At 43.5% G+C, this 262504-nt stretch overlaps 4 protein-coding genes across 9 annotated transcripts; 1 reads left to right on the top strand and 3 right to left on the bottom strand.

Annotated features, from left to right (window-relative positions):
• Positions 1 to 2603: 2603 nt before the first annotated feature.
• G6PC2 (glucose-6-phosphatase catalytic subunit 2) lies at positions 2604 to 9399 on the bottom strand. The gene is made up of 5 exons (XM_060257278.1): positions 9182 to 9399; positions 8846 to 8955; positions 6543 to 6654; positions 5150 to 5265; positions 2604 to 3211 (listed from the first exon to the last, which is right to left on the bottom strand). The coding sequence occupies exons 1-5, from the start codon at positions 9397 to 9399 to the stop codon at positions 2640 to 2642; spliced, it is 1128 nt and encodes a 375-aa protein (XP_060113261.1). The 3' UTR covers positions 2604 to 2639.
• Positions 9400 to 33719: 24320 nt separating this feature from the next.
• SPC25 (SPC25 component of NDC80 kinetochore complex) lies at positions 33720 to 44436 on the top strand. 5 transcript variants are annotated; one of them, XM_060257272.1, is made up of 8 exons: positions 33720 to 33865; positions 34128 to 34178; positions 35379 to 35579; positions 36328 to 36393; positions 37879 to 38025; positions 39280 to 39375; positions 41896 to 41994; positions 44223 to 44436. In XM_060257272.1, exons 3-8 carry the CDS (start codon positions 35426 to 35428, stop codon positions 44345 to 44347), a joined length of 687 nt encoding a protein of 228 aa, XP_060113255.1. In that variant the 5' UTR covers positions 33720 to 33865; positions 34128 to 34178; positions 35379 to 35425; the 3' UTR covers positions 44348 to 44436. The 5 variants fall into 5 exon arrangements, with proteins under 5 accessions (XP_060113255.1, XP_060113258.1, XP_060113256.1 ...); XM_060257275.1 differs by having other exon boundaries at positions 33725 to 33857; positions 34128 to 34251; XM_060257273.1 differs by having other exon boundaries at positions 33741 to 33857; positions 34128 to 34168.
• Positions 43463 to 95093, bottom strand: NOSTRIN (nitric oxide synthase trafficking). Its single transcript, XM_060257277.1, has 17 exons — positions 94938 to 95093; positions 87322 to 87407; positions 73404 to 73487; positions 68469 to 68531; positions 68190 to 68271; positions 66530 to 66592; positions 64328 to 64426; positions 63683 to 63808; positions 60115 to 60213; positions 59741 to 59866; positions 57122 to 57230; positions 55430 to 55518; positions 53204 to 53329; positions 51671 to 51785; positions 48826 to 48951; positions 45300 to 45919; positions 43463 to 44818 (listed from the first exon to the last, which is right to left on the bottom strand). Exons 1-16 carry the CDS (start codon positions 94962 to 94964, stop codon positions 45765 to 45767), a joined length of 1575 nt encoding a protein of 524 aa, XP_060113260.1. The 5' UTR covers positions 94965 to 95093; the 3' UTR covers positions 43463 to 44818; positions 45300 to 45764.
• Positions 95094 to 104303: 9210 nt separating this feature from the next.
• CERS6 (ceramide synthase 6) lies at positions 104304 to 257640 on the bottom strand. Of its 2 annotated transcripts, XM_060257269.1 has the most exons (11): positions 257139 to 257339; positions 207288 to 207393; positions 200691 to 200821; positions 181066 to 181123; positions 143874 to 143924; positions 139880 to 139972; positions 129443 to 129571; positions 125244 to 125350; positions 116621 to 116777; positions 114569 to 114592; positions 104304 to 111114 (listed from the first exon to the last, which is right to left on the bottom strand). In XM_060257269.1, the coding sequence occupies exons 1-11, from the start codon at positions 257306 to 257308 to the stop codon at positions 110956 to 110958; spliced, it is 1185 nt and encodes a 394-aa protein (XP_060113252.1). In that variant the 5' UTR covers positions 257309 to 257339; the 3' UTR covers positions 104304 to 110955. The 2 variants fall into 2 exon arrangements, with proteins under 2 accessions (XP_060113252.1, XP_060113253.1); XM_060257270.1 differs by lacking the exon at positions 114569 to 114592 and having other exon boundaries at positions 257139 to 257640.
• Between the last annotated feature and the right edge of the window lie 4864 nt (positions 257641 to 262504).

Genomic DNA, 262504 nt, shown 5'->3' with positions numbered 1-262504 from the left:
CGTTGCACACTGCCACTGTGTCGGCGTATTGCTTGTCTGCACTCTGCTGCCACCTGTAGGACATGCCTTATATCATTGGTAAAAATACTGGCAACTTACAAACAATGGCACGGCGTTTCTAAATTTTATCGCCATTTATTTGACTCATCTTCATATATAAGAGATTGCAGTAGGAATCCTTCCTATTATGTAAAGTGAGTTCAGCGTGGCAGAGGATCACAAGGAGGAAATTTGGGACTTTGGCCCACAAAATGTGAGCTCAAAATCACATAAATTATCAACAATCCAACACATTCCCTCTTGGTCCTTCAGTTAGTTTGTTTGTAGAATAAAAGCTACTAGCCTCATAGGGTCATTTGAGGATGACTAAGACTCAGAAATGTTGTGACTTAACACAAGTCTAGGACACAACAAAGCGGACCCCCCAAATATATGTGGGTTTGGTTGGGTTGGTTTTAGATGGTTGCTCCATAGAGACATCAAGTGCAGATGTGAACGCATTCAGCAGTTTAAAGTGGCTAAGTTAGATAATTCAGAAGTCTCAACTATATTTAAGGTGGAGGTTTAATGTACAAAAGTGACCTCAGTTTTGTACAATTTAAGGCAGGAAGAATATTGAAATTTATACAGAGGAGAAAAAGTTACAAGCAACGTATCAGTGCAAAAATATGCACCCTGTAGATAAGTCTGAGAAAACAGAAAAACTAATTACTGAAAAAGTAATGTGCTTCTCACTCTCAGAAAAAAAATATATGAAGACCGGTTTTTCTAAAAAATTACAATCTGATCTAGATGGCTGGATATATAAAATTGTTTCATGACTCTCTGGTGAGCTTTAGACTGCAAATTTGGGACACGTGCAGTCCAAGACACCCCAATCGCTAGAAAAATATCTGGAAGTGAGACATTTGTACATCTCTCCGTCATAATGGAGAATTCCCAGGGCACTCCCAAAAGGTTCAAGCTCACCTATGTCACCCAGAAAGCTAGAATATATACATATATAGCCATTCTCATTACTGGAAAAGGTCTGACAGGAAATGTGCAAATGTCTACTCAGAAAGGTGTAAGTGGGATAATAAAGGGTTAAGACACTTGCAGGCTGCCTAGAAAGCTGACATTTGGCACATGTATAGCCTACAAAATGCCATTAAAATGCCTGAAATGGAAATTCTTGCACCTCACAGTCCAAACTTGGGACTTACAGCTTACCTCATAACAGAGGGAAATATCCAGCACAGAACATTCCACATACAGCTCCCATCCCTCTCCAAGTTCCACCCTCCCTAGGCTCCGCCTTCAACAGATTTCCCAAGCTGCACTTGGCAACCCTAGTTCAATTTGCTTGATGCATGGAGGGACCCACTTCCAGTAGTAGCCAGAAATGAACATCTGTACGCCCGGAATACAAGCTCCATTTAGCAGGATGGGAGGATCAAGTGGACAAAGCACCTTTAATTGCAGATAGGCAAGCAAGAGGGAGGAGGGGGAAATGTCCACAAGCTTCAGCTACTTCAGCAAACTGATGCCCAAACCTCCCATCATGATTAAAACGTCAGGCTGTCACATAGTAATAAATAGGGCTCTTTTTTTGAGCTGGAACACACAGAAACGCAGTTCCAGCTGGCTTGGCATCAGGGGATGTGGCCTGATATTCAAATAAGTTCCTGCTGGGCTTTTTCAACAAAAAAGCCCTGGTAATAAAAGACTAAGAGCCCTGTGGTGCAGAGGGGTAAAGCTGAAGTACTGCAGTCCTAAGCTCTGCTCACGACCTGAGATAGATCCCAGCAGAAGCTGGGTTTCAGGTAGCCAGCTTCAGGTTGACTCAGCCTTCCATCCTTCCGAGGTTGGTCAAATGAGTACCCAGGTTGCGGGGGGGGGGGGGGGAAGCGTAGATGACTGAGGAAGGCAATGGCAAACCACCCCGTAAAAAGTCTGCTGTGAAAACGTTGTGAAAGCAACATCACCCCAGAGTCGGAAACGACTGGTGCTTGCACAGGGGACTACCTTTACCTTTACCTTTTGGTGTGGAGAGCCAGTTTGGTGTAGTGGTTAAGCGTGCGGACTCTTATCTGGGAGAACCGGGTTTGATTCCCCACTCCTCCACTTGCACCTGCTAGCATGGCCTTGGGTGAGCCATAGCTCTGGCAGAGGTTGTCCTTGAAAGGGCAGCTGCTGTGAGAGCCCACTCCAGCCCCACCCACCTCACAGGGTGCCTGTTGTGGGGGGAGGAAGGTAAAGGAGATTGTGAGCCGCTCTGAGACTCTTCGGAGTGGAGGGCGGGATATAAATCCAATATCTTCTTCTATCTTCTTTAATAAAAGACTAATTTCAGAATTAAGTCAAGAACTTTGCCAATCAGTCCCTTTGGTATGATTTTTTTTAAGAATATGTGACAGAACGGCACCAACCATTGTTCATATTAAAATTACCTAATTCCAGGTGAGGCCTGGATTTCTCTTGGTATTGATAACTGCTCTCTAGACTGCTCCTGGATGAAATGGCAGATTTGGAAGGTAGACTATATGGCATAATATTCCCACTGAATTCCCTCCCCAGGCTCTGCCCTCAAGGAATTTCCCAAGCTAGAACTGGCGACCCTAGTTCAACCGGGAAATACAGAATAACTGTTCAAGCAGTCAGTCACAATATAATTTTGATGCTTGTAGATTTCCCAAGCCCAAATTGGCCATGACTTCTGTGGAAGTTTTCTTTTCTGTTTGCTTCATTAGCATATGTATGCAATATGGAACGAAAGCCACTACAGTAAGAGGTATAGCTGCACTTTTGCAGAAGGAGAGGATGTAAAACAAATACTCGCCGTGGGTAGGTATCTTGATAAAATCATAGAGCTGCATTGTCGCTAAGGAAGCCGCTGTGCATGATATCCTGAAACTGCCCTTGTAGCCACTTTTCGCTTTACAACTCACGACGAACATTTTGGAATGAATGCTGAGACCGAGGCCAAAGAGGACGCCTACATTTCTCACCAGGCCAGCAAAGGGAGTTGTATCAATATGCACCCATTCTGGGTTGGTGCACCATTTCTTCGCCTTGGGAACAGACCACAGCAAATCAATATCAATAAGCTTAAGAACCAAGTAAAAGCCAATGGCGGAAAAGAAGAGGAATGCATTTGCCTTGATGTATGTTTTTAAACTTGCTGCCTGAATGGATGGGGTATGCTCAAACACTTCTGCAACGAGCATGCCTGCGAAGGAGAAGGGTCTCATTAGAAGAGGCAACTATGTACTTGTTCATCCAAGACTATGTTCTAGCCATATCTGTTGGGGAGATTTTTTAAAAAACATTAAATGTATTCCTCTGTATTTGGTGATTAAATATCAAGAAACACAGGGTTACACAAATTCCCTACATGTGTGCTACCCTGATCGTTCCTATTCATGCATTTTTAGAGATAAACAAAATGTGGAAACTGGAAAAATCACAGATTTCAGTGGATGGCAGTTCTTTCAATGGGGTAAAAATGACACCAAGATTTTGGGAATGTGTGCTGGCTTTATCCTTGATCAAACATGGTTGTTCTCCACGTGTGTTTACAAAAGCCAAGTATGCTCACACACATCTTGGGGGCTGTCGTGGGAAGGGGAAAGCAGGAAAATTATTGAGACAGGCAATGTCTCATGTACAAAGAAAACAAGAAGAAGAAGAAGAAGAAGATATTGGATTTATATCCCGCCCTCCACTCCGAAGAGTCTCAGAGCGGCTCACAATCTCCTTTACCTTCCTCCCCCACAACAGACACCCTGTGAGGTGGGTGGGGCTGGAGAGGGCTCTCACAGCAGCTGCCCTTTCAAGGACAACCTCTGCCAGAGCTATGGCTGACCCAAGGCCATGCTAGCAGGTGCAAGTGGAGGAGTGGGGAATCAAACCCGGTTCTCCCAGATAAGAGTCCGCACACTTAACCACTACACCAAACTGGCTCTCCTGAAGGGAGAGCCTGAAGGGAGCAGCAGGAAGATAATTAGATAGGACAGTGAGGTCAGCACCTTCTCACCTGTTAAGTGTCATTCCTTGTCTGTCTCTAGATTGCTATTCTTAGGGCAATATGCTCTTTCTTCTCAGAAGTTCCACATTTAGTTTTCCTGTCTCTCACACACAGCTAGTGATGTAGCCTGAACACTATCTCTGTATCTCCTCTGTACCATTAAGCATGTCAGTTCCTAAATAAACTTTTAATGGTAAAAAAAGGTAGTCCCCTGTGCAAGCCCCAGTCATTTCCGACTCTGGGGTGACGTTGCTTTCACAACGTTTTCACGGCAGACTTTTTACGGGGTGGTTTGCCATTGCCTTCCCCAGTCATCTACACTTCCCCCTGGCAAGCTGGGTACTCATTTTACCGACCTCGGAAGGATGGAAGGCTGAGTCAACCTCGAGCTGGCTACCTGAACCCAGCTTCTGCCGGGATCAAACTCAGGTCGTGAGCACTATCTACCCTTTAATTAGGCTTTGCACCTTTGTTGTGTTAATTACTCTGCCAACAGAAATCACACTTCACAGGTGGAAATCCTTGCACCTGTGGAAATATTAGTCTTAGATCCAACTCGTAGTCTTTGCTTTCTGTGCATCCTGTGCTCTTCTTTCCTAAAGCTTCATATTCCTTCTATTTATCCTTCCCTTGGGTTCTTATTCTTAGTATTCTCCTTGCAGCTATCTTGTTTCTGGGATCTTTTTCTTCCTTTCTTCTGAAGATATCTACATTTCAGGCACTAGTTTATCCTCACAGCTTCTCCTGTCCTTTTGGCCAAGTGTGTGAAGACTGAACTCTCACGTTTCTCACAGAAGGTGAAATGCTTGTAAGCATTCCATTGTGAACTTTATTCACTCCTTCAACATTTACAATGTACATGAATATACCTCATGACAACAAAAACAGATTGTCAATGGCTGATTGAGATTTTACTGCCATCCAAAATTCCTTGCACAACATGCCACATTCTGCATCACAATATAAACTCTGAGAAGATGCAGCAGAATTTTTTTACACAATACTGCAAAACCGCCAACATCAAACGCCAATTTAAACAAGCCTCTTCACTGCAATCAATCTCAAATATTATTATTCTAAACCCACTTTCCCATACTTTTCAAAACCTGCGCCACAGAAGAAAAAAGTAATCCATATTACCAGCGATTACTCCAAGGATGACTTGATGGGGGAAGTGTGTTGCAATAAATACTCTTGAAATGCACACACTGATCTGAATAATCCAGAAGATGCTCCATAGGAAAGACCAGGCAAGTCTATGACAGAGATGACAGGAGGGAATTAAAACAAAATCTGATTTTTTTTCTTTTTGTAAAAAATCCTATTTTAATTAAACAGAAGCATACATAGAAAAAGCAAAAAAAATCCTACAAATATAACATATAACATTGTCCTAATCAAACCATATGTAATACAAAACTAATATTGTCCATACTTAGCAACTGCTTCCTTTTTCTATTCCCTCTCAGCCCCCAGACTCTCAGTTACCGCTTCTTTTTCTGCACTCCCTACCCACCAGCCTTTCTCCAGTCCCAGGTCGTCATTGCCTTCCTTTTTTCATTCCGTGTCTCCACTCACTATTCTCTTCCTGATCTACTATAGCATCTCTTCATCAGCATTTCTATTGCTCCCTTTCTTCCATTTCCTCACTCCACAGAGAAGTCTTCAACCATGTCTCTTTCCCCTTCCCCTCTTTTCTTCCCTTTGCACCCCACAGCATCGCAGTTTTCTCTGGCAGCTCTCCTATTCTTGTCTCTCTATCCATTCAGCTGGGCTCTCTTTTAATGTAGCCCAATCTATTTCATCTCCCACAAGTCTCTTTCCACTGCTACAGCTCTGTTGATGGCCCCATATCCATTACTCTTCTCTTTTCTCAGCTCATAGGTCTTTTGCACCCCATTTCTTCTGTCTACTTTATGCTCTAGTTCTGTATTTTGCCCTCTCTGGCCTTCTACGCTTTCAGGAGGTGATGCAGACAACCCATAACAGTAAATTAACAGGCTGAACATCTTGCTGAACCACAAATGTCTAAACCCTGGAAGAAGAGAAATAATGCAGAAGTGGTGATAACAACCATGCCAGAGGCCATTTTATAGAAAAATAGGTGATGGAGCTCATCCAGGGATTGTTATGCAGCTGCACATACTATTCAGTGGACAAGGAGGTGGAACTCTCAGAGGGAGGAGGTGGAACACTCAGAAAAGTTCAGAAGCTGTGCTGCTGTGAGCTCCCACTGAATCTGAGGCCTGCATGCTCCTGTTCCCTGGGCCACTTTTGGTGGGTTGGGGAAAGTCTTAAATGTTGTCTCAAGGGTAGGAAAGTTCCACAAATGGACAGAAAGGTGACCTTGGTCAGCATGGGTACCAAATGAAAACCAAACACTTGCTAGAGACTCTGCTGCAGTTCAAAGCAATCCATAATAAAAAGACCTAAAAGCAGTTTAAAAGCCATCCCCTGTTTGTGTTTGGACACCAATCAACCAATGGATGAATTCACTAAAAGCAGAGATTCTGAATTTCAAAAGAAGACTGACCGATGCAGAGTTATGGCCAATTTATCTTTCTGTCTCGATCTATAGCTGAGGGCTGCTGACACCATCACATACCAGACACACGAGGATCCCATTGCATGTCCTGAGGGGCTTCCTGTGAAATGACAAAATGGCGCTGAAGTGTCTTCTCTAGGCTCAAGGGGATAGTACATCAAAGCCCCCACACCGCACCATATCAATTGCCTTCAATGTCACTTATGACATTTATACCCCCACTCCTTCTTCAAGGAGTTTAGAGCTTTCCAGGCTTGTTTCTTACTTGTTTTTCTGGAAGCTTACAAGGTTCAGTTTGGCGCGATGTGCCTTCCAACCATTCCCCAGGCTAAGTTGTGTTACCATTACTCTTTGCCTGGAGCGACCGTTCCACATTGAGGGCCCACTGTCAGCCAGGGCACTGCAAACCTATGCTTAGCTGGGTTCACAGTGCCTTGGTATCAGCAGGCTTCTCCATATGGCAGCTGCTCAAGACAAATCAGGGCTACGCTCTGTCATCCATAGAAGAAGTTTTCAAACTGCTATTGTGCACAGCTGGTCTTGGTATCTACCTTGCAGAAAATGCAGCCTGTTTTCTGTTGTTGGTTTTAAACAGATTGATTTATTTTCAAAAGCTAAAACTGATATCCAGGCTTAGCCCCACTGGGTTGTTTATTCATTAAAAAATCTTTGCTGTTTGATAGAATCAGGGTTTTTTTAAATCATATTTTATAATCCACCTTAAGTTTATGTGAGAATGGCAGGCTATACGTGAATTGAATAATAACAACAATAGATATCTCTGTGTGTGCATAAATGTATATATGTGTCATATCTGGCCAACCCATTTGTTCCCTCAGTGTCACATGTGGTTCCAGGTTGCCATGAGCCCTGAGCAAAAGAGAATAACCCCCTTTCCCCTTTGGTACAACCCCTTTTTCTCTAACTACATCCCTTCCATTTGGCCCCTTTCCTGTGGTTCTACCTTTTCTTCTTTAACCACTCCCTTTCCCCATTTTGGCTTGCTTACTCTGATAAAGATAAATCATTCAATTTTTTGTTTTCTTGCTTGCCTTTTATTACTCTATATAAAACCAGAGAGAGGAAAATATACCTTCCATGATTGTGGCTGCAATCACACACACTAAATCAGGGGTGTGAAACATGCGGCTCCCGGAGGGCTCCTATCAGGCCCTCGGGCAACTGGCTGACACCTGCTTCCTTCTGCATCACAGCTTGCTTTGCAAGGCTTGCTCAATCACACAGGAGCTACAGAGCAAAGCCTCTAGATTCTCCATTGGCTGAGGCTTCTCCCTTAGGGAGGAAGGGGGGGAGACAAAGCTTGCTTTACCAGGCTCTATCAATCTTACTGAGCCAAGCCTGTCTTCCTTTTATTGGCTGAGGCTCCTCCCTCTCCTGGTCCCCTGGGGAAGGAAGGAAAGAGCCAGAGCTTCCTTTGCCCAGTTTCCTGGATCCCATGAGGGAGATACAAGGAAAGCACCGTTAAGACTAACAAGTGCTAACATTTTAAGCATGTTTTATTTTAAGTTTTAAAAAAATCTTTGTGACTGTGTCCTTTATAAAGTTTATATCTCTGCTACCTGGCATTACATTTTATGACACCCATGACCCGGCCCGACAAGGTCTCATTTGGGTCAGATCTGACCCTCATAACAAATGAGATCGATGCCCCTGCACTAAATAATGCACTTTCAATCCACTTTCAGCGCACTTTCCAACTGGATTTTACTCTGTGAACTGGCAAAATCCATTTGGAAAGTGCGCTGAAAGTGGATTGAAGGCTCTTTTTTGTAAGCTCTTGGAGGATTGGCTACATCAGGTTTGTGTGGCCTAATATGCAAAGGAGATCCTGCTAGAATTCCACCCCTAGAAACCATCACTATAAAGTGAGGGAGATGACATTCTCCACTTTACTGTAGCCTCAAGTTTCGGGGGGGGGGGGACTTTTTCACAATGGGCGGGCTTTAAAATCTGCCCCACCTCCACCAACTCTGACATCAGCACTGGTTAGATGGATAGAATTTATGTTCCACCATTATTCCTTCTTGTAAATTCATGTAACATGCAAATAGTGACTCACCATGTTGACAACTGAAACATCAGAGTTAAAAGTATCTTTTCAAAATACACGTATAAAGACTATGAAGGCAATGTTGTCATGGAACAGTTGAATCCTTTTGTCTCAATACTTCACAGAAATATTGGGATCTTGAATGTTTTACTGATATTCTCTTTAAAATTTGACGGCTGTTTGGGAACTGCATACCTGTGAAGTCACCGGTATCTCTTACCTGGCCCAGTTTCACATGTTATAGGAAACTGCTCGAGACGTGGGATTGATTGGTTAGGATAAATTATTGTTTCTTGGACCCACCAATATGGACGATGACCAAATAAAATCCTGCCAGAAAAAAAAAACATTCTTTAATACAACGCAAGACAATTTTTGGTTATTTCAGTTCTTCTTGCATGATTGCTAGATGAAAAACACCCATATTTTGCTAAAAACCAAAATCTTAAAACTTTCCCGATGCAATTTCAAAGAAAAAACAGTTGACTCTTCATCCAAAGCCAGCACATTAAAAGACCCAAAATCCTAAATTTCATTAAGTTTCAACTAACCTTACCATTTAAATATAAGATTGAACCAATCACCGATCACTGCCACCCATATCATTTTTGTACCAATCACTGGATTAAGCTGGAACCAAAGAGGAAAATAAATTAAAAAAATATTCCGAGGATCTCCTACGTGTGACATGAAATGTAAAAAACGCTGGTAAGACCTGTAATCCTTTTGCAAATGTTGAATTATGAGCACTCCGCTCCTATGGAGGAGATCCATACTTTCCTTTTGCTCCTTAGCTTAAACAGCAGATTTAAAACCATGGAAGGAGAACTATTTACAGAGGTGAAAGTGCTAGATGACTGTTGGTTTTGCTTTTATATTGCCCACTCCAAAACATGTGACTCCTTGCAAAAGTCGCATCAACCTACCCATTTTGGAGAGGTGTGGCTGTGGGGTTGTTGTTTAAATTTAAAAAAAAGGGAGTAGAAGGATGTGTTATCTCCAGCAAATGTTGAACAGAAGTGCGCAAATGCTAAATACACGTCTTACATAACTACTGCAGGAACAGTTGGGCCATGTTTGCCTGAAATTTTTTGCACAGCTCATTTCTCTAAAGACTGGCCGCTAGTAATTTGAACATTTGATTAACTGCTGCTGTTGCTGATATAAAGACGGGGAGAATAATTGCTCTCCGCAGAAGTCATTAAAGGTTTGCATTTTTATTTGAAATTGGAAAGTGCCTTTATTACTGAGCTCATCACTGCATGCAGCCTACGCCTCTAAACTGCGATCAGATAGAGCGAAAATACGTACAGCAGTTAGAGCCCTTTAAATGATTTTAAAGTAGTGTTTCCAAAGAAGAGGCGTTTTTGTTGCTGTTGTTAGTCATTGTACAAATCATTATGCTGGTCAAGGATATATTATGAATAAGGGCAGGGCTACTTTGTACGTTTATCAGAAAGCTGCTATTAACATGGGCACAGGGCTGGCCCCAGGCTGTCTGGTACCCTAGGCAAGGCTAACTTCTGCCCCCCTCCCCGCACTGATAATGTCACCAAGTCACTTGAAGGGGTGCTCAATTCGGTGCCCCGAGAAGGCCGGCACCCTAGGCAATTGCCTAGTTTGCCTAGTGGTAGGACCGGCCCTGCATGGGCAGTACATAAACAGGAGGATCACGTCACAAATAGTGTTATAGAATGATGTTGCAAATATTCCCACTTCCGTTGGCAAGCAAAATGGAATTGACATGGGTGAACACACAACAGATTTCAGCACCATTTCCCATCTCCTATGTAGTCTCTCTTGGCTATTCCCTTGTCTGATTAGGGGTGTCAACCTAAAGGAATGGCCTAGAGATCTCCCAAAAATACAACATATCTCCAAACAACACAGATCAGTTCCCCTGAAGAAAATGGCTGCTTTGGAGGGTGGAGTCTATGATATTATGCCTTGCTGAGTACCCCTCCCCAGGACCCACCCAGAAATCTCCAGGAATTTCCCAACCTGAAACTGGTGACTCTGTCTGATCACAAACATTTTGGGTAGTGGTGCCAAAACCCCAGCGCCACCCCCCACGACCCCCACCACCACACACACTAGTCCTTGGAAAAATTGTCTTCAATTAAACCAGTCCCTGGTGCCAAAAAGGTTGGGTGCCACTGATCTAGAGGGGTGCTGTCTGCACCATCTTGCTAATGATGGTTTTTGAAGTTCATGACTAAAATTAGTTGACTATAGGCTACAGAGATGAGGCTTCTCTTTGAGCTTTTTATCTAAAATGGAATATCCTTCTGCATGTGCTGATGAAATCTAGCATGCTACAATTTGAGAAACAGAGTATTGGCTGTAGAGCACAAAGAGTATTTTTCCCTATATTCTTTGGGCCTCTCAGCCCCCCAAATTCTACCTGGTTACTGTAAGTTTTTAACTGTTTCCAAATATAGTTTACTATTCCGTGTATAAACAATTTTATTAGTAACATATGGTAGTAGAACTATTTCTACAGCTTATAAAAAAAAAGCCTTAAGATGAAAGCATCATTCTACCCCACATCTTACTTTCCTCCCACCCCACCCCCCAATGATTGACCCCCGCCAGTGTTATTTTTTAGAAAACAGATATTAAAGGTACCTTTAACTATCAAGAAAAAACGAAAATTGATTAAGGAAAAAAGAAAAAAGAAAAAAAAACCCTTCAAAAGTTATATTCTTGTCTTAAAGGTCTTAATCTTCAAAAATTGTCCAGTGTCCTTTTATTTTCCACTCTTTTTCTACATATCTTCTGAATTTCTTCCACTCCCGATTAAAGAGTTCTAAATCGCAGTCTCTTAATTTTCTTGTTAGCTTATCCATTTCACTCCATGACATAACTTTTAAAGTCCAGTCCCACTTTTCTGGTATTTTTTCTTGCTTCCACAACTGCGCATACAATGTCCTAGCAGCTGAGAGCAAGTACCATATTAAAGTTCTGTCTTCTTTTGGAAATTTTTCCATTTGTAATCCCAGCAGAAAAGTCTCTGCCACTTTATTGAATTCATATCCCAAAATCTTAGAAATCTCTTGCTGAATCACTTGCCAAAACATTTTAGCCCTTTCACAAGTCCACCACATATGGTAGAAAGAGCCTTCATGCTTTTTACATTTCCAACACCTATCTGGCATCTTATTGTTCATCTTTGCTAATTTTTTTGGAGTAAATATAGTTTACTATTCCCTAAGGCAAGACTAATGTCTCGCCACTAGAGAAACTAACAGGTAGGTTTGCAGGGATTCCATTCTCTGAGCGGCTTTGTAACTGCAAATACAATTTAGATGCCATTTGGCATTTTTTTTCATTGACTGCAAAAAATACAATACTGCCCAAGACAAGTGGATTACAAGTTACATCCAAAAATAGAGCCCTGCTGTAAAAGAGGAGATTGTAGCTAAGCTATTAGTTGATACTGACCCAAATGTGACTCTCATAATGGCAAAAATTCTGTCTATGGCATTTAATGGTATTACTTCTTAATGTAAATCTTTTACTCATAATTCTGTACCTTTGTTTTTCCATTTGTTTGCCTGTATATTACTGTATTTTCCCCACTTTTTCTTTGTTTTGCTTATGACCTGTTTGTCTATGAGCACATGGTTTTTTTTTCCCCCAGAAAAAGAGGTGCTGGAATTCTTAAGAGAGAAATGAGGGAGAAACATACAGGATTATTTGAAAATGATATTATTTTCATGTGCTACAGACTTACCTCTACTTTAAAGTAGTTTCCAAACTTTAGACATGTCACCAACTTCCTCAGTTCTTTTTTAGGTCTTGCTTTTGGTGCCTAACACTGAATGATGACTTGAAGCAATGTTTTAGCATTCTTTATTCTATCAAAGACTGTCATGCTCCTCTGGTGCCCCTCATGGATTTTTAGACACTTTTAAAGTTAATTTGGAATTTGACAGCATGGGTCCAGAGGTGATCTGAGAGTAAGCATCAAAAGCTGGCATCCATTGTTTTTGCTGCAACACACTAAGCCAAAGACTATTTTGTCAGTTTCACTTGAGTGAAATTAGGATTGGGCCCTGTGTAGTTATAGCTGGGGAAACTAATTCTCAAATTCTTCATTAGTCATAAATACTGGCGATCACATGGGGGTGCATCCAGACAAAATATTCCCCCAATGAAAACCAGTGGGGTTAAATAACTGCATGGTGGGTTTGCCATATCAAAACTGAATGAGGGAATTGGTTTTGTTGCTTCGTGATTATTTAAGGCAGGAAAGAAAAAGAAGAACAAGTTCTGTTGTATCAGCTGACTTCAAGAAATAGCAACAACGCACAGTGCAGTAGTAAGCCAATACTACAAATAGCAAACAAATAATCCTATGATAACCCCTTAATTCTCAGGATAGTTTATTGCCCCAACTATGACAGTTAGCAATACCACCACCAACCTCCCCCCCCCCCCCCGTAAAACATAATAGTGGTTAAAAATGGTTTTAAATTAAAATATAAAATCTATACCCTTTTTAGAAGACTATACCATTTACAAGTTGTGTTTAATGGAATTGTATAAAACTACTGTGTTGATTTAAATAATGTAAGATATCAGCAGATGAACTTAAAGGACCATGTTGACAGACAGCTAGCTCACATTTACTCTAGACTAGATAAATGAGTTTGCGGAAGCTTTTTACCTGTTTACCAATCTTGGTTTGATGAAGCTACGCATGAAAGGTGTAGGCATGGTGATTCAAACTCTTAATGCTCAGTTTCTGAGAACTCTTTTGAGTCATTTATAATGAACCATCAACTACAGCTACATCCTACTCCTTCCATCTCCTCTCTTCGACTATAAATACACGGAGGGAGTGTTATTGGGGATGTCAAATGGTTTTAAATAGCCTACATCACGGTGAAACAAACATTTTCTTCCATCAGTATTATTCTGTCACACCTCTGATGGCCTCAGACTGGGAGCTCAGCACCTGTTGCCTGGGATAGCTCCCCCAAGTTCCTCCTCAGTCATTCTTTCCCTGCTTCCAACATTCTGCTCTGTGGTGCCTTCTTTCACCTGTGTGTCCTGAGTCTTTTCTGCTAGTGCCTGTACCTGGCAAAGTGTTCGCCTGCTTGTCCACCTGGGGCTTAGCTCCTCCCCCTCATTGGACCTACCTGTCCCAGCTGCCATCCCTGGGAGAACTCCTGGCTGGACCTCTCCCTGCTTCCCACTTGCCTGAGGTTGGCCTCCTCCGCCATGCCATTGCTGTGTCTGCCTTCCTCTGCGACCTCAGAGCTCAGCTGTTGCTTGCAACTCACCTGCCACCATCCTGTGCTCTTCATTGCCATGGCATGCTGACAGCTCACTGTTGGCATTTGTCCCTTGCTGGATCTGTCCCCTGCTGACAATGGAACACCATTTCTAGCCTGGACATGTTTACAACCAGCCAAGCTGTTACATCCAGCGAGGCCCCTCGGAGCTGCCCAAATGACCATATATCCATATCGATATATTGATTTAATAAGGCCTGGCTTATACAATGCATCTTCATATGTTCCTGGCTGGTGATGTGATGTCTGGTAGAGCACTTGCTGTGAGTATTGATTGTTGCAAACAATGATATCCATTGCATGGTAGAAAGGATTTTTTTTTTTTTTAAAAAAACCCTTTTCTACCAGAGGGCCTATTTACCTTAGGGACCGTCTCTCCCCACATGTTCCCCAGAGGGTACTTAACTGGGAACGCAAAACTTGTTACCAATCCCCGGGCTGAGAGAGGCAAGATTGAAAACAACACGTGAAAGAGCCTTCTCAATCGCTGCCCCTTATTGGTAGAATCAGCTCCCAGAGAATATCAGAGCTTTGTGGGACCTTGCCCAGTTCTGCAAAGCCTGCAAGACTATACTATTTCAACGAGCATATGGCAGTTAATTATTAATTAGAATCAACTGAACTGACTATCATTGCCGAGGACATTGGATCTGAATGGCTATTTTAACACTACTGAATGCCATCTATGTATTTAGCTACTATGTTATTTAATTATATTGAAATTAGCACCTGAATGTTATATTAATTAATGTTTTATTGCTGTTTTATTACGAATTGTTGTTTTATTGCAAACTGTAAGCCACCCTGAGCCTGACTCGGCGGGGAGGGCGAGATATCAATCAAATAAACCAAACCTAACCTAACCTATTGCAAGGAGTCTCTCCCATTCCCCGACTGATTTCTGGAGGTTCCACATATCCCATGAGTAATTCATTGGGAACTATCTAAATGATGTCATAGAAACTAGGGGCAGGGCCATGGAATAACTGCTGTGCATGAAGAAGGCCCCAGATTCAATTCCCAGCATCTCCAGCTAACAGGTAGCAAGTGATGCACAAGAATTCTGAGACCCTGGAAACTGCTGCTGATCAGAAGAGACAATACTAACATTGGTGGTGGCGGGAAGTGCCATCAAGGAACAGCTGACTGTAGGGATTAAAAGGCAGGAGACATTCAGAGGTGGTTTGCGATTACCTGTTTGGTGTAGTGGTTAAGTGTGCGGACTCTTATCTGGGAGAACCGGGTTTGATTCTCCACTCCTCCACTTGCACCTGCTGAGATGGCCTTGGGTCAGCCATAGCTCTGGCAGAGGTTGTCCTTGAAAGGGCAGCTGCTGTGAGAGCCCTCTCCAGCCCCACCCACCTCACAGGGTGTCTGTTGTGGGGGAGGAAGGTAAAGGAGATTGTGAGCCGCTCTGAGACTCTTCGGAGTGGAGGGCGGGATAGAAATCCAATATCTTCTTCTTCTTCTTCTACCTGCCTCTGCATCATGGCCCTAGTATTCCTTGGAGATTTCCCATCCATTCTTTTAGTCAGGGCTGACCCTGCTTAGCTTCTGAGATCTGATGAGATCAGACTAGCCTGAGGGATTCAGGTCAGGACGATACTGAGACTGATAAAACAATATTCTGACTAAGCATGACAGCTTTAAGTGTTCATTATTCTGAGGAAGATCCATAGACATGGGCAGCTAGATCATCTCCATTCTCTCACAAAGTTCAGGATCAGAACTCCATGGCCTACAGACACCAAAAGCTGGGAGCATATAATGCAAACATTCTAATTGCCAGTGGTGTAAGTTGTTACTACCTGGTATATGGTGCAAGCTGCCACTACCTGGTGTTCTCTGTTTGCAAGCATTCTCTTACACATTCTCTTACAAGTCTCCTTATCTTGTTACAGACAGTCTTTCTGCGTGTCGGCTACAGAGAAAGACTGAAGGGTAAACTAAAGCAGGATAGATACACTCGCCCCTACCCAACCTGACTCAGAGGATACTACAGTGATAAACAAAGAAAACCAGTGGAGCAATAAGCAATTTTTAAAAATTCAATAAATTATTTTTTAAAACTATGCAATCCTAAACAGGTCTATTCAGGCTCCTACTCAATTATGCCCAATGGGTCTATGTCCATGAAAGTGTTCTTAGGATTGCACTGCAATTTCTTGGCACTAAAAATGTGTTAAAAACCAGTAATATAAGGCATAAAAAGCAAGCCATAAAGGCATTAACAGGAACAGAAAGCAAGTCAAGAGCAATAAAACAAGAGAGATTAAACAGAGGAAGTTACAGATGAAATCGAATCTGATTTACAAACATCCCTACCTAATTCTCAAACTTTAAATACCGTCAGCAAGCATTGTCCCAACAACCTGAGTTAGAAAGGTTGAAACCAGTTGTCTGGGGAAAGGATGGGGTGGGAGGGAATTCATGAAAATACATGACATGTAATTAATGCAAAACACTTCCTGTGGTTACAGAATAAAAGTCTGCACTGGTTGTGGATAACTTACATTTTATAAAGAAATTGTCCATTACAGGTAGAAACTGCATTTTTGCATAAAATCTAGCAGGCAGCACACAAATGTGGATAATATTGAAAAACATTTCAGATTTGACAATAAGGTTAACTTTCTAAAAATAGCTGTTATTCTGTAATACCATTGTGAGAATCCAGGGTGCCTTTGTATTGTTCAAAACTAAAGTGTTTCTAACCGTTTAGAATTTCCTATATCTCTCACTTGGACAAAGGAATCTCAGTAATAAAACACAGCTAGACGGAAAACAGGCCATTGATTTTCTGCTTTCTGTCTTTTGTAAACCAGAAAGAGTCTTGTCATCTTCGTAACTTGTATTGTACATTTCATCTCGCATTGAATGTCAGATGTGAGAACAGGATAACTGAATTCTCCGATTCCAAAGAGAATAGAAAAGCAAAACAAAGGGGCAAACAAAGCTACAGATCCTACATCATTTAAGGCAGGGGTAAGCAACCTCAACTTTTTTGCCCATGTATTTAAAAATGCAGTTTCTACCTGTAAAGATATTGGTGTGCTGGCAAACAATATTAGGCAGGTGACCCAAGGGTTATACTTGGCCAGACACAATGCATAGCCAGCCAAGTTCTAGCTTCACTAGCAGTATATCAGGCAAGGGCATCAAAACAAGATCCATGGGAAGGGTGCCAACCTCAGGGTAGGGCCTGGAGATTCAGATTTATAATTCATCTCCAGATAACTGAGTTCAGTTCCATATCAACCATAGCTCTCGAAATTTCCCAAATTGCTTGTGGTGTTTACTACAGAGACTTGGGAAATCCCTTGATCATTGCTGACACCATGATGTCACTTCCGGGTGTGAAAGTGGAAGTGAAATCATGGTGTTGCATGAGGCTGATATCTACAGTCTCAACCCAGTGTTCCAGGAGTTGCCAGGGTAGGGCTGGCAACCCTAGCTGCCAGTGCCTCAGCTGCTTGGTTGGACATCTTGTGTTGGGTGCCCAGCAAAATGGTTGGTGTGCCATTGTTAGGACACATTCTGGGGGTTGTCTGCCCCCTTGACATAGGGTACTGGTAGCCAGTAATGTTCCATCAAACTTCTGTCTGTCTATACCTTACAGCCCTCATTCACAGGTGGGTCTCAGAAGCCTCTCAAATGGGATACATAAAAAAACTTTACGACTTTCACAGTCTGCAATACTTTTGCTTTACAGAATGAAACAAGGAACTATCTGTGCATTTTCAAACAACCAAATGCAAAAGTATTTAAATTCTCTGTCTCCAGGGAATTTTTTCCCTATGAACTATGAATCTGTTTTCCATGTTTTAGAATGCAAAATAATTTTACATGGGTTGCCAACCTCCAGGTGGTGGCTGGAGGTCTCCTGGGATTAAAACTGGGATTTTCCTGGGGAGTTATCTCTGTATGACATGAGGCATGAGTCCTTGTTATTGTTTATTGTGCCAGCTATTGTCTTATTGGTTTTACTCTTGGTGGGTTTTATGCTGTAATAATAATAATAATAATAAATTTTATTTGTACCCCGCCCTCCCCCGCCGAAGCAGGCTCAGGGCGGCTAACAACACAATGACCAATGGTACATTAATAAATAAAACATTAATAAACAACATAGTAACCAATGGTGCATTAATTAAAACCATTACATTAAGAACATTAAATTAAGCATTAACTTAACCTTAAAAACCAGTAGAACATTAATTAAAACAAACTATAACATTATCACTGACGTTATTCTAGTTAGTGCTAATGGCGGATTTTCTTCGTTGTAGAATTGTACTTCAGCTGTTCATAAAAGCTAATTTAAAAAGAGTGGTCTTGCAGGCCCTGCGGAACTGATCAAGGTTCCGCAGGGCCCGCACCTCCTCTGGAAGTTGGTTCCAGAGGTATGGGGCCGCAGCCGAGAAGGCCCGTGAGCGGGTGTTCTGTAGTTTAACTTCTCTTGGCCCAGGGGTAGTCAGTCTGTTTTTTCCTACTGACCTCAGTGCTCTCTGGGGCTCGTACAGGGAGAGGCGGTCCTTCAGGTAGGCCTTCTGAACCCACTCATGGGATTGGGCAGGGTACAAATTAAATAACAACTGATCTCCAGGCGACGGAGATCACTTTCACCTAAAGAATATGGCCCCTTTGGAATGTGGACACAATGTCATTATACCCCATTGGACTGCCCCCTTCCCAAGCCCCACCCTCCTCAGGCTCCACCCCCAAATCTCCAGGTGTTTCTCAACTAGGGTTGCCAGTCAAACAGATTGCAAAGCATGAACAGAAATGATGGATAGGCTTCCGCCATTACTGATCTCCTTGCTAATGAATATCCTATTCTGGGGGTGGGGGGTGGGGGTGGTTTCCTTAGAACACAGTCTGAAAAAAAATGAAGTAAAATTTAAAAAGAGGGGGGGATCCCATGGTCACCGTACGTCAAGATATCAAAGTAAACATGATGCGACACCTGAGGTCAGGAGTTGCTAAGCAAATGTTTGCAAGGAGAAAGAAAAGCAAGCAAAGCATATGATTTCTACAGCTGTATTAGCAATCCACTTACCTTTGGTACATGGTGTTCTGTTTTTGGTTTTTGGTTTTTTCTTCAAGATAGCAATGACATTAATCTCAGATGTCATTTGAGGAAGCCTAGTTAGTCCTTTATGAAATGTATGGTGTTTTTCTCTGAGGCAGAGTGAATCTTATGCTTGCAGCCTGCAGCGTAGCTGCTAGGCTGCATAGCAGAGTTTGCTTCCCTGGATGGGAAGAGTCAGGGGGCACCCGTTTCGGCGTGCAGAGAAAAAGGCTCCTCATTGGCTCCTCACCGCGCTCCTCATTGGCTCCTTCGTCTTGGTAGATGATCGGGCTGAGGCTGAGGCTTTTCTTTTGTTTTTGGTTGGATGTCGGAGTTTGTTGTGGCAGTCACTGGGCGGCGGCGGGTGAAGCGTTGGCTGGAGCGTCGGCTGGAGCTTCGGCTGCAGTGCTGCGGCCTGGTGGCGGCATCGGAGGCGGTGGAGGACGTGGCATTGTCCTTCTTGTTGGCTGAGTCTGCCTAGGGCTTGGAGTCTGCTGGGGCAGGGGTTGTGGAGCCCAGGGGTTGGTCTTTCCCCTTTTATTTTTTGAAGGTGTGGGCCTGTGGGGCAACCAGGGTTTTTTATTATTGCCCTTGAGGTTGTCAGGTGGACATTTTGGAGAGCCTCAACCCCCCCCCCCTTTTTTTCCTCCTTCTGGGGACATTGGTGTGCAGCAGAGGCTTTTTGTGGCCATTTTGAGTTCCCTTTCTTATTCCAGGGGGAAGCCACTTTAGAATGGAGCTGCAGGAGGCCATTTTGTGGTCTTGTGCTTGCTATTTAGATCACTGGTGGAAAAGGGAAAAAGCCAGCGCCTAAGGCGCCCAAGACTCCTGCGAAAAGGCCACCACCACCGTTATCCTCTTCTGATGAGGAGGGTGATATGGTGGTTGATTCCAATATTGCTTGTAGATTGAGAGCATTGGAACAGGCAGCGGGCATTCTTTCTCCAGGTGGGGAGGAAGGTGTGAGGCAATCTAAGAAGGGTAAGCAGGCGAGTATTCTCACCAGGCTGTCTATTCTTGAGGGCAGGTCTGGTGGAGTCGTGCCTGGCAGGGACGCTGGCCTTGGTGGTCCGGATGTGGGTTTGATGGCGGCTGGAGCATCGGGGGTCAGTTTGCCATTGGTTCCTGCTGGATTCGGAGGTAGGTCGGGTGATAATTTACAGGTGGGGCCTGGGCAGGTTTGGCCATGGGGAGCATGGGGCCTGCTTCGGTGGCCGGGCAGGGCGCTTCCATGTCAAGCGTGGGGGTGCCTGCCTCCTCTGTGTTGGGTGCGTTTCAGAATTGGGCTTGGCCATGTGGGCAAGGCGTTGCTAGTGTTTACCCAGGCGCAGGGCATCCTGGCATGGCGGGTTTCTTTATGGGGCACCCTCAACATATGGGATGGTGCCTTTTGCTGCTTTGCCGTTTGGGGAGGTTGCCTGGCTGCTGGGGGACCACTTGCTTCCCGCTACTAGGGAAAAAATATTAAAAGGAGAGTACGTGGATATTTTTTCTCTTCTCTTTCGGGAGGTTGAGAAAAAAGACAAGGAAGAATTAGATGAGAAAGAGAAGGAACCCCGCATGCTCTGCTGGGAATTTGGATCCCTTGGGGTATGTAATAGGAAGGCGTGCCAGTTCAAGCACGAGTGCCCCATGTGTGGTGGTTCCCACTCATTTGACAACTGCCCTAGAGCCCGTGGGCGTAAAAATATGAAGAAGCCTGGCGGGAGTGGAGGAGCCTATCCAGCTAAGAAAGGGGCCCAGCCTGATAAGGGTGGGACCTCTTGAGCAGTGGCTGTCGAGGTACCCTCAAAGGGTTGATAGTTTGTATTTGTTAGAGGGTTTTAAAGTTGGTTTTAGGTTCCCTTTTCAGGGTCCTCGAGTTCCGTTTATGTCAGGAAACCTTAAGTCAGTTCAGGGCTTGGAGCAGGTTGTTAGGGACAAGATTGCAAAAGAGCTGGCTGAGGGAAGGATACTGGGTCCCTTTTCACATCCTCCAGTGAGTACTCTTTTGTTTGATTCACCATTTGTCTTTTCCTAAGGGGAAGTCTGTGAATGATGGGATCCTGGAGCACTTATGCTCTGTTAGGTACACCAGCTTTGACCAGGCTATTGCCGTGTTGAGGCGTTGCGGGGTGGAGGCAGAATTGGCGAAATGCGACATTAAGTCTGCGTTTTGCCTTTTATCTGTCCATCCCAATGATTTTGAGCTTTTAGAGTTTTCTTTTGAGGGTCATTTTATATGGATAGAGCATTGCCAATGGGCTGCTCTGTGTCACGTTCTGCTTTCGAGCGTTTCAGCACATTTTTAGAATGGGCTGTGCGGGAGAAAGTGGGTTTGCAGGATGTCATTCATTATTTGGATGACTAGTTTTTTGTGGGTCCCGAGGGGACTGGGCGTTGTGGGCAGTTGCTGTCTGGTTTTGTTGAGCTGGCAGCGGAGCTTGGGGTTCCTTTAGCGCCTGAGAAAACTGAAGGTCTGACCCAAGAGGGATGATTTAAGGGTTTGGCAGGAATTTTTGGAGTCCTTTAATGGAGTCTCTTTTTGGAGGGACAACATGAGGCTCGAAGCTGAGCTCCAGGTCATGTCTGATGCTGCTAGATCTTTGGGTTTTGGAGTCTATTTCTGGAGACATTGGTGCGCGGATAGTTGGCCTGACTCCTGGGCACGGTAGGAGTGAACCGAGATCTTACGTTTCTTGAGTTCTTTCCCATTTGAAGATGCCGTTCATTTCCTTGTGGTTAGATAAATGATAACTATGCAACTGTTTTGAAAAAGGAACTCTTGTACAAACTCCAGTGTGCAAACAGTAGGCCCTGTCTACAGGCAATTAATGTCTGAAGGCTTAAATGTAGAAGCTGTTACTATAGCGATAGGTAGTCTGAACCAGCAGAACAAAATCTGAGACGAGTAGCAGTTTAAAGACCAATAAAATTTCCAGAGTATAAGCTTGTGTGAGTCAAAACTCACTTTGTCAGATACTGGTTGCTACAGTCATAGAAACTCCTAGAAACCACTAGGTGGCATTAAATAACCCCAGTAAAGTTGGTTTATGAGGTATAGGAGAATTAAATCTTTCTCTTTCTCTTTCTTTTTCTTGGCAGAGTTGGTGGTTTAGCACCTAATCCCCCCAATTCTTGGGATTATTTAGTTTAAAAATACTTGAAGGATGAAGATCCAGACTTTTTAAAATTGTTACTAGAAAGGCATATGGATTTCAGTTTAAAGCTGAATTTCATACAATAAGAACATCTGCTAGTCTATTGCGTTCCTGTTTAATTTAGATGGATAACAGTATTTTTGCCAAGGCTATTTTCACACAAGACACTTAAAAATGCTATGTGTATCCTTAATGCAAGATAGCATATAGAAAGTAAATTACTTGCACATTCTAGTCAATGTAATGTCAATATTAGAAAACACTTCTTGGAAAAGCCAACATAAATCGCATCTATATGGATGCCATTTGCTCACTATCAGAGGGCAACCCCCCTGCTGGTAGGTATGGGCAAAAACCAGCTCACAAACTAAAGTTTGCAATGAATTTTGTTTGGTTTGTGCTTCACAAAGTCATTTCATGGCAGGTCACCTGGTTTGAACTTTCCACAATTTTTTCAACTGTTCATGGTGGCTTGTGCCAGTTCTTGAGCAGAGGCATTAATAGACAGACTGTCTCCACTCAATCAAAATGTTTATAGAACTTCAAAGCAACAACTTGGAGGGCATGTATAAGAAAATCTGGGTGAGGTCCCCTGTGACTTTGATGTCTCTAGCTTGCACAGGATTGGTTCTATACACTCCTGAACTTCAGTCATTTTGACAGGCAAAGGGTCTGGAGGTTCAGGAGTGTACAGAATGTACAGAATGGACCCTGTGCAAGCTGGAGATACCAAACCTGCAGTGGACCTCCTTCAGATGCTCCTTTACATGTTTGGTGTCTCTAGCTTCTATCGAATCTGTTCCCTACACTCTTGAACTTCCTGAACCTGCGCCTGTCAAAATGACTGCCAATATGAGCTGAACGTTGTCCTGTAGGACTCCATTTGTATTCAAGATTCAACAGGCTGTTTGGGAAAGTGTATGAGCGTGGTGCCATGTTTGAACCAGTTCACGAATTTAAAAAAAAAAATGTGGTTTTTGCTAACGTAACTTAAAAGTGTGTAATTTTTAGTACTTTTTGGTGATTCATCTAACATAACACTGTCCAAATGCTGCAACTTTTGTGTATTATGTTAAAGTAATATGTTCCATATATGTCTCACAGTCAAATAATAAAGCAGAAATTTCCGGTTTCATTAAATTCACTGCCTTACACACCCACAGAGTTAAGCTGATTTAGGGCTGGGCTATAAATTTTTACACTTTCAGTTTTCTCTGGCATTAGCTATTATAATCTAAATACGCAGTGCTGCTAGTTCACTGAAATAACAAAAATGCAATTGTTTCTGTTCTAGTTTTTGGTGCCTTTGCTGTACTCCTCCCCTCAAAACTGAAATGTAATATCAAAAGCCCAGTTTATACGTATTTATGTGAAGTTAGGCAGGAATTTTAGATGATCTCATGACAGGAATGAAGTGAGTAGGAAAGCTTATTTCTTGCTTGTGGAAATTCTCCAGTTTTATCCCTAGGATCCTCCGTTTAAAAATTCCAATAACAGGATACCTGCCTCACATCTCTGAGAGCTGCTTCAGTCACCCAGTACTGGCTTTGAGGAAACAATGCTCTGACTCAGTATGATGTTGCCGACAGTCTCCATTTATTCTGCCTTTTTCTTCTCCTGCCCTCGTCTTGTGATGGAGTTGGCTTTTCTTCTCCCTGACCTTGGCCCGTTACTGCAACAAAGGCAAGAGAGCCAGCAAAATCCGTGGGACGTATACTGAACAACCTGACCTGGATGTTTCAGGCTAGCCTGATCTTGTCAGATCTCAGAAGCTAAGCAAGGTCAGCCCTGGTTAGTATTGGATGGGAGACCACCAAGAAACTCCAGGGTCACTACACAGAGGCAGGCAATGGCAAACAACCTCTAAATGTCTATTGTCTTGACATCAGGGTCACCATAAATTGGCTAGAACTTGATAGCACTTCTCACCACCACACCTAATCTAATCATAGCTGAGCCTCGCCCAGAATGGAACACACCAATAATCAAGGGCCTCTCAATGATTATTCCATGTGCCTCTAGCTAAAAAAAAAAGGATCCTGCTGTATTAGCAAGCTGCACAAAGAACCGTTCGTACCTACACCTGCATTTACCACAAATAGGTTGAGTTTTCACAATAAGGTAATTTAGACAGTATGAATTGCACATCGAAGCCCTGGTTCAGCAAAGTGACCCAACTTCTCCCTTCTTGGAAACCTCCCTTCTGTTTTTGTATCTGAAAATATCACCAGGATCTGGAATCATCCTTAACTCCCTTTTGGCGAAACCAGAATGCCTGACACCCACATCCCTTAAAAAGACTTGCTGAAACTGCAGCACAGAAGGGGCAGGGAACCCCATAAACCAGGGAGGGGGAACTATTAAGGAACAGCCAAGTGCAGTCTCTGGCTCTGAGCAATGCCCCATTGTCAAGGAAGCCTGAGGCTAATGAAGCAGAGAAATAACGAGGTCCGCACTCTTACTGTGTTGAAAACGAGTTTACTTTGATATCAAGGCTAGAACTTAGCCAGCCATAGGCCCAATATGACTAAGTTAAAATTATTCTCATTAAGACCGTTTTTATTCACACCCAAAACAAGCAGGCAGGCCCCCAAGCTTATCTAACTCAACATCCCCCACCCCCTTGCTCTCCTTCTACCTTCTGTCTCCATGCGTTATCAGCTGTTGCAAGAAGCTTCTCAAAGAGGCCTCTTTGTTATCTGCTTTACAACCTTGAATCCACACCCACTTGAGGCCGTGTGCTTCTAACATTGCATCAGACATTCTCTTTTTGAAGGCATAAGCATGCTTTCATTCATTATTATAGGGGTATTCATTAATTATTCAAGGGTCCCCCTTCATCAACCCTGTGGGCTCCCAGGACAGGTGCATACAAGAAACTGACCATTGCTTATAAAATAACATCATGTTTATTCAGAAGATATCAATAAACAGAAATTATTTCCAGCACACTACACAGGAATCATACCGAACAGAAAATAACAAAGCTAGCTTCAGCTACCTAGCACTGTTCAGAACTGCGTCTTAGTTCAGAACTGCGTCAGGTGGCACAACTCTTAATTTCGATAGGAAGGCCTCAAATCAGCACTGTCTACGTCACTAGCAATGGCATTTCATAGACTGGCTTTACAGTCCATGAAAATCTCAGCTAGCTTCTCTCTAGGGCCACAACTGAAATTAGTTTCTAGCCCAGCAGGTGATGATGGCATCCAATCAGAATGTATCTTCAAGAGAAACGTCTGGAAGATTACATCACTTCTCCCAGTCTCTTCCCTCCTATCACAGATAACAGGTTGCCATGAGAAACCAATGAACAATCTTCCATCTTTGGCCTTGAGGATGATAAGAAGCCTGCAGGCCAGAGAGCCAATTAGCAACACCTGCTATATATTGTGCTTGTGATTTATAATAATAAGCTGCTTTCAGGAGGGCTTTGAAGAGGCAACCCAGAAATGTTCCAAATAAATAAGTAGAATTGTTTTCTATATTTTGAATCTGCCTTGAATCTCAGTGAGAAAGGCAGGCTATAAACAAAATAAATAAATAAATAAATATTTTTAAGAACATAAGAGAAGCCATGTTGGATCAGGCCAATGGTCCATCCAGTCCAACACTCTGTGTCACACAGTGGCCAAAAAAAATTTATATACACACACACACACATACACACTGTGGCTAATATCCGCTGATGGACCTCTGCTCCATATTTTTATCCAATCCCCTCTTGAAGCTGGCTATGATTGTAGCCGCCACCACCTCCTGTGGCAGTGAATTCCACATGTTAATCACCCTTTGGGTGAAGAAGTACTTCCTTTTATCCGTTTTAACCTGACTGCTCAGCAATTTCATCAAATGCCCACGAGTTCTTGTATTGTGTGAAAGGGAGAAAAAAACCTCTTTCTCTACTTTCTTCATCCCATGCATTATCTTGTAAACCTCTATCATGTCACCCCGCAGGTGACGTTTCTCCAAGCTAAAGAGCCCCAAGCGTTTCAACCTTTCTTCATAGGGAAAGTGTTCTAACCCTTTAATCATTCTAGTTGCTCTTTTCTGGATTTTCTCCAGATAATATCCTTTTTGAGGTGCGGCGACCAGAACTGCACATAGTACTCCAAATGAAACTGCACCATCGATTTATACAGGGGCATTATGATACTGGCTGATTTGTTATCAATTCCCTTCCTAATAATTCCCAGCATGGTGTTGGCCTTTTTTATTGCAATCGCACACTGTCTTGACATTTTCAGTGAGTTATCTACCATGACCCCAAGATCTCTCTCTTGGTCAGTCTCTGCCAGTTCACACCCCATCAACTTGTATTTGTAGCTGGGATTCTTGGCCCCAATGTGCATTACTTTGCACTTGGCCACATTGAACCTCATCTGCCACGTTGACGCCCACTCACCCAGCCTCAACAGATCCCTTTGGAGTGCCTCACAATCCTCTCTGGTTCTCACCATCCTGAACAATTTAGTGTCATCTGCAAACTTGGCCACTTCACTGCTCACTCCCAACTCCAAATCATTTATGAACAAGAGCATGGGACCCAGTACTGAGCCCTGAGGCACCCCACTGCTTACCGTCCTCCACTGCGAAGACTGCCCATTTATACTCACTCTCTGCTTCCTATTAATCAGCCAGTTTTTGATCCACAAGAGGACCTGTCCTTTTACTCCATGACTCTCAAGCTTTCTAAGAAGCCTTTGATGAGGAACTTTATCAAAAGCTTTCTGGAAATCAAGGAAAACAACGTCTATTGGGTCTCCTTTGTCCACATGTTTGTTCACCCCCTCAAAGAAATGTAACAGGTTAGTGAGGCAAGATCTTCCCTTACAGAACCCATGCTGAGTCTTCCTCAATAACCCGTATTCATCAATGTGCCTACTCATTCTGTCCTTGAAAATGGTTTCTACTAACTTTCCTGGTATTGACGTCAGACTGACTGGCCTGTAATTTCCCGGATCTCCTCTGGAACCCTTTTTAAAGATGGGGGTGACATTCACTACCTTCCAGTCCTCAGGAACGGAGGCAGATTTCAATGAGAGATTACATATTTTTGTCAGAAGATCCACAAGTTCAACGTTGAGTTCTTTCAGAACTCTTGGATGTATGCCATCCAGACTTGGTGACTTATTAGTTTTTAATTTGTCTATCAGTTGTAGGACCTCCTCTCTTGTCACCTCAATCTGACTCAGGCCTTTCAACACCCCTTCCAAAATTAGTGGTTCTGGAGCGGGCAAATACTTCTCATCTTCCACAGTGAAAACGGAGGCAAAAAATGCATTCAGCTTCTCAGCCATTTCCCTGTCCTCCTTCAGTAATCCTTTTACCCCTTGGTCATCCAAGGGCCCCACTGTCTCTCTGGCTGGTTTCCTGCTTCTAATATATTTGAAGAAATGTTTATTGTTGGTATTTATGTTTTTTCCAGTATGCTCCTCATAGTCCCTTTTTGCCTGCCTGATCACAGTCTTGCATTTGATTTGCCACAGCCTGTGTTCCCTTTTATTAATCTCACTTGGACTGGTTTTCCACTGCTTAAAGGAGTCCTTCTTGCCTTTTACAGCTTCCATTACTTTGTTTGTTAACCATGCAGGCCTTTTCTTATACCTGTTTGTGCCTTTCCTAACTTGTGGTATATATTTTATCTGAGCTTCTAGGACTGTAGTTTTAAATAGCCTCCAAGCTTCCCCAAGGGTTTTGACCGTATTTACCTTTCCTTTCAGTTTCCTCTTCACATGCCTCCACATCTCAGAGAATTTACCCCTTTTAAAGTTAAACGTGGTTGTGCCAATCTTTTGGGGCAACTCCCTATTTATACAAATGGTGAAATCAATAACTTTAAGGTCACTGCTCCCAAGTGGCGCAATCACTTTTACATCTCTCACCAAGTCTTGGGCATTACTTAGGACCAAATCCCCTGGTAGGTTTTGAGACCATCTGCTCCATAGCAGTCATTGAGAGCATCAAGAAACTCAATCTCTTTCTCTCAACCAGAACACATATTGACCCAATCAATCTGCGGGTAGTTAAAATCACTTATTATGACACAGTTTTTATGTTTAGCCGCTATCTTTAATCCTTCCATCATATTATAATCGTCCTCTATCTTTTGATTTGGTGGGCGATAACAAACTCCCATAGTTAAATTTCCTTTTGGGCCCTCTATTTCAACCCAAAGCATTTCTAGAAGGGAATCTAATTCTCTGACCTCAGTCTTACTGGACCGTATACCCTCTCTGACATACAGAGCCACCCCACCTCCAACCCTTCCCTCCCTATCCTTCCAATATAATTTATATCCAGGAATCACTGTGTCCCATTGATTCTCCTCATTCCACCAAGTTTCTGAAATTCCCACAATGTCTATGTTTTCTCCCAACACTAAACATTTCATTTTGATGTATCTGCACCTCTATCTTTAGCTCTTCTCAACTTAAGATACTTGAATTAATTAGATATAGACATTTACTTCACTTCCCAAGGGAGCAATGATTAATTACACAGATATAATTTATAGAGGCAGGCAAATAAGACTTTAATTCAAATGATAATTTTTAATAACAACTATAAAAACACAGCCTAAGGAGGAACAGAACACTACTTTAATTTGAGCAGGGGAAAATTGGGGGCAAGGACGGGCTTGCCAACATCACACCAACATGTGATGTAACTTCCAGCTTAATACTGGAAGTAACGTCATCCCATTTGGGCGACACTCTAGGATTTGCTCCAACTGTCATCATTAAACCAGAGCTTTAGGTGAGTCCTAGAGCATCACTCTGATAGTTTGATATCACTTCCAATTTTGTGCCAGAAGAGATATCACACATTGGAACAATTCCAGCGAGGGCCCCCATTTTCCCCCAACCAGTCTGTGACCTCCTAATGGCAGGAAGTCTCCTGCTAAATTGGCTCATTTTTTTGCTTTTGTGAAGTAATTTCACAGAATATGAAATGTCAGACAGTATTACATTTGCAAGCGGTGATTAAAAGCTTATCCATTTAGGATTTGTGGGAGTCACAAAAGCAGGAGTGAAAGGGATATGGATGGTAACAGTATTCTCACATTCACATGAAGCCTTACAGTGTGTTGTGTTGGACTTTGGGACCTAATGCAGGTGAGTAGCATTTGGGCCAAGGTGCTGAATGGTGTCATATGGGGCTGTTTGTAAAGGCCTCCACTTCCAAACAGCATCTTGTGCATTCCTTTGCTAGACAACAGAATTTTATCTGCAAAGCCTTTGCCTGGGTACTTAGCTGGATTTTCCCACCCGAGTCAGAACATTATGAATAGCCTTTCATATGCAGACTGGGGGGAGGGGGGCACAGGATATGCAAACGTTTTTCATTCTTTCCAGGATGCAAGAAATAATAGTCTGCCTGTTGTCATGTACAGCAGATGGTCTTTTTATATGGCAGGCCTCTTAATAAACGAACTGAGAATTGCTAAGAAACTCTTTCAGAAAGAGTGCTGGCTTCGTTCTTTTTTCTTGTTTTGTAATTTGGATACATTTTTTTCCACGGGACAATAATAGAGCCGCGAGAAAACCATTATCAATACAGTCTCTAATCAGCACCTGCACAGACAGGGAGCCAGAATGAAACGTTGGCAGTTTGCTAGACAACTTGTAGGAATGAGAGAATACAATACAATATGCTGGGTCTAAAAGAGAGGAATGCTAAATACTTGCAGCAAAGGGCTATTTTTTGCAGCAGGTGAAGGAGGCTTTGTTCATTCGGCTACACACAATGCCTATTAAGAAGCAACACGCTTTAATCAGAAAAGGTAAAGGGGAAATGGGTTCCCATTAAACTCAAGACAGGGAACATGAAAGGAATATTCAGTCAACTGGCATTGAAGAAGAACCAGTTGCAGAGCCTGCAGTCTAATTATAAAGCCTGCTTTTTTATTATGGCAATTCAAAGTTCATGACTAATATGAAGCAACATTGGAGGCTGCCAAAAAGTTTTGTCATTGGCCATTATTTAACGTTTGCTATCTATTTTGTTCTGGCCCAGGACAACAATGGGTGCCAAATAACTGCAGCAACAACTCATCAAGCTTCTGAAATCAAAAGGGAAGCATCTTCGCTTAGATTGGCTAGAATGATAAAAAAGCAAAACTCAATGCTGGCTTGGATTTTTATTTTTAAAAAACCTTATCCTTTATGCAGCTGGATTTTTCAAATACTTTCTGCCTGCCTTGTAAAAGCAAGACTTGAAAACATTCAGTTTCTTAAAACGTTAGCATGCCAGGGAGGAATTGCTATAGAATGCACCGTTTACATAACCTGAACTGCATCCTAATTTGTGCTTATCTCTAGAAGGTTAAGAAGAAGAAAAAGACACTGTACGATTTATTTGCCAGCACATCAAACCTTTATAGGATTTGGGAGATCTAAGAAATGGATTCCATATGCTGACAAACTGGTATACTTCCCTCCCCTCCCGTTTAGGATTCCAGAGTCATCTACCTATTGTCTTCATAGCTACCTAGGTTTTGGCTGTGATCACACAAACTAAATAATGCACTTTCAGTCCACTTTCCAGCTTGATTTTACTGTGTGAACTTGCAAAATCCACTTGGAAAGTGCATTGAAAGTGCATTATTTAGTTTGTGATCACAGCTTTTGTTTTCATAACCATGCCTATCATAAAAATGGCCTTGTCTTGAAACAGCTCCCTTCCACCCTAATAGGGACCTCTTATTTCTATTAATCAAAGTAGTTAGTATTATTTAGTGCACAGTTCTGCTACTTTCACAGACAAAACAGTGTTCTTGCAATTGTACCCATTTGCTGTTCAAAGACCCTAGAAGAAACCTGGCTGGTCCACCAATTACACTGCTTTGCACAACGTTCTGTGGGTGCTTAGGAGGACTGGACTACTCCCACAAAAGGTCCCCTGAATAGTAACAGTGCCTGGGATAAATTTAAACTGGGATAATTTAAACATTAAAAAGATGAAGATTGGTATACATGTTGGTGCTTTGGTTGACTACTGAGGAATAAGATTATACCTACGGGACTAGGCGTTAAAAAGAAGCCTGGTATGTTCCTTCAAGATTCTGGATTTATAGAAAGACAATGAACCTTAAATGTAATTAGGTGCCCTGTGGCACCTTACATTTTTATTCCAGCTTAAGGTTGGGTGGGGTTTTGTGTATGTGTGTGTGTAGACATTTTAAGAGGTCTACAAAGACAAAAAACAAAGAGTCGGGCCAAGGGGCCATGAAGTATAGGAAGGACAGGATGTTATGTTGTTTTATAATGTTACTAGGAATAAGACCCGCTGTGAAGAGAAAGAGGCACTGGGCGAGTGCCCTCCCCTTGGTGTCTTCTCACCCATCCAAGTGAAGGTATTCACTCCACCCCTCCCTTGGTGTCTTCCCACCCACCCACCCACCTCTAACTACCAGCCCAACCCCATCCACCTCTTCCTCTCAATTACCCCCTCACCCTTGGCACTCCACTACTCCCCCCACTAGTGACATTCACTCACCCTCCACCCTTAATGTCTTCCCACCCCAACCCTTGGCCCTCATTCACCTCCCTCCCACACTTGTGTGTGTGTGTGTGTCCCTGTGTCTGTGGTAGCTCAAAGCCCTGAAACAGGCCCAGAATGGAGGGAATAATGATGTGGGGTGCCAGTGGACATGATGATGGCCACATAGATGCTGAAGCTCAGCATTCCATTTGTTTGCAGTGCAGTGCTGCCACCTTTCCTGTTGTATTCAGCCTTGAAGCGTGTGAACTTGTGGCATGATCCGTCTTTTTTGGCTATGTGTTTTGTGTTATGGTATACCATAGAGTATGTGCCTCAAGGCATTTTCTTCAGGGGAGCTGATCTCTGCCATCTGGAGAACAGTTGCAATTCTGAGTGATCTCCAGCCCTCACCTGGAGATTGCAACAATGGTTCTCCAGGCAGAAATGGCTGGCTTGGAGGGTAGAGTCCATGACATTGTACCTGTCTGTGGTCCCACCCCTCCTCAAACCCCACCCTCTCCAAGCTCCACCCCTCAAATTTCCATTAATTTCCCACCCTGGAGTTGGCAACCCTATCTCCTTTCCAGGCAACTGTGTCAACCTACCTTTATTGGGCCCCCTGAGTTCATCTCCTCCTCACTCCCTGCAGGCTCTACCTAGGAAAAGTGCAGGCTTTCTTCACAGTGGGGGCCAAAGTAGTCTAGAGTTCAGTTGTAATTCCAAGGAATCTCCACTCTCTCCTCAGCAGGGGCAAAGTGTGGCAAAACTTTAAACTGCATTGGTCACCATCATTCTCCAATTCTGACAAGTTTATTATCTTTTGCTGTTTCTCCATGCAACTTATACTATCCAGACCAAACTGTTATTCTTTCAATTTGTTAATTTCACTATCTTGCCATTGGAGCCTAACTTTATTATACTGTTTTGCATGTTTAACCACTACCCGCCAGCTATATGTAGCACTGCTAACTGCACCCCATTTCATTGTCTGATGAAATGCGCTTTTAGCACACAAAAGCTTACATTAAAAAAAAAAATTGTCGGTCTTAAAGGTGCTACTGGACTCCAACTTTGTTCTATTGCTCTGGTAACGGATCACATTTAGTAGAATGAAGTAGGAGTCAAGTCACCTTTAAGACCAACAAAGTTTTATTCAGAACGTAAGCTTTCGTGTGCTCCAAGCACACTTCATCAGACAAAGAATCAGGTACAGTGGGCAGAGCTACATATAGCTGGTAGGCAGCTGTTTCGAATGCAAATGGTACAAATTTAAGATCCAGTGGCAGAATAGTAAAATTAACAAACTGAGCAAACCTTTGATCTGGGTGGCATGAGTATGAAAAAACAATAAAACAGTAATCTGTCAAAATGTGAGAATGTCTGTCAATCACTCTATTATATAAGCCTGGGTCAAAGAGAGGGCATTACTTTCTCAGATGTTTTTCCATCCAACTAATTTACCTTTTAACTAATTACATATAGTTTGCCATTTGTTGGGTCTTAAAGGTGGACTTGACTCCAACTTTGTTCTTCTGCTTCAGACCAACACGGCTGCCCACTTGGATCTCTTCACATTTTGATGAGTTCTTGAATACGGGATCTTCTCTAGGAAGAGACAGTTGCCACTCACTTTTCCAACACCCTCAGCAGAATTCTTGTTCTGTTTATTTCTGACCTTCATAGCACGCAAAAATCCCAACAGTGATACTTTCCTCTCCGCAAAATAACTTATCCAGTGGAGTTTGTGCCTGACAGAAAAACCTTCCCCGTCAACTATATCTGTAAAGCAAAAGGAAGAGAGAAACTGAAGACAAGTGATTCTTTTGCTGCGAAAAAACATCTTCCTAACATTTGCAAGCACTTCGAGTTGCCTTTCCCTGTCTACTTTCACCAGGGAAAGAGAATTGCTGTCGCTTTCTCCCATATCTTTAATAGTAATAGAAATACACGCTGGCACTGAAAGCAAACTACCTTCGGGACACACAAAGAAGACCAAGCCTGCTCCCTCTCCTTCTCAGACTACAATTCCCATCATGCTTCCAAAGCTCCCACCCAAACTTCCAAAAGAAGTTCCCGCCCCTTCCGCCGTTTTACGCCTTACACCAACCAATGGCTATCTTCGTTCGCTCGCAAGTCTGAGTCAATCCATGGAGGCGAAACGGTTGATTTTTGGCGCGGAATTGTGGACGTTTTGAATGGAGCAATTGACCGGGCGAGGAACCGATTTTGCAGGCGAGAGTGTGTGTTTGTTTCTTTCTGCGGGTGTGAACGTGGGGGTTGTGAACAGTGGCGGTTAGCTTCATGGAGCCAAGGGGAAACGTTTTAGCGACTACATTTTTAGATTTCCCAGCCTTGTCAATTGGAGGGGTCAATTGCAAACTATCCCATTTGTGAATTTTATAATACCGTTTCTTGTTGGGGTGGGTGGGTGGAATCTGGAGTCCTGCGGCTTACATTTATGTTTAAACCCACTAATTTGTTGTTTTTATTTTGTCATTACAGGCTGACATGTCTACTACTACCCAGCTGAAATTATCTTATTGGTAATTCCAGGTGGGTGAAACTTAACTTCATCTCTCTTTATAAGGACTAAAAACTCTTTAAGGAAAAGCCTGCGGTTTTCTTGGTAGCGTGCTACATAACTATGTTTTAAGACACCTATAATTCACCTGTTGTGTTACTCGATACTGCAGCAAGCTTTTCTTTAAAAGAAATGAGTGGCAAGCAGGGGTTGTTTTGTAGAAATTAGGTGGTGGAGCTCATTCAAGACCACCCTTTTTAAATTAGCATACTCGGACTGCTAGGAAAAACGGTAACCAAGGGTCCGCCAATGCGGTCTAAAGATCTATACCGCATCACAACTGTATTATTGGATTGGTTTTAAGTTAATATTTTAATGTTTTATTGCTCTATATTGTAATTTTAAGGTTTTACTTGTTATTGTATGATTGTAGAATGTTGTTAGCCGCCCTGAGCCTGCCGTGGTGGGGGAGGGCGGGATATAAATGAAATAAATAATTCAGGGATTGTTATGCAGCTGCACCTACTAGGTAGGTAGGTGGGGAGGAGGAAGGGAAACCCTCGGAAAGGTTCAGGAGCTGCACTCCTCTGAGCTCCTGCTGAATTCAAGGCTTGATGGCAAGCAATACTCCTTCTAAGCTGTGGAGTCTTGTGAGCAAATGTTCTACTTCGTGAACTACTGGCATTAAAGTTGTGAGCTACTGCATAAATTAGCTTGCTCTGAGGCCATATTTCCTGAGCTAAGACAAAAATGTGTGAGCTGAAGGTGGAAAACTGAACTAACTCAGCTTAGAGGGAACACTGGTGGCGAGATATGACAGTAGTCACTGTCAAAGGAAAGGGGTTACAGCGCTATCAATGTGGGAAATGGTGAACTTGATTAAATAGCCACTAGATCATTTTTGCTGTTTTATGAAAACTGGTTTTATTTAGCAATTAGTATCTTCTTTTAGGGGGAAAAAATCTGCTTGAACTTACATGAGTGATGTTTTTTGATGTTGGAAATGTTTTAATCATCGTACAGAAAAGCTCAACAGATATTCTAATGCACAGATGGACCTTTTGTAATCCTAATAGTGCAATCCTATTCAGTTATTCCAGTCTAAACCCATATTTCTGGAGTAACTGCACCATTAATGTCAGTTACTCCAGGACTGCACCATTAATGTCAGGCTTATAAGGAAGCAATTATGTTTGCTGAGACACCATAACATTTTTATGTCCTTATTCTAGCTGAAAAGATCCTCTTTGCGACTGTCCTGCGATCTGTTTTTAAAACAATGACCCAGACAAAAGATGACAATGAGCTGGAAATACTTGAAAAAGAAATAAGGGAATTCAGGACTACGTTCAAAACCACTTGTTATGGTGGATCCATTGACCAGACGCTGGGGCTAAGAGATCAGTGGCTAAAATCTATAAGCAAACTTACAGGTAAAATGATTTTGTATAATTTTATTGTCATCTCTTACCTGATTGCTGCTTGGTGTTTCCTGCCAAAAGGCCAGTTCTCGTACTTGACAAAGCATACAGATGAAGTGAACACAGTTTCCTTCCCAGAAATTAGGATGCTGGGCTGTAATCTGGTGAGAAGACCAGTACCTTTAAAAGGCCATCTCCATTGCGTGTCCTTTGTCTCTTCCCATTCGCCAGCCATTGCCAAGAAGTGCGGAGTGGGGCGGGGGAGGCTGATTATGGAAAAGAAAGCTGCAAATGGATTCCACTGGACTCCCACATAGTTCCTTTACCCTTCTTCTCTTGGAAGTGTTGCCAGGTAAAGGTACATTTACCTTATTTAGAAAAATCTGTGATGGAGTGTTTGTGCAACTCACACACTTAAAATGAAAGCCTTGGAGAGCCAGCATGGTGTCTGTCTAGGATTTGGGAGTCCCAGCTTTGAATCCACAGCTTTGAAGCTCAATGTGCAACCTTGGCCCAAGCACGTTCTCTCAATCTATCCTACCCACAGAACTGTGAGGATAAAATGGAAGAGAAGATAACCACATTGTAAGACATTGAGGTCTCCATTGGGGAGAGTATAAATGTCTAAAATAATATAGACAAACAAGAATAAGCTAGACAGACATGATGTTCACTGTGTGTGTAATGACTCTAAACTGTTACATATTTAAAGTGTATCTAGATTAGAATGCCAAATAACATTTCCCCCTTAATTTTACAGATAAATGGTCTATGAGATTAAAGGAAGGGGACCTAATGATTAACAGATTTCAGGAATATACAAATGGTATTGTATGGGTCCTTTCTTTTTTCATAAACTGTTCTTACAACATAAAGAAAAATAAAACATTTTGACTTGACATGCCTTTCTTATGCACGGGATCCACGTCCTGGAAGTAAATTGTCTACTGACATCTTTTAAGTTTGCATACAGGTCCAAGTCAGTAGTTAAAATACAACACAAATGTGTTTAGCTAGCATTTGCATTTTCAATTTCATGATGTATTATTGTGCAAACCAATCATCCTCAGTTTTCATGAGATGGCATTTTATAAGGGGATTTAGTCATGTGCTGAACTAGGCATCCTGTTTTGTAACCAAAATGCCCTGTATTTGTAGCTCTTTTCCCAATGTGTCTGAATTGTACCACAAACATTAGTCTACATTAAGCTCAGTCAAATATTCCTTATAAGAACTCAGCTAATAGCTATTATTTTTCAACAGTGGCCACCATCTAATATATCAGGGGTGGCCAACGGTAGCTCTCCAGATGTTTTTGCCTACAACTCCCATCAGCCTCGACCAGCATGGCCAATGGCTGGGGCTGATGGGAGTTGTTGGCAAAAAACATCTGGAGAGCTACCGTTGGCCACCCCTGTAAAACATAGTTAGCATTGCTGAAAATCATTACAATAGGTAGCCTTTGTAGCATTCTGCCTTTCATTGAGTCGTGCCTAGTTTTTGTGTGTGTTTTTAAGGGTATAATCTGATCTTCTGTTTTTGAATTCTGTGCCCTTAAAACAAGAGCTTTGCAATGCAGCGAATATTTTTGCTACATTTTAGAATGGAGGTCTTTCACCCCAAGACCACAGCAGTATGTGGTGTGATATTGTTACATTTGGGATTAATAGTGACCAAACACAGAACCCATGAGACTCAAGGGAAGGGGATCCAATCCTTCCCCCTCCCGGCAATACTTCTGCCTGCCTGGCATCTGTGGTGGCAGGACCTCTAGCTACTCTTCCCTCACTTGGTCCCCTGTGGTGCTGCTACCTCTGCCTGCCTAGCTTATGCTAGGAAGCAGCTTCTCTCCTCCTTGCCCATCCAACTCCCTCAAAATGAGAGCTAGTGTTTCCTCCAAAATGATATAATAATTTGAGGGGGTTGTTCTACAAATGTCAGGAGGCAGTCTCTCTCCCCCCCCCCCCCCCGCCCCGAGGTCTGTAGAAAAATATACATTGTCTTTACCTGGCCTCAATCTTTGGATTTTCTGATCCACGCTTGAGGGGAGACAAGCTCAGAATTAGATCTATGATGTTCAGTGGTTGGGATGCCGCTTACTTGCAATAAGCAATAAGCATGCTAACTATAAGAATACTTACATACATTATAGGAAGATGCAAATGTTTCTCTTTTTTTTTTTTAAGTTCAAAATAGTTTATGCCCATGCATGATATGGGATGCTTTGCGCATCGCTAGGATTGCTTGTGACTCCAACAAGGCTTATATGTGGGTATCCCATTAAATGACCTAATTTTCTTGGTTTACACAGAGTTGAACCAGAAGAACAAATCCATTGAAGAAAAACAGGAGAAGCTATCAGAAGTTCTTGCTAGCATCAAAGATGGAGAAGAACAAAATTCAGACTTAACGGACACTATTCAAGAGCTCAAGGAGAAGTTGATCAGGATAGGGGAAAGTGAGTTGCAATGAGAAAGCAGAATGCAGATACACATTCTAAAAACGGTGTAAGCGTGAATGATCCTTATGTTATCTTCTGTGGAAAGAGTCTCCTGGCAGTAATACATGTACCTAAAAGTGCAGTTTTGCACAAGTATGTTTTGAGATGTGCTTTATCCGACACTATGGCAGGTCATGTATCTGTTGGAACATAGGAGGAACATATTGCACTATCCTTATTGCAGCTGGAAAGAACTAAGCAGACTTGTTTTCTAAATCAAGGGCTAAATTCTGTAAATATATTCCTGGCAAAGACGCAGTTGTTTCTGCAATCCTCTTCATTGTTCTACAGGTTTTCTGCCATGTGCCTATAATTTCTAAATAATTAAGCTTCCTAGATCTTCTGCTTTTAATGTTAGGAAATTTGAAAGGGTTTAGGTTCAAGTGCAATCCTAAATAAAGCTAGCTACTCCCTTCTAAATTCATGGAAGTCAACAGATGCTAAGCTCAGTTTAGGACTGCACTGTTGGTTACCTATTCTGGCAAATTTAGGGGTCTGCTCAGATATTAACTGGCTGCTAGAGTATTATCATGGTGAGAGTAGGTGTCGGCTTTGGGGCTCATACAGTCCCTTCTAATTTGCTTCACAGGTGAAGCTAAAATGTAGACCAGAAGATGTCCCATATTAACTTGAAAATGGGAGCTTGCTGATCTTGAATGAAAGCTCCCATAAGATCATGATCCATGCATTAGACTTCTAAGACCAAGCTTCACAGTGCGTATTTCTGGATGTTGGCATCTGATTTTAGGCAGATGAAAAATTATGAGCCTGGTATTTTTCAGTACCTAATGATGGATAATCATTTCCTGATCCCTGCTTTTGGAGGAAAGAAGCTGAGGAAAGAATTGCATGAAAACAAAGACCGGGGCTGGGGAGAAGACAACGAATGGGGAGCTGAACAAATCAGAAAAGACATGTTCATATTCAGAGTCTTAATATTTATTTAAAACCGGATTAGCCTGTCTTTCTCTTGAAAAAAACCTCAAGATTGGTATTGGAGTTAAACTTCATTTAGAAAATAAAAAAATTAATAAAACTTCAGCAGATTTTTAAAATATACATTGGTTAATTCTTAATTTGTAAAATTCAAATGGGGATGTAGTGAGACAAATATGTTTTCAAGATATGCATTTACTTGTGTGCACGTGTGTGTGGGGGGGACTTACTCTTATGTATAGTGAGGTGGGTTTTTTGTTTGTTTTTAAATCTTAGCTAAAAGTAAAGCCACAGAAGAAAAGATGGAAAGACTTAGCAAGGTTGAAAAGACATTTAAAGAACGGACTGGGCTAGAAATACGGAAAACCAGTGGTAAGAAGGAGATCTACATATATTTGTATAATTTCACTGTGTGATTAATGCCAATTTTCAGTAGCACATATAACATTAAATCTTCCCCACCCCATAATATCTGTCTACACCTCACTGATATTTGGTATGCATGCTGCAGAAATGAGCATGCTTATTGATATTTATCCTGCTCCAACGAAAATGAGCTTGAATTGAATCCTTTTTCTTTGTGACTCTGTCCCATCACCAGAGCAAAAGGATACTGCGGAGGGACAAGTCTGACCATATTTTCCACTGGTGGAAGGCACTTGTAGAGGCGCTAGGCAGTTTTCCCTCCTCTCCCCCATGGTTCCCAGGGGTTGACTGCCCCCGGGTGCCTGATCTGGAAAGGAGGGATGATAGCAAACTACAGTAGTGGTGAATGTTGGTTTCAGTATTGATTGTTTCAGTCATAAGACGGGTGGGTGGGAAGTCTGCAGTCTTTCCCACTCACACCTCACAAATTAATGCTATTAAGTTGATAGCGTGATCACATCTTATAAGAGCGGAGGAGAAATAAGAGCAGTAGACAGTATGTGGCTCCTTCCCCCGCCCGCCTCGTCAGAGTAATCGGATTAAGTGCGAGCCCTGCGGGACTTTAATCAGTTCCGAGGGCTTGCAAAACCACCTTCTTTCTGCAAGCTTATAAGGAACCCTGAATGCAACATCTAGCCATTGGAATATACCTATTGAATGTAGCACCTTAACTTATGGTAGTTTTAAATTTTATGTAACTGTTTTTAAATGTATTTATTAACTGTATTTTACAATTGTTTTATACAATATCATGGTATATACCATGTCCTGTTAGCCGCCCTGAGCCTGCTTCGGCGGGGAGGGCGGGATATTAATAAAATTTAGTATTATTATTATTATCTGAATCCACGTGTATCCCACCCACCCCAATCCACACAACTGCTTATACACCATCAGCTAGCATTGCAGCACGGAAGGCTTTTCAATCACTTTTAAATGTCTAAGCCTGAATATCTTCTTCAGACTATCAGCCTAATAGTACTCAATGAGAGGTACTGGTATTGACCATCTTCTCCCATATGAAGCTACCCATTCACACTGGTAATCTTCAGAGGCCCTGTCTTTATTGCCCCCACTACCTGAGGCTAGATGGGTGACAACCTGAAGAAAGGGCTCTCTTGGTCATGGCATGAAAGTTTTGGAACTCCCTCCCCAGGGAAATTCATCTGTCTTCCTCTGTTGGGATCTTCCACTGGAGGGTGAAGACCGTTTTGTTTGGCATAAATAATGGTTATTGGCCCCTGGTTCAGGTATTTGCTTGTTTCTGTGTTCTTCTTGAATTATTTTATAATTTTATATGTTGTTTTTAATTCAGATGTTTAAATGTTTTTACGTGTGCCACCTTGGGGAATCCTATCAGGCGGAAAGGCAGCATACCGTAGCAATGTTATAAATAAATAACACAAATAATAGTAAACTGGTTGCAAATGATGAAAACAGCAAAACCAAGCTGACCACAGGTGTTTACGAATATTTTCTACATACGAACTCCCAGAGATAAAGAGAAATATGACTGACCCCTGACCTGCATATCCCAGGCTATCCTGATCTCGTCAAATCTTGGAAGTGAAGCAAGGTTGGCCCTGGATAGTATTTGGATGGGAGTTTGCCAAGGAAATACCTCTGAACGTCCCTTGCCTTGAAAACCCTATGAGGTGTTGCCATAAGTCAGCTGCTGTGACAATGGCAAAAAAAAGTTAACTGGAGAGGAGGAAGCCCTAGAATTTGGCATGATGAAGACTGAAAATTCTCCAGACGGGGACAAAATGTTGAGAGCACCTGAGCATCACTTTAGCTGGGTTGGAGGGGAGGAAATCTGCCTGCTCAAGCTGCTGAAGGTGAATCCCAGAGAAGGATATTTTGTGGAATGGGGCTTTCAGATTGTGCCTGCCCCTGGCTCCCATTCATTGCAGAGTACCAGCTTGTGGAGCTAAACTGCATTTAGCTAGTCATGGCACAGTTAAATTGGTTATGCTTACATCCTTTTAAAGGGAAAAAAACCAGTTTATTTCATGTGGATCATAGATTATTGGACGCACTTGCACACTCCACCCCCAGCCTGGTTTTCAAACCCTCCCCCCACAACTGCACACCAAAAAGTATGTGAATGAAGATGTCTTCCACCAGTGAGAAACATAACTGAGATGTAGGTCCTTCCCTCTAAATGCAGTTCCTGAAATGAGCAATGAAGGTCTGAGCAGCATACTATGAAAGGCAAATCATTCTGGGTTAGATACTTACAACACTGATGGTGCACGGGTACATTGCTAAGCTATGGTGTATAAGCCAGTTAACTATCTGTGAACAAAATCTGCAATGAGTCTAGGCACAGAAGTTTCCATAAGTGTTGATTTGTTTTGACTTGAGAGAAAGTAATGGTAGATTTTAAACATCTATTGCATTGTTGTCATATTAAGTTATATTCACGGAATCGTGTGACTGAATTCTGGTTTGTTTTGGTCTTAGCTAATCATCTGCAGTTTATATTCCGCCGTATTGACCACAAAGATCCTGACAAGCCATACATATGTACCCTTTCCCTAAATGAAGAGGGAGCCTATGAAGGTATGAATGAAATTTCCACGTGGATGACATTGCATAGTTTGAACAAATCCCCTCTAACACATGGTACACCAGATTCTTTGCAAAGATTGCAGCCTTTGACTGTCCTGCTTTCCCCCTCATTGTAGCCTTTCTACTCTGATTTTTTAAATGACATTTTTCATGAGGATTCTAGTTGCCCATACATGGAGATTCACCAACTGCAGGTTTTAACGAAGTCTTAGAAATGTTACCCAGATTATCTGCCCTATTTAGTTTCAAAGCACCTCTGATTTCTTATTATTTCAGTCACTTCATGGCTACTCAATATTAGGGTCTGAAGTAAGGGTGTGCAAAAAAAAGAAAAACCATGGTATTTTGGGGGGGCTCGGGTAGAAGGTAAAGGTAGTCCCCTGTACAAGCAACAGTATTTTTTGACTGGGGTGACGCTTTCGCAACGTTTTAATGGCAGACTTTTTACAGGGTGGTATTTCTCAAAATTCCCAAATCATATAGATATTGTGATTCAGGATTTATTCAGGAACTCACTGCTTAGAGAAGGTGTTTAAACACCTTCCAGGTGAATTTGCCACTTGGGAGTTCATGCCTTTTGCAAGCCACACCACATACCAGCTGGGGCAGCATGGAGCTGAGAGCTCCGCATGTCCTTGGCTGGGTCGGGCTCTCGGTATAGGTGAACACACCCAAATAAAAGCCTGGGGTGGGGCTCAGCATTTTTGGGCTCAGCTATGCTAGTGGGTAACAGCTCTTTGATCTGTATTCAGTTTAAGTGATACCTGAAAAATACCGTATCAGTATTTTTTCCGCTCAGTTACGCCGAATGCACACCGCTAGTCTGAAGCAGCTTCCTAAGCCTGCTTTAAGTTTTTTACCCAGTTGTGTTTTCCTAGACTTATTTCTGCCGGAAGAAAAGCATCAAGCAACTCAAAACTTGCTACCTGCCTTGACCAACTGAACAACCATTCTGGTTTTTGCATCTGAGCCTGCCTCGGCGGGGAGGGCAGGATATAAATAAAAAATTATTATTATTCTTATCTAACAAGAGCTGGCATTTTCAGTCTCTTACTGATGTTGGCCTGTCTTGTGTTAACAGAATACAAGCAATGGTCAGAAACACATATGGAAATTATTAGAAATCATAGCACAAAGTAACGTCACCTTTGTTAGGAACAAAGTTTTGTTCAAGGTATTTAATATCTTGAATAAAACTTCGTTGGCTTTAAAGGTGCCACTGGATTCTTAACTTTGTTCTCTTGCTTCAGCCCAACATGGCTGTCCACCTGGGTCCACTTTTTTTAAGGTTGAGGGGCCTGTTGATAGATGGGAGGTTGGGGGGAAAAAACAAAATGGCTTGATAACAGGATTTATGTGAGTAGAATGGTGGTGTTGTTTTTTGTCAACCGCAAACCTTTAACTCCCACTCCTCCCTCTCTCCGCCCCAAGAATAACTTTCACCCAGGAAACTTTCCAGTAGATTGAACTTTCAGGTTTATTTAAAATGTTTTTATGCCAGTTCTCCAACGAACCTAATGACTAACTCTAGACATTCTTGTGATGTAAGGCTCAAGGGTGACTTAACATAAACAGAAATCTCATATAAAGACTAAATTTTTTTTTATTATTATTATTCTAGCATAAGCTTTACTATGTCAAAGACATTTTAGTGGGGGGTCCAGACACGTTGACATGCAAATTATTTATAGATCTAAAATATGTATGTTATTGAAACTGTAAACAGCAGGGTCAAAAACTTTGTAATGAAAGGCGAACAGGGTGAGACGTAATTGTGTTAAAATTCTAATGTGGTCACGAAAAGGACAAACTATTCACAATAGCAGTGAATGTTGGTCGCAGCCTCCTTTGTTTTGCTGTTTACAGCTCTTCCCCACACACACCCATAAATGCGAGTGTGTATGCCTGCATACAGACCTCACGAAGTCTGCCTAGTGAGCATCCCTTATAGGACTGAAAATAAGCTTTTGGTCACAAAAGGTTATATAATAATAAAAATGACTCAGTCGTTAAGACCGCACAGGATTGTTCTTGCTACAGCTGTCTGAAAACTGTGCTGAGTCATGTCTCCACATGGCAGGGTGCAATCCTGTGCACACTGAGCTGGGAGGCAGCACCACCAAACACAATGGGAATTTCTGTACATGCCTTGATTTGTGCTGCGGAATGCCTCATTGTCAAAGCAAGACTGTTTATTCCCCTCATTTGTTTCTTCCTAGTGATCTCCTGTTCCCCTCCCTTGGGCTGCATAGAAGAACTGCAGTTAAAAGTGAGAGAAACCAACAACTTTTCTGCATTCATTGCTAACATTAGGAAAGCCTTCATTGCTTTGTCATACAAGTGATGTCTTGAAATACTGGTAAACCTGCCTTCGTACTGATTTTGAGCGTTTACTTGGGGAGAGAATAAAGAGATTTATTGGATACAATAGAATTATTTTAGTTGTGTGATCGTCAAAAAACAACTGAGAGGTGGGGCGCATGGCCACCTCTGACTTCCAATGACCAGTCAAAGTTCTGGGATCCTCACATCAAAACAGGAGCTACGCTAAAATTACAGGCTTCATTTGTCCTTCGTATTCATATCCCACCATTCCTTCATGCACCTCTGGCTAGCTTCCACGACAGTGGAAGGAATGGAGAATCCCTGTTTTCCCCCTCATGCAACAATCCTTGTGTGGTAGCTAAGGTTAAGAGAGAATGAAAGTCACCCAGTAAGCTTCATAGGTAGAATTCAGATTTGTTCCCTGTTGACATCAACTACTGCGCCACACTGCTTTTTTAGGTACGTGGTGGGGAGGGGGGTTGCTCTCTCTCTCTCGGCTTGGCTTCGCGAACGAAGATTTAAGAAGGGTGATGTGGATATGCCCTTCAGGCCTGCGCAGAGGAATTTTTTAGGTGAAGCGCAGTGTGCGCGGTACTGGCTCCACCCTTTCACCTGGGGGTCATCTGCCATGGCCCAGTAAGCCAGGACGCCGGCAGCGAGTCCTCCAGGTGGTAGGTGTTACATTAACGAGCTCTATCTGCCCGGGTTTGATGTTAGAGTTTTCCTTCTCTTAGGCTGGCGAGGTTGGTGGGCCCAGCCTGCCCATCCGGTTATACCGCCGGACAATTCGGTCGCACCATGACGTAGCAAACTCTGTGAAAAACGGGGGGGGGGGGGGCAGCGAGAAGGTGTTGCTACGGATGCAGTAATGCAGCAGAGGCCATTGCAGTGACCATCTGCCAGGCATAGCCAGACAGTGACCACGCGGCGTTCACTACACCGGGAGAGGAGAGGCTATGTATTGCGCATACACTTTCCCTGGGGGGGTAGGATGTTCCTAAAGACTGCTGCAGGTGGAGCTTTGCAGTATCAGAAACTACACCTAAGACCGGACTGTTGTCTCCTTCTGCTTCCCCCAGTAAGCTTTTAGCAACAGGAATAAGTTTCCGTCCCTCTTGCACCTTAAATCCTCTGCAAGCCAGAATGGAGAGGTTGGGAAGTAGTTAATAAATCATAAGTCAAAATAATGCTCCCACTGGTGTTGAAATCATAGCTAAAGTACTAGCTCGGAAGAAATTTGGTAAGAGGGGGTTTAACATGATACTGTATGGATCTACCAAATGCGGAAAGGTTAACTCTTCCACAGAGTCCTGTAATACAGGAAGTTGCTCAAGAGTAAAAGCTTGCTAGTTCAGAGCTTGGGCGTCATTAAATAAACCCATAATATACTTTGGACTTGCGAGCTATCCTGGATATGATTGTCTGGTTTGTACATTTTAATAACATGTTGAAGCCTCTTCAGTAGGTAGACTCTCATCAGGACAGGGAGAGATTTCTTCTACATATGTTGCTGGAAAAATACCACGTTTCCCATTCAGGCATCCGTGCCACCATCCGTCGTCGTCTTTTTGATGAATTACGATAACGTCACCTAAAGAAAGAAAGAAAGGTGTGTATTAGATTGACATTGTTGGTCAGTATTACACATCAGTGCTTAATGTGGGGTTGGATTCAGTTGAAATTTCTACCGGGGGGGGGGTGTTGAGTTTTGCCACTTTTCCATGGCAGAGCTGACCCCCACCCCAAAGACAAAAGGATATACAGATGGATTTTCACATGATAACTCTTCATGGTTTTGTAGGTATCTGTTTGGTTAAAAACAACTTTTTTTACATCACCTTTAGTCAGAGTCAGAGCAACAACCAAGATGTGGTTTGGCCACTGCTCCCGAACTCAGCTAGGTTAAATTATTGTAATGTACTTTACGTGTGGCTTCCTTTGAAAAGGTCAGGAACTTTGCTTGGTCCATAACATGACAGCCAAGTTATTGTCAGGGGCTGGATACAGGGATTGTATCACTCCTGTGTTGAAAGAACTGCAGCGGCTGTCCATCTGTTTCTGGGCTTGAGGCCAGGCTAGCTGAAGGTCAGCCTCTCCCTGTATTTTCCAGCTTGCCAGTTAAGATCCTTGAAGCCCTGTTCTCTGTGCCCCTGCCCATGAGCAGAAATTGTTTTTTTCCAGTGATGACTCCTTGTCTGTGGAATACCCTTCCCCTTGAGGCATACGTGGCCCCTACTTTTGCTTTCATTTAGGCACCAAGCTAAAATGTTCATTTATTCATTTATTTATGCCTAAAATGTTCATCTATGTCTTATTAGACTTTCTTGCTCTATCCACATACATTTTAGCATGAAAGTGGGGGGTGGGGAGAGTCCCCAGTTAAACCCTCTGAACCTCCACTGGTTTGACTACTTTGAAGGATTACATCTGTTTGCTTAGGGGGTGCAAGTTCAAGCTGAATTATGCCCAGACTTTTAACTGTCTTATCTCTTAAATGTTTCTGCCCTGAGGATTATTTTATCTGCAGCATTTTAGACAGCTCAATGTATATTTTACGCTGTTACGCTCTGGCTGTTTTCATTACATTGACTTTGATTTGTTTTAATGGCTGTTTTTACCTTAATTGTAAGCCACCTTGGGTCATATCACTGGAGAGGCACAATAAAAACTTTCTAAATCAATGAAACAAATGCTTTCTTGTGTCCCTTTGAGGTTACCTCAAGATGAAGAATGGGTTTTCTTTGCGTTTCTAGCTTTGTGATCGCAAAATAGCTGAGTTGTAGTGGATAAAGTAAGGCTCCATTTCCCCGTGTCATTTTTAAATGTATGTAAGTTATTAAAACTTTTTTTCTAGATTTACAACCTGTATGGACTTGTTTGCTCAAACAGGCTGGTGTCCTATTTTCACTCAGGAAAAACAGGGTTGCACTTACCTCTAACTGCTGTTCATCAAGTGGTCTTTTGTGCAGGCTCACGTGTGGGACTGCACAGAAGCCAGGATGGTCTGCACGTTACGTGGTCAAAAAGTGTGATCTACGTGGTGCTCCCCTCATTCCCATTTCATTCCTCGAGCGTGATGACCTGGCAACTGTGACCCATGCTATGGTCACCTCGAGATTCTCAGATTACTGTAATGCCTTCTACATGGGGCTGCCCTTGTCCCAAATCCGGAAGCTGCAGCTAGTGCAGAATGTGCGGGCCAGATTGCTATTGGGGCTCTCCATGTGGGAGCACATACAGCTGGGCTGCGGGTGCTGCACTGGCTGCCTGTGGCATACCAGATTTGCTACAAGATGCTGGTTATTACCTTTAAAAGCTTTATATGGCCTCGGACATGTCTACCTTAGGGACCGCTTTTCCCCACACGTTCCCCAGAGGATACTTCAATCAGGATCTCAATTTATTATCAATCCCTGGGTCAAGGGAGGCAAGACTTAATACATGAAAGAGCCTTCTCTGTTGCCCACCTTACTGGTGGAACCAACTTCCTTAAAATATCAGAGCTTTGCAGGACCTTGCCCAGTTCCACAAAGCCTGCAAGACTACACTATTCCATATTGCGTTTGATTGTTATCTATTACTACAACTAGCTGAAATGATTTTAACATCAAACCTGCCATGCTATTGCCTAGACACTAGATATGAAGGCTGTCCATTAATACTATTGAATGCCGCCTATTCATCTATTTATTTATTGTAATTAGCACCTGATTGTTATTTTTAGCTCAGTGTTTTTACAGTGATGATGTTTTATTATGAGCCTGCTTTGGCAGGGAGGGCAGGATATAAATTGAATAAACCATAAACCATTCTTGAAACCTCTGGAATGCAACCCACTGAAAATGTTGGTTTTTGAGATTTGACATGCAAATAACACTTATCTGCCACTGGATTTCAGGAACATTATCTGTCTTACTAGACTTTCTTGCTCTTTATCCACATACATTTTAGCATGAAAGCGGGGGGTGGGGAGAGTCCCCAGTTAAACCCTCTGAACCTCCACTGGTTTGACTACTTTGAAGGATTACATCTGTTTGCTTAGGGGTGCAAGTTCAAGCTGAATTGGACAGAACATGAGCTATAATTCTCAGAAATGTTTACTCAAAAACATGTATTTTCAGTCACTGCACTATATTCTTTAGAACTGGTTGACCTGCAGCCCTAATGAAATAAATCATTGTTTTAGATGGCAGCGATGGTGTAAATCCAAAGTTGCCAACTTCTGTTTGAAAAATTCCAAGAGATTAGGGGATAGTATCTGGGCAGGTGGAATTGGGGGAGGAGCTTAGCACGGGTGTGATGCCATAAAGTCCACCTGCTGAAATGGCCATTTCTTCCGGACGACTGATCAATGTAGTCTGGAGATCAGTTGTAATTCCAGGAGGACTCCAGACCTCACACTACGTTAATCCTAACTGCAGTCTAATATTTTGTTGGCTTCTGAACATTTTTAACCCAATGGATACTTTTGTTTAGATAAGTGAAAAGGTTAGTTACCTTTCTTCAAGCAAAGCTCATCTTCTCTTTCAGTCTGGTAATCGTACAAAGCTATACACATAGGGTGTGCCGCATCGCTATTCCCTGGACGTAAAGAGGGCGTTGGATTTGAATTGCAGACAGTTGCTGGAAAGCAGAGCAAGAAAATGGTGAGGTTTCCAGTGGGGCGGTTGTAACTGTGGCTCTGCACCTCTTCTGCAGTTCTCTCTTTTTAGCACCCTCCCCATTACAGCTCGAATTAAATTTTTAAGAGGAACAGATTGAACACCATCAGAGCTGCAGGGCTAGAAGTATTTTGTTCCATTTTGGGCATGCAAATCCTGCCGTAAATCATTAAAAAGTATGTTTGAGGGTGGGTTGCAGTTTTGATCAGGCAATCCTATTTCAGCTCCCTCTTTCTTTCACCCGGTGGGTGAGTACCGCTTCTGTACGCCATACTGAAGATATACTCCTCAATGTTTAATTTGGGGCCTGCTTTCTCCCAGTTTGCCCCTTAAAAATAAATCTGAAGGAACAGTGGATACCAGAAGCTTAGAAGATGAGTGGGGGAAACAGCCATAGTCCTGTCCCTGTGGTATCCCTCACACCCTGCCTTTTCAGTTCCACTGCATTAAAAGCAGGCCTCATTTTGGGCTGGAGCTCACAGGAGCAGAGCGCTGGAGCCACTAAATTTTATTGTGCTCCTTACCACCCCCTTCCCCAAATACATGCTTCTGGGCTCCATTGTTCAACCCCCCTGTGAGAATTTTGATGAACTCTTAAGATTTGACAAACTTTCTAAAATTTCCCCCCACAAAAAATGGGGAAATAACCAAAACCTATAAAGCAGACAGATGGAAATCATCATCATGCCCCTGTGGCCACATAAGAGAAAGTAATTCAAACGGTATGATGGGAATAAGGTTATATTATGTCCATTATAATTCCAGAAGCATTTTAAGGTAGATGCTGAGCTGATATCATTTAGTACACCTTCCAGGGGTGTGTGGCATATGCAAATGAGTTGTACTAATGAGCTCTAGCACTTTTTCTTTGAAACGACTCCTGATTACAAGTGTCAGGGGAAATGGGTAATTAGAATCATGAGTCTTGGGAAGAGTGAAAATTAGTAGGCATAAGATTCAAGGAGGGTATTGGAGCAAGCTTTCTTAAAAAAGATTCTCAGATTAGGGGATATTTACCAGATTTAGGCAGTTACAAGAAGCAGGGCCAGCGCTGGGGTTTTTCCCACCCCAGGCAAGGCCCTGCCCTCCAGTGGAGGAGGGCCCCCAGTGCCGGCCCATTTGAACTGAGGGGTCTTGAACCCTCCATGCAAATGTGTACCCCCCCCCCGGCCTTCCTGCGGCGTGGGAAAGCCCAGCGGGGCCAGATCACTCAGCCCTTTGCTTCCCCATCTCTCTCTGAGGACGCTGGGGAAGGGAAATGCCACTCCTCCGATCCCTCATAGCCGAGAAAAAATGAGCCAGAGGCTCAGGGACGGCATGAGCAGGGAGGGGGCAATTGCCTAGTTTGCCGACTCCCAAGTGCTGGCCCTGATAAGAAACATTTGGATTTCTTAGCTGTCTTTGCCAGTCGGGTGGTATTAATACAGACTGCATCACTGCAAATGTCTTAACATTGAGGTTCACAAGAATGAAAATCTCGCCTTCTCCCTTTCCTCTGCTTTTTAAAATCCCTTAAAAGGTAGATAGGCGAGAAGAATGAGGAGATTTTCTCCCTTCTTTGCTACCTGCTGGATGAGTGTGGATGTCTGTACCTGCAATTTAAAAAGTGGACACAAACCCAGATTATTCTCCACAGCAAGGTCTGAAAGCCCCTCTCTTCTGGCCCAATAGGAAACCATTAAAAAAAAACCTAATTCAGAGGGACTGAGTCAATTGGACTTCTGAGAAGCAGAAGTGACCTTGTGAAATGCCTGCTGAGGGTGGGGGGAGTGTTAGAAAAAGTCAGTTTTTGAAAGGAGAAAGAATGCAAGAGCACGTCAGTTGTCACCCTTTCAAAAATCAGAATTGAAGTCTACATGACAAAGTCTGGTTCAGTTCCATTATCAGTGTGCTTACCCTAAAAGCAACAGTGGGAGTAAAATTTGTTGTGAAAGTAAAGATAGCAATAGGAGAAAATTAGTGAAATGTGAATTTCCCCCACCACTAGTTGGCCCAGCTGGATGCATAAGTCATTTTTCCTGCTACACTTTCTTTTGGACCAGATCTATGAGATCTTCTACTTAAGTTTTTTCTGGTTGTTAACTTTATACTACTATTCTCGTTTGAGTGGCAGCTATTATGCCACATATGAGCTCGATTCAACGACTCTGGATCCAGAAGGCTTCTACCTGTGCAATGAGACTCTTGCCAGAGGTGGGCTTCTGGCATTGATGGGGAGACAACTATAAGTGAAACAAGCTTTGGATCCAGCCCTGTGTATTGATGGAAGAGAAAGGAACGAAGACTTTTGTATTGTTATCCAACAATGATGCAAATATCAAAGAATTCAGGTTTTCACGGCTGGTAACATCATTAGGGTTTGTAGAATCTTTCGGGATCAAGTGCCGTGTTCTACTGGAGAAAGTTTTCCTTCCAGACGTTTCGTTCTCAGCTGCGGAGAACATCCTCAGTGGCGTTGCAGCCGGAGCAGGCGCTCTGACCTTCTTGGCTGCTGTGCATTGAGTCAATGCACTCAATGCACAGCAGCCAAGAGGGTCTGAGCGCCTGCTCCGGCTGCAACGCCACTGAGGATGTTCTCCGCAGCTGAGAACGAAACTTCTGGAAGGAAAACTTTCTCCAGTAGAACACGGCACTTGATCCCAAAAGATTCTACAAACCCTAATAATGATGCAAATAGTTACCTGACAGAGAACTTGGGTTGCTTCCTCTTTCACTGGCCACCCGGGTGCTCAGAGTTTGCTCGAAGTCTTTCACTTTGACAGGGCAAGTGATCATCACAGAACTATGTACACAATCCTAGAAATTGTGGGGGGGGGGGGAGGTAGAGAAATAGCATTATTCACCATTTTTAATCTGGTTCTGATTTGCTACAGAAGAAATTTAAAAAAAAAGTAGATTCTTGCCAAAAACGGCTGTTAATGAATGCCATCAAAATATTTCCACTGTTCCTGAAAACTAGGGCTTATAACTAACAACATTTAACTGAAGCCTATTACTAAGAGGGCCTTGGAGGATCTCTAAAGAGGAAGCTGTTCATAATTTTTTATTCGTGGCTGGTGAGAAAGAAGCATTCTCATTTAGCCAGCCTGCTTTCCAGCAGAGAATGAATGGAAGGAGGTACCAGACAGAAACAGCAATAGGCCAAGGCTCCTAGGCATGGCGTTTGAGATTCATATTCTCTGCCACGCATCACTGGGGACAAAAATGTTCTGGGTTGACAGGAACTCATCTTGTCTGTGGCATATAAAGTAGACTTACATTCTAAACTTTAGTAAGTCTGCACAGTATTTACCAGGGATGGCCAAACTACGGCTTGGGAGCCATATGTGGATCTTTCACACACACACAGGGGTCGATGTCAGTGCGTGAGTATGCGGCCGACCTTAGAGCCAACGCAGCTAAAGTCCGGGGCTGGAATGAGCTAATGAAGATAGAGCAGTTCCAGAGGGGCCTGAATGCGAGTGTGCTGGATCGGGCCCTGCAGCAGGCGTGCCCTACCATGCTGGTAAAGTGGGTGCAGCTGGCAGGGGAGAAAGAAACCACACGCTTGACAATTATGTGGCTCTCGAAGCCCCCACCATCCCATCACCCAGCTTGGAGAAGTCATTTGTCTCCTTAAATCACTTCTCCAAGCCAGCTGGCAACTTGGAAAATGCATTTAAAGTTAAAGTTGCTTTCTTTCCAACTCTCTCTCCCTCTCCTCATCTTCCTTCCTTCCTTCCCTCAAACATCTGACATTCATGTCTTGCAGCTCTTATGTTAAGCAAGTTTGGCCATCCCTGGTACTGTGGTTTAAAGTCTATATAATACATAGTTTCATTTATTGATTTTGAACCTGTGAGCTCAGCTGGTGAGATCTTGCAACAACGTACAAAAATGAGAGAGAAAAAATGTGGACGACCTATCGTTTTGCAAAATGGCTAAAAGCACACAAACTCAAAACTGCTGTGCTGTCTTCTCAACGATCTCTTAAAAGTTTTTCCATTCCACCATCAGTGGTGCCAAGGCAGCCTTTTCTGAATAACTGAGCAACTTGCACATACTTGAAATTGGATAAGTATCTTTCTGCTGCCTGGAGTTGTAGCAGCAGTAACATTGTGTTGACTCTCACCCATCCATGTGGGTGAAGAGAACCAGGCTATACAGAGATGCCAGACGACTGTGCCAAAGACGGTGGGACCAAGCCTCAGAACGCTTCATGTTTCTGAAATTACCTTTTCTTTCCATTTTGAAATGCAGTTGTTCCAGGGTTCCGTTGGTTTCGGTTTCTGTTCCATTTCTGCTAGAAGGCTGCCCAACTTGAAGTAGTTTGCTTGTAAAAGGTTAACTTTCAGAGTTGCCTTCAGTGTTGCAATTAAAGAAACACGGTTAATAAAACAACAATTTGCTGCATGCTGAATTCATTTTTTTTTTTTAAAAAAAATAGAAACTCCCTCTTATAAAATATCCCCTCTCACCTCTCCCTTTGTCCTAAAACCAAAGTTTTCTCCCTATCTCACAGTACAAGAACTCATGGGCATTTAATGAAATTGCTGACCAGTCGGGTTAGAATGGATAAAAGGAAGTACTTCTTCACCCAAAGGGTGATTAACACATGGCATTCACTGCCACAGGAGGTGGTGGAAGCATAGATAGCTTCAAGAGGGGATTGGATAAACATATGGAGCAGAGGTCCATCAGTGGCTGTTAGCCACAGCGTATTGATAGAACTCTCTGGGGCAGTGATGCTCTGTATTCTTGGTGCTTGGGGGGGCTACAGCGGGAGGACTTCTAGTGTCCTAACTCCACAAGTGGACCTGATGGCACCTGGTTTTTTGGCCATTGTGCGATACAGAGTGTTGGACTGGATGGGCCATTGGCCTGATCCAGTGTGGCTTATGTTCTTATGTTAGGTTCTTAAGTTTAAATAAGACCAACAGAAGCCAGACTGTTTTTCACTCTCTAGCTTCCTGTTGGGAAATTCGCTTTGCTTTCTCAAGATCCTGCTGTTACTGTTCTTGAACGATAAGCAGTTGTTTGACACAAGGGGGAGGGGCTGTGGCTGAGTGGTGGAGCACCTGCTTAGTATGCGGAAGATCCTAAGAGCCTCAGGTAAAAGGAAATGTGAAAGACTTCTCCCTGAAACCCCAGAGAGTGCTGCTAGTCAGAGAAGATAACACAGCCCTTGACAGATCAGGGTTCTGATTCCGTATGAGGCAGTTTCATGTATTCCTGTCACACAATCTGCAGGTACTTTGAGATAACCTACACATTTCAGTTCATGCTGATTATAACTTTTAAAAAAATCAAAATCCTGATTTGAACTAGTTTTACTTAATGTATTCATGCGCTGCACTTCTGAACAAAACGATCGAGACAGTTGACATGGAAAGTATTAAACGTAAAACTTTATAAAACGCAAAATTAGAATAGCAGCATACATCTAGTAGTATACTAGCTGACCACTGTGTGGGTGATGACAGCATGGCCACTCTCAGGCAAAGCTGGAGTTTGTCTTTACTTAAGGGATATACAGAAATATGTGACTTTGTAAATTAATCCCAAGGTGGGCGGTGGACCTTAAAATCAGTCGAGGACTGGAAATGCTCCAAATGGGATGAAATGCTGAGAGTAAGTTAAAGGAGGAGCAGAGGAGAAATCAGCCTTATCGCGCTCCTGAGAAAACCCTGGAGGGGAAGTCTTGGAGGAATTTTGCACATTGTTGTTCCCCTTTCTCTATTCCTCAAGGGCCCCCAGCATGGTAGGTTCTAAAAGCCAAGTTACTAACTGACTGCACTAACAAGATGTTTCAAGTGCTTAAAAATAGAACTCAATCCAACAGCAGCAATAGAACAGAATGACTAAAAATATTAATTCTCTAAATAGCCACATAAAAAGAAACTGTAAATCTAATAAAAGAATATGCACAGAAACCTGAATCTCAACTGTTTGCAGAGACAACCTAAAGACAAGCTAAACAAATGCCTGAATAACAAAATAGGAGTCAATTTCACCTTTAAGACCAACTTAGTTTTATTCGGAACGTAAGCTTTCGTGTGCATGCACACTTTTTCAGACAAGGAATGAGGTACAGTAAGCAGAACCACATATAGTGGGTGGGGTTTGGAATGCAAAGTGGTACAAAGGTAAAATCCAATAGCAGAATAGTAAAATTAACAAATTCAGAAAACCTTTGATCTGGGTTGCATTAGCATGGGAAACCATAAAACAGTAACATGTCAGAATGTGAGAATGCCTGTTAATTATTCTATTGCTAATAAACCTGGGTCAAAATGAGGGCATTTCTTTCCCAGAACTTCAGACCAACATGGCTGCCTACTTGGATCTAAATGCCTGAATAAACAGTTGAGTTGAGATTTTCTGGTGATAAACATTACATGTAAGCCGGTATTTCCAAAGGTGGTCCAAAACAATTTAGCAATTTACAGTTCAAACTGTACCTCGCTGAGCTGCTCGGTGATCTCATTCTGGTTCTTTGGATCCGAAAATTGTGGCATGTCCAGGTATGCTTGAAACATCCTTTCCAGTCCTTTAAAAAGATATTGGAATTGATTATTATTGTCAAATCCTTGTTCTCAAAGGTTTATTTTAATTGTGGAATTTTTAAACCCTACCATCCAAAAGTTGAAGGAGTTCACCAAAAGGGGTCTTTCACTTCTCCCACCAGCCATCTACCTCCTGTCCAAAAGCTGGTGCTGAGAGTGGGGGAGGGGCTAGACAAAATGCCACATGTTGTAGGGCAGGGGTGGCCAACGGTAGCTCTCCAGATGTTTTTTGCCTACAACTTCTATCAGCCCCAGCCATTGGCCATGCTGGCTGGGGCTGATGGGAGTTGTAGGCAAAAAACATCTGGAGAGCTACCGTTGGCCACCCCTGTTGTAGGGGAACACCATAAGGAAGATTCAGGCAGAATTGTGCTAGTGGAGGGTTTAGACCACAACATTTCTGGAATAAATGATGTTCTAGAACAGGGGTGGCCAAACTTGCTTAGTGTAAGGGCTAGTGTAGAATAAATGCCAGATGTTTGAGAGCTGCAAAACATGAACATCAGATGTTTGAGAAGAGGGAGAAAGGAAGGAAAATAGATGGAGGGAAAGAGAGGTGGAAAGAAAGCAACTTTAACTTTAAATACAGTCCCCAAGCTGCCAGCTGGCTTGGCTTGGAGACATTATTTAAAGAGAGAAATGCCTTCTCCAAGCCAGCTGACAGAGTGGTGGGGACTTCAAGAGCCACATAATATATATGAAAGCCACATGTGGCTCCCAGGCCGCAGTTTGGCCACCCCTGTTCTAGAACATAAGGAGATGATTTACTAGGGGATAGAAATCTGAATCCAAACTATCACTCAGCCTAATGTATCTCACAAGGTTTATTTATTTCATTATTTGTTTTTTATTTATAGTTTCCATTTCTAGACTGCGCTACCCCTGAAAACACACGGCTCAGGGCAGTGAACAACATAATGATAAAAATGTTCATAAATAATATAACAATGAAAATAATCCATAGATAAAAACATTCTCAGATGGCATTAACATTTCAGATTCCAGCTTTTATCACTGCCCCACAAGAGGGTGGAAAGGGGCAGGAAGAAAAAAGAAGAGGAGGGGGGAGCGCCAGTAAGATGATTATCTGTTGCTGTCCTCAACCAAAAGCTGGCGGAACATCTCTGCCTTGCAAGCCCTGTGGAATTGCATTAGGTGCCGCAGGGTGCGGATGTTATTCAGCAGAGAGGCTACCAGGTAGGAGCCAGGGCAGAAAAGGCTCTGTCGAAGGCAGCCAGACTTCTTTTGGGCTGAGGATCACCAGTAGACCATTTGGTGTAGTGGTTAAGTGTGGGGACTCTTATCTGGGAGAACCGGGTTTGATTCCCCGCTTCTCCATTTGCACCTGCTGGAATGGGGAGAGTCTCAGCCAATGGAGAAAATAGAGGTTTTACTCTGGCTCCTGTGCAATTGAGCAAGCCTTGCAAAGCAAGATGAGATGCAAAAGGATGCAAGAGAGAGGGAGAAGGAAGCAGACAAGAGACAGTTGTTCGGGGGCCTGATAGGAGCCCTCTGGGGGCCTAATTTGGCCCCCAGGCTGCATGTTTGACACGCCTGTATCTAGATCAAGGCATAACAGATAAGAACCTCTCTTGTCCTGCAGGGCCTTTTCTAAGTCCTTTTGTAGACGTAGTACTTTAGCTTTGATGGAAGCGTGCCTCCTCTCTTTTTCAATCAAGCTTGTTGAATCTTCCTCCTTTACAGGAAACGCCGTTAAGACCCGTCAGAAAAGAAAACAGTGCATTAAAACCGGAGCAAGACCCCTATTAAAAGTGCAAGTCGGAAGTATAATATATCTTAGGTAACAGTCTGAATTCAAGTGTCTACTGAAGGTACTGTCACCCCCAATCCACCCCAAGTGACAAACTGCACATTTTGCAGTGATTTCATGCATATAGAATGTTTCAGTTGTTAGTATGATATAAAAAAAAATGATCAGATGTTAAGAATATTTCCCATCAGTATATGAAGGATGGAAGAGGGGCCATGGGTGTAACCAGGGCTTTCTTTATAGAAAAAGTGCAGCAGGAACTTCTTTGTACATTAAGCCACACCCCCTGACATCACCATTGTTCCACACTGTTTTGGTAGAAAAAGCCCAGCAAGAATTAATTTGCATATTAGGGCACACACCCTGATGCCAAGCCAGCCAGAACTTCTTTTCTGTGCGTTCCTGCTCAAAAAAAAGCCTTGGGTGTAACCGAGGAAGCTTGATGGGTTAAACTAGTTAGCTGGGTCTAGCCTGACGGACCCAACATGGGCTGCCGTTGGATGCTGAGCACAGGTGTGGCCTTGAGGGTGGTGTGCCCTTGGGTTGGAGAAGGCAGAGGTGCGAGCAAGGCAAGGGACCACTCCCCTGGTTCCCAGGGCAACAACACTTGCTGGGTGTGGACTCAGACAGTCATGGAGAGGAGCGGGGGGGGGGGGGCGGGGCTGCAGCAACAGAGGGAAGCAGTGAGTGTGAGGGTCAGTGAAGGGTAGAAGGCAGTTGGAACAGAACATGGCACAACGTCCCTGTACGGGAAGGCTGAATTTGGAGGAAGCTCCTATTAAAACTGGTTTTGCATGCGTTCCTGTGAATGCTGCATTGTTCTTGGAGAGACGAGGACAGCTGGCCCTTACCCAGACTGTGCTATACTCACCGGCTGTGCCTCCTCTGTAAGCTGAGGCAGAGGGATGTCCCTTCTACTACATAGCGTTTTAGGGTGCTTATGATGATGATCTGCAAATAAGGTTGCCAAGTCCCCGGCATTCTGTACCACAGAGTTTTCCCTCCCAAATGGCTAGAGCATACGGGAAAACCATAGAGTTTTCCCAGAAACGACTAAAGCGGCCGTGCGTGGCGTTGCCGGCACGATGACGTCACTTCCGGATGATGTCATCATGCCAGCGACATGGGGGAGGTTCCCCCTGCTGGCCCAATGTGGGCCGACGGGTTGGGAACCTCCCGGGCAGGGAAACCCCCACCTGGACCGGTGAGCTGGCAGCCCTATCTGCAAAACAGTAGACCTGGGAGCTAATGTGACCTAATTAAGTGGTAGGTAGAACAAACCTGGATAGCCCAGGCTAGCCTGATCTTGTCAGGTATCAGAAGCTAAGCAGGGTTAGTTCTGGCTAGTGTTTGGATGGGAGATCTCCAAGGAATACCAGGGTCATGACATGCTGGCAGAAAATGGCAAACCAGCCCTGAATGCACCTTGCTCTGGAAAGGGTCTCCATAAGTCAGCTGTGACTTCACAGCACTTTCCACCATCTGAACAAACCTCCAGAGTGAAGGCAGTGGGGCAGCTGTGTGTGTGGTATAGTGACTATAGGGTTGGATTAAGATCTGGGAGACCCAGGTTTGAATCCCTACTCCACCATGGCGCTCACTAGGAGACTTTGGGCCAGTCACACACCCTCAGCCTAACTGGCCTCAGAGGAGTGCTGTGAGTATAAAAATGGAAGAGGTGAGGAACAATGCCCAACACCCTGAGCTCTTTGTAGGAAGCCCAGGATAAAAATGTGATGGGGAAATAAAAAAAATAGCAATGTTATATTATGTCAACCAGAGCCAATAACCAATTTTACAGCAAAATTCCTTTATAAGATGGTGAAAAAGGCTAGCTCCACTCTTTCAGACGATCAAGTTCAACTGCCACAATGATTGGCACTCCTGTTAGCCTTCTTGCTTCTGAATTGTCAGCAGAGGCATAAGAAATAACATAAGAAGAAGAAGAAGATATTGGATTTATATCCCGCCCTCCACTCCGAAGAGTCTCAGAGCGGCTCACAATCTCCTTTACCTTCCTCCCCCACAACAGACACCCTGTGAGGTAGGTGGGGCTGAGAGGGCTCTCACAGCAGCTGCCCCTTCAAGGACAACCTCTGCCAGAGCTATGGCTGACCCAAGGCCATTCCAGCAGGTGCAAGTGGAGGAGTGGGGAATCAAACCCGGTTCTCCCAGATAAGAGTCCTCGCACTTCACCACTACACCAAACTGGTTCTCCAAGCCCAAGGGACCAGATTTACCTGGGCCATAAATTTGCAAATATCTAAGCCCCAAAACTACACTAGGTGGGCTAGAAGAGCAATCCTACAGAATGCATTGAGGCACACTCCGTCCCTTCCAAGGACTAAAGGAAGAAGGTGTCTTTGCAATATCAAATCTCTACCTCTTTACACACCTTGCCCATAATAACGGCAGCCATTTTGGCAGGCACTTACATAATAGTCTGTTAATAAGAACTCTGTTTTGTTCTCTTCAACAGACATTGCCTTTTCTCCCAGCAACATCTGGGCATCCTTTTCAGTGTCAACTTTGCCGACGGCGCTGTGCATCTGTGTGTGACACTAGAATCATGACAAACAGGATTGTTTATGAGGAATACGTTCTTGTCAATAGTCAGCCTTTATTGGCATATATCAAGTAATAAATGAAACAGCAACAAATATAGAAGTAACAAAGAAGAAAAGGAAATTTCTGTCATACATATCTAAACATTAAGCAGTCTATCCTTAATTACCAAACTTAGAAATAAAGCTACCTTTTCAGTTCTTGTTATATAAAATGGGAAGGGAGAGATAATAGAGTTACGTACTGCAATTAGGCTGTGTCCAAAACTGGAAAGATGTTGGCTGTAGCAGTTCAGCATATTGCACAGAAGATGCAGCCGCTCCTTTTCAAGATCGAGAATATTCTGTTTGAAAGAGGCAAAGTAATTACCGCACACAGAATAGACAAGACCTCTGTTATCACGCTGGTTTTCTGCAAAGGGGCACAGAATTATTGCAGCAATTCTAGCGGAACAGTTCCTTGAGTGTTGCCTGTTAAATCAGAATGGGTCACTCATGCAGGTTGCTGGCAGCTGATTCCACAGTCCAAGGATGTGTTTAGGCAGGTATGTGACAATTTCTCAGCAGAACCCATACTACTGGTTATAAAAACTACGTGCAGATTTCCAAGGTGGTGGCCAAGGCACATACTTTGTAATGTTTCAGGAGAAAAAAAGGCAAAATTTAATTTTAAACTGGATCCTTAAAGGACACTACTTAAACTGGACAATAGACAGGAACAGGCATCTGAGCCTTGCTAGACGCTTTTCACTGTGCACTGAAACGTGAAGTGATACCCTTGGGATCTGAGTCTTTTGGTGAGCATTATATGCAGGCCTCGGATTCAGTGGAAACTCACAGAAGCGCAGCTCCTGAACCTTTCTGAGAGTTCCACCTCCTCCTTCCCACCTTGTCCACTGAACAGTAGGTGAAGCTGCATAACAATCCTTGGATGAGCACCACCTATTTTTCTACAAAGTGACCCTTGGTTATATGCACTGATTACCTCCTCCTTTAGAAGTGAAGTTTCACAGTTGTAGGGCTACAGTTGCAAAGGCCTTACCTCCCTGAAAGGAATACAAACCATAAAACATCCCCGTGGGGACAAAGACAGCCTCGAGAAGTGGCAACCTAGCTTTCGTCCTTCCCAAACAATCCAAATATGACAAACAGTGTCGCAAACAAACTACATCTCATTGTACCAAAAGCTGCTTCCAGGGCTGATTGTTTTCCCCCATTGTGAGTATATGTGCAAGTGTGAATATACACCGCATGGAATAGGGGGAAACTTGGAATTGGGTGCACATAAAAAGAGTACTGGTAACATTCAAGGGTGTCTCAGGTACCAGGTAGTCACAGTTCCCTCAGGCCTTCAGAGCTTGTTCACAGATTACCGCTTTTCCCACATTCTTCCATTTATACAGACATATTAATACCAGTGCTGGTTGCTCATAGATTTCAGTAGTGGCAAATTGTGTCCTCTTCTTGCATACTTTGAAACGTCAAAGGCATTGCTGTACCACAGTTCTAAGAACCACCAGCCTACTCATCACACAAGAACCTAGGACTCCCATGGGTGAAAAAGTGGGCTCAGCCATCACCACACACGTTTACCGACATAATTAACTTTCTTTCCGTGCAATCAGTGAGATTTTAAAGTGCTTAAATTCAGCTGGGTCATGGCACTTATTTCTTTTATGTAGGTGTTCCTTCCGCTAAAGAACACTTACAAAGTTTGAAGCAGATCAAAGCAATATTATTGACAGTAATTAAAAATACTGTCGCTCTCACAGCGGAGGTGGCGATGCTTAACAGGGTTTAATTAAACTTCTGCTTCAAGAAAAAAAATTGGTTAAGTTTACAGCCAAATTGTTGGTAATTGTAAGTTTTTTTAAAAGTGCGTTTAATGAACTTCTGTGTTTCTATTAGTTTTCTAGGTCAGATTCTAACATGAAAGGAGTAATTCCAAATGCTGATAAGAGACAATTTTAACCACTCTGGGCCCCATAAAAAAAGAAACACCCAGGGCCTTTTTTGTAGCAGGAACTCCTTTGCATATTAGGCTGCACCCATCTGATGTAGCCAATCCTCTAAGAGCTTACAGGACTCTTAGTACAGGGCCTACTATAAGCTCTGCGAGGATTGGCTACATCAGGAGTGTGTGGCCTAGTATGCAAAGGAGTTCCTGCTACAAAAAAAGCCCTGGAAATACCAACTAAGCTAGTAATCAGTATATGTGTGCAGGAAGAACAATGTACAGTTAAACTGCTACCTGTTCTTTTTGTCCTAGAACAGGGTTCCCCAACGTAATGCTCCTGAGTGCCATGGCACTTGCCAAGTGTTTTTAGAAAGCAGACAGGGGCTTCTGATTGGCCACTGAAGATCACATTGGCTGTGCACAGGGCTTTTTTTGAGCAGAAACGGGTTGGTGTCGGGGGGTGTGGCCTAATATGCAAATGAGTACCTGCTGGGCTTTTTCTACAAGAAAAGCACTGGCTGTGCAGATTTTTAAAAAGCTGCTTCAGTGGCAGCTGCCACCACAGCACAAGCATCTTCACTGTGTGGCTGAAGATGTAGTACAAGAAAATATTTTAAATAAGTTCATCTTTTTCTAAAAAAAAAAAAAAATCTTGTTCAATAGAACTTCTGCCTGAAAAGTAGGAGAGTTACTTTCAGAGTTCCACACGACCTCATTCCCTGATATGTTGTGGTTGGCTCTGCTTTTTATGGCAGCCATTTTGTGGTTGTACCCCCCACACTGTCAGAACTCCAAAGATGGCCAAAGGCTCAAAAAGGTTGGAGAACTTCTACCCTAGAAATTATTGACAAAGGATAGTTTCTTATTTGGATCTTGGTTAATACATTTCAGAGTAGGAACACACATTATACCTTGCTCACTTCGATAAATAAGAATCTAGTTGGATATAAATACTGTGGAAAGTGTTCCTCTCAAAGAATGAGTTCTACATACCCCATGTGGTCAGGGGATCACAGGAACAGAGCTAGCCATGCTGTGGGGTGGGGTGTGCAATCTGCAGTGGGAGGGAGCAACTGGCAAAGATTTCACCTTTCTCTGTTGGCAGAAATGCCCTCAGTCTCCCTTAATGGGTATTGCTGAGATATATCAAGGCTTTGTTTGATGATCCCTCAACTAACAAGTAACGACCTTCAATTCATGTTGTGGCTGAGGACTTTTCTTGCCCCAGGGTAGCTGGCAGCACTAGAACAAATGAAGTGGCCTTAAAGCAGAATCAGGCCGTTGGTTCATCCACTCCAACTTCCCTAAATTTGGTGGCTTAAGGAAAGGCTGTGGCTCTGCCAGAAATTTTTACTGGGGGTGCCAGAAATGGAATCTGGGACTTTCCTAACTGTAACTTGCTTCATCCTTCCCTCTTTATCAAAAAAGAAACTTCAAAATGAGTGGGGGTTTTGTTTTCAGGATTTTTTTTAGGCCTTAATTTATCTCTTGAAGAGATAAGGTTGCTATCTCCAGGTTGGCAAATACCTGGAGATTTTGGGGGTGGAGCCTGAGGAAGGCAGGGCTTGGGGAGGGGAGAAACCTCAGCAAGGTATAGTGCCATAGACGTCACTCTCCAAAGCAGCCATTTTCTCCAGGCAAGCTCATCTCTGTCAGTCACCTGAAGATCAACTGAAATCTCCATCCACCACCTGGAAATTGGCAAGCCTGGCAGACAACTGTAAATGAGGTATTTCATTGTTCTTGTTGAATGGTGAAGGGAGATGAGATCAGAATGTGGCTTATCACTATTCTGAGAGTTAACAAACCGCTCGAAACTGTTAAACAGCAGAAGAAAAGAACCTCAAATGACTTGCCTTATGACAGTTTTCTAAAGTGGTCCCCCATGTTAATCTAGTTTCGCAGGCGGCCAAATTCTTTTTGTAATAATCTTCATCATCTTTTGCCAGTTTTGTTGCAGATTTCTCCAGGTTTCTGAGCAACTAAAATAAAAAAAAATATATATATGTGAGGTTATATCAAAAACACATGAGAAAATTGACTTTGCTCACTTGACCCGTTGCCTCATAGCGGGCACAAATTATCTGTTATTTATACCTGCGTGAGGCCAGAAGAGGCAAGGTCAACCAACGTCTTTACAGCTCCCATCAGTTTACATTGTTATATGCAAAACTGACATGCAAAAAAAAAAAAGTGTGAGGATGAGAAGGAAAATTATTATTATAAGCTGCACGCTGCAGGACATGCCTTGAGCCAGGACTGGGCAATTTATTATTATTATTATTCACTGTACATTATCTACACTTAATCCTAAACAGAGTTATACCTTTCTAATTTTATTGAAGTCCATTATCTTGGACGGATATAACTCTGCTAAGGATTGCACTGCTAGTTTTGCTGACCCAGAGATTCTCCTGCTCACTATCTGAACAGTGAGCAGAAGGAACTTCATATAGAAACCAATCCTGACTATTTCCCCAGGCATTTAGTCATCTGAGTACCTTTTGTTTGGTCTTCGGTGAAGCCAAGGGGTGGGAGTTTTCTGTATCTCGGAAGAGTGCTTCATGGTCCCTGGTAAGTTCTTTTAATTTCTTCTTGGCCTGCCACCAAATACAAAAATGAGCAAGCAAAAGAAAATGGTGGACTGATCCCCCACCCCCCCAAGCTGAGGTGACATAGTGAACTGTTTGTCCATGTCCTGATTATTGTCCCCTCCCAAAGCCACCTCTGCTGCTGAAGACATGCACATTAATTATGCCATCTAGAGAGGTTAACATCTCTCAAAAGACGTGCTGTGCCTTGTGCAAGGAATTGTCATTGCACAAAGCTTATTGGACGACAACACATCCTGGCACAGTAGCCACTCTTTAACATACACACTAACCATTTTACTTGCAAGATTGGTTGATAAAGGCTGCCCACTGAGATGCACTGAGAGAGCACACAAATTACACAGGCTCAGCAAAAGACCACCTGTGCTAGACGACTTGTGACATTTACAGGTTCATCTGTATCAGACATTATTTCTGAGCTCACTGATGTCTCAACTCAATGGATTTTTATGTTCAGAAGTATATGACCTGTAACTGGGTGGCCTCCCCTATCTATGTCTCTGAAGCTTCTAACAACTTGCTTTGTTTCAGAAAAAAATCTTTCTTTTGCAAAGCCTCTTTACCAGGCCATTTTACTAGGCCAAATGCCGGAACCAAAGCTGAAACCTTGAACAAGAAATTGTGTAGGAAACTAGTTTCTTGACAGGAGGGCCACTACATTTTGACCACCAAAGCTCTATGCTGAGAATCCCAGGACCTGCATACACAAAAGTCATGTGGGATGGGAGCTGTAACAAGAAAGGAAATTGACTGAGACTAGGGTTGTCAGCCCCCTGGTCCAGGTGGGAGTTTCCCTGATTTTGTGGGCTCCTCCCTTCTGGCCAGCAGGGAGAGAATCCACCTGCAAGTGCTCTGAAACGCAGCACGATGACATCACCTGGAAGTGACATCCTTGTGCCACCAATGTCGCATGGCAACAATCTAGTTTTGGGGCAAAACTTTAAGGTGAATTTGGGCTCAAACCATAGAGCATCATTGTGTGACATTGGTGGTGTGACGATGTCCCTTCCAGGTGATGTCATTGGGTAGCATGCATTTCACATGCATGGCAGACTCCCCAGCAAAGCCCAACGATCCCCCCGCCAGGAAGAAGGTAGGACCTGGCAACCCTAAATGTGACTGAGTTAAAAAGTTGGCTGGATCCAACCCTCTGGAGGATGTTTGTGTTTGCATCAGGGCTCTTTTTCTAGCAAGTGCTCCTCTGCATATTAGGCCAATCCTCCAAGAGCTTAGAGGGCTCTTAGTACAGGGCCTACTGTAAGCTCCAGGAGGATTGACTATATCAGGGGGCATGGCCTAATATGCAGAGGAGCTCCTGCTAGAAAAAGAGCCCTGGTTTGCATAATCCCTTCCACTAACCTTGAGAGGCAGAGGTGCACCACACTAGTCCTGAATATGTGTCTAGTGAGCATGGATGGATATGGACTTTTGAAAGTCCATGTGTTTCAGTCTATGCTCTGTTTTCACAGCACACCACACACGGATGAAATGTCAGACTTTCAGTCTTTGGATAACATTCTGTCATGCAACCATGCATCAATCATAACTGGAAATTATCAGGAACAAGAGGGTAAATCGTCTCTCTGTGTGGCTTGTTCTACATTGAACCTGCTCTAGCAACAGGTTAGATTCATAATGCTTGGGAGGAGGAGGAGGAAGGGTCTGCTGCTGAATGTTCTACGAACCACCTTCTGGCTAGACTACAGCACCATCAGGAAGCATCTGGGAGACAAACACATGCCTGCAAATCTGTTCTTTAAAGATACTCTGCTGTATTTCAAATAACAAACTGTGCTTGCTGGTCAGTATAGTCTACCACACATGCTGCTATATAATGGCCATACAGATGACATACAAGACTGCCTTTCCCTTCCATATAGAGACAAAAATATGAGATTTGCAGTTAAGCATCCCCACCCTAGCACATCCAGCCAGTGTTTTTTATTTGAAATTAGGAAGCACAATCTAGTTTCAGTTCAGCTCTTGTAAATCTCATTTCTGTTGCTGAAATCAACAAGACTTCAAAGTATTTGCTTTGACTGGATCATGCCCATCCAATTCTACAGTAAAAACAAAAAAACGGGGTCTTGCCTTTATTTGTTGGCGCCAGTTGCTGACAACCACGTCCGCTGTCTTCTCCACCGTGTTATCTAGCTTATGGGAGAGAATTGAAAAAGCAAATAGTCCTATCAGTTTTGTCTTCTAGTCTTGCAAGAGTTCAATAAACAGCACTTTTATTAGGTCACATTACTGCTGAATGTGCAGCTGAAGAAAATTTTAGTGCAAGGAAGAAAAAGAAATCATAGGAAATCCGTTAAAAGCCTACTGTGCTTGCAAAACCTAATCCTCACAGGCTCAGACCGGACGGACCCGTGTGTCACTGGAATATTGAGTTATTGTAATCATTAATCTACAGGATTTTCTTGAGTAGAAAGAAAAATGCAGGAAGTCACTGAGTACAACAGTGCATTATCCAGTGCCATACAGATTCCTGCCCTTAGAGTGCAACCTAGCTCCCACTGAATCAGTAAGCAATCTCCCATTGATTTTATTGAAATGGGGATGCATCTTACTCAGTAATTTTAGGGTTGGATCCCATCCCCTGCTTTTCATTTAGTCATGCCCAGTTCCTTTCTTTACTAGACCACTCTTTCCATGTGGCTTTTATACATGGAGGTCCCATAATCCCAAGCATAGCCTTTGGGGGGGGGGGGGGCGGGAATCAGAGAGACACTTTCTTCTGTTTTAATCAGCAGAAAAAGCCACTTGGATCCAACCCATATTTTCAGCATTATGCTGGTATCTTTCAAAAGAATGGTGTCCCTCCAAAAAAGAAACAGCTTTTTAACCTGACATGTTTATTAATTCACAGTAATCAAAGACATCAGATAACACATCACGCATTACATTTTGTGACTATCTCAGAACATGATAAGCAAATATGTTACTTTCACTGTTAAAAAACACCACAGAAAATAGGACTCCACCAAAAAACCCCTATAGTATGCACACCGCAGTAACAATAATCCTTATACATTTCCCACAGAAGAGTAACATCATTGAGGAGAACTCTTGAGAATGTTCACAGATTTGAGGAAGGAGTACAGATTTTATAACAGTGATGGTTATCTGAGGAAGCCAATCAGTTACCTATAAAGTAGAAAATTACTCCCAATAGACTTATGGTAAAGGAAAAATTCACTGCTAACCTGGAGGATACTATGTTCTGAACGAGATGAAGAGGATGACTAAGCCTATCTCTTGAGTATCTTTCTTTATGAGTGGACACTCATGCTTGCCTGTTTAAAAAGGCTCTGCTATCTAGTGTAGGCTATGAGAGGAGTCCCATCTGAGAACCAGCAACTGTAGCAGGTCGACAGGACCAGAATTTAGGAGACCTATGTTCAAATCCCTACTTGGCCACAAAGCTTGCTGGGTTATCTTGGGCCAGTCAGCTCAATCTACCTCATAGAATTTGTGGGAATAAAGCAAATAAGATAAGACAAACCACATAAGCCACCTCGGAGAAAGGGAGGGTAAAAAAAAAGACCAGTTTATACTGCTTTGTCTTCCCAACTCGAGGAGCAAAGAAGCTGGAAAATGAACCTTTCAATATAAGACACTGGACAAGTATACATTCAATGATATCATTATACTATCCCCATCATACTAACTAGCATTGTATACGCAAATGCCCTCAAAGGGTTGTCCCAAATTATTCCTATAAAAAGGTAACAAAAAAGCTACTCACTGATTTTTTCTTCTTCTCATGTTCATCCAGAATGCGTTTTGTTGGGTTTATTGCTTCTGTCTGAATAGCTTTGCCAAGTTTGCTGGGCACAGAACATAAAACACATAGACCTGGCTGCATGAAAATTTGCCTCCTCGGAAATTATTTGCCAGACAAACCATAGGGGAACAGTTGTAAATATTCTCTGTGCAACCCCAGAGCAAGCAATAAAAACCCAAAAGTTTTTAAAACCTTTCTCATTCCCAGTGAACTTTGAATTATGTGCCCTCTTGAACTCACCAGTGCAAATCAGATGTTGATTTCATCCCCTCCGAAACACAATACCAGGCACCGCAAATATAACTAAAGAGAAAATACAGATATTACCTCTTGCTTCTGCTTTGGAAAATCAACAACTGATCTGCTAAGAATTTAGTCTGAGAGTCCATTTCAAATTCATATCACTTCCGCATTAATAGTTTGAATTTGTAGACCCAATTTGCAAAACAACCGCAATACAAGGGTTAAATTATTCAGTACTGTATAGAATTGACACCATCTTATGAAACACAGGCTTGCTGAAAGAGAGACAGTGTGGTGCAGGTGTTAGAATATCAGAACAGGATCTGGGAGAAATCTGCTATGGAAGCTGGGTAGATGACCTTGGGCCAATAATTCTCTCTCATAGTCAAAAGACGTTTTAAGTCTGACTCTCTATTATATGTTTGACCTGACCTGACTCTCTATTATACATTCTGGTGGGAACTAACTTTTAACAAATATTTAATTTGCTTCACACAGCTCCAGATGCTGTGATGGGGAAGGAGGAGCTTCAGGTTTCCCTCCTGTGTTGTTTTTACCAGTGGAAACAACCATAGAGTTGTTTAAATATTAGTGCTGTATTAATTATTAATTGTTGAAACTGCCCAAACATATATTGTAAATGTAGCGAATGTTGACCCAGAGAAGCAATTTTGCATATGTTCTACATGAATTTCTTAACATCATGGATGAGATTTTGTGATTAGATTTCGTATATAGATTTTGTACACTGGAGTTATACTTTAAATATTTTGAATACTTTGATAATATAAACATAAAACAATGCACTTATTATATTTGGTTAATATTAGTTTATTAGATTGTTTTCTTCATGGTGAGGTACTTTTAATGTTGTAGTTCTCCCACTATGGCAGGAGATCTCCTAGCAATTCCTGCTGCTGTGGAATTGCCAGGTGTCTTTGTTGCGTCAGCAGCGGGATTTGGGGGACATTCCAGGAGTGGGTGGAGACACCACACGATTTGCTGACATCATCTAGAAGTGCCAAGTGCGTTGGCGACATCAGGAGCAATGCTCTGCTTTTTGGGCAAAACTCTGTGGTAAAATTATCCCCAAACCATAGAGTTTTGCCCAAAAAGCAGAGCATCGCCCTTCAACATCACTGACCTGCTGACATCACTTCTGGGTGACATCTGCACATCATATGTGGCATTGCTATTTGGGCGGTGGGGGGAATTTCCTCCTACTGGTAAACTCTGGATAGGATCCTGCAAAAGTAGGGGATCCCCTGCCCTGGGCAATTGCTGGTGTGAGAAAAATGATGGCAAATTGGGGTGACAAATTAGATCATTATGTTAGGGAGACTCTTCTCAGTCTGACCACCAGCAGCTGTTTCAAGGTGGGAAGAATTTGCCAACCACAAGCCCTACTGGGCAATGATTATGCTCACTTTCCTGGAATATGGGAAGCGTGTCACACTGGGGAACAGCACGTCAAAGAGCCACATGTGGTGCCCGAGTTACTGAGTATCACTTAGTTACACACTCTAAAATGATAAATGTCCAAACTCAGGACATTACAGACAACCTGTGTGTTAACTACACCCTTGGCCTTAGCCAAAAGGCTGTGAAGCTTCTGTGTGTAAAGAAATAATCATATGCAAAGAAATAATCATAATGATGAAGAATTTGGCAGATGTTATTGTAATATAATATTATTGTGTTGTAATAATAGTAAAACAAACAACAACAGCCCTTAATGGCATACGACAGCATCACAGACAGGCAAAGAAATAGCAGTAATAAATCATTGACACTTATTAATACTGTCTCTCCTTATAAAAGTATAAATGCCCAACGCTGATAAACTTTCCTCTAATTTCAGATCAGTGGGGAAGAAAATTGATCAAGGAGTTTCTTCAAACTGTTCACTTGAAAATGGATTCATCCCCTCTCATACCATCATGGATGGAACAAAATGTATTTATAGGCCGCCGGTTCTATTTTATCTTATTTTATCTTGTCTTTATTAATTTATGGTTTGATTGTATTTTTAAATGTTTTAAGCTGAAGTTGTTGAATTATCATGTTGTAAGCCGCCCTGAGACACTTAGGTGAGAAGGGCGGGGTATAAATCTTAATATAAATAAATAAATAAATAAATTTCTATCTGCAAAAACAAACTGAGCTTCTTATATCACATGACCATCAAAGTCAAGCAGGATGTTCACAGTGTGGGAAGAAAAGATTCAGAAACAATCTGCTTTACTCTTCATGAAGAAAAGTAACCAAAGCTAAAGCACATGTTGCAAAGTTTCTACTAATGTATGGCGTATCTTGATGTTAAATATCCTTTGGGATTTGCGGATAACTCCACTCTTCAATGCCATATTGTTGCAGATAATGCTTCGCGAACGATTCAAAGACTACAACAAACTCAGAGAAAACTATCTTTTTAAAAACCTTCTTTTTCTTCCTATATATCTGCTGCAAACACCTCAAAACTGTTGTTATGCCTACTGGGGAAAACTTACAGGTGTCTGTACCCCTCCCCAGCAGTGGTGGAAGCAGATAAGGGTCACTTTTAATTAGGGAGGAAGGGTTAAAGTTCCTTCCCCGGTCCTCATTCTCCATTAAAAAATACCCTCAACAGATGTATTTGCAAGAGAAATGAAGGGGCCCCCATAAGGTATTATTTGATTGTTTTAAGACACCATTTGAGTCAACACTGTCCACAGGAGCTTCTTTGTACGCTTTCCAAATTAAGAAGAAAGTGTTTGCTTGCAGGAAGGAAAAGTTATTAAAGACAACTGGGCTAAAAGAACTGTGAAAAACAGTGTTGCCATCAGTGAAAACTAACCAAGATGTAAAGATGGCAGCAAAGCATTGGGAAATACATCCAATGGAGGGAGATGAATTTGTTTGAGAAATACCCTGCCTTTCCTGCTAGAAGCTCAGGGTGGCGTACTTCTCCTCTCCTCCATTTTTTCCTCACAACAACCCTATGAGGTAGGTTAGGCTGCGAAGACAAGAGGGAGTGACTAACCCAAAGGCAGCCAGTGAGCTTCTTGTCTGAGTGGGTGGGTCACCCAGATGCTAGTCTGCCATTCTGACCACCACATCACACTGGCCCTCAGCAGATGCCTTGCATGTGCTAACAGGTACTGATGTTACATTCTATTTCTAAAAAGTCTCAGAATTCTTATCTTCAGAAGGCTCTTCACAATATATGCTCAAGGCACTCTCAGAGATAGCTAAACCTTGAACGCTGATAATTATAGAGAGGTGCTACTGTAACCACATCCATCTCTTGACAATTTAAGTTGGACTGCACATAAAGAAAGAAGGCACTTATGCAGTCGCCATTTTGTCTGAAAAGGGGCGACACTTAGGGTTGCCAGCCTCCAGGTGGAGCCTGGAGATCTCCCACTTTTAAAACTGATTAGGGCTTTTTTGTGGCAGGAACTCCTTTGCATATTAGGCCACACACCCCTGATGTAGCCATTCCTCCTGGAGCTTACAGTAGGCCCTGTATGAAGAGCCCTGTAAGCTCTTGGAGGATTGGCTACATCAGGGGTGTGTGGCCTAATATCCAAAGGAGTTCCTGGTACAAAAAAAAAAAGGCCTGCAACTGATCTCCAGCTGGCAGAGTGCAGCTCCCCTGGAGAAAATGGTTGCTTTGAAGGGTGGATTCTGTAGCATTGTATCATGCTAAGGCCCCTCCCCTCCCCACCCTTTCCACCCCCAAAGTCTCCAGATATTTTCCAGCACAGATCTGGCAACCCTACATATATTCTAGTTTCAGATTCCCAGTTTTGATATGCATGTACCAAAGGGACTCACCCACCCATTTTAGACAAAAGCACACTTGTACATATTGTGCGTAGCATATCTCCCCTAGGATTGCCAAACTGTAAGTGGAGCTGGGAGATTTCCAGAAATTACTACTCATCTCCAGACTACAGAGATCAGTTCCCCTTGAGCAAATGGCAGCTTTGGAGGGTAGACTTTACAGAATTGGACTCTGCTGAAACTCCTCCCCTCTCCAAACTCTGCCTTCCCTAGGTTTCACCCTCCATATCTCCAGAAATTTCCTAACTGGAGGTGGCAACCCTAAGAGCTGAGAACCAAATTAAAAATGCTGCCAACAGTTCAGTTAGGCTCTATAATTAATTTACCATAACAACAACCAAGGCTAACATGCATAGTATTAGGAGAAATTATATGTTACTACTGTAATAAAAACAGATTCTATTGAAAGTGGCTGAATCAAGAATGAATATCTGTCCCTTTCAAGTAATAATGAGGCCTTCTCCCCAGTCACTGTTTCTCCCTCAGCGGAAGTTACCGGTCCACAAGACTCCAAACTGTCTCTGGCTTTCTCTGTGAAGATACGGTTGTCTGGAAAAAATTGGGAAAATCTTTTCCCCCCACAGGTTTTCAAAAGGGGGGGATTTGGGAAAACATTGAAAAGAACTCCAATAAAATATTCCCTCTTGTAGAATTTGAGGATTTTTTTCAGCTCAAAAGCTTTACGCCCTCAGACTGTGTGTAGTATGAACTTTTTAATGTAAGACGATCTATAGCATTACATAATGCTAATTTCCAGGTAGCTAGGAAGGAAGGAGGAGGAGGAGAAGAAGAAGAAGAAGAAGATGATGATATTGGATTTATACCCCACCCTTCAAGGTGCAAGGCAGAGAGTTTATTTAACTCTCATGGATCCCTACATGTTTTGCTATGAGCTTCATCATGGGATCTTCTACAGGGATTTTCCAGCTCCCACCTTTTTCAGCCCACCATGCTGTGTCTGAAATCCAAAGATGCCCTCAGGCTGAAAAGGTTTGGGGACCCCTGGTATAGAATGCTATCAGAAAAGAGAAACCTATAGAAGCCATTTTGAATAAGTTGCGTTCTTCTGCTTGTTCTCAGCACACAAACTTGCTCATCACTTACTTGACCTTCATCTTGTCCAACACCTTGGCAAGCTTCTTGGCTAGCTTCCCCAGTCCTTCAGCATAAGTGATTTCCAAATTAGCTCTGTCAACAAAGTCAGCAGAAATCATTATGCATTTGCTTATCTCTCTTAGACGCTGCTTTGTAGAAAACAGACGCAGACCCAAAAAAGGAAAACTCTCTCTAAACATGAAAAGGGCTGTCTTATAGCAAATGCTTAGATGTCGTGAATGCTTAGATGCGTGACTGGCACCAAAACCAAACACATTAATTCCTAGACACATAACAACAACAAAAGGACTTGTGACAATTAAGAGTAACTGATGGGGGGATTTGGGAAAACATTGAAAAGAACTCCAATAAAATATTCCCTCTTGTAGAATTTGAGGATTTTATACCCTTCTAAGTCTACTGTGGATGTCTTGAGTAGCTCTGCTTAGAATTGCATTGGAAGTGATCAGTCATGCTCGTGATGGTCAACCAGATGGCTCCAGAAAGCCTACACTGGCCAAACCTTCCCCTCGGTTCCCTGCCCCACTGGTATTCAGAGGGTTACTGCCTCTGAATAAAGAGGTTCTCTTTAGTCATTGTGGCTAATAAATCTTGCCATTGGATTCTAACAATACTATTTTGCATGCTTAACCACTACCGACAAGCTATATTTAACACTGCTAACTGTACCCCATCGCATTGTCTGATGAAGTGTGCTTTTAGCTTCTGGGGAACTCTCATTGGATTTTACAACCTTCTGTTGCAATGACCGATTCTGCTGTTGCTCTTTGCATTTCTTGCAAAAGGAAAGTAGATCTTAAGGACCTACTTAAATTTTCAAGAACTTCTTCTGATGCCCATGTCTGCAAGCAGCAACCCACACCTTGACAGCAATTATTTGTCATCACCCTCCCCCCAACCTGGTGGTCCATAATTCATGTCACTCAGCAGTGCAAGACTGAAACAGACATCGCCTCTCCTAAGCTAACGCACCACCATGAATCAGTTCTGCCCTATTTGTCCTTGGTGCTCGTGTAATTTACATGAGAAAATTGGTTTGTCTATCTCAGCCGTTCCCACTGGCTTTTTACTGGAATGTGATTCCCCAATCCCTGGAGCAGAAAAGGATGCATTTTGAAAGAAGAGTGAGGCAGGCTATGGATACAAAAACATGGGCAAAAAGACCTGCCACAATATTAAAAATTAGCACACATTTTAAACAATTGTGCATAGAGTTTTAAGCAGGAACACACAGGAACACAGTTCTGGCTGGCTTGGCACCAGGGGTGTGGCCTAATATGCAAATGAGTTCCTGCAGGGCTTTTTCTACCAAAAAAAGGCCCTGATTGTACACATTGTCTCCCATTAAGGTACACTAATTTAAACAATGTAAGTGTTGGTCTCTAAGGTGCTATTGGACTCTAAGGAGCTACACCTGAATCTAAATCTTCTACTGCAGGTCTTCTACACAGCAATTAAGTGTAGAAATGGCTCTCTTGCCTGCATGGGGTTGAATCCATGGTCTCACAAGTAAACGGGAGGAAGCCCTGACCTGAGTAGCCCAGGCAAACCCCTTCTTGTTAGATCTCAGAAGCTAGTCAGTCAGAAAAAAAACTACAACCGCCGTGCAAACCGTGCACAAATTATCATCGTAATTCATAATGCAATAAATAGTCCATAAAGCAGAACATCATATCGTGTTGACTCTTCTTTTCAAACTTAACAGGTCCAGTTTTTCATACAATATATGGTGGGCATGTTCGCCAGCTGTTTCCAGCACTCTTCATTACAAATCGCGCAACAGGTTATAATTCAACAGAGTCATCAAATCCAATTGAAATGTGATGCCACTTGCACTGATAGCAAATCTATGGTTTGCTACAGTTGTCCTTTCGCAACTTTTGGAACTTCCGCCTATGCCTATGATAGCAGCAAATATTAAATTTCTAGGGCGATAATGTCTTCAATTAGCCGGTTTGGTGTAGTGGTTAAGTGTGCGGACTCTTATCTGGGAGAACCGGGTTTGATTCCCCAATCCTCCACTTGCACCTGCTAGCATGGCCTTGGGTCAGCCATAGCTCTGGCAGAGGTTGTCCTTGAAAGGGCAGCTGCTGGGAGAGCCCTCTCCAGCCCCACCCACCTCACAGGGTGTCTGTTGTGGGGGGAGGAAGGTAAAGGAGATTGTGAGCTGCTCTGAGACTCTTCGGAGTGGAGGGCGGGATATAAATCCAGTATCTTCTTCTTCTTCTTCTTCTTCAATCAAACCATAGTCCACACTTGCACTGGGTTTGTACGGTGGTTGTAGGGTTGCCAAATCCAATTCAAGAAATATCTGGGGACTTTGGGGGTGGAGCCAGGAGACATTGGCGGTGGAGCCAGGAGCAAGGGTGTGACAAGCATAATCGAACTCCAAAGGGCGTTCTGGCCATCACATTTAAAGGGAAGGTACACCTTTTCAATGCCTTCCTTCCATAAGAAATAATCAAGGATAAGGGCACCTTCTTTTGGGGCTCATAGAATTGGACCCCCTGGTCCAATCCTTTTGAAACTTAATGGGTATTTTGGGGAGAGGCACCACATGCTATGCTGAAAATTTGGTGCCTCTACCTCAAAAAACAGCCCCCCCCACAGAGCCCCAGATACTCGTGGATCAATTCTCTATTATTTTCTATGGGAATAAGTCTCCATAGGGAATAACAGAGTTCCCAGCAGACATTTCCCTCCCCTCCCCCCACTTTCTGATGACCCTGAAGCAGGGGGAGGGCCTCCAAACCGGGGGATCCCCTGCCCCCACCTGGGGATTGGCAACCCTAGGTGGTTGTACTTTTTTTCTGATTGATGTGTACTTTTCATCATGCCTCCCCCCCCCCCCCCCCACTTCTCTTTTGGAGATCTCAGAAGCTAAGCAGGAACACCCCTGGCAAGTACTTGGGAGACCTCCCAATGGAATGCCAAGGCCAGGACACAGAAGCAGGAAAGAGCAGGCTCTGAAAAACATCCAGGCCCCAGTAGGGGTCGCCAGAGGTCACCATGGCTTCCAGGCTCAGAAGCACATCCACACACACCCATCCACCCCCACACAAATACTTTAAAAAATAAATGGAGTTGACAGATGTGGATCTATCTCACCTTTCCCTTTTCCAGCAATTCTTTGCAAATCCCATAAAGCCACTGTTGGATCTGGAGATTCTTGGGAACAATATTTCTACCTCTTGAGTACATTTTTGTTTTTCTCGTCCTCCCAGGAGCAAAGATGTGCTCAAGAGGTAGAAATATTGTGGGGATTTGAACTACCACATCACTCTGGCTCTCATCAATATGCCATGCATCATAGGAAGCCACATCGAGAAGAGGAAATTGAATGTCAGCCATTTCTGTGAAAGCTTTTGCTCGCCATGTGCAAGCGTGTGAATTTGTGTGTCCAGAGGGATTTGTACAGATTCCATTTTCTTGCTACATACTGAGGTTGTATTGATGTGGCTTCTTTAAAGGAAAGTCTTGCCTCATGAACCTTTTGGTGTTCTTAGAAAAACTGGCACAAGAACCATGGTAATCTTGTAGACTTTAACTTAAAGGTTCTAAACCAAATGCTTCTGAGTAAATGTAGCACTGATGAGATAAGAGGACTGTTCTTCATGTGGATTTAAAAAAATTGGTTAAATGCCAGAAAGCAGATTGCAGGACTAAAAAAGACAATTCCTGCAAATGAAGCAAGCAATGGTGTTCTACCAGGATTGGAACTGGGACCAATTTTATTCATTTTCTTCATGAATTAATTGAAATTGGAGGTGAGTAACAAAGATCTCCAGTGGGACCTTTACAGAGTGTAGCAGGAAGCCGCTGGGAGAAGGGGAAGACAAGAAAGTTCTGCTTCCATGAAACCCCTTGGTTTGCAGGAGCTGAGATCCAACACATGAATAATATTAGCTCATATAAAGCTGGTTCACACATGCGTGTACACAAGTTCCATCCTTTGATAGCTCATCTCCTGATGGTTGGGAGCTGATCGTGGGAACTGACTCGGTCGAAAAATTCTGTCCTTGAGGTGACAGGAACTTCATCCATGTTCTGTAGTAGGGGTGGCCAAACTTGCTTAACATAAGCGACACATAGAATAAACGTCAGAAGTATGAGAGCCACAAGACATGAATGTGAGATGTAGGTAGGTAGGTAGGTAGGAAGGAAGGAAGGAAGGAAGGAAGGAAGGAAGGAAGGAAGGAAGGAAGGAAGGAAGGAAGGAAGGAAGGAAGGAAGGAAGGAAGGAAGGAAGGAAGGAAGGAGAGGTGAAAAGAAAGCAACTTCAACTTTACATGCATTTTTCAAGCTGCTGATTGGCTTGGCTTGGAGAAGTGATTTAAAGAGACAAATGCCTTCTCCAAGCCAGCTGACATGGTGGTGGGGGCTTTGAGAGCCACACAATAGATGTGAAAGAGCCACAGGTGGGTCCCGAGCTACAGTTTGGCCATCCCTGTTCTGTAGCATCCCATTTGAGATGGCCTATTCACATTTACAGACATATATAGAAAAGGCCCAGAAAAATGTTTTCAGATAAGTTGAGCATAACTGCTTGCTGCTCTGACTTGATGTAGTCCATCTCATGAAAAATGCCATGTTTGATTGTAAAGTCATCATAAAAGACCTCGCAGTCTAAATAAAATAAAGACAATGGACAGTTTGTGTAGCTGTGTTATCTTTGTTTCACTGGAAACGTGATGAGACATTTCATCACGTTTCTAAAAGCACTAGTTTTAAAAAGACCTTTCATACGAAGTTAGTCCTATGATTTAGGATGCAACTCCGATGATCTTCTCTGGAAAGCCAATTTCTCTTTGCAAAGCACACAGCTAATAAAATACTTGCTGTTGACTAAAAGCTGCTGACAGTATAATGAATTAGTTTTTCAGGATGAAATAACAAGTCAATACTAAAAGCGTTTTTTTCTTCCGAAACGTGTCTCAGTAAATTTACCAGGTTTTTTTTTAAAACTTAACAGAATCAACAGGCATTTCAGCAAAATGTATCTGCCAAACTGGGATGATCCAATGGAAGAGTCAGCTTATCCAGAGTAGGCCTGTCTAGGGACAACTCCACCTCCCTCTGTTGGCAAATGTTCATTCACATGATTAAAGCCAGTCCCAATGCTAGACTGATTCCTCACTAGCCTTGTTCCAGTCTCGTTGCTCCTTTTCCCATGGTGCTTCTGCTGAATTTTGCACAAGCTGCCCTGGGACAATGAGTTGCCCTGCCTCTTCAAGCTCCCTCCACTGCAGACACAAACCGGTTTTCAGAGGATCCTGCCTGCTGCCGAGGGAACTTGAAAAGAGGCAGGGCACCTCACTGCCCTGCAGCAGCTTAATGCAAAATCCAGCAGAAGCACTGCAGAAAAAGGAGCAATGAGACCAGAACAAGGTTAGTGGGGAATCAGTCCTCGTTTTATGTTAAATCTCATAGAGGCACGCAGAAAGCTGCCATGTGTAGACCTCACTGGGAGGTGGTAAAGCGAGTCGGTTTGACCGCGCCAAACTTTCTTTCAAACACAGAATGCCTACAGAGTGAGTCAAAAATACCTTCTAATAAGTTTAGTTTCAAAATATCTTGTTATAAGGAACCAAAATATAGATAGTGCCGGCTGAAGTGATAAAGTTAACGGCCAAAACAGTCAAGGAAAAACAACTATCATACAACCAGTTACTAAAAATACAAAGCGGGAAAATAGAATTGAAAACTGCAGAAGAACTAAACTATAAATATGATTGGTTTCAAATGCAACAAATAAAAAGTTTGATGGAGAATGATATCAAAGCTGAAGGAATAAGGAAAGAACAAACAGAAATGGAAAGAGTTCTGCTTGGAGATAATGAGAAATTAATTTCAAAAGTGTACAAATTACTTTTACAATGGGCTACAGAAGATGAAGTAGTGAAATCTCAAATGATAAAATGGGCAATTAATGTAAATAAAGAAATAAAGATGGAATCTTGGGAATATCTGTGGAAAAATTCCATGAAACTCGCAACATGTCATAGTATTAAAGAGAACTGTTTTAAGATGATGTATAGATGGTATATGACTCCAAAAAAATTAGCAAAGATGAACAATAAGATGCCAGATAGGTGCTGGAAATGTAAAAAGCATGAAGGTTCTTTCTACCATATGTGGTGGACTTGTGAAAGAGCTAAAATGTTTTGGCAAATGATTCAACAAGAGATATCTAAGATCCTGGGATATGAATTCAATAAAGAGGCAGAGACTTTTCTGCTGGGATTACAAATGGAAAAATTTCCAAAAGAAGATAGAACATTAATATGGTACTTGCTCTCAGCTGCTAGGACATTGTATGCGCAGTTGTGGAAGCAAGAAAAAATACCAGAAAAATGGGACTGGATTATGAAAGTTATGTCATGGAGTGAAATGGACAAATTAACAAGAAAATTAAGAGACTGTGATTTAGAACTTTTTAACCAAGAGTGGAAGAAATTCAGAAGATATGTAGAGAAAGAGTGGAAAATAAAAGGACATTGGACAATTTTTGAGGATTAAGATTTTTAAGATAACAATATAACTCTTGAAGGGGGTTCTTCTTCCCTATGTTTCTTTTTTGTTTCGTTTTTTTTCTTGATAGTTAAGGGTACCTTTAATATCTGTTTTTTTAAAGAAAATAACACTGGCGGGGGTCAAGTAATTGGGGGAGGGGTGGGAGAAAGTAAGATGTGGGGTAGAATGATGGTCTTTTTCTTAATATATATTAAGCTTTTTATAAGTTGTAGTTATAGTTCTACTACCATATGTTACTAATAAAATTGTTTATTCACGAAGAACTTTTAGAGTGACTGTCAACTGTGCCCACAATGAGGAATTTTTTAAAAGACAAAGACAGGTAAGAACTCCCTCTTCACCCTAATGAAATAGGCCATAATTACAGATCTGTATGGGGCATAGGTATTTTTGGTGATACTTAAACCAAACAACATTTAGAAAACGAAGCTGATATTTGCTTATTTGAGCATAACAGATTAAATTCTAGAAGCAATTAATGTGTCTATAAAGGTGAGCTGGAGCCCCATGGCAAAGAATGCTAAGCTGTAGTACTGCAGTCCAAGCTCTGCTCACGACCTGAGTTCAATCCCTTCAGAAGCTGGGTTCAGTTAGCCGACTCAAGGTTGACTCAGCCTTCCATCCTTCCGAGGTCAGTAAAAGGAGTACCCAGCTCGCTGGGGGTAAAGTGTAGATAACTGGGGAAGGAAATGGCAAACCACCCTGTAAAAAGTCTGCCATGTAGGGTTGCTAATCCCCAGGTGGGGGCAGGGGATCCCCCAGTTTGGAGGCCTTCCCCCCACTTCAGGGTCATCAGAAAGCGGAGGGGGGAATGTCTGTTGGGCACTCTATTATTCCCTATGGAGACCAATTCCCATAGGGTATAATGGAAAATTGATCCATTATACGGGAATCTGGGCCTCTGGCAGGGCTGTTTTTTGAGATAGAGGCACTAAATTTGCAGCATAGCATCCAGTGCCTCTCCTCAAAACACCCTCCAAGTTTTAAAAATATTGGACCAGGGGGTCCAATTCTGTGAGCCGAAAAGAAGGTGCCCCTATCCATTATTTCCAATGAAGGGAAGGCATTTAAAATGTGTGCGGTCCCGTGGGCCAGTAATGGCTCAGTGCTTGCACCTTTACCTATAGAGGTGTGGGTTAGGCAGATATACATGGAAAATCAAGTTGCAGCTCTTATTTGGTTTGTTTTAAACTATATCTATCTTGCATACTTACATGTAGGCACACAAACAGGGATCAGTGAGGAACTCACAGGAGAAGTGCAGTCCTGTCCTCCCCAGCTCCTTTGCCACCTTTCTTTCCCACCGTGACACTGTTACTGACTCCTCCCTGCTCATCCAACACCAGCCACCTTCTTCTCCTCTACCCCAGCAATGTTTATTGTGGTTTCCAGGCAACACCAAAATGGCAGACAAAATCCCATAGTGCTATGTTCCAAGACAGCACGCAGGGATGGCCAATGGTAGCTCTCCAGATGTTTTTGAAAGAGCAGCTGCTGTGAGAGCCCTCTCAGCCCCACCCACCTCACAGGGTGTCTGTTGTGGGAGGGAGAAGACATGGGAGATTGTAAGCCGCTCTGAGTCTCTGATTCAGAGAGAAGGATGGGATATAAATCTGCAATTCTTCTTCTTCTTCAAGATCTCTTTTTTTCTCTTTTTAATTTGTGACGTCTGTGCAAGTGCAGTCATCATATTTGGGTGTGTTTTTTTAAAGACCTGATTTTTTTTCACTTTTCAGAATGTTTCTGTAACTTCCAGTTTTGTAGGGGGGGGGGAATCTCCCTCTCATCTGTACATGGCCCCATTGTGCAGATCATTTGCTCCATACTCTGGGGTGATATTATAGATTATTATACAGATGATAAGATCAATACACATAATTTAAAATATATGAAAAGGTTATGCAATGGTTGGCCCTTCTTAAAAGTACTATGGCAAGCACTCTGCTCCTGTTGTGTCTCTACAACAAAAGTGTTGTGCATCTCACGAACGGAGTGAGCTGGAAACATTTCTTTGAAAGCCACTTCACAAAGGTAGGCCTGGATTGCACATTACTTTTTCACAGATGTGAAAGTTGCATCTTAGATGCAATTATGTGTTATCAATTCATATAGTGTGTCTACTTGTGGTGAAAACAAAGGGATGACTGTCGGCTCAGAAGCATGAAGAGCTTTTAATGTTTCGAAAAGCTCGATCAAGAAGACTGTACTTGAAATCTGAGGCTACTTAAAGCCACTTGTTGCAGCATCAAGAGAATGTCTTATGCCTACTCTCTGCTTGTGTCTGCAAGTACTTCAATAGGCCTTGTGAGAAGTTCTAACCAAGCCATTGCATCAGTCTCTCCCGCATCATTACATCAAAGCTATTATGCAAACTATTTGTCTCTGACTAAGCCTAAGCAGAGACACACCATTTTGAACCCATCAGCTTCAATGTAAATGTCTCAGGTTTGCCAGTCAAGGACAGATTGGGGAGGGCGGGGATTACCTGAATGTTGGAACTGACACAAATGGCATTCATTGATGCTGCAACATCAATTCAGGATGCATAACTGGAAGTGACATCCATACATCACTGGACACTCCAGGGTTCACTGGAAACTCTATGGTAAAAAGCACAGTCTTGCGAGAATCCTAGAGCATCCCACAACACACTGACATCACTTCCAGTTACACAGCTGGAACTTCCAGCTTGGAAGTGACTTCATACATTAAAGGGTGTTATTTTGCTCTCCCTATATTTTTCCTGCAGCCACAGATAATTGCTCTGCCTAGTCTTAGTGCTGAATTGAGACTGTGAAAAGTTGGGGCTGTTTCTACATATTTGAAATATTTGGATAAAGGTAAAGGTAGTCCCCTGTGTAAGCACCAAGTCGTTACCAACCCATGGGGTGACATCACATCATGACATTTTCTTGGCAGACTTTTTATGGGGTGGTTTGCCATTGCTTTCCCTGGTCATTTACACTCCCCCCCCCGCCCAGCAAGCTGGGTACTCATTTTACTGACCTTGGAAGGATGGAAGGTTGTCAACCCTGAGCCGGCTACCTGAACCCAGCTTCCGCTGGGATCAAACTCAGATTGTGAGCAGAGTTTGGACTGCAGTACTGCAGCTTGCCACTCTGCACCATGGGGCTCAGATAGACATTTGAAAATGAGCATGTGAAATCTGCATGGAAACATCACCTGTATAAAGCAACATATCCATGAGCAATATCTGAGGTTTGTTTCTGGCCCTGTTTATATATAGCTTCATTTAAGCAATTTATATTCTGTTTTTCAATTTTAAAAGTCTTCAAGGTGGGCTTACAAAAAAAAAAATCAAATATTTTTTTTTTGGGGGGGGAACTAAACAAGGACCATGGAACAATTAGTCATCAAAATACAGAGCAGAACAAAAAAATCTTAACCTGCTGTGTAAAAGAAGACAAAATCTCATGTTTATGTCTCTGGGGAAGACATTCCAAACCAGGGCACCATCACAGAAAAGGCCCTGCCCAGGGCTGTAGCCAGGATTTCATGTTTGGTAGAACCCACAGCAGCATTTTTTGTTTGGAGGGGGCCACTCAGTTTGGCTCTAAACACTTTCTCTGCGTCTCAAGTAAAGCGAAGACATGAGGCATGCTGATGCTTCAGATCTCTCAGCCCTAGCAGAGTCGCTGCCACCCAGGCAGCAGGCTGATTGAGACTCCCATATAACTCCCACCCAGGATCTGGTAACCTTGTGGAAGCAACATGTTGATTCTCTGGCTTGCATCCACGCTTCTTTCTGATTCCAGATCCTGACATGCTTGAATCCCTTAGCACCCTGATCCTTTGGCTTTTGGACACTGACTTCTGATAACGGTTTGCGATTTTGCTTTGGTAACTTGGCCCCTGCTTGATTCCCTGGACTTTGACCTTAGACTGGCTTTGGACTCCTGTCTGCCTGCATCCTGAGAACGTGACACTTGGATTCCAAAACCCCCACTGCCTCTGGCCACCAAGGATCCTGCTAGCAGAGGCTTGTTTCTGTTCCAAGGAAGGCTTCCTCCCGCAGCACCCCAGGGCTTGGAGGGTCTCTCTGTTTGCCAATGATCTTCTGTGCCAGTGTGGTGAGGTGATCTCAAGAAGAAGATGAAGAAGAAGATATTGGATTTATATCCCACCCTCCACTCCGAAGAGTCTCAGAGCGGCTCACAATCTCCTTTACCTTCCTCCCCCACAACAGGCACCCTGTGAGGTGGGTGGGGCTGGAGAGGGCTCTCACAGCAGCTGCCCTTTCAAGGACATCCTCTGCCAGAGCTATGGCTGACCCAAGGCCATTCTAGCAGCTGCAAGTGGAGGAGTGGGGAATCAAACCCCGTTCTCCCAGATAAGAGTCCGCACACTTAACCACTACACCAAACTTGCTCTTGAGTGAGTCCCATCCCTGGGTCATGAGCGCTGAGGAGGGCCAGCCTCTGCAGCAACCACAGCAGCCACAGGGGGCTGGTCGGCGCATGTCTGGTGCACAAGCCAGTGAGTGAACAAGCGGCTTGGCCGAGCAGGCGGTGAGTGGTGCTGTCTGCAGATTGCTCAGTGGGCTGGGCCAGGTGAGGGATATGCTGCAAGAGCTCCAGCAGGGCTTCCTGGCCGGCAGTGGAGGATGCACAGCCCACAGCGGTGGATGCTGTTTGGGAGCAGCGGGGGACTGATTTGTGGGGCATTAATGTTTACCCAGGAGTTTGATTGGAGGGGTCTGCCCCCCCCCGGGTCCCTCCATAGCTACAGGCCTGCCCACTAGCTATTGGCTTTTATTCAAAAAGTGACATAGGTCAATAATTTTGAAATGTAGGCAGACTGGTATAGAGGCCAGACAATCCTTCAGACGCCCTCATCCCAAAACACTTAGGCCAGGGGTGTCAAACGTGAGGCCCAGGGGACAAATCAGGCTGCTGGAGGGCTCCTATCAGGCCCCCGAGCAACTGGCTGTCATCTGCTTCCTTCTCCCTCTCTCTTGCTTCTTTCAGCATAATAGCTTGTTTTGCCAAGTTTGCTCAATCACACAGGAGCTGTAGAGCAAAGCCTCTATTTTCTCCATTGGCTGAGCCTCCTCCCTGGGGGAGGAAGGGGGAAAGGCAGAGCTTGCTTTGCCAGGCTCTCTTAGTCACACAGTAAAGCTACTGAGTCAAGCCTCTCTTCCTTGTATTGGCTAAGGATCCTCCCCCTCCTGGTCCCCTGGGGAAGGAAGGAAAGAGCCAGAGCTTCCTTTGCCCAGTTCCCTGGATCCCATGGGAGAGATACAAAGAAAGCACCTTTAAGACCAACGAGTGCTAATGTTTTGAACATGTTTTAAGGGTTTTTAAAAATCTTTAATAGTGTTTATATTTCTGCTTTAAAAAAAATAAAGATAAAGGTAGTCCCCTGTGGAAGCACCAGTTGTTTCTGACTCCGGGGTGACATCGTATCAGGACTTTTCACAGCAGACTTTTTATGGGGTGGTTTGCTATTGCCTTCCCCAGTCATCAACACTTTCCCCCCCAGCAAGCTGGGTACTCATTTTACCGACCTCGTTAGGATGGAAGGTTGAGTCAACCTTGAGCTGGCTACCTGAACCCATCTTCCACCGGGATCGAATTCAGTTCGTGAGCAGAGAGCTTGGACTGCAGGACGGGGCTGCTTCTCCGCTACCTAATCTAAAATAGGAGCACACATGGCCTGGCCCAACAAGGTCTCATTTATGTCAGATCTGGCCCTCATAACAAATGAGTTCAACACCCCTGATTTAGGCCTTTGTAGTTGAGATCATTGGGCACCCCCACCAGTTCTGCTCATGTTTTGTTTGCTTGTTGCAAGCAGGGAACAGATCTTTTGCTGGGCAACTCAGCAGTTTGCGATCGTCTCTAGCCTGTACCCTATATCCAAACAGTGCAATACAATCAGCACCATTTCACAAATGCACATTATTGCATAATCGAAGAAGAGTCATCATCTCCCACCCAGACCTGTTGTTATTGTGCAAAGCTGTTGAAAGATGGAACAAACCAGATAGAGCCAATCAGTCAGTGATTTATAAACGAACACTAAAAAAAATCTTGCCTTTTGATGTTCATCTAAATCCTTGTTATCAACATGAATAAACTGCTAATCTATTTGGATTGGCAGTAGGTCACACAAGCACAAGGAGGGGCAAACTGAGCGATCTGTGATCTTCAACAATAGGACCCAATAGTGACTTCGAGGGTGAAGGGTGGGGAGAGAGATGTCCCCTAATGCACAGGTACCAAAAAAGACCACAATGAATAAAGAAACAGAGTCTGCAACCACAGCAACTGTGCAGCCGCAAAGCTGTTTGGCATGCTGTTGAAGTGGAACAGCAGAGAAAGCAGGAGATCTGAGGCTTACATTATTGCCATTGTCGAAAATGGTATCCTGCAAAGTTCAGCATCCCTGCTTTATATATCAAAGCCAACACCCATAGGTGAAGCTATGAAATAATTATGTGAAAGAGCATATGGGGACATTAAAAGGTCCATCTGTGAGCTCTGAGAAAGAGCCCCGTGGGGCAGAGTGGTAAATTTCAGTACTGCGGTCCAAGCTGTGCTCACGACTTGAGTTTGATCCCAGTGGAAGCTGGGTTCAGATAGCTGACTCCAGGTTGACTCAGCCTTCCATCCTTCCGAGGCCAGTAAAATGAGTACCCAGCTTGCTGGGGATAAATTGTAGGTGACTGGGGAAGGCAATGGCAAACCACCCCATAAAATGTCTGCCAAGAAAACGTCATGCTGTGAAGTCACCTCATGGATTGGTAAGGACTGGGTGCTTGCAGAGGGGACCACCTTTACCTTCTTGTGAGTGTTGAATGCTAAGTCAAAGACATCCCCTCTCAGTTAAAAGAAAAACACGTCTGTTGTTGGGATCCTGTCAGCACTAGCACTACATGGAGAGAGGTTTTTCCCCTCCCTTCTCCCACTGCCCTCCCCCCCCCCCCACATTGTATCCCTCAGGGTCAAAATAGGAGCAAGGAGTTGGCAAAAATCACCTTCTCCCTCTTCTGTGAGCAGAAAATAAGTATACGATCCAAGTTGATGTGACCTTTACAATACTGTGCTCATGCATTCAGTCACATGAATTAGGAGGCGAAAGTAAATAAATCCATGTGGATAACATCATATTGAAACTGGCCCCTGAATAAGGCCTTTTACCCATTCACCTATTATCTTTGTTTCGGAAGCCTCCCTAGTAATTACCAGGTGAGCAAATTACCTTCCAAACAGCAGGCGTCCAAACCATTAACCAGCTACTCAGGGGGTAAATTGTAAACCAATTTAAAGTTTGTTCCAAAGGACGGAAGCTCCCCCTCCTCATTCTGAGAAAACAATTTAGCATTCAAGCATCAGGGAGGCTCACGTACCTCTGCTGAAGAACGGACAAGAGTTGCTTGCAGAAGTTATCTCCATTTTTGGAAAACCCTTTCAGATCTTGGTACGCTCTGTCATACTGAAACACAACAAACGGATTGAGACATGTTTGCAGGTCTAAGGCCTGGCAATAGATCAACCTGTCAGCTTCCACCTGGGATACAGTTTCAGGAAAAACACCTGGAACGGCAATCTGTGAGAGAAACAATTCCGCACAGCAGAGATCATTTCCAATGTTGGTCTGGAGGGCTCCTATTAGTAACTGGGGCATGCAAACCAGCGGTGCATCTTTTAGCAGGTCAACTTGTCAAGGTAAGGAAATGTGCAAGATACCTAGCAGATACCTACCATTTCGTTTCAGGTGGGTGGATTGCAACTGTTCTCTGAAACCTGGCCACTGCATCCACCCAGCCAAAATAGTATTTGCTCACAGGGATGAGACATTTATAAAACGAGTACACCTCCTCTAGCGTCCACACAAACACATACACACCCTATCTGGATTAGGAGATCTCACAGAGTATGGCTCTTAGTTCCTCCCCCCCCCCCGCACCGCACCCCCACTCCAGGTGCCATCAATTTGCGAAACTGTTACACAAGATCATCTCAAAAGATTTCCATAAACATTGAAGAAGATGAAGATATTGGATTTATATCCTGCCCTCCACTCCGAAGAGTCTCAGAGCGGCTCACAATCTCCTTTCCCTTCCTCCCCCACAACAGACACCCTGTGAGGTGGGTGGGGCTGGAGAGGGCTCTCACAGCAGCTGCCCTTTCAAGGACAGCCTCTGCCAGAGCTATGGCTGACCCAAGGCCATGCCAGCAGATGCAAGTGGAGGAGTGGGGAATCAAACCCGGTTCTCCCAGATAAGAGTCCGCACACTTTACCACTACACCAAACTGGCTCTCCTACACATACAGGAAAGGCTCACATGGGAACGCTGGAGCTACTATCTGGCCCTTTCCTTGCAGAGGTGAAGGTTCTCCCCTGCCCAATTGGCGCAGAAGGTTTGCTTGCAAGAAGGGAATAAAGAAAATACTGGATAAAAAAACCTTATGTGAAGCATAATATGCCAACAGAGATTTCACACAAGTAGCGCCAGGCCTGTAGCTATGGTGGGGCCCTCAGGGTCCCGACCCCACCACCTAGGCCAGGCTCCTGGCCCCACCACTTACCACCCCCAACTTCTCCTGCCCAAGTTGGGGCTCGTTTGTGGCAAAATTCCCAAGCGATTTAAGGCACTTCCCACCGTTTGGCTTGATTGCTCACTCGCTCTTCGCCTCATGTTGGGCAGCCAGCAGGCGGGCGCATCCCAATTGCTCACTTTCTCGCAAGAAGCAGCGCTCATTCTCTCTCCCCTCTAATGGTGAGCAGCGGCAGTGGTAGCGCCCATGCAAGCTGCCATGGAGTACTGGTTAGAGTGTCAGGTAGGTTCTAGGAGATCCAGGTTGGAATTCTCACTCTGCCCTGGAAGTTCACTGGGTGATTTTGGGCTGGACACTCGCTCTCAGCCTAAGCTGCCTCAGAAGGTGGTTGTTGTGAGGATAAGATGGATGATGTTGGAAGCTGCGTTGGGGCCCCATCGCACAGCAAAATGGTGTACGAATAACTGAACAAGTATCTCTTACAATGGAAAAATTGGGCTGGGTTTCATGCAAGATTTCTGCATGCACAAATGTCCTCCCCCAAGTGGAAACGCAAGATTCAGGGCTTTAAAAAAAAAAAAAAAAACAGAAAAGGCCCATCAGGAATTCATTTGTATATTATGCATATTGAAAATATTCATATTTGCATATTAGGCCACACACCCCGATGCCAAGCCAGACGGAACCGCATTCCTATGCATTCCTGCTCAAAAAAAGCCCTGGCTGGAATTATTCCTTGTAGTCTACTCGCACTAACTGAAAGGAGTTGTAACCAGGGGTCATTTTGTAGAAAAATAGGTGGTGGAGCTCATTAGCATAACTCATTAGCATATGCCACCCCCCCCCAAAAAAAAAACCAAAAGCAACCTGACGCAAGAAAGAAGAGTCCCAGGTGAGCAAGGCCTGCTTGGGTAGGCTAGAGATCCAGCCAGCCCAAGCAGGCCTTGCTCACCTGGGGCTCTCCTTGGCCACCCTCCTCCCACAGTCAAAAGGCCAGCAAGCCACCCGCCACCCAAAATCGCATAAGAAGTGGAGAAAGGGTGGCATGGGCTTCTCCAGGGGTTAATGAGGGCTGCTGGGGGTGTGGCAAAGCTCCTGGTGGCTGGCTGGCTGCTCGCTCTTCTAATCCAGGGATTGTTATGCAGTTGCACCCATTACTCAATGGACAAGGTAGGTGGGAAGGAGGAAGGGGGGCTGTCCGAGAGGTTCAGGAGCTGTGCTCCTGTGAGCTCCTGTTGAATTCAAGGCCTGGTTTAACTCTACTGTCCTTTCCACAGGTACAAGGCATCACACCAGGTTTTTCTTCTGATGCAATCTTCAACAAACAAATTGGAGAAAATCATACATTCCATTGTTCCACAGGAAATTTGTTGTTTTATTTAAAAATTGTATTAAAATGCTGCGTGCTGCTGCAGCTTGTGCAATTTCTTGTGCAAGTGGACAGTCACTAAGTGTATTTTCCATTCTGCTTGTGCTCTGCTGGATCTAAGCCTGCGAAAGTCCCTTGCAGGGCTTTTTTTGAACAGGAAAACACAGGAATGCAGTTCTGGCGGGCTTGGTTTCAGGGGATGTGGCCTAATATGCAAATGAGTTCCTGCTAAAGATAATCATCCCAGGTACTTGAATCTAGGCTTCTCAGAATACTAGGGCTTCACTTCTGAGAAGTCTTGGCTATATTGTCCTTTTTGCCTGATTGTTTTCATTAGGTGGAAATGGTTTTCAGAATCATTCTTGTGCATTGGCAGTGGAGGAAAGTGCCATAAAATTGCAGCTGACCCATGACAACATATAGGAACATATGAAGCTGCCTTATACTGAATCAGACCCTCGGTCCATCAAAGTCAGTATCGTCTTAGACTGGCAGCGCCTCTCCAGGGTCTCAAGCTGAGGTTTTTCACACCTATTTGCCTGGACCCTTTTTTGGAGATGCCAGGGATTGAACCTGGGACCTTCTGCTTCCCAAGCAGATGCTCTACCACTGAGCCACCGTCCCTCCCTGTGGGATTTTCAAAGCAAGAGGTTAACAGAGGTGGTTTGCCATTCTCTCTCTCTCTGACTATTGACTTCCTTGGTCTCCCATCCAAATAGGGATGGGAGACCAAGGAAGACCAAATTAGGGAGGGACGGTGGCTCAGTGGTAGAGCATCTGCTTGGGAAGCAGAAGGTCCCAGGTTCAATCCCTGGCATCTCCAAAAAAGGGTCCAGGCAAATAGGTGTGAAAAACTTCAGCTTGAGACCCTGGAGAGCCACTGCCAGTCTGAGAAGACAATACTGACTTTGATGGACCGAGGGTCTGATTCAGTAGAAGGTAGCCTCATATGTCTGGGAGGGACGGTGGCTCAGTGGTAGAGCATCTGCTTGGTAAGCATAAGGTCCCAGGTTGAAACTGCAGCATCTCTAACTACAAAGGGTCTAGGCACGTGTGAAAAACCTCTGCTTGAGACCCTGGAGAGCCGCTGCCAGTCTGAGAAGACAATACTGACTTTGATGGACCCAGGGTCTGATTCAGTATGAGGCAGCTTCATATGTTCATATGTTAAAATGGCAGGGACGGTGGCTCAGTGGTAGAGCATCTGCTTGGGAAGCATAAGGTCCCAGGTTGAAACCGCAGCATCTCTAACTAAAAAGGGTCTAGGCACGTGTGAAAAACCTCAGCTTGAGACCCTGGAGAGCCGCTGCCAGTCTGAGAAGCCGATACTGACTTTGATGGACCAAAGGTCTGATTCAGTATAAGGCAGCTTCATATGTTCATATGTAACCAGGTTTGAACCCGCTTAGCTTCTGAGATCTGATGAGAACAGGCTAGCCTGGCCCATCCGGGTCAGGGCATTCTGATTAATTACTAGTGTTAAAACCCAAAGGGCCTCTAAAATGCAATGGATGTTGGACCCAATCCAAAGGAGTGGAACCAGCTATCTAGGGAGGTAGGATTGCCAGGTCTGTGTTGGAAAATACCTGGAAGCTTTAGGAGTGGATCCAGGAGAAGGAGGGGAAGAGCCTCAGCATGGTATAATGCCACAGAGTCCACCCTTCAAAGCAGCCATTTTCTCCAGGGGAGCTGATCTCTGCCAGCTAGAGATCAGTAGTAAAAGCAGGAGCTCTTCAGGCCCTACCTGGAGGATGGCAACCCTAAGGGAGGTGGTGAGCCCCCTCACTGGCAGTCTTTAAACAGTGGCTGGACAAACACTTGTCAGAAATGCTGTAGGCTGATCCTGCATTGAGCCTGTATGAAAAAGAAGAAGACTGCAGATTTATACCCCGCTCTTCTCTCCGAATCAGAGTCTCAGAGCAGCTTACAATCTCCTTTATCTCCTTCCCCCATAACAGATACCCTGTGAGCAGTGTTCCCTCTAAATTGAGTTAGCGTGAGCTAGTTCACAGATTTTTAGCCTCCAGCTCACATGTTTTTGTCTTAGCTCAGGAAGGATGACTCCAGAGCACACAAATTTATGCAGGAGCTCACAACTTTAATGCCAGTAGCTAACAAAGTACAATTTTTGCTCACAAGACTCTGCAGCTTAGAGGGAACATTGCCTTTGCGGTGGGTGGGCCTGAGAGAGCTCTCTCAGAAGCTGCTCTTTCAACTCCTACGAGAGCTATAGCTAACCCAAGGCTTTTCCGTCAGGTGCAAGTGGAGGAGTGGTGAATCAAACCTGGTTCTCCCAGATGAGAGTCCACACACTTAACCACTACACCATACTGGCTCTCTATGGCTCTATGGCCCCTTCCAACTCTATGATTCTATGAGTACGCCCTGTTTTAGTGATCTTTCAGGGAGGTCAGGAATGGGTGAAAATATTCATTAATGGTCACTAAATTGCTACTATAAAGAAGAGGACACATGGCTTGATCTGCTTTTCCAGAGGATCTGGAGGATCTGGCTCTGCATCTTGCTATAGGTTGCCTCTTTAGAAGTGGATAGAGCATCTACCTGAAGGGAGACATCTTTCAGTGATAACTATAACGGTCCTTCTCTTGCTCTGGCAAGTCCACTCCCAAGACCAGGGGAATGCTATCCGTTAAATCCATGGCCTCCTTTTTTTTGCAGAAAAAGCTCAGCAATTTGCATATTAGGCCACACCTCCTGTCAGCACCATTGTTTCACACAGGGGTTTTTGTAGGAAAAAAGCCCAGCGGGAACTAATTTGCATATTAGGCCACACCCCTGATGCCAAGTCTGCCAAAACTATGTTCCTGCTTTTTTTTTTTAAGCCCTGGTTAAATCCAACCAGCTTTCCTGTTGATTAAAAAGGGAGGAGAGTCTGCTTTGGACCCTCCCCCGCAAAAAAACCTATGCGGGGGATTGTGGGATCTGCATGGATAAAATGCACAGGGAGGGGATGTTTTGTGAGACTGAGTGAAAAAGTTGTCCAACCTGATTTCTTTGGAGGAGAGAGTTGTGCTTCCAAACTCTGAAAACCAAACCCAAAGAAAATTTGGCACAGCCACCCAGTCGTTGGGTTTTGTTTTCTAAACAAATCCATAGCAACTGCCATCACAGAATGAAGCAACACTTTTTAAAAATTACCCTTTTTCAGATGCTTAAAAATGGCAATGATACAAACTTTGTTACTCAAACTCCGTTCTCACGCTGCATTGTAGTGGGATGGGATGCAACTTGCTGGAAAATCAACAGCTCTATTAATATTTTAGAAGTGATGTTAATTAGTCATGTGTGTGTGTATAAGGCAACACACAATAGCATGAAAGCGGTTTGTGCCCACATTTGCAACAGATTCCTGAACAGCGGTGTGTGTGTTTGGGGGGATTTCAAGTGAAGTTGCTGTGCCCCAAAATAACAGAGCTGCAACAAGCTTTCTCCAATCTTCATTGACCTCTGAGGATATAATGGTCACATGAACATCTTGCATGAAATTTTGTTCGGGGCAATTCTAAACAGAGAGTTACACCCTTCTGAGTCCGTTCATGCTGTTTACACTTGCACCAGCTATTGCTGTTTACCCAACATGATTGCAGGAATCTATAATCCGAAGGGAAAGTATTTGTGTGTCTGTACACCCGTCTTTCCCCTCCATGTTGTTTTTATCATCAAAATTGTCCCTTTCAAGCTGCTTTTTCCTTTTTTCCTTTTTTTTTTTTAGTCTAGTGGAAGAAAAGATACAGGCATCTAATGTGTTTTAGCTTGAAGGAGGCTAAAGTTATATATATATTCAAAAGTTATATATATATATTCAAAAGTTTATAGGGAAATGGTCACATGACTGTCAGATGTGTAGTTTGACCTTCAAGTACAAGAGTAAGAACTGGAAAAAGCATGGTTAGGGCAATCAGTCTTGCTGGGAAACTGCTTTGATAGGGCTGCCAATCCCCAGGTGGGGGCAAAGGATCCTCGGGTTTGGAGACCTTCCCCCCCACCCCCGCTTCAGGATCATCAGAAAGCGGGGTGGAGGGAGGGAAATGTCTGCTGGGCACTCCATTATTCCCTATGAAGATCGATTCCCATAGGGTATAATGGAGAATTGATTCATGGGTACCTGGGGCTTTAGGGAGGCTGTTGCTTTTAGGTAAAGGCACCAAATTTTCAGCATAGCATCTGGTGCCACTCCTCAAAAAATCCCCCAAGTTTCAAAAAAGTTTGGATCAAGGGATCCAATTCTCTGAGCCCCAAAAGGAGGTCCCCCTATCCTTCATTATTCCAAATGGAGGGAAGGCATTTAAAAGGCATGCGGTCCCTTAACATGTGATGGCCAGAACTCCCTTCAGAGTTCAATTGTGCTTGTCACACCCTTGTTCCTGGCTCCACCCACAAAGGCTCCTAGCTTCACCCCCAAACTCCCCAGATATTTCTTGAGTCGGACTTGACAACCGTATTTGATGATAGAGCTGTAAGCCTGTCCCAACACCCATCTTCCAGTTCTTCTTTAGAGTAGCCAGTAGGAGTTGACCAGGTTAACAGAATTTTGGGGCATCACTCTTGGCTTATGCTGCATCTTGTTCTGTTTTTTTTTGGGGGGGGGAGGGATTTGTTCTGCTGTGGACTGAGTGCAGCATCTACAGTGCTGGGATGAGAAGTCTCACAGAAGCCATTGGGGTGTGTGTCAGCACAGTAGTTGAGAGGATCGGTGCCATAGAGTCCCAGTAAATACCATCACTCAGCACGGTGATGCAGCACACAAGTACTTAAAAAAAAACACCTACTGAGCTCCAAACAAAAGAGAGTTATGAAGGAATTTCTCTTTACTGGCAGGAGCAAGAGAAACTCAGCCTGAAAGACCCCACAGAATCCCCCTAAGCATGCCTGGTTTATAAAGGGCTGTAGATTCAAAGGAACAGACAGCTATGCTCCCTGACCCTAGACTTCTGGTTTCCCCCAGTAGCTACAATTGCATCACTCAAGCCCCCTTGTGCAAACAGAGCCCGAGATACCTTTTGGTTGTTGCTCTGTCCCCCATTATGCTAAGCAGGTTAAAGGGAGAAACCTCCGTGGCTTAGATTTACTTACCGTGCAACCTGCCAGCGGGTTCTTCATTCTGAAATGTTCATTGCTGCCAGAGAATTTCCACCTCTGGTTTAGACCTGCCCCTTGGGAAGTTCTATCAGGTTCAGTGTTTCAGGGCAAGTAATTAGGTAACAACAACAAAGCGTAACAGAATGATGATTCAAGGACTAACCTCGCAACTGACTTTATCCAGTTTGTTTCCTGGTATGCAAACAAGATCCACAGCTTTGTGATAGCAGGAAGCAAGCCAGCCAAGGATTTGATGGACTTTATTATAGAATTGGATATTTGTACCATATGGTGTTCCAATTATATTAATGTACAACTGGAACATCATCAAGGTGTCCTCCTTTGACTTCTGACTACTAGACTAAAGCCTGTCCTGTAGCTTTTTGTTTAATTAAACAAGTGATCTAATCAATATTTCTGAAAACGAAGGAGGATATTGGATTTATATCCTGTCCTATACTCTGAATCTAAGAGTGGCTTACTATCTCCTTTATCTCCTCCCCTCCCCCCGCCCCCCAGTAACAGACACCCTGTGAGGTAGGTGGGGCTAAGAGAGCTCTTACAGCAACTACCCTGTCAAGGACAACTCCTGTGAAAGCTATGGCTGACCCAAGGACATTCCAGCAGGTGCAAGTGGAGGAGTGGGGAATCAAACCTGCTTCTCCCAGATGAGAGTCCATGCACTTAACCATTACACCACTACACCAAAGTGGAAGAATAAATATTTCTGTAAAACAGGCTTTTGATTGAGGACAGTGATGGCCAGCATCTTTCCTTTTCTGTTTCGCTCCAGAAGGCTTCCTCTCACTCTCCCCCATATGCTCTGAAATCCCCAAAGAAGAACTTAATTGACAAGATGCCATCAGGGTAATTTTATTGTATTGTTGTTATGTTTATCTGTGTTTTCTTGTGTTTTTAACTTGTATTTTACTGATGTACATTGCCCAAAGCTTGGCCTAGTCCTGGCAGAAACTACTGTACCAAGCTCTGCTCATAGAACAGAAGTGTCTGTTTGTACCAGAAGTAGTCCAGACAAGATGGAAGTAGGGCTCTGGATTCCACATTGGTTTGGGGAGGCATGTTGTAAATATGAAGCTTTGGGTCTTAAACTGATGGGAGCTGAGGAGGCTTCTGGGCTCTTATGTTGTCAGCTCTGTTCACTTCTGTCTTAAATGCTATCTCAATCTGTCCCTCAACCAGTTCACCTCAGGAGCACCATGTGTCTTCTCTGGCATAATTTCAGAAAATGATGTCTGAGAAAATGTAACTGCTCAGCTTTTCTACTTTCTTTCTGACTTTTGAAGGGACATGATTCTTCATTTTGCTAGAAAATGTAGCTATTTGTACCACTCAAGGCCTTCACAATCCAGAGGTTCTCTGGGTTAGCAGAAAGGCAGACTAGGGATTTCAGCTTTTTCCTATTCTGAATGGGGTTATATTCCCCTTTAAAAGCCCAGTTCGCAATTTGGGAATACTACTCAAAATAGCAATAATCTTAGAAAACCAGGTGGATGTGGTGGTTCACAATGCTTTTGCCCAGCTACAGCTGGTGAGTAATCTGTGCACATTCCTGGGTCAGTCAGATCTAGCCACAGTGATGATGTTTTTTTTACATCTAGACTGAACTACTGCAATGCACTTTGCTTGGGGCTACACTTGAAGAGTGTTTTGAAGGTGCAGCTAGTGCAGAATGCTCTGGCTAGACTCCTGGCCGGGGCCAGCTATCAGGAGAATGTGACCACAATACTACAGCAATTGCTCTAGCTCCAGATCTATTCTTAAACCCAGGGCTTTTTTTGTAGTAGGAACACCAACATCCCTGATGCAGCCAATCCTCCAAGTGCTTACAGGGCTCTCTTTACAGGGCCTACTGTAATCTCCAGGAGGATTGGCTACAATCAAGGGGTGTGGCCTAATATGCAAAGGAGTTCTTGCTAGAAAAAAGCCCTGCCTAAACCCAAACAAAAAGTTGAGTCCCGTGGCGCAGAGTGGTAAAGTTGCAATACTGCGGTCGAAGCTCTCTGCTCACAACCTAAGTTTGATCCTGGCAGAAGCTGGGTTCAGGTAGCCAGCTTGAGGTTTACTCAGCCTTCCATCCTTCTGAGGTCCTTGCTGGGGGAAAAGTGTAGATGACTGGGGAAGTCAATGGCAAACCACCCCATAAAAAGTCTGCAGTGAAAACGTCATGATGCGACGTCACCCCAGAGTCAGAAATGACTGGTGCTTGCACAGGGGACTCCCTTTACTTTTACTTTACTTTAAACCCAATTCAAGGTGTTGGGTTTGATCTTTAAAGCCCTACATGGCTTAGGACCAGGGTATCTGAAGGACTACCTTCTTCCTTATGTTCCTGCCCAGGAATTAAGATCACAGGGAGGGGCCCTCCTGACAGTCTCATCTATCAAAGTAGCTCATTGGGTGAATCTATGAGAGAGGGGCATCACAAGCCAGAGGACCTTTGAGTTAGTAGGAAAGCAGATGTAGCAGAAAAATAACAAGGTTCGCACAGAATTTCTGGTTGGAAGCGAGGTTTACTTCTGGTTCCAAAAGTAGGACCCAGTCGGGCTTGCTGCCCCCAAAACTGAGTTCCAATCATTCTGCATACAGACAGCTTTATTTACACAGAGGCAAGCAAGCAGGCACATGAGCCTATCTGATTTCAAAGGGTCCCGTCTCCACTGAGTTCTCCCTGGTAAATTTCCACGGCCAAGTTCCTTCACTTATCTATTCAGCAAGTCGCCTCTAAGAGGCTTTTTCTCTTATCTTAGCTGGCCGGCTTTAGACACACACACCCGCTATGCTGTGGCCAGCATTTTAACGGAAAATTACATCAGACATGTTAAAGGCAAAGCATGCTCTTAATCATTATTATAGGGGTATTAATTAATTATTCAGGGGCTCCCCTTCACAGACCAGACCCCTACGGTCATTTTGACAGGCACAGGTTCAAGAGTGTATAGGACAGATCCTGTGCAAGCTAGAAACATCAAACTTGGAGAGCATCTGTGGGAGGTCCATGGCAAGTTTGGTCTCTAGTTTACACAGGTTCCATTCTATACACTCTAGAACTTGCATCTGTCAAAATGACTAATGTTCAGGAGTGTATAGAACTGATTCCGTGCAAGCTAAAGACATCAAAGTCTCAGGGGACCTCCCCCAGATGTTCCTCTACATGTCCTCCAAGTGGTTGCTTTGAAGTTCTGTAAACATTTGGACTGAGCAGAGACAGTCTGTCTGGAAATGTCTCTGCTCATGAACTGGCATGAACCTCCACAAACAGCTGGAAAGTTTGTGGGAAGTTCTTGCTGAGTGACCTGCCATAAACCTGACTCTGTGAAACACCAATTGACCAGAATTGATTACGAACTTTAGTTTGTGAACTGGTTTGTGCCCATTCCTACTTGTTACTTCCCCTCCCCCAAATTGGCATTTAGAAACATGAGTCTCTAAGGTGCTTTGCTTGACATAAGGAGTTGCTTCTGAAGACAGGATTTCCATGTGCAAAGTATGTGAAATGTTATTGCTATGGTTCTTGCCCCTTAGGAACAGCATCTATGGGTGGATTTTGGACTATAGCAGGAATGGAGAAGAAGAAATCGTTCTGTTGTTCCATCTATGGAAAAAAAAACAGGTGCGTCCAGGCCTATATTTCCATTTTAATACCATTAATCTACTTTGGAGAGATTCTTGTGGAGCTTTTGAGTTTCATGGTTGTCCTGATTCAGAAGTCCAAAGTAATCTGGTGTTACTGAAAATCTTGACCATGTCAGTGTTACCATTCAGTCCTGTAAAATGACATTATTACACTTCCATTGTGAGAAATGTCCTACCCTGCACTTCTCATTGTTTAACGTTTTAATCCATGGCAGGACTGGTTCTCTTGTTTTATGACTGCGCAGCTTACTTGGGACCCCTTGGTGATTTTGTCAAAATCTTTTCCAAAGTCCCAGCAGGGCTATTTTTGTAGCAGGAACTCCTTTGCGTATTAGGCCACACACCCCTGATGTCGCCAATCCTCCAAGAGCTTACAGGCTCTTCTTACAGGGCCTACTGTAAGCCCCAGGAGGATCATCAGGGGTATGTGGCCTAATATGCAAAGGAGTTCCTGCTACAAAAAAAGGCCTGAGTCCAACTATATAAAATTGATAAGATCACTTCTACCTCTCTCTTATGGTGGATTTGCAATCTGGTGTCATCTGCAAATTTAATGAGTAGCCCTTCCACACTCTTATCCAGATTACTGATCAAAATATTGAAAAGTACAGGGCCCAAAACTGAGCCCTGGGGCACCCCACAGATGACTACTGTGAATTTGAATTGTATATCTAATGATTCCTAATTCTGTGGAATACTGTCCTGAGACACCCAGGTTTTCCCACATATGAAACTCTAATAATTAATAAAGAAATGTAATGTATTTTTTCACGGTCGCCACTTTGAGATGATAGTATAAATTATGCCCAGACAGAAAGACTGAGTACATTGAAATCTTTCACTAGCAGTAATCTCTGGAGCCATTGTAAGCAGGTGAGCAGGTTAAACGAATACGACTTTATCTTTACCATTGGGTAAGTAGTAAAAATAGCTCAAATAGTTGAGTGTTGCAATGCATCTACGAATTGGCCTATACATAAACTTTTGTTCTTCCTGTTGCTCAGCATACAACAGCAGGTACTATTTACAGATGACTACTGGGAATTTGAATTGCATAGCTGATGATTCTCTAATTCTGTGGAATACTGTCCTGAGACAACCTGGTTTGCCCGCATATGAAAATCTAATATTTTCATCCTGCTGTTTCTCCACAGAGCTCAGAGTGGAGAACGTAGTTCTCTCTTCCTTATTTTGTTGTCATACTAACCCTGTGAAAAAGGTTAGGCTGAGACAGACCAGCCAGTCCAAGTTGCTTGTTACTCTCCAGTCTTAATCTGACACACTAACCACTCACCTGCAAATTGGAAGCAAGTTTAATAATTAACCAGTCTTGGATATGGTGAGCGAAATACAAGACCTTGGCTTTTGTGAGATAGTGGGTGAAACATTGACTGCTGTTTCAGTTCAGTCTTCCCAGCTCTCCCCTCCCTCATCAGCCATTTCCAACCATGGGAAAGTTTACTCCTGGGGTTGCAGGATCCACAAAGAGTATCAGCCAGTCAGGTCAGGATGTTGCCACGGGAAGGGTTTGAAATCGTTCCATGTTGCCACTTCTAAGACTTACATACCTTTGCCCTCTTTGGACAGAGAATACTGAGACCCAGTGTGGTGTAGTGGTTAAGAATGTTGGACTGGTATCTGGGAGATCCAGGCTTAAATATCTACTTGTGCCATAGAATTTCGCTGGGTGACTGGGCCAGTCATATTCTTGGCCTAACTTATCTCACTGGGTTGTTGAGGATAAAATGGAGGAGAGAAGAATGATGTAAGCCACTGTAGGCCCCTCCATTGGGAAGAAATGTAGAGTATAAATGAATTATTTAAATAAGAATACATAGAGCTATGCTGACCTAAGCAGAATTACACTGTTCTCAACCCACTGAAATGTGTAGCTCTGTTTAAGATTGCACTGTAAATCACTCAGGCACTAATTTTCTCTGATTACAAAGTCTGAAACCATCACTGGCAAAATATCCACACATTTTATATTGGAATAAAAAGCAGGTGTGCGCATAATGAAATACCTGAGCCAAAGATATAAACCAAAATTGCTGCTTTGGGTCTTTACCATGACGTTCTGGAGTAATATTAGGAATCCAGGATTCTTAATGAAACAAAACTACCTTATCCAAAGGAGTCCATATTGTTGTTTTTAATTTCAGGTGCTCAGGCAGCATATGCTCATGTTCTTCTTTGATTCTACTGATTTCTTGAGCAATGGCATTTTCCCCTTCCAATCATACCCTTGCAAGGTAGGAGCACAGAGTCCTTCCAATCAACACCTTTGGAGTCAAGCCACAAAGAGCCACAATTCTTTCCCCTTCCCTTCGTGAGGGGCAGACAGAGCCATTTTGTTCTTCTGTGGCTGGATAGAGAGCTGGGTCAGGATGTACTAAAATGAATGACAATATGCCCATAGGGAGGTGGCTGAAGGACCACTGAATATAATGGGAGCCAGAAATGCCAAATAACTTTGCATGGGCACCATTGAAATACATTTCAGCAAATAAAAGTTGCATCAGAAATGAGGAACAAATTTAAAGAGACCTCCTCTGAACTTGGAATGACAGCCCCTTGAGTGAAATGATGGTTTAGAATGAGGTCCTTGGAATTAGGCTTCCCTGGACATTTAGATCAGTAGAAGAGGGATTGGGTTCTACCAATTCAGGGGAATGAACAGGGCTCCACACTGAGTGGGAGAGAGAAAAGCCCTGTTCATTGAGCTCTGCTCACAGTTTGTCGGATACAACCCACTGTTTTCTACATTTCTATCATAGTAAAGCAATCCGTGTTGGTACAGACTCTAGCCTTCATCCCAACAGCTTCTGTGCTTCATTTTCTTGAATACCCATGAAACGGAACAGTCCTTTACTAGAAATAATTGTACAAGAATGAGAAGCTGAACAAAATTGTCATATACTGGGTTTTAAAACTCCACTCAAGTTGCAGAAATAATGGAAGCATATCAAATTAGAAAGAAGCCTCCAATGGAACAGCATAACATGACTTGATAGGAAAGGGACCTCCTAATTTTGAGTTATGCACACACAGGTCCTACCTTGAAATTTTTAATAGGCAATTAGTTACAGAGTCATTTTGCATATAGCTGTGAACTATGGTTGTAAACTGTAGGTTACAGTGCCTATGGTAATAGGAGGTCACGACAGTGGATAATTTGTACAGCTTAAACAAACTTTAGACCCAATTTCAATAGATTTTTGCCAACTACATCAATTCATGGGTATATGATTAATTTAATTAAAGGAGGACATTTTTGTAATAGGGACTCCTTTGCATATTAGGCCACACAACCTTGATGTAGCCAATCCTCCAAGAGCTTACAGGGCTCTTAGTATAGGGCCTACTGTAAGCTCTAGGAGGAATGGCAGCATCAGGGGTGTGTGGCCTAATATGCAAAGGAGTTCTTGCTACAAGAAAAAGCCATATAACATATACAATAGAGGAGAGGAGAACAATGTTGGGGAGAAAGGCTAGGTATAAATGATGTATATAAACTATCCATCAGCTGCTCTAAGATCCATGGGGTCATGCTTAAGGTCCCAGGTTAGATATGAGTCACCCACAATTCTACAAGGAACTGCTAAAGAAGTTGCTAATCAATAGCAATATACCAGTGTGGTGTAGTGGTTAGAGTGACTAAGATCAGAAAGATTGAGGTAACCTTGGGTCAGTCACTTTTCTCTGTCTACTGTAACTCAGAGTATTTTGTGTGTGGATAAGAAAGAAGAGGGGAGAACAATCAGCAGGCAGCTGATTTGGATTCCTATTGGAGTGGAAAGTGGAGGATGTTTTAAAATAAAAAAAATGATTATGCATTGATGAACCCTCAAAGATTGGTGAGGAGCTACAACTCTTGCATGCAGAAAGTACCAGGTTCAATCCCTGGCATCTTCCCAAAAGATCAGGAAGCGGGTGATGTGAAAGAGTAGAGAATCGCTGCTAGTGAGAGAATACAGTAATATGAACATATGAAGCTGCCTTATACTGAATCAGACCCTTGGTCCATCAAAGTCAGTATTGTCTACTCAGACTGGCAGCGGCTTTCCAGGGTCTTAAGCTGAGGTTTTTCACACCTATTTGCCTGGACCCTTTTTTGGAGATGCCAGGGATTGAACCTGGGAACTTCTGCTTACCAAGCAGATGCTCTACCACTGAGCCACCATCCCTCCTCAATAGACCATGCACTCTTCCTGCTGCAAGTCTTCTCGTCTCTGGCACCTCTCGAAGTCAATCCCTCTGATTACAAGTGTACCAGATAGTGTGGGTATCTCAGTCAAATGGGGTTAGTGTCGTAAAGCAGTAAGAATGAGGCTGGAATGCATTTGTGAAGGCCTCAAGGCATTTTTCCTTCAAGGTTGTTTCAAACAAACAGACGACTGACACACAAAACTGGACATGTTGTTGAGGATTTAGGTCAAGGAGCTCATTTTGTTGTTCTCAAGGAGAGGCTTGATCAAGGTTCCTCTCTGAAATATTCTGTCCTTTTTTTGTATTTAAAATGAGTGCCAGTACTCATAAGAGATTAAAACATACATTGGCTTTTAATAGAAAATTACAAATTTTCATTATGACAAATCCAAGCAGGCAGCCGTGTTGGTCTGAAGCAATAGAACAAAGCAGTAGACAAGTTGCATCTTTAAGACCAATTAAGTTTTATTCAGAATGTAAGCTTTCATATGCTCTAAGCAGACTTCATCAGTCAAAAATGGAATGACAAGCAGTCCTTAATATAGAAATGTTCTATATTGTTCTTCTTTGATTCTACTGATTTCTTGAGCAATGGCATTTTTTCCTCCCAATCATATCCTTGCAAGGTAGTAGCACAGAGTCCTTCCAATCAACACCTTTGGAGTCAAGCCACAGAGAGCCCACTTTTTCTATATTAAAGACTGCTTGTCATTCCATTTTTGTCTGAAGTTTGCTTAGAGCATATAAAAGCTTACATTCTGAATAAAACTTAGTTGGTCTTAAAGGTGCTACTTGCCTACTGAGATTTTCATTATGTTCTTGTCTGACACAATATCCTGACTCACTTCTTGCAGTTACTCTCTACCACTGAGTGATGTTTTCAGAGGAACCTTCCTAATGGATTGGTCCATAGAATAAGTGCTGTGCCAGCTTGCCTCACCCGCAGTCTCCTACCCAACAAGGAAGGGAGAGCAGACAACCGACTACCACTTCCTCCTTCCCCTGCCCAGGCTTCTTCCCTGTCAGCTCTACAGCTGGTCTCTGCACCCTCCCAGTTCGCAGGAAAAGAGCAGCTTTTGACCTCCTGGGGATGTGGCAGCTCACCCCGTTGCCCAGACGACGTTCCCTCACTCAGTCTTCTCTTTCATATTCCCACAAGGGCAAGAGGAAGAACAGGCAACCGCCAGCTACTTTTCTGTTGCTGGGCTGCTCTCAGACTGAATCCCCCTATCTGGACTCTCCTCCTGGGAGCTCCTCCATTGCTGCTGCTGGGCTGCAAACCCACCTGGGGTGGCTGAAGCTCCTTTCCTGTCTGGATCTGCAGTGGCTCCCTCCATTGCAATGGGGCTCTACCGCATGGCCTCCCAGCTCTCATTTCATAAAGGAGAGCAGAAGAGAGCAGGGTGGCAGTGGGCAGGCTCCTCTTTCCAGTCAGCTCAGATGCAGCGGCTTGGAACACCATCATCATGTAAATGCAAAAGAACTCAAGCAAAAAGACCGTTCCTAATACTTAGTGTTTATTATGAAAGTGTTTTTAAATTAAAAGTTCACAATATTGATTAATTCCAAATATTCCAGGAGGAATTGTAATTTATATATATATATATATATATATATATAAAACCCAGAAGCAAAATCTAAGGCTAACACATCACGGCATTTCCAACAGTGGAATACCAGTATGTTATTGTCACAGCAAGAGTTGCTCAAACACTGGATTGTCTTGAAAACACAGGCGAAAAAGAATTGCACCGTTGTCTCCTGCCCCAATGTGTGGAAGATAACCACCGTATAGAACACAGACTGATGGTTACAGTCTTATTTAGAAATTTGCATGCAGGGACAAAACAGCTCCAATACAGATTTGTATGTACCATCCTTTTTGTTTGGAGATGAGTATCATTACCAAAGAGTTCTGATCAACATGTCTTATCGCTGAAGTACGAGGCGGAAGTCAAGTTTCAAATAAATACTATTAAAGCACATACACCTTTCCCCTCAACTGAAACAAGCGGAAGAGATTTCCTAAGTGAAGAACTTTATAAGGTGCAGAGTTTTACTGTAATTACAAATCAGAACTACCTGAAAGTAAAAATATGCTATGTATATGTCTTCCAAACTCACTGCTATCTGAAAAAGAGAAGTTTAAAATGCATGTTTTTTTTTCCAGCATCCCAAAAGAAACTAAAACAAAGTGCAAAAAACCCAACAACATGTAGAAATACAACACCCCACTGGTTCAATAAGAGCTGTTTTGATATTTATTATTCCAAGGCAACTCTATGTTGAAGAACACTGTGATTTGGAGTATTTTTGGCCATTTTCACATTGGCATACAGAACTGCGGCAATTTCTTCATGTGGGCATGAGTTATCCAGGTTATTACAACACAAAATTATCACTCTGCAGTAAATAAAAATAAATACAAAATATTAAGCAATTGGGGCAACAAAGAAATCATCTTGCACTCACATGGGAAATTTACAGAAAACCCAAGTCTCTCTGTGCATATTTTTCCAGATGTGAAATATGGTGGGTAATAGCCCTATTTTCAGAAACCCTATGCCATGATCTGCCAATCAAGCTGGATGGCAGAAAGGATGACCAACCTGAACCACCAGAATGCTGTGTAACCTATACCTTCCTATGTGCAATGTGAAACATTCAAAACCATGTGGCATTTGGTTACACAACAATCTTTCCATAGTTTATTGCAAAATACAGCACACGCATACGCATACACACAGATGTGAACTATTGTCTTGCTTGTTACAGCATGCTCAGCTCAGATATTAAAGTTACTTGGAAGGAAGGGGGGCAATGCATAAAGACATCAGTGAAGGACCTCCATAGTTACACACTGATGCTTCCTTTCCTTTCCCTACAACTGGATCCCAAGCCCTCAGGGTTTATAGATCCCTTGCTTGATTGCAGATCCAGTCAATGGCTTCCTAACACCACCAGTTGTAAGGCAGAAACCAGATTCATGGCATGACAATGGTGTGTGTGTGTGTGTGTGTGTTCATGTAAATTCTCCTCAGAAGAGCAAACTCTGTACTGTGTAGCCTGATCTCGTTCATGAACAACAGTCTGCAATTTCCCCACATGCAAACAGGCTGTGGACCAGTGCTGAGATGTAGACTGTGCACATGGCAAGGTGAGAGAGCGGTGGACGTCTGCAACTTTCCCTGCTGCTACACATGGAAACCTGAATGTGAAATCAGTCATATGCCTCGTTGTAATCAGACTCAACCAGCATGTATCCTGAAAAAAAAAAATTGTTAAAAAAAGATAGCTATTTATGTGCAGGAGACCAAATTCATATTTAAGCTTCTCCATATGGCAGGGAAGTGATGCGTACCCTGCCATGGGCACAGCCTACATACTAGGGCCCAAGTCAAGGGGCTCCCTGCCTTGAGAATACATCAAAGGAAACTTGCAAACTAGCTCCACCACGAAGACACAAAATGAACAATTTGGAATATGGCAACAAGAATACATCTATTTCATTTTTTGGCATTTTAAATCTGGCATTCAACAACCTGGATAGAGGTTGCGAATACATACGGCCACCCTCAACTGGATATATGCTTAAGAAACCTACTCACCAGACGCTAGTCCAACGTTTTTTTTTTTTACAAAACATGTTTTCTTCTTTCAGCAACCTACGTGTCAATACTTAACAGAGTAAATGCAAACAACAATGGGTCTTACTTGACTATCCCCAGGGCTGGCTAACAGGACGCTCAGTCTACCTAATCACTTCTACGTTCTACATAAGTGGTTTTCTTCATTTTTCTACTCTATATATCCAAGTCACTGCATCTCTTAATTCTAGCGCTAAAAGGGTTCTAAGAATGTTTGTTACCAAGAACAGTTATTTTTTTTAAATAATATTCAGAACAGAAATTCAGAAAGTGGAATAATCCCTACTTCCCAGAAATACAATAAGATTGAACATATTTGCTCTAGAGTCATACGCTCCTTGCGTGCACAGTAGCAGGAGGCGTGTGCTTAGCGTGTACATCGCCAAGGGTGTTTGCTGTACATTCTGATCTACCTTATATGGGGAATCTCCCTCTGCAAAGGGACTTTGTCTGCACACTGGGATATCAATGGCATTAAATGGTAGAGGATAGTCAATGTATATTGAATTGTAATAACCCTGCTGTAGATCTACTACAGTTTCTATAGTCCAATTACTTTTTCAAAGCGGTCAGAAGCCAAGCTCAGGAGCTTCCCTTATATCAAACCATTTAGTGTGCATCTCATCTCGGAATGAATGCAACCAGAAAGAACTCTAATGGTTAGCAGCTGTCAATCCTGACCGCATTGTTCAATATAATGGCTACGAGTTCAGAAAAGACCAGCTATCTGTTCACGACTTCCCCCCATCCTAAGTAATATTGTTCAACATTGAAAGATTCTGTCTCTTAATGAACAGAGTCCCCCCTCCCAAATCAGTATTCATCATTAGCAGAAAAAAAAAATAATTACGACTACCAATACCAATGCATCTCCGAAGTGTGTTCTTTACATCATGCTTTCAGCCTCTTGTTCATCACGCCCATGTAGACTTCCATTCTTCATACTGCATATAAGAATCCAGCTTAGCTCTACAGAGTTATGGCCAAATCGAATTTGATGCTGAATGTAGCCTGCAAGCTTCTTTCTTTACATAGTGTGCGGGGGACACAGTTCAGGAAAGGACTGCGGTACTAGGGGGAATTTAACCCTCCCCACACCATACGCAACTTTTTCCTGACCGTACTTATACCAATACAAATAACTTCATGTTTGCCCAGGTGAGCAAATCTCAGATCTTTGGGACTGATTCAGGTCCGGAAAACTGCACAGGGTGGGTGGGGGAGTTTTCACTCCCTATTTTTAACAGTCCCAATCAGAATCTAGCCTCCTTGCACCTGCTTTTTAAAGCAAGCAAACAAACAAGGAATAAACAAAATCAAATCTTTCACAGAAGAGCCAGGATCCTATCTGGATCCTATCCTTTAGTCTCCAGGAAAAGCAAAGCTACATAAGAGACAAAAGCCAACCTGTGATAACTCCTGAATTACAGTGTGGGGATGGAAAAAGAAACTCTAGCAGGCAATTAACCTGTAGCTAACATACATGGGTACTGTTTATTTCGTTCCTGCTTTTCAGCTATTAAATACAGGGCAGTTAATGGACAAACCCTTCATTTGCCTTCTCCACCCTGGCTTTTCAATAGAGAACACCACCACTATTTTCTTTTAACATGTTGTAACATAACTGACTTCTCTAGGGGTTTTGTTGAATTGTCTTTGCAAGAGTGGTTCGATATCAGGGCTTGGATCCTGCAGAGCATTTTGGCTGAAAGAAGAACAAACTTCCCAAGTCTTTTCCTCCCTTGCTGCCCCAAATGACCCCATGAAATTCTGCTTTGGGGGGGCATGGATCCTCAAGAACAACGTAAGGATGGAGTCTGAGGTCTGCAACAGAAGGGGGGGAACAATGAGTGAAAACCACGTTCTCTTCCATTGCAGAAATCCTCCACGAGACCCACCCGCAAATCTCAACACATCCTAGGTCTCAAAATTTCTTTTTTACAACATGAAGAGCTATAAACTGGACCTTCGTTAAAGCACAACAGCCATTGAGGACAACCCAATTCAATGGGGCGGGGGTGAGAGGAGGAAGCTTTCAACTTTGGTTGGTTTCAAAAATTATAAAAAAGCTATATCGATAAGAAATGATTAAGGAATGGGAGCTCAAAGATAACTGTCTTTCCTCTCCGAAATACAACAGCCATTTCCCAGTCTCTCAAGTACAGAACAAAGCCATGTAAAACATGCATGGCTCAACAAGATGTTCACGTGAGATTCTGTAGCACAGGCATGTAGTAGGAAACAAAACTAGTTCAAAACAGTGTCTAGCGGAGAGACAAATGTTATGATTCACAGTAGGGAGTTTCCTGCTTCCAGGGTATTTTCATCTATACTGCTGCTGGAAGTTCTTAGGCACACACATTTCTTCTGCGCACAGCACTGGTAGAAAACAAAACTGCACAGAGGAAAACACACAGAATACTTTTAATTGGCTGCCACTTGCATGGCTAGGCAGAGAAATAGCTTCCGCGATAAGGATCTTTTTGGAAAATAAGGAAGCTTCAAGCAAAGAGAGATTAAAAATACAAAAGGAACAGTTTCTTAAGTAAGGCGATAACTCCTCCCAATTTCTTTTGGGACTGTTACCCTTACGGATACACCGTTGCTCTTCTGCTAAAGGAAAAGGAAGGGGGACATCACCTCCAGTTTTACCTTTCTAATAATTAAAATGAGGCTTGGAGGTTTTGTATGAATTTCTATCAGGGCACATCCAGCAAGCAGTCTCTTCTGCTCCTGGATTGGACATTAGATCCGGAAACGTGGCAAGTGCTACTGGTTAAGGCAGGTACGTTCCCCCCCACACACAAAGGGTGGTAGGTGGGGGGAATAATACAACAATGAGACTTACGCAGTCTTTGCTAGGGCAAGGGAGGTTGCTCCTCCTAGTTGTGCGAATTGGCGTTAAAGGACCACTGTGGTCCCACAACTGAATTGGTGTGGCCTTGAAAAACTGAGGCGATGCTCTCCACCCTTCAAATCAGAGCCTCTTGGATGTGCACCAGGCACACGCAACCTGCCCAGAGCACATAGGAAAAGGAGGAGTGCTCTGAAGCAGCACTTGGGGGACTGCACGCTTGATTAATTGGGAGAGTGTCAGCACGTATGCAGTAAAACAAACTCCAGGTTGATAGTGTAAGGCCTAATTTTCCACTCACAGGCAAAACTTGTCCTGGCTGAACTGTAGACGACAGGCTGGGGCATCTGATGACATCACATCCTGCTCCGTGCAAAATAATTCCCTGCATATAAAAAAAATCACAGCCTGTCGAGAGCAGGGTTTGGAATGGTTCCAGCCTGGAATCCTGCTCCTAACGTGCTCGTGCTCTTCATATGGGGAACTGATGTGTATGGAAAAGCATCCCGTAATGTGACACCGCTCCCTTATTTGAACTGGTACAATCCAGAGCCAGTGGCACCCACACCCCTGCAGCTGGTGAAAAGTAACACATTCTGATTTCTCTTTAATACTCTGTCACAACAGATTGTAAATTCTAATACTTTGCGCATCTGATCCATGTTATTTCTAACTTTTTTTTTTTGCTGTCTCGTTTACCCTATTGCTAATTTTCTAAGTATCAAGTGTAACTTGAGGGGGGGGTCAACAGTTAATGCCCACCCCACCCTTGAAAAGCACCTCAGTATGAAAGCCACACAACAATAATGTTGAGACTGAATTTTTTTCAAGATGTGATCCTTCCGCTGGAGGAGGTAATCGTAACTCGACGAAAATGTAGCTTATGTGTCTACGCAAATGGTGAAGTTTCTTCTATTCTAATTCATCACCAGCTTTGGGAGTTCAAAATAATGATAAAAGCGCATCTTCAAGTAACTACAGTTTAGTCTGAATCACTAAACTGACCTCCACTAGAAGCTACTTAAACATGAACACATTATTTCATAAACCTTATACTGAGGACAGGGGATGGTCACCACCCACTGTGATTGTACTGGCAATCTCAAAATCCAGCATCCTTCAGCACACACACAAAAATAGCAAAGGAATCTGAAAACTGAAGGAGGAACTTTTGGTAGGAGTGAAATTCAAGCAGATGCCTCAAGTGTTGGGCCAAATTGACCAATCACGGGAAGAAGACACACCTCCACCTGGCAATCTCCAGCTTGGATGAAGATCAAAAGAAAATTATCCAGGAAGTTCCCTTTCACCTGCAAGTAACCCCCCCCCCCAAATAAAATAGCTATCTATCTATCTATAAAAAAATAATACTCAGTGACTACAGAAGAAAATACTGCTCCCATCTGGTCATTATATACAAATACAGCATGCCTACATAAAAGAGAATGGTGTGGCGCTGTCATTCACAAACAGGAAATACATAGTGCACTATTAGAATAATTTAAATATATTAAGTATTTTTTTCTGATGTCAAGAGAAAGAATAAGGAAGGGGGGGGGGGGGGAACAGACCCAGCATTCATAACTTATTAACTTCCTGTAGCAAACAGTTCATTTTGTTCGTGTTATCAGTGCTTAATCCAAGGAAATTAGTGTTCCTCCACAGAACTGCCACTGGTGAGGTAGCCGTTTGTCCCGTTTGCTCCGCTGGTCCCATTGGTTGTGGCAGAGCTATGGGAGATCTTTGAATGAGGAGGTGAGGTTTCTTCATCTGAGCTTGACTCCACGTCGCTGCGGTCATCTCTTGCCTGCAAAACAGGGAAGAAGAAGGGGAAAGCACATTGGAAGCTGTTGCACATGAGAAACAAGATGGACCTTCCTTCTAGCTTAACTTATATCGCTGATGCTTAAGAACCATAAAGCTTTTAAGGCCTTTACGTTCCTCTGCCAGAGACTAAGAGTTAAGCTATTTCCATGCATCTGAGCTGTTTGTGCGTAAAGTGCACATATGGGTGTATGGTGGGTACTGCAGATGAGAAGGCGGCATTACAGCAGCCAAGGCCACATGAGGAAACTAGCCCTTCTCATCCTTACCCTTCAATTCCTTGATGCCAACTCATATCAGTGTTGGAGCTAGATTTGGGGCGGGGAAGAGATTAAGTAACAAAGTACAGTCATATCTGACCAGGAAGGAGAAAATGGGTTAGTTCTGCTCATCCACATCTCCGTCTCATTAAAATTAAATGATGAAAATCCTCCATAACCTGGTCCCAAGCCTCCTCCTGCTCTACTAGTGAACACACCTGCCTGCAGTGGCTCTGGAAAGCTCCCCCGCCACCGGACCACCAATGCCAAACAGGAGCTCACCCCAAGGGTGGGTGGCTACTAAGTTGCCGGAGTTCCAACACAGGGGCAAGGGGGACAAGCTTGGGTGGTTGTTTGCATGCTGGGTGAGTGTCACCAGCACAACACATGCCTGGCTGCTTCTTCCTTCCTTGTGGGCCAGCTGCTGCCTTCTCTGGCTATGTGTTTGGCATCTCCTCCTGAAGGCACACATCTTTTAAAATTTTTAACTTGTGGGTGCGCACACTACCTCTAGCCAAACTTTTAAAGCATTCCCTGCCAATGATTTTTAATCCAGCGACCTAAGATTAGTGATAAACTCATATCGCTAGACTCAACCCACTCATTAAAAAACCCAAACATTTAAAAGATGGAAAACCTAAGCAACAGTGGAGCTTGTACACTGATGAGGGGGGGAAGTACGGTGGAAGGTGCAGAGTGGGAGGAACGAGCTCAATGTGGAAGGTGGAGTGGCCTCCAAGAGGCAGAAAATGGGTGGGGAGGGGAAATTTGAGAAAACCTGTATGCTTTTGAATTATCTTTGGCTTGGAAGCAAAGCAAGGGGGAAACTGCCACAAAATCACTCTCTGAAAACCCAGGGAAACAGTGACCAGAAAGCAAACAGCACTGAAGAGAGGAAAATCAATGCAGAACAAAAAAGAAAACCCAACAGACATGCACAGTGAAATTAAGCACTGACATGCATGGTGAAGACAAAGGAAAAGATCTGTGCAATACAGGCCAAGGAGAAGGAGATATACAATAGAGAGGGGGGATTTTAAGTGGAGAGCCTGGCCAAACTAAGACAGCATTGATAATATCCAGAATATTCCAGAGATGGACTGTATGAGTCATACCCTTAACTGGCATTTGGCACAGCAACTGGCAGCAAGTTCACAAAGGAGAGATGCTGTATTGAAAAAGGAGGAACTTCAAACAAGGCTGATTGATTAGTACTGGGGGCTATACTGAGCGGTGAGTGAAATGACAGGTGTGTGAATTTAAAGTGTGTAATGGTGCTTGGCACTGGACAACAAATTCTAGCTCTAAAGGACCTTCAGAATCTAGCTGGGTGTCTATTCTGAGACGGTTTGAGGTTTCATCCATTAATTTAAGCAGTCTATTTATGCTTTCAGATTTCAGAGCAGTATCATTCTCCTTCACTTAAAAAAATCTTATTATGCATTGGCATCTAAACAACACAATGTAAAGAAATGGCAAAAAAAAAAAAAACCAGATAAAAGAACAGGGTAACCAGGAAAAAAATGGGACATCTTCATAGTTCTGGAGCAAAGGCAAAAAGGCAGCAAAAATTTTCAAGTGTAGTCAGAGAAAGACAGCTTCAAAAATTCAGTAGATATGTTTACCTAGAGAGCAAAATTAAGCTGAAACCCACAGATTAGGGCAATGTACAGATGAGTGAGCTCTTTGTACAAACTTGGGGGAATTTCCAGTTTGCAGACAAATCTTAATTTGTAGGGGAGATGGGAAATAATGCCAAGATCTCACAGAATTTCCATAGAAGATCTCAGCAGCCATTTTGGATTGCCTGTATAACTATGGTAATCCAAAATGGCTGCTACAGCATCACTTCAGCACTGGAGGTGAGTTGGGGAATGAAAGAGTGGGCAATCAATCAAGATAAGGAAAGGAAAGAAGGAAGATGAGGTGAGTGAGAGGAAAGAAAAATGGAGCAGAAGGGGGGAACAGCAATGGGTACTGGTTGGAGTCAAGAAAGCAATAAAAACAGAAAAGCCACAAGGGGGAAAGAAGAACAGGATGAAAAGTTGCAGATGAGGAAATGTGACAGGTGCATGGGAGAGAGGGAGGGAAGCGGGAAAAGCAGTAAAGCAATGGAGGTTGTGCTTGGTATGGGAGGCGGGAAAATGGAGATGAGGGGATGGGGTTCCCCATGCAAAGCTCCCTCAACCTCTATTGGTTGGTTGGTTGACTAACTAGTTTAGCACAAAGGGTGAACACTAACAAAACTCTTCCATACATAAATGTTATTCTCACTCGAGGAAAACATTCATGTGAACCATTTGTTGCCGAAAGGGTGTAATGAGAAACTTTGGGTCAGGACTAATCATGTCAGCAGCAAGGCCATTAAGCTGTAGCGGAGCAGTCAAGTACTCATGCAAAGCTTTGCACATGCCCAATACTGCAGCAAGTATTGGCCGTCAGCTTCTGCAATAATAGCTTTAACTGCACTCAGGTCTTCCAAATAAGGTAATGATGTGAAATCTATGTAGTGATTGGCTGTAAGGGATTTGGATAGGAAGTCTTGTAAAAGCTTTGTAAGTACGCCACGTGGGGTCTTTTGAACTCTGTTTTATAGACCTGTGCATACGTAAAATTGGTCTGTACTTAAAAAATCCCTTTGAATACTTTGAATAAAATCTGTCTCAGTATTTCTGTGGATGTTGGCTGTTTCCAGATTCAACTGATGGGGTAACCCCAGTGTGCCAAAGATAACAAGAGTTAAGTAACTCGGGATTCCAAAGTATCCTCACACCGATTTGCATGCAATGGCAGTTCTTTCTTCCACCTGGAACTTGGAGGTTATCCGCAGGGGGTATGAATGAGGGATAACATTTTTCATTTTAAAGGTCATCTTGGGAACGCTTGAGAAACGGTAGGAGACTGCTTGGTTCGGATCTTCTCCATTTTCAAAGGGTCCCTTCCGCAACAGGTGTTAACAGAAACCAAAGTCAGTATTTGTTTACCTTTCACATCTAGGAACTCTACCCAGAAGTGTAATACAAGAAATAACTGTTGGGTCTTTTCCATATCAAAGAGCTTGCAATATTAAGCAAAATGAAAGTGGATGCAGAAAAGCAAACTATTGAAGGAAAAGGAGAGAAGGTTACTGAAGATCAAGACACAGAGGTAGATTTGCTGCTCCCTGGAAAAACTTACATGCAAAGGGTTCCACTTCCCAGCCTTCAAAGGCAGCACAAAGAAAACAACCAAGAAGGTTAAGAAATATTGCACATTGTTTGGTGACAAATGAGTGGCTATTGCTGAGGAAACGAGGCCAAAGTGCAGCCTCGAGACACCACATGGGCAACCGTCAAAAGGGGCTGGGGATCAGACCTGCATGAAAGCCACCGAGCATTGATCTGAGAACCCCGTATCTTTGTTCCCACTGACAAAAGTGAGTTGTGGTTTTGTATTCTGGAAATGCTCAGAGCCAAATCACATATAGTATAGTTAAGGTACGCTGCTAAAAATACAATCCACGAATGTGTATAAACATGCAAACTACAACGGTATTCCTCTTAGGGAGCTAGAACTGGTGCCATCTAGGCTTGTGACTAGGGTTGCCAATTCCTAGGTGGGGGCAGGGGATCCCCCGGTCTGGAGGCCCTCCCCCCCACTTCAGGGTTATCAGAAAGCGGAAGGGGGAGGGAAATGTTTGCTGGGCGTTCCATTATTCCCTATGGAGACCGATTCTCATAGAGCAGGGGTGGCCAAACTGTGGCTCAGGAGCCAAATGTGGCTCTTTCACATATATTGTGTGGCTCTCAAAGCCCCCAATGCCCCATTGACCAGCTTGGAGAAGACATCTGTTTCTGGAAATCTTTCTCCCAGACTCCCTTTCTTAGTTTGTGAGTTTTTATCTGTGTTTTTGACACCCTGTTGAGCCTAGCCATAGTTTTAGCTTTAGAAACTTACTTTTGAACCAACTGAATAGATACTAGGTCCAGACGTGACACTTTCCCTGCATATCTACCATTCAAACTTCTTGCATACAGTCTTGACCCTGGTTGTCCAAGCCAAGCCAGCCAACGGCTTGGAGAATACATTTGAAATTATAGTTGTTTCCTTTCCATCTCTCTCTCCCCACCTATTTTTTTCCTTCCTTCCATCCATCCATGTCTGATGTTCATGTCTTGTGGCTCTCAAACATCTAATGTTTATTATCTGTGGCTCTTATGTTAAGCAAGTTTGTCCACCCCGCCATAGGGTATAATGGAGAACTGATCTGTGGGTATTTGTGCCTCTGGGGGGGCTGTTTTTTGAGGTAGATGCGCCAAATTTTCAGCATAGCATCCAGTACCTCTTCTGAAAACACCCTCCAAGTTTCAAAAAGATTGGACCAGAGGGTCCAATTCTATGAGCCCCAAAAGAAAGTGTCCCTATCCTTCATTATTTCCAATGGAGGGAAGGCATTTAAAAGTGTGTGGTCCCTTTCAATGTGATGGCCAGAACTCCCTTTGGAGTTCAATTATGCTTGTCACACCCTTGCTCCTGGCTCCCCCACCATGTCTCCTGGATCCACCCCCAAAGTCCCCAGATATTTCTTGAACTGGACTTGGCAACCCTGCTTGTGACTGTAGGCCCCATTTGTGGCCCTCAGAAGCCAGCTCCTCCTGATAAGAGAAAAGAGGCCTCAGAGATAATGCAATGCAAGCATAAACTGAAACCTGCAAGGGAACCAATTCATGTTCAGTTCAAAAGGAGTGTCAGGGGCAAACAACACATAGCATTTGGGACCTCTTTAGTTACAAAAAGCAGCCAGGCAGAGAGCCAACCAGGACTAGGGTTGCGGGGTGGGGTAAGGAGTTTATCTCTTTCCCTACCTATACCTTTTTCCCCAGCTGAAAATGCCTTTTCCAGTGCTTTTATTGTCCACGATGGGGGGGGGAGGGGGAGGAGAACGTACCTATATTGTGTTCGTCTTTTTTCTGTGCCCCACCCCCCAACAGCAGCTTTCTGAAGCCAAATTACAAATGGGGTGATCTAATAATGGACTTCCAAAGTCATAAGCAGTTTGGTCCTCACATGGTCAGCAATAAATATATGATTTCATACGACTGTGCTTAACAGAGCTCATTCCAGTTCACAACAACACAGCTCCTGAATGCAGCTCATATTACAAAATAAATCACTTAGTCCACAGAGAATATTTCATTTGCAAACCGGAAGCAATTAAAAAAGCTGCAAAACGGAATACTGTTCACTTACCTTGCCTTTAGAAATAGCTTTATAAGCTGATTTTACTATTAGGTAAGACCAAAAACCATGGAGAACTTGAAGGATCAGAAGTAAGATGATAAAGATTGATAAGGCAGGAAAGCTGCCGATAATTTCAGGAAGTTCAAATAGTACTGTGTGCAGTATCCTGAAGAAATAAGAAAGGGAGAAGAGAAGTCAATATGGCATTACGGATAAATAGTTCATCTCCTGGTGTTGATTCCCCCCCACCCCGCTCCAGTTATTACTTGTAGAAGCAACACAGCATGCAAGCTAATAGCTAACTGATCTCACGCACATAAAATATTCTCTGTGATGTACCTACTGAAAGGATGCTTCAGCACCAATACGAAGACTCCGCACATTTGCCTCAAGAACTACAATTCTACATGGTGCTTTTTTACTCTCATGTTTGGACTTCATGCAAAACCTTTTGTTGAGCTCTAGTTGAATGGACATGGATGAACATTGTCTGGGTTTTTTTTTTTTGCAATTTAGTGTTCCAGGATATAGATTATGCAGTGTTGCTGCTTTTTATGTCTAGGGTTGCCAGGTCCAACTCAAGAAATATCTGGGGGTTTTGTGGTTGGAGCCAGGAGCAAGGTTGTGACAAGCACGATCGAACTCCAAAGGGGGTTCTGGTCATCACATTTAAAGGATCTGTGTGCCTTTGAAATGCCTCCCTCTGTTGGAAATAATGGATGAGAGGGGCTCCTTCTTGTGGGGCTCATAAAATTGGACCCCCGTTCCAATCTTTTTGAAGTGGGGGGGGGGGTTAGAGGAGAGGTACCAGACGCTATGCTGAGAAATTGGTGCATCTGTCTCAAAAAACAGCCCCCAGTGCCCCAGATACCCATGGATCGATTTTCCATTATACCCTAAGGGGACCAGTCCCCATAGGTTATAATGACACGCCCAGTGGACATCTCCCCCTGCTTTCTGATAACCCTGAAGTGGGGGGAGGGCCTCCAAACCAGGGGGTCCCCTGCCCCCAACTGGGGATCCATGGATGTGCACTGGAGAGAACAAAACTCAATGGTTTTCATGAATAAAAAACCTCAAATTGATTTATTGAGCATAAAAAACAGTTCCTATTACAGATGTAACCTACTTCACAAACAGATCATTACACAGTACATTATATAAAGCACGACAATTGCGCTCAAGTGTGCAATTTGAAAACGCATCCCAAGAAATGACTTTAGTGCCTTCTGGACTGAGTAGCGACTGGGACTTGTCATGTTTTATATAATGTGATGTATCCTCAGTTTGGCTTTATGCTATACGTATAACATCCTTTTATACCTCTAGGTGGTTTAACATGGGCGTTTTTGCTGTACTCAACTGGAAATTTGACGTGGTTACATTTTAGAGAATGGCCCTTTAAGGAACGCTTTCTTAAGTGTTTGATGGGCTGCACCTGTGTGTATACATGTTGCTTCCATGACTCGACTAGCGCAAGACTAAGGGCTATTGCAGGAAGCTGTAAGTGGAAACATTCCTGCCAATTGATGTTAAGTCTGATGAGCAACTGCGGAGAAGGTAAACCTTTAACGTTTGGTTCATAATAACAGGGCAGCCTACTGTGAATATGCTTAGTTTTGTACCATTCTTCCTATACAGCTCAAAAAACCTACAGTGAAACAGGGATATATAAGTACAGCCTCGTTGCAGAAGCGGATTTCTACCAAGGAAGACTGACTTTGTTTAGAAAACACTACTTGGATTTCACCTCTGATGGACTTTGCACTGATATGCTTTTAAACTTTTTGAGGGTTATTATCCTTGCCAGGACTTTTTTTGTAGAAAAAGCCCAGCAGGAACTCATTTGCATTTTGATGATGATGATATTGGATTTATATCTCACCCTCCACTCCGAATCTCTGAGTGGCTCACAATCTCCTTTACCTTCCTTCTCCACAACGGACACCCTGTGAGGTGGGTGGGGCTGAGAGGGCTCTCACAGCAGCTGCCCTTTCAAGGACAACCTCTGCTAGAGCTATGGCTGGCCCAAGGCCATTCCAGCAGCTGCAAGTGGAGGAGTGGGGAATCGAACCCGGTTCTTCCAGATAAGAGTCCGGGCACTTAACCACTACACCAAACACCCCCTGATGCCAAGCCATCCGAAACTGCGTTCCTGTGCATTCCTGCTCAAAAAATGCCCTGATCCTTGTAGCATCTGATATTCATGTACTTATTGCATTTTAGGAAATTATATGCAAGTTCTCACCTATTATATAAATTTTGGTATCAAATCAATTTGAGGATTTTTATTCATGGAAACCTTTGGGTTTTGCTCTCCCCAATTTGGAATTGGCAGTGCTATGTCCCTATTCCCACAGGTTTGTGGGTGTGCATATATTTAGGAGTCTAGAAAGACTCCTTTCCCCTGATCATCTTGAAGGAATGGCTACTATTTATAACTGCCCTTTGACTTCTCCTCAGGAAACAATGTGCTGTCTCCAAGTTCTTGGCATGCCACACAATGTTACCAGGAATACTTGATCTGTCTTCTATCTTTACTAAGACAGAGTAACGTTTTCTTCTCTTGAAGAGATGCGCAAGAGTGAACAATAATAAATCAGCCGTTCAATAATGTGGCAATAAAAATCACTCAGGGCTGTTTTAAGTTCAACGTTTTTTATCTGCACCTCATATCGCTGAATAATAAATCTCAAATGATGACACGAATTAAAGAGAGAGGGAAACCCCCCTCCCCTAAAATCTCACTGAATTATAAATTTATAATACCAAATATAACCACTAGATGGTAAGTTCATCAAGTGTTTTTTTCCAGCTGTTATTCTATGCTGCACTGGGCTCCCCAGCTGTAAAACTGTGGGTGTTGATTGGCTGAGCTATGGTCAAGTGTTTGTGGGGGGGAAGAACACTTTTGTAATCCGGTTTCTATAGGGAAAAGTAAAGCTGTCAATTTAGCTGGGAGTAAACCTTGTACAGCAAATAGGGGAGCACTGGGAATAGCGGTTCCGGGGCATGTGTTACAGCAATTCTGCTCAAGTGACTCCCACCCCAACTGCAGCAGGAGTCACAAGGCTGGCGGCTTCAGGCAGAGCTCCATGACCCATACCACTGACTTGAGACCCCAAAACATCACTTGAGGGAGGACGTGCATTTTGTTTCGGATCACATTTAGCTTTGAGATGCTGCCTGCTCCATGCTATCAAAAAGAGACTTCTGCTCGTGGTCTTTAAAAGGATAATCAAAGCTCAGATCAAACAAACTACACAGCAGAGGCAGTCCTGGAGCTGTCATTTTGCAGTCTTGGATACTGTTATGAAGTTAACAGTTACAAAGAAGAAAAGCAAATTCCACAGTGAAATAATAGGAGTATCAGGTGTTCACATAACTACAGATGGTGCCATCTGCGTGCAGGTGAATTCACCCAGCAAGCCGTTCTAACAGATCCGTTGCTGGTGGAAACAAAACATTTGGCCTTCTGATAAAATTTACTGTTGAGCAACAAGATGCGTTTTTCTTTCCTGTGTCCCCTTCTCTGTTATTTTTCCCTTCACGATATATCTATTTTTTCTCTCTCTTTGTACTTAAGCTTACTACAAACTCCTGGCCTTCGCCCAGAAGCCAAGTCAGGCCCCAAAAGTCACTGCTCTTCTCACACTAATAAGCAATAAAAATGATGCAGGAAGCACAAAAGCTTAGAAAAATGGTTCCTTAAAGTCCTGGTGAGATCAAAAGGTCTCCCCCCACCATCACCAGCAGGGAATGGAGGAATAGCGCTGCCAGAACCAGAGTGGGAAACTCCTGCAGATTTGGTGATGGAGCCTGGGGAGGACTAGGACCTCAGTGGAGTACACTGCCACAGAGTCCACCCTCCAGGGCAGCCATTTTCTCCAGGGGAACTGATCTCTGTAGTCTGGAGGTCAGTGGCAAATACCACGGGATCCCCAGGTCCAACATGGAGGCTGGCATCCCTATTTCAGATACTTAAATTAAACCCAAAATAGGGCAATTATTCTATGTTTAATGGTGTGTTTAAAGATGTTCTGATGAACCTTGCTTGTTGCGATTTATTGTATTTATCTTTTTGCTCTTTGGCCGCTATCATGAATGCTAGTATTTCAAGTTTTGTCGGTGACTACAAAGATCCTCAGCTCTTTGGAAGAACAGAAACAGATGCACGCGTTCTGGACCACAATGTGGGCCTGGAAAAGGGCAACTTAACAAAGGAGGGTTCAAAAGTCCCTAGTTGAATGTAGCTATAGATAACAAAATGATGTTATTCACCAGGTTGATTTTTCAATGATATGATGCACCCCTGCTTCTGACAACATCAAACAGAAAACGTGTTCCACTTGGTGTATTCGTGTCAGATGTTTGTTGCCAAAATAACAGAAACACCCCATTTTAGGTGTCTGACAAAGGGAGTGTTGACTCTCAAAAGCATACACCCTAAAGCACTTCTTGGTCTCTAAAAGTGCTACTAGACTGAAATTGAACCATCACAACATGTAGAAATTTCTCTTGCTAAACATGCTTCCGCTGCTCTGAATAGCCTTGTCATCAATTAGTCTTGACCAAGGCTTTTTTTTTTTGTGTAGCAGGAACTCCTTTGCATATTAGGCCGCACACCCCTGACGTAGCCAGTCCTCCAAGAGCTTACAGGGTTCTTAGTACAAGACCTACTGTAAGCTCCAGGAGGATTGGCTACATCAGGATGTGTGTTGGATAATATGCAAAGGAGTTCCTGCTACAAGAAAAAGGTCCTGGTTTTGACACCAGAATGCTGATTTTTGAATTAAGAAACCATGCCAAACTTTCTTTGGATCCTTTAACAGCCCCATCAAGGTATCTCCCTTAGACCAGACTACATTAGAACGTCATTTGAGAATGGAATAAATTCCTCTGACCCAGTCCATCTTGTGTGACAGTATCCATAAAGCTTCCCAGCTGATTAAACTTGAGTACTTCCAACACATTTATTTCTACCCTTGTTGATCTCAGTGGAAGGTGGTGCATGTTTTCAAATTATTGCTGTTTTAAAAACCCAATTCAGTATCCTTCGAATGACACTGGAAAAAATGAAAACATAGCCCTGTCTGAACCCATGTGGAAAAAGCAATCCTATAGCTTTTTGTAGCTTTTTTTAAAAAAGGGTTTCTTGCAAAACCCTCTGCCACAACTGCGCACAACTAACTAAAAAACAAACACTAATGAAGCAAAACCAGATTTTACTGAGTAAAATTTACACATCCATTCATAAAATAAATTCCACTTATATATTATCTGTCTTCCTGGTCTTATCAAATTTGACAGAGTCAATCTCCACTATCTCCAAAATTTTAACTATAAGTTCATCTTGGTCAGTTCTGCAGGGCCTGTAAGACAGCCCTCTTCCAGCTGGCCTATAACTAACTGGCATTGGAAACTCTATAGAAGGTTGTAGTGTAGTATTCTGATAGATCGCTTGTTTTATATGTTTTATTATTTTACTGTTTTAACTGCTGTAACTTGATGTATTTTAAATCTAAAATTTATGTTAGATCTTCTATGTTGTGAGCCGCCCTGAGCCACTTCGGTGGGAAGGGCGGGATATAAATCGAAATAAACTGAAACTGAAACAGATAACAAAAACCCTGGATTGGCACCTATTGTTTCCAAAGGAAAAAAAAGTTGTAAGAATTCCTGATTTATTAAACTCATCCTTCCAGCACCATTAAATTAGACCATGCCCACAAAATGGATATTGATTACATAAAATTTACACTCCATTGTTCAATGCTACTACTCTTGCAGAGCTCACTGGTCAGCAGATTTAGTTCAAAGATCAATAGCCTAGCTCTTACGAAGATACTCCTATGGACCCCATAAGCCATGCAAAATAGTTCTGAAATAAAAGGACAAGTTTCCGAACGTCAGCTGAACTCATTAATGTAAATAACTTCATAGCTGTACTTCATTGATGTTAATAACTTCATGGTTGTACTTGGATTACAAACCACAACTATCACCTTTAAGTCAGAGCACAGCATTTTTCTCAACATGTACTGCATGTGGGGGGAAATTATACATTCAGTTAAGTGAAAAGACTCTCTCATGATACGCACCTGCAGCTAACGGGGTTCTTTATTCATGTATATGCAACAATGTGTGCAAAGGATCACCCTGTCTTACAGGTGTACATGCTTGGGAGGGCTGGTGTCTCAGTGGTAGAGCATCTGCTTGGGAAGCAGAAGGTCCCAGGTTCAATCCCCGGAATCTCCAACTAAAAAGGGTCCAGGCAAATAGGTGTGGAAAACCTCAGCTTGAGACCCTGGAGAGCCGCTGCCAGTCTAAGAAGACAATACTGACTTTGATGGACCAAGGGTCTGATTCAGTAGAAGGCAGCTTCATATGTTCATATGTTCCCCTACCCAAATCTATGTCAGAAAAGCTACATGCGCGAAGCAGCACCAAATAAGAAAATGATAAAATTCATCAGAATTTTCTGGACAGGGTACTAGAACAAAGTGTGGAACTCTGCAGCTCTCCAAGGCATACATCATTGCTCTCATTATAACTATTTCTACGCAAGCCACATCATGGAGGTACGCATTCTCATTCCACACCATCTTAGAAAGCATGAACCCATGCACACCTCTTCCGTATACCCCGGTAATTGCCAATAAGTGTAATTACTTATTGCAGGATCCTTCAATTTAGCTAAAGCCCATGCTTTTCAGCATATTTCACCTAACGGTTAATACAGCCCGGAGACTGCCACCACTTTTAAAATTAAGCCTGCAGAGAAGAGAAACTGCCCAACAGACACAGCTGCTGCACTTCTCGGTGAATGAGGACGAAACACTCAGATAGGCCAATATTCCCTGGCAGCAGTTTAGAAGTAACACTGCAAAGTCTGGCAGAAGTTGCTGCGGTGTTTCTGAAGTTCATTAGAAGGAATTTCTCAGCTGGCTCAGATATTGACGACACGCAGCTGAGTATGAGCCGCCATAGTCTGTCCTCCCAACACGCCACGTGGAAAGCGACACAGTGCCCATCCATGCACATCAACATACACAAAATCTGCCTAATTTCTACAACCCTTCCATAACCAGAAATATGGCAAGTTGCATTTCGATTCATCTATGCTCCTGATGCTCCTTTCTAAATGGGTCATGTGCCCCAAGATATCAGCACTGCATTTGTGTTTACCAGAGCCAGGTAGGGTTGTCAGGTCCCCACTGGCTGGGGATGAGGGAGGGTTGCCATATCCAGGCTGCGAAATTCCTGGAGATTGGGGATGGAGCCTGGGGAGGACAGGGACCAGTGAGGTACAACGCCCTAGAGCAGCGGTCCCCAACCCTTTTGACACCAGGGACCGGTTTTGTGGAAGATAATTTTTCCATGGGACGGGGGGGGGGGGGGGGCGTGATGGTTTTGGGATGATACAATTGTGCACTTTATTTTGGTGTGGTGGTTAAGTGCGTGGACTCTTATCTGGGAGAACCGGGTTTTATTCCCCGTGCCTCCACTTGCAGCTGCTGGAATGGCCTTGGGTCAGCCATAACTCTTGCAGAGCTGTCCTTGAAAGGGCAGCTGCTGTAAAAGTTCTCTCAGCCCCACCCATCTCACAAGGTGTCTGTTGTGGGGGAGGGAGATGAAAGAGATTGTGAGCCACTCAGATTTGGAGTGGAGGGCAGGATATAAATCCAATATCGTCTTCTTATTATCACTACATTGTAATATATAATGAAATAATTATACAACTCATGGCCCGGTTGCTAACAGGCCACGGACCGGTACCGGTCCATGGCCCGGGGGTTGGGGACCCCTGCCCTAGAGTCCATCTGTTTTCTCCAGAGGAACTGTTCAGACCATCTGTTTTCTCCAGAGGAACTGATCTGTAATTCCACAGATACCCAGGTCCCACCTGGAGGCTGGCATCCCTAGCAGCCATACAAGACTGCAAAGGAATTACACAGAGTTTGCAGCTCCTCTGGATTTCCTGTTTCCTAGCTGGACAGGTGGTTTGCAACTGAATACTGCATAGTATTCCTAGTCTGCAGAACACTGATTTCGTCCTTGACAACACCCAAGTTCAAATGGTCACAAGATGATTTTCAAAAAGCAAGGCAGAGGGTTGTCATCAGGTCCAAATCCATCTCCTTTGCTTCATTTCACTTTGGATCTTTATTGGATTTCATTTCACTTTGGATCTGTGACAATGGGGGGAGGGAGGAGAAATCAGAGCGGCAAAAAAAAAAAAAAAGGATAATTCCAGCTTCAGCCACAGGCATTTGTAATTGTTTTTAATATGTGGCATCTGGATTGTTATTTCTTGCACGGCTTAAGACTGACATATTGTAGCAGAGCTGCACAAACTGCACTCGGCTGTTTTGTTTTCAACCTGCTGTGTGTCACAGATCACTTCCGGCTATGAACCTCTACACTCTGTGGACAGCCCCGGTCCCATTACCCATGATTTTTATTTATGGACGTTATCTGTGGACTTGTTCTTTCACAGTTACTCCTTGCATCTTTTGTACAAAGAAGACAATATGAATAGCGACCGCATCCCTTGACATCAGACAGGCAGAAGGACACAGTAAGCTGCCTGACATGTTTATAATTGCAAGGAAAGGATGTATTTACTCACCACAAAGGATATATTCCAAGTCTTGTGATAATGAAAACAATTGCAAATGTGATGAAAAGCATATCGCACAGTCTTTGACACTTGCAGTAGTTTGTCAATTTGGCGGCCTATAACAAGGAAAGAACAGACGTTATGCCCTTCACAGAAACGAGCCAAGCCGTGGTTCCTGGCACAAAACAGACCAGCAAAATTAACCCTCCTTCTAGTATGAATGGATATGCAGAGATGAAAGTTTACCCTATCCAACATCATCTCCCAATATGTCCCCCACAGAGCTTTACGCCCATCTCAACAACATCTCCTGGCAATCCCTGACCCCAAAGATATCCGCTTAGCCTCAACCAGGGCCACGGCCTTCTCGGCTTTGGCTCCAGTCAGCGGAACATGCTCTTTCTTGAAATCAGGACTCTACTGGACTTATTACAGTTCTGCAGGGCCTGTAAAACAGAGCTGTTCAATCAGGCCTTTGGTTGAGGCGGTGGGTGTCTAATTTCTATTGGCCTCCCCTGCTCCAACCCGGCTGCAGCTTCACATTGTATCATCGATGCTATCGCCTCGCGCCATAGGCTGGCTAGTAGAAACTGTCTATTTAGTTTGGATCCAGCCCCTTATTGCATTTCCACATTTTATAGTGCCATCCTAAGCAGAATTACACCCTTCTCCAAGCCCAGTGATGGATTTTCCATCTCTCAATATGCCAGTCTTGAACCTGCAGGCAATATAAACCTAAGTGGCACGGATATTTTTGAGGACTATCATCATTCATAAATGAATTGGTTTGGTTTTATTGGTATTGTGTTGGACTATTTTATTGTTTTACTACTTTATTATGGAATGCTCTCCCAGAGGCCACGAGAGCCTTGCGGGACCTCTCCCAGTTCTGCAGGGCTTGTAAAACCGAACTTTTCTGTCAGGCCTACAACAACTAATGTGGGAGGAGGCTGCCACTGTTATGTCGCTGAACAATATCATCTGCAAGACCGCTAATAGAGTAATATAAGGAACAGAGAGCTGAGATATGGAGAAGCCACCTTTGTTATGAAATCTTTTTATAGCTCTTAAATAATAATGTAGTTTTAAATTGTTTATATGCGTTTCATCTTTTATAATTGTATTTACATTGTTTTACTATGACTTGAGCAAGGCTGTTAGCGAGAGGACATTTTGGAGGGTCGTCGTAAGCTGGAAACAAATTGAGGGCACTTAATACACACAAAGCCCCTCAGGATTGTACTATTAATAATTCAAAATTTGCCTCTTCAATATTTTCTCAGTATGTCTCTCAAACAGTCTAATCCTAAATGGGCTTACCCAAAGTTCAATGAGACTTAATTCTTGAATCATTTAGTTCTAAAAAGAAGCCTTCCTTTTTTGACTTGCTTATTTTCTGCCCCCCTTTGTCTTAAAGAAAAGAAAAAGATGCTGCATATGTGCAGGTGTGTGAGTCGTTTCTTCCTTAGCTGCTCTTGAATTCCCCAGAAATCCATGCTGCAGAGTGAAACTTCCATCCCTCCTGCTTTCTGGTCCTTCTTTGCTTGATTTCTGGCTCTTGGCTTCAGTCACTGCTCTTCTTTCTCTTTTTAGCTGGATGTTGTCAACCCTGCTTATGTTTCCCACTCTCCTCTTCATGCCCTTCTGAGTGCTCATTCTACCATTTTCTCCTTGTTCACCCCACACCGATCACTTGAGATTCTCTCTCTCTCTGCAGAAAGCATCCAGTTCTGAGCAATACCCCTTTATCAGAAGATATCTCCAGTTTTTCGGTGTTTGATAGATACTGGTAAAACTTACATTTGTCCTCTTTATTTGCTGTACTATGTTTAAAAAGGTAAAGGTAGTCCCCTGTGCAAGCACTGAGCCATTACCAACCCATGGGCCAATGTCACATCATGACATTTTCTTGGCAGGTGGTTTGCCATTGCCTTCCTCAGTCATCTACACTTTACCCCCAGCAAGCTGGGTACTCATTTTACCAACCTCGGAAGGACGGAAGGCTGAGTCAACTACCTGAGCCGGCTACCTGAACCCAGCTTCCGCCGGGATCGAACTCAGGTCATGAGCAGAGCTTGGACTGTGGTACTGCACTTACCACTCTGTGCCGTGGGGCTCCCTGTACTATGTGTAGGGTGACTTAAAAGCAAAGGGGGGATTCTATGAAGTTCCTTAGGAAAAGATGCAGCCCTGACAGTTGTTGGCCTTTGCCACTAAATGAATTACATGATCCAGGTTTGGAATGTTTTGATGTTTCTTCCAGATACTGGCTCGAATCTCACCATCCACTCAATCAAGTTCAATGCCCTCCTCCAGCCTAAGAAGCCTTCCTTTGCTGGAGGAAAAAACACTTCAGTTGGAGGAAGGTTTCAAACTTCCAGTGGAGTAGTCTGATTTGAGCCACTGATTTTCTTCTGCTTGTATCTGCAGTTGCACGTACGACATCCAGGCTTGCAAATAAGGGCCTGATAGGAAAACACATTAAATACGTATTAGGTTTGGGGAAACTCCAATTCAACTCCTGCAGAATGTGTGACCAGGCACTGGGCAGACACATAGAACTGGCAATCAGACAAACAGCTCTCCCTACCCCCATGGCCTTTTCTGCTAGCAAAAGCAAGCAAGATGGAAGGGAAGGAATGATGAAGCTCCTCTTGCCGCTTGTGTGCACTAGGGAGCTGATTCCCCACCCCAATGAACTGGCTTGCAGGCTCCAAATATCAGGTGCCAGGGGTCAGGCAAGGCAGGCTCATTCAGTCCAAGGTTGGGGTTTCAGAAGTCAGGCAAGGTTGAGTTATTTGGTCCAACGTCAGAGTTCCAGAAGTCAGCCAAGGCAGAGTTGTTCAGTCCAAGGTCAGGTTCCAAGAATCAGGCAAGGCAGAATTAGTGCCTTTGTGCCTAACATACACATTGCGTCCATGCCTAGCAGCCTCTCTGGGCTGGTTTTATAGCCACCCACCTAAGGGTCAGGCTTGCAGTTAGCTTCTCAGAAGCAATTCTGCAGGTATTTGTTATCAGCAAGCAGTTGGTATTGGGTCAGGAGATGTGCACTTTGCCATCTTGTCTGTAGCTCTGTTCTCAGCCTTTGTCTGTGGTGCTCTAAGGGTGTAGATGATACTGGCAGGCTGGGAATGGCCAGCTGAGGTTCACCTGCTGAACCAGGGCTGGAGGGTGTCAGTAGCTCTGCACCAGCTGTTGGCCGTGAATCTTGACAAGCCTGCACCTCATTCTTTTGCTGGTCAGCTTTTGCTGACTCAAAGTTGGTTACACAGGATTCCTCTTCTCCCAAGGAGTGCTCTTCTCCTATGGAGTCCTCACTATTGCTGAGCCCTGGCTGACTCATGACACCCACACTATTTTAAGGCAAGTTCTGGGTCATATATTAAAAGTGAGTTGGGTTGGGGAAAATCCCAGCTGAACTTGTTTTTAAGGTATTGTCTAATCAAGCCCCAAGCCAAAGAAACATGGAAGAAAGTTGCCATTTCCCCAGCACTTAAAGTTCTGATGCTCCTTCTCTAAGAAATAGAGAAATAACTTGCCTCAGGTATTTAGAGACATATTAATTCACCACAACAGTGCCATTACCTAAATGTATGCTAATCTCAAAGTTCAGCTAGCACCACACTTCCAAAACAGCCTTAGTATTGTCTCATCTTAATTTTTTAATTATATGTCAAGTCTAGGAAGTGAGAAGAACCAAGTCCAACCAATTACTTCAAAGAAAACTGTGCAAAAGGGTAATCATGTGCTACAAAATAGAACAAAGGAATTTTGGAGTTTTGCAAGCTTTTGTTGTGATTTGACAACAACTATAAAGGTACAAGGAAGCAGAAGTTGGTTGAAAACAGAGTTCCTATGAATTCTCACATTTGTGATAATACCACAATCATTACTTATCAAAATAATGCCAGTGATTTTTGCTATCATACACTGCAGTATCAGAGTTGGATTTTAACTACATGTCAAGACTCACAGTCCAATGCTATGAATTTACTGAGAAGGTCCCCTGTATTCATGAGACTTACTCCCAAGTAAATGCACATAGGACTCCAGTTGCTGCGAATCAGTGCCTTTGAGACAAACTTGAATGCAGCTTTTGTGGGGAACAGCTGATTTTAGGATAGCACATCTGTTCTAGGAAGACCTTTAGGATGACATGTAGAAGACAGGTCAGTATGAACCATCAGCTTTTGCAAAAGGTATCTTACCTCCAGCACAATGTCAACGGAATCATGAAGACACAGTGTCAAGGCCCCTACACGCAAGAAGTTGATTGTGTATGAGAGGGTCAGCAAAACAACCGCTACGATGTGATGGATGAACATGACAGCAAAGTCCTGGAGCAGAGAAAGACAAAAATGACTTTTCTATGCAAAATCAAGCAATATTTTGCAACTTATCAGGGAGCAATCCTAAGCAGGTTTTGTCATAAGTCCCGTGTTGTTTAATGGTGCTTGTTCTCACAAAAGTATTTCAATGTTAGAGTATGAAAACAATAAAGATTCTACAAATTCTGTATAATTCTTTGAAATGGAGTATACAGCAAACCCAAGCAGTTTGTTGCGATCTTGTTAAGATCTGTGACTTTATTCTGGGAAAACATAAAAAAGGAATTTAAGAGTCCACTGGCATCAACTTAGTTCATCTCAAGCAAGCATATAAATATTGCTGTAACAAAGACAGCTCTCTCAGACCGTCCTATCCCATCATTCTTTTACAAAATGACCAAAGAATTCTGATACCACAAATCCTTTGGTTGCCTCAGATTTACCTGAAGGGAGCAAAAGTGCTATCACACAACAGAAGGAAAGCAGGGAAGGGATGTTTGGACACATCTCTGCCAGCCATGGAACATCTGGGATGAACCTATGTTTCTCTTCCCATGGGCAAGAATAAAAACCATGTTGTGACCAGAAGTGCAATCTGAAAGGCAAGAGCCAAAGGGGTCTTTGACCCTTAGTCCTTGGCCTTGAGTGAGCCAACAGGTGGATCCAGGACCAGCCCAGACTGTAGTTTATTGTACTTTCCTTCCTGTTGTTTGTATAACCTACTTTTCTGTAAGCTGCATTTCTCTCACCTTTGGAGAGAAAAGAGCCAGATAATACTTAAAATGAATAGATAAATAACAAATGCCACAAAACTATTTATAGGGATCCCACCTAGAGAATGAGTGGTATCAAGACTGCATGCAAAAATACAGTTAATATCTAAAATTACACATTCGTCCTCAAAGACAGATTTGGACATGCATACTTTATGACTTCTAGTGAGAGTTTCATCCTGGAGTCAGGACACAAATGCACCCTTGTTAAGAGATACTGGATTGCCAGTTCTGTATTTGAGGCCAACACGCTAAGCAGCAGTGGGGGGAATGGGGGTCGCATAATTGCAGAGGATAACTGGTGGTTGTAGGAAAGGATACATAATCACTTTGCTGCCTTGTATGAGGAACCCTCCCCCACCCCTGGACATCATCACTTGATGCTGTGGTCCCCAAGTAACGAACCTGCCTGTTTGAACAAGGTATTTAAAAGCTAGACAAATTCTGAGCCAGAGAACAACAGACGAGGACACTGAAGAATTGATGCTAACCTCCTTCCATTCAATGCTCTCCCAGGGAGACTATAATTAACTATCAGCATCCCTGCTGACCAACTCATGTACATTGCACAAGCACACACACACAACCATTTACAGGTATATCAACTAGGCTATGCAGATAATCTACATTTAAGTCCCCATTTGCCTTCATTTTGTTAATGCCAAGGAACGTTAATCCCACTTTCATTTTTTTAAAACAAAAAAATACTGTTTCCCATTTCAAATAGTTTAATCTGCTCAGCATAGAGACAACTTCCCCTGCTCTCCCTTGCATTTCACACCACCCGTTGGAGGATGAAATCTACCCTTATGGATCAAAGAATTCTGCTAATTAAAAGAGTCCCCTCCAAGTAGGGTTGCCAGGCTCAGCTCAAGGAATATCTGGGGACTTTGTGGGTGAAGCCAGGAGCAAGGGTGTGACGAGCACAACTGAACTCTGAAGGGAGTTCTGGCAATTATATTTAAAGGGATCGCACACGTTTTAAATGGAAATAATAAAAAGATAGGAGCACCTCCTTTTGGGGCTTATAGAATTGGACCCTCTGCTCCAATCTTTTTGAAACTTGGTGGGGGGGGGTATTCTGATGAAAGGCACCGGATGCTATGCTGAAAATTTGGTGCCTTCACCTCAAAAACAGCCTTCCCCGAACCACAGATCAATTCTCCATTATATCCTATGGGAATCAGTCTCTATAGGGTATAATGGAGTGCCCAACAGACATTTCCCTCCCACCCCGCTTTCTGATAACCCCAAAGCGGGAGGGGGAGGGCCTCCAAACTGGGGGATCCCCTGCCCTCAACAGGGGATTAGACAAACCAGAAACCACAGTGTACAGATTGGTAAAACAAACAACAAACACCATGTAATTGTATGCTGCGAATAAGTACGTTAAACATTTGACTTTCCACACAAACTTCTAATGAGTCCAAAGTCCATAACCATAATTCCAGTACTTAATCCAACTCTGGCACCAAATAAGGTACCAAATTCTGCTGTCCGTTACATCCTTCTTGCTGACAGAAGCAAACAGTACCGATGATTATGATTCCTTCCTGAGGTAGCAGTCCTCAATCCAACAGGTACGGCTACACAAGTCCCAGATTCAAGTGGTGCTTCATTGCCACTTCTACTGGTCGCTTATCTTTAATTCCGGAACCCGTGCTTATGTCACAGCTCACAACAGCTTTCTGAAAGTCTTTCTCATTTGCATGAATGGTTTATTTGCAGCATACAATTACGCGGCATTTGTTGTTTGTTTTACTCAACAGGGGATTGGCAACCCTACCTCCAAGACATCCGCAACAATATTTTGCCTTTGATCCTTCTCCTGTTACATGTTGCATTTTTGGTTTTTGACTCCTAATGGCAATTAAGTCCACAATAATCAATCTGAATCAGAGAGTAAAGTTAGTGGGGCGTGTATGTGAGGAAACGCTTAAAAAAACTTCTCCGTTTCACATCAGTTAATAAGTCTAGAGTTTTCCAGTATTTGTTCCTTCAGTCTTCCCTTCCTTAAGAAATTCAGGAAATACCCACATTAATACAAAGTTTGGTGATGGACAGTGCCGTCAAGTTGGAGCTGACTTATGGTGCTCCTGTAGGGTTTTCAAGGCAAGAGATGTTCGGAGGTGGTTTGCTGTTGCTTGCCTCTGTGTAGGGACCTTAAACTTACTTATTGGCCTTCTATCCAAATACTAACCAGAGCTGACCCTGCTTAGCTTCTGATATCTGACAGGATCAGGCTAACCTGGGTCACCCAAGTCAGGGCAAGACAATGTTTTAATCACTGATTGGTTTTAATGTGTTCTTAATGTTTTATTATTGTATTGTTCATTTTAAATGTTGTAAGCCGCCCTGAGCCTGCTCTGGCGGGGGAGGGCGGGATATAAATAAAATTTTACATTTACATTTACATCGAAATTAATGTCTAATATTTACATATGGTGATGTTATGGACACATAAAGGGGTCTTCTGTTCAGACTGTATTTTGTGAGAAAAGCGAAGCTAACTCCAAGGATGCTGGATTTAGCTAAAGCAGGAGAATGTTTATGTGTTTCAGTCTTTTTAGGGAGGCGTGAAATTGTAGAGGCAGGTTTAGATTCCTTTGGATGAGAATTGCAACATCTTTCTAAAATTTGTTTTGGTATTCCGAGGTCATCTCCCATTCAAATACTGGCCAGGCTGGCCCTTCTTAGCTTTCGAGATCAGGCTAGCCTGGGCTATCCAGGGCAGGGTCAGCAGTCACTACTAGTAGAAGATCATTGTTCTAGAGCATTTGCTGAGGTTCAGGACTCTCGGAGCAGAAAGCAGTTTGTTCCCGGAGTTCAGCAGTCTTGTACTGTTAGGCAGGAATTCCCAGTTCTTCATTTCATTTCCCTTCCCCACAGTTACTCACGTACCACCAAGTTTTCCAAACTCACAATCCACTTAGATTGTACTAGATGTGGATCTGTATTATCATATAGTACAAGAATCTATTCAATTCAGTGAGTTGTTCCCAGTGAATTACCCACCCTGAGCCTATCCTACAGGAAGGGTGGGTAAAAAATCTTAATAAAGAAAGAAATTGGCACATGCAAGATGGCTTTGTTTGGGACAGTTTTTGTTGGATATCCCAAGAAGTTGCCCGAGTTTTGTTCGGAGGGTTTTTTTTTTTTTTTGTATTTTCCCTACCATGAATGTCTCAGGCACTGAGCTGGATTTGGAGCCAGAAAGATACTGTTAATGCTGTTCAACAGATTTAATCTGCAAAGGGTTTGCACAGAAGGTCATGCAGACTTATAACGGTGGCATGTCTCCTGGCCAGACATTCCTTCATTGGCCTGATCTTGATTAATCATCCAAGATGACTGGCTTAAAGTTTCATCTGTGGGGTTGGAGATAGTTGCCAGGTAGGTGGAGAGGATCTCTGTATGTGTTTGCATGAAAGACTTATCCTAACTGGGAAAAGATAATGCCCCTCCTCAGTTGAGGCAGAAATGACAGAAGGGTGAGGGTGAGAAACAGTTTGGAACAAAGAAACAGAGCTGAGAAGTTCTAGCTGGAGTTAGCTGGAACATGGTCTTGGAATTGTTGGAGGGTGTCATCTGCAGGGACGGTGCCAGGCTCAATGGTACCCTAGGCTGGGAGGGTGGGGGCCGTCTCTTCCTCCCGGGCAATTTAAATTGTGTGGGAGGGTGCCCAGGAGCAGCTGCTGCCTTTCCTGCACCTGGGAAAGGTCCCACTGATCAGCTGATCTGTGGGAGCCTTTAAATCACCCAGGAGGCTGGCACCTGCTCCTGGGCACTCTCCTGCAGAAGCAGCCAGGCCAGCCTCCCTCTCCATTTAAAGAGCCCGCTGATCAGCTGGTTGGTGGAGGTCTTTAAATCAGGAGGGAAGGGCAGTGGCTGCTTCTGCTGCTCTTCCTGTGTGATTTGAATCACCAGCGGTGGCAGGGATGGCCTTCAAGCATCTCTGCCATGGCTTGAAGGCTGCCCCCGCCAGCAATTCAAAAAGCACGTGAAGAGCAGCAGGAGCAGCTGCTGCCCTTCTCATGTGATTTAAAGGGCAGGCTCTTTAAATGGAGGGGGAAGCTGGCCCGGCTGCTTCTGCTAGTGCTTCCATGTGATCGGGAGAGTGCCCAGGAGCAGGCACCGGCCTTCTGGACAATTTAAAGGCCCCGCTGATCGGCAGGACCTTTCTCACTTGTTTTAAGTTGCCTGGGTGGGAAGAGGAGACCCTACCCTCCCAAAGGGCACCCAGGAAACTGGTTCCCTGGAGCAGAATGGCTTCTTAGGATAGTAGATTCAATGGCTTTATATTCCATTGAAGTTTCTCTCTCCAAACACCACCCTGCCCAGTCTCCACCCGCAGATCTCTAGGAATTTCCCAACCTTGAGTTGAGAACCCTAGTGGGTAGGCCTGTTTCACTTCCCTACTTGAAGGTTACTATGAGCAGAGATAAGCTAAGCGCCTGCACGGAACAGCCAACAGGATAAACCCCCAGGAGTCTATAGTTCCTCTGGGGAATATCCCACACTCCCTTTAAGGGACTCTCAACCGGTTGCACAATATTCTGTATTTTTCAGGCCTCATCAAATAGCTTTTCTGGGAAATAATATCCCTAATATTTAAAAATGCCGCATCTTGGGAGGCCTGTCTTAACTACTTGTACAATCAGTACTGGCCACATCCTATGCTATATTGCTACATATTTCGTGATGACACTTCAGATATTTCTCAGTGGGGTGGTGCTGAGCTTGGACATTTTGGAAGCAGCTTGCTTACCACCTTGCCATGAAATTAAATGTGTGGAGCCATTCTAATACTGCCCCCTAGTGTACTAAAATATAGAAACTGAAGGAATGCTGGTAATCTGTGTGGCGGACAGAGTGCATGACAATGCCAGAAAATATTTGTTAGGGAGATTTATTTATTTCATTTTATTTGTATTCCGCCCTCCCCGCTGAAGCAGGCTCAGGGCGGCTCATAGCATGAAAACACTAAAAACAGTTAAAACAACAGACATTATAAATCATACATTCTATAAATTATTCATTTTATAGTTAAAGCAATCAAAATTTGCTTGGTGCTAGGTCTTGATGTTATACATATTTCAGTTTTCCAATGGCAACGGTATTCCTTCTACGATGCAGGCTCCATGTTAATTAAAAGCCAGCTGGAAGAGAGTAGTTTTGCAGGCCTTGCGGAACTGGGCAAGGTTCTGCAAGGCCCGCACTTCCTCTGGCAGTTGATTCCACCAGTGGGGGGCTGCAATCGAGAAGGCCCTTTCTCTGGTGACTTTCAGTTTGGCCTCCTTCGGTCCAGGGATTACCAATAGATTTTGTGAACCAGATCGAAGTACCCTCTGAGAAATATATGGGGAGAGACGGTCCCTAAGGTAGGCAGGTCCTCGGCCATATAGGGCTTTAAAGGTAATAACCAGCACCTTGTAACAAATCTGGTATACTATTGGCAGCCAATGCAGTTCCCGCAGCCCCGGCTGTATCTGCTTCCACCTAGGGAGCCCCAATAGCAGCTCGACTGCTGCGTTCTGCACTAGCTGTAGCTTCCGGGTTCGGCACAGGGACAGTCCCATGTAGAGGGCATTACAGTAGTCCAACCTCAAGGTGACCGTTGCATGGATCACTGTTGCCAGGTCGTCGTGCTCCAGGAAGGGGACCAACTGCCTCACCCGCCTAAGGTGAAAAAAGGCAGATTTAGCAGTGGCTGCTATCTGAACCTCCATTGTCAAGGCAGGCTCCAGTAGCACCCCCAAGTTCTTGACCTTGTGCGCCATTTTCAGTGGCGCACTGTCAAATAATGGTAGGGGGATTTCCCTGCCCAGACCACCGCGACTCAGGCAAAGGAGCTCTGTCTTCACTGGATTCAACTTCAACCTACTCAGCCTGAGCCATCCTGCCACAGCTTGCAACGCCAGATCCAGATTTTCTGGGACACAGTCAGGCTGTCCGTCCACCAGTAGATAGATTTGCTATGTGCTTGGGATTGCCCCGGTCTTAAACATTTCTTCCACTGTGCACTAGCACAGACAGAATCATTCTTCTCCCAGGACAGCAGAATCACTCAGATTATTTCTGTTTTCATCTGTCAATAGTCCCGAGTCAGCTAGACCACTGAGCCAGAATGCTTTTTTAGGGGGAAAAAACAGTGAGAAACCGGAGTGCACAGGATAATTAGAAGCTACAGCTAAGTACAGGCTATCATGACACAGTCAAGACCTCTTTTGAGAGCACTTTAATGTGCTGTGCATAATTTAACTTTGCCCCTCCTCTATGATTTAAAAACATTTTAAAAAACTAGTAAGGAAGAGGACATTTTCTAAGATCTGCTCAATACTGACCTCGAAATGACACCACTTTCTAAAATGCCAGCTGCTATCCTACCCAAACCTAGAAAATCCATACATAAATTTGACTGATTGTAAAGCAAATGATATTCTGGGACAGACATAAGCTTCTTAGCCCTTTTCCTCCCCAATGATTTCTGTACTCCATAAAGTGCAATCTAAGGGCAAAAGGTAGATACAGTGCCAAAAAAGAAAAGATAAAAGAAGGAAAATAACAGCGCACCAACTCTTGGGCAACCACACATCCTAATATTTAGAAAGCGGATCAGGTACACATCATGCCTTGCGAATGGCTATAAAGTTCATCTACTTGGTCGTGTGACGTTTGCTGATTGCTGAGCCGATAATATGCATTGGACTGCAGCTACTGCTCATTAATCTTCGGTCAGGCAGAGATAATCTAATGGAATTTATACCCCCACCAATAACTGAAAGCGGATTTTGAGAATCAGCAGTCGGTTCCCATTGGAAGCTGTTTTCATGTTGGGAATTTGCTATTCGGATAAACAGCCCGGTGAGCACATCTTTGTGGCCTCTCATTTTTATAGGGTGAATCACACCCATTCATGGGTAACAACTGTGCTGAATGAGGTATGGTACCTCCTCTTCCTCAGCTCCAGCATAATCCAGACTTGTCAACAAAGCTTGCTCAGTTAGTCCCAATAAGGCAGGATCTTCAAAGCCGACTGACAACTGAGACGTGAGACCTGGGGAGGAGGATGAGCCCTCCTCTCTCCAGCGTGTTTTTGCAGATTAAGGAAGACAACTGCGTTGTTAGTAAGCAACCAGTGGGAAATTTACCAGCATTGAGGGGGCTTTCTGACAACATTGTGATGTCACCATGTAGGGGCAACCTCTAGCATTCATCTCAAGCCCTATGGCTTAACCACAGAGTTTTGGGAGAATGCTAAAGCATTGCCCCTGTGTGGTGATGTCACTTCTGGGTCATGCTGGAAGTGGCATCACTGGTGACAAGGGAAGAGGACTGTTGGTGGGAGGTGACCTGCCAGTCCAGGGGACCTGGAAGCTCTAGCCACCAGACTGATTAGGCTTGGACTCAAAGGCGCTGGTAAGGAAAGTGGGCTGTAAGGGATCTGCACTGTGCTTTGGAGAGTGGGGATGGGCTTGGGTGAGGGTGTGAATAAAGAAATTGCTCAATTCGGATGGAACAAAGTTCGGATGCGGGTATATTTTAATTATGGTTCATTTATGAAACCAAGATTTGGATCAGGAACTATCATTCAGTTCTTGACTTCCATTTATAAATGCTGGTTTTGAGCTTTTGATTTTGAGCTGCTCTGGCCAGACATCTCTGTAGCCAGGGACTGTGTTAGTGCGACACCAGCAAAGAAGCCGGGAGGTCCACATTTTATGTCTCCCTCCTTTTCCTTTCCTGCTACCAAAGGGGCAAAAAGCAAGGTTATCAGGAAGTTGGGCCTTCAGCTGTTTGAACAACACTCAGAGACTCTCTAGATTACAGGACCCAAGACATGACATGGTGGGAAACTGAGCTAAGAAGTTATCAAAGATTTCAGGTTTTCACGGCTGGTAACATCATTAGGGTTTGTAGAATCTTTCGGGATCAAGTGCCGTGTTCTACTGGAGAAAGTTTTCCTTCTAGACGTTTTGTTCTCAGCTGTGGAGAACATCCTCAGTGGCGTTGCAGCCGGAGCAGGCGCTCTGACCTTCTTGGCTGCTGTGCATTGAGTGGGGCCAGGGCTGCTGGAGAGCTGTTATTTCTAGGTTGGAGGGGGTGTGGTGAAAGGGCAATTGGTTTGTGGATGTGCCCATTGTTTGGTGGGGCTTCCTGGAAGGGTAGTGATAAGGAAACTGGCTGTTGAATGTGACCATTGTTCTGTGTTAATGGCTGGGAGGGTTGAAAGGGGTGTGAAGATAAGGAAGATGGTTGTTGACTGTGCTGATTGTTCTGTGGAATATGCTGGTTGTTCTGTGACTTTCTGCAATTTATAGTCTGTAGGGTGTTTTGCAGAGCTGGGTACCAAGATTGGTGGATGAAAATGCCTTCTTCCTTTCTGTTAAAATTGTGCTGGTGTTTGTAAATCTCAATAGCTTCTCTGTTCAGGCGGGTATGATAATGTGAGACCGTAGAAAGAACTTCAGTTCTTTCAAAGTGGATGACGTGGTCTCCTTCTTGAAGTGCTTGTTCTTAGCTTGAGCTAAGAAGTGTTTTTGTAACAAAGCAGAACATCTAGAGCCAATGGAGCTCCTGCTGGCACACAAGGTTAATTTATTTATATTTCAGATTTCTGAATCACCCAATTCCTCAGTGGCACAGGGCTCTGGGCGATGTATGAGTTTAAAAAATCAATACAACAGTGTTAAAACTAATAAAATGGTCTTTCCTGTATTATTAAACAGTATCTAGATGGCACCTCTAATTCAATCCTGAACCCTCTCTGGATCACGCTGCCATCTTGCAAGGAAGGTGAGGAGGAGGCCAAGGTGAAAAAGATGGGGGGAAAAGAGGAGGGGGCCAGCCATGATGGAAACTGTTGCTGTCCTCAACCAAAAAGCATGTTTGCAGCTAAACTTCTCCCTCCCCCCATGAGTCAGCCAGGATAAGCTGCTCTCCTTAAGCTGGCATGGACACAGAATAAGTGCAGCCATGGTGGAAGAAAAAAATTGGTGGTATGCCAGTTCCTAAACAAAGGGTGTTAAATGTAGTGTAAACTTGCGTTCCACAGACCTGGAGAACACACCGCAGTTATTCCTGCCACTGCTATGTGCTGACACCGAGATGTAATAAGGGCAGGAAGGCTGTAATTAACCAATAATTAACCAACAGCACTTATGACTTGATGCAGAATTTGACTGCTGAAACGATTGTTTGCAATAACTGCAAAGCACCCCAACCCTGCGAATAGTCCCTTAGTTCTTATCTTTGGCGTTCTAATGCCACACCAAGGGCAAATGCTTTCCTGCAAGGCCACAGACTAATCTGCAAGGGGAGCAGGTATTAACTGGTGGTCAATGTTGCAGACGTTGTTTCTGGCTGTTCCATCAAAGCAATCACCTCTCCCATGCCACTGCAGCAAAATTCTGCAGGACTTTGCAGCCGCACAAATAAGATCTTGCTAATTCAAGCATCCAAGCTAACACATCTATTCCCTCAAGGGTTAGCCAAAGTTTGCTTTCACAAGCTGACTGTAGTTTAAAACACTGGCTGTTCTTACCTTCCTTTTGATGTCAATGAACTGAGAAAACATTAAGGACCAATAGAATGATAGCTCAACTATGTAGTAATAGTGAAGCTCAGGTGTCAGTGGCTGAAAGGCAATAGGAAAAGAATGAAGAGGTTAACAAACAGTTAACTTGCAAAGAATCCAGATATTCACTAGAAAAAGAACAAAATCCGCAGACCATCTATGGAATATTTTGTACCTAGCGGATCTCTTGCGAGTTCCTATTCCACATCTGAAGATTCTTCCTTACAACAGATACCTTCCTTTTTCTTTACAACTAAATACTAATGATATATGCCTTCCTTGAATTGTCAAGTTACCATGGTACAGGGAAAACATTTTCAGCACACAGAAACAAGATCAAGGATTGTGACCAGTTTTTATAATTGGGGCCTCTCTCATATGCATTCACAGTTCACAACTATCAGGCTATCTTTGGACTATTTATATCAATGTTCACTTATCAAGAAGGTGAAGACTCAATAACACAGTTTTAGAGGGGCACCATGCTGGTCTGCAGTCGAATAGATAGATTTGAGTCCAGTAGCACTTTAGAGACCAGCTACAGTTTCAGAATGTAAGCTTTTGAGAGTTAAAGCTGCCTTCAACAGACTATCTGACACCATCCGGAAATGAAGAGCAAGCCTAAAGTTACCTACGGTGGGCTTTGAACCTCACCAACAGTTAAGGTACACCTAGTTACAATCCATTATTTTGTCTATTTGGCCATGAAAGTGAAATGTTTCACTGCCTAGCTGCATGAGGAACCCCACTGCTTCACTTGCTAAGATTCTGTTAGGAACGTAAAAAGAGCCCTGCTGGATCAGACCAGTGGTCCATCAAGTCCAGCATCTTGTTTCACACTGTAGTTAACATTTGTTCTGAAAGGTCAAGAACCCGGGCACAGAGACCAAGACCTCCCACTGATGTTGCCTCCTAGCACCGTTATTCAGAGGTTTACTGACTCTGAATTCAGTAGCTATGGATGAACATAACCTCCACAAATCTGCCTAATCTCCTTGTAAAGCCATCTATTCTGTGTATCTCTAACTAATCTTGAACTAGAACAGGTTACCACTTCCGCTTGTGGCACACTGCAGGCTAGAATGAAATGGAGGGCAGTTGAACAAATAGTCTTTTTCTTGCCTCAAATTCTATTATTCTACAGAGCTCAGTCATTCATATGTGCATTGTATCTCAACAATAACATGAATGTAACCGCTTTTCAGTCTTTCATTCTCATTATGATTTTAAAATGTGTTTTGTATTTTATTTAAAGATTCAACACTTTTCAAACCTACAGCTTGACTGGCAGTTATCGAGTGCATACTTGCATGGTTGTAATAAAAGAATCCAGGACACACAACTTGGACACACTTGTAAATTTTTAAACACATATTTAATGCAAAGACAGGCTGAGAACTCAGCTCTGGTCTTTCCTTTTCTCTCTGCACTTCTGACACAGGCCCAAGGTAAGGTAGACACTGGGCTTGTAAAAGAAAAAGGCATAACAGGGTTAGTATCAACATGTATGTCTGAAATTTGGTAGTGTAACAGTCAGGAATTGGGACTTCAGTGGAGGAATCATTTCAGTGTTACCTGAGAGCAGGAAAAACAATGTTACACTTATCTGTTACTGTTGTTCAGGTAACTTCTGTGCAGGCATACATTGGGATTATGTATTAGTAGGCCTTCCTTGGAGAAGTTATACAGCTGAAACCCACCAGAGAGTGCTGCTTACCGAAGCAGAATTGAACCGTTCCCACCGAAATGGCAACGTGCTCTGCATGCCAGTGTTCCCATTCCTTCAGCTCCTCCATCAAAGCAGGACAAAAGAGCTCACAGAGGAGCAGGAGGGAGGGAATGTGCGCCTGCACAGAAGATATTTGATGAACAAATTACAGATAAGTGCAGCTCTGTCTTCCATCTTTGATCTTCTGTGCAGTCCCACATGGGGAGTCTAGCAAGCTACTCACCAGAAATGGGGTGTAGCTTGATGGGGCTTACTTGAAGAGCAACTGAAGGCCTGCTTTTCCCACTTAAGCCTCTCTTCTCACTTGCAGATCGAGTGTGTAATGATGGATAAATGTGTCATCCTAGGACCATGTCTATATATTTCCACTAAGAGAATGCTGTTTAGGAAGGCCCCTGAAGATGTCTGGGCCCTTTTTTAAAAATTTGATTTATATCCCACCCTCCCCACCGAAGCAGGCTCAGATTGAGTGTGCATGGACCTCTTGGGCATAACACATCTTGATGGCAGAGACAATCCATCTGGACAACGACTGGGGTGAGGACCTTTCCCCCTTGTTGGGCCCTGCATAGCACACAAAGAGGGCTATGCCACTCTTAAATTCCTTAGACCTTTGCAGATAAAATAAGAAAGGTCCTCCTTAAATCTTCTAGAATGTGTCATTTTCTTTCACTTTCTGAAGTGGGTAAAGGGGAAAAATGGGTAGAATTACCTCTTGGGATAGAAGAAACTTAGATACCACCTTAGGTAGGAGGTGAATGCTCGGTCTTAGAACCACCCTTACTGTGAAAAAAATGAGGACAGCGGATTCATCCTGAGAGAAGCCAACTCATTAACTTGTGTTACTGAAGTGATGGCTACCAAAAAGCAGACCTTCTTGGATACAAGAGTAACTTACAAGTGGCAAGGGGGACAAAAGTCTCAGCATCAGAGAGCACCACTGGGGAACCATCGGAGCTCTAGAAGGATATATGCTAAATAAATCGTTTAGGAGAGCCTGTGTGAGAAAACTGCAATCCCATCCATTCCTGGGTGGCGATAGGAAATGACTGCTGAGTGGACCTTAACTGAAAGATAGGACAAGCCTGCAGACTTAAGAGAGAGCAAATATTTAAAAAAAACTGGGCCAAGTGTGCCCCAGTCAGGAGTACACCCCTGCCTTCACACCAGATGTAGAAACAGTTCCATTTCAGTAGGTAGGATGGCTTGTGACAGCGTAGATGAACTTTGTTAATCGAACCAGAAAACAGCCCTAGCCAGAAGCCTCCAGCCTGCCAAATGAAGGTGGCCTACACCATGATGGCATAGAGGCCCAATTTTCAGCAAATCCAGGTTGCTGGGCAGGAAAATATAGTGTCCCCATGCCAGGTCTCAGAATCTCAGAATATGATTATGAGGTTGCAAATCTTCCCTAGGACCTTGGTAACTATAGGGAAAGGAGGAAAGGCATTTCCACACATGTAAGTGCAATTATTTCTCTTCAGGGTTTTGGATGCTTTTTAAAATTTCTCACATGCTCCACAAAGTGTAGTATATTCCCACTCTGAGTAGATAAACCAGGAATTTATTATATAATCGTGAACATAAAAGGCACAGCACAGAAACCACTTCCAAAATAAGCAATTAGTTTCTGGGACAGATGTGGTTAAAGTTAGACAGCAGTAAAATTTCAAGTTCTATTGGATAAGATCTTTATAACTCTTCTGTGTTGTTATAATTATAGGGGAAAGACACATCCATGTGATTAAAAATAGAAACATTTAAAAAATGGAAATCCTGAGAACTTCCTGAAATGGCTCATAATTAAGGGCTTAACATAATTATCATCAACAGCTCTTTGCATCTGGGAAGAAGGAATTGCCATAAATGGAATGGGTCCATGAGATCCAACGCTTTTAAGTAAGTTTTTGAATGTGAATTCCAAAGAATATTTCCTCTCTTCTGCCCCTTTCTATTTCAGCAGTATTTAGCACCAGACTAAGTGTGCAGAAACTGCTTAGAAGAAGGAAAGACAATTTGGTGCAGGCAAAACTCTATATAGGATTCACGGGGGAGACATTCTGCCCATACCACTATGGAGATATGCCCTCTGGAATCTGTGCCACACCCACCACTTTCATACTCATAAAATAACAGACAAGGCTTTTCAAAACAGCATGAAGTTTTCTCAGTTATGCAGCAAGCGCAAACAGTTTATTCTCATTTTCATGCAAAATAGTAGCCCTCCCTTACCTGTAAAGGGTATCCTGTCCAGCACTGCCTGGTATTCCACCACCATGGGTTCTTTAAAAAGAGAGAGGGAAAGAAAGAGAGGGAAAAGAAGTATAAACAATATGAAATCTAACAGGATCCTCTGTGCCACCAAAATCAGACACTCAGTTTCTACCAATGAAGGCCATACCTTTCACTTAGTTAAGAAAGCTGACTTATGCCCTTATCTTCACTAAATATACATAGGAGATACGCATTCTCATGCTGGATCACACCACTTAGCCAGGCCTGACTTTTTGCATTTATTTTTATATGCTGCCGTGAGGTTTTTCACTGCTAGTGTACCTTACATGCTGTTTATGTGCCATTTGGTGCACAAATTACAGCAAAGATTGCACCCGTTTGTTAAGAAAAACTAGGCATGAGGAAAGACAATGTGGCATGAAAAATAAAGATTCACATGTTTGATTCTGCACAAAGGAAAAAGTAAACTCAAAACAAAGATATGGAGTCAAAATTGTGATGTTACATCCCTATATCTCGCCCAATATTACCTAACATTTCTAACGGTGATTGGAGGAGGGGACACTTGGCAATTCCTCACTCCTGAGGCAAGTCTCTGACCCTCCAAATATTCCTGAGGGTCCCCATCCCCCCTGGGAGGAATTTCAGGACACAGCAACAGGGAAGAGTGGGGAAGTTATGCTTCTGGGGGTAGAAATCCTTCCATCTGCAGAAACTGTGAGCAGGATCCAAGCCATTCTGTTTCCACAATGGCCTCTGGGAGTTCACTAGCAGGGGGCAGGATAGCTGTTCCTTGATTTCTGTATGCTGCATCAGGATCTTGGAAGCATGCGGGTTCTATATGCAGACATTCCAGTTTAACTACCATGGCTAACAGCTATTATTAGACCTCTCTGCACTACATCTGTCCAGTCCTTTTTAATGAAGCCACTTAAAAGTCCTGTTTTGCATTGTTGGTTAACTCCAGAGCACTGCAAACAAGCTCTGCTTGGGGAATTCAGTTTTACCACCACCACCACTCCTCTACAGATTAATGCTGCCCCTGCAGCTAGGGAACCCCCCCCCCCTTTTCAGAAAGACCACTGGGAATGATATGGAGGGGTGTGTCTTCAGTGGAGGGGGGAGCCAGCAAAAAATCTCCCCTTTGCTGGATGAAACACCCTTATGTCAGCAGAGGATGGAACTTTTTTCATCTAATTCTCTATGAAGTAATAATTTTATATACTTTGTACCAGCTGTATAGATTGATTATGCATCTGATATGTGAACTATTCCTGTGAACAATTCCTGAATATGTGAACTATTCCTTACCCGTGCTATTCTTAACTTGGCAGAGGCCTGGGTTTTCTTCTTTTAGGAAACAGAACCAAAATGTAGAGAGGTGAAAATTCAGTGCACACAGCCTTTTGAGATTACCCAGAGGCAAAGTAATAACAAGGTATATTAAGACATACTGCACCACATAAGTAAACATAAATAACCCCAACAGTCCCTTCCCTTCAGAAAAGCCAAAAGTTGAGGTGCAGAAACAATTTTCATTTAGTTTTTGCCTACTTGCACAAGATGTGTGACTATTTATCCTCCAAGTTCCTGAAATGCAAGAACACAAAATCCCTCCTAAATGAAAACCATTTCCTGACATTTGGAGAGTAGAGTAGATATTTTATGAGATATTTTTCTCATACTGTTAAAATAAAAATGTAATTAGATATTACATTTACAGAGACTGGAGAAGGAGATCATCACATTTTTACCTTTCAGTGGAAAGAACCTTCTTTATGGAGGAAGAAAAAAAAATCCCACTTCTAAAATTAAAGCTTAAATTCTCTCTGACATCTGAGTCTAGGAATCATTCATATTCTGCAGGGTTCTGCCAGACTTTAGAAGCACACACTGACATTGCATTATTTTGTGTGGCTAAGGAAAGGAAAATATGGGAGAAAGACATGGGCTGGCTCATTTCACACTGGTTTCTATGGAGTCCTGCAGGACAAACCAAATGCCGGCAATGTGAGATACAACTGGGGGAGGGGGAATGGGGCTTCTCCCCACTCCAAACACTGTAGTCATTATAAGCAAAAAGCACATGTCATCTACAGCTTACAGGTATCTCAAATGACAGCTTTATGTACCACTGTACATCAGGGGACTCCTATGGAGTTCTTCTGTCCAAACAAGCAATAACAGAGATGGGCACTAGGAAGCTTCATAGATTCAATTACTTAGTGTCAGGGGTCATCTTGCAGAAAAATAGGTGGTAGAGCTCATTAAAATAACTCATTAACATATGCCACCGCCCCCCCCCCCCCAAGCCAAAAGCTACCTGAAGCAAGAAAGAGAGCCCCGGTCCAGTGAGGCTTGCTTGGGCTCGCTCACCTGGGGCTCTCCTGCGCCTCCCTCCAGTCAAAAGGCCAGCAAGCTACCCGCCACCCAAAATCACATAAGGAGTAGAGAAGGGGTGGCATGGGCTTCTCCAAGGGTTAATGAGGGCTGCTGGGGGTGTGGCAAAGCTCTTGGTGGCTGGGTGGCTGCTGACTCTCCTAATCCAGGGATTGTTATACAGCTGCACCTACTATTCAATGGACAATGTAGGTGGTGAGGAAGGGGAGGGCATCAGAAAGGTTCAGGAGCTGTGCTCCTGTGAGCTCCTGCTGAATCTGAGGCCTGCTTAGTGTGTGTATATAGTATGCGTAGATAATACACACATAAAATCTTCATTCTGCACAAACATAACTCCCAGATACAACTTTCTGAAAGCTGCTGCAAGCTCGAAGCAATCTTGAGCAATCATTTACGAACAGAATATCCATCTTTTCCAGACAGGGTCGGGGGCCTTGGTAGGTATTTAAAGTGCCTAATGCAGAAGGAGATCTGTTATTGACTAGGGCTACAGTCCCAACTGTCACACAATGAACAAGCAGGCCGCTATATAAGGCAATTCTAGTTTAAGGGATGGTTAAGGATAATGAAAATATCATTTTTGCTTGGCTCTCTCATAATTGGAAAGTGGGAAGTAGGCAGGAAAAATAAAGTCCCCTTCCATCAAATGGCAAGGATGCCATTTTGAAATCTAGACACTACACCTGATGATTCCAGAGCAATGATTTAGGCTTTCAAGTTAATGACTACCAGCACCAAACAGAGAGAAAATCCTCAAGGCTGTACAGTAAAAGGTTCTGGAACCATTGCCCTTGGTCCTGCTACCAAAACAGTGGCAGTTACTTCCTCTGGAAAAAGGCTGAAATAATATGGGCCACCAGCACAGAACTGAGAACTGAAATTTATTCATAATATATAATAATAATATATTTAATAATATATTTTATTTATATCCCGCCCTCCCCGCTGAAGCAGGCTCAGGGCGGCTCACAACATGTAAAACTTACAATTTATAATATAAAACATTTTCCAAAACAATATATGTAATTTACTAATTAAAACCATTATAATTAAAAACATAAAATTACAATAAAAATTAACATTTTCAGTGCTATACTCTAGATGTTCTCCTCGGTAGTTTATGATGGCCGAATATAGTGGATCAATCCACATTTAAGTGAAGGCCATTTGAAAAAAGGTTAGTCTTGCAGGCCCTGCGGAATTGATCAAGACTTCGCAGGGCTTACACTTCATCCGGTAGTTGGTTCCACCAGTGCGGAGCTGCGACTTTCACATGTACTCTTCAGTTTGGCCTCCTTCAGCCCAGGGATTGTCAGCCGATTTTGTGTACCTGATCTCAGTACTCTCTGGGGCACACATGGGGAGAGACGGTCCCTAAGGTAGGCAGGTCCTCAGCCATGTAGGCTTGCTACATGTTTGTATGGAAGTATATTATCAGCTCAATTCTAAGAGTAAAATAAGACAACCCTTAGACTTAGCCCAAAGAATGAAAACACATCAAAAGTATACTGCGATCCTGAGGGGTATGTATAGTTCACTTTAGGCCAAAAATGGTGCAACACTCTTTATGTCATGGAGCAATTCAATTAAGGTGGGAGAATGAGGACTTAAACCTTTGCCTGCCCTGCTCAGTTTAGAATACAAAGTTATATGATGTAATTATATGTTATATGATATCTTACCACTAAATTTTCCTCCTTCATTGTAACCATCATAGCCGCCACCTCCCCCACCATATCCACTGCTTGGGCTTCCATAGCTTGGGCTTCCACCATAGCCTCCTCTGCCACCACCGTATCCAGGACCACCGCCATAGCTCCCACCACCGTCGCCAAAGTCATCTGAGCCTTGCCCAAGTCTTCAAACTTAATAAACTTTAGCATCCACCCAGTTCTCCTTTACTCCATTTCCCACAGCTTATATGTTAATCAAATCCCCTACTGCTAGTCTAAGGTTGACTATGACACTTTTGAGTTGTGTGCACTGGTTTAGCACAGTGTTGGCACTAGATAAGTGCAGGTCTTTTTTGTAGCAGGAACTCCTTTGCATATTAGGCCACACATACCCGGATGCAGCCAATCCTCCAAGAGCTTACAGGGCTCTTCTTACAGAGCCTACTGTAAAACTCTTGGAGGACTGGCTACCTCAGGGGGGGGGGGTGTGCAGCTTAATATGCAAAGGAGTTCCTGCTACAAAAAAAGCCCTGGATATGTAACTCAGAGGACTAGTTTTAAAATGAACTGAGGGACAATAAGGCAAGGCACATTGTACGAGCTCCTTAGGAAAAGTTTTAAATAAAACAACAACAATAAAATAATAATAATAAACTCCATCAATCTTACAGTAACTGATAATTGGACCTTTTGACATGCTTGTGCAGACTAGTAGTTTCAAGTAGTGACAGAGATGTAAACAGTGAGGGAGAGTTCAAAAATCTAAGTTTTACATTCCCACACACTCAACACTTGAGGGAAAAACGATGGAGGTTATCACAAACATGGGAGTCTTTTCTTGTAGAGGTTCTCTTGCATGCTAAGCAGCAGCAGTTTGCCCCCTCGCTTCCTTGCTTCTCAAGTGTTGTCTTTCCATGGTCATTCCTCCACATTTTCTCAAATGGGATCCATCCAAGGTGATTTGAGACAGCACGGGGAAAGAATATGGAGAACACAGAATACCAACAAATAGAAAAACAAGGAGGTGAGCAGAAAAATCAATGCTGTTTGACACCCAAACTGTGGGAAAACTGCTATGTAAGAGACTCCCCTTCCCCAGGAACTGTTTCCTTCTCTCTCATGCTACTGGAAAGGAGACATTTCTCCCAGTTATTGAGGGCATGATGTGGGCGATAACATCTTCGATATTCTATGCAATGACACTACTAGCAGCCCCCCCTCCAATAAAATCTTCCAATGTAAGGTGGGGTAAACTGGAATGGGTGGAAACTTCCAGTCTCACTACATGAGGAAATCAGAGATGGGGGGGGGGGCAGTCTTGAAGATCCGTTGTATTCATAGCATTAAAGCCACTCAAATATTTTGAAACAGATCGTTTATGATAACCACCTGCAATTAGTACCCTCTTGAAAACAATAATCAGCCTCTCATCAAGCCAGAAATAAGCACTGTCCAATTTTCTGCTTCCTAAATTGCAATGACATCATTAGGAAAAGAGAAATGCACATATATTTCCTGCAGAATACCGCAGAGCAGGCTTAACTGATCTGGCAACAGCATGCTTAGACAAATCCCCAGAATTCAAACAGCTAGCCAGCTATTTGAGCAACTGAATGGTTTGGCCCACTGGAGTCATTATCCCAAATAATTAATAAACCACACAAAAAAGAGGCACCTGTAAGATTGCTCTATGGGAGGAAAAATGTGACATAAGCTTTTGCATTGCCGCAAAATGTGACTTAAGCTTTTGCATTGCACACTGCATTGCATTGCAGTGTGGCTGACATTGTGAAGGATGCAAACTGCACAGCAGGAAAGCACAGGATGCCTCTGACATAAGGAATGTCATCCCTTTTTTATATTTATGATCTAAGCAGCTAGCCTCAGGTTTTTAGGCAATACTCCAGCTGAACAATATATCAGATTGCTGTCACTTGTTTTGTTTTGTTAGGGCCTGAAACCTCTGGCTCTACCAGCCAAATAAGTATTTTAATTGAAGTGAAGATGTGGCAAACACGGCGATCCAAGCTTCTGATGACAACCCGGTTTGATTACTGCACTGGGCTCTAGGTGACGCTCCCTTTTGTAAATGGTCCAGAAACTTCAGTAGTCCCAGAATGCAGACCGATTCAGTTGGTCCCAGAAGCCAGGCTACTGTTGGTGGAGTTGGAAACAGTGATTTTAGCACTGTATGCTGCGTTTCGGGGCACAACTGTGTTTCTGAGCACAATTCAGAGCTCTAAAAAGCTTGGGGCCAGGGTACACGAAAGACCATCTCCGTTCATATTGTCCAGCCCACCAGTTAAGATTCCCTTCACAAGCTGTGGTGTTTGTGTTCCATTTGCTGAGGTGGGGCTTGTGGCAACCACAGATGTGGCTTTTTCTGCACTGGCACCTTGCCTGGAGAATGCCCTTTCCCTCTAGAGGCTGACCCGGTGCCTACCCTACTTTCTTTCAGGCGTCAGGTCAACATTTTTCTTTTTCTTAACTCAGGCTTTTGACTATGGGCTTGGTCTTCTGTTTTTTATGATCTGCTTCTGACCTGAGGCCTGTTAGGAGAATCCTTTCGTCTGCAAATTTTTATTTTTATTTATTTATTTTGCTTTTGCGCTTTTATTTTTCTGGGTTTATATGCCTGTCCAAAGCTATGCTGGGGATTATTAGGAAGGGAATTGAAAACAAATCAGCCAGTATCATAATGCTCTTATATAACTCAATGGTGTGGCCTCATTTGGAGTACTGTGTACAATTCTGGTCACCAAACATCAAAAAAGATATTATAGCACTAGAAAAAAGTCCAGAAAAGTCCAAAGTCTTCACTTGCTGTCAACAGAAGGGGACAGGCAAGTCTCTTCGGAGGAGACAGATTTAGGATTTTTATGTCCTGACTGAGAAGACATTCTCTCAGCTTGCTACCTGCCTTAAGATAGACCTTAAAAAGCATAAAGGACAAGATGGAGTCTTCCAGGACCATATAGGCCAAAGGCCAAGGGGTTGAGCGACAGCCTTCCAGTACCAACTTCTGAAACCTACCCTCCAGGTAGGACTGGAACCACCACAAAACAGTGACTTCCAGACTCAGCTCGGAAAGGTAGCCGAGAAAGATACCATGATCAGTGGCATCAAAAACTACTGAGAGGTCCAGGAGAATCAACAGAGTTGTACCCCTTCTGTCCATCTCCCTGCACAAGTCATCCACTAGGGTGACCAAGTCTGTTTCAGTGCAATAACCAGGCCTGAAATTAGACTAAAAAACATCCAAACAGTCTGCTTCCAGAAATGCCTGAAGTTGTCCAACCTTTCAAACACTGTTCAAGTATGGAACATCTGAGACTTGTAGATAGTTGAAATCTCCCAGGTCCAGGGGAGACTTTTCTAGTAGAGGATGCACCACAGCTTGTTTCAAGGCTGGGATGGCCACTCCTCTCTCAAGAAGACAATAATTATCCCAGGACATCATGCCAATGTCACTTCTGGATTTGCTTTGGAAGTGACATCATGATGTTTCTGTAAACTGATTTTTGCTCCATTTTTTTCCTCCACTACCCTACTGAGCTGTGGTGGTGGTCAGGAGCTGCCATCAGGAAGTCTCCTGCTAATATGGCAATTGTCATACAGGTCCTTAATTCAGCATTAGGCCAGGACTGGCCCGACTGCATAAGATCGTAGCCAGTGCACTGCATGAACCTGTAAAAAGTAGATGATAAAAAATATCTTCTGAATGTTTTGGGTCAGATTCTTCCCCAGCATGACCAATTATGCTAGGCTAATTGGTTTCTCTGGGGCTGGGGCAGGATTTGCATTTTTGCCCTATGAAAAATGAAACTTGAGCTTTAGTGCCATTCTGCTGCCAAGCCCAGCCCAGCCCAATCGCTGTAGGGTCCCTGAATAATAATGGATAATAAACAGCTGCCCAATTTGCTGTCATTTACCAAGAACCGTCCCACTTTTCCTGATGCAAATGTCTGCAGCTGGCTGTTCTCATTTCTCTCTGCTCTTCTTTCTTGTCTTTTTTAAAGGCAAGTTCTCCTAAAAATTCTCTGTAGATTGAAAGAACAGTGAAGAATTTTAAAATGTGACAAGGAAAGGAAAAAAGTTGGTAGATTAACCAGGTGCCAGAGGCCATTTTGCATCCATTGTCTTGTCTCATTATCTTTGGAAAGGGAGGCTAATTGAGCCCAAGCTTCTGGAAGGCCCCAGAGCAGAGAGCTCTACAGATCTCTCTCTGGAAGTACTGCTTTTCATCAGGTATGCAAAAGGAAGGTCGGGCTTAATACTGGGGGAAGGGAAAGGGGAGAGAAAAATAGTAAGACTGCTTAAAATTCCACTCTTAATTTTGCACAAAATATATTTTGTGGCAAGACAACCAAGCTATGGCAATAGCTTACATTTTATTTTAATTTTTTTTTTAAAAAGAGACAGGTTGGGGCATCTGAAAGTCTTTCCCCAATAACAGGTATGCTTCAAATGTGGGGGAAAGATTAAATTGTAAAAAATAATTTTAACTAGTTTACCTGAATGCATGGCTATCTCTAAAAAGAGAACTGGCTGCTTTGCCCACCCCCATAATGAAGGTATTACTGCAAGATCAGTATTACTGCAGATCAGAAAACTGGTTTCTACGTTTATGCTGCATTTTTCTAGGAATTCAAATATGTTAGATGTGAGCTGACTGAAACCCCAAATTAAAGACAGAGACTTTGAACAGGCTGCCTGTGTAAAACTTCCACAGAGTCTTTTAAACATCTAAACACAAAACCCAATTTGCTTGTTGTATTATTAGCAGATGAGGCCAGTGACTTATTCCTACCGCACATAGTGATAGTCCTTTAATCCCTTCTATCGGCAAACCCATTTGTGTCAGCAAGTCTCTTTTATTCTGCACATTAAGTTGGTCTGCATTCTGGTTGGCCTACCGAAATAAGTATTCCACTCAGGAGGGCTTACTTTCTTTCCCCCTTTCAGATCGGATCATCCAGCACCTGCGTCCCCTCGACACAATGACTGCTAAAGCGCTCCAGTGCTGCAGGACTCAAAACTCCCTTTGGGAACACACACAGAGGCCTCTCTGATGTAAGGCTCCCAGGCCAGATTTAACCTTTCCGCGCTGGAGGAATTAAAGAGCTGTGATTGGATAAGATGCATTAGAATTCCGCAGCATCGTCCTTCCTTCCAGCCAAGACACAAAACAAAATACTAAAGGGGCAGATTTCTAGAATAACTTTGACTTTCAGATACCATGAAAGTACCAGCAAGAGCCGTTCTCATCTGCCATGAAAGTCTTGCCAAACAACTGGGAGGGGGGGGGCTTCTGGGGCCCAGGTGTGCCCAAGGTAACACTACTGAGGGCACAGGGAGGGCCATAAAGTTAAAGAACAGCTTAGTTTAAGAAAAGATTTTCAGCTTATTTTAAAAATAAACGTTTCCTGTTGACCGGTACTGAATCAAACCAAGGAATCTAGGCCGTTTCTTGGAATCCCAGTCAATAACGTTCTGGATACATTTCACCCACAAGCAATGCAAATGGGACATCTACCCTTTTAACTGTTCTTTAAATACCTTGCTTACCAGTACAACAAAATGTGTGGAAGCGCTCAGGAGCAAGGAATCTACATGAGTCACTCCCTCTCAAATAATTCAGAGACTGGGGAGCATCAAATAAAAGAAATGAAGGATTTCAATTATATTTTATGACTGAAACAAAATGAAAACATTGTTTTAAACGAACGGTAATTTTTTCAGTGCTGGGACACTATGTAAGCCTGGTACTGAGAGAGAATGTTTGTACCCTGGGCTGATTCCCATGGTATAGTAATGATATCTGTAGCTTGAAATCTAGATGCTCTATAAAACTTATATGCATACGATCCTATGCAGAGTTACTCCAATCTAAGCCTACTGACTTCAGTGCACTTGGACTGGACTAATTCTGCACTGAAATGCGCTATTAAAAACACAGTGATCTTTCCAATCAAAGAGTTTCAGAGCAACAAGCTGCATATGTGCGAGACAAAAAAATTTCTTCCAGTAAATCCCTCTGCTGCTGGATGATCCAAACACTTTCCCCCAGGTGCCTAGAGATCTGATTACACAAAACCCTTAAACCCAAAATCAGAACTGGGACTTCCCCTTCAGGAAGTGGTTCCATTGAAACTGCAAAGAGAACAGTGACAGAATTTACCACAAGTACCTGTTGGCTAGTGTCTGTAAGATCACTTGTCACTAACCCCATACACCTCTCCCTGCCCCACACTTGCAACATTATAAAGTGGAACTTTTCTTTTCCCCGGCCTGCTAAAGATACGAAAGTGCTCATCTAGGCTCTGTAATTTACACTATCTAAAAAAACTGTCTGATATCCACAGGACTAGTCTCTGGCAGGAAACACTGGCCCACTATTTCATGCAGCCTTTTACTTCAGTCTCTAAACCGTGGAGATCCACTGGCTCCAATGAAGAAGAAGATATTGGATTTATACCCCGCCCTATACTCTGAATCTCAGAGTCTCATTGCTGCTCACAATCTCCTTTATCTTCCTCCCCCACAACAGACACCCTGTGAGGTAGGTGGGGCTGAGAGAGCTTTTTACAGCAGCTGCCCTTTCAAGGACAACTCCTGTGAAAGCTATGGCTGACCCAAGGCCATTCCAGCAGGTGCAAGTGGAGGAGTGGGGAATCAAACCTGGTTCTCTCAGATAAAAGTCTGTGCACTTAACCACTACACCAAACGGAAGGCCTGCCATTGTGCTTAGTGTGTGCTTGTGCTTAGTGAAAAGGTCTGAGTACAAATGTTGCAACTCAATCTATAGTTCATTTACATTTTAGAAACATGGTGCTGGTCCAGTGAGAAATACTTCCAGAAATGCAAAGTAGGTCGAGGATGGCATGTAGAATTCTGTCTACTTCAAACCCCCTCATGTACTCATGAATAATTAAGTGGAATCATCTTTATATATTTACTTTCTTTCCCAGCAGGGATCTGTAACAGCGTTGCCAGAAATGACTAATTTTGACAAGCAGAAAATTTCCATCTTGTTCATTTGGGAAAAGCTGTTCCCACTTTCTAGGGCACACAACTTAAAGAAGGATTTTGGACATCCCTGCTGACTTCTACCATCCCCTTTGATAGAGTGCACTCCAATTTGCTGGACCATGCATTATTAGCAATGCTTGGAGGCAAACGAAAGTGGGGAGGCAAATCAACTGCACCTAGTAATTCCAGGAAGGTCGTGACCCATTAAACATTTCCTGTATTTAAGGGACACTTAAAACCTGAACAAAAGTTTTTCAACAGCATTGGCTGGAAGATTGCATCCAAAGTTGCATGGGGCATCTAACTACCTACATTTGTACAGGGCTTCTACTGCTAGCTACAATATTTAACACAAACACATAAAGCCCACATCACTGAATGGTTTAAGAGTAATTGTGTGCCAGTCTCCCCCGCCCCATCACGTTATAGTGTAATCATAATGGAGGTTTTTTGGGGGGAATAATTTATATATAATATAAACACTTTTTAGTGGGGAATGTTTAGGTAAAAGAGGTCAAGAAAAAACAATTAACGGAGCTAAGGTTTCAGCCAAGTGCATTATTCCAACAGCAAGTCCCAAGTGCGTAGATCCATGATAAGGGCATTTAGTAGTAGAAAGGTTTATTGTACTGCAGCCTAAATGATCAGAGTTCAGCATGCAGTACTCAATCTGTGCTAAATGAGCTCTGCACTGTATTCTTCTTCACTGTTGTAAAACTATTATAGCCTGTTCCTGAACATGTTTCCTAGGAAATGTCCCACTTAACGCAGTGGGACTTATTTCCTAGCAAGCACACTTATATTTGCAGTTTTATAGCACCATAAGTATCTTTACTCACACTCTGTTGAATTCAGTGGGGTGTAACATCTTGGCCAGTGAGCACTAGATTACAATTCTAATTTGCAAAGAGCTTCATGATCTTGGATTGACTCTTATAATGTTCTGTTAAGTGGGACACCTGAATTCCTACTTTACTGATGAAGAAGGGGGTCTAAGAGACACCTTAGGGACAAGCATAAACCCAGGTATCTCAGGTCACCAGTCATTTGACCATTACTGACCCAGGACTATTATAGTTTCAGGCAGCCAAACACGTCAGCAAAAAAACCAAAACCAGAATCAGTCTGGTGCATCGGACAGTGAGGAGTTAATGGGGAAATACAGCACTGGCCTCCCCGCCCCTTATTATTATGAATACCACCCAAACCTTATGCTTACCAAAAAGAAAAAAAATCCCTTTGAATTAGTTTGTCACTCACTCTGGGTAGGGAGATGAAATATTCATATCTTGAATCTCTCATATCAGCAGCCTAGCTCTTCTACTGAATCCAAAAACTAGGACAAATCAACCAACATTTGTGGGTAAGAATAGATGGTCCTGGCAACACGCCCAAATATAGCAAAATATAAAATCATGCTCCTCTTTGGTAAACGGCAAAGGAATTTGTTTAGCAGCACAAGTCTGACTCTCTGCATCCCAAAGGCATCCTCCCAGGTTGCAATTCATTTAAGTTATCTGACAAGAAATTACGTAATTGAGAATTTATGATGTGCACTTTATTAAAGCTGGGAGGCACAAAGGAAAGTTCACAATCTACTAGGGGGCCTGAGGAGGCAGAGAATAAGGTGGGATCTCATGTAGGAAACAGGTAGGGACAACCCAAGAAGAGGATGAAAAATAGTTCAAGTCGGGAGGATGGATGAAAAAGTTGCACTGAACAGCGTTGCTGTCTTGATGGAAAAAGCAATGCAAGACTGCTCTGGTACCCAAGTCTTGGGCAGAAGAGACAAAGGCACTGGGATTATTGTGTTAGGTGTAGCTCACATTAAACTATGAATGGACTCGTGAATTGAGCTCACCTGCCTGCTTTTGGCTTAAGTAAATACAAAGCACTTACATTTCGCTTTTTTTGCCACTGGTTTGCAATCAGCTTACAGTGACCCTGTAAGGTTTTCAAGGCGAGAGACATTCAAAGGTGGTTTGCCGTTGCCTGACTCTGCGGCGCTACACTGGACATTCTTGATGACCTCCCATCCAAAGACTAACCAGGGTCAATCCTGTTTAACTTCAGAGATCTGATGAGATCAGGCTGGCTTGAGCTATCCGAGTCAGAGTTACATTTGCTTAGATATTAATTTATATAAAAACAAATGTACACCTGTTTACATCACTGTTGATCTGGTAAGTAACCAGGGAAAGCAGAGATGCATTTCAAGTCGCTCTTTTAAAAGAACACAAAATGCTCCACTTCCTTTAGCCTTCCCTGGGCATTTCGGTGTGATTTCTGCCTTATGGAAGCCTTGCATCCCGAAATGGCTCCACCTGTTGCATGATTAATTAGTACATCATCTTTGTATCTGACAAAACGTCTTTAAAAACAATGTTATTGTAATAATAATAATAATAATAATACTTTTTATTTGTATCCCGCCCTCCCCGCCAGGGCAGGCTCAGGGCGGCTCACAACATACAATAAAACCATACATAGTAATTACAATTATAATTATAAAATCATCATTAAATCAATTTACAAATTGTATTAAAATTAACATTGTGGTGCTATAACTTAGGTCTTTAGTAAAATTCAGTGGCTAAAAACATGTCCAGAGGCACTTTCTTGGCTCAGTATTAGGTGAAGGCTATTTTGAATAGGTAGGTCTTACAGGCCCTGCGGAATTGGTCTAAGCATCGTAGGGCCCGTACCTCCTCCGGGAGTTGATTCCACAGCAGTGGAGCTGCAATGGAGAAGGCCCGATCCCGGGTGGTCTTCAATCTGGCCTTCCTTGGCCCAGGGATATTCAGCTGGTTCTTTCCAGCTGACCTCAGTGCTCTCTGGGGCTCTAATGGGGAGAGACTGTCCCTCAAGTAGGCAGGTCCTTGGCCATATAGGGCTTTAAAGGTGATAACCAGCACTTTGTAATGGACTCGGTACACCACTGGCAGTGGTGTTGTCTATGTCCTTGCCTTGAGACTTGCCCAACAAAACCGACTTTCCCATCGCTAACAGCTTGCACAGTTCTTTATTCATTGCAAAGGCTGTCCCCTAAGTCCCTTCCATCGTTCTCTTCCTTCACTCCCAAACCACAGTGGGTCTTTCTTGCTGACTAAACACATCTTCTGGTTCAATCCAGCCAATGGATTTTATACTTGGGATATTGCTCATCTATTTTTTTTGCCCTGGATGACCTCTTCCTCTCTTTTCCCCTATACTGAATACTATTTGCATAATTCACCTTCTTTTCAAATATCTGTGTCTTGGAGGAGATCCAATGAAGATTTTTATCTGAAAGTCTAAACTTTCAGGCATTCGAATGGTAACACCTTTAAATCACCAGGAAAAACCCCTAACAAAACAGAGGGATTATTCTTCCATTACCAGGAAAAGCATAGGAAATCAAACAACACAAGCATTGTCAACTACTCTAACTGGCAGATTAGGAGTCTAAACACCTGAATGGGTCCACTTTCAAGAGCAGAATCTATATTATCTTCTCCATTCCAGGCAAAAGCTTAACGATCTGTGACAAGATACTCATAAGCCTGGAATGGGGAAGATGAAGAGTACTAGGTCACAACAGGTATAGTTCTTGTGGTGTGATTCTATCCAGAGTTACTCTCCTGTAAGCCCCTTGATTTTCATGGCCTTAATGCTGCACTGCTAGTTCCCCACTGGCTGACTACATCTTAGCGGTGTCTCCCCCATCTGGTGAACACCTTTATCCAGGGCTTTTTTTTTTTAGCTGTCTTGGTATTATGGGGTGTGGTCTAATATGCAAATGAATTCCTGCTCGGCCCGTTATACGAAAAAGCTCTGCCTTTATCAACAACTTTAGCTTTCTTTCACCCAACTTAACTCTTCATATTGAATGGGAGTTGCCAGATTCCATTAGTGTTTGATATTAAGCACAAACAACGCTCAAATGATCAAAGGAAGATTTTCCATTAGTTTCCATGGATAAATTGAGAGCTTCTCCCTTCTGACACTGTCACATCTTTAATACTAATTTTCAATTAAATGATCTGTGAGTCTTACAATTAAAATGAAGAGAGGAATTATCAATTTTGCAGTTCAGAACAAAAGGCCACCTGCCAGCTATATCTGCCTAATTGACAAAAGAGGCTGAGCATCCACTGAAGTCCATGGGATTTAAGGATCCTACTGTGTATGGGATGCAGCCTTAGGCTTCCATTCCTCAAATTATTCTCCTGGCAGAAGTCCCATTTTGAATAAAGGATTTATCAAGGGAAAACATCACAACTAGCCGATTCACAGGATCTTGCTCATTATGTGCGTGCAACCTAAACCCCAACTTTGGTTAACATAAACACCGGACAGAACATTTTTAGTAGCCTTCTAATTTTGCAAAAGGGTATTTTCTGGGATGGGGTTGTGTAAGGCTGCTGGTCTTCAAAAGATAACTAAGAATATAGCATGCAAGACAACAACTTACAAATATTTACAGAAAAGCATCCTCCAGATCTGGTTTCAGCTGCCCTCTGGAAAGACATCTTCAATAAATGAAACGAGCACATAGTCATAGAGAAGTTATGACAGCCACAGGAATTATCAGGATTTTAAAACCCAATCTCTCTGCTCCAAATGCCAGGTTATCTTTTAACCCCGCCCTATTCTTTAATCTCATTGCCACTTCTTGATCAAGTCCTGTATTCTCTTTTCAGCTTCAACCAGGGGGCTTGTTCTTTTATCTCATCTATACTGTGCACTTACGTTTCTGCTAGTCATTGTATATTAAAAAAGGTAAAAAGGAAGGATAATTTGCAAAAAGAGGAAATAAAGAGGGAGTCAATTCTCAGCATGGTGGTACTTTTTAAAAGGAGGTTTGTTGGACACAAATCTAAATCCAGTTTAAAGCACTGTAAATCTCTGTTTAATTTCACAAATGCTAAATTAGAATGTTAACAATGAAGAAAACTTAAATTAACTAATTTGCTGAATGGCCACATAGGTCACAAAGGAATATTGCTATGTAAGCTGGGGGAACTACTGGAATACTATATTAGCTACTTTGAAGGCACAGACAACGATGCCAATTCTTAAGAAAAGCAGCCCAAATCATTCTCAGAGAAGTTCAAATATATATGTCACTGAATTATACTGATAACGAAGAAAATCCGCCATCAGCATCAACTAGAAGAGCGTCAAGGATAGCGTTATAATATGTTTTAGTTAATTGTTTTAATCAGGTTTTTAAGGTCAATTAATGTTTAATGTTTCTAATGTAACTGTTTTATTGTTGGTGCATCATTGGTCACCGTATTGTTAGCCGCCCTGAGCCTGCTTCGGCAGGGGAGGGCGGGGTACAAATAAAATTTATTATTATTATTATTATTATAATGAATGCAACATTTTACACTTATGGAACATATATTTAGGATCAATTGCTTTTAGATTAGTTATCTCTTAACTTTCTTTAATACCCTTGCCATGCCTGGGGCAGGTGCGGGTAAACTCTTGCTAAAAATGAGATATTCTTTACTCTTTCAATTTATGGCTAAGGTGAAGCAGAGATTCTCTGTTAGGGACTGCACATTGTTCTGGATACAAGAAGGCGGAGTTGACCCTGCACTAACACAGCTTTACAACCATGTTCAGGATCACCAAAATTAAGGACTGGATCACAGAGTATCTGGTCTGCTACAGCTGCAACACACTTCAAAATGTTGGACCCAGTATCAAGTTTTTGAGAACTCAGTACAAGCAAGGTTTTAAAGAAACTAGTCAGTACTAGTTATAATTTAAAAAAAAGAAAAAGAAAAAGATAATGCATGGTTTCTGGCAGGCTGTCCAGTTTTTACTTCTCTCCAGAGGATGCAGAAACAATGACAGCTGTTCAAACTCAGCACAAAGCGTTTGTACATCAACAACTTCTGGAATTTTTGCCAAGGGCATTTTTCTTCCTCTCAAATGCAGCAATTAAGCTCCAGATGCCTTTGAACCTGCAAAGTCTGGAACTCACACACTCTTTTACCTAGCTGTAACAAGTACCGTTTTCCGCATGCTTAATGTTATACTTGAGAGTCTGTCTCCTTCTTCAGGAGGTTAGTGTGTTGGACAGCTCCCTTATGAGCGTCTGATCATGCAGGCTGCTATCACTTCTGCCAATTCTTTCTTAGGAAGAACGTGCTATGGGGGTTTAACCACATGCTGCATACAGATATATACCACTGAATCCCACTGGCCATTTCCTCCTAGCTTTGAGAAAGGATGATTTTAAGCAAAGAAAGAGAAAGAGGAGTGTGCAAGCGCATACATAAACATGCACACAGTCATTACCAACCTTCTAGACCCTGAGGATATGGAAGGGATTGTCAAGGGAAAAGGCAGACTGGGGAAGGACAGTCTGCTCTTCACAAAATGTGCCCAATGCTGGTCTTCCTGAAATAACGCTAGTGGCTTTTAGTGACATGGTTGAGCATGTGATAGATAGCAAAGTACCCCAGTTAGCAGTAGAAACTGAAAGTGGTAGGGAGGGGCATTTTTGCAAGGCCAGAAGAATCAGTGCAAAGTACAGAGTGTCCAGCAGTACCAGTGCAATCAAAGAGTGCCCAGAGGAACCCAGTGCCATGGTGGCAATGTCAGCTCACAGAACTGATGTCTGGCAAAGAATCATACTTCAAGCAAGGAGAGGGTTGCAAGCTCATCAGAACCGGTGCAATGTACTAGTGCCCAGCACAACCCAATGACACTGGCATTGCAAGCTTAAAAGAACTGATCTGAAAGTCACAAATCCAAGCAAGAGTGAGGGATTTTGCAAGCTCTGTGCAAGAAAATGAGAAGGGAACACTAAAGGAACACTGGCAAGGGGGGAGGGGCTATGGACACTGATAAGACTAGTTTGAAACTGACAAGGCTGGAGAATTCCGAGGGGGGCATTGCTTTGAAATTCAGTAAACATTTTGTATGAGTGGAGACAGTCTGTCTGAAAATGTATGTGTATTCTTGAATAGGGATGGGCATGAACTAGCTCATGAGCCAAACTGGGCCAAACTTGGGCGAATTTGGAGTTCGGGAACTTATGTTTGGGGAAGGCACCTTCCCCAAACATTTTTACTGGACTTTTTGCCAGTTTGGTTTGGCTATTTGGGGCCAGATCAAAAGGGCCAGTTTCACTATATGCTGCCTTCTTGGACTTAAGATCTGCATTTGATTCTATATCTAGAGAATTACTATGGAACAAGTTGAAAGCTATGAATATTGATGCCAGACTTCTCTTAATTCAAACCCTTTATACTTATACCTCCTTGAGAGTTAGATGTAACCAAGCTGGTCATATTTCCAACATAATTCAGACAGCAAAAGGAGTCGAACAGGGATGTGTTCTGGCACCAACTCTTTTTAATTTCTATGTCAACAATTTGATTGAACGTCTCAGCTCCACAGATCTTCATTCACCTCAACTGGCTGATAGGTGAATTCCAGCTCTTCTATTTGCTGATGACACAGTATTGCTGTCTAGGACTCTGGTGGGCCAGAAGAGGGCTCTTAGGAATTTTGGTTAATACTGTGTCACTAATAGTCTCATGATCAACTTTTATTATTTCTTTCTGCAACAATAGGAAAACTAGGTCTTGGAAACTAGAGGGCCACACATTAGAGCAAGTTTCCTGCACCAAGTACCTAGGGGTAATGTTTCATGCCTCTGGAAAGAGTACAATGCACCATGAGTATATGGCCGCAGGAGGACAGAAATCTACTCAAGGCAGCCACAAATTTTTATCATACTAACAGTGACCATTTTCTTCCAGCAGCCATTTGTCTTTATCGGGCAAAAGTTTTGCCACAATTGCTCTATGGCTCTATGTTAGGACCTCCACCTACTAACTATACTTCTTTGGAAAAAGTGCAATCCAAATTTTTAAGATCCATCTTCCAAGTACCCAAGTGTGTGACTAACGCAAGTTTATGTCAAGTCAAGTCAAGTTAGCCTTTATTGGCATAAAATATATAAATGTATATATCAGAGCAAATTGGTTTTTAAAAAAAGATAAAATGGAACGATTGCATCAGGAAAAGCATAAACATAAACTATTTCTATGAGATCCTCTGACATGCCTTTAAAACAGAATAAAGAAACTTAGCCATTTTCTCAGTGACACTAGATGAAGTATCGTTCAAAAGATTATAGACCTTAAGTGCATCAGAACAATCAACCATGCTAACTAAAAGAGGATTTAAATACTTGTGACGAAGATCTGTATACAAATTACAATAAAGAATATGAGTAACTGACTCCACACATTTTTGCTTACAGAGACAGTATCTGACTGAGTAGGCTGTCTTGTTAAATCTGTCATAAAGAATGGCAGAGGACATGGCGTTGCATCTGGCAAGGGAAAAAGCTCTACGCTGCTGTGGCACCTGCAAGATGGATAGATATGAGGCCATTTTCCCAGTACTAAGAGAGATCTCAAAACTCCATGTCTAGAATCAGGCTTAGTTAAAGTTGAAGCTAAGGTGAAACTTACCTCCATTCTTCACTGGCTGAGACTAAGGCGAAATCCACAGGGTCATATGACTTTATTTTTAAAAGACGGATTTTATTTGTCCTGGGCAAAAGGGTTCTTCAGAATCTCCAATCTATTGGACTGGCAGAAGACAGTATCCTCCAACTAGACAGCTCCCATGCCAAAGCACTGATTCAGCAAAGGACACTCGATACTGAGAGGCAGGAAGATAAGACTAAAGTACCTCATTTTTAAATTCCAGAGAACTGCAAGTACTTAATTGCACCGGCTGCGTATCTCTCATTATTGGGGGTACCCAAACATAGAAGAGCCTATACATTGGCAAGAAGGCAGACTCTTCCTTCTGCAGTCCTTGATGGAAAATTCAAGAAGATTCCCTTGGATTAAAGACTATGTATCTGTGGATCTAACGAGATTGAATCAGTTGCACATATCCTATTACACTGTAATATGTACGTGGATATCCGTGTGAAGTTCATTGTCCCTTCGCTTCGATCTTACTCTGGATGTTTAGATAAAGAAATAATAGACAGTCTTCTGAAAGGGACTAACTCTCAAACAACTATTTACTGTGCAAAAATTTTTGAAGCTGCTTATAGAATATGCCAGAGATCTACAGCAAAGTTGATTAGTTTTATTTCAAGGCAAAATAGAATTTTTATCTGGTTTTGTATGATTTCCCTCGATTGATACCTCTTTGTTTTACTCTGATCTATGATCGTAATAAATATATCGATTGATATTGGGGGCCAGTTATTTAACCCTTCTGCTTGGCTCCCCCCTTTGGAGGAGAGAGCAAAATCAGATGGTTAAATGGCTCATGGTCATTTAAACCTAACAGCTGAGTAGGTTAATCACTCAGCTGTTAGGTTTAAATGGTTGCAAGTAATTTAATCCTGCAGTTTTACTCTTACCCCTTCAAAGCAGTGGGGAGCAAAACCACAGGGTTAAATGTGTACCAGCCATTTAAACACAGGGACTGCCACTAAGCTGTTAGGTTTAAATGGCTGGCAGCCATTTACCCTTCAGTTTTGCTCCCCACCACTTCAAACGGCAGGAGCAAAACTGAAGGGTTAAATGAAACCAGACATGCATAGCAGCTGGACACAACAGCTATGGTGAATGGCATAAAGGAGAGCCCCTTTGAGCTCAGAATGCTGCCACAGGAAGAGGAAGTGCTCCTGCCTCCCCTCGCAAACTGTTTTCCATGCCAAAACAGCACTGGTGGGAGAGTTTCCCCTGATTTTTCCTGCTCCATTTGGAGTATTCTGTGCACGTAGAGCAGCAGCAAAACCAGGAAATAACTCCCCCACCAGCACTGTTTGTATAACTGAACAGACAAAGCTGGCATCATACAGTGCCCACTGCCGAGGACTGGGTGGTCCAAAAAGATCTTCAGATCCAAGCACAGGAGCCAGGATGTGAGTCTCTAAAAGGTTAGGGCTTCTATATGTTATCCATGGTTGGAAAGCCTTCTGACACCAGAAGATCTTCAGGAGAGAATGCTGGTTTCAGCTAGGTTGAAACCCTTTTCAAGAAGGCTAATACACACCATCTAACATTCCCTCTTGGTTCCCAGGTGAGTGTCAGGAACATCCTTGCCAAGCAAAGACAAGCCTATTGTGTGTGTGTGTAGGACATGACAAGCACTCCACACCTGGAGAAAAACCCAAGGACAGCATTCTATAGGAGCAGAGCAGGAGACAAGCAAAAAAGAAGGTAGTTTGGAGTTTTTCTTTTATCAAAAGGTCAACAGGAGATAGCAGGAGCAAAAATAAAAGAACCCCAAGCTGACAGCAGCAGAACATTCAGACCTTTCTAGTTCACCGTGGTCCCTTAGATCAGTGGTCCCCAATCTTCTTGGTACTGGGGACCGGCACCAGGGCCGGCCCACCCACCACGACCCCAGGGCCGGCAGAGTGGGGGCACCGAATTTTCCCCCACCCCCTGTGGCACACTGTCCGCATTGAAACTGGTAAGGCTCAGTTTCAGCGCAGCTCGGCTCGGCGCAGTTGGAGGGAGAGGGGAAGGAGGGAAACAGTGGAGCGTGTGCTGCATTGCAGCATCGAGGAGAAAGGGAGGGCAGCGGTAGGGCGGGTGACAAAGCTAAACTCCATGGTTTGGGGGGGGGCGCCAGGCTTCACAGCCCACTTGCAGACAGGCTGCAGCCCGGTAGTGGTCCGCGGCTTCGGGGTTGGGGACCCCTGCCTTAGATTGTGTTGTTAGCAGAACATTCAGGACAGAGGGTTCCTCAGAGAGCAGACATTCGTGCAGAATCCTGAGAAGCATTCTCTGTTCTCTAGGTCTCCTACAATTATATTTTTACATTTACTGCCCTCCTCCACTCAAGGCTGTGTCAGATCTAGGAACATGGTGTAAGGGAGAAGGCTGAAACCTCCCTGCCCTCTGTAGCTCTGCCCTTAAGTTTAAAAGCTGGGAACTCTCTCTATGGAACTCCCCGTGTCATAGATAGCAACACTTCTACTCCTGAACCCAAAGGACCCAGGATCTGGTTGCCCAAGTTCCATCAAGAGAATCCAAAGCACTTCCCACTTGCAACCTATTCCTTCCCTTTAACACTGCTGGGTGAAATCTAACAGAGCCGGCCAGTTTATTTATACAGTCATAGACCAGAACATGGAAATAATTTAGAACAGCCTTAAAAGTACCTTATAAAAAGTCCCACAAAGAGTCTACATATTAAGATTTGAAGACTTGAGGGTTATAACAGTAATATATATATATATATATATATATATATATATATATATATATATATATATATATATATATATATAAAACAGATTATTATTTAACCCTTTAAACCTTTTAAAAATCACTTTAAAATTTGTTAAAAGGTTTACAGTTTGGCCTATTTGTCTCGCTTTTTGCGTTCTTTATAAAACTGGGAACAGAACCTATCTTGTTGTCTGGTGGTTCCTATCTGACAGAAGGTAATCTAATTTGAGTTTATTTGATCTGCCAGGGAACCCTTCCAACAGCGGGCTAATAATTTCCCTTCGACTCACTGTATGAAAAGAACAATTACAAAATATATGCTCCAGAGAATCTATTTCAGATTGGGAACAGGAACAGAGCCTAAGTGCATAAGGAGTCCCTTTATACCTCCCCTCTACAACTGCCGATGACAGGGACATACTCCTAGCTAAGGTAAGGGCCCTTCTCGTGTTCTGAGGTTCAAGGAAGTATAGATAGGCAGCGGGGGCAACTATGCATTTACTGTTTGCTGAAGAGAAATAGTCTGGGGAACTGAGAAGATCTGTTTGTCTTTCTATATCTAGCACTCTCTGCTTAATGAGTGATTTTGCCTGGTCTATGCCAAGATTTAGGAGGGCTTCGGGGGGAAACCCCAACTTTCCGATGGCTGTATGGACTGCTTCGAGCCAATTGCATTGAAATTGGTCATGCAAGATAAGAGGGAACAGCCCCTTAGGATTCATGTTACCAGTGACCCATTTATATATAGAAAGAACACAAATTCTGGCCTCTACTCGAGTGTTTCCAAATGAACCCAGGAGTTTGATACACACTTGGGTACTTGGATTAAAGTTCTGAGAAATTTGGATTGGACTCTCTCAAGTAGGGACAGGGAGGAAGCTGAAGATCCCAGAAATGTTCCATAAGTTAGCTGGGCCAGTGCCTTAGCCTTAAACAGGCAAAGTGCAGCTGGAACATTGTAACCCCCCTGCATCCAATAAAATTTCAGGATACTATTTGCCGATTTCTCTCCTGCATCAGCAGCACTGCTGTTTCGGATTGAGTTGGAGCCTGAAGCCTGCACTACTACTCCCAGGTATTCGAAACTAGATACTTGTTCCAGCTGATGTCCTTGAATCTCTCAGTACCTGGACCTTGTGTTTTTTCCAAAGGTCATAACCTTAGTTTTCTGATAATTAATTTTAAGATATTCGATTTCACAATAAAGGGAGAACTTTTTCAGGACCCGTTTCAGCCCTATAGGTATTCTGGAGAAAATTATGGCATCATCCGCATATAAAAGCACTTAGATGTGTCGATCTGCTAGTTTAGGGGGGTGTAATCTTGGCTCTATAAAATTTACTAGGTTATTGATATAAAAAAGAAACAGTATGGGGGCTAAAAGGCAACCCTGCCTAACTCCCCTGAATGTTTGAACGGGGTCTGTCAGGTGTCCTAACTGGCTGCACCTCACTCTAAGAGCAGTTTGCTCCTGAATAGCCTGAATAAGAAATAGCAGACGTCTATCAACTGTGGAAGCCTTTAACTTTTCTCACAACCTGGCTCTAGAAACTGTATCAAAAGGCACTTTTAGGTCCACAAATACTGCATAGAGTGACGCTTGTCTTCTAGTGCCATAGTTTTCTATAAGATGTAGGAGTGTCAGAATATGGTCAAGTGTGGACCTGCCAGTTCTAAAGCCAGCTTGCTCTTCCACTAAGATTTCTTCCTGTTCAAGCCAATCTATAAATTTATCAAGCAAGTGTTTGGTGTATAACTTGCTTATGGTACTTAAGAGGCTGATTGGCCTGTAATTCGATGGGTCCTATTTCTTTCCCTTCTTTAAAAAGGGGGCAACAATCGCCATACCCCCATCTTTGGGTATACGTCCGGTTTCATCAATAAAAGTGAACAGGGAGGCTAATAGAGTTGCCCACCAACTCTTGTCTGCTTTAAGTAATTCCTGAGGTATTCCATCTAATCCCGGTGCTTTGGCGTTCTTCAGCTGCCCTATATATGCTTTTATCTCCTGAGCTGATACAGGGGCCCATTTTTCCAACTCTCCTATTGGATGTTCAAAGGGAGGCTGGGTGGGATCCTCATACATTTTTTGAAAAAAGGACATCCAAGTATCTGGAGGTATAGAGGAGGCTAACATAGGGGCAGTTGATGATGTTCTATTTGACACCAATATCTAGAAGAGAGACGTGTTTTTATTTCTGGCTGCTTCTATCAATTTAGCCCACATTTCCCTGGTTTGTTCTTTCTTACGCCTTGCTACCAAAGATTTATATTCCTTCTTTTGGGCTGAGAGGAGATTATAGGCTTCCTGCCTATTCTTCCCTTCGATCCATCTTGCTAAATTGAATGCCTTGATAAGGGCATTTTTAGCTTTAGAGCAGCTTTGATCAAACCATGGTTTATGAGGTATATTTATCACTGCTCTCCCTCCTTCCAGAAAACTTACTAAGAGTGGTCTCAGTGTTTGGATTAGCTCCTCATACTTTTCCAATGCATAATCTGGATTTAGGGGGGCATTAAAAACCTGGCAGTAAATTTGAAGGTTCTTGACTGTTAGAATTGCCTTCACCTCTAGGTCTAGCCTAGGGGACCATTTCACCTTACAGCCTTGGCGTTCCAGTGGTATAACATTAATAGGGTATGTGGAGTTGAGCACCTCCATATCTAGGTGAACTTCAAGATGGAGTGGGAAATGGTCGCTTTCAAGATATGGGAGAATTTGAAAATTTTCCTGAGAGCAGAGCAGCACTCTGTCCAGCAGCATATAGTCAACAGTGCTGGTTCTTGTCCCAGCCAGAAAAGTGAATTCACCTGGTCTATCTCCCTTGGTGGAACCATTTAATATAAACATTCCCAAACTAAGCATTAACTTTACTAAGAAGGCTCCAGCTAGATTAGCAGTCTGGTCTTTGGAGCAGTGTGTCTGAAGAGGAGGTTCAATGGCCTTCGCAAAGCCATCTAGACAGATCTTGTATTTGGCAGCAAGAGTGGAATTGTCAGGTCCTATTCGGGCATTTAGGTCACCTCCCACCAGAATTTTAGCCCTTGGATGGTCTGTAATAAGGGACCCTACATATTGTTCCAACCGCTGCCAATTGTTTTCTACCTTTACTTTTTGAGTTTTAGGTGGGAGGTAGGAATTTATGATTAAAAGGCTACCCTTAAGCCAAGTGAGTAGAACTGCCATGGCTAAGGGTTTCAAGGGGCATAGTTCCACACATTCTACTTTAAGAGAAGAAGACGCAAGAATACCCAAACCACCTTTGAGTCTGCCTGGACCTCTGCCTGGAACTGCCTTGATAGCAAAGGTGCAATAGCCATCAAGTTCTAAGGGTGCTGTTGTCCAGGTTTCCTGGAGCAATATAACCTCATAGTTACGACGAGTTAAAATCTCAAGCTGCCTTGAACCGCAAGGAAAAGCCAGGTAGAAATGTCCTAATAAGTAAATAAAATAAAAATAAAGGATCAAACAGTGTGGGGAGGGGACACAAGGGAAAGTGAGATGCCCCCTGCAAGTTCTTGTGCATTCTCCTACCACACAAGTGAGCCCATTTCAGCCAGCACTGTGCGACTGGGTCAGAATTTTCCAGGGGACAGACTGCCGGGAGCAGGGAAGGAAGGAAAGCTGAAAACAGGAGAGCAGATGAAGGAAGGTTGGCTGTTGGGAAGGAAGGAATAAAGAAAACTGGAAAAGGGGAGAGGCTGTGGGGGCTTTCAGGAAAGGGAAGGAATAAATAGTGGGGCAGGGGATAATCAGATGCCCCCTGCAAGTATTTGAAGATCACCTATTTGCACATATGCTATGCTGCACATACAACATTCTACCCACATGCTGTAGAAGAAGCTTCATGTCATAGAACAAAGCATAATGTTAACTTGATTGTCACAGAGAGGGGACCAGTGATCCAGATTCCAGGTTTAGACTACTGCTTGCCTGTTCATGAAAGCTAGATGAGGAACCCAAAACCTGTTATCTTCCTATGGTCTCGCCACAATCCCATATCAGAACACTGTACTGGGAATCCACTTCACTGCTCTAGGAAGATGCCCCCTCCTATGCATCTCAGCTAGCATGGAATTTGCTCCAAGATTTTTCGACAAGATGATGTACGTGAGAATGCTCACTTAAGTCTCTCTTTTTTGTATTTATATGTGCATGTTTGTGTGTGTGTGTGTGCACCTGGAAGTCATGGCAACCTCTGATGACTGATCTCTACTAGGGACTTGGAGGATATTCAGGGAGGGGGCTGAATAAAGCCTCTCCCTGCCTCCCGATATTCCAAGGAGGTCACCCATCCACGTACTTGCCACAGTTGACCCTGCTTAGCCTCCGAGATCTGATGAGATCAAGCTTGCCTGAGCTATCTAGGTCAGGGCACTCACTTAAGTCTTGTTCGTCACATTCGGTCAACAGATTTCAGTGCTAGGATCTGGAGGTTGGGAACTCCTAAGAAAACCCACAGCGCAGCCAGAACTCTGGTCTAGACCAGTCATTTGCTCTTTTCTATTTCTGTCCCTTGGTATAAAGCCCTTAACTATGATGTTTCTGACTATCGCATGGTCTTCTTGTTATTTTTTAAAAAAATCTTCCTTCCTTAAAATTCAACTGCAAATTTATCCTCCCTTACTGGAGACTAAGTATCATCTCTGAGTCTACCTCAAGCATTTGCTCAAGGAATCCTGGGTAAAAAAACCTTTCATGGAACAAAATATGCTGTAAGACACCATATCATTTTTTTAAAATCATTTTTGCTATTCAAGACCTCTGGAATTTGTCAGCTTGCATGACATAATGAAATTTTGCTAGAGTACCTCTGAGGATCAACAGAATTATTCTGCTACTAGATTCCATGTATAACAGAAGAACAACCGTCTTATTTCAAACTCAGAAAGGAAATTACTCTCCACTTAAAAAAAACACTTAAAGACTATTAACCCCTATTTTTGTGGAGTGACATCTGGGCAATGACAACCTATTCAGAACATAATTACTTTATTATCTTTTGTTCCTCAAAGAAATAAATTATACTGAATCACTTCAGCAAAGTTAAGGACTTTAATGATCTATTCCCATGAACGCCACCATCCACCATCCGTGTATAATTACATACATACTAGCCTCTTTAACACAGATTGTTGATGCCTACAAAACTGCAGCCGTAAGACGGAAAAATGAACATTAGGCTCAGTGTGAATGAACAATACGCTCAATGAAAGGAAGATGTATAGAGTTTCTTGTATGAGCTTCTGAGCTGTGTTATGCAGATGTGTGCCTTGAAAAGAAGATGCATTCACCAGTCTCAAGATATACCAAGGGGAGGGGGAGGCAACTGTAATAAAAAAAAACCTGGGGAAAAGCACCGTAAATGGTGGGGGGGGGAATGATGAAACCTGACAGAAAGTACTTTGTAAGGTATGGAGGCATCCCAAGAAAAAAACATGGTGTAGTGGCCAGAATATTAGACTTATCCTCTTTTTTGCCAGGGAAACTGACTGAGCAACTTTGGGCCCATCATAATCATTTAGCCAACCTACTTCATTGCATGGTTGTTGTGAAGATAATGCAGAAAAGGGTACACCGTTCTGGGTACTCATTGGGGAGAAAAGTAGAAGGATATGAATAAAAAGTAAAGTGACACGGACAAAATACCATGCTTCTGCATCATTTCCTGCATATCAGGGTCAATGCTTGCCAACATGGGAGAGGGAAGTTCTTATTCTCAAAGTCATACAAACTCTCATTCAGCCAGCATTGCTATATGCAAGAAGCAATCAATATGTAAATTGGTACATATTCTGGTACATATACTACCAGGATACGTAATTATGTATGTTCTCCATGCAGACAGAAAACCTGTGCAATGCATTTGTTCCACCATTCACATGAACGGTACAGCGTTTAAGAAAAAGCATGCAATATGTATAAAATTGTATGACTGAACAGGGCTACACACAGCCAGACCATGTCCAGAGAAGGCAAATGCATGTTAGTCCCCACAGGGACATAGTTCTGGAGAACAAAATAGGAGACAATTGCACCTTTAAGACCAACTTAGTTTTATTCAGAACGTACGCTTTCGTGTGGTCTAAGCACACTTCATCAGACGAGGAATCCGGCACAGTGAGCAGAGCCACACATAGCTGGTAGGCAGTAGCTCAGAATGCAAAATGGTAAAGATTTAAGATCCAGTGAATAGAGAAATACAAATGGATATGTGGGAGCACCTTTGGAAGAACTCGATGAAGATCTCAACTTGTCAGAGTATTAAAGAGAACTGTTTTAAGATGATGTATAGATGGTATATGACTCCGAAAAAGCTGTCTAGGATGAGTAAGAAGATGTCGGATGGATGTTGGAAATGTAGAAAACATGAAGGTTCCTTTTTTCACATGTGGTGGACTTGTGAAAAAGCGAAAGAATTTTGAAAGATGATACAACAAGAAATCTCCAAAATTTTGGGTTATGACTTTAAGAAAACTGCAGAGACTTTTTTGCTTGGATTACAATTAGAAAAATTTCCAAAGGAAGACAGGACATTAATTTGGTATTTGCTCTCAGCTGCTAGGACATTGTATGCGCAGCTGTGGAAACAGAGAAAAATACCAGAGAAATGGGATTGGATTGTGAAAGTTTTATCGTGGAGTGAGATGGACAAATTAACTAAAACTTTAAGAGACTATGATTTAGACATATTCAAAAAGGAGTGGAAGAAATTTAAAGGATATATGGAGAAAGAGTGGAATGTAAAAAGACATTGGACAATTTTTTAGTATTAATGAGAGAAGAAAAATATTGAACTTTGATTGGTTAGCGGTACCTTTATAATTGAATTTAAATTTATAACTTCGGGGAAGTCAAATACTGGAGGGAGGGGGGTTGAAATATCATATGGGTTAGTATAGAAAAGAGACAATTAAATATTGTAACCATATGTTATTAATAAATTGTTAAGACACAAAGATTTAAGATCCAGTGACAGAATAGTAAAATTATCTGGTAGGCAGGGGTTTAGAATGTAAAATGGTGCAAATATAAGATCCAATGACAGAATAGTAAAATTAACAAATTGAGCAAACCTTTGATCTGAGTAGCATGAGCATGCGAAAGCAACAAAACAGTACTATGTCAAAATGTGAGAGTGTCTGTTAATGACTCTATTGTTATAAACCTGGGCCAAAAGGAAGGAATTTCTATCTCAGAATTTTTCCCATCCAACTAATTTATCTTTTAACATGCGACATACATATAGTTTGTCATTAGGAGAAACATACATTAAAATATAGTGGGAGATGGGTTCAATAGATGTAAGGGGATAAACAACCAATATCCCTGTTTGAGTGTGTCAATACAGCTAAAAGAGAAATACATTGGATAGTGATGTTCTTGTCCACCTTATTTACTTTTTAACATATAAACAACATTCTAGTTTGCCATAGGAAAAAAGAATACAATAAAATATAGTGAAAATGGATAAAGTATATGTAATGAGCTAAACAGCCAATATCCCTATTTTGAGTATGTCAATACAAAAAATTATTCTGATATACTATTCTAAAAGAGAAACACATTGGAATACTGTGGATGTATAACTATACTCAGTGAGAGTGAGTTTAGCATCTGTAATGAGATTAAAAAACCAATATCTCTGTTCAGTCCTGGGGAAGTGTTTGTGCCAAGTTTCATAATAATTTGTAATTCAGTGGTTTCTCTCTCCATTCTGTTCTTGAAGTTCCCTTGCAGTAAAACAGCTACTTTGAGGTCATACATTGAATGCTTTGGAAGGTTAAAGTGTTCCCCCACAGGTTTCTCAGTTCTGTAATTCCTGATGTCAGATTTGTGCCCATTTATCCTTTGGCAGAGGGTTTGTCCTGTTTGCCCTATGTAGAGAACTGAAGGGCATTGTTGGCATTTAATGGCATATATAATGTTGGAAGATGAACAAGTGAATGACTCTGAGACAGTGTAGTTAATGCTGTTAGGTCCAGTGATTGTGTTGTCTGGGTGTATGTGGCAGCAAAGTTGGCACTTGGGTTTATTGCAAGCTCTGGTACCAGTGTCCATGCTCAGATGAGATGTTGTATTGTGAGGATTTGTTTGAGATTAGGGGGTTGTCTGTGTGCAAGAAAAGGTTTACCCCCCCAGTACTTTTGAAAGAGAGCTGTCACTATTCAATAGAGGTTGTAAGTTGATGATATGAACAGTTTTCAGTTGAGAGTTGTGTGTGACCACTAGCGGTGTTCTGTTATTGTCTTTTTTGGGTCTGTCTTGTAACAGGTTTTCTCTGGGTATCATTCTGGCTTTGTTAATCTGTTTCCTGACTTCATCAGGTGGGTACTACTTCAGACCAACACGGCTGCCTACTTGGATAGTTCTGGAGAATGTGCGACTCCCCTGAAAGGAATGTATGAGTCTCTTCTTTTTGCTTATGACCCGAATGTACAGCAGGGTTGAAATGTTTTATTTATATATGCCTTTTTTAATTGATACTCAAGAAGGATTACATATTTTTTTAAAAAAATGCAATCAGACAAGCACAAGGCATCCAACAGACAACATGACAGGACTATGATTACAAAATTAGAGAACAGTGCAAACAAAAAAAGTCTAAGGTCTGTTGTACCATAACCAATGCCGAAAGTGGATTACAAATGTAGAAAAGAATGCATTAAAAGCAAGATGATACAAGTTAATCCTCTCTTTTCCTCACAGGTAAACATCAAAAGCACACCTCTGAATCTTGAAACTAGGCTTGACTTGCCCATATTTTGTTCCCTTTCCCTTCTTGGTACCCCCCACGCACCTTTAAAAAAAACCCTCATGATTTCTACATATACAGGATCATATTTAGAACATCTGTTCCTTTCCCCAACAATTTCTCTCTGTTCCCAGAGGCTTACTTATGTGCCAATTGAGGCCTTTGTAGCATTTTATTGATTCCCTAGGTTCTAAATGTATTTACAACAATCAGTGAAAGCCTCCAAGTGATCAACTGAATGAGGTGAATAACTCTGCAGGAAACAGACTTGCTACTAGAGAGCCAAGACAAAAAGCAACTGCTATTGACATCCATTAGCCGTACAATGTTACAAGCATTCTCAGTATTTTTCCTCCCCAAAATGCTCATTTTGAACACCATGGAAACATGTCTGGGAGGAAAGAAAGATGGTTTTCAAGCATTTGTCCTGTGTCGACAGGACATGTACTGAGAGATTCCAGGAAAAAGTGCCTACATTCTATCCCTCAGAGTAAAAATAAATGAATAAAGCTGCAACCAGTCTACAGTTTTAAGGGTGTTTCCATTTTGCACACTGAAAACTGAAAATTTAGAAAAATGCACACGTGCTTTTGATGATGCCACTACCGAATATGTTTCTCCTGGGATTTATAACTGATCTCCAGACGGAAGAGATCAGTCCACCTGGAGAAAATGGCTGCTTTGGAAGATGGACTCTATGGCATTATACCCCATTGAAGCCCCTCCCCTCCCCAAACCTCCCTCTCCCTCCTGAGGTTCCACCCTCAAAATCTCCAGATATTTCCCAATCCAGAGCTGACAATCTCCCCCCCCCCTCCATTTCACTAAGAAACAAGTACGAAGCACAAGACGAATTGCCATGAAGAAAGGGGAAAGAGGATAACACAGAGGTTGTGGTGAAAGAGAAACTGAGTCCTTCCTTTTCTCCCTCCATCCTGTTGCTCCCTCCCAATGACCTTCAGAAGAGATACCAGTGGGACAGGGCTGTTATATAATGGAATGGTTCAGGAGGGTGTTTTTATAAAGAAATAAGGAGGGACTGCAGTCTATTTATTTATTTAATTTATACCCTGCCTTTCCCCCCAGTTAGGACCAAAAGAGGCTTTCATTGCTTCCCTCTCCTCCATTTTATCTTCAAACCAAGTCTGTGAGGTGGGTTAGGCTGAAAGTGTGCGGCTGGCACAGGGTCCCTCAGGATGCTTCTACAAAAGAGCAGAAGCACCTGGGTCCTCCCAGATCCTCATCCAACACTCTGTCCAGTACACCACACTGGTTGAGAGCCAGTTCGGTATAGTGGTTAAGTGTGGCAGACTCTAATCTGGAGAGCTGGGTTTGATTCCCCGCTTCTCCACATAAAGCTAGCTGGGTGACTTTAGGCCAGTCACAATTGTCTCAGAGCTCTCTCAGTCCCACCTACCTTTACATGGTGTCTGTTGTGGGGATAAGAAGGGAAGGTTACTGTAAGCCACACCGAGACTCCTTCAGGTAGTAAAGGGCAGGATATAAAACCAACAACAATAACAATGATAAATAATTCTGTACTGTTCTTGTAGGCATTATCTTGGTCTTTCTGGATTGCCTTCTACATCTGTAATTCATTTCCAGCACTGTTTATGCTGTGTAACACTATACTTCTTGTTGGTCTGTGCTGTTTTCAAATTCTGTAATCCTAGTCCCACTGCACTGTTTATTGGATGATTTGTGGTACAGAATTGCATTGTTTTTATATTCTGTAATTCAACAGGAATCTCAGCAAAAAAAGGCTGGGTATAAACTAAGTAAATAATAAATAACATAAGGGAAGACACTTCTCAAATGGGTTCCTTGTAGAAGTCAGTGAATGGTTTGGTTGAAACACGAGGGGGTTCGTTGATGCTCAGCTCCATTTATGCACCCAATTGGGGGGGGGGGGTATCTCTCTCCATAAGAAAAAACACAAGGTAGCATATCAGGGACATTCCTTGGCAGGCTAGCTTTTTTAATGCAGGGAGGTTTCTTACTATTTTCTACAAGAATACTTTGCGATCCGTTGCAATGCAATCCTCTCCACCATCTCTGGACTTACCACCTGATGCTTCTGTCTCGTGTAACTGGTAGGCTATGAGCACAATCTCATGGCTGAAGTAATCTCTTCATTTCTTACTTTGCCTAGCAGCAGACACATCAGGAAATTGTCATGTATTTCATTTGTGGCATATTTCAATTATTAGGATATGCGTCCAACAGAAGTCAGTAAGATCAATGTTTCCAGGGAGTCACACACAAGCGGTGTGTTTTAAAGAGGGCAGAAGAGACTTGTCCTTCAGAAGGTTCCCTTAAATTTTTTCTGTGGCAGGTCCTCTGGATGAGATGGTGCAGACAATTGTGCATGGATGTTATTATGCTCCACCCTTTATGGAATTACATATGGGGTGTCTCATCAGCCTTGCATATTATTGAAGGCATAAACAGTGTGCATTCCCATAAAGGTAAGGCTTATGCAAGAAGAGACTGGAAGGACCAGAGTAGAGAAAACAGAGAAAGCAGTCTGACAACATCTGATGGGCACAGTGGAATAGGAATGTATTTGGGAAAAGGAACACTCCTATGGTCTACCCAGTTTCAACTCTTTCCCTTACCAACACTCTAGAGATGCTTAATACCAGTGGTTCTCAACCTTTCGAATTTTATGTCCTAACAATCACTCTTTCCAAGAACCCGGTTCACACTGTGATGGGAAAAAAGACTCACTTTCCCCAAGAAGGATATTATGAACATTCTGTTATTACATTTATCATGCACATGACAAGAAAGTAAAAATTACAGAAACACAATAGATAATCCTGGGCAGGTAGGATAAGCAGGAAGAGACACACCAAAGTCACTTGCAGGGGGAGTGGAAGATTAGGAGGAACACTGAGCAATCAAGATTAGTGTTAGCATGCCGAAAGGTCACAGATGGCGGGTAGGGTCGACTGGAAACTGTGCATCACACTGGCGAGTAGACATGGGGAATGAGAGAAAGAGTTCTCAATAACTGTTGTGAAAATCCTGTGTCCCATCTAGACTATGGGTGCGTTCAAACACACAAAATAACACCCTTGCAACAAGATTTTTATGGTGCAAGAGTGGCAAAATCCACTTGCAAACAGTTGTCATGTGAAAGCACCCTATATCTGTGTCCCACCAGTGGTACATGTACCAGCAGTTGAGAACTGCTGCTCTAGATCCTGCCTTGATAGATTTTGGGGAAGGAAGGGGAGGACAGGCACTGCCTCATGTCTTCTTTCAGGAACACATCTTGCAGAGGCCTTTCACACTGCCTTGTTGACACTAATCTCAACATATAGTCAGGCTGGCGTGTTGTGGCTGGCCAGACTAGATGGCCTGCATGGCCCCTTCCAACTCTTACGATTCTATAAAACTGTGGTTGAGCCAGCAGCAAAAAAGGAAATCAAGGCGGAAAGTGCTCTGTGTCACAGTATCTTCTTTTCCCAACGGAATCCCTTTCCTGATGCCTGACTAATGCTGGATCCTGTGCTAAAACTGCCTCCACCCCCATAAATTTTAATCCCCCAACCTGGGGAACTGACTTTTTATATGAGATATTCTGAATCAAGTGTGGAGGGTTGGACATTGTGGATGCTTCAGGAAAATTCTTTACATGATTGGGGTCCAAGCCCTTCTTCCCTTGTAGAAGCTCTCTAGTTCATTAAACAGACAAATTGCATGCAGAACGAATGGGACTCCTTCTAGAGAAATTAAGCCTTTTTTCTATTTAAAGACTAGGAGACTGTGAAAACTGCACAGGCATGCAAAACTCAGCTTAACAATTAATATTGTGAAACAGCAATCTGATAGGTGATGCAGGGCAGGACTGTTTCTTCAAAGGAACATCTGCTTGAGAAATCTCTGACACTACGCAACTTGCTGCAATAGCGACAAGAAACCCAAACAGAGCTGTTGCACAGCACACCGACATCCATTCTCCCCTGTTGAGTTTCATAAGTGTAGAAGGTGGGGTGGAGGGGATAACTTCCATTCATCAGTTTGCTACTTATGTCAGACTTCAAAATTCATTTTGCAAATGGAAGCTGCAATGCTTACTTAATTCTTATTTGACAACTGTTATACGTTTGTCGCAGGCAATGCACAAAACAAAGGTTGCCCTTTCAAGCAATGTGGTGTTTTCCAAGGGTGCTTTTGGCTCCCACACATATGGAAAGCGAAACATTTCTGCCATGTTTTAATATGTGATCATGCTGACAGGATGGCCTACGGTGATAACAGGCAAAAGACATGTCTGGGCTGGCTCACATTAAGTTCTATAGGCATACTGAAAGCCATAGCTGAGTATGAAAAACATATACTTAATACAATACTATAAAATGGGGATCCCTAGTGTGTTGCCCCATGAGTGCCATTGCCCCTGATGACCATTCCTGGTGCCCTCCAAGGTTTTTTGGGAATGTAGGAGGGGCCAGGTGGGTCATTTGCTCAGCAAGTCTTCTGATTGGCTGTTCAGATTATTAAAAGTTGCTCCAGCACCAGCTGCCACCATAACACTAGAATATTCTCCACAAGAGTGAAGGCAAGCTGCGTGTATGCAAGGAAACATTTTTAAACTATATGTTCATTTTCAAAGTCATCCTGTCAAGCAGAGCTTCTGCCAGAAATGCTAAAGAGTTACTAATAAACAGGGTAATGCATGAACTCAATCCCTGACGTTCTGTGGTTGCATCCTGCCGCCTGTGGCAACCATTTTGAGGTTGTGCTCAACACGCTGTGTTGGAATTCCAGTGGTTCCTGCAGGATCCAAAAGGCTGGGGGCCGCTGCCCCAAAGCATGTTGGGCTGGGCAACATTTCAAGCATTACATAAATACATTAAAACAGCAAGGCCTAAATACTTGAAAAAAAGCGACATGGTTTTTGTTTTCTAAAGGCAACGACTTCTGGCTACATTTCATGGTTTTTGAGGGCTATCAGTGGCTGTGCTACCCTTTTTTTTTGAAACACCAGTCTGTCATCCACATTCTTGCAGACAAAAAAAGCTCAAATGGAGTGATGCTCAATCAAGAGGAGTTCCTCCTCCCCATTATAAGAAAAGTGAGTCGTGTCATCTACACACACAGCATTATTCTCTGGTTTTACGCTCAGATTATACTTTTAGGCATACTCGTCTCCCCACTCCTCCACTTGCACCTGCTGGAATGGCCTTGGGTTAGCCATAGCTATTGCAGGAGTTGTCCTTGAAAGGCCCTCTCAGTCCCACCCACCTCACAGGGTGTCTGTTGTGGGGGGAGAAGGTATAGGAGATTGTAAGCCGCTCTGTGTCTCTGATTCAGAGAGAAGAGTGGGGTATAAATCTGCAGTCTTCTTCCTTTTCTGTTATAAGAATAATTTATTGTTGATACCATCTCTCCCCCCCCACCCCCCCAAAAAAATCCCCTAGTCTCTATATGAAATCATCTCTAACCACTGCTTTTAACTTCTTTCCGATAAAGCAGTCAAGAAGCAGTATAGCAACACTCACCCTTCTATGGGTTTTTGTTTGATCTAAAAATCAGCTTTTAAGATTTCAACACACTAGCTAAGAACCACTTATTTAGCCTGACGCAGGGATTCATATTTTTTAAAATTAAAATATTTATACCCCACATTTCCCACCATCAAGAATGCCAGAAAGCTGCTCATAAACACTCGTGTAAACCAGTGTCACACACAGGCACTTCTATGTCCACAATGAATAGGACAGTGGCCACAGGGTCACACTAAATGAGGGAGCTGCATGAGTAGGAGATGTGGTACATGTAACGGAAGGGAAATAGGATAAATCAGGAAAACTAACACAGACAAGGGAAGCTGGGAAGTTCACTTAGGATGAACATTGTAAGAAACCATGAAGCAACACTACAACTAATCTTGCCTCATGGACTTCACCTGTGGTGACTCAACCCAAGGGAGCATTTACTGAAAACATGTGCAACTACTGGTTCCCACACTAAAAGGGTACACACAAAAAAGGCAGAAAAAAAGATTAGGAACATTTTTACCTTGCAGACATTCATACTACTACCAATGGCATGAACAATTAATTGTAGACAAAATAAAGTCTCTAACCTGCTTCAGCTGCCGGACTCCATAAATGAATATATACAGGTAAAATGTAAGTCGCCACCTGCAGAAAAGAAAAGCAGATGTCATTAGCTTTATATGTACTGTGATGAAATCTCTCAGAGGAATTTCAGAGCTGTAATGTTATTTCATCCCAAGATTATTTGCATCAGAACAGAAAGTAGATTATCAGCCCCAATACAACACAAGAATGAATTAGTACTCATTTGAGCCCCAACAGAAGAGCTGCCATAGCCAGCCATCCTTGTGAGGTAAGGATGCCTCATCTCCAGGTGGGCTTCTGTGTCATAGCCTTGTAAAAGACAGAAACTTCTTCTGCAATGTTCAAGTACAGATGTGTATTTTTTTTTTAATTTTCAAAATAAACTTTATTAAGCTTTAATATTCAAGTTACATCCAAAGCTATGAAATGGAATTTTAAACCACTTACATCTCATAATTTCAGATCTTTGCCTGTATATGTACATGACAAGCTTACTAATAACAATAACCAGTACAAATCGGTAAACAAATGAAACAGTTAGAACAATTAAATTAGTTGTTATTAAGCACAGTTGACTGAGTTAAAGAAAATATATAAAGCTAAATATATGAGTTAAAGCTAAATACATAAACTCATTCTCAATTAATAAAAAGCAAAGTCTAAGTACTTATGTGGTACTTTGAGATGCGTATTTTAAGTTACAACCAGAGAGGGTCTCCCCAAACCTTTACTAAAGCTAATGCTTCTGAATGTGTGTATTTGTAGGTGAAAGATTTTAATCAAGTCTGTGCCATTGGGGTTAACCTTTTCCTCCTGTGCCATTACCCTTCTTCCAAAGCCAGTTATTAGATCTGAAAAGGAAAAAAGACATTCCTTTTCCCTTGAAGCTGGGGGTGGGGGTGGACAAATTCTCTTGGGCAAACACAGGTGGGAAATTAGCCCCTGTTCCATTTCAGCAACTGAAGCCCTGATCCAGATTTCCCCCTCCCTAGCTTTTTCATTTTTTTTTTCTGAGCTTGCATTTACACAGCAAAGGATCTAATCACACATCCCCAACATCTCGTAAACTCTGGTGCTGAACATTCACAAAAGATGTCACAGTCAGCAATGAGATGGATAAGGACAGTCACTTCAGGGTTTTAATTATCTTCTACCTGCTTATGATGAACTGCCTTAAAAAAACAAGATGCTTTGTAGAGGAAGGAGATATTCACATAGGAAGTTGTGCAGACCATACACGTGTGAAATACAGCAACATTAATTCAGAAGAAAGATGCATGCATCTTACATAACTATAAAAGTCACAAAGATGTTAACACTGAGACATCTGTGCAGACTACTTTACTCTATTCTCTTTACCCAGTATGACTGTCATCTTTCCTCTACCACAGATCCCTGTTTTCTGTACTCAATGCACCACTGTAAATCTCCATAGGTCTCTCTGAATCCCACTTCGATTGCCTCCTCTTTCATTTCACCTCACAGAATCTCCTGCTGTCTCTATTATCACCTGTTACCACACTCTCTTCTCTGTAAATCCATTAATACTCTTTCCCAAATGTCACTCCCTTTTCTGCCTCCATTATTTTTGCATCCTCCATTAGATAAACACAGCTAGGATATACCTACCTTAAACATTTTTTTTTTAAGTCTACATTCACTTTGAGTTTGTCTTAATACTTCCATACACACACACATATACTTCCATTTTCTCCAGGGGAACATCTAGATACACATACACCCATTAAGGTCAAAGTCTTTTTTAATACTGTCATAGACCAGCACAAGTCTCAGCAAAATTCTCAACCACTGCAATTTTAACAGTGGCTGCAACTGGGTAGCTGGGAAGATACAGTCTCTCTCTTTGTTTTCTCTCCTGGTTTTCCTCTCCTTCTGTGGCCGCCTCCTCAGTGCCTTGAAGGCTATTCTGGCAGCATCCATTCCACTCCTGAGGTACTCTGGGAAATGTGGTCTACAGGGAGTCTACATCATAGGGCAGGCACTCTGTCTTTCCCAGGATCCCCCAGAAACATCTGCTTTGGCACATACTACAAGCTGCCAAAGTTCAATTTCTCAGTGGCAGATGAAAATGGTAGTGAAGAGGTGGACTGTTCAGGGCGGGCAGAATCCATATCACCACACTTTGGAAGGCTCCAGATGTAAGCTTACATTTTGAGGGGGGAGAGATGCCACTAACAGTCATGCCAGTTCACTGATGGGCAGAATTAGTGCTCTGGGTTGCAGTGTACACCCTGGCCCCATTCCACCTTAGCAACAGCCCTGAAATGAAGTCAAGCAAATTAAGACGCCTACTTCTGTCTTCTCATAACCTTTTGTATGAATTTAAATGTTGCCCATTGCAAAAAAGAAATGAATGGCACTCGACAGACATTGACAGAACAAATAGCATAATAACTTCCTCTGTGTCAGGTGTGACCATCTCAGTAGGAAGGCTCATGGGGTGTGTGTGTGTGTGAAAAGAACACACAATGAATTGCTAAATATCTCCATTAAGTGTGTTTTGCAACATTAACTCGGTTAAATTGCTTAGCTGCCAGTCTTGGTGTTGCAGAAGCAGACAGGTATATTGCTCTGGAAGATGAGCAGAATTTGGCTCAGGGGATAAGGCATACAATACCAGAGAAATGTTGCTGCTACATTTGGCCACAGAAGGTTTCATTTCAGAATCAAAAGATCGTAAAATACCAGTGGAAGGGAAAGAGGCTGGATGCAAACAGACCACCATTGACCAAGCAGTGAATGCTTTGACAGTAAAGAATTTTCTGCAGACACCTCTTAGATCTCCATATCTGTGGCTAAACTAAAAAGCAAGGATCCACACCAGTGTCCAAATGTTAGATGTTGCTACTGACTAAATGTTATGGGTTCCATGGCCCTCTGTCAGCTACCAAACTTCACATGACTGGGGTAGATGGGGGGATGGTCCTTCAGGACAGCAGGGTGGATTCAGCCACACTGTTCCTCCAACTGAACGGTATTTTCACTTTGTGAGGGGGGGAGGGTGATTAGAAACATAAGAAACATAAGAAACATAAGAGAAGCCATGTTGGATCAGGCCAACGGCCCATCAAGTCCAACACTCTGTGTCACACAGTGGCAAAAAATGTTATATACACACATACACTGTGGCTAATAGCCACTGATGGACCTCTGCTCCATATTTTTATCTAAACCCCTCTTGAAGGTGGCTATACTTGTGGCCGCCACCACCTCCTGTGGCAGTGAATTCCACATGTTAATCACCCTTTGGGTGAAGAAGTACTTCCCTTTATCCGTTTTAACCTGTCTGCTCAGCAATTTCATCGAATGCCCACGAGTTCTTGTATTGTGAGAAAGGGAGAAAAGTACTTCTTTCTCTACTTTCTCCATTCCATGCATTATCTTGTAGACCTCTATCATGTCACCCCGCAGTCGACGTTTCTCCAAGCTAAAGAGTCCCAAGCGTTTCAACCTTTCTTCATAGGGAAAGTGCTCCAGCCCTTTAATCATTCTAGTTGCCCTTCTCTGCACCTTCTCTAAAGCTATAATATCCTTTTTGAGGTGCGGCGACCAGAACTGCACACAGTACTCCAAATGAGACCGCACCATCGATTTATACAGGGGCATTATGATACTGGCTGATTTGTTTTCAATTCCCTTCCTAATAATTCCCAGCATGGCATTGGCCTTTTTTATTGCAAACGCACACTGTCTTGACACTTTCAGTGAGTTATCTATCATTTTAGCCAATTCTTCTCTGCCATTCCTGAAAATCCAGCGAGGAACAAAAATTCAAGGGGCCACAGCAAGAGGGGGGGAAAGTGCTCAATTACAATGTCCACAAACGGTTGGAGGCACCCCGTACATTTTGATATACATTCCCTCAACAGTCACTCTCCAGAAGCAAGGGACTGGCTCCTACCAAGAGACATTCTTCTATGCAGCCTACAATTAGCTGCCCAAGCTACAGATTACCTGGCCAGTTCCTCAAATGACAGATGGCTTCCCCTTCAGACCCTACACCAGACTGCAGGATTATTGTGCCTGTGAATTCAGCCTGTATCTTGCTCCAAGCCATGTTCAGCTTTCATACCCAGCATGAGTTTCTCTGAAGCTGCCCCCCAGCCCTTACTGACCTAGGAAGGCCTGAATATCCTATGCATATTTAGAATGAAAACTAAAGGCAGAAACTGTGTCTAGATGAAACTCGACAGAATCCTGCAGTGACTAAAGTTAACCTTAAAAGGGAACAATGAAAAGCAGGAACAAAAGGTAACAAACGGAGATCAAAACCAGAAACCCACGCTGAAACCAGAGAGATAGGTGACTGTCACCAAGAAAAAAAGTTCAGGCTGGAAACTGGGTGTAACTCCAAGGAACAACAAAGGAGGAAAATAATCTAGGTCCAAAAGTGCAATAGGAAACACAGTCAGATTCTTTGCTGTATGCTTGGTATAGCTCAAAATGTACTTAGCAACTTCAAACACACACGCAGGTCACTCGGATGCAGAAATAGTCCCCACCAAATCATCAGCGCAAGCAGAAGTCATGGCTTCTGTCCATTACAGAGCTCAAGCCCCACTGCTTCTACTCAGAGGAGACACCCATGCTTAAAAAACAAACGAAGCAAGAATCCCACACACATGTAACCTGCAATTACAGCAACTGTAACAGTTCAACGAGTTCCTGAAATCAACCGGACATCTTGGCTCATACTTCCATGCAGATGACTGTGCAAAACTGAAACTTGCTGGGACAATTTTTTTTAAAGAAACGACAACACGGTGGTGAACGAAAATCCACAGTTCGCGCCAAAGGGCTGCTGGTTAGCAAGATTTAAACAAAGGGGCAAAGATGAGATTTGGGGAAAGGAGTGTATTAATAAGGCTTGGAGAAGAACGGAGAAAGGCTTGGAGAAGAAAAAGAGAAGTTCATTTGAAAACTGTCCAAGTGAAAAGAAATAAAGCTCAGGCTGCACAGTTCCTGCATCCCCCAAATCCAGCCTATTCAAGTGTGTAATTATAACAGCCATGTATTTTGTGCCCAGCGCAGTGTTTGAAGCAACGGTGAGGCAAACCGCTTGTCGTTTCACTGTATCATTGCTCCTACCACTGATTATGTTAATATGCTCGTCTCTTCAGCAAGATTCAGGGCTGCTGTAATCCTCTCAAAACAATTAAAGTGTAACATTAAAACGATTCCACTCCTTCAGGGATGACTTCTAAAAGGTGCAGGTGAAGGCCCAGAGATTTAGCATTTTTATTATTATAGATGTCCGTCTCGCCTCTTCTGTAGGGCTCAGGAAAGGATTCAGAACCCTTTGGATATGTATGTGGTGTGGTGGCTAGGGTGTCGTCCTGTGACTTGGGAGACCCAGCTTTGAATCCCCACTCTGCCACAAAAGCTTTCTGGGTGACCTTAGGCCAGTCACTCTCTGTCAGATTGACCTATCTCACAGAGTCGTGAGGATAAAAAAAAGGAGACAAGAGAATGATGTGAGCTACTTTGGGTCCCCCATTTGGGAGGAAGGTTGGATGCAAATAGAATAATTTAACCCTGAAAAAATGGAGGCACTACTGGTGGGAGGAAGGACTGACTCAGGAACTGAGATATCTGCTGTTCTGGATGGGGTTACATTCCTTGTAAGGAAGGATGTTCATCGTTTGGGAGGTGCTGCTGGAGTGGAAAAGCACGTGGCAGCAGTGGTCAGGAGGACTCAGGAGCACCTTTCACCAGCTTCAGACACTGAGCCAGCTGTGACCGTTCCTGTGCAAAGAAGATCTTGCCAGTATGGTGTACACTCTGGTAACATCTAGATTAGATAATTACTATGCATTTTGAACAGGGATACCCTTGAAGAGTGTCCAGAAGCTACAACAGGTGCCGAATTCTGTGGCAAGAATTCTGCCTGGAGTGCAGATGGAGAGCCAGAGGAAAAAAGCAAAAAGCCTGTCTCCACTGCCCTTTCTGCTCGTAAAAGTAGGGTGGGAGGGAAACTTGGGCGAAAATGGAACGTCCTTCTCTCCACTTGCCATGCTGCTTTGAAACACTAAATGAACAAGTGTTTTTAAAGGTGAATTTCCCTCAATGTATCCATAACACGTCAGGTGTATTGTGTAGCTTAGCCTTGGAGAGCCAGTTTGGTGTAGTGGTTAAGTGTGCGGACTCTTATCTGGGAGAACCGGGTTTGATTCCCCACTCCTCCACTTGCACCTGCTGAGATGGCCTTGGGTCAGCCATAGCTCTGACAGAGGTTGTCCTTGAAAGAACAGCTGCTATGAGAGCCCTCTCCAGAGCCACCCACCTCACAGGGTGTCTGTTGTGGGGGAGGAAGGTAAAGGAGATTGTGAGCCGCTCTGAGACTCTTCGGAGTGGAGGGCGGGATAGAAATCCAATATCGTCTTCTTCTTCTTCTTCTGAGTGTGGATGTTTTAAACCAGCATCCCTTTCAGAGAGTGGGGTGAAAGGAAATATGCCTGGCTGGGTACTGAAAGTTACCCCAGGAACGTGTTGGTTATAAGTAGGCAAAACTTTAAAAATAAATACGTCTGAATAAATTTTTAAAAATGCAGTTCTAACTTAACGACACCAGCAATTCACAGGAATTAGGGACTAGTAACAGTTTCAGTTAGTTCTCAGAAAACGGTTTTGCTTCTCTTCGTTTCCTGAAATTCCCCTACTTGAAACATGGCAGACCCACCTAGCAAGAAAGGAGGGCACAGCCCCTGGCATTCATTTCCATCTCCACACTGTTGGACTGGTTGGGCCATTGGCCTGATCCAACATGACTTCTCTTATGTTCTTAAATCACCTTAGAACATCTCATGCCTTGCAAATCCCATGGGGTCAACTGTAAATCAGCTGTGACTTGATGGGGGGGGGGGGGAATAATACATGTGTGTATGAGTATGTAAGCACACACTGTACCCAACTTTCTAATATACCCAACAACATTGGCTCTGTGGAAAAAAATGTCTACTGAGATCAGAATAAAACAGTTTTATAGAGACAGATTGCAGCCAAGAATGCAACAATCCATGAAAGTTCACTATAAATAAATCAGAGTCAAATGTACCATGGCAGCTTTCTGTTCATATGGCAGTCTGTTTGACTGTAACATCATGGACTAGGACTCTCCCCTTCCTGGGCTTGAAGAAATCCCAGGACACGCATTGCCACCTGGCACGATGGGCATATGTGGTGCTAAGGAACAGAGTTAATAGGCCACCATATTGAGCACACTGTGTTCCAATTTACTCTGTATACACAGAATGGCCAACTACAGATTGACTCAATCTGCAGCCACGTATATAGGAACAAAACTACATGTAAAATATATCGTAGATTTCTTCTTTATTGGAAGAGATGGCAACTTTCCTATCATACCCACCCACACAAGCTGCCTTTTATACCAAGCGGGCTTCAGAAGACAGACTGGGGTACCACCGCAGAAGCATAATAGGTTTTTCCCCCCTTTCAAGACTCAGGAGATTGTATGTATGGAATAGGAAGACAAGGGTGTTACACATTCACAACTGATCCAGAAAATGTGCATTTTGGACCTATCTGAGAGTAACTCCCCTGGAAGTCAAGTGGAACCTTCTTCTGAGTAAACATGCTCAAGATTAGACACTTAAATCATGTACTACTCTAAAGCAGAGTGGGGACAGACAAACAGATTTTAAAGAAATCTGCAGGTAAAAGCAGACCTCCCTGTGAGCAGCTCATTGATTTTGTCCTGCAGTTGCCACTAATAAAAAAAATAAACGTATAAACAAAGAATACAAGTGGACATGTGTGCACTTTAAGATTTTATCTGGAAAGCTTATACCTTGGAGATCTTGCTGGTCTTTAAGGTGGATTTGAATCTAGGTCTTCTGTTGCAGATCAACCCAGCTACCCACCTGAAACTATGTTAGGAACCATCAGGGCTTAAGAAAAAAAATCAGCAGGAACTCATCTGCATATGAGGCCACACCCCCTGACCAGTGATCACTCTAAGCTGAGTTAGTGTTAGCTGGCTCACAGTTTTTAAGCTTCTGGTTCACACATTTTTGTCTGAGCTCAGGAAAAATGGCCCCAGAGCATAATAATTTATGCAGTAGCTCACAACTTTAAAGCCAGTAGCTTTAATACCAGTAGCTCACAAAGTAGAATTTTTGCTCACAAGACTCTACAATTTAGAGGGAAGATTGCCCCTTACATCACCATTGTTTCGCACAGGGCTTTTTTGTAGGAAAAAATTAGCAGGAACTCCTTTGCATATTTGGTCACACACCCCTGATTCCAAGTCAGATGAAACTGCGTTCCTGTGCATTCCTGCTAAAAAAAAGCCCTGGGAATCATGATGTTCAACTGTCAGTTTTCTCTTTCATCACACTTTTGGTATCATATGCAAAGTATCAACACATGGAAAAGTATATGCAAATATTAACACATCTGTCCATCCCTCCCTCACTGAGGGCACTTCATTTTTCTCCACTCTGTGTAAATTAGTAGGGGTTTTCAATAAGAGTGTTTTAATCAGCCGTACTTATGACTTGTTTTTCCATGAGAACTCTCTCAGTTTAGCAGACAGAAGATTAACTGCAATTGATGAACATGCCTAATGGCAAATTTCATCATTCAAGTAACAACTGCAGATATCACCTGATAACCAAGAAGATGCATTACTTTCATCGCTGCTGATTACCACTGCGGGTAATTATTTGAAAATGAGAGTAGGACTAAAACGTGTGGGCCTTCCATCTTGTTACAAATGTGGCAATGACTCACTGGAGATGCTAACTGCAGTGGGGGGGGGGCGAGGCACAAGAGGCATCTTTGCAGCCCTGTGGGTGCCCTGAGGCTGCAGAGCAGGGCCAGTGATTAGCATTGAACATCTGGGCATGCAGACATAGCTGTGTGGGCAGGGGAGGCAGCATTCTGGCAGGCTTTTAAGTCCATTCCCCGGCTGGCTGCTCACCTTCTCCCTGACTAGTGACTTCTCCACCCTCCCCTCCCCATGTTTGTAATTTTAACGTGAAGCAACGTTTTGATATGTGTCTCATGTTCTGTTATATTTTGCTATTTCATTGTCACAGCTTGGGCATTTTTTTTTTTTGGCATTAGGACAGATCCTTTGTGGGGGAGGATATGCCAGGGTGCTCACCTCCCCCATGTTGAGGGCTCCCTTGAGGGGTCTTGGGAGTGAAGCCGCTCAAGGTGCATGCCCAGCTAGGGGCTGCCAGCTGGCTTCCACTATCACGTCGCAAGGTAGGGTTGCCAAGTCCAACTCAAGAAACATCTGGGGATTTGGGGGGTGGAGCAAGGGTGAGACAAGCACAACTGAACTCCAAAGGGAGTTCTGGCCATCACATTTAAAGGAACCACGTTCCTTTTAAATGCCTTCCCCCCCCATTTGGAATAATGAAGGATAGGGGCACCTTCTTTTGGGGCTCATAGAATTGGACCCCTCTAGTCCAAACTTTTTGAAACGTGGGGGGGTTTTTTGAGGAGAGGAACCAGACGCTAAGCTGAAAATTTGGCAAAGCCATTTCAAAATAATTTTATAAAATTGAAAAAAATATGTTTAACTGAAACTCTCCAACTGATTCTGTTCCTATGCACCATACTAGCTGCCAGGCCATGTATGGAACCACCATTAATTTATTTCCTTCATTTATTTCCTTCATTTGGGCCCCAATGGGGACGCAAATCAAGTTACATCACCATCCTCTTTTCCATTTTATCCTCACAACAATCCTGTGAGGTAGGTCAGGACGAAAGTGTGTGACTGGCCCAAAATCACTCAAGAAGCCTTCATGGCATGAAGAAGATATTGGATTTATATCCCGCACTCCACTCCGAAGAGTCTCAGAGCGGCTCACAATCTCCTTTACCTTCCTCCCCCACAACAGACACCCTGTGAGGTGGGTGGGGCTGGAGAGGGCTCTCCCAGCAGCTGCCCTTTCAAGGACAACCTCTGCCAGAGCTATGGCTGACTCGAGGCCATTCCAGCAGGTGCAAGTGGAGGAGTGGGGAATCAAACCCGGTTCTCCCAGACAAGAGTCCGCACACTTAACCACTACACCAAACTGGCTCTCCCAGTGGGGAGAGTGAGTGGGGATTCAAACCAGGGTCTCCCAAATCTCAGTCTGATGCTATAAACACCAAAACCATGCTGGGTCTCAGTACAATGACATCATAGCACCAGGCTGTACAAAGCATTTTCCATTCCGCTGAACATTTATCATATGCCCGGTACAAATATAATTACCCTAACCTTCTAATTACTTTTAGGAGATCAGGAAGGTATTGTGGACTGCTGTTCTCCCTGCCTTCTGTTATATGCAAATTCCTTCCTTCCTTTCTTCCTTCCATCCATCCTAATTGTTGTCTCAGTTATAAGATGAATAGTCAGTTTTTATACCATTTTTTCTCTCCCCTAAGGAGTCTCAAAATGGTTTAGAATCTCCTTCTGTTCCTCTCCCCGAAACAGGCACCTTGAGGCAGGTGGAGCTGAAAGAGTTCTGAGAGAACCATGACTGACTTCACGTGAGGCAGTGGGGAATCAAAGTCTGTTCTCCAGATTAGAGCCTGCTGCTTGTAACCACTACACCTCTCCGTTAATGTTCCATCTGCATCAATCGTACTGAGCTGTGTTATGGTTAGCTCTTCAAAGGGACTTACTGATGCCAGAGGAGAGGAAGGTGGGAGGCTGAAAGGGTGTGCCTTCTCTAGATCAAGATCACAAACCTTACACTTGCAGCAGGGAAATATGCTCATTCCTACATCCCACAGCAAAACAATTGCCCGCCCAGGTATAATGAGAAAACTGTTTCTTGATAAGTGTGTGACACTCTTGTTGATGACAGCTGTTGCCAAAACAACAACAATGGTGTAAATGCAGGGCAACAAACTCCTTCTCACTCCCACTTGCCTTTTTCTCCACGGCACACCAGCTTCTTTCCTGCTAATTGGCTGCGCATCTGAAACAAGTCAGGCCTTCCCCTGCAACGAATCACAGAACTAAAAAATTCCTGTGCCTCTCAGGACATGCTAGCTTTAATAAGCCTAAAGCAATTCTCGAGGAGGCGCTGCTTGGCACATGCTCCCTTACAGACAACAAATCGTTTTGGCAGGGGAGGAAGAAGCAGGACTGTGGACGCATTTACAGTCTCAATAAAATGCACAGGTAACGTATACACTGGGAAATCTTCATTGCCTTGCTGTCAAATTTTATAGCAAGAGATCTGGCTGACTTCTGATTTTCTCCTTGGCTGCAACTCTAAGCAGTCGTTTAATATTTAATGCTAACGGCACCACTTGAGAACCAGCACCATCCTAAATTTGCAAGCTTGTGCGGAAAACATAGCAAAATTTAATAGTGTCAGGGAAAAAAACCTGGAGAGGTTGGTAGGAAAAAGATACAGACAAAACACTACATACACAGTGCAATCCAGGGGGGCTTTTTTGAAGCAGGAACTCCTTTGCATATTAGGCTACTCCCCCCCCTCATGTAGCCAATCCTCCAAGAGCTTACAGGGCTCTTTTTACAGGGCCTACTATAAGCTCTTGGAGGATTGGCTACATCAGGGGGGTGTAGCCTAATATGCAAAGGAGTTCCTGCTACAAAAAAGCCCTGGTTATACCCTTCTAAGTACTGTAAATCTCTGGATGTATATGCTGCCTCATATATAACAGTGTGTATGAAAGCAGGCCAGAAACGAAGAGGTTCAATGAAATAAGGCTGGCTTTGCTCACTTGCTATCAGTTTTGTAGGACATCAATTGTTATATTTTACTATGTAACTCCTCTTGCCACCTGTACACATCAAGGTCATCAGAATACAATTCCTCTACAAGAGCCTGGATATCCATTAGTGTTGCTAACCCTTCCTGGAAAGTCACTCTAGTACATGCAAGACAAGTGCTCTGAGAGGTACTTTGCAGCATTTAAAATCACATTTTTAGATAAGAACTGTGTTAGAGTTATTTTTTTTTTTAAAAAGATGAACATTCATAACAGGAATTTGCTTTCTCTCTTCCAGCTTTCTGTCTGAATCAAACAGGGACCAATTTCGCACTAGGCTTCTTCCGGGTGGAGAGCCCTTTTGCTCCCGGCGCTTCTCTCTGTTTTCGCACAAGCTGATGCAGAGCTGCGAGATTCCGCTGCAACCAAGGTCCTCTTACAAGCGGTTTCTGCTTGCCACAGGAGAGCAGTGCGACAACTCCTAGCTCTGCAGCAGTTTGTGCGAAACGAAGAGAAGCGCCGAGGACAAAAGGGCTCTCCACACAAGGGACAAGCTCTAGTGCAAAATCAGTAAGAGAAAGGTGGGATCAAAGACCCCTTATTCATGGGCTTCATAGTTCCAAGTAGCTTCTTCCTGCTGACATCCCTGTCTGGAGGAACACCTTTTAGGTTGGGATAGGACTACCAGGCCCACCCTGTTACATGTTCAACAGGCTCTGAAACAATTCCTTCTTGAAAGTCTGGGACGGGTTAAAGCTTACCCGGCTTCCACAACCTGTATCAATTTACACCCCGATCCAGTACATGGTTTATTCAGAAGTCCTATAAAATGGGCAAAGTACTGCAACCCTAAAATCACTTTTAGAGCTAAGAAATTTGGGTTGTTTGCTACTCACAATGCGTCTTGCTATCTCATCAGAATTCAGAGTTCTTTCACGCACCACTCTGTTATTCGACCTGTTGCCTAGATCCAAGGCTAAGGTACTGAAACAAAATATTAGCAATGGCTCAGCAAGATGCACTGTCTGAAGCCACCTCACTATCCTGTCTCTTCCCGCTGCTGCTTGGACCTAGAAACCGCTAGAATTTAGGAAATCCTGTGGGGTGCGCATGGCTTGACATGCTGTGTGATGCCCAGAATAGTGAGGAAGGATGGATTATTAGCTGTTCCTGGGTGGAGGCGGTCTTTCCCCAAATGTACTGTGAGAAGCCAGTGCCTCCTCACCTTACCTTATTATAAAGCCTTGCAAGTATACACAGTGCCTCTTCACATGTCACAGAATATGCACGTTGGGTCTATGTCCATCATAACGAGGGTTGCCAGACCCCTTGTCTGGGTGAGTGCCCCCCCCCCCCCATTTGGAGGCTTCAGTCTACTGCTGGCCAGCTGGAAGTGACATTATCATGCTGGGGACTTCAGACAATGACACAATAGCATTTTGGCAAAAATGCTAGAGTGTTGCTGCATGACTTTCCCCAGTGTGATGACATCACTTCCACAAGACATCATTGCATTGCATTGCATACAATGCTGCCCCAACCCACCACTGCTGGAAGGCTTCCTCCCACCCCTCGCCAGCAGAACAATTGGACCTGGTAACCCTCATCATAACACAAGCACATGTGAGCTGTGGTTTCTCAGTTCCTGCATTTGCCAGGCCCAATTAGGGTCAAGGTGCATGCAGATAAGGTGTTTCAGTCTTCTCTCCTGCCCATATTCCTAAAAAAGGTAAAGGTAGTCCCCTGTGCAAGCACCAGTCGTTTTTGACTCTGGGGTGACAAGCGTTTTCACACCAGACTTTTTTTACGGGGTGGTTTGCCATTGCCTTCCCCAGTCATCTACACTTTCCCCTCAGCAAGCTGGGAACTCATTTTACCGACCTCGGAAGGATGGAAGGTTGAGTCAACCTTGAGCCAGCTATCTGAACTCAGCTTCCACCAGGATTGAACTCAGGTCATGAGCAGAGAACTCGGACTGTAGTACTGCAGCTTTACCACTCTGCGCCACGGGGCTGCCCATATTCCTAGCCTGAAACAATCCAGATATCCTAGGACTGAATCAAAATTGCACAGGGAGAGAATTTTGCAAGCATTTTCTCCCCTTCCCACAGAATCCTACATTTTAGGAACCAGAAACTGGAAGGCATTGCAGAGATGCTGCATGCTCTCAACATTTAAGGGACCTGAACACACACAACATACACATAACCTTGGTATTTAAGTAGGGGCAGCAATTTAATGCAAGAACAGGCCTAACCAGAAGCCACTTCTGTGCAGTTTGGTTCAAATTGGCACTCCAATCGTTCTGTACTACCACTAATGTCACTACACAGACAAAAAAAAAATTGGCTGCATGATGATGTAGGGTTGCCAGCTCTGGGTTGGGAAATACCTGGAGATCTGGGGGAAGCCTGAGGAGGGAGGGGTTCAGGAACGGTCAGGACCATACAGTCCACCCTCTAAAGCAGCCATTTTCTCCAGGGAAACTGATCTGTGTCCTCTAGAGATCAGTTCTAAATCCAGGAGATCTCTACCTCCCAAGCCCTACCTGGAGGTTGGCTAACCTAGTATTAGTTGGAATGACAGACTATTTTGAACTTTAGAAACCAGAGCTGAAAGCAGAGCTGATCATAACCGTGAACCTGTACAAAATGGATAAGTTCCTGAAGGCCCATTGAGGAAAATATTTTGGACTTCTCTTCCTCAAACAAAGAACACATACAGGAGTCCGTTAGTCTATATTCTAGCATTTGCTCAAGTATTTTTATTTGAAGCAACCAATTAAAACTTCAGCAAAGTATTTAGTTTCCATACTACACACGGTATGGAAGTTAAGACCTGTACTGAAGTTTAAATTTGTTTTTCACTTTAACCCCATCAGAATCATAAAAAAAAATCTAACACTTTATTATTCATTTTAGGGACAGTACCATACAGATGACACTGTCCAGTGGAAAGATTTATCACTACTGCTGCTGCTGCTGCTTCTACTGCTACTGCTACTACATAAATTCATCCTGCAGAATAGACTGCTTTGCTTCTCTGGAAAGGAAAACTTAGAGCACTTTTGATATGCCACTCATGCGAGCAGGGGTCATTTTGTAGAAAAAAGGTGCCAGAGCTCATTAGCACAACTCCTTTGCATATGCCACACACCCCTGACATCACCGAAGGTGTACTCAATTATATCAGCTCAGCATCTACCTTAAAATGCTTCTTGAATTATAACTGTCATAATAAAACCTTACTCCCATCATACTTTTAAAATTACTTTGCAGTTTGTCAAATCGTAGAGTTTAGCAAAATTGTCACAGGGGGTTTGAACAGTGCAGCCCAGAAGCAAGGTTTTCTGGGGGGGGCGGGGTAAAAGAGAAAGGGCACAATAAAATTTAGAGGTTCCAGAGCTCCGCTCCTGTGAGCTCCTGCCCAAAATGAGGCCTGCATGTGAGACAGATAGAAAAATCATGAGATAATTTTGTCTCACCGCTGTGGATTGAATAAAAGGAAGAAATGAGTCACTATACATCTTGATATGTACTTGTAACACAGCAGCGTGCATAACGAACAGTATATTTTCGTCTGGTAATTTTTGGAAGCTGCACTCTGAAGACTGTGCCACATTTTGTTTCAGGAACAGCGGTGGAAACAGGAACAAAAATGAATCAAGAAGTTCAGCCCACAGAAGAAGGCACTGATTAGAAATGCAAACCATCAAAGTAGAAGAAAGGTATAAATTTGTTACATGGAAGGCTGCAGAGGGGAGGGGGAGAACTGAAGGGACAAAATTTCAGGGGCCCAAGTCAGCTGGAGGGCCCCTGAAGGAGCGTAGAAAAGACAGAACACAATAAAGAGAAGTATCTCTGACTGCTGGCTTGGCCTTTCAACGAAGTTCACTACAAGACAGAGAAACCTTAGCTTCTCAGATCCTGCTAAACCCATCAGCCAAGCCAATACAGCAACAAGGCAAGACCAGACAGGACAAGCTACAGTCACTGCTAGAATGCAGTCTCCTAAAAAGGATTTTATCTCTAGCACAGTCTATGATTTCCCTCTTCCCTTTGTTCCACCCAGCTCCTGGACAATCAGACTGCGCAGATCAAAGAAGTAAAAAGATGCTTTCCCCCCTCCACCCGTTACGTGCATAATAATAGAATGTTAATCTGCCTTAGTGGTAACAGGTGAAGAAGAGAAGATAGAACTTATTTACTTTATTTATATTCTGCTTCCCCTCCCCCCAAGGGGAACTCAAAGTGGATTACATTATTCTCCTCTCCTCTGTTTTACCCCCACAAGAACCCTGTGAGGTAGGTTAAACTGGGAATGTGTGATGGGCCTAAAGTCACCCAGCCAGCAGCTTCCATGACAAAGTAGGGATTCAAACCTGGGTTTCCCAGATCCTAGTCTTGACACAAGCTTAGCTTCCACTGCAAATAGAATTTGGGGGGTGGGGAGGACTGGAGATTGCCTGGGCAAGGATATTCCGATTCTTTTCATTTTGGGGCCCTGCAACTCCCCTTGATCATCCTCCTCCCCCTGATTATCAAGCTGGTAGCCACTTTTGAGATTCCTAGTTTTCTTTTCTGATGAGTTATGCCTGCCACAAATCGGCAGACATTATAGATTGTTATAGATGTGTGGTAGCCGCTCTTCTAGCACTCTTCTAAGAAAGTAACTCTTCTCAGGATTTCACTCTGTGTGTGTGTGTGCGAGAGAGAGAGAGAGAGAGAGATGCAATTGTACAATCTACCTTTCAAATGATTACTTTAGAATAGTTTCTATAGGACTATGATACTACCAGAGAGGTCAATAGAACTAACAAGGCTATTCAGAGCACAAGTTAATAATTGAACAGAAGAAGTCAAGGAACAATGGAACACAAAGGGAATGGCTTGTGCTGCCTTGCCAGCTGAAACATTTAGCAGCCTTCTTCAGCAACAACAGTAGCCATTTCCTCAAAAGTCCTTCCTCGAATTCTGCTGCGGACTTTTCCTGTGCAGATGTTTGCAATGCTCATCCACTGTTCCCATTGTTCTCTGTTAAACTTGAAGAAGGAACGTAAAATTTTGCCTTCGTACTTTATCCGCATTAGGGATGCCAGTCTCCAGGTGGGACCTGAGGATTCCCCCAGAATTATAGCTCATCTCCATACTATCCATAACTAGAAAATTTCAAGTGTGGGGGGGAGACTGGGGAAAGTGGTGGGGGCCAAAAATGACGTTACAAAAATGACATAACAAAAATAAAATAAAGATGACTTAAATGTTTTTGCAGTCAGGAACTACTGGGGCACCTAAACCAGGGAGTGGCCACAAGTTCGTGCTGCTTCCCAAGACTGTGTCCGGGTTTGACCAAGAGAGCTTTGACTCTTGAAAGCTGACGCCCCATCCAAGGATCTTGTTAGGCTCTTCCCAGGACTCACTGGGGAGGAACTGGGCCGATTCCAGGCAGAGGTCTGTTTCCAAGGGAGACATCTTGGCAGAGCCGTCAGAAGGAGGTTTGCACTATCCCTTCTACAGCCTAGGTTCTCAACCTTTTGAAAAATCATCAAAAATAATACTTTAAACGATAAATAAGTTATCTTAATTTGATTTATATGAACACCTTCTCACACTATAAGTAAACACCAAGTACAGCTTTTTAAAAAGTCCGTGACAAATAGCTTCCGTAGTCCCGTGGCATACTGAAACAAACTGTCTCTTTAAACTGTAAAGTTTTGAAGACGATGCCATGCACATAATAAAGGGAAAAGAAATATCCAATGTTCTGCTTGTGGTCACTGAAGAGTCCAGACCAGTAGAAACAGACAGTAATTCCACAGGAAAAGATCACAGGAGAGGATGAGAGAACTTGTCAAATCTAGGGCAGTTTTGCAACCTTTGTCTGCTCTCTCTCTCTCTCATGTACACAGTTCCTTTCACGGAGCCACAGTGTGCAATATTTTTACATAGGTTCAACGCATACTTCTTATCAGAAAAGCTGGCCTCGGTGTTTACTTACAGTGTGAGAAGGTGTTCACATAAATCAAATTAAGATAACTTATTTATCGTTTAAAGTATTGCTTATTTCAGTGATTTTTCTCAATATTGTATTATTTACACACCGAAATCGTGATTGTGTTACACAGGTTCCCAACCTGGCAGGCACTCCCGTAATTTCCTTCCCCACCCTTCCCCCCAGGGAACCAGAACCCAACCCTGGTCACTTACTCACTGGAACTGGCCCCAACCAGCAGGAGGGCAACTTCCCCCAAGAAGCAGCAGGCGGCACCAGGCTGCGCTCATCGTTGGAGCCTGGTTTCATCACACCCTCAGTCCTCCCCAACTATCTCTCTGGAAGCCTGGCCCACCCCTCTCGCCATGGTCTGAGGTGGGCAAAAGGCAGGTGAGAGGCTGTGTGGCGAGGGCAGTCTGGGCCAAAGGGGCTGGCAAGGCAAAAGCAAGTTGGCCTGGTCCACCCCATGTCCTCCTGGTGGTGCCTTGGCTGCTGGCTTGGGGTTGCCCAGGATGAGTGCTGGTGAGGCACCCCGGCCAGCCGACCTGCTGGACATGACCATGTGGGAACAGATGAAAGCCCCCCCCCCTTCCCTGTTCCACCTGCAGTCGTCTGATGGTGCTGAGGCAGCCGGGAATTGGAGGATGCAGCGGCACTTGCCTTGAGCTTCAGAACAGCATCTAGCAAGAAAGGGTGGTGGTGGAAGTTGGGGTTGGTAAGTAGTGGGGCCAGGACCCTGGGGGCCTCACCACAGCTAAAGGCCTGCATTGTATTCCACTGAGGCCCCTATCCTCCCCAGGCTCCACCCCCAATTCTCCAGGAGTTTCCCAACCTTGATCTGGCAACCCTACCCCATTGTCCTCTGCTGGTGTCCAGGGTGCCCTTCAGAGTCTCTATACAAGACCTTTCTCAGCGGGGACCCATGTATCTAAAGGACCTTCCCACACATCCTTGTGAGCCCAATGCAGCTGTCATTGTTGCCTCTGCTCAAAATAGCCCACTGAGCATCCTCTAGAGATCCTGTGCTTTTTCTATAGTAGCTTCCACCCAACAGAATGAGCTCCTTGAGGAGCGGGGCAGGGGGATTAAGAAGTTTTTAGGAGGCACTGCGAAGCCTTTTTATTGGCTAGGGTTTTTAACAGCATTTCCACTGCAGGCATTTTTCTTGAGAAAGGAGAGTTAATTAGGGGGTTTACTGGACTTTTTAAAAATATGGAATTATGCTGCCTCTGGCCACGAAGATAAAAACAGGCCATAAATATTTTAATAGCTAAGGGAAAATCTAGCGGCAAGAGAACATGAAGAAACTGTTTTTCTCTTTAGAAGAACCTAATTATAGCAATGTCATGTAACATAAAGGGTCAGGTCTGAGTCTCAGGCTGTCTTACCCTCCAGGATCTCCTTTGTCAGCTAAGTGCCTCAAGGTTCCCCCACTCTGCCCAGCTGACTACCTATCCCTGTCTGCTGGGGAACGGGTCTGGCTCCTCCTATTTTAGCCAGCCGCCCATGGATTTGGCCTCGACATACCTGTGATCATAGCTCAAGTTCTCTTTTCTTCCTGTCACATGACTGTTAGGACACATGACTTCCTATCATGGGTTTGCACTTTAGTGGCTTCCGGGTCAGGAAAGGTCTAAAACTACCACTTTAAGTTATCTATAGTTTGTTCTCCTTTTCCGCCAGTATTTGAAATAATCTTTCAATCTATGCTCACCCTAGTTAAGCAATATTGTGCCGCACTCCATTTGAGAAAAGATAATTTGTTCAGTTTAAGTGCATATCTTTAACTTCTGGCAACTGCCAAATATGCTAGAGCAGTTCAAACAAGGGATGGCTTAAATGTACCATGAAGCAGACACTAATATTTTTTTTTAAAAGGAAATACTCAGAAACGGTTCCTTACGTGCTCTCGCAGAACTTTCTGAGAGTGCTCGGCTTTTCCTGATTGCGTCTCTGTCGAAACCAACGCTGAATACTGCGTACGTCCCAGTCCAGCTGTTTGGATAGCCCTTCCAGTCTCTTCTCATCTGGATGCTACCAAAAATGATCGCAAAAAGTTACTCTTGTGCTTACATTTCATGAGACGCAACGCATTAATATCAGATTTTAAAGCTGATCATATTGTAATCGAGTAAAGAGAATGTCCGCTGGCACTCAAAATTGGAAACTGAGTTCCTTTTAGTTGCAAAACGGCTAGTCCCTCAGCCTCTGATTCCCCAGTTAAAGATGACTAATCTTAACAACCCAGACCTAAATGCATTGGCCTTGAAACTACTACTACACCACATGCAAAGTTTGAAGACTTTAGAGTAAGATAAAGTGGCTCATTTGGGGAAGGTAGTATATCACTGATTATTTGGATATAATGGGAGCCACCATGGCAAACTCATCCAGGTGCTGGACTATTATCTGGGAGATCCGGATTCATACGCCCACTCTACCACGACAGTTTGTTAAGCAACCTTAGGCTAGTCACACCACCTCAGTCTAATCTACCTCACAGGGTCGTGGTAAGGATAAAATGGAGGAGCATCAAATGAGGTAAGCTGCTTTGTATCCTGATTGGGATAGCTAAATCAAATCAATCAATAAAAAGACAAGTTGCTTACCGGTAACTGTAGATCTTCGAGTGGACATCTGTGCATTCACACTCATGGATAGAGCGCCTGCGCCGATCCCCGAATCGGTACCTAAAAAGCACATGCCCGTTGGTGCCGAGCATGAAAAAATCCTGGGCTTTTTAGGTACCGATTCGGGGATCGGCGCAGGCGCTCTATCCATGAGTGTGAAGCACAGAGACCACGAAGAAGATCCCACTGAAATAGAGATAGCTCTTTCAAACAATTTCAGGATGTAAGGTCCACTGTCACTTCTAGTTTTTTTGGATCTTTTTAAAATGGATCAACACAACAACCTGCACGCCCCCCCCCCCCCCCAAGAACCAAACCACATGTTTAGAAACAACACGGCACTCATATGTCACTTCAGCATTTTGAAGGCAGGAGGCAGAGGTGGGTTTGGGCTCTTAAAGAAGAAACATGGAGTTCATGACAAAATGTTCTTGCCGATTTCTGAAATTAGCTCTTATGACAATTTACAGCAAGGATTAAAAAGGAGCCTTGCTTATCTTATAACCTACCAAACTGAATATAGACCCCCCCCTCAACATGGACAACTAGCTGTTTGACATCCTTCCTCTTTTTGCATTTCTCAGCAGACTGCAAAAAAATCAAGTGGTTGAACAAGCCCCTAGTGGGTCACCCTGCAAGGTAGGTGCCATCTGGCTTGTTAAGTCACAAACAGTGATTCGCTAAACCCAAGGCAAATTTGTATACAAAACACCATGTGCGATCAACAACTGATTTCCTAGGGAGACAGAGAGCAAGAGAAACAGATGCAAGCACCCCTTTCCCCCTGAGAAGGAAAGCAAAAGAAAAGGTTGTCTCTGATTTTCTCCTTACATCTGTCAGATACACCCACTCTCACATGCCAAGCTTTTTTAAAGCTAAATGCGGTTCTGCCAGTCTAAATTCTTGCCATCTGATCAAGAGGCTCAGACAAGTACAAAGACTGCAGGCAAGGACAACCTATGCTTTATACAGGAGGATGCTGACTGCTCTTAAGAGACTTCATCCAAGTTGCTAACCCTGTGCGCATGGACCATGGCTCTATCAAGGTCAATGCTGTTTACTCTGATAGGCAGTGGCTCTTCAGGGCCTCAGGTAGACGTTTTGCATATAACCTTGATCTCCTTTAACTGAAAATACCAAGGACTGATCCCGGGCAGTTCTAGCACTGAGCTGTAACCCTCCCCATCGATGTCATTTGCAAAAAAAACGAACCTCCAAATAACAGTCTGAGCACTTCGTCAGTATTTCACCAGCAATACACAAAGCTCCAGAATGTCTTCAGAGCCAACACTTGCCTCTGCAAAAACCAACAGGCAAGGCTTGCCTCAATTAGTACATCTGACAGTATATTCTAATGCAAACCTCCTTTCCCCAGGGGAATGCAAAATAATTTTCAAAACTGTAAACTGAGGGACTCATTACTGCAGACTCTAGCATTCAGCGTAATCTAGCTAGCTAGGAAGCATTCACCAGGCTCTTTAGAATAATTGGGACACGCTGACATTTGTGTCTTTCAGAGAGCTGAAGTTTATACTAACATGCTACAATTCTTGTAACAGAGCAAGATGGGAAAGTAAAAGCAACACAGGGAGATCATTTCTGATGGACTTCCATCACAAGTTTTGGGAGCTGAGCTCTGCTACCTCCTCCCACCACTTCCATATGCTTTACTTATTTACATTTCAATTCAGCTCCTTCATTCAGATAAAGCAATTTACAGTAGAGGAATAAGGATGGGCCAAGGCTATTGCTGGGCATCTAAAGTTATATAGAAAAACACAACCACAAGGTTATAGTGACAGAAATTATTACTAATAAATACAATTACTATATTCATTTACACGGGGCTTTTTTTGTACCAGGAACTCCTTTGCATATTAGACCACACACCCCTGATGTAGCCAATCCTCCTAGAGTTTACAGCAGGCCCTGGAATAAGAGCCCTGTAAGCTCTTGGAGGATTGGCTGCATCAGGGGTGTGTGGCCTAATATGCAAAGGAGTTCCTGGTACAAAAAAAGCCCTGTGTAAATGAATATAGTAATTGTATTTATTAGTACAAAAAACCCCCTGTATTTACATAATCTACCAAACTGATGGTAGAGTAAGCCATTTGCTTAAAGCAATGCTCAATACAACATCCAAATGCTGCTGTACCAATAGGGTTCATGAACATTTTGAAAGGGAGAGCTTTTTTTTTTAAAAAAAATACTTTTCTTAGACAATCACACATGAGTATTTCTAGCTGCAAATTCTGCAAAATATATGCCATTTGAGACTGAAACATGCAACAAATTTTCTATGGTTGCAAAACTGAAAAATTTGTCTCAAAACAGATGCTGTTCTAGGTGTCAGTTTCCCCAGAAAGGCAACCACTCCTGGAACTCTTTGCATCCTACTATATAATACCCATCACCACATGCGGCATTTCATTATCACATTATGCCTTTTCTTGCAAAACAGTTTTCCTTTTGGGCAAGATTCCCATACAGTTTAAGCTCTTAAGAATAATTCTGTATATTTGGAGGGTATGAAATCCGCAATTCATGCAAGGAAAAAATTGGAGTTGCCAATATGACAGACCCCAGTTCATACCTCAGGCCTATATTTAAACATGCAGAATTTGGACTTGGCCAGAAGAGTTTCAAAGAATGAAGTAACATCAGCATGGTGACTACAAATGCCATGATGCCCACCAGTGGGTTTTCCAGAGCCCACTTGCTTCTTCCCCACAGGAAGGAGCCAATCCTAGCTCTCCTACCCCTCAATGGAGTAAGAGGTGTTTTGGAAGAGTCAAAGAGATATTTCCTATAAAGCACACCAGTTTGGGCACAGCTGATGAAGAATGCTTGGCTTACAACATTTTAGGGTATCTTTTAATACACTCCTTGCTCTCAACATTAAGTTCTCCCTTAATTAATTAATGTTGCTCCCAACATTAAAGCCCAACACAATCCATTCTAGTGGTAGCTACTGTATAATAAAGAAATTTTTTTCCTGCTGATTTTACATAATAACTGAGAGTTCAAGCACTCCTCAGCAGTCAGTGCAATGTTAGCTCAAAGTTTCTTTAATCTCTGACAGTTGATTGAAACAGATACAGAAAAGCTAGACTGCTTTTTTAGTTATTTCTTTTTTTAAAAAAAATATGATTTTTATTTTTTTCAGAAAGCCCAATAATAAAAAACACCTTTACATACAAAGAGCAAGTAAAACAATTCAAATAAGCTATAAAATAGTACAGGTTCTTGTTTCAATTAAGACTTTTAGTCTGATTTAGTTAAATTTGCTTAACAATGAGTAAAAACATCTATGCACATTCTAAGGTAAGTGTCCCGTCCCCCCCCCCCGTCCTTTAAAAAATACAACAAAAATCTGTAATGTTCATTAGCAGGTAGCACACCTTGTTGAAATAGGTAGTCTGTGATTGGGTGCCACATGTTGCTTTACTGATTGTATCATATAAGGATTTTTTTATGACTGCTTTTTTAATAGAGGTTAAGAGTTGATATTGGCCTTATTTTGCTATATCAGATGTAACTCATAGGCACATGCTGATTTGCTCATTTGCACCTGTGTTGACTATCTCATTTAGTTAAGAAACACGCAATAATCTAAATCATAATCACATGATTACGACAGAATGAATTTAGAAAAAGATAGAATTGATATTTTTTCTATAACTATGCACTATTGTGATAAACAAATCAGGTTTCTCTGGATGGAAGTCTCAGAAGAAAAACAGAAGAGATTTCTGGGTGTGTAATTTAGACTTCTTGATAATCCCTAAAAGCATTTAGACTGAAATCTGGTTTGCTTTTTGAACTATTATTCACTATAATATGATTAAGCCACATTAGGAACTTTGATAATTTTAACACTTATTTTTACAGTAATTGTAAGGTTAATTTTTACACGTCTGTATTTCCTACTGTCTTCAATAATAAAGAAAACAATTTATTTTCTTAATGAAAGATTAAAGTCTCAACGGGTTTTCAGTCTGATTTGCTGGTTATAGTTCAAAGAACCAAACTCACCCCTTTCTTATTGTATTATCAGTTTTAAAGGTTGATAACCATCCTTTAATAGATAAGTCCCAGAGAACTCTGCTGCTAAATGGTTTACACAGGCCACACCCACTAGGGCCTTCTTCCCAGTAAACATGCATGGATCAGCCTGGAAAGAAGTTTGGGGTAGGAAAGGATCTTTGTTTTTAACAACTCGATTGGTGCAAATGCAACTTGCATTATCCTTGTTGCTTTTTACTGCTATTTGGCTTTATTTTAGTCTGCCTGTTTTAATCAATCAGCTGTATGGCGTAGCATCACAAATTCTAAAGTCCCAGGAACACAGTGCATTCTGGGAAACATAGTTCCTAACAGGGATGTGCAAAAAAACAAACCAACCTGGTATTTGGACCCCAAATTTTTTTTGGTATATTCAAAAAATCCTGGATCCCAATACCCATATGATATTTGGATCTGGGATTTTTCAGAAATCCTGAATTTTTTTGGGTCCAATAGATATGAGAAGAAAAATACCCGTAAAAAAAAAAGCTAGCCCAACTCTGGGGTAGGGTTGGCTTCTCCTGCAGTGCAGTTTAAATCAAGCTGCAGGAGAAGCTGGCCCCAGGATCTGCATGCGGCGGGAAGGTCTCTCACTGCCACACACCGACCTGGCTGGGAAGGCTTTTCCTGCAGTGCGCTTTAAACCACGCCACAGGAGAAGCTGGCCCCAGGATCTGCATGCGGCAGGGAGGCAAGAGAGGATCAGATGGGGCAGCGGGAGCTGAGAGTTCCGAACCACTTTGGCTGGGGCAGGCTGATTTTGCAACTTGGTTTAAACCGACTTTCCCTATGAAGAAAGGCTAAAACACTTGGGGCTCTTTAGCCTGGAGAAACATCAACTGCAGGGTGACACGATAGAGGTTTACAAGATTATGCATGGGATAGAGAAGGCAGAGAAAGAAGTACTTTTCTCCCTTTCTTACAATATGAAAACTCATGGACATTCAATGAAATTGCTGAGCAGTCGAGTTTGAACTGATAAAAGGAAGTACTTCTTCACCCAAAGGATGATTAACACGTGGAATTCACTACCACAGGAGGTGGCGATGGTTACAAGCATAGACAGCTTCAAGAGGGGATTGGATAAGCATATGGAGCAAAGGTCCATTAGTGGCTATTAGCCACAGCATATTGTTGGAACTTTCTGCTCTGTATTCTTGGTGCTTGGGGGGGCACAGTGGGAGGGTTGCTAGCCTCACTGGTGGACCTTCTGATGGCACTTGGTTTTTTTGGCCACTGTGTGACACAGAGTGTTGGACTGGATGGGCCACTAGCCTGATCCAACATGGCTTCTCTTATGTTATATTCTTATGTGTTGAGCAAGGAGACAACCCCAGTTGAGGTGGTGCAGAGTTCTCAGCTCCTGCCATCCCAGCTGATCCTAGGCTAGCTCCTCTTGCAGCTCTGTTTAAACTGAGCTGCAAGAAGAGCTCATCAGCCATTCAGTAGAACTGAATGTACCCAAATAAAAGCTGAGGGAAAATTCAGTTTTATTTGGACTCAGTTATACCAGTAGCCAATGATTCACTAATTTGTATTCAGCTTAAATAATACCCCCAAAATACTGGTAAGGTATTTGGGGGTATTTTTTCAGCTCAGTTTATGCTGAATGCATACCCCTAGTTCCTAATGCTTCATACTGATACTGGAAGCTACTATTGTTTGAACATAAATCTGAGAACAGATGACAAAAGCTCATCCAAGTGTTGATTTTTGAAGCCATTTTGGTTTGTTGATTACGGAAAACACGGAACAGCTACTAACGTGGTAAAGAAAATATGAAATAATCTAAAAGGATAACATACCTTCGTAATTGCAGTGAAAACCTTTTCAAGAATAGCATTAGGCTGAGCTTTTTGTGGTCCATTGGCTTGAACTTTTAAGCCGAAGGCACATGGTTTGGCTATGAACCTACAATGGTAAAGAGAGAAAAGTAAATTATTAAGTGTGAGTAGTAAAATATTCAAAAGACACCCCCCACTCCCCCAAATTCCTCTTTAGAAATCATGAGAATGTTTTTTAAAGTAAAGGGGGCTTTGCTGGAGAAGCACAGCACAATTTACAGTAGACCAAAGATTACTCAGCAGCCTGAAGTTAATAGCCCAGACAAGCCTAAGCTCATCACAGCTCAGAAGCTAAGTAAGTTCAGTCGTGGCTAGTGCTTGGGTGAGAGATCACCAAGGAAGACCAGGTTGATACACGGAGGTTGGAAATAGCAGACCACCTCTACTTATTTCTTGCCTTGAAAACTGCGTGGTCCTGCGGTCTCCATGAGTCGATTCTGACTTGACACCACTGAATTATAATAATAAGAGACTCTTCTAGTTATCTCTCAGGGATCATTCCATCCTCCATACATCCCACTAACTTCTTACATGGAGATTTACTTTTATTTTAAATATTACCTTCTACCTTTACACTCAGAGTGGCCAACTGAACTGAAACATGTTGCAAGGAAACAAAACAGTCCATTAAAGAGACCAAGAAAAAAAACCCAACCCACCCCGCATTTTTGAAACACACACAGGTTAAAAATGAAGTCAAAATCTGCCAAAACCAGTTTACCCTTTACCAATTGCCCTCTGAAACGCAGTTGTCCTACATGGCTTCCCAAATACACCCACTCTGGCAGACCATTCCAGAGGGACATTACTGAAGGGTTTTCTGCAATCCTAAGAAACACCACAACCTAGAAAAAACTTCCCGAAGGGTGCAGCTTGTGTTAATCAGAGTTAGCCTGCCTCAAAAAAAGCATAAGCGGATTAATAGGGAGGGACTGTGGCTCAGTGGTACAATAACTGCTTTACTCTACCCACAAGTCCCACATTCAGTCTCCAACATCTCTAGTTAAATTCTCAGGTAGTAGGCAATGGGCAAGGCATTTCCCCAAGACTCTGGAGAGCCTCCTCTAGGCACAGTAGACAATCTTGACAGGCCATGGGTCTGACTCAATATAGGGCAGTGTGTACATGTGTATGGGTGTGTTGCTATGTGTTTGTTTTGTTTTTTAGCTACCTGTGCCAGTCAGCAGCCTGTAAGTGCTTCACTCACCCGGTGTTCAAATAATTAATAAGTGGTCCCAATGATGCAAAACAGAAAACAAAACGTGAAGTCAGTGGGGTTTTACAGTATGTGTCCCACCAACAGATGGCTTGAACTTGCTATCCAATACTTCTGATGAGAGGGTGTCTCTTTTTTTCTAACCCCCAGTATAAAACAAGCATTTTGTTTGCTTGGGGTCTCTAATTGAGAATATTGCTCTTACGTTTTAAGATTATGGATTTTTTTTCCAGTGAAAGAAGCAAGACTTTCCAGGAAAGACAGAAGATTAATCAATGGAGATGGAAGATTAATCAATGGGGTGTTACCAATCCGCTTGAGGACCTTCCAAAACAGAACGTTCCCACAGCACTGGAAGGAAAAATAGGTGAGAAGAAGTTGCTTCCACTTCTGAAGTTTTAAGTCACTGAAATTTCATGCCAATAACCCAGGCCAAAAATCTTGTAAACTGGGAAGAAAACCAGCAGGCTAGTTAAATCTTACACCTGATTATGTTAAATCTTGACATCTAACTTCGAGTAACTGAACATTACACAGCCAGATTTACCATGGCTCTGGGCAGGGTTTTTGACATCCCATCAGTATTTCCAAGCACAATGCTAAGGCAGCGAGAGTTGTGCTTAAAAGTGCCTTATAAAATTGGGCGGGGCTACGATAGCAAGGAGAGCAATGAAAAGAATACCAAAACCTTTTAATTTTGCTTCCGCTACCCCACATATTCACAGTGCAGGCCTCTTAAGAACATAAGCGGACAGCAGTCATGAATGAAGCAGTGATTAATTTCACAGTATTTTATTGCACTTTTGCTGGCAGGCTCTTCTATCACCTAGTGTCATGGCCACCCACACTTAAGGATGCAATCCTATGAATACCTTCCTGTAGGGCTTTTTTAAAAAAGCCCAACAGAAGCTCATTTGCATATTAGGCCACACCCCCGATGTCACCATTGTTTCACACAAGGGTTTTTTTTTTTAAGAAAAAGCCCAGTGAAAACTCATCTACATATCAGGCCACACCCCCTGATGCCAAGCCAGCCGGAACTGCATTCCTGTGCATTCCTGCTCAAAAAAAAAGCCCAGCCCTCCTGGGAATAAGCCCCCTTGAACAGAATGTTGAGTTACTTCTGAGCAAATCTGCATACAATTCTAAGGGACTGATCTAAATTATGCATTAAATTCATGGTTTGTAGTAGTTATTGATACAACCCAAATTAGTCAGGGGGCGTAAGCTGAGAAGCCCGGTTGGATGAAGAGGCAAGCATCACGCAGGGCAGGCCTCAGGAAGATGTGCACGGCCAACAGTAGCACCAGCAATTAGAAGAAGAAATTGGATTTATATTCCACCCTCCACTCAGAGTGGCTTACAATCTGCTTTATCTTCCTCCTCCACGACAAACACCCTGTGAGGTGGGTGGGGCTGGAGAGGGCTCTCACAGCAGCTGCCCTTTCAAGGACAACCTCTGCCAGAGCTATGGCTGACCCAAGGCCATTTCAGCAGGTGTAAGTGGAGGAGTGAGAAATCAAACACGGTTCTCCCAGATAAGAGTCCACGCACTTAACCACTACACCAAACTGGCTCTCAGGCCTCAGATGCCTCAGGCTTCCCTCAGACGCCTCAGGCTTCCCCCACAGCAATGAAAAGGACAAAAACCTCCATTAAAATTTGGTTTCTTCCCATCTCCATTTTGACACAAGACCAGCTTCTCCTAGCCTCAAAAGTCCAGGTAAACAAATTGCTGGTCATCAGGGCTTTTTTTTTTGTAGAAAAAGCCCAGCAGAAACTTATTTGCATATTAGGTCACACCCTCTGATGCCAAGTCAGCATTCCTGTGAGTTCCTGCTTTCACATACACACATAGGTGTAGAAAAATAGATGGTGGAGCTCATCCAGGAATTGCTATGCAGCTGCTCCTACTATTCAATGGACAAGGTGGGGAGGAGGAGGCGGAAACCTCAGAAAGGTTCAGGAGCTGTGCTCCTGTGAGCTCCTGCTGAATCCAAGGCCTGGTGTGACTTTGTCCATGGGGTCACAAAGAGTCGAACTCGACTGTGCAACTGAACAACAAATGCATGTATGTATGTATAAAAGCCCTGCTGGTCATTATATCCCACTAAAAGCCCACGGGCAGAATGAGTCAGACCACACCTAATTGTACCACAGATCTTGTGGGGAAATGGTTTTTCGCAACACAAGCTGGATGCTGCTTTAGCCTCTGGCTATTAGATCATTAACTGTGGCTGAATGAGTGATCAGCATGTTTTCTGCACAAGGGATCATACTGCATTAGCATTCCACCAAGAGAGCAACCGTAGCTATGTTTGCATTTTTACACAAACAGGTTTGACTGTCCCAGTAATGTGATTCGGATTGTTTAAGATGCCTAACGAAAACTCAGTTGTGAGGTAACCAAGGAATGCCTCCAGATACATGATCCCCTTCCCCCTTTTTTGACATATAGCTAGCATCCTGGACCATTCTCTTCCTTAGCCAACCTGAATGTATTCCCTCTGCTCTTCCCAGTCCTGAAGATTCTCCTAAAATTGGACCCAGAATCTGTCTGTAAATTGAACCTCTGCTTGACCAGAATTACTCGTTTTGTATGAGCAGCGAGCACCCATTCTGATTTAGTGGAATGTTCAGCCTAGTGAGACTAGGGTCTATATAAGAAGAAGAAGATATTGGATTTATATCCCGCCCTCCACTCCGAAGAGTCTCAGAGCGGCTCACAATCTCCTTTACCTTCCTCCCCCACAACAGACACCCTGTGAGGTGGGTGGGGCTGAGAGGGCTCTCACAGCAGCTGCCCTTTCAAGGACAGAGGCTCAGAGCGGCCTACAATCTCCTTTCCCTTCCTCCCCCACAACAGACACCCTGTGACGTGGGTGGGGCTGGAGAGGGCTCTCACAGCAGCTGCCCTTTCAAGGACAACCTCTGCCAGAGCTATGGCTGACCCAAGGCCATGCTAGCAGGTGCAAGTGGGGGAGGCCTATAGAGGCCTAAGCCTCCAAAACAGAACAGAGGGTGACCTTCAAGAACTGAGCAACTTCAAAAGGTATTATGGGCATGCATTTCCCCATCTCAATTGTATCTCAGTTGCTAGTATCTGCTAGCAATTGTCTCTTCTTCAGCCTATCATCTTGGATGATCTCTGCGCCAAGTCCTTTAAGATAACAAGAGCTCCGCAAAGTTAAAACAAAGCACTTGGGCAAGTTTTACTCAGTATATAACAAAGGCAGCACCAAAGAATTACCGCCAGAAAACATGGTTCAGAGCTTCCTGTTTTGGATGCAGTGTCCTTTCCTTTGTTATTCTTCAAATTTGTGATCCACTCCAGGACAATTTTGGAATAGTACTTGGACTGTGCATTGATACTGTTTATGGACATTATTTGTTTAATTTTATGGATAGTGCCTATTTGTCAGCCACATTTATTTTCTTTATTATAATATACCAGAGGTTGGATATAGAAATTGTTGTCATAATTGTTCCTTATTGACATAGCATTATTGTGCTACACAGTTTTCCATTGTTTGCTAATAATTTCAAACAGTGGCTCTTACTTGGTTTTGCGGGGAAAGATAACAACCATGGAGTATTTGAGATTATTTTATGGAGAATTTCAGCAAAAGCTGCACTTATAAGTAGACCCCCTCCCCCCCCAACCCCCCGAGGTAATTATATATTGAATGAGCCCCGTGGCGCAGAGTGGTAAAGCTGCAGTACTGCAGTCTGAACTCTGCTCACGACCTGAGTTCGATCCCAGCGGAAGCTGGTTTCAGGTAGCCAGCTCAGGTTGACTCAGCCTTCAATCCTTCCGAGGTCAGTAAAATGAGTACCCAGCTAGCTGGGGGAAAGTGTAGAGGACTGGGGAAGGCAATGGCAAACCACCCCATAAAAAGTCTGCCATGAAAACGTTGTGAAAGCAACGTCATCCCAGAGTCAGAAACGACTGGTGCTTGCACAGGGGACTACCTTTTTAAATTATATATTATCCAATCTGTGGATGGGATTATGTATTTTTAAAAGTACAGTTTGCCAGATACACAAAATAAAATGGCTTCATTTTTCCTCAGGCCTCATTTTGGGTAGGAGCTCACAGAAGTGGAGTTCCAGAACCTCTAAATTTTATTGTTTTCTCTCTTACAACCCCTCCTCCTCAAATACTTCCTTCTGGGCTCCATTGTTCAACCCCCCTGTGAGATTTTGCTGAACTCTAAGATTTGACAAACTTTCTAATACTTTTCCCCACCAAAAAACGGGGAAATAACCAAGACGTATAAAACAGACGGATGGAAATCTTCATCATGCCACTGTGGCCACCTAGGAGAAAGTAATTTAAAAAGTATGATGGGTGTAAGGTTTTATTAGGACAATTATAATTCAAGAAACGTTTTAAGGCAGATGCTGAGTTGATATAATTTAGTACACCTTCCGGTGATGTTAGGGGTGTGTGGCATATGCAAATAACCTGTGCTAATGAGCGTTGGCACCACTTTTTCTATAAAATGACCCTTGTTTTTGATGAGGATTACGGTATCCACAAGCCCCACTGAGATAAATACGCATATAAGCAAGACCACATCAAGTCATTCCTGGGCTGCTGTGAAGTTTCTCCCTGTCATTCTCTTGGCTTACTCGGTGTTGTCTGCATCATTGTTAGAATCAAATGGCAAAATAGTGAAAGAACATTTGGTCTGGATAGCATTTGCGTGGGAAACCAATAAAACAGTAAAATGTCAGAATGGGGAAATGATGGTGAGAGTGTCATAAGGCAATAAATGCTGTCTGTTAATTGCTCTATTGCTTGTAAGTCTGGGTTAAACTGAGAACATGTCTTTCCCAGAGGTGTTCCCATCTACCTAATTTACTTTTTAACTAGGATACTGTTGAAGGCACTGGAGCCCTTGCCATAAGAAAAAATATGTATCAGCTAGTCAACCCAAAATACATAAGGACGCACGGGATCTGAGGAAGTCACAACCAATAACAAGTGTTGAAATAAAGCTGTTAAGCTACAGAAGCTGACTTTTTTTGTGTGTGCCGCAGTAAAAACTGGAGAAGTAGAGTGAGTGTGCCTATACAAGAGTGGGCGGGATTTTGGAGGGTGCAGCTGCTTTGATGTAGGCGGCTTTAAAAAGAGGGCGGTGAGAAAAAGAAAAGCAAGCGAACATTAGGCAGCAAGCTCTCGCAAGAGATGGGATGGGATCCAGAGATGGCTGCAAATGTTCTCAGAGACTGCAATAATAATTATGCGCTTTAGCATGACAAAGAAAGGAAGGAAACAACAGATGTTACAGAATCAAAGTTACCAGGATGGCAGCAGGAAAAGGAGTGGGGGGAGAAAAGGAACCTAGCGTGAAGGTCCCAGCATTCACAAAGCCTATGTAATGGAGGGAGGGACGGAGTACAAAAAGCACACTCAGATAGGGCTACGAACATCCAGGTGGTTGCTGGAGATCTGGTATTATAACTGATTTCCAGGCAACAGAGATCAGTTCACCTCAAGAAAATGGTCGCTCTGTAAAGTGGGCTGTATAGCATTGAAGTCCCTCCCCTCCCCAAATCCAGCCCTCCTCAGGCCCCATCTCCCAAATTTCCAGGTAGTTCCCAACTGGGAGCTCAACCACCCTAAGCTCAGAAGATCTTACCAGCAGCCTGTTCCCAAGACTGTTCAGGCTTGAAGCTTATAGAAAACATCTGGAAGCACAGTTCTTGCTGATGCATCTTGGGATTTTTTTTTTACCCTAACCTGAACCATGACAAGTTTGCTTTGGATGTAGGAGCCAGACCCCCAAAACTTAGAAGTGAGGGACAATTTTCCAGCTTCCATGTTCTATATAATTACCTTTGCAAATAATATTAGACAAGTTTGTTCAATGTGACTCTCAGGGACAAGCAAACAACACTACACTCTCTTCACTAAATATGGTAGCCTATAATGTACAACACAGGCCATGTCACGTACAATCTCTATAAAGGAAAATGTGCAACTGGTGCATGAAGTGTAGCCCTTTCAGTAACTTTATAAAAGCAATTTTGACAATGAATTACAGGGGTGGCCAATACGCACTAATATGAAGAGCAGAAATGTTTGATTACAGAGCTTAGGTAATTTCAAATTCTCGGAATATTTCTTAATACATACAGTATGATTTCACAAGGGATTGGGGAACAGAACAAACCGAGACAGATAGTCTTTTCTGTATGAAATGTCATTTCTGTTAGTACATTGAAAAGACACATTGTTCTTTTCTAACTGTCTTGGAGAAGATTCTCATATTGCCTATGTTCTGCTTGCTAAATGGCAGGCCACTCTTAAGAAATTCTGGATTAATCAGAATATTTATTATCTATCCTGAAACAGTAATTTAGATAAACTGCTCTAGGAAACCAAACAAACTGAATATTTAATGACATTTTTTGCTTTGGTACCTAAGTAAAAACCACACCCAGGAGACAGTCATATCATTCTAGAATGCAGTTTGCAGATTCATTGACAAAGCCACGACCTGGAACCAGCATACTTTAAAAAATGACCTTGTGTTGTAAGAGTCTGCCTGCCAACTGAGTGGTATTTCATCAGCGACCCAACTGAGGTCACAGTCAAAGGCTCTGCATAATCCATGGTCTAAGGTGCAGTGGGCAAGCACTTGGGTCGTGGACTTTTTTGCTGTGGTACCACCTCTCAGGAATTCCTTAGCTAATGAGACCAGCCTAGTGCCACAGCATGCAAAGGCCCAAGTAGGCCAGCTAAAAGAGTCATCCCGAGTGTTCTGAAAGGCCAACCTTGCCTCTCACTTCTAAATCTACTTTCTAAGCTACTGCAGAGAATAGCCCTCACACCTTGCTTCCTTACCTATCTAACCTTCTTGATTCATACTAGGGTTGCCAGCGCTCAGCTGGCATTCTGTGGGAACAGTGTGTGCGTTTGGGGGGGGGGGGGCTTCCAAGACATTGCTTATGTTTTGGAATAGAAAATGATGTCATTATGCTCTAGGACAGTGTTTCTTATTTGCAGGGTCATGACTTGGTACCAGGCCACGGAAGCCTCACTACTGGGTCACAGGAGAAGCCAAAGCTAGCCCCACCCCCAGCAAAGCTAGCCCCGCCCCATCTCTGTGTTGTGCAGAGAGGAGCTGGGCCGCCTCTCCTTCCTTCCCTCCCACTCCCAGCGTTTGAGAGAAAAGTTGACATCCATTGGCACTTTAGGCCCATGAGCTTTCATGTGCCTTGCAATATGTTCTTTTGGGGAGATTTCCCCGGGAGGCCTGGGCAACAAAGAAAGGTGTGTGTGTGTGTGTGTGTGTTTCAGCTGAGAGAGGTGGGGAGTGGGCATTCCAGTAGCTGTTTTTTTTTTTTTTAACCAAATGAAACCTGGGCAGAATTTTTGCTGGCTGAGGTCATCTGATGGTGAGGAAGGCTTTTTTTTTTCTTTGCCCCCTCTTCTTTCTTTCTTTCTCTCTTTCTCTCTTTCTTTTTCTCTTTTTCTCTCTTTCTCTCTTTCTTTCTTTCTTTCTTTCTTTCCCTGCAAGTGATGCTCTGTCTGTATTCTTGGTGCTGGGGGTGGGGGATGGAAGCAACAGTGGGAGAGCTTCTAGTGCCCTGGCCCTACTGGTGGACATTCTGGTGCTTTTTGGGCATTGTATGAGGGAATATTGGACTGGATAGTCTTTCCTTTCCTTCCATTTCATTCTTTCCCTTTCTCTTTCTTTCTTTCTTTCCTTCCATTTTTGCTGGATGAAACATTTCTGTTCATCATACTGTTGTTGCAGACACAGGGGCTCTGCCAATGAAAAGTTGGCACCCCCAGTTGTAGCCAGGTGGCCTTCTATGATATTTCTGTGTGAGTGAGTGAGAGTAAGAGGTGTGGGGCAGAAAGAGATTATTGGATATTACTGTGGTATATCTCAACAGCACTGGAAGAGATGGTACTATGAACTTGGCACCATTTTACTGGTCCTGCTTTTAACAGCTTTCTGACACCAAAATCAAACTTCTCCTGTAGATATTTAAAAGGATGAAAATAGTTCACTGTCTAAGTATCTGCACAACAGGTTGCTTTTAAAGGCATGGGAAACACAGCCAGTAAAAAGCTGCAAGCCCCTCATATATATCCTTTTGGGGATAACTGCAGGAAAGCTTGTATGAACTTCATATAATTTGAAATTAATTCTTTAATTGCAGTACAATTATCTGCTACCTTTCACAGCAATTTCCCAGTGTTTCAACCAAAAGTTGAACCAAAAGCATGAAAAATAGCTGTCGAAAGATTTTCTTGAAACCAAGCAAGCTTGAGTGTAACTTGAGGCAGGGTTCCAGTAGTAGCAGCTGAAGGAAGGGCCTACTAAATGTGTCAGCATATTTTGAGGTAGAGCAGCTGCCAGGGCCTAGTGTGGGTGGTACACAGTGCTGGCATTCCTGATGGCAATAGCACTTCCAACTGCATACACTGGCCAGTGCTGTTGAGGAAGGGATGTGTAGGTGGTGCAGGCAATTGAACATGGGCATTAGGAGTGCTTGCAAGCTGGAGAAGAATACACAAACAGATAGATGCATGCATGTGTGGGGGTGAAAAGAGAGGACCGCCCACTTTCCACCTCCATTTTGGCTCAGCATGAGTTTCAGAGAGATTTTTCTGAAAATGTATTTACTTCCGAAGATGAGGCAGGTTTGGGGGAGTGCCCTGGAAGTGACATCACAGGAAAAGGTGGAGTTTTGGTTCAGTGTGCCCCAGAAGTGACATCACTTGGTCCTTGACACCACAGGAAATGACATAATTCCTGTCTCCCGGCTCCATCCCCAAAGTCTCCTGGCCCCACCCCCAAATTTTAGTGGGCCACAAAGGAGAAGTGTAAAAATAACCAGGTCATGGGAAAGAAAAGTTTGGGAAACCCTGCTCTAGGAATTTCATAACCTCAATGATAAAAGCAGAGATGTTTGAAACTCTTAGAGCATCATGATGTCACTCCTGTTCTGAATCAGGAAGTGATGTACAGGTGTTGATTGAAACCATTTCCCACCTACCACTCCACTAAACACGAGTGAAAGAAAGGGAAAACAGCTTGGAAGTCCCTTCCAGAACTGGTTAAGTAGTAACTGTAGTTCATATCTCTTTCCCAACTCAGATCAAACTTAGAATTTGGTAAGTATTCATTAATCTGTACATTAGAAGCACCTAACACTTCTAGGTCAAACTATTAAAAATGGGGTGGCAGGGTTATCAGCCAGCTATGGACATGTAAAACAGCAACCAACTGTTATAATACGAAGAAATTCAGATGTAGCGCATTGTCAAAAATAAACATTTCACAACCACCTGGGTGGCGTCTTACACAATATCTAAAAAAAAAAATAGCTACTTATGTTCCAAAACAGTAGAAATGTGGAAGGAAACATTTTGATGTTTTTATATATTGAATATCTCATCACAGTCAGAATACTTTATTGCATGCATTCCAATATTCCTTTTTTTTTAAAGTGACCAACATCAATATATTTTTCACATGGTCCCTAGGGGCACTTCATTCATTCCTTTTCTGCTGCATGAACCCCACCTAAACTGGCCTCTGTGTGACGTCTGATCCCTCTGCCTGGGTTATTAATATTGACGGGTGCAATCTTATTACACCCATTCCCTGTTTCTGACAATCACAGGTGGAGACTTGGAACACAGCGGTCCTGATAGACATTAGCAAGTACTTCCAAAGGTTATTATGGCTGGCGTTCCCATGGCGAACTGTGAAAGACGGGCTTCCAACCCTATAGCCAGCATGGTGCAGTGGTTCGAATGCCTGACTAGGATCTGGGAGTTTACCTAGCAGGGGGATGAATCCCCACCCTGCTATGTAAGCTTGGGTGAGTCACTTTCTCACCTAGCTCACAGGGTTGTTGTTAAGGATAAAACAAAGGCAAGGTACACAATGTCAGTTGCTTTGGGTCCCCACTGAGGAGAATGTCAGGATATAAATTAAGTAAATAGATCGATCCGCGTTTTGAAACAGCCACATGGTGGCTCCTTGAGTAGAACTACGTAAGTATCCTCCAAAGGGCTAAAGGCTTGATTCACCCTGCAGTCCCAGTCACCATATAACTTCAAATGGAAGGAGGGGTGTTGAAGGGCAGAAGGCTAGGAGCAATCTGTAAATAAATATTACGGGAGGAGGATGTGGTAGAGTTATGAGTAAAGCAGGATAAACAGGCCTCATTTGGGGCAAGAGCTCCGGAACCTCAAAATTTTATTGTGCTCTTTCTTTCCTACACTGCTCTCCCAATACTTGCTTCTGGGCTCCATTGTTCAAACCCCCTGTGAGAATTTTGCTGACCAAAACATATAAAGCAGACAGATGAAAACCTTCCTTATGCCACATGTAATTTTAATTTTAAAAGTATGATGGGAGTAAGGTTTTATTAGGAAAATTATAATTCAAGAAGCATTTTAATAATACTAATACATTTTATTTATTTATAAGGTAGATGCTGAGCTGATAGTACATCTTCCAGTGATGTCGGGGTGTGTGGCATATGCAAATGAGCTTTCCTAAAGAACTCCAGCACCTCTTTTCTACAAAATGACCCATGAGGATAAGAGATTTTTAAAAGCCGCTGAAAAAAGTGTGACATATTATGGAAAGAAAAACAATAACTACTTTTTTTGGCCTTCAGTATGGTTTGGCACATATGGTATGCCATGTAATGCCATGTAATGCGTCAAGCTGTCTGCATGAACAAATCAAGTCCAAGATCAATTAACCACATAACTTATGTTTCACAGTCAGCTGATCTGATAGAGAACATGTACTCAGGAAATAGCTTCATCTCCCCCCACCCACAAAAAAATTCTGCTGATTTTTTCCTACTGTAAAATCTGAAAATTTGAACACTGGTTTCTCACCAACACACCAGCCCAATCAGTGGTACACCAGATTTCATAGCTGCACCTGATATACTTCTAGAGTAATGGCAATGAGCTTCATAACTGATATAGTAGTGTGTAATTAAAAGAAACTGGTCTCTATTCCATTAAGGAGGCATTATTATGGCTAATGCCCCTGGCATTAAAAGTCTTTCTAAAACGAATTTCGTTTGCATCACAACTGCAATATAAGGTCGGCATACTTAAGCTCCCAGGTTCAGTCACCCAATTTCCATCCCCCCCAATTTTATTTTATTTTTTAAATCTAAGTTCCAGTTTGATGAAGGCAGGTTTTTATACTCAGGTCAACACTGCAAATGAAGTACCGTAATTATTTCCTATTAGACACTTATGACTGCTAATGGATATCTGGTTAATGAGTCACAAGTGAGATAGTTCTTATTTTGCACTGGCTCCCTGATGAGAAGCCATCAGTTGGTCCCCCCCTCCCCACAAGTCGTTTTAGAAATACACTGTGTGCCAATTTAGTTTTATGGGGAGGTGGGAACATGCCAAAAAAAGGGAACTAAGCTATTGTAGGCAAATTTTAACAATGCAAAATTAACCAGTTTTAAAATTTTACCCAATTAATATTGTTTCTTTCTTCATCAGTATTCCTGGCAAACATCAGGAAATGCCCCACTTGGATGATTTTTGTTAATTTTTAAAATACTTTGCACAGAACAGGAATTCAAACCTGGATTTTCAGGATCCTAGACTGACACTCAAACCTTTACACCATACTGGCTCTCTATTCCATGACAGCATAGCCAGTTCACTGGACAGATGGCATACACATTTTCTAAACAACCAACAAATAATAATGCAGGGAGACAAAAGAACTAAGTACTTTAAAATTGCTTCAACTGATCCAAAATGAAGCTGCGCAGGTTCTTATGGGAACCCCTCTTAAAGTATATATCCGCCAGCCGCGCTGGCTCTAAGTTGAATACTTGATCTGGTTTATGGTTCTGGCGTTAACCTTTAAGGCCCCAAATGGTCCGGGACCAGAATATCTGTGGGACCGCCTCTCCTGGTGCATTCCTCAAAGAGTGCTGTACTCATCCAATGACAACCTGCTGGTCATCCCCAGCCTCCCTCCCCCGAATCCAGCTAACCACAACCAGAACCAGGGTGTTTCTGGCCTTGGCACCAACCTGGTAGAGCTCTTTATCTGCCCAGCCCTTAGATATTACACATGACTGAAGGCTCCATTCCGCTTATATTCTGCAATAAGCCATTTATCTGCTGAATCACGGAGCCAGAAGGTTGGTTCTTCTCATTAAAGATGTACTAGAAAAATTCATATCCTTCAATAAGTTACCAACAACAAAATATACCTCCAAAGTTGCAGGTGGCAAGCTGCACAGTGTTCATTCGCATATATTTATATGCATGTATACAAGGAGACAAGATCCAGCCTCCAAACAAGTTCTAGAGATCTTGGAGAGCTATCTGAACCCTCATGTAAAGTTTGTAATGGCATGCCCAGCAAAACAACAATAGGGACAGGTGATGGAAAATAGGTCCAGTCCAGTGTTCCCTCTAAACTGTGTACCTAACACAGGAAGCCCCGCTCAGCACCAATCGGGAACCGCGCAGGTCTTTCATTGCCCATTGGCCATTTTAAGATTACAGCTGCTATATTCTGCTCAGAATGTGAACTGCTCCACTCAGTAGGGGGTGGAAATTACAGGGAACATTGGTCCAGTCCCTGGTAAATAGAGACTCTAGGAACATGCATGTATCACATTCATAGGGGCATATTTACATCTCAGGTATGCACCTAAAATATGTGGTGGGAGGCACATCCTAGAAAGTGCTGGCAAAACACTGAGTAGGCCGCTCTGTTTGGCTGAACGGAATTAAGCGTTTATTCCTCATTTTAAGTTCACTTCTCACATGTCATCCAAAAATGGGATATTTTGCACACTTTAGTACACAAGACAAATCAGGGAGAAAAGAACTCAAGTTCATGTAGTCATGTTACCTGCTCACTTCGAATACACTGGCACATTCCAACACTGATGAAATGCTTAAAACCAGATAAGCAGCCTGACACAACAGGAATTTCTTCTCTTTTGTGAAGGAGGTGAGAAATCTACCAACTCTAATCCTCACAACCCCTTATTGCCACTTAGTCAAATTGCCAAGGTTTTTTTTAAAGGTTCCCCAATTTGCCCTAAGCCACTAATAGGTTTCATCTGTTCATTTCCAGTTCAGACATGTTGTGCCATTAATGACACGTAGCTATGCAAAAAAGGAAATCTAGGAAGAGAGAAGACACCTAGTAAATTAACCAAGTGAATGAGCGCTAATGATACAGTATTTATGGTTTGATATCTGCATTAGGTTAAACTATACCCAGTAAACATCCTAAATTTGTCAAGTTATGCACCTACAGAAGCCTACTATCCTCTGCATTTCATTCCAACAACCACTGCAGTGTTCTAAGGGGTGGCTGGAGCAACTGTATCAATCTTATTTTGCAGTGTTGTATTTATTTAAAAGATTTATATGCCACTTTTTCTCACAATCAATAGGACTCAGAACAGCTTCTATCATTAACACCAGCTAAAATCTCATTTCACAGACAAGAAGAAGAAAGATAGCCATTGGCCCCTTTCAAACAGCCTTTGTAATCCATTTGGGTTGCCGATTGCAAATGGATTTTTTGTGCCATTTCAAACACAACTGATAACAGATTTTATTTACCTCTTCATACAAACTGCTTGCTTTGGTCAGCAAAGCATGGTTGAGCTGTTCTTGAGGTAAACAGCCTTCTTCTGTTTTCATCTCTTCTGTGTGCTTCTGAATTGCTGTAGTATGCGGTTTAAAATGTCTACAGCACTTCCAATAGCACCAGCTTCCTTTGTTGTTGTTCAGTTGCACAGCCGAGTCTGACTCTTTGCGACCCCATGGACAAAGTCACGCCAGGCCCTCCCGCCTTCCACCATCCTCCGAAGTCTGCTCAAATTCGTGTTTGTTACATCAGTAACGCTGTCCAGCCATCTCATCTTTTGTTGTCCCCTTCTTCTTTTGCCTTCTGTCTCAGGATCTTCTCCAGTGAGTGCTCCCTTGTCATTTGGTGGCCAAAGTATCTGAGCTTCAGCTTCAGCATCTGACCTTCCAGGGAACAGTCTCAAGAGTCTTCTCCAAGGGACTCTCAAGAGTCTTCTCCAGCACCACAGCTCAAAAGCATCTATTCTTCTACGCTCGGCCTTCCTTATGGTCCAGTTCTCACAGCCATACATTACTACTGGGAATACCATCGCTTTGACTATATGGACTTTTGTTGGCAGGGTGATGTCTCCACTTTTTATAATACTGCCCAGGTTCGCCATAGCTGTCCTCCCAAGGAGCAAATGTCTTTTAATTTCATGGCTACAGTCACCATCTGCAGTGATCTTGGATCCCAGAAATGTGAAGTCTGTCACTACTTCCATGTTTTCCTCTTCTATTTGCCAAGGTGTGATGGGGCTGGATGCAGTGATCTTAGTTTTTTTGATGTTGAGTTTCAAGCCTGCTTCTGTGCTCTCCTCTTTCACCCTCAACAAGAGGTTCTTTAGGTCCTCCTCACTTTCTGCCATTGGAGTAGTATCATCTGCATATCTGAGGTTGTTGATGTTTTCCCTGGCAATCTTAATTCCGGCTTCTGCTTCATCCAGGCCAGCATTCCGCATGAAATACTCTGCATATGCTTCCTTTCCCGTTCTTTTTTGTCACGTGATCTTCCTTGAACTTTTTTTAAAAAAAATTCTAAGTTCAGTGCTATAGTGCTAGACCAATATAGCACTTCAGTGCTACAGCAGCACCACTGAGATGCCTGGCACTTTTGAGATACATTGAGATTGCGGCTGCTGTTACATGGTGAAATGTTAAGTGATGCCGGTGTAGCACTGAAGTGTTATATTGGTCTAGCACTAGAACATTCCACTTAGAATGTTTGAAAAAAGTTTGAGGGAGATCACATGGTCAAAAAGGGCAGGGGGTAGGGTTGCCAAGTCCAATTCAAGAAATATCTGGGGACTTTGGAGGTGGAGCCAGGAGACTTTGGGGTGGAGCCAGGAGACATTGGGGTGGAACCAGGAGCAAGGGTGTGACAAGCATAATTGAACTCCAAGGGAGTTCTGGCCATCACATTTAAAAGGACAGCACACCTTTTTTAATGCCGTCCTTCCATAGAAAACAAAGGATAGGGGCACCTTCTTTTGGGGCTCACAGAATTGGACCCCCGGTCCAATCATTTTGAAACTTGGGGGGTATTTTGGGGAGAGGCACTAGCTGCTATACTGAAAATCTGGTGTCTCTACCTCAAAAAACAGCCCCCCCAGAGCCCCCAATACTTGTGATCAATTCCCCATTATTCCCTATGGGAATCATTCTCCATAGGGAATAATTGCCCAGTAGACATTTCCCTCTCCCCCTGCCACTTTCTGATGACCCTAAAGCGGGGGGAAGGGCCTCCAATCCCCTCTCTCTCTTACACACACACACACTTACTGGTTCTGGTTCCTCCACAACATCTGAAAAGAACAGGGACTACGCTGCGTCTCTCTCTCGCACACACACACACTCTTAGTTGCTCTGAAATGAAAGCAAAACAAACCGAGGGACTGTGTTGCTGACCCTTCCCATGAAGTACTTCCTGCTCAACTTTAAAGGCACACAGACACACACACATTTTGAAACCAACCTGTTTCTAAACCTGCCCAAGATCTAGAGCTGCATGGTGGCTGTGGGGGTGGGGCTTCCCCTGCCAGCTAGCTGGCTGGGGGCAGGGGGGGGAAGCCTGTAAAACTGGGTCATCCCCCGCTGGGACCTGGGGATGGGGAAGCCTAGTAGGGGGGAAAGTGCAGAGCTGTTTGACAGCTCATAAAAGGAATGAAATTTGCTGTACGAAACCTCCGCCCCTATATCGCTTTACTCGGAACCAGGCCAACAACGGATAACATCGAGTTTAGAACTGTAATATGAAAGGGGCCATTTTATCCTCTTAGTACCTGACCATCACTAAGAAGCCACCAAAAACATGTAAAAAAGGCTGTGCCTTACAGAACCTCCAAAATTTCAGCAAGGTTGGGCTTCCTTGTGTCCTCAAGAAACCCATTCTACAAAACCAAGAGAGCTCAATGGGAAAGCCTGAGCAGAACCAGATCTCACTACCCAAGTGGAGGAAGTGTTAATGAACCCTGGTCTGACTTATTGGAGCTGTCTTGTCGGTGGAGACGGTCTTGCAGCTACGAAAGTTCCAGGACATGAAGGGCTTCAAAGTTTAGAATTGGGTCCTTAAATTTTGAAACTTGAAGTTTTTAAGTTTCCTTCAAGGGCAGCCCCACAATGAGCATGTAACAGTAGTCTAGGAATCTATCGTCTACCAGTTGAGCATGTTCCATCTGGCATCACAGCTGCCAGTTACTCTCAGAGGAGTGGTATATCTATAGAAAGAGTTCACTGGCAAGGGAAGAGAGGAGTCAAATGCCACTGAAGCAGACACACATGGAAAAGTCAAGGCCACTGTAAATTGACAATCACAAAAAAAAGATCCTGAAAGGACAGGGGAGGTTCTACTGAAGGGGTCTCCAGAATTTTTGAGCCTGCAAACCCTTTCTGAATTTTGAGTGGGGGTGGTGGGCGCCACTCCAAAATGGCTGCTCAGGCAGAACCAAAGATAACATGTCCCTCCTTGCTTTGCAAAAGAACTACAGAAGGGGAACAAAAAAAAAGGTGAAGCAAAGCCTAGGGGCTGGGAGAAAGAGAAGGGGGAATAAAAAGAAGGGAAGTCTGAAGTGAGAACGGAAACACAAGCCTGGGTGCTAATTCACCAGTCCTCTTCATATTTAATGGAAAGCTCTTTCATTTGAATGACGAGCTCTGCCTTATAATAACCCCAAGCACTTTCTGAAAAGCTCAGCAGGTGCCAGAGGAAAATACCAGTGGGTGCTATGTGCTCATGGGCACCACTGTGGAAAACCCTGTTCTACTGCTTTCTGTAAGTTCCACATTGAGTTGCCAACTCCTAGTTAGGAAATGCCTAGAGATTTGAAGGTGGAGGTTGGGGATAATGGAGTATAATGCCAAAAAGTCCACTCTCAAAAGCTGCCATTTTCTCCAGGGGAACTGATCTTTGTACTCTGGAGACAGGATTACCAGGTCTATGTTGGAAAACATCTGGAGACTTTGGGGGTGGATCCAGCAGAGGGTGGGCTTTGGGGAGGGGAGGGACCTCAGCATCATACTGTGCCATAGAGTCTACCCCTTCAAAGCAGCTATTTTCTCCAAGGGAGCTGATCTCTGCCAACTGGAGATCAGTTGTAAAAGCAGAAGATCTCCAGACTCCACAAGGAGGCTGGCAATCCTATCTGGAGCTATAAGTTTGGGAGTCATCCAGGCCCCACCAGGAAGCTGACAACCCTACTTTCACACCAGGTGGTTGACTATAGACTCTGCTTCCAATATCTTGCACATCCTTACTAGAACCACCACAGAGATCTCAAACTTGTGAAAGTCATCAAGAACTTGCCCTCCACCCAAACTTCAATACTAGCTTACTTCTCTCTCTCTCTCGGCTTGGCTTCGCGAACGAAGATTTAAGAAGGGTGCAATAGTCCACGTCTGCTGCAGGCTCGCTGGTGGCTGACAAGACCAATGCGGGACAGGCAGGTCCGGCCACAGTGGCTGCAGGGAAAAGTCTGATTTAGGGTTGGTGCTGTAGCAGTGTGATTCTTCCTCAATCTCCTTTTGTCCTCAAGACCAGCTATGCGTGCGTTCTCAAAAGAAGAGACAGCCTGGTGGATGGTGTGCCTCCATGCTTTGCGATCTGAGGCTAGGTCAGACCACTGGTGATGGTTGATGTGACAGGTGCCAAGGGATTTCTTCAAGGAGTCCTTGTACCTCTTCTTTGGTGCCCCTCTATTTCGATGGCCGGTGGAGAGTTCGCCATACAGGGCAATCTTGGGAAGGCGGTGGTTTTCCATCCTAGAAATATGCCCTGCCCAGCGCAGCTGCGTCTTCAACAGCAGTGCCTCGATACTGGTAACCTCCGCCCGCTTGAGAACTTCAGTGTTGGTCACAAAGTCACTCCAGTGGATGTTGAGGATGGTGCGAAGGCAGCGCTGATGAAAGCGCTCGAGGAGTCGCAGGTGATGACGGTATAAAACCCACGATTCGGAGCCGTAGATGAGGGTTGTCATCACAACCGCTTTGTAAACATTGATCTTTGTGCCTTTTTTCAGATGCTTGTTGCTCCACACTCTTTTGTGCAGTCGGCCAAAGGCACGGTTTGCCTTTGCCAGCCTGTTGTCAATCTCCTTGTCGATCTTAGCATCTGAGGAGATGATGCACCCCAGGTAGCTGAACTGCTGGGCTGTCTTCAGAACTGATTCACCCACAGTGATGCAGGGAGGGTGATAATCTTCCTGGGGTGCAGGCTGGTGGAGAACTTCTGTCTTCTTCAGACTAACTTCTAGGCCGAATAGCTTGGCAGCCTCTGCAAAGCAGGACGTCATATGCTGCAGAGCTGATACCAAGTGGGAGACGAGTGCAGCATCATCAGCAAACAGTAGCTCTCGGATGAGTTTTTCCATTGTCTTGGAGTGGGCCTTTAGTCGCCTCAGGTTGAACAGGCTGCCATCGGTGCGATAGCGGATGTAGACACCATCGTCATCATCTAGATCTACTGCGGCTCTTTGAAGCATCATGCTAAAGAAGATCGTAAAGAGAGTTGGCACGAGAACGCAGCCTTGCTTTACACCTGTGCCTATTGGGAAGGGCTCCGAGAGGTCGTTGCAGTGTCTGACTTGGCCTCGCTGGTCTTCGTGTAGCTGGATGATCATGCTGAGGAACCTTGGGGGACATCCTAAACGTTCCAAGATTTGCCACAGGCCTTTCCTGCTAACGGTATCGAAAGCTTTGGTAAGGTCGACAAAAGTCACATACAGAGCCTTGTTCTGTTCCCTGCATTTCTCTTGGAGCTGCCTGAGAACAAATACCATGTCGGTGGTGCTCCTGTTAGCTCTGAAGCCGCACTGGCTCTCTGGGAGGAGTTCTTCTGCAATGGCGGGCACCAGTCTGTTCAGGAGTATTCTGGCAAGGATTTTGCCTGCGATGGAGAGCAGGGTTATCCCCCGGTAGTTGGAGCAGTCTGACTTTTCCCCTTTGTTCTTGTATAGCTTACTTATTCATGCATAAATAATCCACCCAACCCGTCAGCAAGAAAATGCAGACAGGTTTCCAGGCAATAAATTATATCCATTAAGTATTTTTAGGGACAGCTACAGACCAAACAGAGATATATGAACAAATCCAGTTTGCAAACAAAATGTGGATGTACGATGAAGTGTTCCAACACCTCTTGGGAAATTATCAATATTGCAGGGGGAAATATGGATACAGTAGGCCTCAGGTGTACTTCTCCAGCAAATCACTAGAACAATTAAGGTTCTTGATTGTTACCTCTTAGGAATAACAAAAAAAAATCTGTTCAGTTCTCTTCCTTCACTACATTCATGCCCTCTTCATGTTTTCTCCCCTCCTTCTTCCTGTTGTCTGTTGTATTTATGACAGATTAAAATGCTAAACTAGTCTTGGATCACTCCAATGCCATCACTGACTTTGACAAATCCTTTCATGTAACTGTACCACCTCAGATTTCACATGGGTTGCTTGCTTGTAATTGGTGTAACATCACATGAAAAGCTTTCATTGCTGGCCTGTGAACTCTTCACACCAATGCATACAGATAAGTAACTTCACATAGGATTAGCATGCAGCTAACTCTGGCAATTCTGCTCTCCATTCGAACTTTCACTTCCCTTCACGCTTTGCAATTTGAGGTTAACAGAGTCCACAAAATGACAAGGCTCATATGTGATAATTTTGCCCATATGGATACATCTGAAGCGAGTTGGAGAATAGTCATGTGTGTTTACCTTTATCTAAAGTTCCCATACAGTTTTTGCAATTTTAAACGCCTAGTTTTTCAAGATCCATATAGGCACCCTGAAAGATGACTTGACTATCCACCTCTTTGATCCATTCATTTAAGTTTATAGTACATTCTTTTGTTGCTGGAATATCCTTAATGGTGTTTCTGTATAGCTCCAGTGTACTGGATGTATGGTACAAGCCAATGGCATTGGATTTTTTTGTCTCTCCGAGCCATGGATACACTATATATCTGTTTACTTCATTTGTACCCGGCCTTTCTCCCCAATGGGGACCACAAGATGGCTTACATCATTCTCCTTTCCTCTGTTTATCCTCACAACAATCTTGTGGTAGGATAAGATGAGAGAGTGTGACCAATACTCCCTCTAAGTTGCAGTCCTGTGAGCAAAAATTCTACTTCGTGAACTACTGGCATTAAAGCTGTGAGCTACTGCATAAATTCGTTTGCTCCCTATTCTGCTTCAAGTTTGTTTGCGACCCCCTCCCCCTGCCCTGATGGGAGACACCAGGTTTCCTGTGTGCTTTTGCACTCCTGGAAGTAAAACGATCCTCTGGCCACTGCAGAAATAAAAGGCAGAGAGCCAGCAGAGTATGTAAAGCGATACCTAATTCAAACAAGATAGCTGGACTTGCATCAAAATGGAAAACACATTCTTTACCTATAGTAACTGAGTGGCAACATCGACTATGGGACATTTGTAATAAGCAAAATATCAACTAATATACAGACAATTTCACTGGAAAAATATGAGTCAAAATTTGTATCAGTGTGGTATCCAATTGTGGAATATTTGGCACAAAATGAAGTAGTACCACATAATCCATTCTATGTGTGAATGTTATATTTTTAGTAGCAGTATTATCGGTAATAACCTGGAATCTAGTGCTTTTTTTAAAGGATCATTATTAGAAATTTTTAGCTATAAGTTATGGCTATATTGCATGGAAAAGGCAAAGTAACTATATATTGATTTCATTTGTATTTTATTTTATATGAAAACGTAATGTAACCAAACCACACGCTATATTTTGTTTCTATTGTACATAAGTTTATAAAGATTAATAAACGTTTTCAAAATGAGGGGGAAATAGTTGGACTTGAATAGGGAGCTACCTAGGAAGAGCCTCTGTGACGCAAGCGCCTGCCATTCAGACCCATTAACTCAAAAGACTTGCAGAGATCTCCAGCTTTCTTCTCTCTAGAACCACTCTGCCAATTTTTAATTATGTACCAGGTGTCCGAGGGAGAACCCAATAATTAATGCAGGGCTAATGGCTCCTGTTCTCAGTTGCTGTGGCTCTGCTGATGTGGGCAGAGTGTGCTTTGCCCTTCCCCAGCAAGCCCAGCTGTGACTGCCATCCATGCTTATCGAGCGGTAAGAAAACGAATGCTCAGGGATAAGAAACCGAATGCACAGCATGCTGCTTTTTCAAGGGCACCAATGTGAAAGAGAAGGAATACAGGAGCACCTGAGAATGCTTGTTCAGAATAAGGCAGCAGTATGCAGCTGCGCTCACTTCCTCATCCCCAGCAAACTATCAGTATGGTGGCGGCAACCTGGCTGGCTGGGAATGGGTGAGGCACTACCAGCTGCTGGATGTAGACTGCTTTGCAAGTTGCAGGAGTGCCCTTACAGGGCTTATCTATGGGCCTTTCCCTCCTCCAGTCCTAACTGATGCTAGATTCTTGGCTTATCCTTCAGCACCAATCATTATAAATCTTTTCCTTTCTTGCTAGGCCCTTGCCTCCCATCCTGAGTTATCTTGCTTAGAATTTTGGCACTTCCGATAACAAGACCTTCGGCAGGTACTGAACATTAAGTGTTTGGTATCACTTGGTATTAATACACGGGTGGGGGAATTAGCATTATGCTACATAATAAACCTCATTTCTGATTTTCACTTTACCTAGGCTTCATGCAGCGAATCGGTTAAAGTGCTGGACTGGGATCTGGCAGACCCAAGTTCAGATCCCTACTCTGCCATGGAAGTTTGCCAGGCAACCTAGGGCCAATAATGCAGTCTCAGCCTAACTTACCTCATAAGCGGGGGGGGGGGGGGGGATTTTGAGCGGGAACACACAGGAACAGTTTCAGCTGGCTTGGTGACAGGGGGTGTGCCCTAATATGCAAATACGTTCCTGCTGGGCTTTTTCCACAAAAAAGCCTGTGCAAACAATGGTGACATCAGGGTGTGGCCTAATATGCAAATGAGCTCCTGCTAGACTTTTTTTAAAACAACAAAAAAAGCCCTGTTTGGAGTATAAACTGGACAAGAGGAGAATGATGTAAAGTGCTTTGAGTCCCCACTGGGGAGAAAGGCACGGCGCACATCTTTAGACATAAAACTGGTTTCATGTTGGCAAATTCCAGCATCCTGATTCGTTGGGACTAGGTGGGACTGCACTTCATCAACCTTTGGCCCATCAAACAATCAATCAAGAATACTTGTGTGCCATTGGTTGAATTCGCTCCTATCTCCTGCCCAAGTGGCTGTTGCTGCCCAGCAAAGCTGATTCTGTCAGTAAAATGCAACCAATCTTAGATCTGGCAGTTACTGACTCTCCTTACTTTCCCCCATTGGCTGAGCTGCCTGTTGTACTGATTCACAGAGAAAGAAACCTTCCTTCGATTGGCTGAGAGAGGAAGGAGGAGGGAGACAGCAGAGAAAGTCAGAAACAGATTGTTGGTCTGAAAGGTATTACTGAAGGCCTCTGAGGCAGAACTCATTGGGCCCAGTGCTGACTACGGCTGCCAGTTCCAGGTTGGTGGGAAATCCCTGGAGATACTGTGGTAGATTTTGAGGAGGGCACAGAAGTTAGGGCTTCAGAGTGGGGCCTGTCAGACATAGGTTCTTGCTGTAGAAGCTGCCTTGGTTATTTTGGACCAGACACAGACTTTCAGCCTAACCTGCCTCACAGGGCTGCTGTTCAGATCACATATGGGAAGAGAATGATGTAAATTGCTTTGGTTCCTCCAGCAAATGGGGGAAAGTAAAAGGAGGGAGATACGGTTTCCAAATCCAGGTTAGGAAATTCCTGGATATTTAAGGTGTAGGGTCTGGAGAGGGTGGGGCTTGAAGAGGGGTACAATGCCATAGATTCCAAACCAACAATTTTCTCCTGGGGAACTCTTGTTGCCAATCTCCAGGTGAGAGCTGGAGATCACTCATAATTACAAGTAATCTCCTGATGGCAGAGATCACTTCCCCTGGAGAAAATGGCTGCTTTGCAGGGTGGACAGATAAGCAGGGTGCTTAAGATCAACAATGTTATCAGAGACAGAGTGTTGTTCTGAAAGGTATCACTAAAGGCCTCTGGGGCAGAACTCACTGGGGCCAGAACTGACTATGACTGTCAGTTCCAGGTTGGTGGGAAATTCCTGGAGATTCTATGTTGGAGTTTGAAGCGGGCATAGGGCTTCAGAGTGGGGTCTGCCAGACCCAGGTTCTTGCTGTGAAAGCTGACTGGGTGATTTCCGACCAGTCACATACTTCCAGCCTAACTCCCCCTCACAGAGTTGTAAGAAGAGAATGATGCAAGCTTGGTTCCCACCCCCACCCCACTCACACACTGTAGAGAAAGACAGCCTATGTAGGGCTTCAGAGTGGGGTCTGCCAGACCCAGGTTCTTGCTGTGAAAGCTGACTGGGTGATTTCGGACCAGTCACATACTTCCAGCCTAACTCCCCCTCACAGGGTTGTAAGAAGAGAACGATGCAAGTTTGGTTCCCACCCCCGCCCCACTCACACACTGTGGAGAAAGACAGCCTATGTAGAGGCTGCAGACGGGGGAAGGCAATGGAAAACTTAACTCAGAGGGGCAGATAAAGGGAAGGAGATAGGGTTTCCAACTCCAGGTTAGGAAATTCCTGGATATTTTAGGGGTGGGGCCTCAAGAGGGTGTGGTTTGAGGAGAGGTGGGACCTCAGACAGGTACAATGCCATTTCCTCCTAGGGAACCACTGTTGCCAATCTCCAGGTGAGGGCTGAAGGTCACTCAGAATGACAGAGATCAGCTCCCTTGGAGGGGTGGGGGGGGGTTGAATGCCTTCAATTGGGTGGATGGGAAGACAGCAAGGGGGGGCACTCACCTGAAGCCTCCTTCTAGATCCCATTGTATTTTTCTTCACAATTGGCCTTACTCCTAGTGAAGTAAATAAATAAATAATTTGGGTGTGGGCAGCTATCTAAATTTGACAGTTGCTTAGAGCAACTCAACAAAGACCAAGAAAGATAGCTTCTTCAAACTGGATTGTTTGAAATGTGGGCTTGGGAATCAGTTGCTAAGTAAGCCACATCGTCCACATACCTACATTGAGGAGGGCGATGAAGATGGTGAGGGGTCTGGAGATCAAGTCCTATGAAGAAAGACTGAAGGAACTGGGCATGTTTAACCTGGAGAGGAGGAGGCTGAGAGGTGATATAATCACCATCTCCAAGTACTTGAAGGGCTGTCATATAGAGGATGGTGCAAAATTGTTTTCTGTAGCCTCAGAAGGTAGGACCAGAAGCAATGGGTTGACATTAAATCAAAAGAGTTTCCAGCTCAACTTTAGGAAGAACTTCCTGACAATTAGAGTGTTCCTCAATGGAACAGGCTTCCTCAGGAGGTGGTGGACTGTCTTTCTGTGGAGGTTTTTAAACAGAGGCTAGATGGCCATCTGACAGCAATGCGGATCCTGTGAATTTAAAAAGGTAAAGGTAGTGCCCTGTGGATGCACCAGTCATTTTCAACTCTGGGGTGATGTTGCTTTCACAACGTTTTCACAACAGACTTTACAGGGTGGTTTGCCATTGCCTTCCCCAGTCATCTACACTCCCCCCCCCCCAGCAAGCTGGGTACTCATTTTACTGACCTTGGAAGGATGGAAGGCTGAGTCAACCTGAGCCAGCTACCTGAACCAGTTTCCGCTGGGATTGAACTCAGGTCAAGGGCAGAGGGTTCCAACTGCAGTACTGCAGCTTTACCACTCTGCGCCATGGGGCTACCCTGTGAATTTCGGGGGAGGCATTTGTAAATTTCCTGCAAGATTACCCTGGAGGTCCTTTCCAACTCCATGAGTGTATGAAGGTACACGTGTATTCTGACCACACCTAGACATGCCACTCTTCTTGGTTAAATAGGTCACAGAACCAGGAAAACCAGATCTACCTCTGCATGAACTATGGGAGAGTGCTGAATAGCTGGGTAAATTACCCACATGTACTCCCGTACATATGGGTAAATAACACAGGTCTTTGTCAAGACTTTATTATACCTCAAAGATGGAAATTGGTGAAGTTGTTAAAGGCTTTTATGACAATACCAGGCTCCTGGGTCTGTACTGGAATCCAGTGGAACATCTAGCAGCTATGTAAGATTGATGGCCTGATATGGTTCAAATGTGCTCAAAGCAGCTTTTCCACATCCTACGAGACTCCTTAAAAGGATACTCCGTGTTCTAGTTCATGCTGAATTTCATCAGTACATTGATGTACATTGCCTGGCTGTACATCAGGCTATATAATGCCAGAGGACATTTGCATCATGTATCTTAGAAAAATTAAGGAAAGCAGGTAGGGCTGTGCAATAATATCATGGTTTTACTAGGTCCAAGGTTCCAATCAGACACCAGCAACATCCCCAAGCCTTCCCTTTCCAGTTGCAACACACAAATAATGTCACCAATGTTTTCCTAGCATCATCTATGGTAGGGGTGTCAAACATGTGGCTCGGGGGCTGAATCAGGCCCCCAGAGGGCTCCTATCAGGTCCCCAAGCAACTGGTTGTCATCTGCTTTCTTCTCTCTCTCTCTCTCTCTGCACAGCTTGCCTTGCCAGGCTTGCTCAAAAACAAAGGAGCTACAGAGCAAAGTCTCTATTTTCCCCATTGACTGAGGCTCCTCCCTTGGGGAGGAAGGGGGGGAGGAACAGTTTGCTTTGCCAGGCCCTCCTAATTGCACAGTAGACCTACTAAGCCAAGCCTCTCTTCCTTCTATTGGCTGAGACTCCCCCACCCCGGTCCCCTGCAGAAGGAAGGAAAGAGCCAGAGCTCCCTTTGCCCAGTTCCCTGGATCCCTTGGGAGAGATACAAAGGAAGCACCTTTAAAAGCAATGAATGCTAATACTTTAAAAGCATGATTTATTTTAAGGTATTTTTTTACAAAAAATCTTTAATTGTGTTTGTCTGTGTCTTTTATAAAGTTTATATCTCCATTATCTGGCATTACATTTTATGATACACGTGGCCCGACCCAACAAGATCACATTTATGTTGGATCTGGCCCTCACAACAAATGAGTTTGACACTCCTGATCTATGGCAATATAAAAATACCAGAAGGTTGTAAACCAGATGTTAATAGGGCCTGCCATTGTAATTCAGCCAGAAACTCAAAAGAACTGCTGGAAAAACAGAAAGGGATGTCCGCAGGCCCTCATGACACAGATAGACAAATTCCACTGAATACTGACCTACATTGCAAAATAAGAAGAAAACAAAACAAGCATTTTTAAAAACAAGTTGTAAGAGTTGACATTCCCATTTTCAATGCTTGCTCTGCAAACCCTAAAAGATACACAACTGTGAATTCTTCTAACTGAAAACATGAAAATGTTTCATTGTTAAGACCATGCAGATTAAACAACTGTCTGGCGCACCGAACAGATTGACAGAACTGGGTCAAATCTTTCTCTAGTGGCTCTAGGCAATCTCAGCCAATTTGCTGTACTTCAGCATTTTGGGGGGGGGGGGGGGGGGGTTAAAAATTTTTTAAAATGTCTCCATTCATTCCAGACTCATCCATGGTACTGGCATACAGGAAACCTCAAACAGAGAAACCAGATACCACTATAGAGTTTCTAGTTCAAAATAAACTAATCCTACCATCTTAGGGCTGGACATTTTTGTAAACTGAAGGGTGAAAACATCATTTGGGGAGGAGGGGCAAAGACATGCCAGAAGGATTTTGATTTAATTGAGATGATGTTAAAGGGAAGGGGGGGCACAGATAGCAAATGGTCAACTAAAAACAAACAAACCCTAGTCTCTTCCCTACAAAATAAACTTCTAGAAATATTGCTAAAAACAGGCCAAATCCCATGTTCTGTTTCTGAAAACTAGGGTTGTCAGCTCCAGGTGGGGAAATAGCTAGAGATTTGGCGGGGATGGAGCCTGAGGAGGGACGGGTTTGGGGAGGGGAGGGACTTCAGGGGGGGATAATGCCAAAACAGCCGTTTTCTCTAGGTGAAGAAGAAGAGATTAGATTTATACACAGGCCTCAGATTCAGTGGGAGCCCACAGGAGCACAGCTCCTGCACCTTTCTGAGAGTTCCTCCTCCTCCTTTGGAGAGTTCCACCTCCTTGTCCATTGAATGGTATATGCAGCTGCATAATAATCCCTGGATGAGCTCCACCACCTATTTTCCTACAAAATGACCACTGTTTATACCCCACCCTTCACTCAGAGTCTCAGAGCAGTTTACCATCTCCTTCTCTTCCTCTCCCCACAACAGACACCTTGTGAGGTAGGTGGGGCTAAGAGAGCTGTCTGAGAACTGCTCTTGAGAGAACAGCTCTGAGAGAACTGTGACAAACCCAATGTCACACAGCAGATGCATGTGGAGGAATGGGGAATCAAACCTAGTTTAACCCAGTCTGCCACTCTTAACCACTACACTAAACTGGCTCTCAACTGATCTCTCAACTGATCTGATCTCTGTCACCTGGAAATCAGCTGTAAATAGCAGGAGATCTCCAGCTAGTCCCTGCAGGTTGTCAATCCTGCTGAAGACATCTGTGGCCATGAGAGCGGTGCAACAGCATACCTGTGAACGCCTACAATCTGCTCCTTGTCTCACAGGCCATCATCAGAGAGATGTGGATGCATCTCCTCCTTCAGAATCCCCAAATGAAACATTACTCAGTTTGTATTGTATTCCAGACATTATCAACACATGAGTGATAATGATTAAAAGTTTACAAAACCAAAAAAGAATAAAGCTAACAAGCAATCCTAAGCTACAATTAAAATATCAGTTCTGCCTCAACAGTCATACGGAGGTTTTCCTCCCTGCAGGTTTAATATATGGCATCCTCAGCCCCTGAAAGAAAGGGACACTGAAAAATCATTGCTGTTTCCTTCACTTTTACGGAAGCAAGCAAAGGGGCATTCATATTTCTGATGGACAGGATCTCTCCAGCCTACCCCAGTTAGGATGAAATGACATTTCTAGCAATCAAATGTCGGCAGGGAGGTAACCTCTAGCAGAGGGGTGGCTGAACTTGCTTCATGCACAAGCCACGTAGACTAAATACCAGATGCTCGAGAGCCGCAATGTGAGAGATGGGTTTGGGAAGTGTCCTAAAAGTGACGTCACAGCAAGAGGTGGGGGTTTCAGTGCAGGATGTGACATCATTAGGAGCCGAGGAAGTGACATTACCAGACATGAAATCCTTGCTTGACACCATTCCATAGCCCCCAGGTGGTAAAAACTGGCACTTTCACAACAAATCATCCTCTTAGCTGCATCAACAGCATAGTTGCCTTTGGGTACTCCCTGCCCAAGAACACCAAGTTTAAATAAAAGCTACTAATCTTTATTCCTTAATGGACACCAGCAGATGTTTTCTGTCCTGGTAATTGTAAGCATAGCAAGAAAATGTGCAGGTTCAGAGGAGATGGGAAATAAGGCAGCCATCACATTCTTCCATGCATACCTCTGCCCTTCCCAAAGCCAATCTTAGGGTCAGGAACACATTGGGAGGTAAAAGGTATAGATTGCTAAAGGAGTTTCCCTGAGGGCAGTCAAAAACCTTGGATTTTCATCTTCTGGACCCATTTAGAAATGTGAAAGAACTAATTAATATCTATATCCACTGGGCAGAGTCTGCACATGACAGAGGAGAGATTCTTGGAGTGGGAAGTGACTCTTGAAGTCATGGACACCAACCTGGGTTGCCAGATCTTAACACACAGATCATGGCTGTCCACGAAACTGGAGGAGAAGCTGGGAGATTTGCATCTCGATTCCACCAGCATTTTAAAAATGCTAACCAGAAGCTGCATGGTGGATAGGCTTGTATCAGCAGCAAGAAGGGTGAAAAAGAAGGGAATTTTTTCTCTCCTGTGTGGTTTTGCCAATCAAACCTGCCTCCCCCATGCTGTTAGCAGCCCTCAAGAAAAAAAAAGACAAGCAAAAGAAACAAGGCCACTTCTCTCCCACAGCATGGGAGGCCAGTCTATCTTCAAAGTGAGTGAAGGCATTCTTCAAATTGCAAGGGAGTGAACCTGAATTTGGTACCCTCAGTTTCTGTAGTCAGCTGGGGGTGTGTGTCTTGTTATCCTCACTGAAATATATGGGGGGAGAGAGAGAACACAACAGGGAGCTTGGGGGGGGGGCTGTCCTGTTTGCAAAGATTTGCAATTTCCTCTTACTCTGAGCAGGGAAGGAAAACTGGCAAGGCAGAGGTGGGGGGGCGGGGAGTTTGCACTGCGCTCCTTTTTTGTATGTTTTTGCATTCAGGGGAATTTGCTGCCCTCCTATACACCTCCCTCCCTCCCTCCCAACCCAACCGGAAAGGACTCCAGCTACTCCCACACACTGGGACCAGCAGGGAAACATGTCACTTCTGCAGGCTGGCTGGGGGGAACTTTCCCCCAGCCACCCTCCACCTGGAGCAGCAGGGATGCACCTTGCTTGTGCAGGCTGGCTGGGGGAACTTTCACTGCTGGCTTGGCTCCCTCCCTCCTATCCCAAAGAACTCAAGCTGCCCCCTCCCACACACACACACACACACACCTGGAGTGGCAGGGACCCATGTTGCTTGTGTAGGCTCGCCGGGGGAACATCCCCATGGTGGCCTGAGCAAGCAGAGTGTGGCTTGGCTGCCCTCCTCCCTCCCAACCCACCCTGAAAGGACTCCAGCCGCCGCCCCCCACCAGCCGGAACATGGCCAAGCCAATTCTTGGTGAGCACTCTGGAGACAGTCACCAATCCAAAGGATAAAACGCAGTGTTGGTAGACCTTCTCTTCATAACAGAAACAAAGATCTTTTCTGTGTTCTTCATGTATCATGATTTGAAAGTAGGCATCTTGTAAATCAATTACAGCAAACCAAACTTTGTGCTTTAATAAAGGTAAAGCAGACATCAAACTTGGAGGGCAGTTAGAGGAGAGTCAACCAGAGATCCACAGTGAGTTTGGCGTTTCTAGCACACCAGGGGGCATTCAACCAGATCACAAACCTTATGAATTGAACTGGGTCCTTAAGCTCTTAAAAGTTTGTGATTCTTCTTGGCTCATGAACTGGGCACGCCACAACCTGCATTTTCTCGGTTCGTGCCCATCCCTAGCTGTCATGCACAATGGGCTAAGCCACTCACAGTGTAATCCTATGACAAGTTACTCTAGTTTAAGTAAACTTAAGCCACCTTTCCCATCATCATGTGATGTTGCTGCAGAAACTATTACTGCTCTCCAATTGTATTCCTCATTCTCTAGTGAATGGGAATGTGCCTTCAGTGGGCATCAGGAAATCACATGTTTGGCATAGCGAAAGCTGGGAAGAAAGAGCAGCAGCTCAAGTGACATGCAGCGGATGGTGATGGGAAGGGAAGGCTGCAGCAGCATCTGTTAAAGCTCAGTCCACCTGGGGACTCCACAGAAAGCCTGGAACTGTATAAGGCCATGAGTCTTTGCACTTTGCAGAAGTGTGATGCCTCTCTTTGCCTGGAGCTCTCCTGGAGTTACAACTGATCTCATTATAGGAGGAAATGGCAGCTTTAATGGGTGGACTCAATGGCTCTCCCTCCCTTCTTCAAACTCTGCCCTCTTGCAGGCACCCTGAGTTACCATTTCTCCAACTCCAGCAGGGGACCTCTCAACAATGCTCCTCTTCCCCCTCCCTTGCTCAGTGGAGCAGCAGGGGGGAAGTGGCATTGATTGACCGCTGGGCATTACTCCCCGTTTCAAGTCTCTATGGTAAAAAATAGCCAGGGATTTTTGACATTCCTAGATAGTCATGATGCTACTTCTTGTTCCAAAACAGGAAGTGACACCAGAGAATTCTCCACCCCACAATGCCCCCAAATAGGAAATGATTTCCAGAACTCTCCATCACTACAGGCACTGCCCCCAAATCTCCAGGATTTTCCCACAATGGAGACTCAAATCACTGAACTAATTAACTCTGAGAAATTATTTCTTTACATCAGAGAACTCTGTACTGCAGCTCCTTAAACCTTAAAGCACATCTTAAATTTCCTCAGAAGTCAGCCCACTGATTTCAAGGGCATTACTTCCAAGTTTTAAAAAGATGCCTTAAAATGCAAGAAATTGAGCATTTAACACCAGCACTCGGAAATTAAAAAAAATATTTTTCAGTCTCTTCCAAGGATGAGATATTTGATGCTAATGCTTCATTTTTAGAATTCCTACACCCAGAATGAAACGAGCAATTCTGAAATAGTGAGACTTAGTATCTCCTTCCTCCTTCCCAAAACAAACCTACAGAAAATGTTAAGCAATTTGCTTCTATACAATTCTTATATGCAATTATGCTTCTGTAGAAAGAGTAATTATCTCAAGAGTTATAATTTAAAGATGTAGCACTGACATTTTAATGTCGGAGCAGATGACAGTCCTTCATAAAATGATTAAGGCTGCAATCCCATGCACATTTACTTTAGAGCAAGCTCCACTGAAACCAGCTGCATTTAGTATCAAGTAAATGTGCACAAGTCCAGGGTTCTTAAGTATAGAAATATTCTAATTTTGCCAAATACAGTGAGTCATCCCAGCACATTTTCATTGTTTGAGAAAAGAAAACCAGAAATCTGAGCTTCTGTTACATATGCATGAAAAGGATTACAGGATATTAAAGGGAATATTATTGAGAATATTAAAACTGAAATCAAGATGACACTCTGCTACATATAGTAGGGCAAGCCAGGTACCGAACTGTGTACCAGGCCACAAAGAAGTTTATACCAAGCATCCAAACAGTGTGGGCTGGGGGTGAGAATGCCTTGCTTTAAGACTGCATAAAGGGCTTTCACTCCACATGATGCAACATGAAGAGATAATTAAGTATGTGGAGTAAGTTACCCATAGCTTATAACTCTGTGCCACACGGCTCTTAATGTTTAGTGGTACTTACTCCAAATTAAGATTATGTGAAATTGCAAATACAGATACCTGTGTTTCCCTCCGAGAGAAGTATTCCAAGGCTGGCTTTTTCCAGCAACAATAGGAGGAAAGGGTTAAAGCCTTCCCTGCACAATCTTTCCCCTTAACAAAACAATCTCCAAGGTCCTTTCTCCATTTCTCTTTTAAACCATGCTCACTGTGGTCTCTAAGCAAATCTGCACTAAAACAAAATTCAACTGCATTTCCATTTCCAGGGTCTCCCTCCCCTAGGGATGCCAAGTCCAATTCAAGAAATATCTGGGGACTTTGGGGGTGGAGCCAGGAGACATTAGGGGTGGAGCCAGGAACAAGGGTGTGACAAGCATAATTGAACTCCAAGGGAGTTCTGGCCATCACATTTAAAGGGACAGCACACCTTTTTAAATGCCTTCCTTCCATAGGAAATAATGAAGGCTAGGAGCACCTTGAACATATGAAGCTGCCTTATACTGAACCAGACCCTTGGTCTATCAAAGTCAGTATTGTCTTCTCAGACTGGCAGCGGCTCTCCAGGGTCTCAAGCTGAGGTTTTTCACACCTATTTGCCTGGACCCTTTTTTGGAGATGCCAGGGATTGAACCTGGGACCTTCTGCTTCCCAAGTAGATGCTCTACCACTGAGCCACCGTCCCTCCCCGTCCTTCTTTTGGGGCTCATAGAATTGGACCCCCTGGTCCAATCGTTTTGAAACTTGGGGGGTATTTTGGGGAGAGGCACAAGATGCTATACTGAAAATTTGGTGCCTCTACCTCAAAACACTCCCCCCGCCGAGCCCCCGATATCCGCGGATCAATTCCCCATTATTCCCTATGGGAATCGTTCTCCATAGGGAATAATAGAGTGCCCAGTAGACACTTTCCTCCCCCCCCGCCCCACTTTCTAAAGCAGGGGGGAGGGCCTCCAAACCAGGGGAACCCTTGCCCCCTCCCTCTCTCACACACACAAACAAAACACTTACTGGGTCTGGTTCCTACACAACTTTACTCACTCTGAAAACTAAAGCAAAACAAAGGGAGGGGCTGTTCTCTGACGAAACTGTTACTGATTCTTTCCCATGAAGCGCTTCCTGTTTCCTGCTTCCTGCTCAGCTTTAAAGGCACACAATTTAAAAACGGACCTGTTTGCAGGTTTCTAAACTTGCAGGAGCTCTAGAGGTACATGGTGACTGGTGGGGGCGGGGCATCCCCCGCCGGCCAGCTGGCTGGGGGCAGGGGGAAGCCTGTAAAAACGGGGGATCCCCCGCTGGGACCTGGGGATTGGGAAGCCTACTCTCCCCCCCAATTACATTACCTCCCTTGAGGGGTCAACCTGGTTTCAGTCTGCTGTTCCCCCAAGCTTTTTGGATGCTGTTTCACCACAAACTTAATCACCTTGAATCTAATGCTGGAAAAACCCAGAGTGAATGTTAAGTGTGGAAGGACTACTTTTGCAAAAAAGAACATTAATGCATGTTTGATCTTTGGACATATGAACCAACACCACTGCAAATGCATTGTCTGAGGCAATGTGTGGTCACCAGGAATGTTGTATGAATGTGCCATCACCATTATGGGTGAAACCAGCTGCCGGAAGAGGTGAGGGCCCTGATGGGCAATTCCACAGAGCCTGTAAGACAGTCCTCTTCCGGTTGGCATACAACTGACCGGCATCTGAATATTTTATGGAAGACTGTGGGATAGCACACTGATGAATTGCGTTTATTTTATTGTGTAAATTATTAATGTATTTTAATTTTTAATTTTATTGTTAGAATTTTTACGTTGTGAGCCGCCTTGAGCCCGCTTTGGTGGGGTAGGGCGGGATATAAATCAAATGAAATAAATAAATAAACAAACAAACAAACTAGAGATGTAAAATTTCCAAAAATGTTGATGCCACAGGAAAAAAAAACCTTGTTTTTTGCCCTAGGAAAAAATGAAAGGGGGGGGAATAGAAATATATGCAGTACTTTCCTATCAAATCTAAACTTCTTTGACTGATTGAACAACATAAAGTACATCATAACTTGGTTGTGGAGGAAAGTACTATCAAGTCACAGCTGACTTATGGCGCCCCTGTAGGGCAGGGGTGTCAAACATATGGCCCGCAGGTCAGATCAGGCTCGCAGAGGGCTCCAATCAGGCCCTCTAGCAACTGGCTGTCATCTGCTTCTTTTCCCCTTGCCTGCTCTTTTTGGTTGCCATTTTGTGTTTCTCCCCAGATAAGCCAGGCAGCAAAGCAGCCTTTCCCTCTCCCCCCTTTTCCCAAAGGGAGGAGGAGGGAGGAGCAGCCTCAGCCAATGAGAGAGCTTGGCTCTATAGCTCTGCTAGGTGATTAAGTTTGCCAGGCTCAATTAACCACCCTGCAGAGCTACTGAAACAAGCCTCTCTTCCTTCTAATGAATGGCTGAGGCTCCTCCCCCTCCTCATGCCCCGTGGAAGGAAAGAAAGAGCCAGAGCTTCCTTTGCATAGCCCTCAACATCAGGAGAGCTATAATGAGTGGTTTTAAGACTAGCAATGTTTTAGTGAAGGTATGAGCTTTTTGCCTTGCTACAGAGAGAGAGAGAGTTTTGTTGGGCTTGTTATGGGTGTAACTGGGTTCCCTTCCTTTTTCACTGTAGTCATGCCCTCCAGTCTTTCTCTATAGGAAAGCATGTGAACTATTTAGAAGAGAAGTATCAGCATTAGGCTGAAAGTGTATTCCACCCCAGGTTTACCCAGCAAATTTTTCTTAATTTTTCTTTCACATTTTCCTTTGATTGGGAGTCTTGAATTTAGACTTCCCAGATAGTAGGCTGACACTGAACACTGTACGTGGCTGTCACTCTGTTCTTGTAGTTGTTTTTTGGGAGAAAGTTGTATTTCTTTTTCAGTTGTAGTCATTTTTCTGGGGAAAATTATAGTTTTGTTGACAAGCACATAGCCCTTAGTCTGTGCCATGGTGCCTTCACATGTTCTTGCCTAGTACATGAAGTAACTTCTGTACAAAAGCTCACAATGCCCAACTGCTTCATGTTCCTTTGAGTCTCCGGCTCAAAGCATTGACCATGAGATGTCTGTAATGAATGTCAATGAATCAAAAGTAGGTTTGCAACTTACAGATGTGCACACCTGAACAGCACAGACATTGTCTGCAGTTTTTGATGCAATCATTAATAGCAAGAGGTGACATTTATCAGAGACTGTTAAACAAAATATTGCAAGCGTGCTAATATTTTAAGCATGTTCTGTTTTAAGTTTAAAAAAATCTTTGTGTGTCTCTGCCCTTTATAAAGTTTATATGTCTGCTACCTGGCATTAGATTTTATGATACACATGGCCCGTCCCAACAAGATCTCATTTATGTCAAATCCGGCTCTCATAGCAAATGAGTTTGACAAATGAGTTTAGCAAATGAGTTTTCAAGGCAATAGACTTTCAGAAGTAGTTTGCAATTTCCTTCCTCCACGTCACAACCCTGGTCTTCCTTGGGCATCTCCTATCCAAATATTAGCCTGGGCGACCATGCTTAGTTTATGCAATCTGATGAGATCAGGCTACCTTGGCCTATCCAGGTCAGGGTGCTTATAATTTACATTTAACTTATAATTTACATTGACACTTATAATTTACATTTAAACAAATACTTTAAAATGTCGTTTTTGCCTAAAGTATAACAGAGTTGTTGTGTCCCCGCCCCCACTCAGTGTTCCCTCAAATTTCCAAGTTTCCACTAGAAACACAGTAAGAGTCCTCAGATTTTTTCATGCCATAATTTTAGAGTATAAAAAACCTTCCCTTAAGAAGTATACATTACTTATTCCAAGAGATAAAATATTTCACAGAAAAAAGCCTTCAGTGGGGAAAACAGGACAACCCCCCTCAGTTTTCCTTCTCCTTTCCCAGGCCTATATATCACTTGGTCAATCTGTCCCTTAAGCAGTAGTTTTAGTATGAATCTGCCATTGTAGCATCCTCAGACTGCCCATTCATTAATAATAAAGGTAAAGGTAGTCCCCTGTGCAAGTACCAGTTGCTTTCAACTCTGGGGTGACGTTGCTTTCACAACATTTTCACAGCAGACTTTTTACAGAGTGGTTTGCCATTGTCTTCCCCAGTCATCTACACTTTCCCCCCAGCAAGCTGGTTACTCATTTCACCAACCTCGGAAGGATGGAAGGCTGAGTCAACCTGGAGTCAGCTATCTGAACCAGCATTCACTGGGATCAAACTCAGGTCGTGAGCAGAGGGCTCCGACTGCAGTACTGCAGCTTTACCATTCTGCGCCACGGGGTTCTTTCATTAATAATAAAGCACACTGAAAAGACAGAATCTTTACTAGCAAGAAGTGTTCCCTCTAAACTGAGTTAGTGTGAGCTAGCTCACAGGTTTTTTGGCCTCTGGCTCACACATTTTTGTCTTAGCTCAGAAAGGATGGCCCCAGAGCAAACTAATTTATAGAGTAGTCAAATCACTCACTCCCAACTTTAATGCCAGTAGCTCACAAAGTACAATTTTTGCTCACAAGACTCCATAGCTTAGAGAGGGTATCGCTAGCGAGTACTTCTTCCAAAGACAAATTATTGTTCCAGCCATGCTATCTTGGAACAACTATAGCTGGGTTTTTATGAACGTTTGGTTTAGTTATTCAAACTATCAAAGTTAACATATAAAAAAAACTAACAAATGACAATTTCTTTTAAAAAACCTCACTGGAATTAGCACTTTTACTACTGAGTGGTTCCAGTCAGTATAGAGACGTGCTATCACTCCAGCCTGTACTTTACAGCCAGAGTCAGCCCTAGACTGTCTGGCACCCTAGGCAGGGCTAACTTCTACCCCCCCCCCCCCCCCGGCAATGATAACATCACCAAGTCACATGGGGGACTCCCAATTCTGAATCCCCAGAAGGCTGGCGCCCTAGGCAATCCCCTAGGTTGCCTAGTGGCGGAGCGGCCGTTTACAGCTGAAGTGGAGGTACAGTTGCCAGCAGGAGACTCAGTGGGTGGGATTAGGGACACAGGAGGGATGGCTGTTGCCAACAGGATGACATTGTTTTCAGGGAAAACCCAGAAGTGATGTTACCCCTCTCTAGGAAGCATCAGAGACTCCGTGGTAAAAACTGGCTCTACCATAGAGAAGCTATCTCTAGAGAAGCTCGATGTCACTACCACATTTATCCAGAACCAACATCACGCCACTGGTTTAAGGGCCAATTTTAAAACATTCTCCTGCCACTACTCAGAGCAGCAGTGGGAAACAGGAACTAGTCAGCAGGAATCCCCTGCCCCCTACTGGAGTGGCCTAGCGATCCCATTTGGAGGACTTGTGCGCACCATGCCCTATTAATGTTACCAGCAGCCAGGAGAAAGAGTGTCCTGTCTCTTCAATAGAGGATTCATGTGATGTTATTTACTTCCATAATCCCATACCCATACCAAACCTTTAATGGCATAATAGATTCAGATAAAAATACACAGAATATAAAAATTTAATCATTTCCACACGTTAAGCCTTTGTTAAAGGAACAGGACTTTTCCCCCACCAGGTTGTGGGGTATTGCTATGCACTATACAGAGAAATATCACAAATATATCACTTAGATTTTGTTAGTTTTAGAGAGTAATCTTAAGCAGGTCTATTCAGAATCCTATTCATGTCTATTCACTGGGGTTTACACCAAGGAAAACATTCTTAGGATTGCAGTGATAGAAAAATGCATGCTGACAAGTATTCAGACCATGCAATAAGCAGCGATAACAACAAAACCAGCAGAAAAGCCCATCTGTTATTCTGTCATCCTTCCAAGGAGCTCAGGAAAATATTCATTTCCTCTTCCTCATTTTATCCTTCACAATGCTTGACATAGTTCAAGCCAAGGAATGAGAGCCAGTGTAGTGATTCAAATGTCAGACTAGGATCTGGGAGGTCCAGGTTTGAATCCCCGGGGCTCTGCTACAAACGGTCGCTGGGCAACCTTGGGCCACTCACACACACTCAACCTAACCTACCTCACAGTGTTGTTGTGAAATAAAATGGCAGAGAAGAGAACAATGCAAGCCACTTGGGGTATCCACTGGGTAGATAGGTGAGGTATAAATGTAGCAAACAGAAGAAATGAGAAATACTTGGTCCAAGAAGCTCTCCCAAAGAGCTTGGGGAAAGAATGGAGATTTGAACAGGAGTTCCCCTGGCCCAGTCCTATTTCTTCATGTGTGAACCAATGAGGTGGCAGATTGCTCCAGTGACAGAACAGCTTCAGAACGCAAGTGAAGTGACATTTTTCAAAGTCCCATTCCACTTCCCTGTAAATGGAAAACTAGTGCAGCATTTGAAGCTGTAGATTAAAACTGTAATGCTCCACCTGTAGCCTATCTTATTCTACTATATGCAGACCAAACCCCAATCTGCCATACTAACCGCTGCATCACACTGGTTATTTTTTAATTTGTGATTTTTTAAAATAAAAGCATTGACCATTTTTCTTTTGAAGGTTCTTCTCCCCATCACCCAATCCTGATTCCACCCTATTGTCTAATTCTATTACTTCACTGAAATATTCAGTGAAGTAACGCTAGACACACTTTATTAAAGTTATGTGAAGGCCTATATCAGGGGTGGGTCAGACGTTTGAGGGAAGGAAGGAAGGAAGGAAGGAAGGAAGGAAGGAAGGAAGGAAGGAAGGAAGGAAGGAAGGAAGGAAGGAAGGAAGGAAGGAAGGAAGGAAGGAAGGAAGGAAGGAAGGAAGGAAGGAAAAAAATGAGGGGGATGGAGGAAGAAGGGAAGGTAGAAAGAAAGCAACTTTAATTTTAAATGCATTCTCCAAGCTGCTTGCTGGTTTGGCTTGGAGAAGTGATTTAAAGAGACAAATGCCTTCACCAAGGCAGTGGGGGTTTCGAGAACCACACAATGTGTGTGAAAGAGCCACATGTGGCTCCTGAGCCACAGTTTGGCCACCCCTAGCCTATGTATAACCTTAGTTCTCATCTGGAGTGACTCTGATTAGTCGTGTGAAGACTGAGCAGAAGACTCTTCAAAGGCAAAGTTTTCCCAAAGAGGTCACTGAGGTAATCTTTTGAAGGTCCAAATCTACAACTGTACCTAGGTAACCTTCAAAAGATGGTGCAGTCGAAAGAGCATCAAGGCCACCCTATCAGACTACCATCCTTGAATCTATCCTGCAGCCCATTTGGGGAATCTCTATCTGCAGAGGCACCTGAGTTAAGGGATATTAATTCCCCTATAATTCATCACACTTTCCATCATGAACATGGTGCTCTAGACCTCACATAGAACTGTTGAGAAACATCTCTTAAGTTTCTGACCATTAAAGTCTTATTGCTAGCTATCGTTACATCAGCCAGAAGGGTCTTGGAACTCAGTGTACTTTCCATTCATCAAGGCTTATGGGTATTCCAAAAGATCCTCTGTACAGATGCAACTTTCACTCCAAAGTTCTCTTTTCATAGGAGTCAGAAGATGTCTCCAATCCTTTTGCCCAGTCCTTCTCACCTGAGGGGAAAGGAGTGGCATTCTTTGGACTTAAGGAAGGTTCTGAAAATATATATCAAGAGAACATCTCCACTGAGAAAGTCAGATTCCTTATTTGTAATATTCCACCCCATAGCTCGGGGCAAGAAAGTGTCTAAAGCATCCCTAAGCAGATGGTTGCATCAATGTATAGAAGCAGCCTATGAAGCAAAAGGTTTGCTTCTAATTGTTGGTATCAAAGTATGCTCCCCCGGTAATGAGGCCACTTGAATTGCTTTTGATCTTTTGCCCCAGTGGATCTTTTGCCCCAGAGGATCTTTTGCCCCAGTGGAAGACATTTGCAGAGCAGCTACAGGGGCCTCTGAAAGGCACTATAAGCTCTATACTATAGCTGACAAAGGTTGTGGGCGCAGGACCTTACGGAATGTTCTGACGTATCTCAGTGTATTATAAGAGGTCCCACCCCAGAATTCCTCTATAGCTTATTTTGTAACAGGAGCTCCTGTGCATATTAGGCCACACCCCCTGATGTAGCCAATCCTCCAAGAGCTTACAATGGTTGAAATATTATATGAACTACTAAGAGCCCTGTAAACTCTTGGAGGATTGGCTACATCAGGGATGTTTGGCCTAATATGCAAAGGAGCTCTTGCTACAAAATGAGCCCTACTAAAATTATATCCTTGGTTCCAGATGAGAACAGAACACTGGTCACTTATGGTGAAGATTCCTTCTGTCTGGAACCTGAGGGCATCGTTTTGTTTCACTCTTGAAGTAAGGGAAGACATTTTTTTTCCCAACATGAGGAAGCAAATGTCCACTTTCCATTCAGTACTGTTTCTTACTGTGTTTTGTATATTGTCTTCTTTGTTAAACTCTCCTCCAAACTGTTTACCATCTCTTGTGCTTATGCTATCAATATGGAGTATGTTTATTTAAGTGAATAATAGTAGGTTCTCTTGGGGGTTCTGGAAGTCTCAGAGCTCAGTAGGAATAGCTATAGATAAAAGAGGAGCCAAAGAATTTCCACTTCTTTTCTGCCTCAAAGGATGATGGAAAAATCTCCCAACTAGCAAAATGATGCCCCCAAAAAAGAACCTTCATGGTAACTGACCAGGTTTCCATTCTCACTGGAGGTGATAAACCTGCTGGTGGAGGCTCATATGATTGAATACTTTTCTATGCCAATTTTTCTATGCTCAACTGTTTGACAACCCCTGCTTTCTGCTCCCCACAAAAAGCTGTGGGGAGCAGAAAGCAGGGGTTTAAACTTTAAATAGCTCATATTAACTGAGTTAAGTCGCAAACCAACCTCCCAGTTTTTATGGCTTCATGGTTCAGCCACAAACCACAAAGTGAACCACAAAAATGTGGTTTGTGCCCATCCCTACTGCTAACAATCCACGTGTGCATGCAGCTTTACAAGAGCATGTTTAGACATGATTGAGGTGACAAATGAGGAGGTCCTACAACTGATAGACAAATTAAAAACTAATAAGTCACCGGGTCCGGATGGCATACATCCGAGAGTTCTGAAGGAACTCAAAGTTGAACTTGTGGATCTTCTAACAAAAATCTGTAATCTTTCATTGAAATCTGCCTCCATTCCTGAGGACTGGAAGGTAGCAAATGTCACCCCCATCTTTAAAAAAGGTTCCAGAGGAGATCCGGGAAACTACAGGCCAGTCAGTCTGACTTCAATACCGGGAAAGTTGGTAGAAACCATTATCAAGGACAGAATGAGTAGGCACATTGATGAACACGGGTTATTGAGGAAGACTCAGCATGGGTTCTGCAAGGGAAGATCTTGCCTCACTAACCTGTTGCATTTCTTTGAGGGGGTGAACAAACATGTGGACAAAGGAGACCCGATAGATGTTGTTTACCTTGACTTCCAGAAAGCTTTTGATAAAGTTCCTCATCAAAGGCTCCTTAGAAAGCTTGAGAATCATGGAGTAAAAGGACAGGTCCTCTTGTGGATCAAAAACTGGCTGAGTAATAGGAAGCAGAGAGTGAGTATAAATGGGCAGTCTTCGCAGTGGAGGACGGTAAGCAGTGGGGTGCCGCAGGGCTCGGTACTGGGTCCCATGCTTTTTAACTTGTTCATAAATGATTTAGAGTTCGGAGTGAGCAGTGAAGTGGCCAAGTTTGCGGATGACACTAAATTGTTCAGGGTGGTGAGAACCAGAGAGGATTGTGAGGAACTCCAAAGGGATCTGTTGAGGCTGGGTGAGTGGGCGTCAACGTGGCAGATGCGGTTCAATGTGGCCAAGTGCAAAGTAATGCACATTGGGGCTAAGAATCCCAGCTACAAATACAAGTTGATGGGGTGTGAACTGGCAGAGACTGATCAAGAGAGAGATCTTGGGGTCATGATAGATAACTCACTGAAAGTGTCAAGACAGTGTGCGTTTGCAATAAAAAAGGCCAATGCCATGCTGGGAATTATTAGGAAGGGAATTGAAAACAAATCAGCCAGTATCATAATGCCCCTGTATAAATCGATGGTGCGGTCTCATTTGGAGTACTGTGTGCAGTTCTGGTCGCCGCACCTCAAAAAGGATATTATAGCTTTAGAGAAGGTGCAGAGAAGGGCAACTAGAATGATTAAAGGGCTGGAGCACTTTCCCTATGAAGAAAGGTTGAAACGCTTGGGACTCTTTAGCTTGGAGAAACGTCGACTGCGGGGTGACATGATAGAGGTTTACAAGATAATGCATGGAATGGAGAAAGTAGAGAAAGAAGTACTTTTCTCCCTTTCTCACAATACAAGAACTCGTGGGCATTCGATGAAATTGCTGAGCAGACAGGTTAAGACGGATAAAAGGAAGTACTTCTTCACCCAAAGGGTGATTAACATGTGGAATTCACTGCCACAGGAGGTGGTGGCGGCCACAAGTATAGCCACCTTCAAGAGGGGTTTAGATAAAAATATGGAGCACAGGTCCATCAGTGGCTATTAGCCACAGTGTATGGAGCACAGGTCCATCAGTGGCTATTAGCCACAGTGTATGTGTGTATATAACATTTTTTGCCACTGTGTGACACAGAGTGTTGGACTTGATGGGCCGTTGGCCTGATCCAACATGGCTTCTCTTATGTTCTTATGTTCTTATGACATAACAATTTTTCGAAGTTATCAGATTGTCCACTTACTGTAGTGTAGATTAATTACAGGTAGTTCATATAATATTTCAACCATGTTGTTTAAAATATAGTTGCCTGAAGCAGCAAAAAAGGACACCCACGCACCCCCCACCCCAAAAGACAGTGAACTTAAGGCTTTCATGAGAACAAACTAAAGGTAAGTTAATGGGGAGCTCATGTTGAAACTACATCCTTGGCTAATCGCTATTCCATCAGAGGACAAAAGGTGCTATATTTACATGTTGTTGTTCTTATGGCATCATATGAAACTTGCCGTCTTTATGCAAAGTTCACTCAAAACTGACCAATGAAAATGAACTGAAAGGACAGAAATTAAGGTTGCCAGGTTCAACTCAGGAAATAGCTGGGGACGTTGGGGGTGCAGCCAAGAGACTTTGGGGGTGGAACCAGGATACTTTGGGGATGGAGCCAGGAGTAAGGTTGGACAAGCATGACTGAACTCTGAAGGAAGTTCTGGCCAACACATTTAAAGGGACCACACACCTTTTAAATGCCTTCCCTTCAATGGAAATCATGGAGGAAGGGGGGCACCTTCTTTGGGGGCTTATAGAATTAGACCCCCTGGCCCAATCTTTTTGAAACTTGGTGGGGGGGATTTGAGGAGAGGCACCAGATGCTATGCTGAAAATTTGGTACCCCAACCTCATAAAACAGCCCCTCAGAACCTCAGATACCCACAGATCAATTCTCCATTATACCCTATGGGGACCAGTTTCCCTAGGGTATAATGGAGTATCCAGTGAACATTCAACTCCCCCCACCCAAATTTCTGATAACCCTGAAGCAGGGGAGGGCCTCCAAACCAGGGGACCCCTTGCCTCCAGTGGGGATTGGCAACTCTAACAGAAATGGGACCACTAAGATCTCTGCCCAGTTAAGCTAACTCTGTTTTCAGAATAAACCATATAGAAATTATGCAAGGTGAGGTATGAACAACTTTCTCTTTAGCCATCTTAATATAGCTTTGCTTAACTTAAAGTGCATTCAAGAACTAGACCTGTGGCATTTGGAAAATTCTTGACCAATTAAGATGCTCAAGAGCAAGAAGGGAGAGGGAGAGAGGAAAATAAATAAACCCAAAAGGTGGGCGGGTGCCAAGGGAAGACGTAAGAAACATTGGGCAAGACATAGCAATCCTCTCTTTTGAACATCGTTCAGCCTCCAGAGGCACTTCAGCTCTTTGCAGACACAAGGCATATATTTATTTAGGATATATTTATACCCACTGTCTATCAGCAATTCTCAAGGTGGATCAAGAATACAAGGCATGTTTCCCGAAGCAGCTTCACCTCTCCTATGTGTCACTCAAAAATATGTATTTCAGACAGCAAAGATGAGAAGCACCATCTGTTCCAAGGGAAAGGGGTAAAGAGCTGGAGGAGTGGGGAAATGTGGATCAAAGAAGCTGAAGGCAGAGTTAAATTCTCCCCATTATCCCACTGGTATTTCACTCCCAAATTATCTCCCAATGCTGCTTTTGAAAAAAACAATAGTGTGGGGAGCTAATTTAGCTCCCATCCATGGTTTCATCCTAAAAGAAAAACTGCATGCAATATTGAGAGATCCATGACTGATCTTCTGGCTTTTGGTTTTAAGAGAAATACAGGCTTTATGCAGCTAGGATTGTCATAGGATCATTTTTTCTCCACCCCCATGAGACAGAAAATAGCTTGAGGGAAGACGGGTTTAGATTGCTGAAATTACCCAAAGGAAAAGGCTTCCTCACCGTTAATGTGGGGATCAAAGTTACAGCCCAAAACACCATGGTCATGACATAGCAGAGAGGCAGTCATGTTAAGCTGTCGTAGCAAAGTTGTTGCACTGAGCTATCATGATCTAGACCAAGGGTTTACAACCTTTTTGAGCCTGTGGGCATCTTTCTAATTCTCCCACAAGGTGGTGTCGCAACTACAAAATGGCTGCCACAGGAGGCGGAGCCAGCCACAAAATGACCGGCGCACAAGGCAGAGCCACACAAACAGAGGAAATCCACATGAAGTGCAGAAAAGTGGTAATTAAAAATACACTGGGAAAGAGCAGTGAAAGAGAATAAAATAGTGTGGTTGAAGCTGCCACTGAAACAACATTATTTTAATCTGCACAGCCAATCAGATCTTCAGGAGCCCTGCAAGGCAAGAGCCCCACCCACTTTCTGCAAATGTTTGGTGGGCACTAAGAAAGGTGTTTGCAGGCACTATGGCGTGCATGGGCAACACACTGAGGAGCTCCTGACCTTGCAAATGCGTTGAGGGGTTCCTGAGTCAGCTGCAAAGCCACATAGCCAAACTCTCTACTCAAACTGGGGTGCAAATCTATATTCCAAAAACAACCTAGTTCACCTGATATAGCTTACACTGATAATTCTGGGACCTGTACTGTTTCTGACATCTCTTAGAGGGCCCATAGCAGCTTCATAGTAGCTCATACTAAACAAGGTTCCTTCAGACGCAGCTATGACAAAACATGCCAGGAGACAAACAGAAAGATTGATTTTAAACACCATGTAAAAGTGCCACAATTTCACTTTTATTTTGGCTTGCTAACACTTTCTAAAGCTGACCAGAACAGAAGAACTGTCTGGTTATTTTAATTCATTATGTTGAATTATACCCTTCTCCACTAGCTGCTTCTTGGACCTCATGCCCCTCTTAAGGTTGCTGTGCTTTTCTGACAGCAGAAGCCACAACCAGCAGAGTTTCTTCCCCCAAACTCTAAACTTAGCAAAAATATGTTCCCTTGGCTCTGTGCTTTCCTGGACCACTTTCCTCCTGACACCAGTGTCCATCTGTAGGCCTTGTACTGCCTAGTCTGCCTTCATTGTGGACTTCATCAGGTTCATCCACCATTTCCTGTTCTTAAAGCAATGCCTTTTACCTTCAGCTACACAATCTCTTGACCAGCCTTCCTCCAACTCCTGTGTCCCCCTCAGTAGTATTCTTCTCCTCCTCATCTTAAGTGCCCTGAGGTTTCTGCAACATCAAGTCTTTGATTAGCCCCTTCTCGCCTTAGTTTCCTGTCCTCTCTCTTCACTCCAGTCTCGGACTGTACAGACATCTGCATTGTCCACAACTAGGTCAGGCCTGTGATCTTCCCTGTATGGAGCCTAGGAGGCGGTGGCGACTTTCACGCAGTGCACATTCCACTGAAAACAACAACAAAACAAACATGTAACCTCTTCAGATTATATAGCCTTAGAAGGCACACAACATGCATGTGGTATTCCCCATCATGCCTTTTAATTCTATTTTGTATGTTTTATATTGTTTATATACATACACAGTATCTGCATCAAATTACATCATTAAGTAGTAGTAAGCAGGGCTGCCAATTACATCATTAAGTAGTAGTAAGCAGGGCTGCCAACTGCTAGGTGGTGACTGGAGATCTGCTATTACAACTAATTTCCAGGCGACAGCGATCAGTTCATCTGCAGAAAATGGCTGCTTTAAAGTTGGACTCTATAGCATTATACTCCGCTGAAGTCCCTCCCCTCCCCAAGCCCCACCCTCTTCAGGCTACACCCACAAAATCTCCACGTATTTTCCAACTCAGAGCTGGCAACCCTAATAGAAGATATTGGATTTACATCCCGCCCTATATTCTGAGTCTCAGAGCGGTCACAATCTCCTTTACCTTCTCCCCCCAACAGACACCCTGTGAGGTAGGTGGGGCTGAGAGAGCTCTTACAGCAGCTGCCCTTTCAAGGACAACTCCTACGAAAGCTATGGCTGACCCAAGGCCATTCTAGCAGGTGCAAGTGGAGGAGTGGGGAATCGAACCGGGTTCTCCCAGATAAGAGTCCACGCACTTAACCACTATACCAAACTGGCTCTCTAGTAGTAAGCAATGTGTTCAGATTCAGTTTGTGGTGAACAGCTACGCTGTAATCTCAGATGGATTATCTCCTAAAACAAACAACCCTGCAGAGACATGTAGCTGCTGGGCAGGAGGAGAAGCACTGTTGCTTCATCATATACCTGGAAGCAAGAGGAGGAAAGACAGGAGGTACTGCCAATGGTATCTTTATTTATTCCATCACCACTGTGTTCTCTGAGTCCTGCTGTCTCTCAGCCAGCACAGCAGGCTCCTGCTGCATGCTCCCATGGCCACCCAGCACCAAGCAAGCTCTGCCAGAGGTCTGGCAATTCAGGCTACCAAGCCTTCTATTGCTGCTCCAAGGAGCAGGATTTTCTTCTATGGGGGTCCACATGCTGGACTGCACAATAATATTTCATAATAAAAACAACAACAGCAACAAGGCTTCGTCACACATGCACTACTGTAGGGAATCCTGCAAAGTCCGTTCACTGTACAAATGAAACCAACAACTTATGTTTGCAAGAAGTCCATAGCAGAAATAAATGAAGGAGCTGGAGGACAGGGAAGCCAACTGTAAAGCAGCCGAAAGGGAGATGTAGAAAAGCAGGCTTCCGCATTGTCACTGAACACCAGACCTCCCCACCAGATAAAACATCATCTGCTAGTTGGTTCCCAAAAGCTTTACAACTGCTATGTTTCCTGAAAACTCTAAAAACTACAATGAACCAGCTCCTTGCAGGGGTGGGGAGACTGAACAAAAACAGAAAATGCAAAAGCACTTTGCCTGCCAATGCAGATGAATAAAACTAGCTGCTAATAAACCGAAACACTTGACACATAAATCCTTCAACTAAGAGACTATGGACTAGTATTTAGGAAACATGTGCTACATAATGTGGATGTAAATGAACATTAAAATTTAACAAGCTCTTAGTTAAATACCATGGCAATCAGCAAGTTGTACTAATTCTGCCTTTTCCTCATTTTCTTCTTATCTCCCCCATGTATGCCTTTTACAGTCCAGCCTGAAAGGAACCCAACAGAAGCCAGGGAAGGGGGAACGGCTGACTGTCCTTTGGCCTTTCTCATGTAGTAAATAGTAACACTTTGTTGAATGTCAAAGAGATTCCTATAAAAATGATAAATGATTACTGATAGCATGTACAGGATATGAGCATCTTGTCACTTTGTTTACTTGATGATCCTGATCTGTTTCTCCTAAAGCCTACAAAGTAAACCAGTGTTCTCCAGAACACTTTAAAAGCAAACAAATTTATTGTCACTCAGATGTTCTGCACAAAGTTGCCAAAAACACACATAAAATTGTGCCTGTAGGAATATTTAGGGCATGATTTGAGCCAGAGATCAGTCAGAGATTCATCAAATGCCTCAGAGCAGACCTGGGACACATAGGAATGCAGTTGCATATACCTCCAGGCGTGTGCAAGATTTCACTGGGTGCCACTGACATCCCATTCATAGCCGGCAGAGCTTTCAGATCCGTGGGCCTAGCAAGCTTGACTGAACTCCACTCTCTCATTTTAGAAATGAAACCCCCAAAGCGTTAAAAGGTAGCGTGCACCCAGCGATGCTACAGAGGCCGCAGGCTCAAAAACCTTTTGCTCAAAGCACCGAATCCTCCACTTAACCCGCCTCATGCTAGCAATGCTGCCAGTTATTGTCTGTGGAATTTCACCTTCCAGACCCAGAACTGCCTGCATCAGCCTGGGGGGGGGAAAGATGGGAAGGAAATGGGTGGTGGTGGTGGTGGTGGGGAGGACACGCAAGCTAAACTTTAAAACCTGTTTCAAACGGGGGAAAGCAGAGCCTTCTCTTTGTTCGCATATAGACATTCTTGACAGGCGATTCCACAATCCTGATAGGGGAGACCGCCCCCCTTCTTCAGAGAAGTTTAATCCGTGCACCACCTCAGCCTCAACTCACAGGGTTGCACCACCATGAACCCCCAAAACACACCTCCGGGGAGGTATTTTGCCATGAATTAAACACACATACAAAGGAAGGGGGGGGGGGGAGAGAGAGACTGAACTGCTGTCTCTTTGCCACGGGAGGAGCAGCTCCTTCTGGGGTGGGGGGTTCTTGAGGAAGGGGCGGACTTCGCCTTAGGCTCACCTTTCGAACACCATGCGGATCATGAAGATGCAGAAGGCCAAGGGGAAGGCGAGGTAGAGGTCCTCCGTCTGGGGGAAGGTGGCTTCCTCGGTGTTCTTCAGGTCCGCCCAGGTGACATTGTGTGGCAGCCAGAACCTCTCATTCCAGAACCAGGCGAGGATCCCTGCCATCTTTGCTTTGTCTCGCTCGGGCCGGCTTCCCCTTCCAAGCCCCCCCCGCTTCTTCGCCTTTTTGTTCGGGGTGGGAGCTGAAGGATGCTGGGCGAGGAGGAGGATGCTCGCCCTAGCTAAATATATAGAGCCGGGACGGATGGAGGGAGGGATGTCAGCGTGTGCCTCGATGGGCGTGCAGTTGGAGCGCCTCGAATCCTGCTCCAGCGGCCGCGACCGCTGCCCCTCCAGCGGCTGTCTTAAACCCCTCCCTCAGCAGCGGCAGCCCACCCCGCTCCGCCCAGCCCAGCCCAGCCCGCCGGTTTCCCTCCCTCTCCCCCCCCCCCTCCTCCTCAGCTCGGCCGGGGGCGGGGAGAGAAAAGTCCGCCTCCCCGTCGCAAAGCCCTTCAGGCGTCGCCCTCTGATTGGCTCGAGGCCGCGTCAGCCAAGTCGCCCTCCTGCAAAAAGGGGAGGGGCAAGCGCTAACGCTCGCGCCGCGACCGTTGCTCCCAGCAGATTCCGGCCCGCGGCTCCGTTGGCCGCCGCTTGGCTTGGCGAGACGGGGAAGGGAGGCGGCGTCGTCGTCCCCCCCCCCCCCCCCCACAACGCACACACCGTTTCTCTCATGTGTGAGGAAAGAATGAAAGCCACCACAGGAGGTGTTGCACAAGCAGCGTGCAACTGATCCTCCGGCTCGCTAGGGACAGAGGAAGCTGCACTGTGATCCCGAGGAGGCGATGCAGTGGCACCGGGGTGACGGGAGGAGGAACTGGCTGGCCACATCCTGATTCCTCATAGCGAAGGTTACGGAAAAGCACTGCTTGAGGGGAGGGGGCGCCCCTCAAAACTGTTTCTTCTAGGGTTGCCAATTTCCAGGTGGCTCCTGGAGATCTGGAGGTACAGCTAGTCTCCAGGCTACAGAGACCAGTTCCCAAAATTACAACTGATCTCCAGGCTACAGAGATCAGTTCCCAAAATTATAAGTGGTCTCCAGGCTACAGAGATCAGTTCCCAAAATTACAACTGATCTCCAGGCTACAGAGGTCGGTTCCTAAAATTGTAATTGATCTCCAGGCTACAGAGATCGGTTCCCAAAATTACAACTGATCTCCGGGCTACAGAGGTCAGTTCCTAAAATTATAAGTGATCTCCAGGCTACAGAGATCAGTTCCCAAAATTATAAGTGATCTCTGGACTACAGAGATTGGTTCCTAAAATTATAACTGATCTCCAGACTACAGAGTTTAGTTCCTAAAATTATAACTGATTTCCGGACTAAAGAGATCAGTTTTCCCCAGAGAAAATGCCCGCACTGAAGGGCACATTCTATGGTACTGTATCCCACTGAGGTCTCTCCTCTCCAAACCCCATCCTCCCCAGGCTCCACCCCCATATCTCCAGGAATTTGCCAGCTCAGAGTTGGCAACCCTACTTTCCATAGTCGCTTACTTTCTTACCTTATTTAGGATGCGGCACTGTTAATTTCTATAGTGTCTGTGAAGTTGCCGAACCTGGAAAGACACTAAAAACAACAGTGTATCCCCAAATGTTGAGAGGCGGGCAAAATAAGGATTTATCAGAGACAATGTAGAACAGGGGTGTCAAACATGCAGCTCAGGCCCCCAAGCAACTGATTGTCATCTGTTTCCTTCTCCTCTCTCTTGCTTCTTTCTGCATCACAGGTTGCTTTGCCAGGCTTGCTCAATCGCACAGGAGTTACAGCCTTCATTTTCTCCATTTGCTGAGGCTCCTCCCTTGGGGAGGAAAGGTAGGAGGGAGAGCTCACTTTGCCAGGCTCTCTCAATTGCACAGCAGAATTACCAAGCGAAGCCTCTACTGGCTGAGGCTCCTCCCCCTCCTGGTCCCCTGGGGAAGAAACAAAAGCCAGAGCTTCCTTTGTCCAGTTCCCTGGATCCCATGGGAGAGATTCAAAGAAAACACCTTTATGACCGAGTGCTAATGTTTTACTTTAAGCTTTTTAAAAAACCCTTTAATTGTGTTTGTGTCCTTTATAAAATTTATATCTCTGCTTCCTGGCATTATATTTCATGACACACATGGCCCAGCCTGACAAGGTCTCATTTATGTCAGATCCAGCCCTCATAACAAATGAGCTTGACACCCTTAGTCTAGAAAATAGGGTCTATAGTCAGTAGAGAAGGCTGGAGCGTATGTTCCATTTTAGGCACCACAATTTAAGAAGGATATAGACAAGCTGGAACAAAGATGGTGAGGGGTCTGGAGACCAAGTACTATCAGGAAAGGTTGAAGGAGCAGGGTATGCTTAACCTGGAGAGGAGACGACTGAGAGGTGATATGATCACCATCTTCAAGTGCTCGAACGGCTGTCATATAGAGAGTGGTGCAGAATTGTTTTCTGTGGCCCCAGAAGGCTGGACCAGAACCAATGAGTTGAAATTAAAAGAGTTTTCAGCTAAACATTAGGAAGGACTTCCTGATAGAATGGTTCCTCAATGGAACAGGCTTCCTTGGGAGTTAGTGGGCTGTATTTCTGTGGAGGTTTTTAAACAGAGGCTAGATGACCATCTGACAGCAATGCTGATCCTGTGAACTTAGGGGAAGGTATTTGTAAGTTTCCTGCATTTTGCAGGGGGTTGGACTAAATGACCTCACTTCCAACTTTATGATTCCATGTTAACGGGTGCAGGCCATGGCTCAGTTGTACTGGTACAGTGTCTGTGCTGTGTGCATAAGGGCCCAAGCCCCACAAGGTATCCAGGTATAGGGCCACTATAATAGGGGTGTGAATAGGTTTGCCAGCCCCAGGTTGGAAAATACCTGAAGATTTTGGGGGTGGGATTTGGGGTGCAGAAAGGTTTCATTGGGATATAATGCTACAGCGTCCACTTCTAAAGCAGTCATTTTCTCCAGGTGAACTTATCTCTGTTGCATTGGCTCCAGTTCTAATCCCAGGAGATCTCCAGCTACCACCACCTGAAGGCTGGCAGCTGTAGATGTGAAAGATTTCAGGGCTGGTGCATGGGAGTAAGCAAAGCAGGCACCCGTCTAGGCCACCTGGCCTAGGCTGTGCCACTGGGTGCCCCTTCCCAGTCATGCATCTCTGGCTCCTGACCACCACTGCCTCGTCCTCTCTCACAACCACTGGGAAAGATTTGTGTAGACTGCTGAAAGTGCTGTTGTGCCACTCCGTCTTTCTCCCTTGTGTCCCCCTGCCGAACATTGTACATGAAATATGCCTTTCTTTGCCAGCTGATAGGAGCCTTACCTACCAAGTGCACAGAATCATAGGATTTCTTTCAAGTAGGGGATCTGAAATCCCCTTTTCTTGCTAGGAATGGTGTTTTTGGTTTGCATTTAAGGAGCATTAGAGGTGGAAAACATACTGCATTATTACTTTACATTACTACAAAGAGCATTAGAAATGTGAAAGAGCCTTAGAGATGGGAAAATATTATCCAAGGCTCCATCACCAAATCTCAAGGAGTTTCCCAACCTAGTTTTCACAATTTTAAAAAGAAATTACCGTACTTATTCTCACCATTTTTATAACTTATCACAATTTTTGTTTTTAAAAAATTAAAATTAAAAACCAGTAAATTAAAAATGTGAAAAGTTTCAAGTTTGGCGCTCTTCATTTCCCCTACAATTTTTTGTTTATGATGGGTGACTTGCCTAGGGCATCAGAAAGCCTAGCACCAGCCCTGAAGATTTCTATTCAGGCCCCCAGAGAGCTGCTGCAAACCGGGACAGGCAACTCTGTCCTTGGTAAACCAAGTATCTGACTCCATAAGAGGCAGCATTATGTGGCCATAGGACACTACAGCAAGGTTTTCTTTTTGTGTACCTCCAGGTAGGACTGTCAGGTAGGAGGTATCCAGCCATAAAGTGAATAGTTGGAGCATTTTTCAGGTCGTCAGTCAGCAAAGAAATAAACTGTCCCCTCTTAAAAGAAGATGAGTCTCTTCCCATGTCTGCAATGGCACCTTGATTCATGAAAATCATTAGATGAAGGTGTTGCTTTTAATCAATAATCTCCTTAACAAAGGTGCAGAAGAAGCTCATAAAACAAACCTAGGCATTTGTTGCAAGTCCAGTTGTTGGATGCTGCATTGCACTAGTGATTAAACAGCTATTTAAGGAATGCTTGACTAAATATGCCCTATCTGAGGAAGGGGAGAACTCAATGCCTTTGAAGGATTAACATTCCACAGTCAGAGCACATTTGGTGGCCAACTGCTTATTAGTAGGTCAAATGAAACTGGGCCACTCACAGACAAGGCAGAGGTTTTCTGCACCCTCAAGGAACCTTTCCAAGGATACAGAATCCTGAGTTTGGAAACTTAAAGGAGAAAGGGAGAAAACAGTACAAACCATAAAGCCCCAATCAGAGCTGGACTATTACTTTCCATGGTGCCCCCAAAATTCTGAAGTCCAGTTGAGCGTTTGTGAAAAACAAACAATAAACAAAACAGTGACGGGAAAAGGAAATTCAGCTTTTAGTATCCTGGAGGGCAGACCATTAACATCAGAAAATGCATACATCCGTAATTCACAGGTAGCTCCAGGATGTGATAACTTTTTAATGACCATGCCCATTTTGATGCTACTGGAGGGCTTAATTACGATTAGAGGAGATGCACCTCTTCTGTCTCTAATTATTTTTCCAAGGATTCCTTAAACTTTTATTGGCACAGAGCACTTAAACAGGCTATAATATCCTGGAATGGGTGATGAATCTATGATCAGGGAATTTATGCACAACTCCAGTTCTTCGCCTAACTCTCCCATAAATGAAGTAAGAAGTAAATATTCCTCCTCCTTTGTTGTACACTCAGGTAGGGCAGGGGTGTGAAACATGTCGCCCAAAGGCTGGATCAGGCCTCCTGAGGGTGCCTATTAGGCTCGCGAGCAAGTCTGCTTCCTTCTTCCTCTCTTCTTTCTGTTTCACAGCTTACTTTGCCAGGATAGATCTGACCTTAGAGCATCCCTGCAGGTGGGGGGGGAGGGGCTCGCCACCTTCCTCAATAGCTGATTCCACTGTTGCACAACAGCTCTTAGTGTAAAAAAAGTTTTCTTACTATCCAGCTGGTACCTTTCCGCTCTTAATTTAAACCCATTATTGCGAGTCCTATCCTCTGCTGACAATAGGAGCAGCTCCCTGCCCTCCTCTAAGCGACAGCCCTTCAAATATTTAAAGAGAGCAATCCTGTTTCTCCTCAACCTCCTTCAAATTCT

This window comes from Heteronotia binoei, chromosome 16 (assembly GCF_032191835.1).
Source record: "Heteronotia binoei isolate CCM8104 ecotype False Entrance Well chromosome 16, APGP_CSIRO_Hbin_v1, whole genome shotgun sequence".
In the NCBI taxonomy this organism is placed as follows: Eukaryota; Metazoa; Chordata; class Lepidosauria; order Squamata; family Gekkonidae; genus Heteronotia; species Heteronotia binoei.
The sequence above is the reverse complement of the archived record's forward strand: the minus strand, read 5'-3'. Positions and strand labels throughout refer to the sequence as shown.

What these genes read in the sequence shown, in the direction of transcription:
- G6PC2 (XM_060257278.1), bottom strand. Translation starts at nt 9,399, where the DNA reads ATGGATCTCCTCCATAGGAGCGGAGTGCTCATAATTCAACATTTGCAA. An exon ending in TTCAATCTTATATTTAAATG is followed by an intron (nt 8,956 to 9,181) that starts GTAAGGTTAGTT and finishes TTTTTCTGGCAG; the next exon opens with GATTTTATTTGGTCATCGTC. An exon ending in AACATGTGAAACTGGGCCAG is followed by an intron (nt 6,655 to 8,845) that starts GTAAGAGATACC and finishes GTCATTTCACAG; the next exon opens with GAAGCCCCTCAGGACATGCA.
- SPC25 (XM_060257272.1), top strand. Translation starts at nt 35,426, where the DNA reads ATGACCCAGACAAAAGATGACAATGAGCTGGAAATACTTGAAAAAGAA. An exon ending in GTTGATCAGGATAGGGGAAA is followed by an intron (nt 38,026 to 39,279) that starts GTGAGTTGCAAT and finishes TTTAAATCTTAG; the next exon opens with CTAAAAGTAAAGCCACAGAA. An exon ending in AGAAATACGGAAAACCAGTG is followed by an intron (nt 39,376 to 41,895) that starts GTAAGAAGGAGA and finishes TTTTGGTCTTAG; the next exon opens with CTAATCATCTGCAGTTTATA.
- NOSTRIN (XM_060257277.1), bottom strand. Translation starts at nt 94,964, where the DNA reads ATGAAGAACCCGCTGGCAGGTTGCACG. An exon ending in ACTGGCGCCAACAAATAAAG is followed by an intron (nt 64,427 to 66,529) that starts GCAAGACCCCGT and finishes ATTTGGTGGCAG; the next exon opens with GCCAAGAAGAAATTAAAAGA. An exon ending in GGCCCTGCAGGACAAGAGAG is followed by an intron (nt 55,519 to 57,121) that starts GTTCTTATCTGT and finishes ATCTTTTTAAAG; the next exon opens with GACTGGAAAGGATGTTTCAA.
- CERS6 (XM_060257269.1), bottom strand. Translation starts at nt 257,308, where the DNA reads ATGGCAGGGATCCTCGCCTGGTTCTGGAATGAGAGGTTCTGGCTGCCA. An exon ending in ATCCGCATGGTGTTCGAAAG is followed by an intron (nt 207,394 to 257,138) that starts GTGAGCCTAAGG and finishes TTACCATTGTAG; the next exon opens with GTTCATAGCCAAACCATGTG. An exon ending in GAGTCCGGCAGCTGAAGCAG is followed by an intron (nt 143,925 to 181,065) that starts GTTAGAGACTTT and finishes CTCTTTTTAAAG; the next exon opens with AACCCATGGTGGTGGAATAC.